At 42.0% G+C, this 214,921-nt stretch overlaps 2 protein-coding genes across 2 annotated transcripts; one reads left to right on the top strand and one right to left on the bottom strand.

Annotated features, from left to right (window-relative positions):
• The first annotated feature begins 8,028 nt into the window (after window positions 1–8,028).
• On the top strand, window positions 8,029–156,788 carry LOC139447675 (cyclic nucleotide-gated channel alpha-3-like). The gene is made up of 4 exons (XM_071229104.1): window positions 8,029–10,186; window positions 110,407–110,700; window positions 147,351–147,656; window positions 151,720–156,788. Exons 1-4 carry the CDS (start codon window positions 8,833–8,835, stop codon window positions 152,706–152,708), a joined length of 2,943 nt encoding a protein of 980 aa, XP_071085205.1. The 5' UTR covers window positions 8,029–8,832; the 3' UTR covers window positions 152,709–156,788.
• Window positions 156,789–199,564: 42,776 nt separating this feature from the next.
• LOC139447826 (pseudouridine-5'-phosphatase-like) lies at window positions 199,565–205,534 on the bottom strand. Its single transcript, XM_071229308.1, has 5 exons — window positions 205,439–205,534; window positions 204,617–204,742; window positions 203,836–203,928; window positions 201,622–201,854; window positions 199,565–200,028 (listed from the first exon to the last, which is right to left on the bottom strand). Exons 1-5 carry the CDS (start codon window positions 205,497–205,499, stop codon window positions 199,846–199,848), a joined length of 696 nt encoding a protein of 231 aa, XP_071085409.1. The 5' UTR covers window positions 205,500–205,534; the 3' UTR covers window positions 199,565–199,845.
• Between the last annotated feature and the right edge of the window lie 9,387 nt (window positions 205,535–214,921).

The raw sequence follows: 214,921 nt of genomic DNA on the forward strand, positions 1-214,921 counted from the left end.
AACCCGAGCATCGAACGTTAGTCTAGACATCTGTCCAGATAGTTTAAACTGACTTCATTTCACCACGCTTAATCTTTTACGTTAAATCAAATTGAAAGTCGCGAAAGTGGTCGGGTGCGTCACGCTCATTGGGACCCTCGATCCATCGGTAGACATTGCATATGGATATGCACGGCTCGATTATATAATGTCTGCAGTATCTCTATGCATATAGAAAGCAAAGCATATTTAATGCTTGTGACGATCTTTTTTCGTTTAATAAAGTGTGTGTAAATGTCTCTCGCTTTCGTGAGATTCCTTTAATTCTGCTTTGTAGTTGAGAATGTTTTATGAATGAAAAAAGTAGTTCCGGTGTGACAGAGGTCACGGTTATCCAATCAAAACGAATAAAACTAGGTCAGCCTTGTACGACACACGTGTGACGTACGGATTAAGTATCTTACCACCTGTATCTTCACCACGTGGGTAAGAAACGGCTTTACACAATTTGACGTTCATACGTTTTTCACGAGACCGTGTTCTTGGAATGACGTAAACACTGACGGACTACTTCCACATTCCTTGGAGTTCCCTTGCACGAATACACACAGAAGTGTTCTTTCTGAACATTTAGGCCCTTTAATCTTGAACTCAGCGTTTTAGCATACCTTGGGATAAGTCAGAGAGTTTGATGGCATGTCCGTTCAAGGATATCCTCGCCACAACGAACAAAACGAAGAATAGCACATCCAAACTAACGTTGTATCGACTCGATCCGCGTCTAGACTACAGCGACAGTCTACAGAAATAAATGAATGTACCTTAGTATCTATTTGACACATCTTTGCAATTACCTTTCAGTGATCGGACAATTGATCAGTGATGACTAACACTTGTAAAAGCCACAGTTTCATTAAAATCTTCGGAAATCTCTCCGTCACGTTTATCGTGTCGGCCATTTTGACGTCTTGTGCTTGGTGTAAATGTATTACGACGCGCTGTCATTTTGACTGACTTACCGAAGTACATCTGAACAAGGCTTTCCCATCTAATGAGGATATTATTTGAGTACATTTGTTGTTAAGAAACTACAAAAGTTGTTCATGTAGAGCATGTTGATTATATATACACCCATGTCACCTCTCGTTTTGAGGAACTATTTTATTCCGCGATACATCTGGTTGTTGTATGGCTGTAAGTGTAAACATGAAGTCACACGTACTAAATATGATTGTGTCAAGATCGGGGTCCAACGTCCTTTGAGGTAAAAATAGGGATATAAAAAAATCATAAGAATAGACTTTCACTTTGTGTGAGCTCATTGGAGTGTGAACCTTCATAGAGTGAGGTCTAAACTGTATGAACGTCGGAGCTTGCGATTTTTAAATGAATGTATAGACACTAGTACTTCATGTGTTTTTGAAAGAAGTATGACGTCATACAATATGATGACGTCACCGTTTGTTTGTTATTTGTTTTACGTCACAGTCAGCAATATTGCACTTACGTAACGACGGTATGTATATCATTAGTCTGGAGTAGTCAGGCCGTGGGCTTACCGCATAAGCAACATCCGGGTCACCATCAGCAACACCAAATCCACTTTAGCCTTACGAAAAGCACGTGAGTTTGTACTTGAAACCTGATGAAGCAACATGAAATTTCACTCTACACATGAAATATCCTATTTATTGTATACTTTTTGTGTAGTTGCCTACCGGGAAATTATATTATTTGGTAACAAATGTAAAACCTTGAAACGTATTTGATTACAAATGTAAAAACCTTGCAACGTAAGTTCTTCCTACCGAATACACAGGGACGTTTCACCACCCCTTGTATTTGCGACTTAAAAAGTAGTTCCCTGTTTGCCAAATCTTAAGAAATATAACCAAAAGTAACAAAAGAAAATTAGGGTCACGAAGTTCTTTATCATACATATAGATATGTTTATATACAAGATCAACGTTAATGAAAAATATTCATGAAAAGTGCGAGATCGCTGTTAGAAGCGAGAGAATACACGCCAACAAACCACGTAACAAAAATGGCGCTTTGCGAAACGAACATCCTTGATTGAGTTAAATAAGAAATTTACAGTTTATAACAAAACATTTTCGAGAATACGAAAGGGCAAGAAGCGATATTAACTCCATAAATTGCCATCTGTCATTATTTTACCCTGTCAAGGTGGAACTTACGTAAAATATACGTCAACAGTTTGTGTTCGGGCCAGACACTTACGATAAAGGGAGATAATGTGCGGGGAGGTAACTCTTGTATGACAATACTTCCGTCAAAGTGTTATGTTCACTGCAATGAAAATATTACTCGTCTCAACTTCGGATAACGCAGCCTCTCACACTGAAGTACATGATAAAATACGTCATGAACGATCCCAGATAAAAAGCAGACATTTTAAAAAAAATTCCGAAACAGATTCCATTGCGCATAAAAGTCCAAAGAGTGGATGATACGAATGGATCACCGAAAGTCAGTGGGGGCACCAGGTGTTCGCGAAAAGAGTAACCACGTCCTGTCTTCTCCACTCACGCAATTTGTATAAAAACGAAAGTGCTTGTGTGTTGCCCAACGCCACACACGTCTGTAGAAATGGTTTACAGGACAACGGACACATACACCCCAGCATTGAATATTATTATACCGACTGGGAATTTTTATCTGACTTGAGCTATGGACTCAGCATGACCCAAATTCCGCTAAAAAATCCATCAACATATATTAAAGTTATCATCAGAAAAAACCCGGCTTGCATGACTTTTTTTCTGCCATTGTATACGTAATTCCGATAATGAAGACCGTCTTTCTTTGTATTTCCTATATTTGTCAGTCTACAACAGTACACATCAAACAAAGTCTGATGCCATTTGAATGGAATTCAATTTCAATTGGTAAAATATTCATTGACGCTGGCAGAGAGTCAATTTAATCTTAACCCCCCACCCCCACCCACCCACCTCCCCCCTAACCCCCCACCCCCACCCCCCCAAACCGTCCCTCTTCCGAAACTAGTTGTTGATTACTGCAACCGTTTTGTACTTGATGCTGAAATCCACACATCAAAGCGATGCAACACAAGAGAGATAGATAGTCGGTACAGCAAAAAACGAATCCTGGAATGAACAATACAAATGTTCTTATAAAAGGAGGAAGTCAAGTAAAATGTCAAGGTCGTGACCCCGTCTTAAAGAAAAAAAGGAATTGCTTTCAAATTGAAGACGCTTTGACCCCAGACAAGTCACAGGGGAAATAAGACCGCTAAACAAATCGGCATGATGCCAGGTTTTTTGTGCCCTTTTTTCACCCAGTAAAACGATCTGTTGTTTCAGAAGTGTCTCACGCTGATACAGCGACGATCTGGCAAGTATTCAGATGTTTCAGAGCGAGGCTGTAGGTGTACTAGGTGAAGATAGTTATGTTTGGATAAAGACCCGTGGAGATTCCGGGTTATAATTGGTCTTCAGCAACCCATGCTTGCCGTAAGAAGTGACTATTGGGATCGGGTGGTCAGGCACGCTGACTTGGTTGATGCATGTCATCGAATCCCAGTTATGTCGATCGATGCTCATGATGTCAATCACTGGATTGTCAAGACTCGATTATTTACAGATCGCCGTCATATAGCTGGAATATTGCTGAGTGCGGCGGCGTTTTACAACAAACAAAAACTGCTGCTACTACTACGACTACGACTACTACTACTTCTTCTGCTACTACAACTACTACTGCTGCTGCTGCTACTGCTGCTGCTGCTACTATTACTACTACTAACCCGTTAAGATCCGGGTTAGAATTGGTCTTCAGCAACCCATGCTTGACGTAAGAGGTGACCAACGGGATCGGTTGGTCAGACTCGCTGACTTAGTTGATGCATGTCATCTTACTATCAACTAGTAGTAATAGTAGTGGTGGTACCAGTAGTCGTAGTGGTTGTAGTGGCACTGGTAGTGGTAGTTTTAGTGGTAGTCGTAGTAGTAGCGGTAGTATTAGTAATAGTGGTGGAAGAAGACGTAGAGGTGGTAGTATTAGTAGGGAGTAGTATTGGTTGTAGCTTAAGTAGTAGAAGTATTGGTAGTAGTAGTAGTAGTAGTAGTAACAGTTGCAGCAGTAGTAGAAGTAGCAGTAGCAGCAGCAGTAGTAGTAGAAGTAGCAGCAGCAGCAGAAGTAGTAGTAGTAGTAGTAGTAGTAGTAGTAGTAGTTGTAACGCCGAGGTAGTTGGCCGGGATGTGTACTCATGCTCAATAGGAAAGTTTCCAGACACTGTTGATTGTCCTCTATCGTAGGATCATTTAACGCTTACGTAAATACCACCACCGTCAATGCTCTAAAGTTCCCTGAATTAATTTCCAGATCGCGATCAAATCACGTTTGTCTGGTAGCATGTTTGGTTTGTAGGTTCCACACTGACTGTTCATCCAGACAGACGGCTCACGTTAGGCTGTGTTACCCGGGGCACAGTGACGCCATATTGACGCAGGGTAATGACTGTTTGGAGAGGCGTTCCTGACGTCGTCACAAGGTCATCCGCACTCGCTCTATGTCTCTGGAAGTATCGCAACGTATAATTACAGAGTCTAGGTGGGCAATCTTGTGTAATCAGCAAAACCCGTCCTCGATACGATCCCCCAAGTCTGATAAAAAACGCGTTAAGCCTCATACAGTTGATGTTTTGCCAATCAATTAGAGTGCACTTGCCATCTCTTGAACTGGTATGATATTGTCATGACAAATTTTAAATCTGAAGTATATATTGTATTGGGGAATGTCCAAGTAGCTAATTATCGCCACTTGAGTGAGTGAGTTTGACGCCGCTCGTAGAAAATTGAATTTTTCCAGGAACATTACTACGAGGCGGGGTAGATGGCTCCATGCACGTTTTAACAAGGCTATCCCTTGTTAAGGAAATGGATAAGGCCAGTTAGCATCCCAACTCTGAAACCCCAGTCATCATAAACATCACCCGACCCCAAAACACCATCCCTCCCCAAAGACAGCTCCCTACCCTCAGAAACCTAAGTAATCATACACACCCCCTACCGCAAAACACCACTCCTCCCCGAAGACACATCCCCTCCCTAAGACACCACCTCACCCTGCGTCAAAGACACCTACACACCCTCAGACACCCCAGTCATCACACACACCTTCCAACCCCAAAACACCCCCCCCCAAAAAAAACAAAAAAACAACAAACAAACAAACAAAACCAAAAAAACCGTCTCCCCACTCTCAGACACCATCTCATTCCACTCTAGACACATCCCCACCACAGACAAAATCAGTAGGTATTGAAGGTCTGCTCTGCCCGGAATCTCATTTGGAGACAAGCAGTAGGTACTGGGGCTCTAGTCTACCCGTGAAGACAAACAATAGGTACTGGGGCTCTAGTCTACCCGTGGAGACAAGCAGTGGGTATTGGGGCTCTAGTCTACCCGTGAAGACAAGCAGTAGGTACTGGGGCTCTAGTCTACCCGTGAAGACAAACAATAGGTACTGGGGCTCTAGTCTACCCGTGGAGACAAGCAGTAGGTATTGGGGCTTTAGTCTACCCGTGGAGACAAGCAGTAGGTATTGGGGATCTAGTCTACCCGTGGAGACAAGCAGTAGGTACTGGGGCTCTAGTCTACCCGTGGAGACAGACATAGGATGCTGAAGGACGCGGGGCCAGTTTTTGTTGGACAATGCCGCTATAAGTGTGAAATATTGCCGATGCAACTTCAAAACGAGTGATTGATTCACTATGGTGCTACGCCACCTAACGCTCTATCGCAGGATTATGTTTGTTTGTTTGTTGTTTAACGCCGCTCTCAGCAATATTCCAGCTATATGACGGCGGCCTGTAAATAATCGAGTCTGGACCAGACAATCCAGTGACTGATATCAGGAGCATCGACCCACGCAATTGGAATACGATGACATATATCAACCAAATCAACGAGCCCGACCACCCGATCCCGTTATTCGCCTCTTACGACAAGCATAGTCACCTTTTACGGCAAGCATAGGTTGCTGAAGACCTATTCTACCCCGGATCCTCACGGGTCACTTTACATAAGTAACTACATATATGTATATACATTGTGACGGGTGCAGCCGATGCATCAACCAAGTCAGCAAATCTGACCACCCGATCCCTATAGTTGCCGCTAATATATTTTATTTCTTGGGCTTTGGGCACTTGAAAACCTGCACATGGGGGCACTTTAAATAGTTTTTTTTATTTCTTTTCATTTCCAGCATCTCAATTCACTATTTCTCCACCCGTTTACGTACACAAAACCTTGAGTCTGGATTAACGAGTTACATGAAGCGATAACGATGGTGAGTTAGTTTGTTAGTTGTTTATCGCTACACTCAGAACATAATGGACCAAACAATCCAATGATTGAAACCATGAGAACCGATCTACACAGCTGGGACACATTGGCATGCATCAACCAAGTTAGCGAGCCTATCCATCCTTCAGACAAAGAAAATTTATATGAGAGGAGCATTCATTACGTGTAAACAACTTTAAGCTTTTTTATTAACAGTTTGGCACTCTGGTGACTAAACTTCCCACTATATCATAGCTTGTAAATAATTGAAATGTTGGCTGCTGAACGCTTGGTTGATATTTTAAACAAAGATTTATGATTCCCGATCAACCAAGTCACCGAGTCGATTTTGTCGACCTTACAACAAGCATTATATAACGTTTTGGAGCCTTTTCTAACCTGGATACCTACGGACATTAAACTTAAGCATCGAATACTTCATTGAGGCAAACATTCACATTACACAAATCTCGAGGAAGATAAGGCTCCATACTCGTTATCTGAATAAAGGATAAATTGAAAGATGGTTTTCAAAACTAGGGCGTTTATTGGTTCTTTGCGCTTTAGAAATCGAAATTAGTATTTTTGTCAAAACGTTTTGCAGAGTAGGAAGTTCGCATATAAAATGTGTCAACATCAAACGGGATTCGAACCTGATTAAGTAGTGACTACATGACAAAACAACTACCCCCCACACAACGACAAATTTCCATCAATAAAACCGGACTGCCCCAGCTGTATAATTAGCGATCTCTACATTTAATAACAGTGTTCAGTGAGCGCCGCACCAACTGACTTTAAATATCAGAGGTAAAATTCGACTCTATCGCTCGATGTTGCAACAATCGTCATAAAAGGTCATTACCGACGGAAGATTAATCAACTTAGCAATTTTATTATTGAAATCAATAACGTAGAAATAGTAGAATCCTTTCAAGAAGTGGAGAAATTTTCAATAAATCATTCAATCTTATTACTGCTTTGTGGTGAAATATTTAGCACGGCTTCTAAGCGAAATAACCCCAGTGGTAGCTTGCGTGTATACATTGAAAATCTGAAAGCAATTATTGGAAATTGAAATGTTGACGACCTAAGCAGAGTCCTATTGGTTCAGCTGGCTGGTCAGCAGAGGACTGACAATGCCCACTAATAAGCCCTCGGTCACCGGTCACCCTCGCGCGCTCTGCACGTGGCGCGTGAGACATCCAGCATTGGTCTGGAGGATCGATACGAAGTCAGCGACTCAACAGATAAAACGTTTTCCCGCTGGGTACTGTCAGTGATAGTAAACGGTGACCACTGTGAATCTAAAGCAGTCCTTGAAGAAGACTACAGATGAGATCTGATTGAAGCATACCCTACCCATCTGGTGTCGTCTGCTGCTTCAGTAAGCTTCCAATACCACGTGGTGAACCGCGAGAACCCCCCTCCCCCCTGTTTCCATGCCCCTGACGTTGTCTCTACATTCTGTCAAAGTCGATACTAACATATATCATCCTTCTGACCGCTGATTTGAGCTCGCGCGTGACGTCATAACGCTCTGCCCGCCTTTTTCCCGCGTGTTCTGAGCTCTGGCTAAACTGCTCACTCAAACCATTGAAATCAATTTCTAATTGGCTTGGACTGAGAAAGTCATTACCTTGCCTCGTTTGTACCAGAACACTGTTACAGTTTCAGTTCAACATTCTAGCAGATCTTTTTTTTATATATTCTTGGTTCGTAAATCGCCACTTTTCATATCTGATAGGGACATGGCATTAAGCCCATGAATATGCACCAGCTTTGAATCGGCAGCTGGGCAAGTGGTTCCATCTATATTTAACGTGTTTTGCATTCAATACAACAGCCGGGAATGGCCCCTTGTGATAAAGACGGGCTACAGCAAGAGATAGTTCCCCACTATGATTGTATTTCGGAATATGGAATTACGTGTGTCAGTGGCGTCGTGTCTGAGGAGCCCGTAGTGGCAACTGCTGTGACGAGGAACTAGCCCTGTGTACACACAGCTCAACAGATGCCCTGCCGCAGCAGCCGTGTATATGTCCATATGTCGCAGTGTCTGCCGGCCGGCAGGTAGCACGGAGAGCCGATGGTTCGACATGACATTGTGTCTCATAGCGAGATGCCTAACGATGTGAGGTGGACCCCGGTCGTTCTGTTGTAGTGGACTGTGCGGTGACGAGCGTGTTGTCACTACAAGAGCATGTGAAGTCACCCGCCCTGCATGCGAGTCTGTGTATACATGTTGTAGTGATATTTCGATGTGACGTAGGACTGTTTTACACACTCGACACACGTGGTGTGCAATTCCATCGATCTGACTCAACTGTCATCTGTCGTCTGCTCGTGTTAGGTGTTGATGCAAAAGTGGAATACTTTATGGACGCGTGTCATTGACGGTGTGGTATTACAGTGTGTTGGATATATTCTTTAAAAGCTGTAATCTGGATGTGCCCTTCCAACGGAGTACATGTGAGTTTAACATTCGATTCAGCCGTATGGAGGCGCTAAAACAATGTCGGGTGCATTGGCGCGGAGAAAGACTAGCGACACTGGTTTGGCGGTCAGATACACGCCGTGCGCCAATTCAGAATTGGATGGGGACGAAATTGAGGAAATCGCCATCGTGAGCAAAGATGCAAAAGAGTCACTGGAAGATGAGGTTGAGGTGGAGGCAGACGTCGAATGTGGCGAGCAGACGACAACAGCCAACGGTCCTCGATCGCTCCCTGGGTTGGAGATCTTCTCATCACCGAGTGATCGCACCAAGTTGATTGGTGAAAGATTAAGTTCCAGCGATAAAATTAGCCTCTCCTCGCCCATCTATTCAAATAAGGTGGTGGAACAGAAATCGAAGTCAACGTCGAAACAAAGTCTGTTGGATATTGTTAGCGGCAAACTGGATCTTGTCAAAACACGGAAGCGCTATTCCCTTGCCCAGTCCTCGCTCATGAAAAAGCCGAGACCGAGCGAGGCCAATATTGTGACATCGCGAGGCATTCGGAAACAGCGAAAGAAAGAAATCGAGGACAAATTCGGCAAAAAGAGCGTCAGAGGTGAACGATTCGAAACCGCGACATCGGTCAGCTCGGACAGGGATGGATGTAACTGGACATTCGTGTTTGACCCCTCCGGAAGGCTTTGTTACTGGTGGTCATCTGTGGTCAGTATGGCGTTCTTATACAACTTTTGGGTCATTATTTACAGATTTGCATTTCAGGAGATTAACGCGGATAACCTGTCCGTGTGGTTCACCTTGGACTACACCGCCGATTTCCTCTACGTCCTTGACATCGCCTTCCACTTCCGGACGGGTTATCTGGAAGACGGTGTGCTACAGACAGACCCGACCAAGCTTAGACTCCATTACATGAATACGACCACTTTCTACATAGATTGTTTGTGTTTGCTACCGTTAGATTTTTTGTATCTTTCCATTGGTTTCTGCTCAATCCTTCGCTGTTTTCGCCTGGTCAAAGTTTATCGTTTTTGGACGTTCCAAGACCGAACGGAACGTCACACAAACTACCCCAACGTGATCCGAACCGGAACATTGCTGCACTATCTATTGGCGTTGTTTCACTGGAATGCGTGTCTCTATTTCGTGGTGGCGACGAGGATGGAGAAGTCTCAGGACACGTGGAGATTCCCCAAGGATAGCACGAACACCGTCCTTCAGTACCTCCACGCGTTGTACTGGAGCACCTTGACCCTCACCACCATCGGGGACCCTCCCTCACCCGTTACCATGGGAGAGTACTTGTTTACTATTTTTGAAATGGTGTTTGCGCTGTTACTGTTTGCAACGGTGTTGGGACACATTGCCAATATAGTGACAAATGTGAGTGCAGCCAGAAAAGAGTTTCAAGGTAGGTGATATTAACATCTTTTAAATCTTTTCATGAATATTTTTGAGTTTTCAGTGAAGACATGTAACTTCAGGATACATATGAACGTCCTGATATCCTGAACGTCTTATTACACGATTTGGTTTTCCTGAGGAAAACATATCTCTTGTTTCATTGCATCTTACATATATTTCAGATTTTTCAAATTTAAAATGTTGCCATTGAATATCGCCCTATATTAACGGCATATCTCTTTATAACATATATTATAATATGTTATTTATAACCAAGGTTCGTTCAACCCCCAAAACCCAAAACCCCAACCTCCGTGCAAGCTGTCCCAAATGAACGGTGCATTGTCCGCCCACGTGCATGAATAACATACAGATGTTCTGGTGAGTTTCTATAGCATATATCGATCAGTTGTACAGTCGATGTACGCAACATTCCCAGGGACGCCCCAGAACCTTTGCCTCAATGTCGACATGTCATGCTGTTGATCCTAGTATTATAGTGACGAACTTGTAATTTGTATATTGGGATATTTCTTGCTGTTCTGACATCGAAATGTGTGCTTGTGTACTGTGACTTGAATGAGGCTGAACTTTATAGTTTCATTGCAGTAGTGGGTAATATTTGTTTGACACTGTCACCTGAATGAAGCTGAACTTTATAGTTTCATTACAATAGTGGGTAATATTTGTTTGACACTGTCACTTGAATGAAGCTGAACTTTATAGTTTCATTACAATAGCGGGTAATATTTGTTTGACACTGTCACTTGAATGAGGCTGAACTTTATAGTTTCATTACAATAGTGGGTAATATTTGTTTGACACTGTCACTTGAAAGAAGCTGAACTTTAAAGTTCCATTGCAGTAGTGGGTAATATTTGTTTGACATTGTCACTTGAATGAAGCTGAACATTAAAGTTCCATTGCAGTAGTGGGTAATATTTGTTTGACACTGTCACTTGAATGAAGCTGAACTTTAAAGTTTCATTACAATTGTGGGTAATATTTGTTTGACACTGTCACTTGAATGAAGCTGAACTTTAAAGTTTCATTACAATAGTGGGTAATATTTGTTTGACATTGTCACTTGAATGAAGCTGAACTTTAAAGTTTCATTGCAGTAGTGGGTAATATTTGTTTGACACTGTCACTTGAATGAAGCTGAACATTAAAGTTCCATTGCAATAGCGGGTAATATTTGTTTGACATTGTCACTTGAATGAAACTGAACTTTAAAGTGTCATTGCAGTAGTGGGTAATATTTGTTTGACATTGTCACTTGAATGAGGCTGAACTTTAAAGTTCCATTGCAATAGCGGGTAATATTTGTTTGACACTGTCACATGAATGAGGCTGAACATTCTAGTGCCCGTCGTATTACAATAGCGGGTAATATTTTTTTGACACCGTCACATGAATGAGGCTGAACTTCATAGTGCCCGTTCCATTGCAATAGTGGGTAATATTTGTTTAACAACATATAGCACCATACCATCCAAACCTAGATTCTAGCAATATTCGTATCTAATGTGTATTAGTATTTATAATTAATTGCCGCTGACTACGAAACAAGTTGTAATTGTGAATGACAAGTTGGTTGTGAAACTATATGAAGCAGATGCCTTACTCTGTACACTCATAATTAATTAAGGGAGGTGAATGGAATGTCTCCTTAGTTACCATCCACTACAATGCCCCAGATGTGTGTAACATTTGAAGTAGATCAGACTAGGGCACGTCCATTAAAAAGATCATTAACGGGAGATAGGTCTTGAAATGGGTTAATGGTTAACACCCACTAAAACACAATATGTGACCACCATTGATGCATTGCTATCGCCAATGGTTTTACAATCAACGCTGTTTGGCATAGTTTTACATCCGTTTTTATCATTGACCTATTATTTTGCTGGTTATCCAAGTAGTATTTATTGAATATGAGGTAACATTCTTTCCAAACCAAGAAATATTGATCAAATATCACTTAATTTGGTAGTAATGATATGTACACAGAGGCTATGGGAATTAGTACATTTCAAGGTCAGTGTAACCTTTGTGACGTTCTCGCTTTAAAAGCAAATACATTATCCCGTAATTCCAATACAGCAGGTAAAAAGGCGTTCAATAAATAACGATTTCAATCAATGTCACATATGTGTAATTAAACTCTTTGGAATACTATTTATGCTTTGGTATCATTTCGTCAGATCAAGTTAACTAAACGTCACGCTCAATGGATCGTGGACGTTGGACAACGTAAGCGTAACGTTACTCCGACGACGTCAATCAGCGCCATCTGTGGGCTCCGTAGTTCATATTTCTACATTATTAAATCAAAGTATGTTTGTTCAATAGCGAAATGAAATTACCTACTCAAGCAGAACGTCATAGGGCTAGCTGCAATCATCAGCAGCATATGGCCCGAGTCGGACTATGCCCAGAGTAGTGCATTATAGAGGATATTGTAATTGGCTGTACCAATAACTAGCACTCATAACCCTATTGATCCTCCAACACATTCACCTTCCAGCGCACCTCAAGGTCATAGAGAGTTAAGCTGCCGCTGATAACAGCGGTAAAAGATAGAAAGATCGCCCCCGGTCATACAACAGGTTAAGCTCCTGCAGTAACGACACCATGTTAACATGCAGCAAATTGTGTCAAATTACTGATTTGAACACTTGTAACAGATGTGGTTAGGCATTGCGAGAAGATATAGCACGTTGGTTTGACCGCTTTCATCAGCAGCAATACACAATAACATATATACAATAGTCAGTAAATTATGTCTTATTGACGAAATATGTTTTCACAACATGTCAATATTGACGGATTGGTGTGGTTATTGGCGGGATAAAACGTTTACATCTGCATCCGTACTTATTGCGATGGTCTTTTACACTCATTGTGTATATAATATTTACATGTCAACAATTGATATTGAAATATGATATGGTGTTGGTGGATATTGATATTTGGTAATTGATAATTAGGTCGGTAATTATGACACTGCGGTGAGCCCAAACTTCATCAACCATACGCGAATTATATTTTCTATTTCCATGTCATCTTGATGAGTTCATAACGCATTGCACGCTGGTGTATTCTATTAATAGAGGATATTGTATTCGTGTTCATGCCATACTATGTTTACGACACGAGTGTCTTAAATCCGGTATTTCCCGAGCTCTCGATTGGGAAATACCGTAATTTAGACACTCGTGTCGTGAACATAATATGACATGAACACGAATATAATGTTCTATTTATTACCGAAGAAAATGTCTACATACATAGAATATCTTTAGTGTTTACCTATAAGGACAGCAAGTCGCAACAGCAGCAAAACCACAATTTGTCGAATGACGTCAACAATCTTCAGCTATGACATCATTTCTAGTGTGACGTCCTGCCGACCTCACGTCACAATTAGATTCGAATGACGTCAACAATGTCTTCAGGATGACGGAAACAATACACTGTTGTCTCGTGACGTGATATGACCCTAGGGCACATACGATTTTTTTTATAAACCCCGATATGGTTGCCCTCATAGGTAATAACATCGTATATTGTTACATCTAGGTGTATGATATAACATTGTGTATCGTTACATCTGGGTGTATGATGTCACAGTGTGTATTGTTACATCTAGGTTATGATGTCACATAGTGCATTGTTACATCTAGGTGTATGATGTCACATTGTCTATTGTTACATAAGTGTGTATGATGTCACAGTGTGTATTGTTACATCTAGGTGTATGATGTCACAGTGTGTATTGTTACATCTAGGTGTATGATGTCACAGTGTGTATTGTTACATCTAGGTGTATGAAGTCACATCGTGTATTGTTACATCTAGGTGTATGAAGTCACATTGTTTATTGTAACATCTAGGTGTATGTTGTCACATCCTGTATTGTTACATCTAGGTGTATGATGTCACAGTGTGTATTGTTACATCTAGGTGTACGATGTCACATTGTGTATTGTTACATCTAGGTGTATGAAGTCACATCGTGTATTGTTACATCTAGGTGTATGAAGTCACATTGTTTATTGTAACATCTAGGTGTATGTTGTCACATCCTGTATTGTTACATCTAGGTGTATGATGTCACAGTGTGTATTGTTACATCTAGGTGTATGATGTCACATCGTGTATTGTTACATCTAGGTGTATGATGTCACAGTGTGTATTGTTACATCTAGGTGTACGATGTCACATCGTGTATTGTTACATCTAGGTGTATGATGTCACAGTGTGTATTGTTACATCTAGGTGTATGAAGTCACATTGTTTATTGTAACATCTAGGTGTATGATGTCACATCGTGTATTGTTACATCTAGGTGTATGATGTCACAGTGTGTATTGTTACATCTAGGTGTATGATGTCACAGTGTGTATTGTAACATCTAGGTGTATGATGTCACATCCTGTATTGTTACATCTAGGTGTATGATGTCACAGTGTGTATTGTTACATCTAGGTGTATGATGTCACATCGTGTATTGTTACACCCAGGTCTACGATGTCACATCCTGTATTGTTACATCTAGGTGTATGATGTCACAGTGTGTATTGTTACATCTAGGTGTATGATGTTACATCGTGTATTGTTACACCCAGGTGTACGATGTTACAGTGTGTATTGTTACATCTAGGTGTATGAAGTCACATCGTGCATTGTTACATCTAGGTGTATGATGTCACAGTGTGTATTGTTACATCTAGGTGTATGATGTTACATCGTGTATTGTTACATCTAGGTGTATGATGTCACAGTGTGTATTGTTACATCTAGGTGTATGATGTTACATCGTGTATTGTTACACCCAGGTGTACGATGTTACAGTGTGTATTGTTACATCTAGGTGTATGAAGTCACATCGTGCATTGTTACATCTAGGTGTATGATGTCACATCGTGTATTGTAACATCTAGGTGTATGATGTCACATCGTGTATTGTTACATCTAGGTGTATGATGTCACAGTGTGTATTGTTACATCTAGGTGTATGATGTCACATCGTGTATTGTTACATCTAGGTCTACGATGTCACATCCTGTATTGTTACATCTAGGTGTATGATGTCACATCGTGTATTGTAACATCTAGGTGTATGATGCCACAGTGTGTATTGTAACATCTAGGTGTATGATGTCACATCGTGTATTGTTACATCTAGGTGTATGATGTCACATCGTGTATTGTAACATCTAGGTGTATGATGTCACATCGTGTATTGTTACATCTAGGTGTATGATGTCACAGTGTGTATTGTTACATCTAGGTGTATGATGTCACATCGTGTATTGTTACATCTAGGTGTATGATGTCACAGTGTGTATTGTTACATCTAGGTGTATGATGTCACATTGTTTATTGTTACATCTAGGTGTACGATGTCACATCCTGTATTGTTACATCTAGGTGTACGATGTCACATCCTGTATTGTTACATCTAGGTGTATGATGTCACATCCTGTATTGTTACATCTAGGTGTATGATGTCACAGTGTGTATTGTTACATCTAGGTGTATGATGTCACAGTGTGTATTGTTACATCTAGGTGTATGATGTCACATCCTGTATTGTTACATCTAGGTGTATGATGTCACAGTGTGTATTGTTACATCTAGGTGTATGATGTCACATTGTTTATTGTTACATCTAGGTGTACGATGTCACAGTGTGTATTGTTACATCTAGCTGTACGATGTCACATCGTGTATTGTTACATCTAGGTGTATGATGTCACAGTGTGTATTGTTACATCTAGGTGTACGATGTCACATCGTGTATTGTTACATCTAGGTGTACGATGTCACATCGTGTATTGTTACATCTAGGTGTACGATGTCACATCGTGTATTGTTACATCTAGGTGTACGATGTCACATCGTGTATTGTTACATCTAGGTGTACGATGTCATATTGTGTATTGTTACATCTAGGTGTATGATGTCACATCGTGTATTGTTACACCCAGGTGTACGATGTCACATCGTGTATTGTTACATCTAGGTGTATGATGTCACATCGTGTATTGTTACACCCAGGTGTACGATGTCACATCGTGTATTGTTACATCTAGGTGTATGATGTCACAGTGTGTATTGTTACATCTAGGTGTATGATGTTACATCGTGTATTGTTACATCTAGGTGTATGATGTCACATCGTGTATTGTTACACCCAGGTGTACGATGTCACATCGTGTATTGTAACATCTAGGTGTATGATGTCACATCGTGTATTGTTACATCTAGGTGTATGATGTCACAGTGTGTATTGTTACATCTAGGTGTATGATGTCACAGTGTGTATTGTTACATCTAGGTGTATGATGTCACATCGTGTATTGTTACACCCAGGTGTATGATGTTACATCGTGTATTGTTACATCTAGGTGTATGATGTCACATCGTGTATTGTTACATCTAGGTGTACGATGTCACATTGTGTATTGTAACATCTAGGTTATGATGTCATATTGTGTATTGTTACATCCAGGTGTATAATTATACACTGTGTATTATTACATCTCCATATATGCTATTACATTGTGTATAGTTCATCTGTTATGCTATTACATAAGTGTTACATCGAAATGTGTACTAATACACCGTGTATATTGCATGAAGCGTATACGTTTACATTGTGTATCGTTACATCCAGCAGTTTTAGGGATTTTTGGCTGATATCGAACCGTGTATATACTAGTTTTATTACATTAGCCTCACATCTTACTATGGCGAAGTGTTTCTCTAGTGTAGTCTTACAGTAAGCTACTTATTGACCATATATACATACATACCGGTATAGATTAGCCCCAGAATACGAGCATCGTGCAGATGAACAGTTGTCGTGACTTGGCGGCGATGTCCATCGACAACAGCGTGTAGAGCATACACATAACACGACATAACCATGCTATTGATAGCGACGAAATCCGCGAGGTTGCATAACACGGCATTCTTAACTCTGTCATTGTCGCCACACAGAAGCACCGTCTGCCGGGCAATAAGAGAAACATGCAACACTATGCCTCACTTGTGTCTGTGGCGTGGAATATTAGCGATGTGCTGTAGTGTTTTTTTTGGCATTGAATATTGTCGCCGTGCACGTTTTATCGCCGAATTCTGTTGAATATTAGCCACACACTTGATTACAGGGTTCACGAATATTTTGGCTAACAATAATTATTACCTTGGGTAGATCGATATGTAAATGGAAATAAATTTGCGCTGACGATTTTTTGTTTATTTGACTATAAATGAGTGAGTATGGTTTTACGCCGCTTTTAACAATATTCAAGTAATATCACAGCGGGGACACAAGAAATGGGCTTCAAACATTGTACCCATGAGGGAATCGAACTCGGGTCTTCGGCGTGACGAGTGAACGCTTTAACCACATGGTTTTTATTCGGGTAAATATAAATATATTTAAACTTCTTATTCATATAGGGGGAACGGAGGGCCCAGTCGTCATAGCGCCGAAATTTGCTGTGCAGGTTTGCGTCCCTTGGGCACACCAGAAACCTATGATTGTGGGTTCGAATCCCGGTTCGCCCCGATTATGTTTCTAGGTTTGTCAGCACCATACCCGTGCTCGTGGGTTTCACCGATGTGGTAAACGTCTGAGACCTGCATCACTTCGGACTTTCCTCCAACATTAAGCTGACACGCCGTGATATAAATGGAATGCTGTTAAAAGCGGCGTTAAAACCCACATCACTCACTCACTCACTCTTATTTATATAGTTTCTCTACCGGCTGAATATGTAAACGAAAAAGTACAAAGATGTGGCCTTATGCAATCAGCTGGTCGTTGTCTTTGCCACCACAATGCGCGACATATTGAAGGTGTAATACGGCGTTATGCAACATCCAATTTTGATCAGATCTGTGGGGATTATTGTCGGAGTATGTCATCCCAGGGGCTTTGTAGCTCTGTAAAAGTAGAATCACGTGATTCCGTGACACTGATTGTGGTGTGGTGTTCTGGTTTGTTTTAGGCTCTGGGGACGTTGCCGGACGTGTAATTACATTGAATTACATTGAATAGCTGAATCAGTGCGTCCTCATAATCTGACAGTCATACTACAATGAACCATTACAATGGTTTTGAATTACAGTAGCTTACATATCATCATCATGGCATTTGTCTTCGGATATCGATTTGCAAGATCGCTCCGATATGTCTGCCGTCTGAACCGTGCTTTTGCACTTCAGACATAGACGAAACTTAATACACTTCTTAATTCATGAACACTGTTTTAAAGGATCTCATGTCTGCTTTTTATCTCTTGATCGATGACGTTAGTTCAAGAAACGTCGAAGGTGACGATCAAATATGGACTGGACATGTGATCATTTTGAGGCGACTCGGATCAACTACAGTAAGATCTGCACAGGGAATTCCGGCGACTTTTACCACCATGCCATCATATTGCGTTTCTGGTATAATTAAAATCTACAACTATTCAATAGATTTTCATTGATACCCGTGATTGTAATGAGAATAGCAAGTATATATGTTACGTACCACTGAGAACAACCACAAACAGCTAAAGAAGTAAATACAACAAATATGGGTTGGGGATCTTGTTCGACAGTTTAGCTCCTGAGAGTTTCTTGGGCTTCGGTCCCGCCCAACACTGAAGCACATGTAATACATATTGCACACGTAGTGTCTCCATGGGCATGTGACTTTGTTTCAAATTTGCCTCTTTCCGCCCAGCAGTGAATGGGTACCCGGTAGGATGAGATGACTATTTACCTTCTAGCGCCTTATATGTTGCTTGGGTTGTATACTCCCCAGGAAGCTGAGAATGAACTTCGAGTGCACACTGATCCGCTCACCAGGTAAAAATAATTATGTACCATGCGCATTTACTTGAGTGGAATTTGGATGTTATATGACCTGGCTCAACCAAGCCACTAATAATTCCAAACTAACCAACAAATAACCAACCTTTACCTTCCTTTGCTCATCAAGCAAGGACCGCCTCCGTGGTCTAGTGGTAGAGCGTTCGCCCGGAGAGCGGAAGGTTCGTGGTTCGATCCCCGGCCGCGTCATACCAAAATACGTTAAAAGATGGTACTTGTTGTTACCCTGTCTAGCTGTCCTAAAACAAGGACTGGTCAGCTCGGAGTGGGGTATTCATGTTAAACTGCGGCATGGTATCTCAGTCGGCTAGCACTATAAATCGGCATCAGTCCGGACTAGTACAAGCAGCCACACACACACACACACACACACATGCTCGCCGCTATATAAGAGCAGTAATCCTGGACGCGATGTTAAACCCGATTTCACCTCACCTCACCTCACCTCACCTCACCTCACCCCACCTCATCGAGTAGTTTTAATAATATTTGCACTACACAAGGAGAGCCCCTTTAAATCCATTTGATGTAAATCATACATAATGTTCTGTGTGAAACACTGTATCTGCTACGAAACATATTGCTAGAATACATATCGATGCTTAAGGGAAAGTTTAGACATCCATATTAACTAGAAATGATCTCGTTTAACTGATAACACAGACTACATAACGGAGGTACAAGACCGTTTAATACAAATTCGTTTCCCAAATCGATTCACAAAGGGCCATATGGTTGGTTGAGTAATATTTCCGTAACTGTATTTGCAAAAGGACACCATATTTTTTTTCTGTGTTGTAAGCGCTCAAGTCATGAAATATTTCTCAGAAAGCGTTATGAGACAGGTTAGCCATTGCATGTGGTTACGTATGGAAATCGTTTCTCGTTACAAGCTAAGGAAGATAGGCTGTGTATCATACAGAGGAACTAGGGCCGCATAATTGATCGCGTTGTGGGGGGCATTTATATAAATTGAGGCTTATTCCCCGAGGCGAACCTATCTCGCAAATATATGTCAGTCTTCTTGCAGAAAAAGTCGACGTTGATGTCGCCAGTCCGTCTAAAATTGCTCTCAGACACCGGAGCCATCATTCAACATGTCTCCGTACTTTCGTAATTGTCATGTACATGTCTTCATCGCGATAGCCGCAGTTTCGCACCTGGGTCACTTCCGGTAGTGAATGCTTGTTTTGCGTCACAGGGCAATTATTGCAATAACTGTGGCTATCTGTGCTCGGTATCTGTCGCTCGCCTTCGAGTTGATGTGGCCACACAGAGATGTCTTGCCTGCTGGTGTCGCCTACAATCGCCTGCATTAGTAACGCACGAACAATACCAAATACGCGTGTATTACATCTGACGGCAGCAGAAAGATTCTCTGTAAGTCTGGAGTGCAAATTACCAACAATTCCGTTGCTATGGCTACTGTACGTTTAGTCAAGATTGTGAGTTTCTGTGAAGAATGTTTTTTTCGAAAGGTTAAAGTCAAACTCATAGGGATGGCTAAAATGGTGGAATTATTTTGTTTTTTGTTACGTGTGTGTATTTGTTTTAAAGACCGCGAAATTGGTCTTCAGCAACCCATGCTTGTCGTTAGAGTCGACTAACAGGGTCGGGTGGTCAAGATCGCAGCCTTGATTGATGGAAGTCGTATCCTATATGCCAAGTTCGATACGCTCATGATGTCGATCAGTGGATTGTCTGGTCCAAACTAATCATTATTCACAGACTGCCGTCATACAGCTGGGATATTGCTGAATACAGCATTAAATAAAAAATAATCAATGAAAACCTGTTTTAAAATGACCTTAAATGCTAAAGGGTTGACCTGCGAAACGGTACCTCCATATGTTGACTCCGGCCACAGGCAGCCTGGGCAAGTCAAACTGGTGATCGATAACATGAGCAACGGCCCACGACGACGGGGTCATGACAAACATGGTTGAAGGCTGGCGTGGGGAGGGTTAGTCCTGCACCATAACCGTGGAATATATTTATTTTATGAAAAAAATAATAATCTAGAAATGTATACAAAAGCAAGTCTAGCCAGCTCAAGCTAGCTCTATTCCACATCTGAAATCAGCAAAGGGATTTTTTTTTTTTAGAGTCAAGAAGAACATTGTGTAATATAAGATTTCAGAGACTAAATGTTAGTCTCGGGGAGGGTCTGCAACTCGCAATCTGCAGTGCGTTGTTTGTTGATGGTGGTTCAAACGATTACGTCACAGCTTGGCTAAACTGACGTTGACGGTGGCCGGAGAGATGTACACGGCCCACTGACCAACACATCAACGTCTGGCCACATACCGGGTCAGTCTTCAATGGGTTGATCATTTACAACTGATACGATTAGTTGTCGATACGGAAGGATTAAAATGCAATTACAGCCCCATAATTTTCTGTGCATTTCCATAAAGCCGATACACAGCTGGGTTGTTAGATCGCCTTGACATCTCATGACGTCACCGAATTGCGGAAGCTGGTCATTTAATTGAGTTATGCCACCGTTACGACTCCTGAGAGATATTTAAACCGGGTTCAATAGGCGAAGCTCGTGCCAAGAGAATTCCTAGTCTGTAGAAGTCTGCTGTTGTGTAGCCCACTGTATCCGGTGCTCAGCGATCCCGCTGCACATGGGGATCAACGATCAACGATCCCACTGCACCCGGTGATCAACGATTAACAACTCCACTGCACCCGGTGATCAACAATTCCACTGTACCCGGTGCTTAAAGATCAACAATCGCGCTGCAATCGGTGCCCAACGATCCCGCATCACACGGTGCTCAACGATCCCGCATCACACGGTGCTCAACGATCAGCGATCCCGCATCACACGGTGCTCAACGATCAACGATCCCACATCACACGGTGCTCAACGATCCCGCTGCACCCGGTGCCCAACAATTCCACTGTACCCGGTGCTCAACGATTAACAACCCTGCGCACACGGTGATCAACGAGTCCGCTGCACCCGGTGCTCAACGGTCAACGATCCCGCTGCACCCGGTGATCAACGATCAACGATCCCGCTGCATCCGGTGCTCAACGATCCCGCTCTGGACTTATTTCACTGCTATTTTGCTGGCCTGTTTCTCTCCAAAATGGCACAGTCGTGGAGTTTAAGAGAGTTAATGCACCAGAATCGTATTTAGCTGAACTTTCTCATATTCGCGCATTGAGACACAATGCGATGTTGTCGGTTAATTTGCAGGCAACATGCAACACTGTGCGGAGGGGGGGTTGTTGGTGCATCCAACAGAACAACCCAACTCCTAGCTGCAGTCGTGTTTTTACGCCGGCTCACCGCACCACTGCTAATCGTACTGGTTATTTCCGCTGATACCCCAGTGCATAGTAATATGCCTAATGTTCTCGTAATGGGGAAATGGCTTCTCTTTAATCGATGTGTAAACACCGGCGATAGATCCACCTTTTCTCTGTAGTTACATAAGGATTTGAAACAGCATAAACATCCACGTTAAATCTGACGTTTAATCCCTTAATGATACACTCCTGTGAAATTAATACAGATTTCAGTGAAGCAGCATTTGTCACTGTTCATTCGGCAATTATCTGTCTTTTTATCCGCTGAATGCTCGATTGCTCGCCTGCGGTTCCTGTCAAATGAATATTGCATTTACACAAGTAATTCATTGGGATCTGATTTATTATGAATCGTTTCGTATCTATTACCGGTAGGATAATTGTTTTCAAAACGTAAACTTGTTTTTGAGTATAGGATGTGTATTGTTATAGAGCATGGGTTGGTTGGGGGAGACCGTAGAAATATCCCCTTTCCCGCTATACAGTCGCTGCAGCAATTCGGTGGATATGAAGTATTATTCAATGTTTGTTTAGCTTCTTATTGTTTTACTGGTTTATATAATTGTTTTATTCCATTTCTGCATGTCTTGAATGCATCAACTTTCTACGTGTTTCGATTCACTCTGCGGACTTACCCCCCGTAGTTGCACCAGGATCCGCTGAGCAGGGATGGAATCCTAGTTATTATTATGATCCAAATTAAATGTGGTTGTGGGTAAATAACTACGACCTGCATCACATTCGTCCCCCCCCCCCAAAAAAAAAAACAACAACAACCAAAACAACCAAAACCAAACAAAAAACAAAAAAAACAACAAACAAACAAAAAAACAATAACAGCAATAAAAAAATAAAAAATAATAATAATATAAATATAAAAATACTCCCAACATAACCAAAAGCGAACAAAACGAAATTGAAATTATGTTCACAGCTCACTCATTCACTCACTCGACGTCGAACAGCCTTGGATATATGACGTGACATATATTAACTTAGTTATTTAGCTAAATATTGCCGATACGCGAGAAACTCACTTGTTCTTCTCATTCACGTTGTCTTATTTGATTTATGCTTTTGTTAGCCGACTAGAATAATGATTGGGTTTGTGCCGGTGAATATTCAAACAAACCTACTAAACATCATTTGATTCACAAAGTATTTTCATGACCAGCGCTTTCTTGACATCGTTGAATCTCCGATGGACTTTCGGATGCACTTGATTGCGGAATAGTAAACATTCTGCCCGGGACTATAACGACATTTGTAGACACTTCCGCTCTGAAGTGAGCCCATCGGCTGCGGCAGCGTAATTAGTAAGTGTTTGATCAATGGTCCAAGAACAAGACCAACAGTGTAGGAGTTCGATTATTGGCTAGATGGCACGACAGCGCCATCTAGGTGTAGTCTCAGCGCCACCTTGAGGGGTACTTTCGTCAGTGACAATTTTAAGAAAACACGCCCACCCTGAAATTGATTTTTCAGCTGTGGTTGGTTTAACGTTGTTTGCCGTTTGAATGTGGGCTTTGTACAATCATTTAATTTAATGCGAAATTCTTTATAAGGACTTCCATGTGTACTGCTATTGTCGGTATGGTGGGGTAGCCTCGTGGTTAAAGTGTTCGCTCGACACGCCGAAGGCCCGGGTTCGATTCCCCACAGGGGTACTATGTATGAAGCCCATTTCTGGTGTCCCCCGTCAAAATATTGCTGAATATTGTTTTTCTTTCTCTCTTTCTTTGTTGTTTAATACCGCACTCAGCAATATTCCAGCTATATGACGGCAGTCTGTAAATAATCGAGTCTGAACCAGACAATCCAGTGATTGACATCATGAGCATCGATCCACGCAATTGGGATACGATGCTAGGATCAACCAAATCACCGAGCCTGCCCACCCGATTCCGTTAGTGGCCTCTTACGACAAGCACAGTCGCCTTTTTCGGCAAGAATGGGTTGCTGAAGACCTATTCTACCCCGGATCTTCACGGGTCTGGAATATTGTCAAAAGCGGCGTAAAACCATACTCACTCACCCCAGGGCGACAGTAACATGGCCTCTCTGTAACAATTACATTATTTTAATCACATTCACATCTCTAATACATTCAATCGATTGATGATCAATCTTCATTATCATAGATTCCATGATGGATTATTTCATTCCATCGACTAAGAAGGATCAGCTAATCCCTTACGTTAACTGTGTACAGTAAAGTGCAGAAGAATCTCTCCTGTCGAAATGAATTAGAAGAAAATCCATATTACTATCTGCACTACCAGACTGACGTAACGGTTAAAACTGATAAACTGCTCATGTTATAGGTTAATGGGAGCCAGCTAGGTTGACACAGGCAGTGTGGAGGCAAATAGTCATTGACACATGTAGTGGCGCCCCCTTACGGCGCGTGCGAACCGCCAGGTGCAGGTAACGATTACAAGTAAATCCAAGTCAGCATTTGTTTGGCCGTTGAAAGATGCTTTCAGTCCGACTCATATCACTGCAATGGTTGTCAATAGTGTACCATATAGCACACTGTCTATGACGATAGTTGTATACAACACAACAATACCATCCCTGCTCCAGTCTCTGTCTCAAGGAGCAAGACTGCTGTGGAAGATCCTCCTTCTCAAGGTCCTGTAAATAGTTGCATTGATCCTTGTTAAGATATTCTTTTGGTTTGTGTGGCGTTTTTGTTGTGAGTTGTGCTATCTGTCACTCGATGGTAATTCGATTGAAGCAGAGCGAGATTCGTCTTGTCGCCGACAAAAGCAAATTATTTCCCAGAAACATATTTCACAGCGTCAGTATAAGAAAGTGTAAATCGGTTCTTCTAGAGAAATAATTGCGATTTGTTAAAGGTCAAATAAGGCAAAAACAGCAGCTTAAATGTGAATTATGCAGTGGTGGTTATGGTGTTGATTAATCAAAGAACGGTTCGGATGTTAATACGAAAAACTACACAACTATGTTCATGGCGAACTGCTCTACGAACAGTAATACGAAATACACTACTACCTGTAGCAATAAGTACACTACTAAGTACACTACAAACCACACTACTACGTACACTACAAACCACACTACTACGTACACTACAAACCACACTACTAGTACAACGTACACTACAAACCACACTACTAGTACTACGTACACTACAAACCACACTATGTATATTATTAAGTACACTACAAACTACATTACTAAGTATAGCATAAGAACACTACAAACCACACTACAAAGTATAGTATTAAGTACACTACAAAGTATAGTATTAACTACACTACAAACTGCACTACAAAGTATAGTATTAACTACACTACAAACCACACTACAAAGTATAGTACTAAGTAAATTACAAACTACAATGCTAAGTACATTACGAACTACACTACTAAGAACACTACGAACAGCACTACTAAGAACACTACGAACTACACCACTAAGAGCTGTACTACTGAGAACACTACAAACTACACTACTCAGAACACTACGAACTGTACCACTAAGAACACTACTAACTACACTTCTAAGAACACTGCGAACTGCACTACTACAAACTGCACTACTAAGAACACTACGAACTACACCACTAAGAGCTGCACTACTGAGAACACTACGAACTACTAAGAACACTACGAACTACACTACTCAGAACACTGCGAACTATACCACTAAGAACACTACTAACTACACTTCTAAGAACACTGCGAACTGCACTACTAAGAACACTACGAACTACACTACTACAAACTGCACTACTAAGAACACTACATACTGCACTACGAAGAACAATACGAACTACACCACTACGAACACTACTAACTACACTTCTAAGGACAGTACGAACTACACTACTATGAACTAGACCACTAAGAACAGTACAAACTGCACTACTAAGAACACTACGAACTACACTTCTAAGAACACTACGAACTACACTACTAAGAACACTATAAACTACACTACAGGAACACTACAAACTGTACTACGAAGAACAATACGAACTACACCACTAAGAACACTACTAACTACACTTCTAAGAACACTACGCAACTTCAGCAATAAACTGGTTGTACTCTTGGTTTCCGCAGCAAGCGTAGTACTTTTACTTGCTTGAGTAGACAGGAGCCCAGTCAAATTTGGCGGACGTGACTATTTTGACAGGTTTTTAACGCAATTGTTGCTCCCTAGGCACCCTGATTTAGACACAAATTTGACAACGGCGCTGTCCAGCCTATATTAAAATAATATCAATTTGTCTACCTGACCATTTGTTCAAACAGAAGTTAAACTTGACCGTTGAAGATCCGTGTTACAATTGGCCTTGTTTGCCCATGCTTTAACAAAGAAGACACAGTTCATGGATAACAACTTCTTTAATTTCGGTATAGACCCTTATACCGTTGTCGGGCGAGACTGTGTTATGAGAATGGTCCATGTTTGTCGTAAGAGGCGACAAACAGGATCGGGTGGTCAGGCTCGCTGACTTGGTTAATGCATGTCATCGTATCCACATTGCGTGGATCGATGCTCATGACATCAGTCACTGGATTTTTCGGTCCAGACTCGATTATGTACATACCGCCGTCATATAGCTGGAATATCGCTGGGCGCGGCGTTAAACAACAAACAAAAATCCGTTCTACGTACTCTTCATATTCTCTTGTTGGTACTCACGTCAGCGGTGTACTTAGTAGTGTGGGTGTGGTGTACTTAGTAGTGTGGTTGTAGTGTACTTAGTAGTGTGATTTGCAGTGTACTTAGTAGTGTGGTTGTAGTGTACTTAGTAGTGTGGTTGTAGTGTACTTAGAAGTGTGGTTGTAGTGTACTTAATAGTGTGGTTGTCGTGTATCTAGTAGTGTTGTTGTAGTGTACTTAGTAGTGTGGTTGTAGTGTACTTAGTAGTGTGGTTGTAGTGTACTTAGTGTGGTTGTAGTGTATCTAGTAGTGTGGTTGTAGTGTACTTAGTATTGTGATTTGTAGTGTACATGTACTTGGAAGTGTGGTTGTAGTGTATTTAGTAGTGTGCTTAGTAGTGTGATCTGTAGTGTACTTGGTAGTGTACTTAGCTGTGTGGTTGTAGTGTACTTAGTAGTGTGGTTGTAGTGTACTTAGTAGTGTGGTTGTAGTGTACTTAGTAGTGTGGTTGTAGTAAGCTTAGTAGTGTGATCTGTAGTGTACTTGGTAGTGTACTTAGCAGTGTGGTTGTAGTGTACTTAGCAGTGTGATTTGTAGTGTGCTTAGTAGTGTGGTTGTAGTGTACTTAGCACTGTGTTCATTCAAGCGTAGCATGCTATACGAGTCCGTCCATTGTTTTATCGCCCTCGTTTTCCACACCATGTATACATTATGTAAGTCCCTCTGCGCCAATGAAGCCGGGGAGTAAGATCGTTAAGCATTGTTCGTAAAGCTCATACGTGTTCCCTATAATTACATTTATTGATGCAACAGAACTCGCTTCAACAGATGAACCTAATGGCGAGGGGTTGCCGGCAGTGCTACGGCCGTGTGTTAATTGTTAATGCGATCTACCGTTTGGCCATCTATTAAGTGTTGACATCCTGCTGTAGACAAAACGGGAATACTTGGGGGGTGGGGTGGGGTGACTGTAGGGGACTGAAGCCAGAAGGGCGCTCCCAGTTCAATACGTGGGTGTAATCTTCGTCAGTGTTGGGTTGCTCTTTTAATGCAACAATCAGCATTGAAATACTTCTTTTAACAGCTGAACTGAAGCGCTCCTGTATGAATTGTTGTATTTCCATAATGATGAATATAACATATATTTGGACTTGTGTGAATTTAGTGTAAAGTTTACTAAATTAGTTCTTTTCACTATCCAATCAGACACTACGGGATTGGTTGGTCAGGCTCGCTGACTTGGTTCATGCATGTCGTATTCCAACCAGTTTGTCATTTTTTACTAATTACACTGACCCGTGAAGATCCAGGGTAGAATAGGTCTTCAGCAACCCATGAGTGCAATAAAAGGCGACTATGCGTGTCGTAAGAGGCGACTAACGGGATCGGGTGGTCCGGCTCGCTGACTTCCTTGATGCATGTCACCGGATCCCAATTGCGCGGATCTGACTGGTATGACGTCACTCGGGGAATACTTTTTGTACATAACAGACGTTGGATCTGTTCAACTGTATGCACTCTCAGATTCCGTTAGTGTCTGGTGCATCTATTTGAAACTCTCAACTGCCAGGACATGGCAATTACAAAGATAATTCACGCAGCACAAATAGTTCGTAATTCTTAGCAGCTCTTTTCACTTGTTTGAGCGGAGACGAACTTTGAGTGAGTGAAAGGGAGGGCGCCTCAAAATCTTTGAGATGCTAAAAGAATCTTGATTGGAACACGGAGGCTCACGAGACTAATACCAGTGCTTGAGATAGCGAGAGGTGGATTTTGAACATGGTCTGTGGGAGGACAAACGAATGAGTGTTTGACACAATCCGAGGCCGTTTCATTGCGTTGGAGTTAAATCAAACCAGATGTCATAATACCGTACAACTACTAATAAAAGTACGTGTTATTTTCTTCAATTTGTTTCGTCATGTGTGACCCTGGGTGCCGTCCTTGACTGTCCAATTCGCCCATTCCTGCATGTAGTCTTGTGTATGACGCAAATGTCCTAATTCTGTGATAAAACAACGCTGCTGGCTGGATGGGGTGGGGAGTGGGAGGGGGTGGGGTGGGGTGGGGGGGGTGGGGGGTGCTTGACTCATGAGAATCTCCTCCACCCAGGCCTTCTCAAACGGAACCTCATATGAGGCCTGTTGTATCCCCCAGGGAGATAATTCGCAAGAATTGTTTTTGTTTTTGTTTGTTGTTTACCTGGCAGTGACTGGGTACCCTGTATTGAGACATGGTCGCGTAAAACTCGCGCACCGGGTGTCCGTGTGACTAGCGAACGCTTTATCCGCACGGCCAGACAAGCAAGTATCGTAAGAGGCGACTAACGGGATCGGGTGGTCAAACACTCTGACTTGGTTGATGCATGTCACCGTATCCCAATTGCGTGGATCGATGCTCTTGATGTCAATCACTGGATTGTCTGCTCCAGACTCGATTATTTACAGACCGCCGTCATATAGCTGGAATATTGCTCAGTGTGGCGTTAAACAACACACAAACAAACAACATGGCCAGACTATCTCCCATCAGCCTCCCGTATCGCCCGCGTTGTTCTACATTACTTTGCACGCCACAGCCCCAGCTGTTGACAGTTATGTATTATCAATATGCGTACCATCTGCACATGCTTTATATAACAGTAACATTAATTTACCTTAAGAGATTTTATTTCAATTTCGAATGTATACTATTAGAAAGACCTGTCTGAGCAATTTCTATCAAATGTTTCATATCTATTGATGCTAGAAAGACATTATGTTGTCGTAAGCACACGGTGTGTCCTATAAAGTCATATTCACAGGGGCATGAAACTGATTATGGCGACATAATAATCCCCACCAGTCAGTCAGCTGATATCTTTGTGTGAAAGATTCACGATCAATTATTCATAAGCAATGAAATGATATAGCCATAATAACTGAGGATAAAATGAAAATAAGATATTGATTTACCACGTACCTATACAGTAGCATCTAATACACATTCACCGTTGCAAGGCATGTTGAGGCATCATGTACAATGAGTGATTGCTTTTGTTGTTTGTTTCTGAAGCTAGACAGTCAAATTAACCATTTAGACAAAGGACCAGATTTGGAAGGAGCTTGTTGGTAAATTTTAAGTTAGTATTCGGTCATGGAAATGTGAGCGTTGTTCATCTGTCTTGCAATTGTACAGAAAACCTTTTTGGAAGTACTTTCCATTGATGTTCTTTTTGTCAGGGGCAGTCGGGTAGCCTAGTGGTTAAAGCGTTCATTCGTCACGCCGAAGACCCGGGTTCGATTCCCGACATGGGTACAATGTGTGAAGCCCATTTCTGGTGTCCCCCGTCGTGATATTGCTGGAATATTGGTAAAAGCGGCGTAAAAGCATACTCACTCACTCTGTGTGTCAAATGACGTCGGGTAATGTTTCTTACATGTATAGAGGGTCGATGGCCACTTTATGTGTGTGAAAACAGTTTTGTTTTGTTTGTTTGTTTATTGTTTAACGACGCACTCCAATATTCAATCTGTGTGACAGTGGTCTGTAAATTATTGAGTCTGGACCAGATAAACCAGTGATTGACATCGTTAGCATCGATCTACGCAATTGGGATACGATGACATTAATTCAAAAACAACAACATCGCACTCAGCAATGGTCAAGCTATATGACAGTGGTCTGTTGATAATCGAGTCTAGTTCAGACAATCCAATGATTGATATTATGAGCAATGATCAACGCCGAGCCTGACCACCCGATCCAGTTAGTCGCATTTTCCTGCCAATATAGGTTGCTAGAGACTGATGCTAAACCTGCATCCCCACCGGTTCCCAATTCACTCGCTACCACGACTAGCAATGGTGTGCTGGGGTCTCATTCTGCCCCTTGACCCCACGGGGATGAAACTATATATTAGACATATCAATTAATATTGCTATACAGGCGACGCCCACCGCCCCTATAAGACATGTGAATTAATTAAGTAAGGATAAGAATTTATGGATGAACAACTTCTTTATTACAATTAAGAGCAACGTTTCGGTGTAGGTTCTAACACCGTTGTCAGCAAGTGATATACAGAGTGTGGTTGACAAGTATCTATACAAGTAGGAGGCAGTGTTTATGCAGTAGAGTAGATATTGTTGTACTGGAGTAGAGAAGCCTGTTATGTACACACAAGGGTAGTGATGACAATCATCGATGAAGTCAGTGACATAAACAAAGGATGAAGCCAGTAATATAAACAACGGGATTATGGCTGATTGGGGTCTTTGATGAGTTGATGGTGGATGTGAATTAATATTGAAATACAGACGACCCGCCACCCCCACCATAACCCCCTCCAACACACACACACCCACACCCACACACACACAAACTCCCCCCCCCCCCCCCCCCCATTCACACAACCAAACGTTTCAAGTTTACGATTTGTACTTTTATCGTTAATATGTTAAGTGTTATGTGATAACGGTTCTGTACAGTTGGATGGCTTTGAGATGGCGCTTTTAATCGCTACTGAAAGCGAAAGTGAAGTGCTAACGTGCAGAATTGCTTCATATGCCAGCAACACATGTGCAGAGTGACGCCTTGTGGCTGTGTAATCAGATACCTATCGTTCCAACTGTCTATCCGCTCTGCTTAATCTCATAATATGCATTATTAATGCACATATATAGCAGGTGCGATATGCAAATAGTGAAGTGGTATTATACACCAATGTAAAGGAATTCATTAATCTTTGAAATAATTAAAATATAAAAATTATTAAATCAATGAAATATATAGGAACAATTTTCTGTCGCCATACAACGAACGTTATGTACATTAATAGTAGGCGCGTCCTGTATAATCAAGGTATTGTAAATCTTGTAATTAATGCGCCTCCAAATTAATACTATTCCTGACACACACACACACACACACACACACACACACACACACACACACACACACACACACACACATCCCCAGTGGAATTATACATATCCTTACCTCAATCCAATCAAACAGCAAATAGCACCGCTACAAATAAATAAACAGCGTTTTCCTTAAAACAACGCAAATTTTATATGTCTATTCTGTTGACTGGCATTGAGGAAGATCAAAGGCAATAAGATATTGAACCAGCAACAGTTCACTGATTGGTATGCGGAGGTGTCAACAATTCTGAAGGCCGATGACAATACAAAGGCTGTAGATCTTAAGAGCGTGATGAAGCCTATCGGTGCGCGTTGGATCATGACTGCCTTTGACGAAGTGTTGCGTGGTTGGCGTCTGTCTGGGCTGCTGGAATGGTCAATGGTGCCTTGTTTGACACGAGTGGGTAGAACTCTTGACCCCAGCAATAATAACTCACCGGATGCCTATTGCGTTATTACTATTCTTTGAATGACATTGTTATGTAACAGCTGCTCAATAAACCGTGTTTGTTTATATATTCATGTTGGAATTTCCACTATCCAAAGTGTGCAGTTAGGCCGTCATATTGTTGACAGTCATTTCCGAGACATAAATGCGATATTTTATTAATGTGAACATAGACCACTTGCGTTGTTCGCATTTAATTCACGCTCGCGTTAATTTTACGAATTTCAAGATATCCTGTAGATTCTGGCGTTCGCTTATTTCTTTGGCGTTAAGGGGTTAAAGGGGGTTAAACTTGGTAACTGGTGGAAGAGGCCCCCGTGTTAGAACATACACAGAAGAACATCAGAAGGTCGGAATAGCATGACGTCAATCACTGGATTGTCTGGTCCACACTCGAATATTTACAGACCGCCGTCATATAGCTAGAATATTGCTGAGTGCGGCGTTAAACAACAAACAAACAAACAATTCTTGTGACGTGCACTGCTATATACACAGTTGTGTCAGTGTGAGTTGCGTCCCTTGAGTCCGCCAGAAACCTATGATTGTGGGTAAGAATCCCGATTCGCCCCGATTATGTTTCCCCGTGTTCGTGGGTTTCACGAAACGCTTGAGACCTTTATCTCTTCAGGCTATCATCCCTGTGAGTTCGTAAAATAATGACGGGTGAACTTAAAGATTTAGTAAGTGTTCATCTTCATGGTTTCTCTTTACTGCACAACTTACTCATTTTTTTTTTTAAAAAAGCGAAACAAAACCCTTTCCCTGAACATAAGAAATCTCTACTTGCAGGCGAGTACATGTACGAACCCGATTATATAATATTCACGTGTTTATGAATGACTATCAAATAGTGTTGATACTGGTGCTCGCCAAAAGGAGAGCGTATCCTGTTTCGTTTGAGACAACATCACAAACACATGTAAGGCAAGGCAACTGTTCAGCTGAAAAAGAACGTGAGTACATAGGAACGTGTATCGTTATCTATCGTGTAGTTGTCCGATTTTCGATCACGAACGTTGATGCTACTTAATTTCGTTTATCCGACATACTCGTTAATCCGACATAATTTACATGCAACCAACCATGTCGGATTAACGGGACTTGACTGTTTAAGGTATATCAAAAACGGAATTGCATCGGACAGTCCCGTAAAGTAATATGTAGTCAGTTATTATGAATTATTTAAACAATAATATCGGTATACTGCCTTTGAAATAAAAGAAACCCTTTAATACACGTTGTTAATAATGGTTCTTTCCGCCGTCTTCAACTTTTGTCAGTAATGGGTGCGTTTACAATGGCCGATGATGAGGCCTACACTATATCTACCATCCTACTTCAAAGGGTAAACCCCGCAAGTATCAATCCAAGAGATGCACTATTTCAGTGCAGTCTGTCCAGAGATGGTTAATCTGCCAAGTGGCTTAAAACATGCCCACTTTCCTGATCCGGACAGCAAGGGTTAACCAGTGAAAGAATGGCTACATCAGCGTCTTGTAGCAGTCTCTTAGACGCATTCATGTTTGACCTGTTTGACCAGTCCATATGTACAGTCACCCTACATCCTGCACGACCACCATCCCCTCCATCATCATCATCATCATCATCATCATCATCATCATTTTGGTTAAAAAAGCAACAAATAAGCAAAAAACAACCCCAAAACGCCCCCTCTCCATTTTCAGAAGACCCCTCCCTCTCGCCCCCCGGCGCCACTCCACCCAATCGAAGCACCAACATGGGAGCTTTCCATCAGAGGAAATGCTCAGATCTGTCAATATGTTGCTAATCAATAGCCCCAGTGTTCAATGGGAGTTGGAATCTGAAGCCTCTATCCTGGCTTTTGTTAACTATACTAATTAAGACTATTGACCACGTCGGAATGTTTTCAAGTGGCGGCAGAGGACAGTTTGCCCGACCTTTAACGTAAGATTGGTTGCAAGGAAGAACCTCGTGGCTGTCTTGAACTGGTGGTAAGACGATGCGTGAGTACGCATGTTATTCCCCGCCATGTAGTCAGGGACGTAAGTAGAGAAAATTGTCGCCCCTCCTGCCATCCATACAGACTGAATCCGGAGCCATTATCAGATTATTCACTGCTGAACGCAGGCCCGGGCTTATAGCTACTTCCGGCCTTTCCGGAAGGGATCATTCATTGTTTCCTGACGGCAGTTAAGGAAGATACAAGGCTGGCGTTAGTGTTGACCTTCACGGAACGATTTGTATCTAACGACTGATCCCGAAAGGTGAATTCAACAGGAACGGGATTCACGAACAGTTGCAGTTAAGATTATGTCGGCCTAGTCAAACCAAAGTATGTTAACGGATGACGAATTATATCACAGTTCTGTATGAAATTGATGTTGCGGCAAAATAGATGCAGATCGATGTATTCATTATATACGATCAGCTGCACATCGACAGTTAGCGTTGCCGATTTATTACTGGGCGTAACTAAATCAACGTCTTATGACTGAATAGGGTTTATATGTGTTGTATAGAGCGCTTAAATGCGTAACTCCCCCCGTGAAGATATGGGTTAGAATTGATCTTCACCAACCCATGCTTGTCGTAAGAGGCGACTAACGGGATCGGGTGGTCAGGCTCTCTGACTTGGCTGATTCATGGTGCATCCCAATTGCGTAGACTGATGCTCATGATGTCAATCACTGGATTGTGCGGCGTTAAAACAACACACAAACATATAATGGTGGTTTACACACAGAATGATCGGTCGGGAAAACAGTAAGCAATAGTGCCTAGACATTGTGCTAGAGTGAGTGAGTTGGGTTTAACGCCGCTTTTAACAGTATTCCAGTAATGTCACGGCGTGTCAGCTTAATGTGGGAGGAAAGCCCGAAGTGATGCAGGTCTCAGACGTTTACCACTTCGGTGAAACCCACGAGCACGGGTATGGTGCTGACAAACCTAGAAACATAATCGGGGCGAACCGGGATTTGAACCCACAATCATAGGTTTCTGGCGTGCCGAAGGGACGCAACTCTGCACAGCGAATTGCGGCGCCTTAGACGACTGGGCCACCCGTGCCCCCCATTGTGCTAGAACACAGGCGACACCTGTGTGAGTACGGTTTTACGCCACTTTTAACAATATACTACCAATATCATTTAATAGAGGGCAATAGAAAAGGGCTTCAAACATGGTAACCATGTCGGGAATCGACCCGGGTCTTCGGCGCAACGAGCGAACACTTTTACCACTAGGCTACCCCACCGTCCCCGTGTCACCTGTAACAATTTACTTAATAAGAGGGCGATGGGGTAGCCTAGTGGTTACAGCGTTCACTCGTCACGCCGAAGACCCGGGTTCGATTCCCGTCATGGGTAGAATGTGTGAAGCCCATTTCCGATGTCCTGCCTTTGCTGGTATCTTTGCTAAAAGCGGCGTAAAACAATACTCACTACTTTACAGCATTTGTTGATTGGCCAGACAACATGCACATGTACACCCGAATGAACACAATGCCCCCTGCTGGACCAATCACTGGATTGTTGGGTCTTATGATATGCTGAATTCCATCCCTGCTTGGATATTAATACGGAAAATGACTATAACCGCCCGGCGCTATCTACACTCTACACCAAACACTATCGGTCAACACGTATACAACATTTCATGATCGTAACTATTTGTTCCCAATAAGATAAAAAGTAGTATCCCCGTACGCCTTTCAAGAGATTATTTGTAATTCATTTCACGTCGTTTGATTTTTCCCTGCATCATATGGGAATACTATTTATTGTGTCAATTAAACAGATGTTTCGATCAGGGTGGTGTGTTTGTTCAGTAAGAGCATGGCAGTGGCACATATCCCATGTACTCGCTTGCTCAGACTTTCTATTAGTAGCCTGGAAATAGATAGACCTTCTACAACAATATTGACACGAGACGGACACGCTGAACATGCTGAGTAGGAATTATTGATGTAAATTGTCGACGTAATACATGAAGCGGGTATACCCCAGGTCCACCCGGGTCCCTCGAGTGCCTGTCCAAACCAAGCTCCATGGGCAGAGTACCCGGATGACGTCAGAGTCACAAGACCTCTGAACACTGCTACGGTTTATGCAGGCCTTATTTCTCGCGTTATCGAGACTCCGATTTATCCTTTCCGAGGCCCTTATTTATCCTTATCGATGCTCCGATTTATCCTTATCGATGGTCCGATTTATAATTATCGAGGCTCCGATTTATCCTTTCCGAGGTTCCGATTTATCCTTTCCGAGGCTCCGATTTATCATTTCCGAGACTCCGATTTATCCTTACCGAGGCTCCGATTTATCCTTATCGAGGCTCCGATTTATCCTTTCCGAGGCTCTGATTTATCCTTATCTATGCTCCGATTTATCCTCTCCGAGGCTCTGATTTATCCTCATCTAAATTTTAATCTACTTCATAAAGTGAGACCCGTGAAGATCCGGGGTAGAATAGGTCTTCAACAACCCATGCATGAGGTGATAGGCGATTATGCTTGTCGTTAGATGCGACTAACGGGGTCGGGTGGTGAGGCTCGCTGACTTGGTTGATGCATATTTCCCAATTGCTCATGATATTAATCACCGGAGTTTGTGGCCCAGACTCGATAATTTTCAAACCGCCGTCATATAGCTGGAATATTGCGGTAAATATGCTTACCACCCGATCCCGTTAGTCGCCTCTTACGACAAGCATAGTCGCCTTTTATGACAAGCATGGGTTGCTGAAGACCTATTCTACCCCGGATCTTCACGGGTCGAGTGAGTTCAAAACAGTATTCCAGTTATATCACGGCGAGTCAGTTTACATCATTACACGTATCGGCTAAATGTTAGGTATATTCCTGAAGGCAATGCGCCGCTCGTTTTGAAGAAGACGTATATGTTCGATTCCTTGCATTGGTTTAAGTGGAAATCCCTGTAGGCGTCTCTCTTCGCCGAAGGGCGACAAACTGCGTTCGGTCATTGGTTATGCGACAATTACCTGGCTACTGGTCAGACAACTGGCCTCCTTCAGACTATTATTGAAGGTGTTAGCAGGAAATTGTCGTCGCCTCGCTGTTCTGAGCTGTTCTGTCTCTTAAACTGTCGTGAATAAGCAATCATCGTCCACACAACACAGGAAGTCGACAAGGCCAGCGCCCTGATCCCTGACCCCCAACACTGACCCAAGTAGTAGTAGTAGTAGTAGTAGTAGTAGTAGTAGTAGTAGTAGAAGTAGTAGTATTTGTAATAGTAGGATATACAGATTAAGATTAAAAAAGAGGGTTTGGGTGAGAGTATTATTATTATTGACCTACATTTTATTGATTTTTCTTAACCCCGCACTCAACAATATTCCAGCCATATAACGGTCTCTGGAAATAATGGTGTCTGGACCAGACAATCAAGTGATTGTTGTTGTGAGCAACGAATCATCCTCACGAGGTACGATGGCTTTGTTTTAGCCCCTTATGCCGAGCACCGGACAGGGTAACAACAAGTACCACCTTTTAACGTCTTTTGATATGACGCGGCTGGGGATCAAACCCCGGTCCTTTCGCTCTCCGAGCGGACACTCTACCACTAGACCACGGCGGCGGATATACAGAAGCCATACGTTAAGTAAACAGATGACATACAGTCGTTATACAAATGAGGTATATTAGATTCCGAGATACGTGATTAAATAGAGCGATAAACAAGGCAGGTACACTGATAGACAGACACCACAGTAAGTGATGTCAGTCATTTCAGATTTTGACAGCTGTATAGTTTAATGTCTGTTGTGATGGATAGATAGACTACTAAATGGATAGACAAATAGACGGATACGTATGTTCGTTTACAGACTGGTATTGCGATTTATAGATACCTGGCCGAATAGACAAATAGATGTATTCGTAGATAGACGAATAGACAGGTAGTATGATTTACAGATAGATAGGCATATATATATATATATATATATATATATATATATATATATATATATATATATAAAGAGAGAGAGAGAGAGAGAGAGAGAGAGAGAGAGGCATATAGGGAGAGAGAGGGGGGAGAAAGAGAGAGAGGGGGAGAAAAGAAAGATATAGATTTAGATGGGTGGATAGATGGATAAAATACAAGTGTCGCACGTGTGTGTGTGTGTGTGTGTGTGTGTGTGCGCGCGCGCGCGCGTGTGTGTGTGTGTGTTGCGAGTTGCGAGTTGGAAAATACAACATAGATATAACCTACAGAAAATACAAAATAAAAATAAACTATGTAAACATGAAAACTTTTAAGCCTTTTAAAATTTTACGGTTTAAATCTTGCCACACAATAGCGTTAAACGGTTTTCAATAAGGGCGTGGCTTCAAAGCTTCAGGTTGACACGTCGTGATATTACACGTGAAACACTACAAGCAGCGTGAAGCTTTCTGGATCCATGACGTGCAAACCTTCTACAATGGTGTAGACGTTAAACGACAATTAGAGTGAACAAGCCCAGAGAGACAGCCACGAACAGCCGATATGTGACGTCACGAGGCTGATACATGCAAACACGAACAATATCACAGGTACATATTTAGATTTGAAATCGACAATGTATATATATATATATATATATGATCAGCTGTTGCTTTATTTATGAATGCGCATATTGCCCACCGCACGTGCTGTCACACAGCAAGCTGACAACACATTGAAGGTATCGAGTCCGCCATCTTTCGAGTGATATGTTATACATGTGATTGTGTGTCGCTTGAATATAGTATAAAGTGCGTCGATTGAAAGAAAATGATAGTATATATATATATATATATATATATATATATATATATATATATATATATATATATATATATATATATATTTCATCCCATTCGCTGTGTGTCAAGGAAAATATCCAGTGGTAAATATATATGTGGCCAAAATATTGTATGTAATGTGTCTCAAGGAAAATATCATCCCATGCATTGTGTTTTAAGGGCAAGATTCGGTGGTACGTATGTGTCAAAGGCGAAAAGTAACATACACTGTGCGATCCGAAGAAAAATAACCATGCTATTTGCAGTGTATGTCCAAGGGAAGTTGTATTAGATTAGATTTCGATAGGAAGGTTGATCACGAGCCATATATGTCCAACAATTTAAGACCAATTATAATGTGCGTGGAAGGAAAATAGCATCAAGGATAATTTGTTTGAAGGAAAATATTAGCCACCAACAATTTGCAGCTACCCGAATAAAGTGTATTATATCGTCTGACACATTATGAGGGAAACAACACTCTCTTGTCAATCACAATCAGAAAACTATCTTATCATATAGATAGATATCGTTTATGTATTATTTATAAGCTTTTAATATTCATATTTACAATCAGGAAATTGGTAGTAGAGAGAGTAGAGTTTCCCTGACAAAATGTTGCTGTACAAGAGATGCTGCTGCCGCAGCATATACTGCTCAAAAGAAGTTTAGGACCACCCGGTTGTTTCATAACTGTGTAACATGGACCAAATGACGGTCCTTCTGAGCAGCATAGATGCATAAACTGCATGCAGTGATAGACTCTACAAACATGTATGTATATTGTAAAAAAGAAGCTATGTATGCATAATAGCATAACTGATAATTTTACATTAGTAAGTAAGATTTATTCCCTTCTACCCTCGTTAACGTAGACTCGCCCATCCCGTTTTTCAGCTCATGTTCATAATCCTTTGCGTTCGTATAAATTCAAATTCATATTTCTATTCAGGTTCTATTAACGGAGAAAGCACGTGGTATTCTAGGTTAGATCTGACCCGTGCTTGTTGCAAGAGGCGACGTTTGGATAAGACGGCCATGACACAGTGACTGAGTTGGTTGCGTGTCATCGTGCCCTGACAGCGTGAATCGTTGCTCATAATATCAGCCACTGGTTTGCCTGTCCAGACTTGAATATTTGGAGGCCTAGTCTACCGTCATATAGCTGGAACATTGCTGAGTGCGGCGTGAAGCAAGAAACAAACAAACATTGTAGACAGCCAGCCCAGGACTTAACGAACACCTCCGCCCGGAGAGCGGAAGGTCCGGGGTTCGATCCCCGGCCGCGTCATACCAAAAGACGTTAAAAAGATGGTACTTGTTGTTACCCTGCCTGGCGCTCGGTAGTAAGGGGCTAAAACAAGGACTGGTCGGCTCGGAGTCAGTATACTGTGTCTGAGTGGGGTATTCATGATACTTTGGTTTTTTTTAAGATTCAGGCCCTTGGTTTCCCATCCTTGAAAAAATCGACTGAAACTGGATCTGTGCTCATACTGTCAGCCATTTGTTTTTGTTGTCCAGACTCGATCACATGCAGCTGCACGGAGACTTGATTACATACAACTGCACGGAGACCTGATTACATACAGCTGTACGGAGACTTGACTACATACAGCTATATGGGAGACTTGATCACCCACTGCTGTACGGGAAACTTGATTACATACAGCTGTACGGATACTTGATTATATACAGCTGTACGGAGACTTGATTACATACAGCTGTACGGATACTTGATTACATACAGCTGTACGGAGACTTGATTGCATACAGCTGTATGGGAGACTTGATTACATACAGCTGTACGGATACTTGATTACATACAGCTGTACGGAGACTTGATTACATACAGCTGTATGGGAAACTTGATTACATACAGCTGTACGGAGACTTGATTACATACAGCTGTATGAGAGACTTGATTACATACCGCTGTACGGATACTTGATTACATACAGCTGTACCGAGACTTGATTATATACAGCTGTACGGAGACTTGATTACATACAGCTGTATGGGAAACTTGATTACATACAGCTGTACGGAGACTTGATTACATACAGCTGTATGAGAGACTTTGTTACATACAGCTGTATGGGAAACTTGATTATATACAGCTGTACGGAGACTTGATTACATACAGCTGTATGGGAAACTTGATTATATACAGCTGTACGGAGACTTGATTACATACAGCTGTATGGGAAACTTGATTACATACAGCTGTACGGAGACTTGATTACATACAGCTGTATGAGAGACTTTGTTACATACAGCTGTATGGGAGACCTGATTGCATACTTGCAGTAAAAGGCGACTATGCTTGTAGTAAGGGGCGACTAACGGGATCGGGGGGTCAGGCTCACTGATTTGGTTGATGCATGTCATCGTATCCCAACTGCGTAGATCGATGCTCTTGATATCAATCACTGGATTATCTGTAAATCTTGGGTTTCGAATCCGTGTTCATAGTTTTTGGGACTCAACTCATAGCAAATACCGGCACCATAAACCACTGGCCACCATTGCCCCTTGCACTCCTGGAGGATGGTATTTTTTTTTTTTTTGTGGGTTACGATTGTTCACTATTTGCAGAGTTATCTGTCCCTGTCACACTAAGTTCTCATTGGCCTTATTTCTGTGACATCCCGACTGAAGGCGGTTAAACTTGCCGGATAGAAGGCTTATGAAACCTATAGAAGAATTCAACAGCCTGTCATAATAGAGCGTTTACCAGGCTCTGATACCTAGCACTGGGGCTAGCATAACCTAACCATCTATCATAATCTTGTTTCCCGTGGCATATAGCCAATGTATATTATTATTTTGAAGTTCCACGACCACGCAACTCGGCAGGAATGTATTTTGAGCAGTATCTCGTTGAATCTCGCCCAATATCGCGTGTCCTGCCACATTATTCCTTGTTTCAAGTATAGTTAATGTAACCAACCTACATGGGAAGTCGGCAGTTGCACGTGGCCTGGGGAGAGATTAACCAAAAGGGCACGGAGAGTACTACACACACACACACACACACACCGGCAGACAATTCGAGGCAGCGACTTTAAACCACAGGGCAAGCTTTGATAGCAATCCACTGCGCATGCCCCGGGGATAGGATCACCGCCATGTTGGACCCCCACGACGGATCTTCTCTAAGCTATGTTCGTTTGGGTGAGGTATTATGTCATTACAGCTAGTGTTTCGCGACACAGGGAAGCTTGACCTACATTGGTCTTTGTCCGGAAGCAGTGGCCAATAACATGAACGGTGTCATGCAATTAAAGATTAGTCATCGAGCGTCCATACTAAGCGTTCCTAATGCCAAAAGATTCGCTCATGATTTTTACTGTCAGAGCGTTTTCTACCAACAAGTGGTTTTTTTCGCAAGATACGACTACAAGATTGTGTAGTCATGTTAATAACACCTGTGTCGCGTGTTAAAAGGGAACTTTACTGTGACGTATTTTGGTCACGTGTTACTGAAGATCTTCCAACCTTTGAGTATCGGTTGATGGCTTCCTTTAAGGAGAAGCAAGCCTCGGTTGCAGTCCCATCATGTGCCAGTCGTTCAACTCAGCCTTCATGTCCCCGATCTCCGCCATTAGGCAGAGACAGTATACCAGTTTGACACGCAGCGCTAATTACGACGTCTGGACCTAGACAGGAAATGGACACCAGACTGTGGAACCTATGTCACATCGACTCATCTTTCATATTCATGACATCAGTTTGATTAACGTTGTCTTTGAAGACAAGTAATTATTACTTTTTGATCGTTCCCTCGTCACAACAGACTTGAAAGGTGAAACCGGGTGTTTTCATACAATACAATGTAGTGTTTTCATTATTGGGTATTCAGAATGTTTGGGACGGGTATAGTAATGCTTTCTGCTTTCAAATATACTTCAGTTATACCTGGGCGTCATGCAGACAGTCTATGCCAGACGAAAGGATAGTTTTCAGTAGTAAGGCGATGACAAACTACACATATTGATTCCAAATGTTTCTTAGCTTGGAGTGACAAGCATTTGGTACTGTCGACCTATTTTGCCACAAAATCACAACATAAAGATGTTTTAGAAAAAAATGAATCAAAGCAACAAAGCTCTTTCCATATGCATAAGAAATATCTGCTAAAGCAGAGTCGATTGTACGATTCCGACTATATCATGAGCATGTGTTTAGGAAACGCTATCAAATATCCCCAGGGGCACACCTCACAAACACATGCAAAGGCAAGTCAATTGTTCAAAATCCTTTCCGAAGAACAGTTTATTATTGCTGATTCAGCAACTTTACCATTTACTCTGATGGGAGATAATGTTAATTTTAATGTATGTGTATGATAAGAGTATATTAAACCAAAATAACATGCCAGTAACATCATAACTTTCATCTCATGTAACCAATAGCGTATCCACGTATTTGAAGGTCAAGTTCAGAGCAAAGAATTTAATAAATATCAATGTCCATTATTCCTAAATTCCATTGCCATCCATGGCTACGTCTAATTGCCCCTTGTACTGTTCACTTGTAGATGTACGCACCTAATTACACCTCCATTGTCTGGCAGCGGTTACGCAAGTATATTTGAATAAGAAATAGTCCCTCCTGCCCTGAAGTCGATTGCTTCTTCCCCAGTCGCTACCCTCCACGTGATCAGCTTAAACGACGCTGCCGGTAATTCCTCGATATTCCTGCTCGTGTTGGCTTGACACACTTTAACAAGTGAGAGCATGGTAGTATTGAGATCATTATTTCAGTATTTTTGTGGACTCCTGGTGTCACTACTGATTACTAGTGATCTATCACATATTTTTTCCCTTTTACGCTCAATAATATATTGAGTGCATGCGTGCGTGTTTCGTTTTTTTTAAATTTTATTTATTTATTTATTTATTTATTTATTTGGGGGGGGGGGGGGGGGGGTGGTGAGGGGGGGGGGGGGTTAGAATGAATAGTATGTTTATATAGTTTCTTGGCAACGGTATAAGACATGAATAGTTGTTTTGTTTGTGGAAAATACCCAAACGTCAAAATGTTTGTGTTTAACTGTATAAGTTTCTTGTTCCGTCAATGATCGAATGTTGATGTAAGAATTCAGACGACATTTCAGAGAACGTGTTCTGTATAACCAGACATATGACCAGCACCAAATAAAGTAAACACGGTTAACTCGAACTCATTGGTAGCTTCGACATATGGAGCATCAACGTACGGAGCTTCGGCATAAGGAGCTATGGCATAGGTATCGTCGACATAGGGACCTTCGACATAGGGAGCTTCCACTTATTGAGCTTCGTCAAAGGGGACATCGACAAAGGGATCTTCGACATTAGGAGCTTCGACATAGGTAGCTTCGACATATGGAGCATCGACATAGGGAACATCGACATAGGGAGCTTCGACATTAGGAGCTTCGACATATGGAGCATCGACATAGGGAACATCGGCATAAGGAGCTTGGACACAGGGAGCTTCGACATTACATCGAGTTATTCGAAGATCGAAACAACTTTATTGTAGATATTAAATCTTATGCAGATGCCTGGGCTTGGACCGAGGGCACCCTGTAATATGCCTAGTTTGGTTTTACGACTACAGTTCTGTTCAAAACTAACTTCCCGGGCCCGGTTTGGGGACGTCTGTTTGAAGAGATGTGTAGCAACCAACAGTGGAAATAAACAATGTCTTCTTTCCTAGGATACTGGAGTGGTCTGGTAGCCTAGTAGTTATGGACGCCGAGGACCCGCGTTCGAGTCCCGACATGGGTACAATGTGTGAAGCCCATTTCTGGTGTCCCCCGTCGTGATATTGCTGGAATATTGCTAAAAGCGGCGTAAAACCAAAATTCACTCACTCACTCACTCACTCTTGGGTACTAAACAATTTCTTCTTTCCTTTGGCACTAAATCATTCTATCTTTCCTTAAGAACTCAACCATTATGTCTTTCCTTAAGAACTCAACCATTCTATCTTTCCTTAAGAACTCAACCATTCTATCTTTCCTTTGGTACTCAACTATTCTATCTTTCCTTAAGAACTCAACCATTATGTCTTTCCTTAAGAACTCAACCATTCTATGTTTCCTTAAGAACTCAACCATTCTATCTTTCCTTAAGAACTCAACCATTATGTCTTTCCTTAAGAACTCAACCATTCTATCTTTCCTTAAGAACTCAACCATTCTATCTTTCCTTAAGAACTCAACCATTCTATCTTTCCTTAAGAACTCAACCATTATATCTTTCCTTTGGTACTCAACCATTCTATCTTTCCTTAAGAACTCAACCATTCTATCTTTCCTTTGGTACTCAATCATTTTATCTTTCCTTAAGAACTCAACCATTCTATCTTTCCTTAAGAACTCAACCATTCTATCTTTCCTTAAGAACTCAACCATTCTATCTTTCCTTTGGTACTCAACCATTCTATCTTTCCTTAAGAACTCAACCTTTCTATCTTTCCTTAAGAACTCACCCATTCTATCTTTCCTTTGGTACTCAACCTTTCTATCTTTCCTTAAAACTCAACCATTCTATCTTTCCTTTGGTACCGATGGATTTTTTTCTGTTGGGCGATCGTGTAGCCTTATCTTTAAAGCGCTGTTTCCTTATGTCCAAAGATGCGCGCAATGTATCAATCCCATTTTTTGTGTCCCCTGACGTGATATTGCTGGAATATCCTTAAAGATGCAAAACTATACTAACTCGTCCATTCATCGGAACACACCTATTTAATCTTTTCTCCTGTACTAAATGCAATGGTAGATAGAGATAACTGTCTCGCTATGTTGTCTTCGTTAAAAATATAATGCTCTCGCCCGCAGGCAAATAAATGCATAACTGGAAAGACAGAAAAAAGATCTACGTCAAATCTATGGTATTGACGAAAGCAATGTGTGTTTTGCAAATTTAAATGACAGGCACTTACGAGAAGCGGAAGAAGTGCGCCATGCTGTAAGAACATAAGTAGAACAGCGTATGGATTGAAGCTTCCATATATAGTATTGGTGATGATGACTCCAGCTGGCGCGTGAAAACCCCCGCGTTTCTGGTCCTCCATCTGGCCAGGACCACCGCGCAGAGGATGTGGAAACTGATAAATATACCTCCATTATGGCTTTGTCAATATTTAGAAATACGTCAATAGTGACCTTGATTAAAAAGCAGGTGTTCCTTTATTTCGCGGACTTATAACGAATTGCGTGAAATACATTAATATTGAAAATTAGGATTTATTACACAGTCACAATGAAGGAACGCCTTATTCAGAATAATTTCTAATATGGATTTAGTATATGTGTTAGTTTATGTGATGCACGTACACATTTTTGTACGGTATGTAAAATATACATTATGATGGCAGAATATTATTACAGAATGTCCAGCATACTTTATAGTTTTTTTTACGTCGGAAAGTTCTATACCATTACCGTTCACGCATTACATTTCCATCAATATATGTATTATGTATGTCTGTCATTTACAAAACGTACTAATCATTGTCAGTCGGATAAGTAGATAGGAATGACAAGGCAAGGGATCGATTTTGCCTCGTAAATGAGATACAAAAGACATGAAGGTTTGCATTTCACACAAACATTGTTTGATATGGCACACAAACATTCGTTACCATGGTAAACAATAATTAGTTTACTTTAGAAACAAACATCTCGCATGATACTCGTATATCCTAATTACTCGTTCACATAAGTTCACCTGGAAAGGTCATGCGTCGCTTACTATATTTCCATATTAATAGTTGTTTTTGTGTGTAAATGTATCCTTTTTCAATAACACGTTTATTTAGAAAATAAAAAAACACAAAGATCGATTATGTAATTATGTTGATGTTTTGTAACTGCTCCACGGCAATAATTATTTGCCCCTGTGAAGATCCGGAGAAGAATTGCTCTTCAGCAACCCATGCTTGTCCCCCGTGAAGATCCAGATTAAAATAGGTCTTCAGCAACCCATGCTTGTCCCCCGTGAAGATCCAGATTAAAATAGGTCTTCAGCAACCCATGCTTGTCCCCCGTGAAGATCCAGATTAAAATAGGTCTTCAGCAACCCATGTTTGTCCCCCGTGAAGATCCAGATTAAAATAGGTCTTCAGCAACCCATGCTTGTCCCCCGTGAAGATCCAGATTAAAATAGGTCTTCAGCAACCCATGCTTGTCCCCCGTGAAGATCCAGATTAAAATAGGTCTTCAGCAACCCATGCTTGTCGTAAGAGGCGACGAACGGGATCAGGTCGTCAGGTTGTTTAACGCCGCACACAGCTATATTCCAGCTATGTGACGGCGGTCTGTAATTTATCGAGTCTGGACCAGACAATCCAGTGATTGGCATCATGAGATCGATCCACGCGATTGGGATACGATGACATGCATCTTCCAAGTCAGCGAGCCTGACCACCCGATCCCGTTAGTCGCCTTTCACTCCTGGAACGATGTTTATAATGTACACATTGTACTATAGCCCTACGGACTTCCACTTGATATGGGGCAATGCAAGGTCGCGTGCGCCCCAACCCCTCCGGTCGTCGCCGACACAACGTTCCCAGTTATCGACGTCATTGACGCTAATGTTTCCTGTTTTCTGATTTCTCCTCTCGCACATGTAACCGGGTTTAATGACCGATGATTTAACTGGGTCGTGGGTTCCAGATCCAGCAACCACTGGCCACACCCGCTGCTGGCGCATCTCGACGCCAATCGCAATTACCATGCGTGAAAAACATCCCTATCTTCCAAAATTCGATTTGGAAGTGCTGGTGTGTTGTGTTAGTCACGCCAGGTGGCGCTGTGTTGGGGATATTCTTTCATTGTTTTTTTTCTTAATAAGTTAAGGGACGGTTGGGCAGGTCAGCGTCTACAGCCTTCGCTCATCACGGTGAGTTCAGTTTTGGACAGTTTATGCGATATTTGAAGCATATTCTTGATACGTCATGAATATTGTTAAAAGCGTAGATAAACTCAATCACTCACTCACTCACGCACCCGCTCACTCACTCACTCGATATTTCTTTTTTCTTTTTGTGTGTGCAATCGTAAAAGATTTTCAGTAGAAAGTTGTATGTATGGATACCAAGTTTCACAATCATATGAATTGAAGGTTTAACCGATTTGAAACATTCTTTCACTTTAAACAAACACTGCACTTCAAAGTATAATTTTAAGCAACCCAAATAATTGTTCCTATTTCATTAATATACACGACAAAGTTTCAAATGACAGAATGAATAATTACTCGCAAGCTGAATTCCAGCTGTTTTAACAATCCCCTACTTAACACAGAAAAATAATCATCTAAGTAAAACTACGTCTATTTTCCAAAACACTTCATAAAGAGTCCCTTTGGACGTTCTGCTGGAATTATTGGATCCGTAATAGAAAGCTAACCAGGAATCAGTGTCCTGTGTTTCGTCGTCGAGGATGCTGCGTCAGCTTAATGACCTTTTATGCATGAGAGTTGTACTCGGTCGCTCACCGCCAAGCGCTTTGGTCGTCCATAATCACTCATTGTATCCATAACGGTATGCAATTCTTAAAAACCTATGAATATAATTGTTGCCCGAATGAGATTTACCACACAAGGGAAGATATAACAGAGGCTCTTTCAAAGCGTTACTATAGCGACGTCTTTTGGGAGGAGCACGTGCGCGTTGGGAATGGCGGAGTATGAGGATTAAGATGTCCAGCGCGGACAAGGTCAAAAGGTTATTCCTCCTTCTTCGAGCCGTCAGCCATCTTTGATTTGATTGGCCTCACGAAGATTGGGTATAATTGTCGCTGTCCTGTGCCTTTATGTTCGTCTGTTTAGTGACTATCCTTTGAGGCCGCTAACATCAATAGCGAATAGTCGAAGAAATAGGTAGTTATTTTGGACATATCGGGAACTATGCAATGTAGCTATTAAATCTGTTTGTTTTTTTTATTTGAGGCTAGGTTACATGCCTTATAAATGATTGGCATAGAGAACCAGGCGTACATCAGGACAATGCTCAGGTCGGTGATTCAGGTCGAAATGAAATGAAATATACAATTTAAATTTGCATCAAATATATGAATTTTATAAACACAAATTACTCTAAATGGTAAAATTTTGAACCTGTCTTTGTTTTCTACCTGACAATCGGGGATGAACTTATAGTAAAAATATTGCAGTTATGTTTCTGAAAACACAAGAAATTTATGGATTTTACATAAAATTATTTGACAACTGCCTCACTGTCGGCTCTTGACGTCATGACACAAGGTTAGCTATGTTAAGGTTTAACAGCCCCGCGAACCAAAATAAATCACAAATGTGTAGTAACATTAAGTATTGAGTAAAATATTTCTTTTCTTCCCGCGAAGCGGCTGACAATTTTCTGTAATACAAAAAGACTTCAAAGAAGATCGATATTGGGAAGGGAGGTAACTCTTAGCTTTTTTTTAAAGCACACACTCAAAGCAGACCGTTCTTTAATTAGTTCTTATATTTCACATTGATCTATATCAATAATATTTTCCACTTAGATATTATATTTTTTGCAAAAATAGATTTAATTAAAAATGTATATTTTTGCGTCCCACATGCGTCCCCGATGATCATTTGCCTGTGTGTCTTTTCCAGAAGTGTGTTTGTTGATTAGAAATATATTTTTTTCTAATGGAGAATATTTTGGCCTAAAGAACTCTCCCATTAATACACACACACATACACACACACACACACACACACACACACACACACACACACACATGCTACGACCACGCCACAAGTATCATGTTATAAGTGTCAATACGTGAAGGTCACCCCTCACAACCCTTTAATATGCCGCTTTACTGTTGAAAACAAATTGGATGAAATGCTAATAGCGTATGTATAATATCTCCATTAAACTATTACTTTAGCTTAACTGGACCTGAGGGTGAGCGGTCTCATCCAAAAGGAGAGGAATGTCGCCCCCGTAGTCGCTGACATCTGTATTTAAAATCAGCACATCAAAGAGGAATATCGAGATAAAAACACGGCAGTGGGATATAGAGTGATCGCTTGAAATCAGAACCACGGCGGTGACGTCACCATGGTTACGGCCGGTCAGGCCGCAGTGACGTCACCATGGATACAGCAGACAATCGGTGCTGGAAGTAGTGGAAGAAAACACAAATTGCAGGCTTGGGAAAGGTCAGAGGAGCACGCATTCAGCTATTGTTGTAATTGAAAAGCTGCTGGGGCAAAAAAATTGGAGACCGGACAGAAACGTGGGGAGGGCGAGTTCCAGCGACAGCAGATGGGTGTGCTGTGTCTCCCAAGCAAAGGGTTGACTGCTTGTGACGCTTAGCTGGAATAATGACTAAGGGAATACTATTACAACCAGAGCGAAATTTGACTTTCTAAGCACCAGGCTGCATCAAAGAAGTGATTTTGGTCCGGATTTACTGTATAAGTCGTTTGACGTCACATTGACGTCATAGCGCTGAATGTCATAATAGTGTGACGTCATCCTTTGAGTCTCTGCAATATATTGAGCATCTCTCCTGAGTGTCTTTTGATATCAAATACACGTGTTGATAAAAGTGAAAAATCTCCGAGTTTGGCCTAGGAGTTTTTCCACTTTTATCAACGAGCGTTGATATATTTGATATCAAAGACACTCGGTTGAGATTTTATTTATCATCCAATAGCATTCTTCCAACTTTTTCAGTTTGTAGACAGTAATAAGCAGTGTCTTAAGTGTAAAAAGTACTGCTAACAACTTCAGTAGCAGAGCCATTAGGGACGTCATTTGATTGTGACGTCATGGTTACCATAATAATGCCCTAATATTGCTTGACAACGGTCTATTATCACGCCCCTTGTTAGCTGACGTCATAGGGAGTGAGTTTTTGACGTCATCTGGTTTGTTCTATGACGTTTCCATATTTGTAAAAGTGGGTCAGTGAACATCGTTGTTAGTTGATTGCAGTTAATGTTATTGTTGACTATTTTTAGTTGATAACAAGTAATTTTTATTTTAGCTATAATAACGTTAACCCTATTTTTAGGACATTATCAGTTACAGAAGCCCTCGGTCTTTTCAAATGACCTCTTTCATCGGGAAGTTAATGGAAGACTTCGGGTTTCTGCAAATGGTAATGCCCTGAAAAATAGCGTTACCCATATATCACGTGGCAATACAATAACACAATCAAAGAAAACGTGTATTACAATATAACATATTGTAAACGTATAAATAGTGCTAAAGATGAACGTTAAACGTTATCAGTGTACGCATCACTCCTAATACTACTCAAAACAGTTCAAGAACACCCGATTCTTTCATAGAACTATAGTTAATCTGTTATGTGCGTTCTTTAACGTTGAGTACTATATGTTTCCTGTGTTAGTGTGATAAATTTCAGGCCAAAATATGTGGGACGTTTTGTTAGGATATCTGAGACACAATTTATACTAAAGGGCCTTAATTAAGGCCATGCACATGTGCAGATCCAAGTCGAAATCGCTGTGTTTTGCTAGACCAAAACAATTCCTCCATGTCTACGACATGGGTGCATCGAAACTGCGTGTTGCGTGTTCAGAATGACTCAAAATATGAAATAGTTAGTTATGGTAAGTACTTGGTATCATTCTTGAGTACATACTACAGATACCCGCTGGTACTGGCTTGGAATATATTCGTCCCAATCATGATCCAATGTCTGTATCAGAACCATATTCACCCGGTCTTCAGGAACCCATGCTTGCCGTAAAAGGCGACTATGCTTCTCGTAAGAGGCGACTAACGGGATCGGGTGGTCAGACTCGCTGACTTGGTTGATGCATGTCATCGATCTTAATTGCGTGGATCGATGGTCATGTTGTCAATCACGAGATTGTCTGGTCCAGACTCGATTACTTACAAACCGCTGTAATATATCTGGAATATTGTTGAGTGCGGCGATAAACAAACAAACAAACAAACATAATGAATCCGGTGGGCAGACTTGACGATGACTGGGTTGGCAGTGTGTCATCGAACCCAGACGGTGTTGACCGATGCTCATGATATCAGTCACTGGATTTTGACTCGATTTCCTCGATCACATACAGGCTGTTGTCATACAACTCAAACATTGTTGAGTGCGGAGTTACATGGCAAACAAACAAACAAACAAACAAATAAACATGTCCGATCCATGCTCGTGAATTACGTTCAAATTGGAGTAAAGGGTAGCCTAGTGGTTAAAGCGTTCGCTCGTCACGCCGAAGCCCGCGTTTGATTCCCTACGTGGGTACAATGTGTGAAGCCGATTTCTGGTGTCCCCCGCCGTGCTGGAATATTGCTAAAAGAGGCGTAAAATAATACTAACTCCCTCTCTCACATTCGAATTAAAAAACACTATTCAAATATGCGTTAAACCAAACTCACTCACTCACGATTGCCAACATCGTATGTCAATGGAAGGTGATTACAGAACATCATTTCTTGTTGATGTTCAAGAAGAAATTGGATTATGAAAAACTGGTGAAGGAGGTCTGTGATTGCTCCATCACCCCCTCCCCACAACACCCCTCATCCCTTGTCCCCTCATTCTTCCTCACCCCTCCCGCCGCATCTCTAACCGGCGGGTTACCAAACTCTCTAATCCCATATATGACATAAATTCGATTTCCACAATTGAAACTAATGATCTCCTTACGCAATGAAAACTATTGTAAGTGGCGTTCATTTCAATCATAGAGCTCACTAGTTACTGGACGGATCAGTCAAAATTCAATTAGTCAAAATTAAGGGGAAACCTCTCGCTGACGGCTATTGAACTCTATCCGAAAGGTGCTTCAAATAGACTTTAAATGCTTCCATAGATGGGGGTAATGGGCTTAGAAATCCACAAATAAGCGAATTTCCTCCCAAGGTTTATCATGCATTTATCATACATCATGCTGTCAATGCTTTCTGTCGGAGAGATTCAGTTGATTGATAGGTCCACGGATGTCAGTCGTGTGGAAAATAGTGGCATGCCGGCATATAGCCTGAACCTGCGTTATCAATCATATTGTGTGTATGAGACTGTCTTGAACTGATATATGAATGGTTAGGGCGCCAGGGAGAGGACTGTCGATGGGGAGTTTTATATGCTATTACCCTACCAACACACTCGGACCCAGACTCGATTATTTACAGTCGTGATATGGTTGATGATTGATGACTGATTATTTCTTTTTCTTGCGGCGTTCAACTAGATTCACTCATTTACCTCGCTCGCCCTCATGTTGCTGCAATAAGCCTCAGGTCGGCGTAAAATTATATATACTCACTCATTCACTCACTCAAAAGAAATACACTGCATGTTAACACAACTTCTATAACGATAGAGTTTATACAGGGTGCCGTTGTACAAAAACATCTCAGCGCTACGACTGTCGTACGTTTATATAGACCCGTGAAGATCCGGGTTAGAATAGGTCTTCAGCAACCCATGCTTTCCCTATGTGACCTTATCATGATCCAATGCCTGTGTCAGAGCCATATCCACCTGGTGGTCAGACTCCCCACTTAGTTGATGCATGTCATCGTATCCCAGTTGCGTGGATCGACACTCATGATGTCAATCACATAATTGTCTGGCCCAGACTCGATTATTTACAGTTCGCCGTCATATAGCTGAAATAGTGCTGAGTGCGGCGTTAAACAACGAAAGCCTACCATTTTCTCCCTGCGGCATTTGACGTTTCCCGCCGTTACGTGAACCGTCTCCCACCCATCTTGTTCTCTCCCCAAGGCTACCTGTTGTAATAAGCTTAAGAGTCACTACAAGACTGAATTGGATAAGTGGTGAATGTCAATCAGGAATAACGCCAAACAATATACTACTTTCCCCTGCTACTCAAGCCAAACGCTTCGCCTTGTAGCGCCCGCGGCAAAATGCTAACTGGTGGGATCGGTTAGCTGCGCTCCGCTCGGGTTTTCGGCCTATATGTATACTTTACACGTCATTGGGTAGCTGGTTTCCGTCTGTAAAACTACTTTCCACACCACAAGTTACACATGTCGCGTGTTGCGAGATACTTTGTAACATTTTGACCAGCACGCCATCTCAAGGCGTTTAGGTGGTTGGGATCGATTGTGAAGTGTTGACAAAAGGACTAGAATCGGCCTTTTGATAACAGAGAAGGCAGTTGAAACACACCTGGCGCTGAATGGCTAGATCGGTCGGCTTAATTAATCAAACAACGTCTCAGGAGGCAATACACGGTTTGATGATAAGCCATTGAGAGGGAGTAGAAGATGGTTACTAAATAGCGTTGCCCGGTAGATGGCGCGGCACGTTTCCCGGTAGATGGCGCTGGGATGTTGCCATGGCTGTGGCTTGTTGAGTCAGATTTCACAGAATGACATGCCGACAACGTTACTTTTATATGTTTTTCAAAGGGGATACTTATTCTGTTAACTATTAACTTAATTATTCTGAGTAATTATATAACATTTTATATTTCATTTGTTTCTTAGGGGGCACGACCAACCAATACCCTGAAAATTAGTCAACAAGCCTGTATTGCAACTAAACTACTACTACTACTACTACTACTACTACTACTACTACTACTACAGGGGCGGTCGGGTAGCCTAGTGGTTAAAGCGTTCGCTCGTCACGCCGAAGACCCGGGTTCGATTCCACACATGGGTACAATGTGTGAAGCCCATTTCTGGTGTCCCGCGCCGTGATATTGCTGGAATATTGCTAAAAGCGACGTAAAACTATACTCACTCACTCACTCTCTTCTACTACTAGACCTTGACCCCCACCCCCGCCTACCTTTTAAGGTGACTGTCTTATTCCTTGTGAAAATATTCCAACTTTGAACGTAGGCGCCAATTACGGGTCCTGCAATCGTAGTCAAATGTCGAATTCATTTGAACTACCTACCTTAAACAAAATATAGCGAATTCGACCAAAGCATACAATTTGTCTTACCTCGTAATTTAACCAATATCTCCCTATTACATAACTGCCGAGAAATGCAATTATATGTGTGGCAGCGTTCCCGAAGTCCAGCGTTGTCGACAGGAGCCCGAGGTCCTGTGGTACCACTTCAATTAATAGACCAAGCTGCCGCTAGTCCCAGCTTTCTCCGGCGCAATATATACCGAGAGTAGGGAGAAGCAATTAGGCCCGTCAGCCGATCATTACGCGAAGTAGAAATAGTATGTGATGGTCAGAAGCTAATAAAATGCTCGCTGACAGCCTTACACACCCGTTACTCATTTCACTTTCGAACAAGGCAGTCTTAATATTGGAAATATTAGCACTCAGCTGTGAAGAGCGAGAGGCTCATCTCACCTCGCATGATGCGTCGTGACGTCACGTGTTACTGTATGACGTCATTGCTTTGTTCGTGCTATAGGGTTAAATATTAATATTGTAATATAAATATATTTTGAACATATGGTTTTAAAAGATGGATTGTGAGTTCTATTAAAAAACTTCAAAAATGATAAATGTAACACATGTTGGTTTTTTAAAATAAAACTTTCTTAGTAAAGTACAGATTCTAGTACGTTTTGAGGGTTAAGTCCCATCTGGGATTCGAACCCACACTCTCAGAGTGAGGCACCAATCGCCAGCACATAAAGTCAGCTACCTAATCTTATTGTGTATTAAAAAATAGTGATTTGTTTTAGGCATGAAAAAAAACCATTCTTGCCGAATGTTTTTTTGTGGTTTTTTTGCTTTGTTGTTGTTGTTGTTGTTGTTGTTGTTGTTGTTGTTGTTTTTCCCTCGAGGTTAGGGCGTTAAACAGTCGTAACCGGCGACTATGCTTGTCGTAAGAGGCGACTAACGGGATCGGGTGGTCAGGCTCGCTGACTTGGTTTGATGCATGTCATCGTATCCCAACTGCGTGGATCGATGCTCATGATGTCAATCACATGATTGTCTGGTCCACACCCGATTATGTACAGACCGCCGTCATATAGCTGGAATATTGCGGCGTTAAACAACAAACAAACAAACAACTCTTTCCGTAGCCTACACGGCAATTACCTAAGTATGTACAGAACGACACACCAGTCAGCTTTAATGACTTTTTAAAAAAATCTCTTCCCAATATCTATTACATATATTTCTTATCTGACAAAGCACCAATGCGCCAAAGTGTAAGCGACATGTTTTTTAACCACGCTGATTTCTACTGAATCAATGGTAATCGAATACAAAAGATGATCGTGCTGTATATATGTATATATTTATGTATATATGTATGTAAACTTACCTAGAGCTCTGCCATGTCAACACAGAGACACCAGCGGCCCTAAATGATCACGATTTGTCTGTATACTAGTTGCCTAACGACTAGTATTTCTCCAAATGTAAATATTGACATACCATTTGACAGTCCCTTATTCGTATATATATTACGTTCCCTTTCGTTTTCGGTGTTCAATGTGTACACTCTAAATGAATATCGGTTAAGTAGCAATTGCAACCGTACTGTTTTCAATCTCGTAATGGACTACAAGTTAAATGTAATTAATTGCCCTGCTGTGGACAGATAGCGGCCTCCGTCTATATAAGTTTGTGAAATGTTTGCAAGCATGTTGTTAATTATTGATGCTATAATTCACGTACTGACTGTACAAATACCCAGGCCCAGTTGACAGCTGAAGATGCCACTGGACACTGTATTTGTGTGCATGAGCGTTCTGGCCTGGCCTAGAGTTAATTACCCATTTTGTGAATACGAGCCAATCGATACGCTGAGCATATTATACCTCGTATGTGAGGTCCTGGCGTGGATGACAAGCGTTTCAGGTAATTGACTGTCCCGTGGAAACTGGTGTCGGGCGTGAGCGCATAGACTTTGTCAGTCGCTATTTCATTATCAGAAATTGTACCAAAAATGTTCCACGTTATTTTAGTGTGATGTCAGCGTTCAGTTTGGCAGAAGCAGAAATTCTGTTTAGCTCACCACCACCACAACAAATAAAAATAATAATTAATAATAATAATAATGATGATGATGGTGATGATGATGATGATGATGATGACGACGACGACGACGACGACATCATCATAATGCTTCAAAACCTACAAGGGTCGTACTAACGGTAGGTATACGCTGTGTACATAGGTATCTTGCTGTTTCTATTGATTTTTCGTCTCAATTTGATTTCAGACATTTTGTTTATCCACAATGTTGCAAATATTCCCCTCACAAATGAGGCTAACAATGCAGTGGTGTGGTTCCAGCTTCTGTGTCGTAAATGAGGAATGCGTACCTCTCATTTGATGGGGACAAGAAATTGATGTGAAAAGTTCCACATAATTGATATTCGTACGGCCACGGGATAGTTGCTATCATTTGAGGCGACGTTGTTCGTGCAGCTGAGTTGACACGTGAACCACACAACACACAGTTGAACAGGTATTTAGAGAGAAACTAGTCTCCATCAATGTCGACCTTGTCATCAGCAGGCGAACCGGGTCATCACTCACTACTAGTTGTTATCACTGATCACTACTACAGCGCAGTAGACTACTACTACTACTACTACTACTACTACCCATACTACTACTACTACTACTACTACTACTACTTATACCAATACTACTACTATTACTTCTTCTACTACTACTACTACTACTACTACTACTACTACTACTTCTACTACTACTACTAATACAACTACTACTACCACACAACACCACTGCTACAACTACTACTACCACAAATTATACTACTGTTCATACTACTACTACTACTGCTGCTGCTGCTGCTGCTGCTGCTACTACTACTGCCACACAACACCACTACAACTACTACCTATACTACTCCTACTACTTCTACTACTACTACTACTACTTATACTACTACTACTGCTGCTGCTACTACTACTACTACTACTTATACTACTACTACTACTACTACTACCACACAACACCACTGCTACAACAACTACTACTACTACTACACAGCACCACTACTACTACTACTACTATCTACTATCACACAGCACCACCACCACCACCACCACTACTACTACTATTTACTACAACAACTACTACTACTACCACAAATTATACTACTGTTCATACTACTACTACTACTACTACTACTGCCACACAACACCACTACAACTACTACTACAACTACTACGACTACTACAAATTATACTACTGTTCGTACTACTACTACTACTACTACTGCTACTACTGCCACACAACACCACTACAACTACTACTACTGCTACTACTACTGCTACTACTACTTCTACTTGATGCTCTCTCGCGTTGCTAGTAACGGTTACAAGAAGCTCACAACCAGATCGTAACCTTCCCAATTCTCAGCCTGCGAACCTTCACTTATGTTTTCGTCAATACTTAATTTTGGCCACTGAGATCGGTAGCAGTCGTCTCTCCGGGTCACACTTTCCTATAGCTATGTTGACATAGCATTATGTCCACGGCACGATCGTCGCCGCTCAGATCGCCGAGTGATTAGCATCAAGACACACTGGTATTGGTTCCCACACATTGACAGTGGACCCTCACAAATGAGGGTCGGGGAACGGTCGGTAGATGCCTACCCTGACAGTGGACCCTCACAAATGAGGGTCGGGTAACGGGTCGACAGGTGTCTACCTTGACAGTGGAATCTGCACGGGACATGCGCCCCACTTGGTCAACACAACCCTGTCAGAGTAACTGCTATTTCAATTCAACCCGTGAAGATCCGGGGTAGAATAGGTCTTCAGCAACCCATGCTTGTCGTAAAAGGCGACTAAAGGGATCGGGTGGTCAGGCTCGCTGACTTGGTTGATGCATGTCATCGTATTCCAATTGCGTGGCTCATGATGTCAATCACAGAGGAAATAGTGGGCTAGACATGATGCTCGTGTTGCACGTGGACATCTACCACAACCCCTCCACGTCTCCCACAACCTCATCCACGTCTACCACAACCTCATCCACGTCTACCACAACCTCATCCACGTCTACCACAACCCCTCCACATCTACCACAACCTCAGCCACATCTACCACAACCTCATCCACGTCTACCACAACCTCATCCACGTCTACCACAACCCCTCCACATCTACCACAACCTCATCCGCGTCTAACACAACCTCATCCGCGTCTACCATAACCCCTCCACAAATACCACAACCTCATCCGCGTCTACCACATCCACCACGTCCACCACATTCGCCAACCTCAAACTCATCCGCGCCTACCACAACCCCTCCACGTCTACCATAACCCCATCCACACAACCGCAACCTCATCCACATCTACCACGTCCACCAAATCCACCACGTCCACAACCACTGGCCCTTTAAGGCTGGTTACGTCAACAGGACCGACATCAATCAGATTATATCCAGTGCTTCGATTCCACCCTACACCATCGATCTCCCATCCTCACAATGTGCCGTGATTCTGCTGAAGCCGACTTGAGATCCCCACTGTCAGTGTCCGACAAGATACCCCCGCTCCTGGACCATTGATCCCGTGTTCTGGTCGATGGCTGGCTGTTTATCATTGTTAGACATCTACTTGCCACACACCAGTGTAAACTCGGTCCCCAAACACCGGTTTCCTGCAATTGATACCTCACTCATTGTAGTTAGCCCGGGCGCACAGATTGAGGATAAACATCTGTTTCGCCCCTGTTTGTACACGAGGAACATTTCAATGTCCAGCACTGATCATTGTGTTCCTTCTTCCCAGTTTATAAGCATGACCTAAAATATATCGACCCCATTCTCGAAATAAAGGAGACGTTCAGTGTCTACTTAATGTAAAAATAGCGAGCAACATATCAGTGAAATAGTGACGAGCAAACAGTATATCCCCGGGGTACCCGCTTGAATAGGCCCCCAGCATCCCACATTTGTCTAGGAATATAGTACAAACATGTGTCATTTTCCTGCGGATGTATTTACAAGCCATCCCTTGATTAAATCCTTTGGCGTAACCAATATACATTTATCGAAGTTCATCTGACGAAAATGAACGTGAAAATTCGTGTTTACCATTGTGAAAGAATTTTGTTTTTATGAAAGTTTTTCCTGTTAGACTAAAAACTCATTTATTGGTGTAAATTGCAGTTATGTTTATTTGACTCGTTGTTCTACTCAATTAAGAAAATGTATCACTTTGTTATCCTGAAGGAAGTATGGGTTACACCATCTTCCCGAGGCGAGGGAGTTAATTGACTTTTAAAAGTCCAGTTTCCACCCCTGCCGAACGAGGCTGATATTATGGAGTTACATTTTGGCTGGACTAACGAGTCTATGCATAGTCCAATCAAAATCGCGCACCGAAATCGAAATCCAGTTCGTAAACTGTCATGCAGATTTCGGCCAATTGCAGCATTGCAAAGCATGTGCACCGCCAACTCGTTGTCAACAGATATTTTCCTAATATTTTCATGTTTTTAATCAAGGTGCTCACGTGATTTGATGCACTTTGTGTTGTAAGACCCGTGTTATCACAATGTTGATCTTGATTATCGATCAGATCGTCTTGACTGGGTGCCGCCATTTTGTTTGAAGCAAATCCAAGTGATACGAGAGATGGAATCTGATTGGTCCATAGGAGAGGCATAGAAAGGACATAACTCGTAATAGTCACTGGTGGCGCTGTGATCGAGCCCAGGAATTCCAGCCTAGTTCGGCAAGGGTGGAGACTGGACTTTTGCAGTCAGTTAACTTTCTTGCCTCGGGAAGATGGGGTTACATGAGCACAAGGACTCAGCTTATTGATAAACACTCAAAAACATCATAAACATAATTAACATTAAATATGGCACTAGCGAATAAATTATTTATTACAAAACTTTATATCTGGTTCTTGCACTTATTAAATAGATCGCCTCTCTTTCACCCTCTACCAATTCAACCAAGGTCAGTGTGACAGAAAGCGTTCGAGAATTAAAGCGAACCAGCTGATTATTGTCTTCATAAAAGAGCGGCAGTGATTAACGGTAGTGAAAAACGGTAGTGAATTTCGGGGGTAAATAACGGTGGTGAATTGCGGGGGTGAATAACGGTAGTGAATAGCTGTGGAGAATTGCAGGGGTGAATAACGGTGCTGAATTGCGGTGGTGAATAACGGAGGTGAATAATGGGGGTGAATAACGTTGGTGAATAGTATCTTTCACTATGTTATGGACATATTGTTCGCTAACTTTACATAATAAACACAAGTAAACATTTATATATGTTGTTTTCTCCTGACTTCCGTAACAATGTGAGCTAGCAATGTACCCCCATCAGGAGTTGAGTGGTAATGTTCTGTGAACCTTTGAGTGAACTTTTTTGTCGCCGTATTTGGGAGAGACGTGAAGCCTGAATGCAAAGATTAACTTCTTCCCATTCAGTGTCTCAACTCAAACACCCGCTGTTTAAACTATGCAACACCTATTGCGATATTGCGGAAATCGCCTAAAGCCCCAAACGCACCCGCTCCAATGTTTACTTTTGTAAAGTATTACTTGAGCTTAACATGCGTCAGTTTCATGCCAAATGGCATCCTATTCGCACGGCAATATTTCCAAACATCAAGTCAGAGTTATCTCAAAATGGACATTCAGAACATCCCTATGAAATGGTGAGTAGTGTATATGAAGATCGTAAAGCGTGATACTCGCAGCGATGATCAGTCGGTAAAGTCCGTTCCTTGGCATCAATATCCGCCTTCAGCATAAAGAAGCTGCTCAAGTCGCTGGTATATGCTAATATAATTTCGTCTTTTGTGCATACTATAAGGTTCTACCATTAAGAACATTGATTCCAGAAATAGCTACATTATTATTTCCCGTTTCTAAAATTACATGAATGGGTTCTATTTTTGGTTCAGATCGGTACTGGGAACGTCAGTGTGGGTATTTCTAACGCAGCTATGATGCCGAGCCAATAATATTAACATCCCAGTGTTCAATAATTGACAATAGCGACGACATTATCCACAGTGCAGACCCAGTTGCTGGTGATTGTTTAAGTGGCGTAAGGACCACCCCGCGTTTAATTACAACTTAGTACTTCTTTCATCTTCTTTGGGTATTATTGGCCCTCGTGTCTAAAAATAACCATGAGCTGATTAAAGGTAGAGGACGCGGGGGGGGGGGGGGGGGGGGGGGGGGGGGGGGGAGGGGGTGTGTGGAAGGTAGATGGAATACCTGCAGAATGTGGTCATGTGGTGTATATAGCCTGTAGAATTTCGGCACTTTGAATGTATTACCTGTAGCTTTCGGTCACGTGGTATGTATATTACAGGTAGGATGTCAATCTCTCACTGTGTGTGTGTGTGTGTGTGTGTGTGTGTGTGTGTGTGTGTGTGTGTTTAAACTTCCCATATAGAAGAGATTAGAAGAAGAGTTCGTAGTTTCTTTTGGGTTTTAGGTTTGCTATTTTATACGTACGTACCAAACAATTATGGACATATATTACCTGTAGGTTTGAGTCACGTGGTGTATATTACCTCGTCTAAATTTTGATCACGTTGTGTGTGTTACCTGTCGATTGTTGTCACGTTGTGTGTAGCTATGCCCCAGGTGTGTGTGTGTGTGTGTGGATGGGGTGGGGGGGGGGGGGGGGGGGGGGGGGGGGTGGGGGGGGTCTGAAAGCTGAGTCACCAGTAGTGACACCAAGAAAGGGCTTCACCCATTGTGCATTTATTGGGTACCGAACCCTGGTCATCGACGTGGCGAGTGAACGCTTCAACCACTAGACTGCCCACCGCCGAAACACGTCAAACAACGAACGTTTTATTCCTCCATACGTGACGTCAAAAAGCGTAATCACGTGACTGAAGTTGACGTAATGTGTCGGAGCTGGATAACGGTATGTTGTCTTGGTGAACCTGTTACAATACATAGAGAGAATCTATTCAGATGAATTTATCAAATACCTTCACTTGACAACAAGAGGGAGTCAGTAAGTTGGGTTAAGTGCCGCTTTTAACAGTATTCCACTTATATCACGGCGTGTCACCTTCACGTGGGAGGAAAGCCCGAAGTGATGCAGGTCTCACAAGTTTACCACTTCGGTGAAACCCACGAGCACGGGTATGGTACTGACAAACCTAGAAACATAATCGGGGCGAACCGGGATTCGAACCCACAATCCTCGGTGTCTGGCGTGCCCAAGGGACGCAACTCTACACAACGAATCGCCGCGCCCTTAGATGACTGGGCCACCCGTGCCCCCTGAGGTAGAAGACAAACACAGCAGTGTTCGAGGGACATCAAACACGCTGACCACTTTGGTGAAACCCACGAGCACGGGTATGGTGATGATGTCCACAAGATTGCCGATGCCAACCATACTATGACCTTGGCATAGAGTGTTCACACTCTTCCCACTGACAATTATTTTTTTAATGTTTTTTTATGTTATCCGTAGAGCAAGACATGCTTACCCTTTCGCGAACCCCTGGTGCCAACATTGATTTTCGGTGACCAATCCATATAATTTCTGTCACTATTTTTTTTTGCCCAAAGGAATTGGTTTCGTCAGGCATTCCCTGGCAATGACCTAATGACCCCAACGTAGACATTGTAATTAGTACCATGAGTAAAAGACAGAGAAGGCCAATTGTCCCGAGCCGAGTGCTCTTAAACCCGTGTATGTATTCACAAGCAATCTCTGCAGCTTTGTTGAGCAAAACACATTGCCTGACGCTGCAATGTAAAGGCGAGATAACCTTCCCTGCAAGGAGCCTACCAGATAGCACCGTATCCACCATGTCGAGAGAAACATGAAATATAATTAGAAACCGATTTCAGAAGGAAACGCCGATTTCAAAAGCTGTCTCCTAATAAAGTTACAGATCAAATTGACATTACTGTTCTATCAAGTGCCATTGCTAAACGCAACAATTCCCGTTTAAGCCGCGGGCACCTGTTGTACGGAAGCCATATTGAAATTAATACCGTTACAATCCCATGGCACCATCATCTATTCTGCGTGTCTGATTAACGGTAAAAAGGTTAAAGGGATTCATCTTGCCACAGAACAGATGATGCAGAGCCTTATCTCCCGACATCCCGCGCTGGGGCTTCACTAGATGTCACCCCGTTCTACCTGAAGGCGAAACAGCACCGACAGTTGCAGTTCAAAGTGAATTCTCCAAACATCATTTAGAACCCGATTTAGAATCCGATTTCGCATTTGCGAAAAAGATTGATAATAGAATGAAAAATTGACTGTAATCCCTTTTGCGGAATTAAAATAGTTTTAAAAAAAATACAATACAAGATGCGTTAATTTATGGATGTTGCAATATTGTGCGTGCGTGCGTGCATGCATGCGTGTGTGCGTGCGTACTTGTGTCAACGTGACAGTGAATGTTGGTTTACCTTGAAAGACACCCAGGCTATACCATAATCACTTTTAAATAACCATGTTTGTATCCAATCATTGGCGTGAGTCAGAACCCACGCATTTGGGAGTCTGGCGGACAATCATCCAAGTCACACATGTTCAAACATATCCAGAGAATGAATATTGTTCAACGCCGCAGCTGCTTTACGGCGGCCGGTACAATTTCAGGTCTGGAGTAAACAAACCAGTGATTGATAACACGAACAACGCCCCATACCATATGGTACGATGACACAAAATCATGTCACAGAGCACGAACACCCGATCCCACTCTTAGCGCAAGTACTGGGGAACCTTTTCCAAGATATATAATCTTTCAGTTTATTGGTTGTCATTGCCATGTGAAATAAAATGCATTTTGACAAATACCTTACCTATTTCGTATACTAGTAAACATGATGTTTTAGCGGAGATGAGATAACGCCATTTAACTATGTCCAGGGTGGCTAGCAATAGCCAGGCCGACATAATTATGAAAATTTTAGATAAGTTCATTTACAATTTTTCGTTAATGATTTTACCATCCAACACACGCATATACACACCATATAAGAAAATAAACATTTCAAATTAGATTTGACCATAAAATTACAAACGTTATCAAAACGTTATTAGGGAGAAAACTGTCGCCAAAACACTGCAAACTAAGGTTCAAACACAATGATACCCGTAACTGCATCAAATACATCACCATCAGATAAACATTTTTTATTTGTTTAATCTTTAGCCACCATCAAACAGTGTTTTCTTCCGCCCATCGGTTTATGTGCTGTCATAAACAATGGTTGTCGTTTTTAAAAATGAAGTGGTATTACAAATATTCCCTTAGAGCATGTATCATTTTATCCATGAGATAAAAACTTGAAGGCTAAAACCCAGGGAGAACGAGGCTTTAGCTCCCATCGTTGTCTATCAATCATTAATAGTTATATCAATTTATTCTGAACATGGTTTGGACTAATCTAATTAAAATCAGATCTTACTTCTTGCTACAGCAAAATAAAGATCTGAGGACATCCATTTTTGCGGTAGCGAGAACTAAGTTGGTTGGTTGGTTGGTTGGTTTGTTGTTTAACGCCGCACTCAGCAATATTGCAGCTATATGACAGCAGTCTGTAAATAATCGAGTCTGGACCAGACAATCCAGTGATTGACATCATGAGCATCGATCCACGCAATTGGGATCGATGACATGCATCAACCAAGTCAGCGAGCCTGACCACCCGATCCCATTAGTCGCCTTTTACGACAAGCATAGTCGCCTTTTACGACAAGCATTGGTTACTGAAGACCTATTCTACCCGGGAATATTCACGGGTCAGCGAGAACTAAGATCGGATTTTAATGAGATTGGTCCAAGGGATGTCCTCAGATCTTTGTTTTGCAGTAGCGAGAACTAAGATCGGATTTTAATGAGATTGGTCCAAGGGATGTCCTCAAATCTTTGTTTTGCAGCAGCGAGAACTAAGATCGGATTTTAATGAGATTGGTCCAAGGGATGTCCTCAGATCTTTGTTTTGCAGTAGCGAGAACTAAGATCGGATTTTAATGAGATTGGTCCAAGGGATGTCCTCAGATCTTTGTTTTGCAGTAGCGAGAACTAAGATCGGATTTTAATGAGATTGGTCCAAGGGATGTCCGCATATCTTTGTTTTCCAGAAGCGAGAACTAAGATCGGATTTTAATGAGATTGGTCCAAGGGATGTCCTCAGATCTTTGTTTTGCAGTAGCGAGAACTGAGATCGGATTTTAATGAGATTGGTCCAGGGTATGTCCGCAGATCTTTGTTTTGCAGTAGCGAGAACTAAGATCGGATTTTAAATGAGATTGGTCCAAGGGATGTCCTCAGATCTTTGTTTTGCAGTAGCGAGAACTAAGATCGGATTTTAATGAGATTAGATTTGGACCCGTTTTGTACATACGTGACAACCAAATATGGTTTGGACGTCTCCAGAGCGACCAGGCGCGTCACGCAGTACAAATGCACTCCATTTACCCATAATACACCAAAGGTCGCTTGCTTCATCAGCCTCGACACCTTAACATTCTGATTTGCGTCGTCTAAGAAACATTACTTGTCTCTTTTGACAGGGGAGCTTGTGGGTAATTTAGAACAGCGCCATTTTATCTGACAAGCGTCTCTTGAACGGTGAGGGAAATGTGATTGTAGATGCCAGTATCCTTCCAAAGGTTAGATCCACTGCAATGGCGACCTGCGGTGTTGATAGAATGAATGTTGGAAAATCTTCATGATATATGAAACCGCCGCGCTTTCCGGTGGACGCTTTGTGCGTGTTAACCCATCTTTGAAAACGCATGCAGTTGAGTAGTAATTTGGGTATTGATTTATCGATTAGTCAGAGTGCATGTACAGGGATTAAGCAATTGTAACCGCATGTCAACACGTTCATCAATGGTTTCCTGGCTGAATTTAGTTTGTTTTTTCGCCGGTTCCGACACATGTAATGTAAGGATGTCGATTAGCAGACATGAGACGAAATCACGTGATTAATGGTTCCGACGACATTTATTCTTTGAATACATCAGGGCCATTTTGGATGATATGTAATTTGGGACATTCAGCGTTCGGCCGATTGAGTGTTCTTCTGAACCGATCGTATTCATGGGTTTCTTCGAGTAGCGAGTGAGTATGGTTTAACGTCGCTTAGCAATATTCCAGCGTTATCACGGTGGGGGGCGCTAGAAAGTCGTAAGGCGACTAACGGGATCGGGTGGTCAGGCTCGCTGACTTGGTTGATGCATGTCATTATATCCCAATTGCGTGGATCGACGCTCATGATGTCAATCACTGGATTGTCTGGTCCAGGCTCGATTATTTACAGACCGCCGTCATATAGCTGGAATATTGCTGAGAGCGGCGTTAAACAACAAACAAACACGAGGCTACCCCATTGCCCCTGAGGTTCTCTGTATGATCCTTCATAAATATTTGGCTGAATTATCATTTTTCATAATCATCGCAATATAATGGCATGTGCTACTTCAATAAACCCCAATAATGGTTAACGTGTACCACTAAATCAGTGCTGTTAAAGGGAACCTTTTCCGCAGTTCCTTGCAGCCCAAAATTAAACGTTCTTATTTTCAGTGCAGTGCGTGAAACTGGTGTGATTGGAGAGCCACCATTACTTGCCGGGGTGAGCTGTATATTTGAGGTGGAAGAGTGAGTGAGTGAGTGAGTGAGTGAGTGAGTGAGTGAGTGAGTGAGTGAGCCGCTTTTAACAGTATTTCAGTTATACCACAGCGTGTCAGCTTAATGTGAGAGGAAAGCCCGAAGTGATGCAGGTCTCAGACGTTTGCCACTTCGGTGAAACCCACGAGCACAGGTATGGTGCTGAGAAACCTAGAAACATAATCGGAGCGAACCGGGATTCGAACCCACAATCCTAGGTGTCTGGCGTGCCCAAGGGACGCAACTCTACACAGCGAATCGCGGCGCCTTAGATGACTGGACCACCCGTGCCCCCTGAGGTAGAAGATAAACACAGCAGTGTTCGAGGGACATCAAACACGCTGACCACTTTGGTGAAACCCACGAGCACGGGTATGGTGATGATGTCCACAAGATGGCCGATGCCACCCATACTATGACCTTGGCATAGAGTGTTCACACTCTTCCCATTGACAATTAAGGACATCAAACATGCTTGGACTGACAGTTTGCCCGAGGTTAATCACTCTTTAATTACACTGAATTATCCATACTGAAATTGCACCATGAAATGATAGCACTTACTTTGGTGAAGACGCTCTCGAGCCATGTTGTCAGTTGCTTCGTGGAATATTTATTTCCATGGATTTAAGATATAAATATAACGTCTAATGTGTGAGTGCTTCTCGGTACATCGTGGATACTGTTCCCAGACAAGACCCTCTCCATTGTGCAATTAATGTACTGTTATTAACATCCAAACCGCACCAAATTGTCCTCTATACCGTTATAGTTTCTTTTATCGCATAAACGTCGGGAGTCAAATTGATTGACATTGCCAGTGCGCAATAAATAATTTCTCAAACAACAGAGAATGGATACGTGTTATTTGTCTTCCAAATTATAGGTTTCTGTAAATCGTAATTCGTACGTTAGCTAGGCACGCTCAGGATAGACAAATAGACAGATCTATTAATTCCCGCTACAAGATGGCTGACGTCAGCACCACTGATCGCTGGGTTGTAAATCATGTCTGAAACGACACGTGCATTCAGACCACGGCAATGAGAGCCTCGTTCTGATGGCACCCTCGTGAGCAGACCTCGTTCTGGTGCCCCCTTGTGTGGGACAACAGAATCACTTCATCGGGATAATGACCCCAACGGAATCGATCGAAGGGGGGTAGGTTGAGTGCCAGTTGGATGCTGCAGTCGTTCAGTCGTTACAGATGATGTTGACGTGGACACTGAGGCTGCTGATAGCTATGAAACTCTTTGAGGACTCCCCTTCCACGATGAAACGTTGGCGAAACAAGACACCGATCTGAATGAAACAGTCGGTGGAATTATTATAGATATTTAAAAGACATTTTCTTCGTTGCCGTTCATTTGTAATAAAAGAGCCTGCCTGCATTGTCGGATTTACATGCCTTTGAATATTCTTTAAAAAAAACATTGTTTGTGTACGGTTAAGGTGCTTACTTCGAGGTAAACATAATGATGCAAAAGTGTTGTTAGACATCCATGTTTAATTATTTTGAAGCGCCGACAATATTCAATATTGATAAAACGTTCGTCCTGCATAACACAGAGCTCAGTACAGAAGTCAGTGTACGTTGTGAGCTACGAGTGTAGATTGACGAGTTCCAAGGCTCACGGGGGACACGGGCGGGCAGTCGTCTAGGGCGCCGCGATTCGCTGTGCAGAGTTGCGTCCCTTGGGCACGCCAGAAACCTATGATTGTGGGTTCGAATCCCGGTTCGCCCCGATTATGTTTCTAGGTTTGTCAGCACCATACCCGTGCTCGTGGGTTTCACCCAAGTGGTAAACGTCTGAGACCTGCATCACTTCGGGCTTTCCACCCACATAAAGCTGACACGCCGTGATATCACTGGAATACTGTTAAAAGCGACCATTGTACCTGTTCTATTTACTGCATGTTAAAAGTTACAAATAGCGCGTATAACATCAAATAGTTGCAAATTCATCATCAAAAAGTAGCATTATTGATTTTAAGGTTTTTATATCAACAACTGAAAGTTTCAGAATACATATATACTAGCAATACTTAATTAGTTAATTCATTAAATTCCCTTGTTCATGAGTGTATGAATATACGAAACTATAGACTATAGTTAGCTTCACTTGGAGCTCAGGGGTTCTGTGGGTATGAACAGGTTTACCCACATATCGGTCAACCAAAGCTAACTTGGCTCATACCTTGATCAGCATGAGTTTTGAATTCGAGCGCAAGCATGCGTTGGTGATTGCCATTCTATGTAATGGTGATGACACTAATATGCACGTAACGATGGTAACAGAATGTAAAACCTAAAAATAGTTGTTTTGTTTACGGCTGTTACACACTGTTATGCACTGGTGATGACGATATGCACTCATATATACTACTGATGATGATGATGATGATGATGATTATGATTATTATTATTATACACTGATGATGATGATGATGATACACTGATGATGATGATGATGATGATACACTGATGATGATGATGATGATGATGATGATACACTGATGATGATGATGATGATGATGATACACTGATGATGATGAATATACACTGATGATGATGATGATGATGATACACTGATGATGATGATGATGATGATACACTGATGATGATGATACACTGATGATGATGATGATGATGATGATGATGATGATGATGATACACTGATGATGATGATGATGATACACTGATGATGATGAATATACACTGATGATGATGATGATGATGATGATGATGATGATGATGATATATGCATTTATTCACTGGTGGTGATGATATTGTCATACGATAATGACGAAAGAACATGCTGTTATATACTGATGATATACACAATATACTGATGATGTTATACACTGTTATTGCCTGTGATTCTCACGGCAGGAGAAATTCGTCTGCAAAGACGAATCACATCAATCGCAATTACAAGTACTCCGTCAGTCTGTATACTATTAATTAGGACCCGTGAAGATCCGGGGTAGAATAGGTCTTCAGCAACCCATGCTTGCCGTAAGACGCGACTATGCTTGTCGTGAGAGGCGACTAGCGGGATCGGTTGTTCAGACTCGCTGACTTGGTTGATGCATGTCATCGTATCCCAATTGTGTAGATCGATGCTCATGATGTCAATCACGGGACTGTCTTGTCCAGATTCGATTATTTGCAGACTGCCGTCATATAGCTGGAATATTGCTGATTGTGGTGTTAAACAACAAACAAACAATTAGTTTAATATAACGATGGCATAAAGATCACGTTTCTACAAGTCGTGCGTGACAGGGACGTTGCAGTATAACTAAACACCTAGTCACCCCCTTACCAACCGCCCTCACCCTTCCCGTTTCACCACATTGTAGTGCATAGTGTTGGCAGAGTTAACCACAAATCGAATGTGCAGATGAGTCTATTTTTGCCCCCATGGCCATGAACCGCCATTCCTGGCACACCCAGTAGTCTTTAAGGCCTATTTTCAACCACTATCGACTTTATAGCGAAAACTCTAACAGACAATCATGTTTTGGCAATCGTGCCCTGTTTTACTCGGTATTGTATTGAGTGGAGGACTGACGAAAAGCGCAGATTGTGCTTTTGGAAGGCGCGTTGGAAGCTTTCAAGAATATAACAGTTGCGGTGATCAAGTAAGCACCGATTTAAAACACGTTATCGTGTAATCTAGTGTGTGGGTGATGCACCTGAGGGTGTACATCTGTTTTGGGATGTTTATCAAGTGAGTGAGTGAGTGCATGTTGTTAAATGCTACAGTAAATATTCCTGCTTTTTACAGCTGACTTTAAATAATCGTGTCGAGACCAAGTGGTGGTTTCATGCCACGCAGCCGGGCTACGATGGCACAAATCAACCACGCCACACACAATATAATCAAAAACCGCACGTTACAATTTCAGAACCAAATTCATTAAATGATAATTAATGTTCTAAAGAAGACAAACCTCACTTGCAGATATTATTATGCTGTACAATCTTCCGTTGAAACACTGACTACAAATCCTGTACATGTAAATTATTTTGTACTGGGTATGCTAAGCCCTGAGCGAATGAATATGGTTTTTTAGCACTATTCCAGCAATATCACGGCGGGGGACATCATAGATGGGCTTTACACATTGTACCTATGTGGGGATTCGAACCCGGATCTTCGGCTTGGCGAGTGAACGTTTTAAACACTAGACTGCCCCACCTCCCCTCATCCTGAGTGAAACATAGCTCAACGATACGGGATGCTGGAGACCTATTCTGTTTTGGTTTTTTTTTTTTGTTTAACGCCGCTCTCGGCAATATTCAATCTATATGACGGCGGTCTGTAAATAATCGAGTCTGGACCAGTCAATCCAGTGATTGGCATCATGAGTATCGATCCACGCTATTGGGATACGATGCCATGCATCAACCAAGTCAGCGAGCCTGACCACCCGATCCCGTTAGTTCCGCCTTCAAGTGAAAAAAAGGAAACAAAACCCCTAAGGTCCTCTTAATTGAGCACCAAACCTTGCCTGTGATGTAGCGAGCTTACTTATATTCTGTCAGGGCACGTGTTCAATGGTTTGACGCGTATCCCGCGGCCATTATTAAAAAAGCCTCGAATCTGACGAGCAGTGGCAGTTTTGTTTCCTGAGTATTTTCCCACTCTTCTATTTCTTTTCACAACAGAATCGCCTTTGGTATACTCAAACTCTTTACAGGCTTAGGGTAATGTGCTTCAGCCCATTAAAGAAGACCTATACGGATCCGATTGGAAAAACAGCTCCGCACAGAGAAGCCACAAACCGGCTGAACTGTAAAGAATGCTAATTTACATGAGTGACCCTGCCTGGAGCTGTCACTGTATTCTCCTCACACCGAAAGCGAAACGTTCCATTAGTGAAAGGAGTGTTAAGAGTACTGAGTTGTGGAGGGGGATGGGGGATGGGGGGATTGTCCTCTGTTTAGGCCAATCAGGGAGAACCTCTGCACGTGCAGTGCATGTAAACTCGTCAATTCTTTGTCAGTTCGAGTCTCTTGGTATTTCTTGACGTTGAAAAATCGATGTTATGTTGTATTTTTTTTATGATTTGTTCTGTCCTTTACGAAACATCTATCTGATTTCTGACTCTCATACCTACAGAACTAGACTCTGGAGAATCGATTCGATTTCGGACTCGTAGTGAGAGCTATTAAAATGTGCAAGGGTGTGTTTTTTTAACTTCCAGGACGCTACTCCAAATTTTGATGTCATTTTCTGTGGCACCTCAAATTTGGACAACACGTAAGAGTTACTTTTCAAATGAGCTGTTAATTTCTTAGTAAACATAAAGGGAAAATGATCCCGTGTTTCCGAAAGTTTAATAACGTTTCCAGATGTATGAGACCTGCGTACATATCGAACAACAGAGAGAAATTGCATAACGCCACTGTTAGGAAATTGCATTAAGAGGTTTATAGCCGAATACTCCAGCCCCGCACTAAATAATTCACTGCGAGACTGACACGCATGCGCAACTTCCGCGCCTGAGTTCATTCAGCACACACAATGTACAGCTCACCGAGCTTGAGTTGCAAACACTTTATTGTTCTCTTAATTGAAAGAAATGGAATTTACCTGTTTTATGGATTATTCTGTGTTTAGAGCATTATTTGTTTAAATAAAAAATATCCCGGACCCAGTCTGAGCAAACATTCCGAGTAGATACATTACTTTCAATCCAAGGAGGACTTGTTATACGAAGTTAGGGCATGTTTGTATTGATATCAAAGGAGTGTTGCTCTGAGCCTACAGCGGCCGTACTTTGTTAAAAGAAAAATGACTCTCGGAAGAAAAGCGAACGTTCATATGGAAAGTTTTCTCGGTGTTGATTACCAACTGTATATGGAGTATATTCACTCACACACAGCCGTCGTATAGCTGGAATATTGATGAACAAGGGACATAATTCTATAGACATGTAACATCTTTATTACAATGAATGCGACATTGATGATACTAACTTCTAAATGCCACTTCAAGAAGTGGAATATTGCTGAGTGCGACGTTAACCACTCACTCACTCACTCACTCACTCACTCACTTACTCCAAACCATCAAAATCCATATTCAGGCAAGGGGCGGTCGGGTAGCCTAGTGGTTAAAGCGTTCACTCGTCACGCTAAAGATCTGGGTTCGGTTCCCCACATGGGTACAATGTATGAAGCACATTTCTGGTGTCCCCCGACCTTCCGGATGAATAGTGCTCGGGTCGTTTGAATAGTGCTGGGAGCGTTTACATAAAATTTTACGACCCTTGAAGATCTGGGATAGAATAGGTCTTCAGCAACCCATGCTTGCTGTAAAAGGCAACTATGTTTGTCGTAAGAGGCGACTAACGGGATCGGGTGGTCAGGCTCGCTGACTTGGTTGATGCATGTCATCGATCCAAATTGCGTGGATCGATGCTCATGATATTAATCACTGGATTGTCTGGTCCAGACTCGATTATTTACAGACATATAGCTGGAATAGTGCGGCTTTAAACAAGAAACCAACCAACATACAATTTTACAATGTCTTATCACTTTGCACTGATAATTGGAACCGGACGTTTGTAGATCCGCACGATTCTACTGAAAACAAGCATTGCCTTCCATTGTTTTTTGGAAGACATTATTCCAGTATATGAATGGTCAGTCCCCAACTCATATGTAGCCTGCTGTTAAAGGTGAGTTGTTGCTTTCCTTATAGACACCGAAACGGATAGCAGTTAAACCCTGAAAGAAAACGACGGAGATGAAAGCGCTGACTTCATGGGCTATTTACGCCAATGTCTTTTGATCACGAATTCCTGGCAGTCGGTTTTGGGGTTTTCCTAAATCCGAATGCCAATCATCGATTTCTTTGGCAGCATTCCTCTGCATGAGGCCATATCGTGATGTCTTCTGTGTCAATAACGAACTCGCGTTTTCCAACGTGACGTTATTAGTCTCATTTATTTCAAAGACATCCTTCTCCGACCAATATCAACCGTGCTTAATCTCTTTGATATATTTTTTATGTCTTAAATCCTATTCAGATATCTTCAACGGGATGAAAATAAAGAATAAACCATTATTAGGTGGTGAAATGGGCTTTGATTGTCAGTTGAAAATTGAGAACTTAATACATGGGCCACTGAGACGAGTCGTTTTCCTATGTAACCAAATCATTTGATTGTCCAAATGATTGGACGTTGTTTTGTCCAATTGTGTCTGTTGGCGATGTTGTTTTGAAGTTTGCCTCTCAATCAGATCGTATGTTACTGTTTAAAGGGTTGGTCGCGTGTTCATTTCGCTCGTTGATCATACCTAACATGCCTCGCTTTTTCTTCCGCTCTGATAGTTTGCTTTGCTTTCGGTACGCTTGCTAAATATGCCTCACGTTGTAGCCATGCTTTGACTTCCGCTCGCTGATACAGAGGTGAGGTGAGGAGAAATTGGGTTTAACGTCGCGTCCAAGATTATTGCACTTATATAGCGACGTGCATGCACGTGTGTGTGTGCGTGTGTGTGGTGGCTTTTACTAGTCCCGACTGATGCCGATTTATAGTGCTAGCTCACTGAGATACCATGCCGCAGTTTAACATGAATATCCCTCTCAGACACAGTATACTGACTCCGAGCCGACCAGTCCTTGTTTTAGTCCTTTATGCCGAGCGCCAGACAGGGTAACAACAAGTACCATCTTTAAACGTCTTTTGGTATGACGCGGTCGGGGATCGAACCCCGAACCTTCCGCTCTCCGGGCGGACGCTCTACCACAAGACCACGGAGGCGGCTCGCTGATACAGAGCCTTGCTGTCACTTCCGCTTGCATATGCGTAGCCTTGCTTTGACCTCCTGAAGCGTAGCCTTGCCTTCACTTCCGCTCGGTGATCGACATAACTTGGCTTCCACATCCGCTCTGATAGTAATAGTCTTGCTTCTGTTTATTTCACTTGCTAATACGTTGTCGGGCTTTCTCTTCCGCTCGGTGATGACACCTAGCCTCGCTTTCACTTCCCTTAGCCTCGCTTTGGAGGTTTAATGCGTCAAACACCTGACTATTTCCACGTCTTCCTTCTCATAATCGGGCGAAACGCCATAGACGTTTTAACGTCACTGGCCACAGCCTCGCTTTGATTTCACCACATTGGACACCATATTATTCAAGATGAAATCAAATGGAATAAGTAACTACGTTTATAACGAACACGCCTATATCGAACTGAAGGATATAACGAACTGTTTTGGGGTTCCGTCCTTTTCCTGTATATAGGCTGTATATGTGCCTATAACGAACTACGGTTAAAACGAACTATGGTCCCTTTTAGTTCGTTATAACCGTAGTTGACTTACTTTTGGTATTCCATGGAGTGGTGTAGGTGTGTGTACAGACAGTATGCATCCACGTGACCAGGCAACTGATGCTAACTACACACCACGTACAGAAATAAACGGGACATGGTTGAAAATAATCACACGGCCGCGGTTTCCTTGTCGCTCACTGGTACTAAAAAACATATTATCGATTTTAGAAATCGCCTCCAGTTATACATGGGTTGGCAGAGATGTCAATGCCCGGGCACATATATTCCTTCCTTACCCTATTAACACAAGGAATTGATTTTCTTTACTGTTAACTACGTTTTTGCTTAAATAACATTACCCCTTCCTATTCCTTGGTGATATCATACATGGTTTGTTGTTTTGGGGAAAAAAAGCATTCAATCGAAAAGATTGTCTTTTTTTATCACTTCCATTTTACGGTTGTGAGTGGGGTTTGCGTGCACGTAAACAGAAATTGAGTCTGGAAGACGATTCGAGTTCTTAAGGCCTTAATTTCAAAAAGGAATTATATTATTAACATCAGTTTCAACGAAAGGTGTATAAGTGCTAAAGCGGCTAATGCGGCGTTAAACAACAAACCAACCAACCAACCAAGTCCTTAGTCTCGACACGCGTGTCGGGACTAAGGACTTGGTTGGTTGGTTGTTTGGTTGTTTAACGCCGCATAATTGTGTACTGGGTATGCTAAGCCCTGAGTGAGTATGGTTTTACGCCGCTTTTAGCACTATTCCAGCAATATCACGACGGGGGACACCATAGATGTACACATTGTACCTAAGTGGGGATTCGAACCCGGATCTTCGGCTTGACGAGCGAACGTTTTAACCACTAGACTGCCCCACCTCCCCTCATCCTGAGTGAAACAAAGCTCTGTTCTGTACAACGATACCGGATGCTGGAGACATATTCTGTTAATTGTTTGTTTGTTGTTCAACGCCGCTCTCGGCAATATTCAATCTATATGACGGCGGTCTGTAAATAATCGAGTCTGGACCAGACAATCCAGTGATTGATATCATGATCATCGATCCACGCGATGAGAGAATTACAGAGCAGTGTTTCCGTGGCGTTTACGGTATACCGTATAGCCTCTTTCAATTTGCGACACATTCAACCTATCTTATTTATACTAATGTTTACGGTATATCATAATTTACCATTAATTGACATTTCACCATACATTCGATAGTCTTTTTACTATGTTGTATACGCTATGTCTTGGGACGTGATGAGATGTTGATGACAAGTAGTTTCTGCCGTTTTTTAGTTAATTTACGGTCGTGTTTACGGTATGTCGTGCGACGTCATTAGCTGCGCAATGGCGGGTCACTTCTGAGTCAACCCCCCCCCCCCCCCCCCCCGATATTCCGCCGCTTCCATTTCCTCCTCTGTAACCAGAGATTATTACTTCCAACCCTCTTTCCTCTAATTTACCGGATTTTTTCCTTCACCAAAAGAAATAGATTTTGCCCTATACAATTCCGACCGTTAGGAAAACCTACGCAATGCCTGCCGACTCCCGACTCTACGCCGCTGTAATTTGGATGTTATTCTTCCGCCAGGGGAATATAGATCCAATGAAATCGGATTTTGTTCTATTAATTTATTTTGACTATCAGTTTTACCGTGTTCAAGCCACAAAAAAGTGTTTGGATAACGTTTTGATGACGACGTGTACTGTTATTTCAACGTACAGAGCTTTCTGCGTTCCTAAAAAACGTCCAAAAAGAAGAGGTACTATTTAGTTTGGCTGATGACGGCTTCAGGAACTTCATACGATGGTTGAACCAGAAAGCTACTCTCAGACGTGCAGTTTTCTTTTTTGTCTAATCAAACTCCAAACGCCGACATGGTTGTTTTCGTTGAATCTGCAAGGTGCCCTGACATTTAGTTATCAAATAGGGGGCACGGATGGCCCTGTCGTCAAGGCGCCGCGATTTGCTGTGCAGAGTTGCGTCCCCTGGGCACGCCAGAAACCTATGATTGTGGGTTCGAATCCCGGTTCGCCCCGATTATGTCTCTAGGTTTGTCAGCACCATACCCGTGCTCGTGGGTTTCACCGAAGTGGTAAACGTCTGAGACCTGCATCACTTCGGGCTTTCCTCCCACATTAAGCTTACACGCCGTGATGTAACTGGAATACTGTTAAAAGCGGCGTTAAACCCAACTCACTCACTGAAATCGAATATGAGCAATCTTTAAAAAATTTAATGCATTTACTGAATCTTTGGACCTGTTTATCCGGACGGTTCCAGCACAATTTACTCTGTATCAATGATTAGTTTATCCGGAGATTTGTTTGCAGATTAACGCCGCACTCAGCGTTATTAAGCTATATGGCGGCGGTCTGTAAATAATCGAGTTCGAACCAGACAATCCAGTGATTAACATCATGAGCATCGATCCACGCAATTGGGATACGATGGCATGCATCAACCAAGTCAGCGAGCCTGACCACCCGATCCCGTTAGTCGCCCCTTAGTTTAGGGGGAAGGCTGTCTCTACAAGCTTTGTAAAGGTATAAATTTCGATTTCGAACACATAGTGTTACGGCTGTAGGGAGTGTTCGTTCCATAAGAAATAATCTAGTTTGGACCAGACAATCAAGTGATGACATGCACCAACCAAGTCAGCGAGTCTGACCACCCGATCTTGTTCTTAATGTTGAAGGGGCGGTCGGGTAGCCTAGTGGTTAAAGCTTTAGCTCGTCACGCCGAAGACCCGGGTTCGATTCCCGACATGGGTACAATGTGTGAAGCCCATTTCTGGTGTCCCCCGCCGTGATATTGCTGGAATATTGCTAAAAGCGGCGTAAAACCATACTCACTCACTCACTAAGTTGAGAGATATAGTGGAAATAAACAATATAATAGGTTCTTAATGAACCGGACGACCTCGCTTATGAATAATATCTACCGATAGGCGTGTTTTAATAAGCCAGGTTGTGTATCTGTCAGTGAAGAGATCAATACGGCCGACTTACTTGGAATATTAAGTTGGGTTGAACATCGGGTCACTTCAGTATATACATTGCCTGCTGTTGCAACTGAACACTATTATTTCCTTTGAAGTATTGTAACTCATGTCCATTGTACAACTCCCGTCTGATCTCGGAGGGGGGGGGGGGGGGGGAGGGGGTCTTGGCGTTAACTTGAACACGCCTGATTATAGGTGAGGTGAAATTGGGTTTAACGTCGCGTCCAAGATTATTGCACTTATATAGCGACGTGCATGCACGTGTATGTGTGTGTGTGGCTGCTTGTACTAGTCCGGACTGATGCCGATTTATAGTGCTAGCCCACTGAGATACCATGCCGCAGTTTAACATGAATACCCCACTCAGACACAGTATACTGACTCCGAGCCGACCAGTCCTTGTTTTAGCCCCTTAATGCCGAGCGCCAGACAGGGTAACAACAAGTACAATCTTTTAACGTCTTTTTGTATGACGCGGCCCGGGATCGAACCCTGGACCTTCCGCTCTCCGGGCGGACGCTCTACCACTAGACCACGGAGGCGGTCCCCTGATTATATAAACGTTGTACATGTGAGGTGACGATGAATTGTATCGCAGTGTCGCCACAGCTGTTGGGGGAGTGGGGCCTAAATGTTTGAACGCCAGGACAGAAACAGATATTTTGTTTGTTTGCTTGTTTGTTGTTCAACGCCGCACTCAGCAATATTTCAGCTATATATATGACGGCGGTCTGTAAGCAATCGAGTCTGGACGAGATAATCCTGTGATTGACACCGTGAGCATCGATCCGCGCAATTTGGGATTCGATGACATGCATCAACCAAGTCAGCGAGCCTGATCACCCGATCACGTGAGTCGCCTCTTACGACAAGCATAGTCGCATTTTACGGTAAGCAGGGGTTGCTTTAGACCTATTCTACCCCGGAATCTTCACAGGTCCCGGGCTAGGACCAGCACACACACACACACACACACACACACACACACACACATTGCAATATACGTGCAATAATTTTGAAGGTTGCGTTTCACCTCACCTCACCTCACCTCACCTCACCCCAAAAACTACATGCGAGTCATGATATAACATCATTCGTCACCACTCGCCCCTTTCCGTTACCTGCAAGAAGACCCGTCCCCCTATCGATGAATGCTAAGTGCGAAAATACGACAAACCAATCAGAATGCGCGTATGATTTCAAGTTCTTCGTCAAAGAATCCCTCAGAAATAATTTTTGATCTTACATATGTCTTGCATCTAAAAATATACCAAAGGCACAGTTAAATGTGTTCAATCATACTGTATAATTCCGCATGTTTCGATGTGCTTTAAATTGCATCTGAAATATATATAATATATGGGGAAATAAATGTGAACCATTACGCATTGTTTTAGGTATGCCCGTTTGCGATAAGACGGAATCCGGTCTCTAAAGTGGCCACAAGAGGGGCACGAGTCGCTATTCGGCTTGTCCCGGAATAACACGAGTTGGTCACGAATGGATATAACATCTTGTAGGCCAGCGAGTTACTTGTTAGCCCGCCACGCCGAAGACCCAGGTTCGATTCTCCGTACAACGTGTGAAATCCATCCTTGGTGTCGCAAGCCCTGTAAATGCTGGCCTGCCGCTGGGACTGGCAAATGCAATCACTGTACCGTTGCGAGCTAAACTGCCGTTACTTGCAGTAATATTTCGTAGCATTGCATGATATAACAAAACAATATTTATTTTTGTATTGCATTGTGTATGAGCAAAATTGACATTACCCATCACATAACTGTTTGTTCAATTTATTAATATATAAACCTTCTATATGAAATAGGATGCAATTTTCTATAGTTTAATAACAACTGGGAATATAACTAAATATAACTGTTCAACGTTAATAGAAAACGCCCGATAGATATAATATATATGGAACCATATTGCGGAACATATTGACGATACATTGAATCTTCTCTTGCAACAGCGTGTGTCCCGATCAGCCACTGTCACGTGGTCTCTCGTATTTTAAAAATAACAGTTAACATGGAATGCACGCACAACACACAATTCTATGAAATGTATCTTGTTCTGTTAACCAAAATCAATTCTTTATCACTGAATGCACGTGCAACACGCAATCTGTGGCATATTATGCACGTGTTCTGTGCGTTAAATGAAGGTCGATATAGCACATGTTGCATGTAATGAACGTGCCGAACACAATCCTAGAAAATATGCTGAAATATGTCCATCCATTGGCCAGCTTTTAAATATGAATCCTCCACGGTTGGTGCATGAAGCTCTCTGTTGCAATTGTGACATTTGCATTTTTACAAATATTTAATTTTAATTTGGTTTAAAGTAAGGATTATTTTCACCTGCCTTTTCATGCTGTTAGTGTTTTTGACGTGCTGAATCAATTAAATATGCTCTACCTTAATTGTGGCCAGTTGGGTAGCATTGTTGTTAAGCGTTCGCTCGTCACTCAGAAGACCAGGGGTCGATTTGCCACGCGGGTACAATGTGTGAAGCCCTTTGCAGGTGTCCCTTGCTGGAGTGTTGCTAAAAGTGGCATAAAACCATCCACTTTTCTAGACTTGTAAACGAAACTAAGCCTATGTGTCAGTGGGCCCTGTGTGTACGGGTATATTGCTGAATGTGATGCGTGGATATATATTGATAACAGCCCTGTTTGGGCTGTTTGCTTGATGTTTAACGCCGCTCTCAGCAATATTCCAGCTATATAGGATACGATGACATGCATCAACCAAGTCAGCGAGCCTGGCCACCCGATCCCGTTAGTTGCCTCTTTCAAGCATGGGTTGCTGAAGACCTAATCTGCCCCGGATCTTCACGGTAGGATAACAGTGCTATCGACTCCGTGATGTTGGTCTGAGCAAACAAATGCATGATTTGTTTGTTTGTTGTTTAGCGCCACACCCAGCAATATTCCAGCTATATGACGGCAGTCTGTAAATAATCGAATCTGGATCAGACAATCCATTGATTGACATCATGAGCATCGATCCACGCAATTGGGATCGATGTCATGCTTTAAACCAAGTCAGCGAGCCTGACCACCCGATCCCGTTAGACGCCTCTTACGACAAGCATAGTCGCCTTTTACGGCAAGCATGGGTTGCTGAAGACCTATTCTACCCCGGATCTTCACGGGTCCAAATGCACGAAGGTTCGTTGATAAATGACTGTGGAGAGTATCATTCTTGTATTTATCCTTCTTGTATTTAACCGTGTAAGTAAAACTCTTAAAATTAATCGCTTTATCGATCGTTGGCAGGTTGAATGTACATTGCACTGAATAGCCCAAAGCTTCCTGTCAGTCAAATAATGACCATTTTAAAATAGAATCAGCTGTGAGTCGATCGAGCGATCACTCGGACTATAAGGTCAAATCCATAAATTTGTTCTAAGTTTCTTTGACCTGTGGTAGGCATTTTCCCGATAAACTTATCTGTGGGTTTTTTGTGTGTTTGTTTATATGTTTGGGTTGGTTTTTTTGTCTAACGCCGCACTCAGCAATATTCAAGCTATATGACGGTGGTCTGTAAATAATCAAGTCGAGACCGGACAATCTAGTGATTGATAGCATGAGCTTCGATCCACGCAATTGGGATACGATGACATGCATCAACCAAGACAGCGAGGCTGGCCACCCGATCTTGTTGGTCGCCTCTTTCAAGCATGGGTTGCTGAAGACACATTCTAACCCGTATCTTCAGGGGTCCTAAGGTTCGTTGGTAAATGACTGTGTAGAGTGTCCTCCTTGTACTAACCCTTGTAAGTATTTAATTACCCTCTTAAATTTAACTGTTTTATCGATCGTATGCAGGTTGAATGTACATTGCACTAAATAGCCCAATGCTTCTGTCAGTCATATAATGACCATTTTGAAACTGAATCAGCTGTGAGTCGATTGAACGATCACAAGGGCAAATCCATAAATTCGTTCTAAGTTTGTTTGTTTGTTGTTTAACCCTGGATGCCAGATGGATATATACGATTAACGCGATGTAATACGATATAATACGATATAATACTGACAACAGTCAGTGCTGTTTGTTTGTTGTTTAACGCCGCAAACATCAATAATCCAGTTTACGACGGCGGTCTGTAAATAATCGAGTCTGGACCTGACAATCCAGTGATTTACATCATGAGTATCAATCTACGCAATTGAGACACGATGACATATAAGTGAACCTGACCGCCCGATCCCTTTGTCGCCTCTGACGTGAAGATTTACTCATAGATTTGAGATGGTCAAAGCTCGCTTTGTAAACGGGCATATGCAGTCTAACGATAATTACAGGGCGTTGTTCAAGCTTTGGTAATAGGTCTTGAAGCGGCCACTCGCACAAACGAGGAAATACGACGAAGAGAGACTGTAATTTACTGAGCCGGAAGTAGTCCCAAGGGGAGATAAATCATTCAGATTGCCAGGATATGAAGCTATTTATCACTACTGGTGTGAACGATAGGCCTGAATTGGCGTTGAATGATACCTCTCCTTAACAGGAATATATGTTACCCAGGAGATTCTATACTATGAATATATGATACATATGCCGTGCTTTAGGAGACATATATCTTACCTCTATCACTCTATTTTAAGTAGAAGTGGCACATAGACCACTATAAAAGAGACCTGTAATGATCGAGGGTAGAATAGGTCTTCAGCAACCCATGCTTGCCGTAAAAGGCGACTATGCTTGTCGACTAACGGGATCGGGTGGTCAGGCTCGCTGACGTGGTTGATGCATGTCATCGTATCCCAATTGCGTGGATCGACGCTCATGATATTAATCACTGGATTGTCTTGTCCATACTCGATTACTTACAGACCGCCGCCATATAGCTGGAATATTGCTGAGTGCGGCGTTAAACAACAACAAATTAAACAAACAAAATTTTAAAAATGGCACAGCCAATTGAAAGCGCATTTCTTTAACAGTTTTAGGTAACTTTCTTCGTTTTGCTTTCATTTGAATTTTTGTATTAAAAGAATTATTGTAGGGGATTTGTATGTTTTTGCATGGTAAACACCATGACGTATCATTAGTGCTGAGGTTTCCTGTGTTTAATACACTGAAAAATGGTTAGGGATAAAAAAAATTGTATTAATGAGTACCCTGACACTCTAAGAGAGATTATGCTGACATGTTGGTTTGAACTGTTTGAGTGCGAGCAGCTTTTAGTCGCGACTCTCATAACACGAAATTGTAAAACCGGAAGTGCGACATTTAGAATCTTTGTTTGATTGATTACCCTGTCTCGTGAATGTAATGGCGGCGCTATGTTTTAATACTAAGAAGTAAGTGAAGTTTTGACAAATTGAATTGCCCTAATGTCGTTAAAATCCCCCAAGCAAGTGTTCACTGTCTGTGTGGTGTTCTTCAGAATAACACCGTCACCTTGGGCTGAATAGATTGGTTTAAGTTACGACGGATCAGTTTGTCGTAGAGTGAGTGAGTTGGGTTTAACGCCGCTTTTAACAGTATTTCAGTTTTATATCGCGGCGTGTCAGCTTAATGTGGGAGGAAAGCCCGAAGTGATGCAGGTCTCAGACATTTACCACTTCGGTGAAACCCACGAGTACGGGTATGGTGCTGACAAACCTAGAAACAATAATCGGGGCGAACCGGGATTCGAACCCACAATCATAGATTTCTGGCGTGCCTAAGGGACGCAACTCTGCACAGTGAATCGCGGCGCCTTAGACGACTGGGCCACCCGTGCCCGCCAGTTTGTCGTAGATCTAATGGAACATATTTTTGTAGCTCCCTACCGACAGGAAACGATGTTGTCTCTGCTTTCTCGTGTTGATTCTCGTTGAGTGTAAAATTGTTGTGTATGGCGTCAATTATATATTTTGTTCGTGTTTTCTAGACCAATTTGACAAGTTTAAAGATTGAGTGAGTTTGGTTTAACGCCGCTTTTAACAGTATTCAAGTTATATCACGGGTGTCAGCTTAATGTGGGAGGAAAGCCCGAAGTGATGCAGGTCTCAGACGTTTACCACGAGCACGGGTATGGTGCTGACAAAACTAGAAACATAATCGGGGCGAACCGGGATTCGAAACTCACTATAAAACTTCCAAAATATGACCCGCACACCAGAATCGAACCGGGACTTTCGGCAATATAAACAAACGCATTGATGCAAGGTGTATTCAAAATAAAATGTAAACATTCTCCGAGATCCACTCCGAGAAACAAGCCCAACTAGACGTTACATGGCAATAATTTCAATTTACATAAATCAACTCATGGAATATACGTCAATATTTTTTTTATTTTCGTGCAAATGTGCAAATCCGTTTATACTTCTATGCCAAAGAAATGACAAAATAGTTGCCCAAAATCCAATATTGTATAGCTGTATATCCAATAACGTCTGTAGAATTTTCGGATTGACTCTAGTACAGTGCGAGGTGTGATTGGGTCTATACCACGCAGTAATTGTGTTACCCCCTGCTGGGATTGGCAGAGTGTCACAGAGGCGTCATCGTGGGTGACAGGTTGACATGGCCACGTTGTTATCGTGCAACACCACGGCAGCAGGTTGTGTGAGCCTTATCGTATGCGAGGGATCAGATTGTTCTGATCAAATTTTCGGAATCCGCCAAAAAGCTGCTAATTATCCTTTACTTAATGGATAGAGCCAAGCGCTTTCACTGCCTACTGCCTACTGTTACTCGCATAACAATGAGTGAGTGAGTTTATATCATTCGTCACCACTCGCCCCTTTCCGTAACCTGCAAGAAGACTCCCCCTATCGATGAATGTTATGTACGAAAATACGACAAACCAATCAGAATGCGCGTATGATTTCAAGTTCTTCGTCAAAGAATCCCTCAGAAATAATGTTTGATTTTACATCTGTCTTGCATCTAAAAACATACCTTAGATTCAGTTAAATGTGTTCAATCATACTGTATATATCCGCATGTCCAGATGTGCTTTAAATTGCATCTGAAATATATATAATATATGGGGAAATACATGTGAACCATTACGCAAGGAGTTGACAATTGTTTTAGGTATGCCCGTTTGCATCGTCGCAATAATGACCACGAGAGGGGCACGAGTCGTTATTCGGCTTGTCCCGGAATAACACGAGTTGGTCACGAATTAGTTTACATTTGACTTTCCATTAGAAATATTACAACCAATGATCGATTCTAACAGCAATGACATCGTATTTTTTAAGTAAATCATTAAACACTCGAGTCATTTTTCCGTATGTATGTATGCATGCATAAATTACATTGATTGTCTGGACAACTTATATTTATGTCAATCATTACAGTATAAACAAAGGACAAAATAAATTTGAAACGCATAAATGTAACTGAATATTACGTTGGATTTCTGGTGTATTCGGTCGCTGTAATGCATTCTCTTCATCACTCAACAGATGACAGAACAAATAGGTATCCATCACGCGAGCTCTTCGTGACTTCCCTGTTCATGTTATCAATTAAAATATTAAAATAAATATAATTGTACACACAAGTGATATCACGTCGGATATATACTGATGGAGTGAATTAAGGGAACAGGTGTAAATAGAGGTTTTCATGCGAGTGTGTTTGGGCATATTTACCATCCCTGAACACACATGCGCTATTACCTCTTTAAGTTAAATGTCATTCTTCAATTCTGTGCTCAAGAAATCTCTTCTCATCTCTCACAAACATTACCTAGACGGGTTTTTTTTCTTGGAATGTGCACATTAACGTATATTACGCTAGGAGGTAAGTGATGTTCCGTCGGACCGTGACAACAGTCAATATAGTTCTGAAACCTGTTTCGTATACAGTGCGTAACTACATATAGGCAAAACAACAACTGACAAAACAAAATGTTTCTACTTGCATTTCACTGCAATTCCATTGGTCAGCCCGCTAGAGTAACTGCCCTTTATCAAAGGGAAGTTACTCTTACCCTAGTCTATGAGACGTCACGTTTTTTGACTGTCTGTCTGTTCTGTCATGACGTTAGGAAGTGCAGTCAGATGTACACACAGCGACAAAATAAAACGAGTTTACAATTCGGCCAAATCCAACTATTATTTTTAGAATGATAGCAATTATCCCAGTAGTTTATCCAGATTCCCAAGGGATAATTTGGACTCAATCGCCGAATCACAAGGGCGACGCCATGTTTGTTTGTAAACACTGAAAGTAGTCCCTACTTGACCTTTGATATTTGCATTTCTTTCTGCATATGGCCCCAGCGGATATCGTTTTTATCCATTGTCTTTATCCTCCAGAGAAACCTTCCCATTATATGATAAAGAAAAATATCAGTTTGAAATAACATTACGTATTATCAATATTCGTCATATTGGTCTTGTGAAAACATATCAAAATCAGCTGGGTGACTGGTTTGTATAACATGACGTAATAAAATTTAATATAACGTTACTTTTTTGTTACGTCACAGTCGACCCTGTTCCCACTTGAAATTGCTATTCGTCACCACTCGCCCCTTTCCGTAACCTACAAGAAGATTCACTCTTCGGCTTGTCCCGGAATAACCCGTGTTGGGCACGAATGTTTGAATTGCCATCCTCTGCACTAAGAGTACGCTTTCACTGACACATTAAATGAACTGCAGTTAACGGCCAAAGAAAACACATTCTTATTTTGAAGCTTAGGGGATTCCGCTGATTTGATTGGTTTATTTGCTTGTCACATGACTCCACTCTCATCAACCAGTCCCATCCGGTCAACCTTGTGCCTTTGCCACAGGCCAGAGAGATGTGATGCATTTGTTCGTTCGAGTCTACACACTTAGAAAAACATGTCATAAATTTGTCAACTTTCATTGAGAATGTCTCTTAAACGTGAAAAATCCATTTGCGAAATTGTCATATATTTACATTGGCAGTACGGTTCCACGGGATGTTATCGAAGCCCAGCGGAAAGCTAGCGATACGGCCACTTTGATGTATAATGATATATTGTTACATCACTGTCGCAGTTGTAGTGGCATATCTTTGCAAAACACGGCTACAATTAGACCACTCACCTCTGTACGGAAGCGTAGAAGGGCCACGGTGAATATTATAGCTATATGACGGCGGTCAATCCAGTGATTGACATCATGAGCATCGATCTACGCAATTGGGATACGATGACATGCATCAACAAAGTCAAGGGGAGCTGATCTTCCCAGCATGGTCGTATATGGCAAACGTCCATCGTCACGTAACAGTTCTTAAATCAACGTGGTACACGACGTGACATTTATTGTGATCTGACAATACAGCTTGTGAAGCATTCAGTCTTCTGACAGCCAGTGTCACACTCTTCCAGGAGATTATGGCTACATGTCTCCGATGGGTTGGCAAGCCTGTCTGTTATATGCTACTTCTGTCAAACCTGCTCCTCGTCACTGGCGCATAGCAAGCGTTTTCGCCACAAGCCTGACTTGTACACAGTGTTTTTGTCGGTTCCTCTACACGGGGTGAGGTTTGTTTGTTGTTTAACGCCGTACTCAACCAATATTCCAGCTATATGACGGCGGTATATAAATAATCGAGTCTGGACCAGAAAATCCAGTGATTGATGTCATGAGCATCGATCCACGAATTGGGATACGATTACATACATCAACGAAGTCAGTTACGCCTGACCACCCGATCCCGTTATCCCAAATTTATGTATTTAAATATGCATTCATGTATGTATACATTTGCACTACCCCGACATAATGCAACTATTTCTAATTAGCAAATGCATGTTTGTGCATGTTTATATGTTTTTACCGTTTTTAATAAACACGTACGTGTATCGAAACAAAAGACAGTATTAGACCTGAAGATCTGATAATAATAACTTCGCCTATCTCGAAGAACGGATAACTCGTACTTTTACCTTTCATTTCATTGTCTCGGTCACATTGTATGTTGGTTTTTTTCACTTCGACTTCGACTTCCGCGTCATGCAACATTACAGTAAACAACGATTTCATTTAAGTAGGTGCGAGTTGGGAGACCCAGCCTTTAGTCTGTCTGACATATATTTACTGTTAATGGTATCGTTGACGTTTACGACCATATTTGTAATTATAAGTATTTGATTTATGAAGCCATGTTAACACGGCAATCTCGTATGTCGGATTTGGTGTGATGTCAATTTCAATATGAAATAGAGCCCTGATGAGGAAGAGTGAGTAAGTATGGTTTTACGCCGCTTTTAGCAACATTCCACTAGGCTACCCGACCGCCCCCTGGTGCGGAAGATGTCGCTCTGCCTTAAGTGAGTGAGTGAGTATGGTTTTACGCCGCTTGCAGCAATATTCCAGCAATATCACGGCGGGGACACCAGAAATGAGCTTCACACATTGTACCCATGTCGGGAATCGAACCCGGGTCTTCTGCGTGACGAGCGAACGCTTTAACCACTAGGCTACCCGACCGCCCCTCTGCCTTAAGGGCGATATGGGAAAGCCTAGTGGTTAATGCTTTAGCTCGTCACGCCGATGGTCTGGGTTTGATTCCAGACATGGATAAATTGTGTATGGCCCATTCCTGGTGTCCCCCGTTATTATATTATAGGGATATTGGTGTAAATCTATACTCACTCTGAACTCTAAACTATCAGGATTGGTCTTCAGCAACCCATGCTTGTCGTAAAAGGCGACTAACGGGATCGGGTGGTCAGGCTCGCTGACTTGCTTGATGCATGTCATTGAAATCCAATTAATTGGATCGATGCTCGTAATATCAATCACTGGATTGTCTGGTCCAGACTCGATTATTTACAGACAAACAAACGAACGGCCAAGAAAACACTCTCAAATTACTCTGAAGAAGCCAGAAAAGAAAAGAACATAGTTTCGATTTATTCATATTTGTCTGACCGCTCCATATGTTACAGCTACACACATTAGCTTTTATTAAATAATATAAAAGATTTTAAAAAAATTATATTAAATTAACATTTACATTCTTTCATTAATATTTAAATAATTGAATTAAATATTTAAATGATTAAATCAAATATTTAAATGATTAAGTTAAATATTTAAATGATTAAGTTAAATATTTAAATGAATAAATTAAATATATAAATTATAGAACTTAATATTCAAATTATAAATTTTGTCTCTAGCCACTGCAAACATCTTTAAGCGACAGCAAAGCGTGTTCAGAAGTTAAGACATGTTACTTTAATTTTAATATAACCAATCATCCTTCACTTTAAACAATATTAGCATTTTTTGTCACTAAACTGACCCAAAATGCCAAATGTTTACTTCTCTTTTTCCCATGCTGTAATCTGATTGATTCCATGAAGTATAACAGCACACGGGAAATCACTCAATAAAAGAGCTGCTCGTTTAGCTTGATGTCATTGTCACGTGGCTCTGTTTAGTCCATGTGAACGGACAAAACGATTCTGCCAAGTTGGCCTTCTTTGATAAATCAGTTTGTGTTGCCTTGGGCTTCTAAAACCGCACTAAATCGAATCCGAGAATCGATATCGGTTAGACCGGCTTCTGAAGCCATTACTTAACTACTGTTTGCCAGCGAACGATGAACCTGGATATAATTCCAATTTAATTATATCGCCATATTTAATAACCGCTATTACACACAGGAAGGCCAAAATATGTTATATTCCCAAGTATACATGTGATACTGCTTCTAGTCGAACCGTGCGTGCGGAATGAACAACAGACGGGGTTAATTCCCTTTAATGAGTGCCATTTGGTGTTACGTGATCTTCGCTAGGGGGCGTTTTATATGGACGATAGGGGTCAGCACGTGCTGACATTTGTCAGATAATGATTCACCAATAACAACAAGCTTTAAATGGAAGCTCGTCTGTGGTTTGAAGCACCGTAGTTGATCGAAATCACTGTTTATTGTTTTATACAAGAATACATGAAACGAACGTCAGGAGAAATTCGGCACTCTGGGAAATCTCTTCATTTCCGGTACAATGGTGACCTTGACCTTCACTCTCGTTGAATGCGATTTCTGCAATAGGTACTCTGATCGATCTCAGTGATGAGTTTCTGCCATCTTCGGAACATTACCGCAATATCGTTACCGTAGGGATTACTGCTCCTCAGCTTACACTTTCTCATATAAGACCAATTCTGGATCTTGCACCGCCATTGTGAAGTGGGTGACGAACGAGGAAGAAGCAGATTCTCCGTTCGATGAGCAGCGGATATACTGCTGCCATTCACCAATACCTAGAATAAACACCTTGGGCGCCCGCCGGCTTTTGATCAGCAAACATGGGTTTTTGAGGCGAAATATCGTTTCGTTTCTTTGATCAGTTTCAGATTGAAACTACTTTTAGAAAATATTGATTGTTCAGATGAGGGATTATGGTAGCCGTGTTTTCATCAAAGACTGCCATACTTCCAAAGGTAAAAACTTAGTCCTTTGTGTAAGCTCAACAGTGTTAAGATGTCCCGCCAACAGAGCTCCTTGTGTGTAAGAACTATTGCACCTGGCAAAAGGCGGTCCTTTGATCTCTGTTTCACCTGGAGATATGCACACATGGCGTGTCTGCGATGGCAGGCAAAAAAGTTCTGAGCCATACAGGGATGGACCGTGTTGAAGGTTGGGTTCTAATTATATTTTAATATAATCCCCTCAATTGCGAGGTCCAAAAGTTTGGACAACGATGCTGGAGTGCCCAGATCGCATGGGGCCCACTTGCACAAAACGATCTTAGCGTTAGCTAGCTGATTGTAACTCCCACATTTTAACATAGGCTGACGACAGTCGTAGCTCTAAGATCACTTTGTGCAAATGGACCCTTTTGTCGAATTCATCGTCCTAGTGGTGTGAAATGTCCCCCACTGCAGAAATGACGTCAACGTCATTTGCATAATACCGTTCTGTCTTCAAATTTGGGAAGTGGAAATCTGACAGTTCCAAATGTGGCGAGTACGGAGGGTGTTCAATGAGTTCCAAGCCAGGGTTATGCATTGAAGCTATGATGACAAGACACTGTACACAAGTGCATTGTCCTAATGGAACTACCCGTGAAGATCCGGGGTAGAATAGGTCTTCAGCAACCCATGCTTGCCCTAAAAGGCGACTTTGCTTGTCGTAAGAGGCGACTAACGGGATCGGATGATCAGGCTCGCAAACTTGGTGATGCATGTCATCGTATCCCAATTGCGTGAATCGATGCTCATGGTGTCAATCAATGGATCGTCTGGTCCAGACTCGATTATTTACAGACCGCCGTCATACAGCTGGAATATTGCCGAGTACAGCGTTAAACAACAAACAAACAACAACCCGATGGAAGTACACACCTTCAATGAAGCTTATCTCTGATATTGCTCCTCAGATTAGCATCATATTGGTCCTTAATGGTCTGACCTTACGTCCATCAGTAAGATTCCTTTAGAATCCCAGAAAACCGAGTCCATCCCCTCCCTAGCTGATGGAACATTGGTCAAGGTCACCATTTCTGGCGTAAAACCATACTTACTCAGTCACTCACTCACTTTCCCGTAGGAGATGTTAGATATTTCTAGTGCTTTGACTATTGTTTCGTCTCTGGCTGATAATGGTGAACAACCTGACTCATCCATTGGTGACAAACTCATCTGAGCCTGCTTCTAAACGCCGTAAGTTCTCGAGAGAGATGGTGTCTCTGGAACGTCAGAAGCCTTGGAACCCAGTCCGCTGAAACCTTAGACATGTCTTGGTCATTAGTCACTTTGATGTCTGCAGAAATAGTGTGTCTGGTTGTACATTTGGTTTCAATACAGCCTGTAAGTATGGAATGTATTAACTCGTAGTAAGGCCCCGCACTATGTGGCCACACCTCGCACAGAAAAAAAACTAGTCCACAAACGGACGTGCACGATCGACACAGCAGAAGAAAGGAACTTTCTCTTGCAAATTAGGCCCACTGTGAATACATAGAGGATTCCCTCACGCAATCCCCCCATCATGCAATTCCAACAGCCACGTTTTCATTAGAACAGTTAGGTCAAAGGTTAAGTAACTTTGACAAATTGGTATCAGTTGGCTCCCGCCGTCGAGAAAGATAACTTACCTCATCAACAATGATGCTTGAAGCTTTTCCATCAGCGATATGTATCATTCAAATCCCAGTATCAGTTGACAACGTCATTATCGCATGGCCTTGACGTCAAGGTCATTGTTGCAACAATGGATTTAATGATGGTGTACTTACCTATCTGGATATCCTGTGCGTTCGTTAGCGAGCTGAGCACATGGCTGTGGCAGTATCGCGCCACAAAGTCTCTGCTTCATTATGAGACATCCGCCGCGATGCATGAAGGGTACTTCCGGTCACACTTCCGGTAACTGTCCTTTCTTGAAGAGAACACAACACGTAGCAAACAAGCGTCGATACAACCTCCTGGCAATGGTGAATATTGTAATAACAAGTTCACATACAAGTGCTAAACGAATGCAAATAATTCGCTAATAAATTTGTGTTGATGTAATGTGTTGAAAATGTGTTAAATTTAACTTAATTGGTAAGTGTCTTTGAAATGTTTACCAATAAAGCCTTTCACCTATATAAAACTGAAAGTAGTGATTTAGGGGGGGGGGGGGCACTGTACCTTTCCCCCCTCGGACCTTGTCCCGCAAATTGTTAAATGTTGAATTATTAAAAGAAGCCTTTTTAGTAATAAAAAACATACGTCCTTGTACCAGTGCTTGACCTTCATCATCTTGATATCGGCATTATCTCGTTCTCCCCAATCATCACGAGTCGTGTATTACTTATATAGGATATCAACTGTATGTTCAGTATCTTTAAGGATGTTAAAAAAAATTACACAATGCTTCGTTATTCTTGTTCTTTTCGATTTATTGCGTAGCTATGTTATATATTTTGTTGAAATAAAATTTGATTGAAAACTTTTAATGCATGAATATTTTCATAAATGATACTCGCATTGAAAATAACTATTATCAAGTAAATGTATTGATACATTTTCGGATATTTGTATAGACATTGCTCTTGGAAAGGCCTGTTTTGTATCGCATGTTTTTTCTTCATCGAGGGACTTTTGTGCCCGGCCACCTTTGTATGAATGTCATATCTGAGCTGAAATGTGAAACATTAATTAGAGACTGACCACGTCGTTAGCGGGAAGACGGGGGTCTCAGTATCTATTTAACCTTACTCCTGCTGTTGGCGACTACGCACGCCATACTCACATTAACACTTTGTTGTGTTCCAAACGTGTGCGGAGTTAAACAGATTTCACGGTGTGAGGGGCTTTATTAGCAATGGCTGTCGTGGAGTCCCCAAATGACCATTTCCGGTTACATTCTCCCGTGTCCGAAGAATGTGACCTCTGCTAAAACGTAGGGTCAGGCGGAAGATGTCACACGGCCTCTCAAAACAGTGTCACGTGGCATAATGCCGTATAAAGTCAATAAATGTCGTAAAAGTCGGGTGAAGAATAAAGCCATCTTTAAGGTATTGTTTTATTTCTGTGAAGAATGACTACAATGTTTTTGCGTTAATGTGATTATAAACGTGAAAGCCGTTTTGCACACTTCACCTAAACGTAAAACTTCATTTAAAATAGATATGTCAACAATAACTTTAACGCCGGTTTTAACACTATTCCAGTTACATCACGGCGTGTCAACTTAATGCGGGAGGAAATCCCGAAGTAATGTAGGTCTTAGTCGTTTTAATTACCACTTCGGTGAAACCCACGAGCCCGGGTATGGGGCTGACAAACCTAGAAACATAATCGGGTTAAACCGGGATTCGAACCCACAATAATAGGTTTCTGGATGACTTGGTTGATGCATGTCACTGTAACCCTATTTATTGGACCAGACTCGATTATTTACAGACCGCAGCCATATAGCTAGAATATTGCCGAGTGCTGCGTTAAACAACAAACAAAAAAACAAACAAAACAAACACACCTGCATTTGAGACTTCCTAACTTAGAATTCCTACCAGCTAACACCAGGTTTCATAATAAGTTTTGTGATAAATAAATGTTGAGCATTTATTTCGCTAGTGCCATATTTAATATTAATTACGTTTGTGTAAATGTTATAATTTTAGTGCTGATGTTGATCAGTTGATATGAGTAATGCCATATGAATTGTTAATACTATTATTAAACATATGAGTAACAGTTTGTTGTGTTCTTTTCTAACTCCTGACTGACTGACGAATGGGTGAAAACAGGTCTGAGCCCAATTAACCCTAGGTAACAGGCATAGGATTCGAAATTAGTTAATAATTACTAAAACTGTCAAACAACCGGTCAACACAACGGCCTTGAGTTGGAGCGCGCATCTCCGCCCACGCGCTCTTCAAATTGGGGGCACTCACTCACTCACTCACTCACTTTCTTAAATAGACGCGCCCTACAGTATAAACCCTGAAAACGAGATTTGTGGATCAGCTTTGTAAGAGGCGACTAACGGGATCGGGTGGTCAGGCTCGCTGACTTGGTTGATTCATGTCTTCATATCCCAATTGCGTGCATCGATGCTCATGGTATCAATTCTATATTCCCACTCACTCACTCACTAACTCACTCACTCACTCTTTGGTGTGATGTATGAAGGAAACAGGCTGCAGAATTTCTGCCACTTTGCCGGAGGCAATAGACAATGACAGTACCTAGTAGAATCTAGCTGACCTCTTCTCAAAGACAGGAACTTGTAACCAAATCCAAAGATGATATTCATGAAGATACAAACACGAGCATACCTCGAAAAGTGTCCAACATTATACTTCCTAACGACAATGATTCTGAAGTTATCGTCACCAAAATGTTTGGCAGCTTTGAGAATGCATGGTCTACTGGTAGGGTAGAGTGTTTTCACTGCGCAACACATCCTCGCGTTTATTGGGGTTACCTAACGACATATTTTCAGTAAATCGATCGCAAACAGAAATATGTACAGCTAGCATTTGTAGACTATTAGTCACCTCGTCTGCGTGGGTTTCTATCAATTTGCTGAAAATGGTAAGTGAACACTTAACCCGTGTAGATCTTCTGGTTATATTATCTTAAAAAGTTAAATATGGTAAATGATACATTTATCTAAACTGTCATATGGGATTTTCCCATATGTTTCTACAGATAAGTGAGTGAGTGAGTTTGGTTTAACGCCGCTTTTAACAGTATTCCAGTTATATCGCGGCGTGTCAGCTTAATGTGGGAGGAAAGCCCGAAGTGATGCAGGTCTCAGACGTTTACCACTTCGGTGAAACCCACGAGCACGGGTATGGTGCTGACAAACCTAGAAACATAATCGGGGCGAACCGGGATTCGAAACCACAATCATAGGTTTCTGGCGTGCCCAAGGGACGCAACTCTGCACAGCGAATTGCGGCGCCTTAGACGACTGGGCCACCCGTGCCCCCTTCTACAGATAAGAGTTGATATAGCGCGGTAGTGAGAACTGTGCCGATCCCCCCCCCCCCACCCCCCCCACCCCCCCCACCCCCCCCCCCCCCCCCCCACCCCTCCACCCCCACCCCCACACACAACATACAACAGATATGTACAGTAAACTACGGTTATAACGAACACGTTTATAACGAACTGGCGGATATACCGAACTTACTTTTTAGTCCCCACTTTTTGCTGTAGTTATGCTGTATATATGCTTATAACGAACAACGGTTATAACGAACTAAAAATAGTAGTCCCTTTGAGTTCGTTATAACCGTAGTTTACTGTAATTATGACTACATAGAGAAATACGTTAAATACTCTTTATTCAGACCAGCGAATAGCCTTGGGGCAAAGAGTATTTCCAACGCTGTGAGGGTGCTGTATTTTAATATAACATCTCCATCAATCGTTCTTACTTCATCTCAAGTCCTGGGAATACAGTAACTGAAATCGACAAGCCAAATCGCCGGGCGCTCTCCCTTTCATCGTGAAATAATTAGAAAGGTTTACACTCGCATAATAGAGCCGGATGTCTCCAGAATTACCTATCACTTTACAGCAGCACGTGAAGAGTGTTAACCGTGTTAGGAGCTTTGGGTGAGGCGCCGCCATCTTTATGATGGCCCCAAATTACATTAAGAGCCTGGTGTATTCTGTTTAGCAACTAAGGAGCAAAGATATGTCAATTCAATCAGCTGAAAATATTTTGATGATAATTTATTGCGATTTCAACCGCCTTCAACGTCGCCGAATTTTGAAACTGTCTGGGAAGTTTTCCCCGAGTTTATGAATAATGTAGGAAGGATAATCAGTAATTGTGTTTGTAGCGATGTATTGGGGTCAGTGGGGATACACGTCATCAGTTTGGGGGGAACAACTGGATATATGTAACATCAGATTCTTAACGCAGAGGGGCACGGAATTATAAATATGTGAGGTTCACTTCTTGTGTTGCATTTCGTTGTTTTAACCCTTTTAGCATAGATTGAAAGATATTTTTTTGTGAAATCATTTCGTCATTCCGTGCGCCAGAATCAGTTAGGAAGGTTGTGATATCCCAGATAAGTGATACACACGGTGCCTCTATATGTAACGTCAAAGAGAATATCGTATTTCTTCTATTAGAGGGGGGGGGGGGGGGGGGGGGTGGCCCAGTCGTTTGAGGCGCCGCGATTCGCTGTGCAGAGTTGCGTCCCTTGGGCACGCCAGAAACCTATGATCGTGGGTTCGAGTCCCGGTTCGCCCCGATCATGTTTCTAGATTTGTCAGCACCATACCCGTGCTCGTGGGTTTCACCGAAGTGGTAAACGTCGTAGACCTGCATCACTTCGGGCTTTCCTCCCACATTAAGCTGACACGCCGCGATATAAGTGGAATACTGTTAAAAGCGGCGTAAAACCCAACCCACTCACTCTATTGGAGGCTCGGTGACTGTACAAGGCGAATGACCCGGTGTCAGTTAGAGGCTGGCGTGTTTTGGCGATGTCTAATAGAGGAAACACGGTAGGTATTTTACAAGCTTGGAAATAACGTTATTGTACCAATTCTCTTTGTGAATTGTACATGTTCTAAATTAATTCAGCTGTAGTAACAAGAAATACTGTGTCTGCAGTCACTAACTGGAAACGCTAATTCCTTTATGACTTTCATTGTCGATGCTACACACACAAAACATACATCACCTCCGAAATGTTGTTCGACTAATTATGAAGTACAGTAAAATACGTTTATAACGAACACGCTTATAACGAACTGACAGATATGACGAACTTGTATTTTGTTCCTTTTCCATTTGATGTATATACGCATATAACGAACTGCGGTTATAACGAACTAAAATTTGTGGTCCCTTTGAGTTCGTTATAAACGTAGTGTACTGTACTGGGAAATTTGTATCAAACCTGTCGTGTAAGAGAGTGAATAGAAGTTTACGCCGCTTTCAGCACCATATCTGTGGGGTACTCAAACAATGTCGAGAATCGAACCCGGTTTTCGTCGTGGTGTGCAGGCGGTTCTACCACTTGGCCATCCAAACAGCCCAAGCATATATAGGATACAGAACCTGTTATATTTCTGTTGGCAATAAATACCCCCTGGCGAACTGTTTTTAGTCACGAAGACAGGAGATTGAGTCTTTGCGTCGAACTATCAGTTTTATTGCCTGAAGATTGAAAGGTTCTGGCAAATAGTATGGAACTACAGTCTCATGGGTTCACGATGCCACTCAGTGACAAAGTACAAAACTATATGTGTCCCATCAACCTATTATACTCTCCCTTTCAACGCCCCACGAGCCTACTTGCGAATCAGGACATATGCTTGATGACCAGTTGTCCCGCCTATATGATCCCCGTCGTGGTTAGGAAGGCCGATAACTCTTCCCAAATGACCCCCGAGCTGTTTAAAGCGCATAAGTACTGCTTGTTGAACGACTAATCCCATTGAGCCAGTCCTTGCGCTGGGCCTAGGAATCTCCATCGGTCGCTCTCATCATGACTGTCTGAGTCGAAGATGACGTCAGCTGTTTGATGCGTATTCTCCACGGAGTCTATGGAGACGAAGGGATAATTGGACAAACATAAGCTCGCGTTACGGCAGTCTCTTTACTCGATGATGACTCGTGTGACACTTGGTCCATAACTGGAGCTTTTAGCACTATTACCAGTTGTCATTACAGCACTCGTAGAAAATGTCATCGCATAATTCCGTGTTTATATCAATGCTTGCCAATCTGATGATTTAGATGTTCAATTTAGCGTCTGGCAGACGAGACACCTCAATTAGGCAATCTTTAATCAAAGACGTAAGGTCTCCTGCAAAGACACTTTGCAAGGCTTGGAAAGCTGGTCTGGCTGAAAGAGGATGCGGAGTTGTGTGTTATTACACGCCTACCGTTAAGTGCCACGTGTGATTATACCCAATGTAACTGTGTAATATATATATTACAGCTATCGCCTTTGTGTCTGCGCTAGCGTCTATTTCTGAGTGTCTGCACGCCAGATCATTTATTAACCAAATGTTCAAGATTGTCCCCTTGTCTAGACGTATCTCTCATAATAACTTTATGGAAAAAGTGTACCCACTGGAAATCATTCCTCTATGCATGGCGTTCTCTTTGACGCAGGGGGAGTCTCACTTGTTATTTTGTTACAAGTTTATCATTTTGTATCAAACACATTTGCAACTCATCCAAGCATTATTTACACTGATGTGTTCTGTTTACCGTGGGCCGTTCATTTACTAATATCATTTTCAGCCTTTGTCCGGTTGATTGGTTTGTTGTTTAACGCCGCACTCAGCAATATTCCAGCTATATGACGGCGGTCTGTAAATAATCGAGTCTGGACCAGACAATCCAGTGATTAATATCATGAGCATCGATCCACGCAATTGGGATCGATGACTTGCATCGACCAAGTCAGCGAGTCTGACCACCCGATCCCGTTAGTCGCCTCTTACGAAAAGCATAGTCGCCTTTTATGGCAAACATGGGTTGCTGAAGACCTGTTCTACCCCGGACCTTCACGCCTCTGCCTCAGCGGAAATGATGAAGTGAAACTGGCTTTGCCCTCACTGAATGAATAATTCGTTGTGACTTTAATACTATGTGCCATCACCATTGAAAATGCTTTTGTGGGATAGAAACACAACACACGATCCTGTACATTTTCCATATGGCTGTCCAGGGGGCCAAAACAAAAGACGAACTGTCGACACGTTGTTCAATCCGCCATCCGTGTGTTTGCCTGGCCAAGAGTCGATATGGACAGTACTTGTATCTGTATTTATATTATTTGTGGCTACTTGTAGACAGGCCCCCACAGAGAGTATATGTAGCTGTAAATGCCCCTGCTCACTGTGAGAAGATATCCGAGGACGTGTAAATGCCAGGACGTATGGGTCCGCGACACAGCTGAGTATGTCGCATTTGTTCATGATGGGATATTGCCTGACGATTGTACAGGTGCCAGGGGGCATAACTCCGTTCGGCAATTACTTGTCTAGACTCTAACAGGCTTCATTTACCAGAGATCCGAATCCCGTAAGTAGTTCAACACCTACACGTTTGTTGCTGTTGCTGGGAGAGATGGAACCTATACTGGTAAAAAAAAGAAACGCATTTGGGTGGTGGGGGGTGCAGATAGATTGTCCTAAAAAAAACCACTCCGCCCTCCCCTGAGGAAACACAAATTGTCGTTCACTGGACGTGCTGCATATTCTGAAATGCATTTTTCGAGCACTGACCGAAATATGAAGCTGTAATTGCTAATTTGTAAGGAAGTCTTTAAGGGCCATTCGTGTTTTGGTTTTTTCCTTGAAATTTCAAGATACTAACTGAAAGTTTCAAAATTATCTTATACAGTAATTATAACTTAGTATGTATCTTGAAATTTCAACTTAGTATCTTGAAATTTCAAGAGAAATTAATGAAAAAAACAAATGGCCCTAAAAGGCTTCCGTAAATTAAACCACTTTGACTGCACACGGTGTCATGGCAACCAGGAGTGACGAGTAACCACGTACGTGTTTCAGTGTGTAATGCAAAGAACTGACGTATCTGTTATTTAATCGCGTACAGTCGGATTTCGGCGTTTTCTGGATCCAATATTAATGACACAGTTGCATTAACGGTGGCAAAATCCCTCGGGTTTTGTGATGAGGTTAACGATGTGTATATTGCGTGTATGAATCTACAAATGACAGCAAGTATGGTTACTTAGACCCACGCTTGTCGTAAAAGGCGACTGCTTGTCGTAAGAGGAGACCAACGGGATCGGGTGGTCAGGCTCGCTGACATGGTTGATGATATATGTCATCGTATCCCAATTGGATCGATGCTCATGAACAATCACTGGATTGTCTGGTCAAGACTCGCCATCATATAGCTGATATTGACGAGTGCGGCGTTAAACAAACAAAACAAAAGAAACAAGTACCTAAACTGACCCATAGCTGCCTCTGGGGAATCGCAAACACAATCTCAGATAGAACAGCTGTCCTATGAAGGACCCTCCAATGTGAGGTTTTAGCCGTTCCCTGTCCCGCCCTCCACAATGGAAACTATTGCGTGAGCAAGGTGATCTTTTGATAAAAGGAACATTTGAATACCTATATTTAGGGGAATTAAGTGCCTGGGCCACTTCGCACTGGCCGACAGAGCAGAGGGAATGGTATTTCCGTCCCGCCATCAATGCTACCCACCGCTGTAGTCCCATAGGATAAAAGGCTTGGTATATGTTTACGGACAATTCTGTGCAGGGCTTGATCGAATTTTAAGAGCTCTGGGCGACATTAAATGGTTCTAAATGAAAAGTTACGATAGCTTAACGCATGGGAGAGATGTAATAGAATCTATATTGACAAATGATATACAGTGAGTGACAGTGATGTTGATCTTTATCATAAATGCGGTGATGAAATGCATAGACATTCTCGCAGTGTTTAAGTGTTATAAATTTCCACGTGGAATACTTAAGGCCAGTGTGAGCCGTTGGCCTGCTGAAGTCGTGTCAACACGCCAAGATGGAAGAGTGGCCATGCGCCGTGTTCAAGCATCAATACCAATGTCAAGAGACCGTAAGAAGCCCTTAGCTTCGTATGTAGCTGATTTAATTCCTAACATGATGGATTTTCTCTCCGCGATTGGCCGTGGCTTCTCGACGATTCCTGCAAAAGAAGGGGAGGCTATTTTCGGGCTTTGATTTGTAGTCATTGGACAATCATCGGTCGAGAAGGGGTGAAAATTGCTTAAACTTTGATATCTGAAATGTGATCAATGGGGTACGTTGGCAACGAAGAGACACACTTTACCGTTGGGGGAATCCTACCAAGATTTGAAGGGCGCCCGATCGATTCACGAGGCGGGTGATGAATGGACGGTCGCGCTACCGAGTATACAATTATGGATATCTTTTACGAAACAATTTCGGATCTCACGATAGAGAAAAAGTGAAATCATCCTGATATGGCGGATCGTTTTGGGTTTTTTTTATTTTTGTTCTTATTTTTCGTTTTCAACCATTATTTGGAGAAGAAAGAGTCGGATAAATTACAAGCGCACACGTACTGTTGTATAAAGTATTTTCTCCCACGGGAATACAGGGTATTAATAATATCCCCTGTGCGTACCTTAATTTATTTTTTTTATAATTTGTCTTGTTGCATTTGTCGTTGGTAGTGGAGCTGTATGTGATTCAGGGAACGAGACTCCACTATATCGGAATCAATCAAACACAAGAAACGAGGCCAGACATTCTGTATTGAGCAAGATGGTATTTTTTACGAGGGTGTCTTCAGACTCCCAGTTATTCTAAACCTCGGGAGACCGCCTCCGTGGTCTAGTGGATGGAACGTCTGCCCGGAGAGCGGAAGGTCTGTGGTTCGATACCTGGCCATGTCATACCAAAGGACATTAAAAGATGGTATTTATTGTTACCCTGCCTTGTACTCGACATTATAACGGTAAAACAGACCTGGTCGGCCCGGGGATCCGTAAGCTGTGTCTGAATGTCTGAGTTGGGTATCCATGTTAGAACTGCGTCATTGTATCTCAGTGGGCTGGCACAATAAAACCTGCAATAAAACCCCTATGACCAATCTCCGGACGTTGACTATACAAGAATCTTGTTCAGTCCTCTTGTTACAGGGGCGGTGGGATAGCCTAGTGGTTAAAGCGTTAACTCGTCACGCCGAAGGACCCGGTTCGATTCCCCACACGGGTACAATCAGCGAAGCCCATGTCAGGTGTCCCCGCCGTGATATTGCTGGTATATTGCTAAAGGCGGCGTAAAACTATACTCACTCACCCCTCTTGTCACATAAACCTCGTCTTTGGATCCTGGCTACACTTGCTCACGAAATTAAATACTTATACTTAAAGAAAAGCGCAGGTGTTATATTTTTATCATTGAATCAGATTATTGATCTCCTTGGCGACAGAATGAGCGCTTACATTTCCATGATATTATGGCGATGATATTAAATATTGTTTGTTTATGAAATGTATACTTGATATGTTTTATGTCTTAAATAACATTTTTATTACATTTACAAATTATGTTTGCATTTCCATTGGTGGAAAATGAGCCACATGACCTTTGAAACACGATATTGCCGTGCAGCAATAAAAAGTGATATTGCCCTGCGTGATTAGGCCAATGGGCTCAAAGGAGAGAAATGTTTTCAGCCAATCAGAGAAGGCGTGACGCAAGGCTTGTTTAGCATCATCTTCCGTGAATTCCCGTAACATCTGATTCAATTATTGTTCAATTTGAAATATTCATATTCAATAAAAAAAATTACTGACCACAGTTCCAGCAGCCTCGCTCGATGTCAGTTTCTTGGGTCTATAAAACATGATATCGCCCACATGAATGGTCAATAATGGATAATGTTTGACCGGTGATATCAGATCATCAGTCACTTCACTGAATATTGAATCAGTCGATAGAGTTTTCTAATGAACCCTGTGTTTTTTAATAAAATCACTCAAATTAGGATAAAAGAAGTTGGATTAAGGGAACAATTGGTCAAAATTAAGTAAGATATTATAATTATTGTTATTATTTATATGAATAGGGAGTTATGTGAGTAACGACATTTAGGGTTATGGGGGCAGTGAATTGACTGTGTTTACATCGGACGTACGCATGCGCTGATATTTCCTTTGGTCCAGTTACAGCCTGATTGTACAATCTGTAATAAGCCTTCTGTATCGTGTAACAGGCTTACACAATACAATAAGTCGGCGCTCGACAACTGGCATCTAATCTCTCCTTCAGCACTGCCTCGGTTAGATATACGGCATACCAGAAACAGGCAGCTCAAGTTCGTTTTTACGACGTCCCGAAAATAGAATCCCAACGGCGCATACACAGTTCTGGGGCTTTGTCTCTAATTCATTTTTGCAATTAATTTGATAAATACCGAGATAGCTTGGTTTCATGGCCCTGGTACGGCCAGGATTGCGGAGAAGCGACGGCCATGTTCTTCGTATGCCTGCATTACAAGGACGATGATTACAAGGCGGTCTAACAGAGGGCGTCATCAATTGTTACGGCAAGCTTTGATATGATAGCTTTGATGGCGTTTTCCCGAGGTTTTCCGAGTGACACTACACGTTCACGACTGAAACTTATCGAGAATGGTCTCTGTTACGCCCATCGTTGCGTTATTTTGAAGCAAAATCACACGGAAAGGTCATTATCGTTTTTATGCCCCATTTCTCATTTCAACTTTGCTTCGTCTCTTTTCTAAATTCAATATTGAAAGATAATACCCCGGTGCTGAAAGTGTGTTTTCAAATTTTCAATTTAGTTTTCAATTAATCACTGCGGATGTGATTTCGGATTGATGTGGGTATACATTTAATAAATTCTAATTCAGTAAAAGTAGCTTCCTGTTTTTAGTTGTTTTCGTTAATTGTATTTTTGTAATTTTAATGAAATTAAAGCTTCAGCATTCCATTTCATAGTATGAAGGCCGTGTCGATCGACTTCATATTCACATTTTATGGAAGGATGCGCTTTCATTCTGTTTCAAAGGGAGTTGATAGTTACAAACTGTTTTTTAAATGAATCACAGCACAGAATGAGACACAATTTAATAACTTTTGAGGTCTCTGATTGTATCTTGATAATTAAAACCAAATGAGCTGAATACATTTAAATTAATACCCTGAACCAGATTTGGTGATAGTATTTTTATGTTTAATCATATAAAACATTCCACTTTGAAGTCAGAAAAAACATAATGTAAACAACTAGTAATATTATAGCTCTAATTTGCACAGTCACGTAATTGATTTTTATTTTCCATTGTCAAGAGTTGTTCGTGAGCTTCAGTACTCTTGAAATCTCAGCCATAGAGAAACAATGAAAACGATAGTAGGAAGGGGAGGGTGTGTGTGTGTGTGTGTGGGGGGGGGGGGGGGGGGTGAGGTTGGAATGGAGGGTGTGTGTGTGTGTGGGGGGGGGAGGTTGGAATGGGGAAGAGATAGAGGGGGGAGGGGTCATGTCCTCTAGATCTACCAGATGACGTCAGCGCATATAGTTGACCTGATTGCCGGTTACTATAGCCCTGTATATTACCATAACAGTGGGTTATTTTTGGCAAAAATCAAAATTGAGTGTTCTTGGGTCATATTCTGTCCTCGAACAATCAAGAATATAAACGAGGCGCTGGATTGAAGAGTATTTGGTTACCGTGGCAACAGATAGCCTCGAATCCCTCTGAGAATAACTCAATCGTGTATCTTCGCCACTTGTAGGCCTCTTCGCGCTCCGATACCGGCTCTAGATCTAAGCGTCTTATAGCTCGGTGTGCTGGGAAAACAAGTCCGCTGGTTTAACACACGTAACGCCATTTTCAAACACTTTCTGCATCCCTTGTGGAAACACTTAACAATCCGACATTCCAAAGTGGAATAGGTTGTAGACGATAAAATCAAATTGGTTTTTTTCTTGTAACAATACGTCGAGAAACACGTTGTTTAATTCACTCCTTTAAAAAAAAGACTTCCATTAACAGCATGTTGTTTGGTTCCATTGCTGTTGGGCACTTTGAAGCAGCAGATAATTTGTGACGGTTACGAACCGATTGATTTTGTATTAACAATATGACTTTTGTCACTTACTCATGCACTCCTGATTGAATCAAGAGATGTACTGTTATGTTTGATTGCGGGTGATTGACCCGCCTATACCAACACTAGCCCCAAGGAGCGTTGGGGTAGCCTGGTGGTTGAAGTGGTCGTTCGTCACGCCAATGAACTGGGTTCGAATTTCTACACGGGTACCATTCTTGTATTTACCAGTAAGCATACGCGGATTCAGAGGGACGCGACACACAATACCAAGACCACCACCCAAACATCGACCTCATAACACACACACCTTATCCTGAGAGCAAGTGCACCCATTGCAACTCGCCCAATCATCGACCTCATAACACACACCTTATCCAGAGAGTATATGCAACCATTGCAACTTACCCAAACATCGACCTTATAACACACACACCTTATCCTGAGAGTAAGTGCACCCATTGCAACTCACCCAAACATCGACCTTATAACACACACCTTATCCAGAGAGTATACGCACCCATTGCAACTCACCGAGGAATAGGCCTTATAACAAACACACCTTACCCAGAGGGTATGTGCGCCCATTGCAACTCACCCAAACATCGACCTTATAACAAACACACCTTATCCAGAGGGTATGTGCACCCATTGCAACTCACCCAAACATCGACCTTATAACAAACACACCTTACCCAGAGGGTATGTGTACCCATTGCAACTCACCCTAACATCGACCTTATAACAAACACACCATATCCAGAGGGTATATGCGCCCATTGCAACTCACCCAAACATCGACCTTATAACAAACACACCTTATCCTGAGAGTATATGCACCCATTGCAACTCACCCAAACATCGACCTTTTAACACACACACCTTATCCTGTGAGCAAGTGCACCCATTGCAACTCACCCAAACATCGACCTTATAACACACATACCTTATCCAGAGGGTATGTGCGCCCATTGCAACTCACCCAAACATCGACCTTATAACACACACCTTATCCAGAGAGTATATGCACCCATTGCAACTCACCGAGGAATAGGCCTTATAACAAACACACCTTATCCAGAGGGTATGTGCACCCATTGCAACTCACCGAGGAATAGGCCTTATAACAAACACACCTTATCCAGAGGGTATGTGCGCCCATTGCAACTCACCCAAACATCGACCTTATAACAAACACACCTTACCCAGAGAAAAAGTGCACCCATTGCAACTCACCTGAAAACAACCTTCTAACACGCGCGCGCGCACGCACACACACACACACACACACACACACACACACACACACACACACACACACACACACACACACACACACACACACACACACACACACACTCACCTTTTCGAGAGAATAAGTGCACCTAACTCGATCAAACATCAACCGTCGAACACACACAGTTTTCCAAATAAGCTGTTACCGCGTTTCCCGATATTGTTGAAATATTGCTACCGCTTAGAGTTCGAACAAATTACTGCCCGCAACCCCCTTCATTCTCTCTGTATCTAGTTATATTTAATGTAAATTCGAAAACCTATTATAGATATGATAATATAAGTTAAAAGGACCTTTTGGTGCGTTGCCGACCGTTTTTTAATCACGTTACGTATCATAACTTACAACGGCGGGCGTGGTTAGCATGACATTTTTATGCCCTGGTCTGCTTCTTGTCACGGCTCCTACAGCTCCCCTAGTTAGGATCGAAGTACGCCATGCTCATATGAATATTCTATTTTGTAGCAAATGGTTTCATTTACCGATCATTCAAGCACAATATCATTTCCGCACAAGCTATGTGAAGCCGCCATTTTTAAACTGAAATTCATCCTGCGATGCCTGTCACTGCTATCTGTTGATATGATATTTAATTCCCAGCTTGTTAAATGGATATATAATCAATATTGGTTACAAATTTGGAATATTAAATTTCACACATCTGCCCCATGCATAGCAACAGCTGTGGTGTAGATGACGACCCAGGCGTTCTGGGTTAAAAGCTTTCGTTTACAGCCCGATTAATGTGTGGACCTTCGCGTACATATATGTGTATATTACACAAGATATATCTACGCATCTTGTTATTTATTTGTTTCGTAAACAAACATTCAACGCTGAATACATGGCATTGTCATACCACTATTAAGGATCTTGCAATTCTATTAGTAAATCCGTACCACGTGACGAAACAATACATTTCAATGTAGGACCAAATCATGTGTCTGACACTGACCTCGCGAACATTGACTCGTCACATGATCAGTATTGACCTGTCACGTGATGGATATTGATCGTCTGGGATGGCGACGGGGATACAAACCATTCGCCACCACTCGCCTCTTTCCGTAACCCGCAAGAAGCGCCATTCGGCTTGTCCCGGAATAATACGACTTGGAATTGGTCACGAATGGGAAACTAACATTCTACGATTCGTAGCTACGTTACTGTAATAAAACAGAGGATGGTTTAAAGAATTCATAAACTTTAAAGTAAATATCGGTACAACCAAACGGACGATTGCCCTTGTTGAGGTCAGTATTAAAAAAAATATGTGTCCTCGGACCCGACCCCTTCGGCGGTCCTCGGGTCCTTGTTTTGCATAAATGTCCTCGCCTTGAGTAATTATTTGTATAATAATAATTGTGGTTTAAAGTACTTCATGATTCGGTTTAATTAACGTCACGCATTTAAACTAAGCGTATTTCAACTTCCGGGTCACTGGTCTTTGTAACATTGAACCTGTGGATTGTGAACCTAAATTGGTCCAGTTATTGATGCGTTCGCTCGTCAAGTCTTTCTGTGAAGACCATTTCTGGTGTCCCCCGCCGTGATATTGCTAGAATGCTGCTGAAATCGGAGTTCTAGAATTCCATACTCACTCACCGACTACAAGAAATACTCAATATCACGATGGAGATACCAGAAATGGGCTTCACACATTGCACCCATGTCGGGAATCGAACCCGGGTCTTCGGCGTGACGAGCGAACGCTTTAACCACTAGGCTACCCGACCGCCCCTATTGCGCTTCAGGCTTTTGATCAAAATACATTGAAAGTTTACATGTGTCAAGTATGCAGGGTAGAGCAGTGGTTTCCAGAGCTACAATGAAGGACATCATGGGACGCTTTCCTTTGATCCTTCACCTGAGAAGGCACGGCTGGTCCGGGCGTGTGTGGCCATTAAAAAAATCATCAGCAAATATGTGTGCTGTAGGGATCAAAGTTTAGAATTGTCCCCAGCAACCTATGCTTGCCGAAAGACGTGAGTTGATGGGTCGGGTGGCAGGACTCGGTGACACCGTACCAGGATAGCGTGGCTCGTTGCTCATAATATCAGTCACTGGTTTGCCTGGTCCAGATTCATTTATTTACAGGCAGCCGTCATATAGCTGTAATATTGATGAGTGCGACGTTAAACACAAAATGCAAGTATACGTATCTAATGAAGTAAGGAGGTTGTCGCACGCCATGATGGAACTTCTATTTGCGAGTACTTTTTCGATGTTGATGTCCAATTTTAGACGTTTAAGCATGCTTTGATATTCAATTTCAAGATTTAATCATACTAAACCATAGAAATGCAAGCGGGGTATTTTTTCTGCTTATTTTCAGCTTTATCGCCCGAGTTTGCAAATAGTAATGCTGTTGCGTGCGGCTTTATTAGTAGCATCAACCAAACATAGCGGATTCGTGTCCGGCATAAGTTACCCGATCCTTCAGCCAAGCATCAAACCCGTGAAGATCCGGGGTAGAATAGGTCTTTAGCAACCCATGCTTGCCGTAAAAGGCGACTATGCTTGTTGTAAGAGGCGACTAACGGGATCGGGTGGTCAGGCTCGCTGACTTGCTTGATGCATGTCATCGTATCCCAATTGGTTAGTTCGATGCTCATGATATTAATCACTGGATTGTCTGGTCCAGATTCGATTATTTACTGACCGCCGTCATGTAGCTGGAATATTGCTGCGTACGGCGTTAAACAACAAACCATAATAGGTGTGGAACTAGTGCAGATATATTCTAATTAGCTGTGAAGAATTGCTTCTCATTGTGCCAGTTTCTGGTCATCGTTGGGCGAATCTGGGGCTTGGGTTCGAATCCCAGATTCACCCTTGATTCCTGGATGGCCACTACCAAAACGGTTTCATGAATGACCTGCACCAACTAAAGTTTTCTTCCCACATTAAGATGACACACCTTGATGTGACAGGAATTCTGTTCAAAGCAGTGTCATCTCACTCACCCAGTCACTCACTCACTCACCCACCCACTCACTCACTCACTCACTCACTCACTCACTCACTGTATTCCTTATCTGTTTCAGCGCGGCTTGACGGAGTAAAAACATACATGGAGTTGAGACGGGTTCCTTTAAAACTTCAGGATCGAGTGATAAAGTGGTTCGATTACTTGTGGATGTGCAATAAATCTAGTGATGAAGAAAAGAACCTTGGCTTATTACCGGATAAGTTAAAAGCTGAGATAGCCATTCATGTACACCTGGACACGTTGAAACGGGTGGAGATCTTCCAGGCCACGGAGGCTGGCTTTCTGTGTGAGCTTGTGCTCCGTCTCAGACCCGTGCTATTTTCCCCCGGAGATTATATATGCAGAAAAGGTAAGTGTGCATTAAATATTTTACGTTCCCTTTTTTCCCCATTACAAATAAATTGGAACTGATTCCGTGGAATTTAATTGGCTAACCATGCAAAAGGGTTGTTCCAATCGTTTCCATAAACCAAACAAATAGACCACGCCCACAAACGGAATACTGTTTTCTGGTTGGGTGATAATTAATGGGCGGGGTTGTGTTGTATTAGACCACGCCCAATAACTGAATACTGTTTTCTGATTGGATGATTATTGAATGGGCGGGGCTTATGTTGTATTATTAGGCTGAATGATGTCACTGATTTCGTGTTGTTGTCTACAGTTTGTTTTGTGTTGATTAAGCAGTCTGTCAAGTTATTATTGTTGATGTTTATTTTACTTTTACAGGTATAAACATACAAATCTGTATGCACACTTTCATACTTTTACACCTCCATAAACGCAAACAATATATATGTTGGGTATTCTGCAACCTTAGGCCACTTACAAAAAGTCCTCGTTTCTTATCACAAATTTTCTTTTATAATCGGTCGAATTTTAATATTATTGGTTACGTATAAAAGTCCAACATGTTATTTATAACACGAAAAATGAGTAAACGGAACCGAAATATGCATGGGAAAATATTTTTTGATATACTGGTCGAGTCACATTTTAAGGTCGGAAGGTGATGAGAGACAGAAATTTTGATTGGACTATGCATAGACTCGTTTGTCCAGCCAAAATATAACTCTTTAATTCCAGCCTAGGTCGGCAAGGGTAGAAACTGGACTTTTAAAGTCAGTTAACTCCCTTGCCTCTGGAAGATGAATCTCACCTGTATTCGGCATGATATTCATCATATTTGCATATTCATGTTATGTATTATATTTGTATTATTTCACTGTTTATATAGTCTATGATATTTGTACAATGTTGTCAATACTTTATAATTTCATCATTTACAACAACATGTAAGAATGATTGACGTACGGAAACACTAGTTAAAACCTATTGTATTAACGTAAGTGACATGGATTGATTCTTACCGATTAGAAACCCCCTCCCCATATTCATTATGCAATAATTATTTCATGATGAAACATACAAAGAAACAGGGACTGCAAAAAGATGGGTGATAGTAGAAAGAATCTATATACGACCTGGTTCAAAGTTACACAAATCGTTCAGTCTTATCTGTGCAGTGATGCACAGCTTAAGACCATCGGCGCATCTTTCTTTGTGGTCAGATCAGAAATGCCCTACTAATCACCATTCAAAGTTTGCTTTTCAGAACTATAACTCGTGTGAAAGTGCCTTGTCTGAGTGATGGAGTGAGTGAGTATGGTTTTACGCCGCTTTTAGCAATATTCCAGCAATATCACGGCGGGGAACACCAGAAATCGGCTTCACACATTGTACTCATGTCGGGAATCGAACCCGGGTCTTCGGCGTGACGAGCGAACGCTTTAACCACTAGGCTACCCGACCGCCCAGCCTTATCTGAAACCCACGTGTGACGTCAACATTGAACTATCTGCATGACAAACTAAGCGATGGGGATTAGTGTCATGGTTATAGATAACATGGCATACTGTTTAGAAAAGAAGCAATAAGGGGGATGTATGTTGAGCTTGGCATTTTGTATATATGTAAGAAAACCGGAGATTCTTGACAGGCATTGGCAAGTTGGAAGAATTGGAAAACATGCATTTGCATGGATAACAACTTCTATATTATTTGTTACGTTTTAGAGATACGTGTTGCCATTGATCAGAAAAATGCTGAGCGAACCTATGTGAGTTAATACGGTCTGATACCTGTTATCTCGAGATCCGCTATCTCCGATATCTCCGCTATGTACCGATATCTCGAACCTATTCTCACTCTCGATCGCCTCACTATACAAATACATATAAATGTGTTATCTCGAATTCCAAATTAAAATACATAGCGATATCTCGAACCTTGGTCCCAACTTGGCTTTACTATAGATTTTGTACCGTTATCGCGAAGGTGGCCTTTGCAACATCACATGTATCGAGAAGCGCAAGTAAGCGAGGAGGTAAACATTTCCCTTGATATGTCTAGTACCCTCCTCACACCGGGGGCGGTCGGGTAGCCAAGTGGTTAAAGCGTTCGCTCGTCACACCTAAGACCCGGGTTCGATTCCCGACATGGGTACAATGTGTGAAGCCCATTTCTGGTGTCCCCCGCCGTGATATTGCTGGAATATTGCTAAAACCGGCGTTAAACCATACTCACTCACTCACCATAGAGTATCGCTGTAAGAGTACAATGCAATTTGAACCAACTGTTCAACCAATTCCGTACGTTTTTTTATCCATTTGTAAATGGTAATCGTTACTGACAAATAAAACACCGTAGTAGATATGAGTAAAAAAAAATAGCGGCACTTCCTGGTTTCATCCAAATGTATGTATATACAAGATGTTATGTTTACACAGGATAGGAGCAACGTACAATGGTAATTGATTGTTATGTAGACCATTGTGGTGCCGTTTCAATCAGTGGCTTGTTTTCCTATATGCATTATTTTCATTGAACATAGAAATCCGAAATATCCCTATGTGTTCCGATATATTATATTTAATATAGATACCTGAAAAATCTCCACACGTAAAGTTACGGTGAGATCGCCAACTTGTAAGTGTTTTGGTTGCTTGTCAACGTACCCCAATTGCGTTGGACGTTGCCCTTTATATCAGTCACTGGACCAAACCCGATTATTCACTGGCCACTAGGATATAAATAGAATATAGAGCAGCGTTAAACAACCAACGAAAAAAAAATCCTCATACACGCCGATTCCCTGAATGTCGTTCCCTGGCAACAAATGTCTTGTTTGATCCGGCTGCTTGTGACCTTGACCTTGACCTTGACCTTGACACCCGAGCCAAGGTATAATCTCGGTAAAAGATCAAGCAGTGTGTATCCGATTGACATCCGGGGCTTCTGACACCCTTCTCATGCTGATCGTTCGTCAAATGGAGAGCTGATATGCAATCATAATCGTGCTCGCTTGTCCAGTAAATAACCCTGAGACTCGTCTCTACATTCATATAGCACACACCTCTACACGTGAGGTGTTATAAATCAGTTATACCATCATACACAGGCTTCTCTCAGGCCTCTGATTGATTCTCCTGCCAAATTGAATTCTGAAGACGTTGTGCCAGAAAACATTCAACAGAAGTAAATGATGAATGTTGGTTTGGAGCTGATACAAACATTTCAGTGACACCGCGGTACCAATTCAGTTCAGCTCAGTTACAATGCTGATGTAATAATACTGCATATGTGTATACGAGGTGTTATGGCATGTACATATTGATAATCACATAAATTTACTTAGCAGTATAAATGTATGATGGCTAAACAGAGCTGCTTGATATATTGTTTTATTGTAATTTGATAAGGACGAAATGTATGGAGTGAGTGAGTGAGTATGGTTTTACGCCACTTTTAGCAATATTCCAGCAATATCACGGAGGGGGACACCAGAAATGGGCTTCACATATTGTACCAATGTCGGGAATCGAACCCGGATCTTCGGCGTGACGAGCGAACGCTTTAACCACTAGGCTACCAGACCGTCCCAGAAAGTATGGGGACATGTAACTGAATGAAAACCTTTCCAAACTGTTGAATTCTTTCGTATATACAGGACAAATAAACATGACATGAAATTCATCTTCCACAACAAATATGGCAAAATCTTTAAGTTTTTTCTTTACAATATCGCCCCTATTTACTAAACTGTCATTCAGCGTCTCGGATGTTATTAGTTACCAGTTTACCAGTTTTGTGAAATTAGCGGATCCTGGCAGACTGTTGAACGGTGGTCAACAGGAGATCACGGGGTCAACCATGCCTTCATGCCAATGTGTGAAGCCCATTTCTGGTTGGTTGGTCTGTTGTTTTTACGCCGCACTCAGCAATATTCCAGTTATATGACCGCGGTCTGTAAATAATCGAGTCCGGACCAGACTATCCAGTGATTGATATCATGAGCATCGATCCACGCAATTGGGATCGATGACATGCTTCATGCTGGTCCAGACTCGCTTACTTACAAACCTCGCTGTCAGAGATTCGAGATAACAATAGAATCTCTATATCACCTCACTGTCTGAGATTCAAGATACCAATAGTATCTGTATATTGCCTCACTGTCGGAGATTCAAGATAACAATAGTATCTGTATATCACCTCACTGTCAGAGATTCAAGATAACAATAGTATCTGCATATCTCCTTACTGTCAGAGATTCAAGATACCAATAGTATCTGTATATCACCTCACTGTCAGAGATTCAAGATACCAATAGTATCTATATATCACCTCACTGACAGAGATTCAAGATAACAATAGTATCTGTATATCACCTGTCAGAGATTCAAGATACCAATAGTATCTGTATATCACCTCACTGTCAGAGATTCAAGATAACAATAGTATCTGTATATCACCTGTCAGAGATTCAAGATACCAATAGTATCTGTATATCACCTCACTGTCAGAGATTCAAGATAACAATAGTATCTGTATATCACCTGTCAGAGATTCAAGATACCAATAGTATCTGTATATCACCTCACTGTCAGAGATTCAAGATACCAATAGTATCTGTATATCACCTCACTGTCAGATTCAAGATGACAATAGTATCTGTATATCACCTGTCAGAGATTCAAGATACCAATAGTATCTGTATATCACCTCACTGTCAGAGATTCAAGATAACAATAGTATCTGTATATCACCTGTCAGAGATTCAAGATAACAATAGTATCTGCATATCTCCTTACTGTCAGAGATTCAAGATACCAATAGTATCTGTATATCACCTCACTGTCAGAGATTCAAGATACCAATAGTATCTATATATCACCTCACTGACAGAGATTCAAGATAACAATAGTATCTGTATATCACCTGTCAGAGATTCAAGATACCAATAGTATCTGTATATCACCTCACTGTCAGAGATTCAAGATAACAATAGTATCTGTATATCACCTGTCAGAGATTCAAGATACCAATAGTATCTGTATATCACCTCACTGTCAGAGATTCAAGATACCAATAGTATCTGTATATCACCTCACTGTCAGAGATTCAGATGACAATAGTATCTGTATATCACCTGTCAGAGATTCAAGATAACAATAGTATCTGTATATCACCTCACTGTCAGATATTCAAGATAACAATAGTATCTGTATATCACCTGTCAGAGATTCAAGATACCAATAGTATCTGTATATCACCTCACTGTCAGAGATTCAAGATACCAATAGTATCTGTATATCACCTCACTGTCAGATTCAAGATGACAATAGTATCTGTATATCACCTGTCAGAGATTCAAGATACCAATAGTATCTGTATATCACCTGTCAGAGATTCAAGATGACAATAGTATCTGTATATCACCTGTCAGAGATTCAAGATGACAATAGTATCTGTATATCACCTGTCAGAGATTCGGTATTACAATACTTTCAGTATCCAATGACATTAGCCGCTGGAGATTTCATTCAAACCAAAACCCGTATTCGAATAGCCATTGTGTGCGGCGTTACTCGTCAGCGAGGGATCTGTGTGCGACATTGAGTAATTAATCACAACCAGGCAACTGGGTAGTACTGTCTGAACCGGTATCTCGTGTCCTCTGCTGAAAGGCTCCCCCCTGTGCACTGCTGGAGATTTCCACCAGAGCAAGGCAATTGCTTCTGCCTGGACATGTGCAGTTGGGTCAAGGTTGCATGGTATTTGGACAATACTGACCATATTGACTTCCCGAGTCTTTCTTCCTCAGCCTCTTTGTGAGCGGTTGAAGTTTAAATGACCAACCTAACCCCCTGCTTGATTAACTATTTATGTCCCTCACAGATTAGCGGACGGTGCTGATCTAAACAAACACCAAAGCTTTTCCAATTAGACTATTTCTTGGATTCCTTGTGAAATCTGTTCGTTCTGTGATCTGTCACTTTTTCCCCGCCTTTTCTCCAGTATCTGAAACCTGTTCACATCGCACGTCTTCTCTACCCGATATCCGTGCTACGTGACTTTCAGAGAGTTTTACTACATCAGAGAAACCGTATCCTGTATCGGAGGTTAACATCACTGAAAGCGCGGATTTAGTTTGACATTTCGTGTTGGGTGTTAAATGCCAAGGCGTTGATGCACCAAAGATGGTATGCCTGTCGCATAGCTGGATGCCAAAATGAGGAACATCAAAATCATTCTGATATTCTGGCTTGATTGTATGTTATTGCCTCGTGTTTGTTCCACAGCAGGGTAGCACTGTGCTATTGGGGCACCTTCTGATCAGAATACGGTCGCGTTTTCCACATGACTGAAGATTGCCTCCATCTGCTCAGGAGCCATGGTGTTTAACAGCTTCACATTCGTGACCTTGGTGCTTTATTTTTTTACATTCGTGACCTTGTTGTTCTTTACATTCGTGACTTTGTTGCTCTTTACATTCGTGACCTTGGTGCTTTACTGCTTTACATTCGTGACCTTGGTGCTCTCCTGCTTTACATTCGTGACCTTGTTGCTCTTTACATTCGTGACCTTGGTGCTCTCCTGCTTTACATCCATGAACTTGTTGCTCTTTACATTCGTGACCTTGGTGCTTTACTACTTTACATTCGTGACCTTTGTGCTCTTTACATTCGTGATCTTAAGGTTTTACTGCTTTACATTCGTGACCTTGGTGCTCTTTGCATTCGTGACCTTGGTGCATTACTACTTTACATTCGTGACATTGTTGCTCTTTACATTCGCGACCTTGGTGCATTACTACTTTACGTTCGTGACCTTGTTGCTCTTTACATTCGTGACCTTGTTGTTCTTTACATTCGTGACCTTGGTGCATTACTACTTTACATTCGTGACCTTGGTGTTTTATTTCCTTACATTAGTTACCTTCGTAATTTATTGCTTTACATTACGCCGAAGACCCGGATTCGATTCCCGACATGGGTACAATGCGTGAAGCCCATTTCTGGTGTTCCCCGCCTTGATATTGCTGGAATATTGCTAAAATGGGCGTAAACCAAACTCACTCCTTCTATCACCAACATCCCATGCCTATTGTTAGTTGTCTTTTTTTCTACAGTCTGAAGCATCTTCTTGTTTTTCAAGAATTTTTGGGGACAATTCTTTTTTTTCGATAAGATACCACCCTATCCCCACCCACAGAATATCAAATTGTTGTTTCCTAATGTCGTATTATAGATACTGATTCCGCAAACACCACACAGTCAAATCGTCTCAAAACTACACATCGTCTAGAGATGGGGCTAGTGAAGTGTCACCGATACAATAACACACTTAAATATCACACCATACAGAAGCAAGAGCAACACGCCCCCTTACGCAGGGCATCGGAACAGAATGCATAATTCTCATATTTTCCTGGGGAAAAAAACCAAGTTGGTAAAGTCGTAACGCCCCTCCCAGTGACAGATGGCAGGCTGAGTGGGGTAAGCTAAATTGGCGCTGTTTTTATCACTAGAGGAAACTTCATTTATCATTGTTAAGTAATTTAACTAATTCCCTATCCGTTTTAGTAATCATGCAACATGTTCCTGTTTTAAGGGAAAATCGCCGACCTTGCGTGAGAAAATCCCGTCTGTAATCCCCTATATGTCTGACTGGTCCAAGAAGAATGCCAAATGTAGTTTTAGTGTAGAATAAAGCACTTAGATTCCACTCAATGCTGATTTTATGTGATGCTGACATGTGCACGGGTTATCGACGGACGTGGGGATTAGAAACGACTCCTCTCACGTATGGATGCTGATGCAGCGAGCACTGCCCCCACGCCTCTCATCTCACGAGACACGAGAAGTCCCAGAATTCACTTCACCAGGAAGTGTATGTTGACTGATACACGAATTTCTGTGTTGGCTGTTATGATGGCACAGGGTATCACATTTGTTAACGCAGAGGTATTGTTCAGAAGTCAATATATATGTATATCTTTACTCAAACACCAGGTGTTCTATGTTCGATCGAGAGAGAGAGAGAGAGAGGTAGCCTAGTGGTTAAAGTGTTCGCTCGTCACGCCGAAGACGCGGGTTCGATTCCCGACATGGGTACAATGTGTGAAGCCCATTTCTGGTGTCCCCCGCCGTGATATTGCTGGAATATTGCTAAAAGCGGCGTAAAACCAAACTCACTCACACTCACTGGTAGACGCTGCACTCAACTATATTCCAGCTATATAACGGCGGCCTTTACTCTAGTCGGACCAGACAAACCAGTGATTGATATTGTCATATCGACTCGCGCCTGGATTTACGATAACATGCAATAAACCAGGTCACCGAGGGCGACCACCCGTTCCACTAAGTTGCCTCTTGTCCAAACATAGCTTCTCAGGACTTATTTAATGGGGATCGAGTGGTTACAATGGGCATCGTACCCCGTCAGTGCTGGTCGTTGCTCATGCTGTCAACCATTATTTTGCATGTCCACGCGTCCATGATTTACAGGCAAATGTGATAAAACTGACTTTTTTTATTATAATGCATGTATTCAATCCCTCCTAATTACGTTAATAGCGATTCCTTACAATCATGTGATAGTGACGTATGGTGTGTCTCAACGATATCCCTATCAACTCATATCTATTTGTGATTCTATGATAGCGTAGCCAAGTAAAATCTAATTTCTTGCAATGGTTATCTAATAAAGAAGATGTGATTTATTCCAGTGACATCCTAATAAACCGTAATTTCTTGAAATAATATCCCAATCTAGTCAAATGAAACTATACCCTCGGAAAGTGATTTGTTATTTCTTCCAATAACATCCAGTATCTAGTAAATTGTACTTTTTGCTTTAAAATCCTAATCCAGGAAAATGTTGTTTTTTTCCAATGACACCATCGTCCTTCTGATCACATTATAACATTGTCCACACAATGCTAGGTCATCGCGCATGCCTGGTCGTTGTGACATACTTGGACAGACATTACTTCCACAATCAACCTGGCGATGTGACCTTTAGATAAACGGTGAAGGAGCACGGTATATTTAGCGCATCGTTTTTCTGCTGAGCACGAAAACAACAATATCGACGCAGTCACAGCTTTCCGCTGAAATATATGTATCACCCCACTACGATATATCATGTTTCAACACCCTCCATTGACTTTGCATAAATTTAACTCCCCTCCGTGATCTATCATGTTTAAACACTCGAGATTGATACATTATGTATTGGGCAGCCCACATTTACACTGACGAATGATGTGTTAAAATGACACGGTGACATGTAATGTGTATAACACTACACACTGATGTGTCAGCTTTTTAACACTTCAATGTTACATTATGTATTTACCACACGTCAATGGTACATCAGTTATTTACCACACTGCAATTGTACATTATATATTTACCACACTGCAATTGTACATCATATATTTACCTCACTGCAATTGTACATTATATATTTACCTCACTGGAATGGTACATCATATATTTACCACACTGCAATTGTACATCATATATTTACCTCACTGCAATTGTACATCATAGATTTACCACACTGCAATTGTACATTATATATTTACCTCACTGGAATGGTACATCATATATTTACCACACTGCAATTGTACATCATATATTTACCAGACTGCAATTGTACATCATATATTTACCACGCTGCAATTGTACATCATATATTTACCACACTGCAATTGTACATTATATATTTACCACACTGCAATGGTACATCATATATTTACCACACTGCAATTGTACATCATATATTTACCTCACTGCAATTGTACATCATAGATTTACCACACTGCAATTGTACATTATATATTTACCTCACTGGAATGGTACATCATATATTTACCACACTGCAATTGTACATCATATATTTACCAGACTGCAATTGTACATCATATATTTACCACGCTGCAATTGTACATCATATATTTACCACACTGCAATTGTACATTATATATTTACCACACTGCAATTGTACATCATATATTTACCTCACTGCAATTGTACATTATATATTTACCTCACTGGAATGGTACATCATATATTTACCACACTGCAATTGTACATCATATATTTACCTCACTGCAATTGTACATCATAGATTTACCACACTGCAATTGTACATTATATATTTACCTCACTGGAATGGTACATCATATATTTACCACACTGCAATTGTACATCATATATTTACCAGACTGCAATTGTACATCATATATTTACCACGCTGCAATTGTATATCATATATTTACCACACTGCAATTGTACATCATATATTTACCACACTGCAATTGTACATTATATATTTACCACACTGCAATTGTACATCATATATTTACCACACTGCAATGGTACATCATATATTTACCACACTGCACTTGTACATCATATATTTACCACACTGCAATTGTACATCATATATTTACCACGCTGCAATTGTACATCATATATTTACCACGCTGCAGTTGTACATCATATATTTACCACGCTGCAATTGTACATCATATATTTACCACACTGCAATTGTACATCATATATTTACCACACTGCAATTGTACATCATATATTCACCACACTGCAATTGTACATCATATATTCACCACACTGCAATTGTACATCATATATTTACCACACTGCAATTGTACATCATATATTCACCACACTACAATTGTACATCATATATTCACCACACTGCAATTGTACATCATATATTCACCACACTGCAATTGTACATCATATATTTACCACACTGCAATTGTACATCATATATTCACCACACTGCAATTGTACATCATATATTCACCACACTGCAATTGTACATCATATATTCACCACACTGCAATTGTACATCATATATTCACCACACTGTAATTGTACATCATATATTCAACAGCTGCAAGTACAATTACTGCATTTATCCAACGCTCTGCAATTGCGCCTCATTTATTTACCACTCTAAAGGTACATCACCTATCTACCACCAAAGATATCAAATCAGAGGTATCAAATGACAGCAACCACCTCTGATTGAAACAGACGATATTTATTCATGTTTAACCTCCCGCTGAAGCCATCGGTCCATATTAGAACAACAAGTGTCTAATGAACTGTAGGTCTACATCACATTTCCAACACAGTAGGTTTATCTCCTAATTTATTGGGACCAGTTGATAGCACCTTCCTTCTGGTAAACGGTTCGAGGACGTGCGCACTGATGGAAAGCTGGAGCTATATATCAGACTTACATGCTGTAGAATCCTCGTTATCAGAGCCACCGTTGGGGTTTAGCTGATTGGAATAAGTGAACAGGAAAGCTGCATCTCACATGTTCCCCTAAACCTGATCATCCTCTGAAAATATGCATAGTCCTATTACCTTAAACGGACCTTCCTTAGATATGTCTAGAATTACCCCAAACAACGATGCCAGTTCTGATATTTCCTCGACCAGGGCCGACACTTACCCTTTGTGGCCCAAACTATGGATGTGTAATGACTGGTTGCCTGGCTGATATTTTTTAATCCAGATCATGGCATGGGATCGTGTGATCTGTAGCCCTAAATATGGGTGATTTATGATGTTAAGCTTAGCATTAAACTCCCATTTCCATCTATGGTATTAGCGGCGTCAAAGAACTCAGCTTATGTCTTTGAGAAGGATGCCTGTATCATTTGTGGTCTGCCTGACAAGATGTTATAGAATTGTATTGACCTGCGGGGAACTATATTGACCAGTCGTCTTTATGTATATTCTTATTACCTACATACTTCATTGCATAACGTCCATGTACAGTTCCGATCGCCTACATACATCATTTTATAACGTCCATGTACTGTTCCGATCGCCTACGTACTTCTTCCGTGACGTCCATGTTCACTGAAACACCCACCAACCCACTCACTCAGTCAGGCTCATTTCACTCACAATATACTATTCTAACGTCGCGGGGAAGCAACACGCCGCCTGATAATTGGCACAGTTTAGCGTAGGAGACGATTTAATTGATGTTAGCCGGCAATGCAGTTTCATAATCCTAAATACAAAGAAAGGAAGCGCCGAGACCGGAAACGCCACATTTAGATAAGTATTATTTGATTAGCGGTCCCACGTGGTGGCCGAGTTTAACTGTGTATATAACGAGTACCCGTCTGCGGAAACTCGGTAGCTTTCTGAATCTAGGTCCCGACGGTAGAATCCCATCTGCCTGCATTACCATAGTAAGTTGTGTGGGGATCATAACTTGCAATTGAAGTCAGCAAGTTGGAATCTTGGAAAACATTACACACCATTAGCTGTCTGTGTTGAGCATCTTAACTCCAGCAACTGAATGAATGAAGTTATACGGAACATATTCCCTGTGAAAGATTACTGTTCAGAATAAGCTGTGTGGAACACATTATTCGTGAAAAACTGATGTTCACAATAAGTTGTGTGGAACATATTCCCTGTGAAAGAATAATTTACTCAATAAGTTGTGTGGAATATATTCCCCGTGAAAGAATACTGTCTTATAAGCTGTGTGAAACATATTCCCCGTGAAAGAATAATTTACTCAATAAGTTGTGTGGAATATATTCCCCGTGAAAGAATACTGTCTAATAAGTTGTGTGGAACATATTCTCCTTGAAAGAATGTTTACACAATAAGCTACGTGGAAAATATTATACCAAGTAGGCATGTTCACATCATGTTTGGAACATATTACTCGTGAAATGTACACAATCAGTTGTGTGGAACATATTACTCTGGATACGTAAGTGCACACATTAAGTTGTGAGGAAACTGGACAGTGATTTTGTGTACCCAATGGCCGCCGACCAACGTGCCCGCACTAACTAGGACACTATTTTAAGCGTCCACCCAGAGAACAAACACAGTTGAAGGTTTCACGCGAACAGTCTTGAAATGTTCCTAATCAACAGACACACCATAACGAGACATTCAATTTCCTGTCGTGTCTATGCAAGGAACTATTTGCAGTCGCATCACTCGTTAGGTATGTGATTAAATGCTCCCGACAGATTACTACGCATTTCAGTGGCGCAAAGGTTACCATGTTTAATAGAAATGATTAGCGGGTTGAAGCCCTTCGCCCTATTTAGTGCATGCGTCAGTTACAATGATAAGACCGTCTGGGGGATGGCCGAAAGGTCTCAGTATTGGCCCTCGCCAGACTCCGCCGTCAGTTACTGCACCCACCTCGTCGTCATCTGTCACACACAACTGAGATCCAGATTCAAGGGCAGAGTAGGCCCTAACCCCTTCAACTCCATGCTTGCCCCAGTTGAGCACATGCTCCATCTGCACTTGTCTTCCGATGAAGATTCCAGGCCGGAAGGGGTCACTGAAACACCATACTTGTATCCCGGGCTTATTACTATCCCAGACCGGAAGCGACCCCCTTTACGTCGTCTTTCGACCCAGACCGGAAGCGACCCCCTTTACGTCGTCTTTCGACCCAGACCGGAAGCGACCCCCTTTACGTCGTCTTTCGACCCAGACCGGAAGCGACCCCCTTTACGACGTCTTTCGACCCAGACCGGAAGCGACCCCCTTTACGTCGTCTTTCGACCCAGACCGGAAGCGACCCCCTTTACGACGTCTTTCGGCCCAGGTCGTGATTCTTGGGAAGCCCTGATTAAGGGTACACCGTCCACGGCTTCAGTAAAGCTTTCAAAAGGTTTTATGGTAAACATGTGAAAGACATTTCCAAATTTTGACGCATCGTTGACAGAAATGCCCGATGCAAATCCTTATTTTGACTTGTACCATATGTTCCCGTGTTTTTTGGCAGGTGAACAATTGACTTGCTTTTGCATGTGTTTCCACACTGCTGTCACCACTGTTTGATGGTGATTCGTGAACACTTGCCAATGATGTGGTTGGAATCGTACAATGGAGTCTTCTTTTGGCAGATTTCCTTTAGTAGTAGAAGTAGTAGTAGTAGTAGTAGTAGTAGTAGTAGTAGTTTGCCTGCAACCTACCTGTGCTAAAGGTGTCACTAAAGCGGTAACCCGCTACAACCTGCATCACATCAGAAATGACGTCGTCAGCATTTGCGTAATGTTTGCCAGACAGTTAATTCTTCAAGTTTGTGTTAGTTGTTTGTTTGTTTGTTTTTTAACGCTGCCCTTAGCAATATTCCAGCTATATGACGGCAGTCTGTAAATAAGCAAATCTGGACCAGACAATCCAGTGATTGACATCATGAGCATCGATCCATCGTAATTGGGATACGATGACATGCATCAACCGAGTCAGCGAGCCTGACCACCCGATCCCGTTAGTCGCCTCTTACGACAAACATAGTTGCTTTTACGGCAAGCGTGGGTTGCTGAAGACCTATTCTACCCCGGATCTTCACGGGTCTCTGGCAATGTTAGAGATGTGGAGATTCATCATCATCCATAAAGCACGTCGCTATACATGTATAAATGCATTAATCTTGGAAGCGACGTGAAACCCTTTTTCCCACCTCACCTCATCGGTAAATGGATACATTCAATTAGAAAAGTCTCTTCTTTATCCGTTTTTTGCAGACGGAACTTGAGAATATAGGCGTCGGAAAAACAAAAGTAATCATGTCTATCTGCTGATAGTCTAGAGAATGATGTGCCACTATGAGTTTGATATCATTTAAACTGAGCCGGTCTATTAAACTCGAGGTTTGATTAGCTACACCAAGATAACTAGTTTCCTTGATCAGAGAGTAACTCAATTGTACGCTAGGCAGTAACCACACTGTGGAGATAATGTAGACCACGGTCGTAATTGGGTACTAGACCGCAGAACAAACTTTCTCTTTTATGTCACTGGTTCAATAATCTTACGTACTGGTTCATGGCAGAGTTTATGGGACAGACTTGTGAAGTGTGATTGATGCACTGGTACACTGACTGACACCACTGTACACACGTGTAGACAGTGTAATGTGCTGATTGCTGTGCCTCACATGAAATCTCATGCGACATACGAGATATGCTTAATCCTCCTTTTCAAATATGCATGCTTGCATTTTCTCCTCGACCCACATCCAGAACACAAGTGCGTGTGACTCTCACGCTCGGGGAAAACAGGGACGTTTCTTAGTAAAGGGAAGTCATCCCGTCATATATTGATGCTACTTCCGGTGATGGCGTGGCTCGCAGACGACATCGCCAACCTTCCTGTCTCGGTCGACATTGATTCTCGTGAAATCTCACAACTGCTGACAGAACGAGATTAGACTCCCTAATTCTGTCACCTCAGACACTGCCCTACGGCGGCAGGCAGCACGCCTATAGATTGATTCGCCAAATTAGTTCTCTTGTACCTCGATCTGACCGCCATGTTGGGAACAGATGCCACCGTGACGGCTGAAGTAGTCTGTTTGTCGACACCGTGTGCCATAACCAGTCCATTGGGTAAATATGCCATCTTCTAATCAGATTGGCCCGTGAAACACGGCACTGAATTTGTTTGATCCAAACACACAATCCACACAAACCAGGTTTTAAAACAGACATTTCAGTGTGACCTTGACGTGACGCTCATTGACCAGTAGACGGCCATCTTGAATGACATGCCTCCAGACAAGGGCCTGTTATAATCTGTATAGCACCAGGCTATATACACAAAGGCTCGGATAATTAAACTTTCACTCCAATTCTATAGAGAGGATATTCGAGTGTAAACCCCAATCATGTTGAAGATAACCTGTATGATGTGTACTTTGGAGAACAAAATACAGATATTTGTTCCCACTATAAGGTGTGGTGAAATGGTTTTTGCACTTATATAGCTTATATATGTGTGTGTGATGTGATTGCCCGGAGAGCGGAAGGTCCGGGGTTCGATCTCGGCCACGTCATACCAAAAGACGTTTAAAGATGGTACTTGTTGTTACCCTGTCTGGCGCTCGGGATAAGGGTCTAAAACAAGGACTAGTCGGCTCCGAGCACTAGTCTGTAACTAGTACAGGCAGCCATGCACACATACACGTGCATGCACGTCGCTATGTAAGTGCAAATAATCTTCGACACGACGATAAATCCCATTTCACCTCACCTTGTGCGATAGTACTGCCTTTTGATAGTATGGCCTCCCAACAGATAGACAATCACGATTATCTCCCTTACTATCCTCGAAAACCGAATTTGACCTTGCCAACTGACGCCACCGTTTGTACTTATTTGGTGGGAGGAGGCAAAATGCTTTCACTGTTTGCTCTCAAGTTTTGACTCTGAAACAAAGTGATGGACCCAAACCTCATCCAGGGTTACAAATAGTCTTCAGTATTCTGCTGATGACTGGTCAAAAGGTCCCTGGACATCGGCCAGTCGGTCAGCTTCTTATCTGGTCAACATCCCGAGTATCAAAACTAATCCCAAATGTGCCAGCGATATGCTGAAATGTGACACGTTGGCCAGCCATAACAGGGACAGGGGCGGTCGGGTGGCCTTGTGGTTAAAGCGTTCGCTCGTCACGCCGAAGACCCGGGTTCGATTCCCGACATGGGTACAATGTGTGAAGCCCATTTCGGGTGTCCCCCGCCGTGATATTGCTGGAATATTGCTAAAAGCGGCGTAAAACAATACCCACTTACTTAAGGTGGACATGCCCCTTGTTTTCAGGCCTGGTACCTTCCGGACGATCAGACCTGGGCTCATTTTATCTGTTACTTCTACAGCGCAGCCAATCCCAAGCGTTATATTTCATATCTTCGTTATTTTTCTTCAGTGACATGCCCTCCTCTGCGGGTATCTACGCAGAGCACATTTCTCCATTTTTAGTTGATTTCTGATCGCAAATTCTCCAGCTCACTTGTCGAAAACAGATGTAGTGATCTGTCTGTAACTGTGTTATGTCTATTAAGAGATGATATTGTTTATATATGTGTGTAAACCTCACATTGCACGAAGTACTCTCTATGAGGTTAAGGATATGTGGGGTAGTCTAGTGGTTAAAGCCTTCGCTCGTACCGCCAAAGACCCGGGTTCGATTCTCTAAATGGGTACAATGTGTGAAGCCAATTTCTGGCGTCCACCGCCGAGATATTGCTGGAATATTGCTATAAGCGGTTTAGAACTATATTCACTCACTCACTCACTCTGATGTCGACTTAGCCTCGTATGCTCTGTCAAACCTCTGTGATATCAACCAGGCTTATGATATATCTCCATGCCAACCAATCCTGTTATATATCATCAGATCAATCGACCCTGTGATATATCTTCATATCAACCAACGCTGTGTTATATCGTCATAATATATCAACCAATCTTGTTGCATACATGTATCTACATTGGTTTCATCAAACCCTATGCTATACGTACATAACCCACGGAGAAGCTCACTTCCCTCTGGCTTTAACTAACTCAATTATACTTAGAGTAATTCAGGCATTGTCGGGGTTTCTGTGGTGGAATTGAAGAAATAACACGTGTCCCCAATAGGATTCCGACCCGCGCGATGTCCGTACTAAAGACTGGCACATCGAGGCCTCTGCAATGGTGACCTGGAAGGAATGGTATTGAATTAACAATTAAATATTTACTAACATCAAGACTATGTAAGCCTCACGCGAACGCGAAAATGACCTTCTTAAGCTATATGAAAGACGCATTTTGACGTTCATATGATTTTCGCGAGTCTTTTCACGCGACTGATAGAAATGACTTTAACTGACAACTTGGAGAAACCCGAAAAAAACAAATTATCATCACTTGGGCATTGTTAGCTTGTATTCGGTTGTTATGCAAACATGGTGGAAAAAAACCAAAGTTATTGACAACATGATTCCACCAGACTGCCTAAGTTGACACAATTTTGTATTTATTTAAAACAACTTCTTTATTTTCTCAAAAGGCGACGTTTCTGTATAAATCCATATACCGTTGTCAAGCTTGCCTTCCTCATCATGTGTTCTCTGTTCATCATGTTGTTACAGTTTTATCCTTCTATTGTCATTGTTTCACCTACACATGTTAATCTCTCTGATGTCTGCAGTTGTTACTGTTAATCCGCCACCTACTATATATATTCTGTACCATGTTCATTATTCAGCCTTGCTTGACAACGGTAAAAAAGGATCTATAACGAAACGTCGCCTTTACAGTAAATAAAAAAGTTGTTATCCATGAATTGTGTCTACTCTGTCATCAGTCAACTTCTAAGTAAGGCCTATCAAACAACCCACGAGAGTGGTCCTTATATAAGGGGCGTATACCAAGGCTATCGTCTTTGTGCCTGGCTTTTACTTCAGCACTTATTTGACATATATTTACAACCTCCGTTAAATGATCGGCGTTACAGGAATTGGACAGACGTTAAGCGTTTTGGAATTCTTTCCCGTTGCGTTGATCGTGTTGGCCATTTTGGAGTCGAAGCATTATTAACAATTCACCGCTCCATCCCCCATCCCAAACCCCCCACCCCTCATCCCCTATCCTCCTAAAAGGTCAGATGGATTAAATACTCGAGTTCTCACCTACACATCAAGCGCTCTGATTCAACCCCAAGCTTCAATTTCATCTCGTAATGTTTTACGACGTACATATAAATATGTCATGTGTTTAACAAAGAGAGTGAGTATGGTTTTACGCCGCCTTTAGCAATATTCCAGTAATATCACGGCGGGGGACACCGGAAATTGGCTTCACACATTGTACCCATATGGGGAATCGAACCCGGGTCTTGGGTTTTATAAAGAACGTCCTGCCTTGTTCCGAGTAAATCGGAAACGTTGGTATAAACAACTCAGATATGTTAGTGGGTGTCGTGTACAGCATCTCACGAAAGAAAACCATCTCCATGCTGTTTTACCGACTGGCATTCTGCCAGATGTACTAACATGTCCGAGCAATTACGCCGAATACGTTGTGAAAGAAAACCGCAGTAATTGAAAACTGAAGGAAGCCAAGCCGACAACTGCAACCCCGAGGGGCAAGTCAGTTTTAATTAATGCTACTTAACGACATGTGTAATCTCCGAATTCTGGTCGGCAGCCGATGGTGACCATTTTGAAAGGTTCTTTAGGGAACGCTATGCTTTGGGGGAGAGCACTGGGGATCTGAACATGACCTTTTGGTTTGTATTGTACACAGAAAGTCAAGGTCATTAATATGTCTTTGAACCAATTAACATGCCGATGTCGTTGTTAGCGATGTCGTTAGCACAGCTGTTGAAGTCTACCTCCACCAACCACGCGTTAGATATGACGGCGGCACCCCTGTGCCAGTGCCTGTATCAGTGACTGTGCCTGTGCAAGTGCCTGTGCCAGTGACTGTGACTGTGCCAGTGCTCGTGTCAGTGGCTGTGCCAGTGTTCGTGTCAGTGACTGTGCCAGTGCTCGTGTCAGTGACTGTGCCAGTGCCTGTATCAGTGACTGTGCCAGTGCTCGTGTCAGTGACTGTGCCAGTGTTCGTGTCAGTGACTGTGCCAGTGCCTGTATCAGTGACTGTGCCAGTGTTCGTGTCAGTGACTGTGCCAGTGCCTGTATCAGTGACTGTGCCAGTGTTCGTGTCAGTGACTGTGCCAGTGCCTGTATCTGTGACTGTGCCAGTGCCTGTATCTGTGACTGTGCCAGTGCCTGTATCAGTGACTGTGCCAGTGCCTGTATCAGCGACTGTGCCAGTGCTCGTGTCAGTGACTGTGTCAGTGCCTGTATCTGTGACTGTGCCAGTGCCTGTATCAGTGACTGTGCCAGTGCCTGTATCTGTGACTGTGTCAGTGCCTGTATCAGTGACTGTGCCAGTGCTCGTGTCAGTGACTGTGCCATTGCCTGTATCAGTGACTGTGCCAGTGTTCGTGTCAGTGACTGTGCCAGTGCCTGTATCTGTGACTGTGCCAGTGCCTGTATCTGTGACTGTGCCAGTGCTCGTGTCAGTGACTGTGCCAGTGCCTGTATCAGTGACTGTGCCAGTGCTCGTGTCAGTGACTGTGCCAGTGCCTGTATCAGTGACTGTGCCAGTGCTCGTGCCAGTGGCTGTGCCAGTGTTCGTGTCAGTGCCTGTGCCAGTGCCTGTATCTGTGACTGTGCCAGTGATCGTGTCAGTGTCTGTGCCACTGCCACTGCCAGTGCCTGTGCCAGTGATAGTGTCAGTGCCTGTGCCACTGCCTGTGTCAGTGCCTGTGTCAGTGATTGTGTCAGTGCGGTGACGACCGTACGTGTTGAAAGCAAGGATGCATTAAGCCTCAAAGATGACCGGATGTCCTGATGACAAAGTTCAGATAGCCTTGATGTGTTCGATATAATGCTAAAGCCTTTCCGCCCGTCCTGTGTTCAGTACATTCTTGGGGTGCTGTTAGGAAATTAATGGACGTAGCTCTGAGAGGTGAAGTGATGAACCGTTCGTCATCCTTGAGTCCAAATGCCGTAATATATCTGGAATATTGTTAAAAAAAGGCGTAAAATCCAACTCACTCATTCTTATGATCAAGGGTGGCCCAGACGTCTGAAACGTCGCATTTCTTTGTGCAGATTTGCGTCCCTTGGTCTTGTCAGATCAGACTTGTTTGGTCGCCTCTTACGACGTTAGGAGCACGGGTGGCCCAGTCGCCTAAGGCGCCGCGATTCGCTGTGCAGAGTTGCGTCCCGTGGGCATACCAGAAACCTATGATTGTGGGTTCGAATCCCAGTTCGCCCCGATTATGTTTCGAGGGTTGTCAGCACCATACCCGTGCTCGTGGGTTCCACCGAAGTGATAAACGTCTGAGACCTATATCACTTCGGGCTTTCCTCCCACATTAAGCTGACACGCCGTGACATAACTGGAATACTGTTAAAAGTGGCGTTATACCCAACCCCCACTCTTACGACGTTAATGGGTAACGTGCTCTATATTTCTGAAGGCGTTCCCCATAGTATTCGGCCGGAGTACCCAGTGTCCAGATTAACATTATCATAATAGCGTTCTTTTGTATAAGACCCGTGAACCCATGCTTGCCGTAAAAGGCGACTATGCTTGTCGTAAAAGGCAACTAACGGGATCGGGTGGTCAGGCTCGCTGACTTGGTCGATGCATGTCATCGATCCTAATTGCGTGGATCGATGCTCATGATATTAATCACTGGATTGTCTGGTCCAGACTCGATTATTTACAGACCGCCGTCATATAGCTGGAATATTGCGGCGTTAAACAACAAACCAACCAACCAAAATCTTTTGTATAAGAAATATTAACACGAAAATCAAACATTATTTTAAAATGGTTCCGATGTATGAGAAAGAAGATACGAAAATCAAACGTTATCTTGAAATTGTTCCAAAGTAAAAGAAGATAAATACGAAAATAAAAAATTGCAATAAAAATTGTTTAGCGTGACTGAATGATCAGATATATTGCATTCATACCTGTGTAGCCTGCGCATTTTTCACTATAGAAAGTTAACGTAACTGCCGTGTTTGCATTTTAATTTACATTTACCGTATTTCCTCTATTACGGGAAAAGGTGCAGTTCTGAAATATGAACCGAGCCACTCCAACTATTTTCCCCTATTACAGGTGAATATCATAATAACACAATCGACTTCGTGTGTCAAATACAAAAGAATAAGGTCCGAGCTTCTTATAATTGCTCTGATCTGGACTGGATCTAAATGTTACCTGAAGTTAACAAGGGCCTTCTTTTAACAGGGGAAATAGCGTTAACCAGGCCATCAACACCAAGGCTGGTGAAGTGACTGTGTTTCCAATGCTGATGTCGACTCAATGCGCCCACTGCTGGCTGCGTGGTGATAGCTGTAATGCACTATCTGTGTCAAAACTTGTCAGTATTCAAGTCTGTTATTGCTACAAGATAATTGTCACCCAATCCGATAACATCACCAGCAAAGCCAGACCAGCCACACGACAAGCTAAAGAGCCCACGAGTTGGGTCGCATCGCCTCTCGCCATAACTTACTCGTAATTCACAGAGGCGGGATGTTGGCAGGCCTCTTCCGTTTTCCCGCCACGAGCTCGTACGTTGTCATAGTAACTGTGTTGTTGACGTCATAAAACGCATCGCTCGCGACAGGAATTATAACCCGTATATTATGATATGATCTTACCGCAGGTCCTAGACGTACGGTCACCCAACCGACACCGAGTCGCATCATAATATTGCAATTACAATATTGGCTGCTTGTAGGTTGTATCACATATCTCGAGTTGGCCACGTCACCTGATATAATGGCGGTGAGGCGCTATCGCGTCGGAACCTGTTGTTGCTTTTTTCGGTGATAAATGGTGATGGGAAGCCGTTTGGCCAAAAATATACACCAGTTGAAATAGAGGGCACCATGTCTCAATAATAGCCCAATAATTGTCAAATGTTACGAATAAAGTATTAAAATTCCCTTTTAACATCTCCCCGAGGCAAGGGAGTTAACTGACTCTGAAAGTCCAGCTACAAACTGGCCCTGGGCCCACTTGCACAAAACGATATTAGCGCTATGATGATTGTAACTCCCATACTTTAACATGGTGTCCCCTGCCGTGATATTGCGAGCGGCGTAAAAACCACTCACTCACTCACTCACTCACTCACCCACCAACCCACTCACTCACTCACTCATTTTCAAGCAATGGGCTTCACACGTGGTACCCATGTGGGACCACGATTCTCTATTTCGATTTGTTTGTTGTTTAACGCCATATTGTAAAGCATATTCTAACAATAAAGGACCAGATCACCAGTGACTCCCTTAATAGAGGAAATGTATGTGGAATTAAACCATTCGCTGATATCACCAAACTGACATTTACAAGTTTTGACCCTCCATGACCTTGGAAATTACAGATCAGATAAGATACATAATTATCCGTTCAGAAAATATATCCCAACAACATCGTGTCTATTTGCGTGAGGTTCACATATCTCAATCACTGATACATATTTTCAGAATTAAACTAAGAACCCTTCCCAGTATGTCTGCTTCCTTGTGGGAATTCGGAGATGCTATACAAGATACCTAATACTCAGATACATGATCTGTCGAGAATTAAACACGTCACCTCTCCCAGCAGTTATTCTTGGTCCCGATGGGAGTTAGAAGTGATCCCACTGAAGAGGCCTAGATTTACATAACCATATTCAAGATTTATTCCAAAGTTGACATTTCCCCTTTAAATCATAGATCCTGGTCCCTCACGTCATCACTGAGCATGATGTATAACTGGCCAATCACCCTCCACACCAACATATTACCCATGAAGCACCACGATGACCGGATATTATCAAGAATCTCAAAATGCTATGGCAAATCTTAGCCATTAAGTCATGGGTTTCTTTGCCATTCGTTATTTGATGTAAATCCCTACTGCCGTGAAATATCGATGCAACTGACCGAGTAGCATTCCTTTAAGACCCGTGGCTCCCATTCTCTATCAGAACAGCCTTTTCGCCACATCCCTACCTCGAAAAACGAACCGGAAATCCCCGAATAAACACGAACAGCGTTCGCTTATTGATAGTGGTGGCTTGATATGTCTCGCAAATCTCGTCAAATCTCGTAAAGAGCTTTTGTGGCATGGGAATATGACTAGAATTTCAACACGATCTTCTTCGTAAGATGTTGCTGAGAATGCGCAAGTCAAGAGATTTGAGAATGTTGACGTTTCAGTCAGGAAACGGAATATTCGACTGCAAGATGGCAAATTCATTTCCCATTGGTAGTGAGAGAAAAAAAGATTTGGTTTGCAGTATCATTACATGTATTGATGGTTCTATTTTAGATGCAAAGTACGTCAGCGAAGCTATGTATATGTCTAGCGTTTCTTGCCGGCTGCGAACATTTTAAACGGAACGGACAGGTTTATATATGTCTCTGACATTTTGTTGTATGACTGTTATTGCGAAATTTGTTTCTCAAACTTGAGCCCTGAATTTTTTCTCTGATCATGTAAAACCATATTTAGTTTGCAAGAATGAGATTATCCGTAATTACTTGTGCCGTTTATCTTCGTGTGTACTATTTTGAACTTCACGATGGCTTAAAAACCATAAACTGTATGATTGTGAAAATATATTCTCTTCGTTATATGGGGCCTTTGGACGTTGTAATATACGTCAAGTGTTCAGCTGAGACAGTGGGTCTGTGTTTTCTGAGTAATTATTGAATTAATTACATGTCGTTCATCATAACATTAAGTAAGCGGAGAAGCAAACTGGCTCTGGAACGAGTTGAAACATTGATGGGGTTGCCGACTTATTCAAGCCAGGTCATTTTGTTAACTTAATATTTTGTTGTTCTTGTTCTTGGTCTTGTTCTTGTTGTAATTCATCCGTGGCCTAGTGGACAGAGCGTCTGCCCGGAGAGTGGAAGGTTGGTGGTTCGAGCCCCGTCATGCCAAAATACGTTAAAAGATGGTACTTGTTTTTACCCTGCCTGGCTTTCGGCACTGAGGGGATAAAAAAGGACTGGTCGGCTCGGAGTCAGTGTACTGAGTAGGGTATTCATGTGAAACTGCGGCAACGTGTCTCAGTGGGCTAGCACTATAAAACTAGTATAAACAGCTACACACAAGTGCATGCACCTAGCTGTATAATTACAATAACCACGAGTGGCCGAGTCTTCCACAACGGTACTTTCTCTGCTTTAAGGGAAAAAAAACCTGTGTCATCACTCTCAAAAATAATAATACAGTGTTTTGAACATCTCAAATCTATTGTGACAAATACTCTGAATACCTTCGATACGAAATATGTGATATTCACGATATTCGACGCTAAAAATAGCCATCCAATCAAATTACTGATAAGAGTGATGGGATGGTTACGTCACTTCCGGAACGAAGCTGCACCAGCTTATCGCGATTCTGTAGAAATATAGACGTGTGTACATTTTTTCGTAGCGTGTCGCGAGCAGGATATGTCACGTGAACACAACATACACATGTACCCAGAGAACAATAGTACTTTTATTGTAGAATATGCGAGAACCTTTGAGTGAGTGAGTGTGGTTTTACGCCGCTTTTAGCAATATTCCAGCAATATCACGGCGGGATACACCAGAAATGGGCCTCACACATTGTACCCATGTCGGGAATCGAACCCGGGTCTTCGGCAAGACAAACGAACGCTTTAACCACTAGGCTACCCGACCGCCCCGAGAACACATTAGGGCACTGATTAGCATCATTTGTGTGCTCAATTCATGGGTTTCTAGAAAATGGTAAATGTCCGTGACATATCACTGAAATGTTCGAAGCGCCGTACAGACTCACTCACTCACTTATTATTTTCGTCATCATTCCCATTTTGTTCATTATTTTGTATCAATTGTTATTATATCCAAGGACGATTCATTCGAATTCAAAGACACCCTTTTGTATTCCACAGCTCTATATGACGGTCTCGTGTTTTTGACATTATGGGGTAGTTGCTGTGTGAAGACACTCATGTTAACAGCGATTCATCGGCGACCAAAATCTCAATGTCATATAACGATCAAAGAGATAAAAAAAGAAATAGCTCGTTAACTTCAACCAACGTATTCATCTTCTGTCCCTGTGATATAGCAGTTGATCTGTGATCGTATTTTATCGCGTACAAGAAAGCAATGATCGTGGATTCGAATACCAAATTCTCCCTGATCATGATTCTACGTTTAAGTCAGCGTCGTTCTCGTGGGTATCATAGACACGGGGATTCTCGACGACCTGCATGGCTTTCCTCCCCACATCAAGCTGACACTCCGTGATATAACTGAAATGCTTTCAACGCGGCGTTGTGTAGCCTAGTGGTTAAAGCGTTCGCTCGTCTTGCCGAAGACCCGGGTCGATTCCTCACATGGGTACAATGTGTGAAGACCATTTTTGGTGTTCCTCCGCCGTGATATTGCTGGAATATTGCTAATATTGCTAATGTCGTAAAACCACACTCACTAGCTCAAAGCGGTGTTAACCAAACTCTCTCAGTCGTATTTGGCGACGCTGAGAAAAAATCTTTTTTTTTTGTACCGAAGCGGCAGGTTCATAACTATATGAATATTATTGGAATGGCAACTTGAAGAAATTGGTCACATTCTAACCTTATCAAAACGTGATTAGTATATTTGAAGGTTTATGAAAGCATTATTACGGGGGGATTATGACGAAATACGTAATTCGTTTTATGAGTTGCCCGTTTTTGGTTTTTGTATGAGTGAGTGAGTGAGTTGGGTTTAACGCCGCATTTAACAGTATTCCAGTTATATCACGGCGTGTCAGCTTAATGTGGGAGGAAAGCCCCAAGTGATGCAGGTCTGAGACGTTTACCACTTCGGTGAAACCCACGAGCTCGGGAATCGCGCTGACAAACCTAGAAACATAATCGGGGCGAACCGGGATTTATAGGTTTCTGGCGTGTTCAAGGGACGCAAATCTGTGCACAGCTTAATGTGGGAGGAAAGCCCGAAGTGATGCAGGTCTCAGACATTTACCACTTCGGTGAAACCCACGAGCACGGGTATTGTGCTGACAAACCTAGAAACATAATCGGGGCGAACCGGGATTCGAACCCACAATCACAGGTTTCTGGCGTGCCCAAGGGACGCAACTCTGCACAGCGAATCGCGGCGCCTTAGACGACCCATGCCCCCTAACCAACGAATCGAGACGACCTGGTTCCAGCGAGTGTTCTAACCAATGAGATGCTGGATGAAGGATGAAGGAACATTTTGTACACAAACCCATGAAATAGATTTTGAACAATTTGCTTAAACTTGACTTCAGCAAAAAACGTCAATTCAGAGTTACGTCCCTTGATATCTTGTCTCTTTCTGTAGTTCCTTTCCTTGATGTTTGAAATTTGACATTATTTTCCTTTGGTGCTTTTAAAAACTTTTTTCTAAACCTTGCAAAACTATTATGGCTTTAAATTAATCAAACTCAATGAACAAATTGTAACTATAATTCCACCCCGTTCACTTACAAATGTCAATACCCACATTAAGCTGATCTAACTGGAATACAGTTCAAAGCAGCGTTAAACCCAACTCACTCACTCACTCACTAATTTCAGTACATTGTGTCAGTAGAGTGATTCATGAAAGCAATGTATATATCGTTTCCAAGCTAATTTAAAGCGTTCGCTCGTCACGCCGAAGACTCGGGTTCGATTCCCGACATGGGTACAATGTGTGAAGCCCATTTCTGGTGTCCCCCGCCGTGATATTGCTGGAATATTGCTAAAAGCGGCGTAAAACAATACTCACTCACTTAAGGTGGACTCACTCACTCACTCCAAGCTAATAACTGCTGTTATATTTCATATAAAATATTATTATAAATTAAATTAATGAATAATATTCCAGGATAGATTTATATCTTTATCTTAACTGCTAAAACATTATTAAGACGAAGCGTCTGAATTAATCTTCCATTAATCTTCGATGCACATAACTACGGATACCTTTTAGGGCCACTTGTTTTGTTTGTTTTGTTCTTATAATTTCAACTTAGTATATTGAAATACCGAGATCGTTGTCTTGAAGTTTAACTTAGTATCTTGAAATTTCAACTTAGTATGGATCTTGAAAGTAGGTAATAAGTTGAAATTTCGAGTTATAATCTTATATCAACTTATTATCTTGAAATTTCAAGATCATTGTCTTAAAATTTCAACATAGCATCTTGAATTTTCAACTTAGTTTCTTGAAATTTCAAGTAAAAAACAAAACAAACACAAATGGCCCTAAAAGGCTTCCGTACATAACAATAGTAGTTCGGCATTAGTTCCACTGGCAGAAATTGCCAACGATTCAAAAAACATTTTAAAAAACATATCTCGCCAGTTTACAAGTCACCGACATTGGCAATGTGTAGCTTTGCCTTCAAATTCGTCAACTATTGTCTTACATTAAGCACGCGCTGGCTTTTTCCGCTGCCAGATCCTATTCGTATTTTATACGCTCCCTGCCGAAAAGTCTGCGGTAATTCCCTGCAGAGATTTACTCATCACACAAATTGATTTGATTCCGATTCCATGTTTGAAACAGTTCCCACTTTTTTCCTTTCCGTGACATTTAAGAACAGAGGACCCGCGTAGGCAGCGCTGTCAGCTCATGGAAGCAAATTAAAGGCTGAGCGAGTTGCTGGGAAAGTAACGCAACTCTCTAGTCTGTGGGTGGCCAGTTTCGCCAATTTTTCAGATTAATTGCCGCGGTCTGTTTCGTGTGGGTTGATGACCCGAAGCACCTTCGTGGAGCCGCGCAAAGAAACATCCAAATAAGGCAGGGGCCATGTTGCATGCAAACACGCAACGTCCAGTCCTTTAGTCGTATCAGGAACCGATGACCACTGACAAACCTAAAAACATAATCAGGGCAAATCTGGGAATCGAACCCACGATCATAGGTTTCTGGGACAAGGGACTGCAAGCAAACTCGGCGCCTCAGACGACGGTCCTGTCGTGCCCCATAGGGGTTCGAATCCCAAATGCGGCCCGATTATGACCATTGTTGTGTTAACATCATATTTGCATGAATGTTACCAAAATGCTTAACATTTACAACCTGCGCTTCTTTTTGATTTAAGCACGTTATGGCATTTAAGCCGCTAATTGTTTGGAAACTATGATTGTCTCTCGGAGACGTTACTTTTAAATAAAAGCGACAAACCCCTTTCCATATCCATTTCCAAATCCCTGCTAAAAATAGAGTCGATTGCACAATTCCGACTATATCATGAGCATGTGTTTAGGAATCACAATTACATAGCGTGTGTTTGTTGTTTAACGCCGCACTCAGCAGTATTCCAGCTGCATGACGGCGGTCTTTGAATAATCGATTCTGGACCAGACAATCCAGTGATTGATATCATGCGCACTGATCTACGCAATTTGGATACGATGACATGTATCGACCAAGTCAGTGAGTCTGACCACCCAATCCCCTTTGTCGCCTCTTACGACAAGCATTGTCGCCTTTTACAGCAAGCATGTGTTGCTGAAGACCTATTCTACCCCGGATCTTCACGGGTTATCACATAGTGATCTCATAGTGATGATACCGGGTGTTCGCAAGGCGTATTGGAGATCCAAATGAATGGAACGGTAGATGACTAACGGTATTCCATTACGTTTACCGTTACTATGGTGGTTAGCGGTTATTTTAGCCTTCCATTGATGTATTACAACGGGACTAAATACAACGGTGATGCATCGGAGTTCGATCAATCAGCCGTTTAACCCCTTCATGATAGAAGCCTATTAAGTAGGCGTACCAGAAACCTATGACCGTGGGTTCGAATCCCAGATTCTCCCTGAATATGTTTCTAGGTTTTTCTGGAATTCTCACTGGAGTAAGTTGACGTCAAACGTCTTTATGACAATTCTATCCTCCTTGTACCCATAAGGTACCTTTTCCCCTGGTGGGTCACAATTATTCGGGCCACACCCCCGTCTAACACGACGTGATATAACTGAAATACTGTTTAATCCCAACGTTAAACCCAACTTGCACACTCAAGAGACAGATTAGTATCGGAGCCCAAGCTCCTTCCTTCTTGAAATTTGCCCTCTCACCCCAAATGTTCATACTTCTGTTTATGTCTTTGGGAATGCCATCATAGTTCATTTTGAAAATGTTTACGACAGACCATATATCCCAGAAGATTGTAACTTGTTGTATGTTTCATCATACTGGTTCGAGATTTCAGACAAACGGAAAATCAGCCAACTTCTCCCTAACATTCTTACTATATCAATTACATTATAGTTATAATGAAATAGAAATTCAAATTGACAAACAAAGAAAGTGATTTAGCAGGGGGGGGGGGGGGGGGGGGTGTATTCGGCGTCACGACAGTCGTCACTTGTTTGTAAATAAATATTCGGTTGCGGGTTCAACTCCAAGCATGGTTGGGGCCACCTATCACAGTGGGGAGTTTTGACTGGTGGCCGATGGTATAGAGAGCTCCGCGAACGGGCTATCGCTGTGAGGAGCTTGCCTTACGCCTAACCCACGTGAATTGGCCAATTCGTTTAGAACGTGTTCGTTTAATTCTTTTTTATGAATGAGGAAACTTTTTGAAACAAACAAAAAGTTTGAGTCTATTGAAATAGAATCTGTGAATCTATATGCAGCTCAAGAGCATGTGACAGACCAACAAGTGCTGTGCCGTCTCCTTGGTGATGTTGAGACGACCAGCCGTTCGTGTGTTTGCTTAATACGCTATGGGTAGTGTTCGATTCCAATTACGGTTGCTAAAGAAAAATGTCCGCCGCCAACATATCTCAGAATTGGATAAGAAAAAAGGTAGATTTGTACGCAGTACTCTCGTTGGTCTTTTTATAAGGTGGTTTTGCAGAATGTAATTGCTGATATAAAACAGAACATGTCCTGTGGAATGTTAAAAGAGGCAAGGGCATCCTGAAAGATGAAGAATACGGCATATGTAGTTAAACTACAACTCGGAATACATCCCAGTGTGGATAGACAAGATGGGATGGGTTTCGTCGGTGAGTTCACAATTTGAGCAACCACCTCCAATCCCAACGAGAATAATTGCGTTTTCCCCATCCATTGTGATCAGACAGGGGAGGTAACTACTTGTCGATAATCTGGCGATTAGCTTCATTGCATGGAGCTGTAATTCATTATATAAGCCAGGGACAGGTCGCTGCAAAGAGGCACTGTCTGGAGCTTGAACAACAGAGTGTATGGTGAGATAGAGCTCCTGCCTGCCGGATGTGTCTGGGACGCGCATTGAATGTTGGGATATCATTCATCCGGAATGGCTCCTTGGCAGTCAATGGTGCCACCATCAGGATTAAATGGATTCCTTGTACCTCATGTTTGCTCATAATCGCGGCGAACCAGGATTCGAACCCGTAATCATAGGTTTCTGGAGTGTTCAAGGTACAGCGACAGACTGGGACACCCGTGTCCCCTACCCGTATTATGTTAATATACCCGGGGTGTGACAAGGGCTAGAGAGAGTATTTTTACGAATCGAATATTTTGATATTCAGTATTCGAGAATCACTTCTGAGCCATGGCGGAGCTTGGGTAGCCTAGTGGTTACTGCATCATTCCAAGGACGCGAGTTCGAGTTCGGTTCAATATGGCAAGCTCATTCTCAGTGTCCTTCGCTCTGATATTGCGGGAATATTGCTAAACGCGGCATAATACCAAATTTCCTCACACATTATTCATGTTTGGCGTCTCAAAATATCACAAGTCACGTGACTTGGAAGGTAGGGTTGACTTGTGGTCGCTGATTGATCTTATACCCTTGGCTTGTGTTATCGGGTAATTTATTCCTTGTTGGGTATAAAGCAATCTGTGTACTATATTCTCTCTTCTATCTCATCAATTATTCCGATCGGCCTTTACAGTTTCCCAAAGACGAAGGATGTCTTGATCCATAAAACCATCGCGATTTGATCTCCATTATGAATTAATGATTTTCCTAAGTGGCCATTTACATTTGTTGGGGCGCCTGTAGCCGCCTACAGCATGTGTAACGTGTGGCTTTATAACGCCACTAACTACAGGCTACAAGTTATCTACAGTCAAGCAGGAGCGACTGCAGCAGGAAGGTCAATAAACCGCTCACTCAGGTTGTCATAGATTTGCCTCAATTATCCCGCTTCTATAAGGCACGGCTATCTCAGTAACAAGATGAGTGAAGGAGTCATCTATCTATCAACTGGCGGTTTGGGAAGAGTCGACCTGCTCAAATCCAGACTCGAACAACGCTCTGAGGTATAACACAACGTCAGCCACAAGAATCCGGATGAGGACAAGGAAGGGTTTTTGTTGGTTTGTTGTTTAACGCCGCGCTCAGCGTGTTCGTGGATTTTACCTAAGTGGTTAAAGTCGAAGGGGTTATTTCACTTCGGACTTTCCTCCCGCATTAAACAGACATATCATAATATAACTGGAATATTGCTAAACGGGCCATTAAATCCAACTCTCTCACTTAGATCTGATTTTGATGAGAGTGTTTCATACTGAGGCCACATAGTCAAATACAGAATGGGCTAATGCAACATGAGTTGAATAACGACTGCATACTTAGTTTTCAATATATAGCCAATACAACTGTCATATATGTATGTCTTATCATCTTATTGGAGTAATCAGCGCGTCGATCAAGATTTCGGGCTACTCATTTCACTCTTTATAAGTTCAAACGGCCAGTTTGATGTTAAGAGCTCCGTCCCTCAGCCGTGTCAGGATCCGCTTACCTTGGGTTCGAATCCCGATTATGATCCTTCGTCTGTCCTATCATGCTCGTGAGTTTCGCCAACAACTGCAACCCTCTTCAACATGGGTTTCCCTCCGACAACAACCTGCTTCAACATGGGTTTCCCTTCCAACAACAACCCGCTTCAACATGGGTTTCCCTCAAACAACCCGCTTCAACATGGGTTTCCCTCCAACAACAATCCGCTTCAACATGGGTTTCCCTCCGACAACAACCCGCTTAAACATGGGTTTACCTCCGACAGCAACCCGCTTCAACATGGGTTTACCTCCGACAACAAGCTACCATGTAATAAAACTGAAATACCGTTAAAAATGGGAAAAGACCCTTATATCATAAGCATGCGTTTATGAATCACTATTAAGTGGTGATGACACCAGATGTCGCGGGAAGGTACCAGTGCCACCCGTCACAAACATATACAAAGGCAGGTCATATTGTTGACCTGACAAAAATAGGGAACATTTCGTGCAATTCTAAATAGGGAACCGCATCAGACAACATTTTTGTCACTGATCATGATGCGTCAAATTTGTAATGTCCTCCATACGTCTGCCATAAAACGTTTGGAAGGCCTTAGGTGATGCAACCCTAATAAAGACAACTTTTGAGCAAGAGTTGCATGGCGCCCTTTGAAATCTTCCTTGAAAGAGATTGCTTGCTTGTACCTCAAACATTGTGACATGGTGCTGCAGTTGTTGGAATATTGCTCGACGTAAAGGGAAAGTTGACGATTGGAAAGTTGAAGTCATCCTTCTTGTCACACAGTCTTATGGAGAGGTTTTTGTCACTCTGAATCTTTATGCATAGATTGAAATATGAAACAGGAAGTTCATTGATTTCTTATATTTCGAGTTCAGGTAGGTGAATCAGGGGAAGAGAAATGGCTATTTGGTGGTTCTTGGACGATATCAGATCATCTATATACCTGATACTTAGATTAAATTTCTTGGCCAAATTCCCATGTATTGATTTTGCGAATCAAACCCAAACTTGCGATTCATATTCATAGGGAAACAGATAAGCAGGGAGGGGAGCATAAAGGGTGCCCAATGAGGATGGTTACACCTTGCCCAAACTTCACATTATTTCTGTGTTTTGTGCCCAGTGGGATGCCTACGTCTTGCCTAAATGTGAAATTCCAAAATTTCACATTGTTGTGGTGTTTTGTTTCCATGGGGATGCCTACGTCTTGTCGAAATGTGCAATCCCAAAGGAACCAGGAGCATTTCTGCTCAGTAATCCGAAACCTTGGAACCCAAGCCTTCACCATGCCCAGTTCATTCCTCAGAATATTCTCAACTCTCTCACGAGAGATGCCTGGTGCACTGATGATGTGACCTGTGGTCCCCTATCATCCATAATCATAATTGTATCCCCATTTTCCTCAGTGGCATCTGAAGGTCTTCCTGACCTTGGATCATCTCGAGGCTCTGGAACACCGGAGGAAGCATCCCCCCTAAAGCAGACACCATGTATGCACGGAGTGCTGTTGGAGTTAGCCCTTTCAGGTGGAGTGAGTGAGTCAGTTTGGTTTTACGCCGCCTTTAGCAATATTCCAGCAATATCACGGCGGGGGACACCAGTAATGGGCTTCACACATTGTACCTATGTCGGGATTCGAACCCGGGTCTTCGGCGTGACGAGCGAACGCTTTAACCACTAGGCTACCCGACCGCCCCCACTATCTGATGGAAGTACTTGAGGACAGCGGTTGCCAATTTTGTCCATTTACATTAACAGAGCATACCTAGTCACTTTGATGCCTGCAGAAATATGCTGCCTTGTGTATTTGAGTCAAGTGCAGCATGTAGGCATGGATGGAAAATAGTTAACTTAATACATGAATAATGTTAAAGGCGTACCATACAGCCATCGTAGGTAGGCTGAGAGCCTTTCACCCAACCCTTGTTCCAACAACTACACACCTTTCACACAGTCTTATGGAGAGGTTTTTGTCACTCTGAATCTTTATGCATAGATTGAAATATGAAACAGGAAGTTCATTAATTTCTTATATTTCGAGTTCAGGTAGGTGAATGAGTGGAAGAGAAATGGCTATTTGGTGGTTCTTGGACGATATCAGATCATCTATATGCCTGATACTTAGATTAAATGTCTTGACCAAATTCCCATGTTTTTATTTTGCGAATCCAAGCCAAACCCTGGTATTCCAGGCCTGTCAGAGGACGCAACTACACACCTTTCATGTAGTGCTGCGGGTGACAGCTGTCTGGGACAGAATGAGTGTATTCCAAATCTGTTTCCTCTATTTCAGTTTGTGCATCCTACCAGTGACCACACTATGCACTGATTTAACCCACTCAGAAAGACATTCAACAGGTCCCTCTTCTCTTTTGGCCCAATATTAGCATACGCTTCGACAGTATCTATAATGAGTTTCAAGCTGTGATCACAATTGGTAGCAGGTTGTTCGCGATGGTTTGGGCCCTGTTTGAATAACCTGTGAAGATTGTTAGTATCAACGATTAATGTGGTAATTTGACCAACGGGTGGTTGGCAGTATGGGAAAATGGACATCCACAAGTTTATTTGTCGTTTAACGCAACACTCAGCAATATTCCAGCTATATGACGACGGTCTGTAAATAATCGAGTCTGGATCAGACAATCCAGTGATTGACAACATGAGAATCGATCCACGCAATTGGGTGACATGCATCAACCAAGTCAGCGAGCCTGACCACCCGATCCCGTTAGTCGCCTCTTACGACAAGCATAGTCGCCTTTTACGGCAAGCATGGGTTGCTGAAGACCTATTCTACCCCGGGTCTTCACGGGTCGGCAGCCACAAGTAGTGAAGTTTACAAGACGAGTTGCCAAGTCCGCAATACGTTCCTTTAATTGAACAACTTGGATGAAATGGTCTTCGTATAGGTAATTGATTATCGTCGGTAAATCCAATTCCCTCACCCACCCAACGCTCTGACATGTGTTCGGAGAATATGATTCAGTTCTAACGCGGATAATCCAGGTCAATATCGCGGCATGGCACTTAATAAGAACGAATACTTCAACACTACTTCCGGTGCTACGTGGTCGCATGTAGAATCACATTACGACGCTGACTGGGAAACAGGCAGGGCACGATCTTGGCTTGATTGTTGTTTGTTCATGTGATCGTGGATCGATAGTAGAAGAAGGTTACGTCAAATATATTAAATGGATTGAGTCATCGACTGCAGGCCGCGAGAAAGGCGGCACTCGGAAGGAATGTACAATTTCTGACATATATATCCTGATATTGTCGAGATGAAACATCGAAGAACAGACAGGAGTGCAATTTAATTATTTTGTCCGCCGTGTTTGAGATTGTTTCTATATTTAATTCTGCAGCTAATTTGTATTTAGTTCTTTTATGATCCAATGTACCACACCAGGGTTTTTAACGAGAGGCTATGCCATTAAGTGGTCAATTTACTTAAAAGCAATCTGTGTTTTATATGCTATATGCCATCAATTAGTTTATTGATCAAGACTCTAGGAGGGCACTCAATGCATGCAAAATGTAAAGGGTGTACTACAATTTCCGCCGTGTTTGAGATACTTTATATTTTTAATTCTTGACATATTCAATAGAGGGTCAAAGGTCAGTCAAAGGTCAAAGTCGCATGCTAATAAATGCTAACATGAACGTACCCCCTTATCCCTCTCATAGGTTCCTGCTTTGGAAAAGGGCGTTTGTCAAGTACAAAGGTCAAGCCTTCAGTCGGGTTTTCATTGTCATTGTCATTTTCTAAGGAACTGTTATCTCGATGGACATGACATTTACGAATAAAATGTCAGACCATGGTCGCAATTAGGGTTTCTTTGAATAATGGTTTTTCAGCACCAACTGCCTCAGTTCTATTACTGCAATTGCGTTCCTGGTTAGAAGTGGTTCCTTTCACGTATTCAGGGCTTGGTGTAAAATAAGGTAACAGTTATTATATATCCTATTCAGTTTGTGCATTTACTTTGTGTTTATTGTTGTATAGCGTATGAAGCTCTCGTGGTTCCGTGTCGGGTTCAAACCCAGGACTTCGGCGTGACATATCAAGTTGATTGACAAATATGAATTACAAGTGGGCCTTCCTAACAGTGGTACTTTCAAGGTTAAGTGATTTCATATAGTACTCGGGCTTATCAGGGAAGCTGTTCTGTCCCAAAAATCCAGTGATAACTTTGTCACTGGTGCTCAAAAGTGATTTTGAGTGACGATGTTCAGTAGTGATGTTGAGTGACGATGTTCAGTAGTGATGTTGATGTTGACATGATCAAATCCCCTATTTTACATATTACTCTAATATTCACAGATGTGTTTATTCCATGTGGCAAACTCGCTCAGATATTGGCATTATGTTTGTTTCATGTGGCAAATACGCACAGGTATTCACATGTGCTTGTTTCATATGGCAAACGCGCTCAGGTAAACACATGTGTTTTTTTATGTTTCAGGTGAGGTGGGTAAAGAGATGTACATTGTCAACCGCGGGAGATTGCACGTGGTGGCGGACAACGGGAAGACGGTGCTCGCCACTCTTAAACCAGGCAGCTACTTCGGTGAAATCAGTATATTAAACATGGGCACTGCCGGCAACAGAAGGACTGCTTCCGTGCGTTCGGTAGGGTATTCAGACCTGTTCTGTTTAGCAAAGAAAGACCTGTGGGACGTTTTAAAGGAGTACCCCGCTGCCAGGGTGAAACTGGAAGCAATTGCTGTGAAACGCTTGGAAAAATATAAAAAGGCGCCATTAGAAAAAGGTAAGTTTGTGTGGAGACGCTGTTCTCAATGAGAACAATGTTTCTCATTGTAGTGTATTTTAGTTTCACTTTATATTTATTCCTCATAAGAAGCGGGTTTTGTTAAGCGAGTCACTTCTTGTCGTAAGATAAAATAACTGTAATTGAATGAAAACAAAAACATAAACTGTCATATTTTCTGTAAAATATATTTTAAGTGCATGTTAGAAAAGATTGTTTCGAATTTTCTTATAAGTTGTCTTAAAACATCTATCGATAATCGTTTTCTATGTATTTTAAACAGCATCATCAACCATTACAATGTCATTGAATCAGGCTTCTTAGTGGGGCCGTCAAGCCAAAATGAGAATTGCAGTTAGTGCCTAGTTCGAACTTCAGACACTGTATCCGGGCCCAGTTACGCAAAGATATCGTAGTTGCGGCTGTTAGAGAAGACTTTTCAAATGAATAACCTGTCCCGAAATATACCCAAAATGAATAGTTTGTTAGCAGTGGTGAAAACAATAAATACTTTGTTTTGTGGAAAATACACCAACGTAAAAAATGTATGTAAATAGTGAAACTTAATAAATAAATAAAGAGTTTGATACAGCTGGGGAAAAATAGATTGTTTTCAAAAGAATGTTCCAACCATCTCCGGGGGGACGGGTGGCCCAGTCGTTCAAGGCGCTGTGGTTCGCTGTGCAGAGTTGCGTCCCTTGGGCACGCCAGAAACCTATGATTGTGGGTTCGAATCCCGGCTCGCCCTGATTATGTTTCTAGGTTTGTCAGCACCATACCCGTGCTCGTGGGTTTCACCGAAGTGGTAAACGTCTGAGACCTGCATCACTTCGGGATTTCCTCCCACATTAAGCTGACACGCCGTGATATAACTGGAATACTGTTAAAAGCGGTGTTAAACCCAACTCACTCCAACCATCTCCATACAGATGAAATGTATGCTCCCTCAATGAAATGTTGACGGCAGACCTAAAACCATCTAACAAAGGACAGTACATACATGAATTATAAGGTGATAAGTCAAAGGTAATAATTTAATAAACACTTATCAGTTTATTCGTTTCTTTTCCTGTGACGTCCCAGGTGACGTAGGAGTCATAAACTATGAGTATTTCTAATCACGACAATTATTTAACTCGAGACCCGATCGTCATCTCAACTATAAATCTCGCCAAGTTGTATCTTTGACCTTTCTGGAAGCAGACGACAGATTGAGAGAAACTGTCCCTCGTGACTAGGAATAGTGGTTGATGGCGGAAGCTATAAACCACTCGTCGAGTGATAGAAGTTGCCAGTGATGTCAGCGAGATGACATTTATATTTTACACCCCCATTCCCAACTATCTCAATACACCTCCACCCCCAAAACCCCCATTCCCATATACGTAAACCCCACACTCCTAAACCCCCAGCCCCACACTGTACTTCTCAACCCAACTACACCTTCACCCCATACACCTTTACCCCGTACACAAGACCGCCTCCGTGGTCTAGTGGTAGAGCGTCCGGCCGGAGAGCGGAAGGTCCGGGGTTCGATCCCCGACCGCGTCATACCAAAAGACGTTAAAAGATGGTACTTGTTGTTACCCTGTCTGGCGCTCGGCATTAAGGGGTTAAAACAAGGACTGGTCGGCTCGGAGTCAGTATACGGTGTCTGAATGGGGTATTCATGTTTAACTGCGGCACTAGCTAGCACTATAAATCGGCATCATCAGACTAGTACAAGCAGCCACACACACACACACATGCATGCACGTCGCTATATAAGTGCAATAATCTTGGACGTTAAACCCCATTTCACCTCACCTCACCTCACACCTCACACCGTACACCTTCACTCAATACACCTTAACCTCATACACCTACACCCCCTACACTTTCACCCCCTACACTTTCACCCCCTACACCTTCGCTCCATACACCTTAACCCCCGTACTCCTCAACCCTCGCTCAGATTTCCGCTCAAACCACCCCCAATCCCTAGCCCCAGTTAACGGTAGGTGAAGCTTTCATCTTTCTTATATCCGCCGCAAAATGTTTTCCATGAAACCGATCCAATTTATAACAAAAAAAGGACCGACTCACACGTTTTTCAAAGCCTTCTCGTTCGTCTGTATATCGAACACGAATGGAAATGAAAAGACATTATTTCTAATTTAAGACTTCTTTCTGTCTGAAAACCACATACGCTCAGTCTATGTTAACATGTTCCAGAGTCGAGACGAGAAACAGTTGTCTCTGTCAGCAAAGTGTGCTTAATTCCTTGTTTTCAAGTCAGTTGGGAAAACGTTCATCGTACTTAGGAAAAACACGATAGGTTTTTAAAGGTGTTGATTTGAATGGGGCGGTGTATCGCCTCATCCTGAATTTGCCAGAGCTGGGCGGTAAGTGGGTTAGTTCTCCGTTGGGGATATCATCGAGGTTCTGTCGACCTTTTAGATAAACCGGTTCTCGTCAATATTGCTCAAAATAAGATTACGGCTGTTGCATCACCGGCCTGGATTGATGAAGCGCGGTCGCCGTTGCAGATCGGGAGTGGCAGGCGCCAAATGAACGTGTGTTTTCATAACAGTTGAAACACGCATCTTTATCGTTGAGTGTATCTCGAATTCACGCCCGGGCTGGTTAACGTGTTCATAGGGAGAGCGAAACGTCGAGTGCACGGTAGTCAGGAGCACGGGGATGCACGGTAGTCAGTAGCTGGGGGATGCAGGGTAGTCAGTATCTGGGGGATGCAGGGTGGTCAGTAGCTCGGAGATGCAGGGTAGTCAGTATCTGGGCGATGCAGGGTGGTCAGTAGCTCGGAGATGTACGGTAGTCAGTAGCTGGGGGATGCAGGGTGGTCAGTAGCTCGGAGATGCACGGTAGTCAGTAGCTGGGGGATGCAGGGTGGTCAGTAGCTCGGACATGCACGGTAGTCAGTAGCTGGGGGATGCAGGGTGGTCAGTAGCTCGGGGATACACGGTAGTCAGTAGCTCGGAGATGCAGGGTTGTCAGTAGCTGGGGGACGCAGGGTAGTCAGTAGCTGGGGGATGCAGGGTGGTCAGTAGCTCGGGGATGCAGGGTGGTCAGTAGCTCGGAGATGCACGGTAGTCAGTAGCTCGGGGATGCAGGGTAGTCAGTAGCTCGGGCATGCAGGGAAGTCAGTAGCTCGGGGATGCAGGGTAGTCAGTAGCTCGGGGATGCAGGGTGGTCAGTAGCTCGAAGATGCACGGTAGTCAGTAGCTGGGGGATGCAGGGTGGTCAGTAGCTCGGAGATGCACGGTAGTCAGTAGCTCGGGGATGCAGGGTAGTCAGTAGCTCGGGCATGCAGGGAAGTCAGTAGCTCGGGAATGCAAAGTGGTCAGTAGCTCGGGGATGCAGGGTAGTCAGTCGCTTGTGGATGCAGGGTGGTCGGGAATGCAAAGTGGTCAGATGCTCGGGGATGCAGGGTGGTCAGTTGCTCGGGGATGCAGGGTGGTCAGTAGCTCGGGGATGCAGGGTGGTCGGGAATACAAAGTGGTCAGATGCTCGGGGATGCAGGGTGGTTAGTTGCTCGGGGATGCAGGGTTGTCAGTTGCTCGGGGATGCAGGGTGGTCAGTTGCTCGGGGATGCAGGGTGGTCAGTAGCTCGGGAATGCAAAGTGGTCAGTTGCTCGGGGATGCAGGATGGTCTGTAGCTATTTTAATAGTTACCCTTAGCAGATTCGCTTACCACTATTTAAATGATTACCCTTGGCAGATTCGCTACCAGTTTAAGTCCGTTTTACGCCCTGTACGAATGGCACGGCGCTGCAAATGCATTCAGTTAAACTACTCTCTTGAGCAAGAGTAATTTAGGACAAAAGATGAGAGAGAAGCGAAGCTATGGCAGCGAATTGGTCCAGGGGATGAATGCCATTTCGAAAGGGGTCCCATGTAATAAATGTTATATTTGTACTTCACTTAGGAAGTGTTATCCCAAATGTAACATGTGTTACCTGGTCCTGGGAATTTAGCATTATGAAGATGCAAAGAACTGTATTCTCGAGGATGCAGCCAAATGTACGTTAGACTTTGCTGACCTTCACCTTTCTTGTTGCAGTTGCAATGTCAAGGAGTAAGAGCACGCCCGGCCTCGTGGAGTCTGCCGGCAAAGTACCGCTGGAGACGATGCTTGTGCACCGCCACCACACCCTTCCCGCCGGCCTCCCCGCCCACAACAGCACAGAGGAGAGACACGACCAGTATGGCGCGGAGTACGGGGGAGGAGGAATGGGTCAAGCGTCTCGCAGCGAGGACAACATCATCGCTCACTGCGACGAGCACGAAAGAAACGAGTCGCTGGAATCAGCGCAGCAAGTTGTGTGTAACATGACAACTTCAATGACAATATCGAGTATGACGTCGTACGCCAGTGGATCGCCGCCACAGAGATCACCTGTCGTCACGGAAGCTGCCAAAAGTCCTTTCAGTCCTCCACCGTCGCCTCGACAGACGACGTTCTCTGTGGCGGGAATCTCCACCGTCAGTGCCAATACACCTCCGACCATGTCCGACCACTATCAGCGGACGCAGCCCCATTACCAAGGAAATTTTAACCCCCTTCCACAGAACTACTCCTATGTTAACCAGCCCCAAATGGCGTACCTGACGCCTTTCTCAGCACCCCCAGTCTACAGCCCTCCCTCACCCAATATGATCCTGACCAATCCTAACAGCCTGGGGGCTTCTCAGTCCAGCCTCGTACCCCCTCACCACATTCAACATACCCTCCAAACTCATTCCCCCATGGCCATGTCGCCCATGACAGCTAGCATTAGTCCAGTGAGCATAGGTTCGCCGTGTAGACAAACAGATACCCAAGCTGAAATTTTGCTCAAGGAGATATCCAGGTTAAGAGAAAGACTCGCTCAGTTGGAGAGTGAGAACTCAGCCCTGACTGTGAAGCTGAACCAGCAACAGTGGGACGTGGAGAATCGCTTGACAGAATTGGAAATGCATATTTGTCAGAGTGACAGTGTAGCCAGTACTGGGTCAGGTGATGAGAAACAGGACAAGCAAGCGCCCGTTAACAGGGAATCGGTCATATGATATAGTGGATTAAGGGGTCTTCAGCGTATGCAGCCCCAGGCCCTACAATCTGATCCTTAGATCAAAACACTGGGTCTGGTTCAAGCATCATCGGATGCTAGTGTGCATGGACGTCTGAGAAGGACAGGGCAACGGGTAGCCATACTGTCAAGGGCGATAACTCCACAGCGGTGATGGGGCGCCAGGTGGCCCATGCTGTCCTGGGAACCTACGAGAGCGTTTGATTGTGATGGAAATTTCTGCTGCTCTACCATACGATGTACATCACATTTAGGGACCAGTCTTTCAGAAGCCTTTTCTGAGATTTCAGGGATTGAACAATTAATCTTCTACTTCTAGAGGACGGTGTGCTTCATATCAGTAATCCACAAACGAAGGCGGAAGCTCTCTTCTGAAATGAAAGATACCAAGAGTAGTTCCCCTTGAACAATTTCCCTATCTTCAAAGTGCGAGAGTACCAACTGACCATTGATGGGTTCTCTCCCTTTGCTTCATGTCACTGTGGAAAGGCTCTGCTAGCGCCATCGTGCGGTGAGTGGGTGCAACGGTAGACTACTCGTCTCTAACTTGCTGTGGTTGTGAGTATAGTCGAATATTTCTGCTCAAAATGCGGAATGTTGTGATGACAGAATTGAGTTTATAATCCAAGATTCTGAGCAACTGAGACAAGAGCAGAAAATGTGATGACATCCAGAATTAGGTAACACCTATGTACAACAATGTATATATTTCAGTGCAGACCGTGCATTGATTGGATACACCTCCACAAGATTAAAACCAAAGAAACGTCAAAAAGGCAAATAATCCGTGAGAAAAAGCAATGGTCGTGACGTCACCGCAAAGCTCATATCCACTGCAATACAAAACTGTCCAACATGGAGTTCTCAGTGTTGAATGTGATTGGACAGATATGTCACGTGATGGTGAGCCACGTGACTACCAGTGTCAATGCCAGGGTCGTACCCGATGCAAGAAGAGAACACGCTTCCTTTTTTAAGATGCAATTTAGAACCAAACTAGCATTTGAAAAGCTCAAATATGACGCTTTCTATGTTCTGGGGTTTATTCTAAATACACATTCATAGGTATTGTAAAATGTTTAGCGAGAGGCGGTATGGGGATCTAGAATCAGCCTTAAAACACCCACAGTCAACTACGGCTATGATGTGGCCAGCGGTCCAGTCAAAGAAAAAAACGTTATGACTGACGAAAAAAGTGATTTTCCTAAAATTTTAGAAACTGATTTACAGTTCTTCAGTGACCTCTTGATGAAGAACGGACTGAAAATGAATGATTAAAAATGACTGTTTTAAAGAGGCATTCGCGCTTCATGGCCATGGTTCGCTAAATGCAAGAAATGAACTGTCCCCAAACACTAACTCGCGTGATAACCTCTGCATACACGCATGTCCTTCGTCAGATGTAAGATATATATTACTACCTTCATCAGTGATCTTAAACGCTCGTTATATCCGAAGTTGACTGTACCAAAACATAAATATGACCCTCGTGAGCATAGTAGACTCTCGTTATTTCGAAATTGAATGAGTGCGTTGGGCCTTATCTCGAGGTAGGAAGATTATGAATCAGCGTGTACTATTAGTCCAGCAGTACCACAGCGGTGGCCTTGGGGTTGATTTTCACATGCACATTGTGTCCACGTGTGGAATCAAACCCAGGCCTTCGGCGTGGCGAGATAACACTTTACCAACAAGGCTACCCCTTTGCGATCTCAAGTTAAAGGGGCTTTGGAGAACGTATCAGATGCATTTCGAGATAAAAGGAATGCTATGGAAGATAAGTATTTATCACTATGGCATGAATGGCATGTGGATCGAGATAGAAAAACGTAAAAAAGATCCGAATTTGAAATAATTTGAGTCTGCTATGCCACCTTGCATTGCTACCTCTCTTCACAATCTTCACCAGAAAGGTCATGACGTGACCTTGAAACCGACAACGGATTTGTAAATCACACAAAAGCATCATGCCAAACATAGTCAACTATAAGAGTCGGATAAAACGAATAAGACCCATTATTTTTCCATGCAATGTCTCTAAACGTTTGGTTACTATGACTCTCATACAAGGCACACGATCCTGCAGATGGAGGTCTGTGAATCCTGGCTTCATCTCTTGTTTGCTGTATCGTATTTTCACAACCGGAAGTGCCGGGCTCTGCGTATCAGACAAAACCGGAAGTGCCGGGCTCTGCGAATCAGTCAAAACCGTCAGCGTTTTCTGTTGCCCTATTCTTGCAGACCGTGTTGTCATTAAGGAGTTGGTGAAATGCCTTTCAAATCGTCCTTTCTACTTTTCCCATTGCTTAATCTACGATCGAATGTATTCGGAATGTTGGCGGAAAACCCCCGAAGGCGTCCGATATTACGTGACGTCCCGAATTGAATGTGATATCCCTCAGTTTTGAGGCTCTTCGTGACATGCAACAGTACATACGGTGTCGCGTTTGTTTTTCGTATTTTCATTCCAGTTTTCTCTATCATACTCACGTTTCAATGTATCTGGATCGTGGGGTGAAATGGCTTGTTCTCAACGTATTTGTCATTTCAGAATTTAACAGTTTCGTATTTCTTTACCATATCATTCCATAACACGTGACAATATCACCATATCAGTTATCAAAAAATTGTTGTCTTGATACCGATGGTCTCCATGACAACACCACGTGCAGGGAATAAGATTGACGTCATAGATATGTAAATTACAATGATATTGAGTGGGGCGAGTGCGGTAGGCACATTAGATATATATATGAGTGATCGACTTTCGCGCAGTTGATATGTTGAAAATTATTATGTACAATAATTGCAATATAAATTCAATATTTTCATTACTTTTCCAGTCATATTTTAAATAAAAATATCCTCATAGTATATCTACTTTGTTCTAGTAGTTAACTCAAAAGTTGTTTCTTTTCTTTTCGAGGGAAACGCGTTATTCCTCGTGAGGAATCCGTATATGGGGGAATTCCCTTTTGGGGGAATCCCCTACATGGTGTGGAATCACCAATGTGGGGAATCCCCCAGAAAGGGATTTTCCCTACATGCGGAATCCTGTAAAGGGGACTGTAGATTGTCTATTTATTATCGGCGAGGTTAAGTTTGATCAAATATTCAACGTTCATTTACCATAGATGAAGGAACAGTGAACGAGGTTGCCGTTTCACCTCATCGTATAAAATAGATGAAGCTCAGGATCAGCCTCTTTGGCGCGCAATCCACGAAGTCCTCCCCTTATCCAGTATCAAGGCTAATGTTTACCGTTATATTCTATTAGTTTGTACGATGACGTGAGACGGCGGAGTATATGCCTAAAGAGGGGCCTTCTTTATGCCTCTTGGGCAGTGTTATAATACTCTATCTACACTTGCGGGTTTACACACCCGAAACTGGTCACTTATATACTATGGATAACCAATACCTAAAGGGCTCGTCGAATGCTGAAAAACTCTTCCAGTTATAAAATAATATTTAAGCATCGGGTCCAAAATAAATCGCCTTGGCATTGGGCAGCCACGTTGATTAATAAGCACTTTTAAAGTATAGATGTTTTTTTAACAAACTTTTGTGTAAATTAAGTATTGATTTCAATTAAAGCAATACTTAATGTACATAAAAGTCATATCGCCCAGTATTACAAATGATACACATAAGTGTACGATAATGCCTTGTTTGCTATGTACTTTGTAGGTTTCCCCTGTATATCTCCAGAACATTCCAGTAATAACGGGGAATAACCGAAATACGGAAACAACCGATGCTAACCGATCAGTTCCGAACGTGTATCCCTGCCAAGTGTTGGTATGTAGTTCCGTAAGTTTGTACAGGCCAGTAGGAACATTATAGTTAAATAAATATTTCATTAAATTGATTTTCATGTTTACATTATTGTTATGAAATGGAAGTGTGATGGCAATTTTCATTTTATAATTTTATTCTCTTGTTTCTCGCGGTCTTCCAGCCTGTTCCTTAATCTCCTTACTCAGTACGCGATGCAGGGAGTTTACGTATAAGTTCCTTGCAGGGTACATTGAGTTGCGGAGTTTGGCAGACCTATGGAGCAGTGGAATAAATGAATAAAAGTTATTACTTACATACGTTCGAGTTCGATTTGTACTTTTCCTGGCTCGGAACAGATCCTGACTTGGACATTCATAACAGAGAGCGTCAATGAAGACCGAATCGGTGGAGATTCCTGGTACGCATATCGGCATATTGTCCGCGGCAACCTGTTTTGTCTTGAGTCGACGAAATGGATCGGGTGGTCAGACTCGCTGACGAGGTTGATTGCATGTTATCGTTTCAAAGTTGGAACGATGCTCATAATGTCAATCACTGGATTGTCTGGTTGAGACACGATAGTTTACAGGCGGCAATAACAAGGCCGGCTCACTCTAACACAAAATGGAAGACGGGCACATTCCAACACAATATGGAAGACCCGTATATTCTAACACAATATGGAAGACCGACACACACTAACACAATATGGGAGACCCGTATATTCTAACAGAATATGGAGGACTCGTATATTCTAACACAATATGGAAGATCGGCACATTCTAACACAATATGAAAGACCCATATATTCTAACACATTATGGAAGACTGACACACTCTAACACAATATGGGAGACCCGTATATTGTAACACAATATGGAAGAGTGGCACACTCTAACACAATATGGGAGTCCCGTATATTCTAACACAATATGGAAGACCCGTATATTCTAACACAATATGGGAGTCCCGTATATTCTAATACAATATGGAAGACCGGCACACTCTAACACAATATGGGAGTCCCGTATATTCTAACACAATATGGGAGTCCCGTATATTCGAACACAATATGGAAGACCGGCACACACTAACACAATATGGGAGTCCCGTATATTCGAACACAATATGGAAGACAGGCACACTCTAACACAATATGGAAGACTGGCACACCCTAAAACAATATGTAAGACCCGTATATTCTCATACAATATGGAACACCCGTATATTCTAACACAATACGGAAGACCTGCACACTCTAACACAATATGGAATACCAGCACACTCTAACACAATATGGAATACCGGCACACTCTAATACAATATGGAAGACCGGAACGCTCTAACACAATATGGGAGACCCGTATATTCTAACACAATATGGAAGACCGGCACACTCTAACACAATATGGGAGACCCATATATTCTAACAGTATATTGAGGACCCGTATATTCTAACACAATATGGAAGATCGGCACATTCTAACACAATATGGAATACCTGTATATTCTAACACAATATGGAAGACCTGCACACTCCTACAAAATATGGAAGACCGGAACACTCTAACACAATATGGAAGATCGGCACATTCTAACACAATATGGGAGACCCGTATATTCTTACACAATATGGAAGACCGGCACACTCTAACACAATATGGGAGACCCGTATATTCTAACAGGATATGGAGGACCCGTATATTCTAACACAATATGGAAGATCGGCACATTCTAACACAATATGGAAGACCTGTATATTCTAACACAATATGGGAGACCCGTATATTCTTACACAATATGGAAGACCGGCACACTCTAACACAATATGGGAGACCCGTATATTCTAACAGGATATGGAAGATCGGCACATTCTAACACAATATGGAAGACCTGTATATTCTAACACAATATGGAAGAACGGAATACTCTAACACAATATGGAAGACTGGCACACTCTAACACAATATGGAAGACCCGTATATTCTAACACAAAATGGAATACCGGCACACTCTAACACAATATGGAAGACCCTTATATTCTAACACAATATGGAAGACCCTTATATTCTAACACAACATGGAAGACCCGTATATTATAACACAATATGGAAGACCGGCACACTCTAACACAATAGGGAGGCACGGGTAGCCCAGTCGTCTGAGGCGCCGCGATTCGCTGTGAAGAGTTGCGTCCCTTGGGCACGCCAGAAACCTATGATTCGGGGTTCGAATTCCGGTTCGCCCCGGTTATGTTTTTAGGTTTATTAGCACCATACCCGTGCTCGTGGGTTTCACCGAAGTGGTAAAAGTTTGAGACCTGCATCGCTTCGGGCTCTCCTCCAACATAAGGCTGACACGCTGTGATATAACTGGAATACTGTTAAAAGCGGCGTTAAACCCAACTCACTCACTCACTCAGTGCGGATGACGTCACAGTTTGGTTTGTTTGTTGTTTAACGCCCCACTCAGCAATAGTCCAGCAATATGACGGTGGTCTGCAAATAATCGAGCCTGGACAAGACAATACAGTGATTGATATCATGAGCATCGATATACGCAATTGGGATACGATGACATGCATCAACCAAATCAGCGACCACCCGATCCCACTCTGTTACGTAGGAGCAAGGTACGGAATTAGCGGAAGCGGTTGTGGTGCGAGGTCTACCTCTTCGTGGCCTGTCTGCAGTTCTGCCCGTCGTTTTCGTACAGAGAGTGATTGTTGCGATGTGCGCGAAACTTAACCCCGACTTCACCATTCCAAACGCATTTGTCTGTCGAACAATATTAACAACTATCTGACATGACCATTATATTTCCAAAACAAATTTTCGGAAAACACTCTTGTGATCGTCAGTTTATAAAGCTACAATAATATTTCAAAGGAATGTAAGGTTGTCAGGATGAACTAAAAATTTTATAAGGCTATTGAAAAATTGAAAATTGAAAAAAATATATATATTCAAAAATATATGTTTACGATCGTCAGCTACTTCATGGGGGTCTGGTCCGGGAGACGAATTTGGTAGATCTCCGAAACAGTTCTGTCTGAGTGAGTGAGTGAGTGAGTTGGGTTTAACGCGGCTTTTAACAATATTCCAGTTATATCGCGGTGTGTCAGCTTAATGTGGGAGGAAAGCCGGAAGTGATGCAGGTCTCAGACGTTTACCACTTCGGTGAAACCCACGACCACTGGTATGCTGCTGACAAACCTAGAAACATAATCGGGGCGAACCGGGATTCGAACCCACAATCATAGGTTTCTGGCGTGCCCAAGGGACGCAACTCTGCACAGCGATTCGCCAGTTCTGTCTGAACATGTTATTCACAAAAAGGAATCGGATTCGGAACAGGTTGTGCAACTTACAAGATCCCTGCTTGTCTTTTTTTATCGTTTAAACCATGACTTCTTTGTCTTTGGCCGTTCATTAACTATATTCCCCCTTCATTTACCTCGTTCATATAACAATTTCACGAAAAAGGTTTGTCGTCAGTGATATTCAACATTGAAGGCTAACGCGACATTGGAAAAAGGAATAATTCATTTAAGTAATGACATATTTACAAGTATCAAGACGAATAGTTCATCCGTTTATGACCGGGATATTTGTTTTCATTCAGTATGTTATTCTTAATTTTACGTTACATATATCTATATATCTAGCTGTTTTAGTGATGAGTGTTTTTATTAAATAATAGGAACATCAAGTTACATCCCCCATGGTATGGGTCATGTGGTTGCAAATTCTTTTCTTACCTCAGTCTCCTTTGAACCAATTTATTTTAAACAAAATTACCCAGCCACAGATTGATTATTAAAAACTGTTGCAGGAATAAGTGATGGTTAAATAGACATACTCAAATTCAACAACACCAATTACGTAAAGATACGACCCGTGAAGATCCGGGGTAGAATAATTTTTTAGTGCAACCCATGCTAGCCATAAAAGACGACTATGCTTCTCATAAAAGGCGACTAACAGGATCGGGTGGCCTTGAACCTTGAACCTTGAACCTCCCCAACCTCGGGGTCATGGCTTATTGTGTGTCATCGAACGTCGACGGTATTCATTTACCAAGCGGTAGTTGCCTGTCCCGATGCTTAACATGAAATAACGCTCAAACCACATTTTGTGGTCGGGGAAAATCTGAAATGATAAAGAGACTACCTTGCATATTATCAGCCGGATGACAGCTTAATCAGAGAAGGGAGATTTAGCAATTATGCCAAGAGCAAGTAGGATATTTCCCGGGGGACGCGCTGACAGGCAGAGAGTACCGCCAAGATGGACTACCATTATCTGAGAAGTATGCCAATGACGTTTCGGCTCTCTACGAGTCCATGGCGTGACAGGGCAAAATGTACAAACTGCGACGTCAGAGGACACAACGACATAATGACAGATGACGACAGCGGCTACAACGATCTGTCGTCTCGGGAAGAGAAGTTGGACCACCACGAGAGACATACTACGGACAACACAATACTTCAAGAACACTTCTTAAATCTGAAAGTTAAAAATCAATTCTCTTGAAGTAAGTGGTTAGAAATGCGTCTTCTCGCCACTGTCGCTAGGCAACATGAAGAACTAAGAACAGGTTCATGCCGAAACTGATAGGCTATGATACTGTGAAAGCTGGCTCAGAGGTATAAAAGAACTGCTAAATAATAAGCTTAAATCCCGGTATTGGGAAAAATGTCGAAGGCCCTATACACGGGGATTTTTGGTTGTTGTTTACCGCCGCACACATCAATATTCCATTTACATGCCGGCGGTCTGTAAATAATCGAGTCTGGACCAGACAATCCAGTGTCTGATATCATGAGCATCGATCCACTCAATTTAAATTAGATGTTTGGCTCCAAATTCAATTTTGCGCGGTTAAATCTACAGATAACCTTGCTCTTCATTGAAAACACAGTATGTTTATCGCCTAATTCCATTTCATCTCATCTCACCTAACCTCACCTCTTTCAAGTCGATTGTAACGTGTGTAGGGGAATCCTTGAAGGCTCTCTCGTCTTTGTTCGGCACCCAGTTGACATCAAACGTATACATATATATATATATTTCCAATGATTCCCACGATAACTCGGGGTGTTAAGGTTTATATAGCGGACATGCCCCTCGAACCTGCCAAAATATTGGCTTTATGAACTGCGTGTCTGTATGTGTTTTTATGTGATCAGTTTAAGCTGAAGCAGTGGATTGGGATTGTCCTTGAGGCAGTCCCCGACAAGCCCCTTTCTCCTTCTTACCCCACAGGGGTGGTGGGGTAGCCTAGTGGTTAAAGCGTTCGCTCGTCACGCTGAAGACCCGGGTTCGATTCCTGACTTGGGTACAATGAGTGAAGCCCATTTCTGGTGTCCCCCGCCATGTTATTGCTGGACTATTGCTAATAGCGGCGTAAAACCATACTCACTCACCAACTCACTCTCTTGATTGTAGCTATTGTTGAGGTATACATTATAATACCGTGGCGTTGTATCTGAACACAACATCTGATCACAATGGAATTTCACATCCTGCATGAACAGCACATGTACACAGAAACCAAGGCACGTGAGCCTTCTGTGGAACACACAATTACAAACACAGGGCAAAGTTCAAGCTTTAAAATGAATCTGAGACAGTATCTCAATGAACAGACAAAATGGCGAATTGTGGCACCATTGAACTTACGGTGTATCACTACACCCCTTCCTCTGTCTGCAGATACCTACAGTGAAACACTACACCCCTTCCTCTGTCTGCAGATACCTACAGTGTATCACTACACCCCTTCCTCTGTCTGCAGATACCTACAGTGTAACACTACACCCCTCCCTCTGTCTGCAGATACCTAGAGTGTAACACTACACCCCTTCCTCTGTCTGCAGATACTTACAGTGTAACACTACACCCCTTCCTCTGTCTGCAGATACCTACAGTGTAACACTACACCCCTTCCTCTGTCTGCAGATACCTACAGTGTAACACTACACCCCTTCCTCTGTCTGCAGATACCTACAGTGTAACACTACACCCCTTCCTGTCTGCAGATACCTACAGTGTAACACTACACCCCTTCCTGTCTGCAGATACCTACAGTGTAACACTACACCCCTTCCTGTCTGCAGATACCTACAGTGAAAAACTACACCCCTTCCTCTGTCTGCAGATACCTACAGTGTAACACTACACCCCTTCCTCTGTCTGCAGATACCTAGAGTGTAACACTACACCCCCTTCCTGTCTGCAGATACCTACAGTGTAACACTACACCCCTTCCTGTCTGCAGATACCTACAGTGTAACACTACACCCCTTCCTCTGTCTGCAGATACCTACAGTGTAACACTACACCCCTTCCTGTCAGCAGATACCTACAGTGTAACACTACACCCCTTCCTCTATCTGCAGATACCTACAGTGTAACACTACACCCCTTCCTCTGTCTGCAGATACCTACAGTGTAACACTACACCCCTTCCTCTATCTGCAGATACCTACAGTGTAACACTACACCCCTTCCTGTCTGCAGATACCTACAGTGTAACACTACACCCCTTCCTCTATCTGCAGATACCTACAGTGTAACACTACACCCCTTCCTCTATCTGCAGATACCTACAGTGTAACACTACACCCCTTCCTCTGTCTGCAGATACCTACAGTGTAACACTACACCCCTTCCTCTATCTGCAGATACCTACAGTGTAACACTACACCCCTTCCTCTATCTGCAGATACCTACAGTGTAACACTACACCCCTTCCTCTGTCTGCAGATACCTACAGTGTAACACTACACCCCTTCCTCTATCTGCAGATACCTACAGTGTAACACTACACCCCTTCCTGTCTGCAGATACCTACAGTGTAACACTACACCCCTTCCTCTATCTGCAGATACCTACAGTGTAACACTACACCCCTTCCTCTATCTGCAGATACCTACAGTGTAACACTACACCCCTTCCTGTCTGCAGATACCTACAGTGTAACACTACACCCCTTCCTCTGTCTGCAGATACCTACAGTGTAACACCACACCCCTTCCTCTATCTGCAGATACCTACAGTGTAACACTACACCCCTTCCTGTCTGCAGATACTTACAGTGTAACACTACACCCCTTCCTGTCTGCAGATACCTACAGTGTAACACTACACCCCTTCCTGTCTGCAGATACTTACAGTGTAACACTACACCCCAAACAGCAGAACTACGAAATACTTTACAATCTCCACCATGTAAGAGTTCTCTCTAAGGGAACGTAACTGACTATTGACATTTGAAATCCTCAATTATCCAGGGAACAAATAGCCTATTTGAACACTATTAATTCCCCACTGAATACGCCCCGAATCGGATCCGAGATTAATTCCCAATTAATAATTCCTATTTGTAGCCAATCAATCGATTTTTCTGGAGGTTCCTTGGGAGATTTTATCCAGCCATTATTACATCATTAGGGAGATGGTAAAAGTATAAATCTTCAGGACCGAGAAAAATCGAAACGAAAGATCGGGATAATAGTACTATATAAATGCAGCAGAAATCATTAGAAGGGATCGCAGAGTGAGTGAGTGAGTGAGTATGGTTTTACGCCGCTTTTAGCAATATTCCAGAAATGGGCTTCACACATTGTACCCATGTCGGGAATCGAACCCGGGTCTTCGGCGTGACGAGCGAACGCTTTAACCACTAGGCTACCCGACTGCCCTGAAGGGATCGCAGAAGCTGGATTGGGTGTCTGTACGTATGCTAGGAGTATTCGCGGGTATTATTGCTGACAGATGGAAGGAAGTGTTGGTACGCCTGGGAAAGACATGCAGAGAACTTAAAACTGTTGATATAGGACTTCAGACGTTCATATGTTAGAGAGATAGGAGACAGCACCAGAAAGGCGTTAGTTTTGTTCGTCAACTTTCCTTTCATGTCGAGCAATATTTCAGCAGCTCCAGCCTTTGGTGTCTACATTTCACAACTTTTGATGTAGAATCGAGCTTCCTCTTTCAACGAAGATTTCAAAGAGCCTCATCCAATTCTTGCTCAAAAGATGTTTGATGTTGCAACTTTCTAGATCATTGGTAAAGTTTTCAAAAGGTGTAATGGTAGACATGATTTGACGCATCAATGACAAAAATGATGTCGGATGCAATTCCCAATTTAGATTTGTACAATATGTCCCTCCATTGTTCATGTCATGTGACTTGCCTTTGGATGTGTTTGGAACGGCTGCCACGGGTGTTAAGCTCATCTTTGCGCGAACACCTGGTGTCATCACTATTTGATAGTGATTCATAAACACCTGGCGTCATCACTATTTGATAGTGATTCATAAACACCTGGTGTCATCACTATTTGATAGTGATTCACAAACACCTGGTGTCACCACTACTTGATAGTGATTCATAATCACCTGGTGCCATCACTATTTGATAGTGATTCATAAACACCTGGCATCATCACTATTTGATAGTGATTCATAAACACCTGGTGTCACAACTATTTGATAGTGATTCATAAACACCTGGTGTCACCACTAGTTGATAGTTATTTATAAACACCTAGTCGGATCCGTACAATGGAGTCTGTTTGCAGCAAAGATGTTTTAGGATTACGAAAATGGTTTTGTCGCTTTTATTTACTGCATGACTTAATATCGCGCGTGGGGATTCCGGGGTAGAATAGAATAGATTCCCAGCAATCTGTGCTGGAGAGTACACGACATGCTTAGGATGGTGACTCGTTTCCTAGCGTGTCATCGTATCCCGACTGCGTGGATAGTCGCTCATAATATCAATCACTGGATTGTCTGGTCCAGACTCGAATATTTACAGGCTGCTGACAATACAGCTGAAATAGTTCTTAGTGTGACGTTAAACAACAACAAATAAACAAACAAATATTATATGTAATAAATATGTTAAGAGAGTATAAGGGAGACACGGCTTGGGCAAATAGGCAGTCCTAGTAAGCTTAATACATGTAATTCACACCTCCATTGTATTTATGACCGCCTTCGTGGTCTAGGGGTAGGGCGTACGCCCGGAGAGCGAAAGGTCCGGGGTTCGATCCCCGGCCGCGTTATACCAAAAGACGTTAAAAGATGGTACTTGTTGTTACCCTGTCCGACATAAGGGACTAAAATAAGGACTGGTCGGCTCGGAGTCAGTATACGGTGTCTGAGTGGGGTATTCATGTTAAACTGCGGTATGGTGTCTCAGGGGGCTAGCACTACAAATCGGCATCAGTCCAGTACTATTACAACCAGCCACACACACACGTGCATGCACGTCGCCATATTAGTGCAATACTCTTGGACGCGACCATTCGTCTCCACTTGCCCCTTTCCGTAACCTGCAAGAAGACTCGTCCCCCTATCGATGAATATTATGTGCGAAAATACCACAAACCAATCAGAATGCACCTATGACTTCAAGTTCTTCGTGAAAGAATCCCTCAGGAAGAACTTTTGATTTTACATATGTCTTGCATCTAAAAATATACCTAAGACACAGTTAAATGTGTTCAATCATACTGTATAATTCCGTATGTCCAGATGTGCTTTAAATTGCATCTGAAATATATATAATACATGTGGAAATATATGTGAACCATAACGCAACGAAATTGATAATTGTTTTGGGTCAATTTATAATTGTTTTGGGTATGCCCGTTTGCGCTAAGACGGAACCCGGTAGCATAAATGGACACGAGAGAAGCACCAGTCGCTATTCGGCTTGTCCCGGAATAACATGAGTTAGTCACGAATGGGACGCGACGTTAAACCCCCTTTCACCTTACCTCACCTCACCATTGCATTTGTCTTCTTACTCATCGCGTTATTGATGGAATATTGCTCAAAGCGGCGTAAAACAATGCTCACTCACTCACTCTACGGTAAAAATGTGATCTCTTTAATGATTGTGAGTGAGTGTGGTTTTATGCCACTTTTGGCAATATTCAAGCAATATCACGGCGGGGGACACCAGAAACTGGCTTCACATATTTTACTCTAGTGGGAATCGATCCTGGGCCTTCCGTGTAAACAGCTCACGCTTTAACTACCCTCTGAATGACCGGTGACATATGTACATACAAATAGAATTACTGTTAGAAATGAGTTATGTAGACCAGGGTTGGCGGATCGATGTTCGGGCAGAAATCGGGGCATGGCGTATTCCCTTTGAATGTTCCAGTGCGTTATTATCAAACCCGTTATAGGAGTTGCATACTTATGAGACCGGTTTAGTAATCTAGTGGATAGAGCGTCTGCCCGGAGAGCGGAAGATCGGTGGCTCGATCCACCCCACACCCCACCACACTAACCCAACTCCGTCATACAAAACGATTTGTTGTTTACCTGCCTTGTACTCGGTATAAGGGTATAAAACAAGGACTCGTCATCTCGAAGTCGGTATACGTTCAATATAAATACCCACTGATATCTGATGCCGGTCGGATAGCCAAGCGGTTAAAGTGTTCACTTGTCCCGTCGAAGGCCAGGGTTTGATTCCCCACATGGGTACAAAATCCATTTTGATTTTCCCCTGCCGACATTTTGCTGAAATATTGTTAAAAGCTGCGTAAAACACAACTCACTCGCTCGGACATACGCAATTTTCATTGTGATAGCGTCCGCCAAAGGGACACAACTCCATGCCATGGCGAATAGATCGTCTCCTATATCTGGCAATTACCGGCGATGGAAAAATGGATCAAGACAATAGCGACTGAAACATCTTGACACGACCGTCCCCGTACAGGTACAACATATTATCGACCATGGATACCCATTAGGCTTATAGTGTGTTAATATGCATCATTACAGTGGAGATGACTGGCGATTGAACAGTTTGTCAGGAGCGGCTTTGATGTTGGCGTTGTTATTGAGTGCATCACCGCAAAGGCTCGGCCACCATATGATCTTTGCCTATCCCAAGGTGGTACTTTTAACAAATGTAACGTAATCATGTGACCTATAGTTTGCAGGTTGCGTGCACTCTCTAACCCGCTTTCTGAAGTAATAATCATGTTATCCTTGTATTTTTTTGGCGAAGCTATTTTGTTTTTAAAGTATTGGCATGAAATCAATCCTATATTAAATTTTAGAGAATTCAACATTAGCATAGCGGCCGTCTTGGATATCATGTTGTTTGTTTGTTTGTTTGTTGTTTAACGCCGCACTCAGCAATATTCCAGTTATATGACGGCGGTCTGTAAATAATCGAGTCTGGAACAGACAATCCAGTGATTTGAGCATCGATCCGCGCAACTGGGATATGATGACATGCATCAACCATGTCGAGACTGACCACCCGATCTTATTAGTCTCCTCTTACGACAAGCATAGTCGCCTTTTACGACAAGAACGGTTTGCTGAAGACCTATTCCATCCAGGTTCTTCACGTGTCACTTGGATTTCAAAACAGTCGGCATGATGAACTCGATTGAGGTACAGTAGCTCACCAGGTGAGCAAACCCCTTGCTATTTTTGCGAGGCGACAAAAATGGCGTCTGAAAAACTGAGAAACCGTTACTAAGGTATGAGCTCGTGCACATCCCTTACCAAAATGGCGGAATAAGCATACCATTATCACTTATCCGTTATTTAAGTCAACTGCGGCTGTCATAAGGACAGACATTTTTAAATACTTAGTTTTCGAATCCGCCGATTGCAAAACTTGAAATATTAAATGAGAAGCAGTGGAGATTTTAATCCGCCGACCACAAAAATAGATAAAATAGTTATTTTTTCAACTAATTCACGTCGATGTCGCTATAAATAGATTATTTAGTATTTAGTATTTTAAACCTGTTGAAAATTATCTTACACCAACCCCGCCCTTTTCCCCCCTACCTTCTTTTCAAATTTGAATTAGTGTTGCTTAAATTTTCTCGACCTTACCGACCTGATTTTTTGTGACAAAAATTGCGAAATCAAAACACCATACGGTTCAAACAAGGAAGGAAGTGGTTAGCTATTTAACAATGCTGAGGGTGAATTTAACACTGCTTTTTGGCGAGGCATTTCGCATATATACTGCCGGGCAAAATATTTAAAATGGTGGCTAAAAACGAAACCAACAAGAAATGGTGCTGTATTTCATAGGGTAGCATAGCTTTGTTCTGGATCTTAAATTACAATGTTTCAGCGACAGTTTTCAGTCTAGTAACGGTCTTGATAACGTTTGTAATGATTTGTCAATTTCAGTCTTCAAATGTTTACTTTGGGGGGGGGGGGGGGGGGGGCCGGCAGTATATAACATACTTTGTGTAAATTAATTAATGAGTCCAGACTAACGTTGCTGAGAGCAGCATCCTGTGACAGTGTAACCGCTTTGGCCGGGACCTCGATAGTCCGGAAACCTTTGCGTTCCGGACATTATTGTTCGAAACATCTGTGCGAGACAGTAATACGTACTACTGAATCCTTGACCAAGTAGACACAATTTATGGATAACAACTATTTTAAAACTGTAAAGGCGACGTTTCGGTATAGATCCTTACACCGTTGTCAAGCAACGTCATGTTAGTCCATATCGGTTCTTATTTGGCAAAATGTGGTTCCAGAAAAACAAATGTGGTGTAGAAGAGTCCCATCTACAAGATGGGCGTTCTTCAGATTCGTGTATTTAAAAAAGTGCCTTTTTTTCTATTTCTTCATTAAATGTAGGGGTCTTTTAAAAGGTCTGCTGTGATCAGTCACCTCCAACTTTGTCTAGACCTTCAGAGAAATACTACGTTAAAATGAACACCCCGGTTTTAAGCACCCGCGTACGATAACCTCCCCAAAATAGCATGTAAAACAGTTTGGACACCTTCGAACAATTGTGTTTCCATAACCACCCCTTATAAGAATGTCTGAGTCGGTATTGAGTCCACACTTGCCTATGCACCTTGGTCGTCTAGGCATAACATACAATTGTAGAAGGACATATTTAGTTAATCAAACTCACCGTGACTATCGAAACTACATCGAGCTTAGGTAGTGCCGAGTTTAAACCATAATACTGAAAATGATTCTTTCTGTAAAATGAATCTACATCGGCGAAATAGTGCGTCCGAAGGTGATGGCACGTCTGAACTGGAGCTAAAACATTAAAAGACAAATTTATTACACAAGAAAGTGGCGCGTCTCAACTAGAGCTAAAATGTTCCAAGACAAACTTATTTTCGTAGGAAGTGGCGCATCTCAGCATGAGCTAAAACATTAAAAGACCAACGCATTATACAAGGAAGTTGCACATCTCAACTGGAGCTAAAACATTGAAAGACAAACTCATCCTAATAGGAAGTGGCGCGTCTCAGCTGGAGCTAAAATATTAAATGACCAACGCATTATACAAGGAAGTGGCACATCTCAACTGGGGCTAACACATTGAAAGACTAACTCCCTTTTAGAGGAATTGACGCGTCTCAGCATGAGCTAAAACATTGAAAGTCTAACTCATAATAATGGGAAGTGGCACTTCTCAGCTGGAGCGAAAACATTAAAAGGCCTACTCATTATGTTAGGAAGTGGTGCATCTCAGATGGAGCTAAAACATAAAAAGAGTAACTCATTATACTAGGAAATCTACTGCGCTAAATTGTTGGTCAAACCGAGACAGTTTATCTCTCCTTATATACCTGTAGCTTAGAGCTGTATGATATCTAACAATATATGAACAAAGGACATCCGACTTCCAGACGACCTCAGCTGACACCACAACCGCCTTTCTACGGTAACTGGGGTATCATTGGGTGTGGACAGCACCCGCAACTCATTCTTACACTTCACCATGAATGCGGAAGGTTATACTTTCCCCACTACTCGGAACATTCTGACCAGCAAAATACACCCCTATATCTACTGACCACATTCTTCACAGGGAAAGTCCAGCATAGCATGACTTTCTCAGAATGGAGCCCACATGACCACGGACAGTTGTAGTGTGTAACCCATGTCCAGGCACCTTGGTCGTCTGGGTATAACAGGCAGGGTAACAACAAGTACCATCATTAAAAGACTTTTGGTATGATCAAAACACTGATGTTCCTCTCTTGGTGGATGGACTACCACAAAACCACGGAGACAGTCTGTTAGATATAGAAGGACATGTATATATTTAATCAACGTCACCGAAACTATATCGAGTTAAGGTAGTGCCGAGTTTAAACAATGATATTGAAAAAGATTCTGTCTGGAAAAAGAATCGGTATTGCTTTAGTGGCGCATTCAAACTTGAGCCAAAACATTTAAAGAACAACCCTTTATACTAGGAAGTAGCACGTCTCAGCTTGAGCTAAAACTTTAAAAGAATAAACTCATTATACTGACAAGTAGCGCTTCTCAACTAAAACTTTAAAAGGCTAACTCATTATACTGACAAGTAGCGCTTCTCAACTAAAACTTTAAAAGGCTAGCTCATTATACTGACAATGGCGCTTCTCAACTAAAACTTTAAAAGGCTAACTCATTATACTGACAATGGCGCTTCTCAACTAAAACTTTAAAAGGCTAGCTCATTATACTGACAATGGCGCTTCTCAACTAAAACTTTAAAAGGCTAGCTCATTATACTGACAATGGCGCTTCTCAACTAAAACTTTAAAAGGCTAACTCATTATACTGACAATGGCGCTTCTCAACTAAAACTTTAAAAGGCTAACTCATTATACTGACAAGTAGCGCTTCTCAACTAAAACTTTAAAAGGCTAACTCATTATACTGACAATGGCGCTTCTCAACTAAAACTTTAAAAGGCTAACTCATTATACTGACAAGTAGCGCTTCTCAACTAAAACTTTAAAAGGCTAACTCATTATACTGACAGTGGCTCTTCTCAACTAAAACTTTAAAAGGCTAACTCATTATACTGACAAGTAGCGCTTCTCAACTAAAACTTTAAAAAGGCTAGCTCATTATACTGACAATGGCGCTTCTCAACTAAAACTTTAAAAGGCTAACTCATTATACTGACAATGGCACTTCTCAACTAAAACTTTAAAAGGCTAGCTCATTATACTGACAAGTAGCGCTTCTCAACTAAAACTTTAAAAGGCTAGCTCATTATACTGACAAGTAGCGCAAATTAACATACCAGGAAGTGTAACATCTCAGCTTGAGCTAAAACTTTAAAAGACTAACTCATTATACTGATAAGTAGCGCTTCTCAACTAAAACTTTAAAAGGCTAACTCATTATACTAGGATGTGGCGATTCTCAACTGGAGCTAAAACACTGAAAGACAAAATTAACATACCAGAAAGTGGCACGTCTCAGCTGGAGCTAAAACTTAAAAAGGTCAACTCATTGTACAAGGAAATGGCGCTTCTCAACTGCAGCTAAAACATAAAAAGACTAACTCATTCTTATAGAAAGTGGCGCGTCTCAACTGGAGCTAAAACATTAAAAGACTAACTCATAATAATGGGAAGTGGCGCGTCCCAACTGGAGCTGAAACATTAAAAGACTAACTCATAATAATGGTAAGTGGCGCGTCTCAACTGGAGCTGAAACATTAAAAGACTAACTGATAATAATGGGAAGTGGCGCGTCTCAACTGGAGCTGAAGCATTAAAAGACTAACTCATTATACTGATAAGTAGCGCTTCTCAACTAAAACTTTAAAAGGCTAACTCATTATACTAGGATGTGGCGATTCTCAACTGGAGCTAAAACACTGAAAAACAAAATTAACATACCAGAAAGTGGCACGTCTCAGCTGGAGCTAAAACTTAAAAAGGACAACTCATTGTACAAGGAAATGGCGCTTCTCAACTGCAGCTAAAACATAAAAAGACTAACTCATTCTTATAGAAAGTGGCGCGTCTCAACTGGAGCTAAAACATTAAAAGACTAACTCATAATAATGGGAAGTGGCGCGTCTCAGCTGAAGCTAAAATGTTCCAAGACAAACTTATTTTCGTAGGAAGTGGCGCTTCTCAGCATGAGCTAAAACATTGAAAGACAAAATTATTATACAAGGAATAGGCGCTTCTCAACTGGCGCTAAAACATTAACATAGTAACTCATGATACTAGGAAGTGGCACGTCTCAGCTGGAGCTTAAACTGTAAAAGGTCAACTCATTGTACAAGGAAATGGCGCTTCTCAACTGGAGCTAAAACATTAAAATAATAACTCATTATAGTGGCGCTTCTCACCTAAAACTTTAAAAGGCTAACTCATTTCACAAGGAAGTGGCGATTTTCAACTGGAGCGAAAAGATTAGAAGAAACTCTCTATTTACACCAGGAAGTCATTCAAGTGGCGATTCTCAAATGGAGCTAAAACATTAAAAGACAAAATTAATACACTAGGAAGTGGCACGTCTCAGCTGGAGCTAAAACTTTAAAAGGCTAACTCATTATACTAGGAAGTTGTGCATCTCAGCTGGAGCCTGAACATTAAAAGAAACTAACTCATACACTTGGAAGTGGCGCTTTTCATCTAGAGCTAAAACATTAAAAGGGTAAGTCATTATGTTAGGAAGTGGCGCATCACAGCTGGAGCTAATACATTAGAAGAACAACTCATTTTAATAGGAAGTGGCGCGTCTAGGAGCTAAATCATTAGACGAACAACTCATTTTATTACTAGTATCTATGAGAGCAAACATATCGGGGTTCATAAATATCATATGTGCCATTGGGCCATATCCCGTCACGAGACAACAGTGTATTGTTTCCGCCATCCGGACGGCATTGACGTCATTCGAATCCTATTGTGACGTGAGAGCAGAATGACATGACACTAGAAACGACGTCATAGTTGAAGATTGTTTATGTCATTCGACAAATTGTGGTTCCGCTGCTGTTGCGACTTTCGTCTCTGTATAAAGACATTTCTTCGGTAATAAATACTAGAATATTATATGAGTGTTCATGTCATACTATGTTCACGACACTCGTGCCTAAATTCCGGTATTTAGACACTTACTCGTGTCGTAGACATACTATGACATAAACACTTATATAATATCCTCTCTATACTAGGAATCGACTCGACTCATGTGGCACAAAAACATTAGTGACCAACTCATTATAATAGGAATTTGCGTGTCTGAATATAGAGCCTTGATTTTGTTTTGGCAATACTGCTTTAGTATTGATACGCAGATCGTTATGAACCTTTGTACCTTTAATTGCTGTAACGGGTATGCACTACTCGAAATCTACTGCGTTAAATTGTTGGTCCAACCGAGACAGCTTATCTATCCTTGTATACCTAAAGCTTAGAGCTGTTCAATATCAGTCTATTTTCAAGAATTTTCATGAAAAAAAAGAAACAGTGCATTCAGCAATATTCCAGCTATATGACGGCGGTCGATTTTTATTTATGACTGTTCATGTACATGCAATGTACACAGAAATAATTAACACCGTGACTTTACATTTTAGCATTTCACAGCAAAGAGCGCCTCTTGGACCAGGTCTGATCTTAATACATCCAGAACGTACCCTATACCCTTATCGCGCGCACCTGTTCTTTAATCAATCCATATGATGTTCACCACTATTTTGCCTTTTACGCCCACTGGAATCGGCAAATATTCGAGACTGATTATTCCCTGGGTTTGATGTATGAATGTAAACACAGACAAAACAAGTTCAGATTTATCATGATTAGGAATGTTGTTAACTCCTGAACGGAATACACACTTGCTGTGTCCTATCTAAAAGTATGAGCTATCATCTCACAGCTTAAACACCAACAACAAAAACCACAACATCCCCCATGATCAAAACATGTTCAGAACTTAAACACGTTAAAACATGTTTAGAATTTAAACAAGTTAAAAGTTAAAACGTTTCCAATTTAAACAAATTTAAACATGATTAGAATTTAAACAAGTTAAAAGTTAAAACGTTTCCAATTTAAACACGTTTAAACATGTTTATAATTTAAACCTGTTTAATTAAAGTACACATCAGTAGCTGTAGTCAAATATGGATATATATTGAAATTAGACGTTCAAATCAGATTCACGGGCACTTGCATAACACTTATACCAGCAGGACTTACATCCAAAATGGTACAATAATAACATTAAAATGCAAAAATAAACCAAGCTAATAAACAAATAAACGAAGACTACTAGTCAAGAGGAGTCGCTATATAGCTGAAATAATGCCGATGAGACGTTGAGATTTCACTCACTCACTAATCAAGAGGTTTCAGGTTCCAATCCCACCGAGGATTAAACTTCTTTGCGTTGTTGTATGCCTAGCAGTATTTCTCTCATACAGGAGGCTGACAATGAAAGTATATCTGATTACTTCCAACATGTTCAGGCAGTGACGACAGGCTGCCACGTAAAAACAATACTAACGTTGACGTTTACTAACATGTTTGGGTAGTGACGACAGCCTACCACGTAAAAACAATACTAAAGTTGACGTTTACTAATATGTTCAGGTAGTGACGACAGTCTGCCACGTAAAAACAATACTAACGTTAAATAAATGTGTTACTGGTATAAGGGTGGCGTATGAATGCTTTCAAATGCTGATGATACGACTGTAAACTGGTCTCTCGACTGTCGACCTAGTCAGTGAGTGTGCAACTTTCGCCGAGATAGAAAGATAAGATGTTCATAACATCCGAACCACGTAAATCATCCTCATCTTCATTCAACGAGAAATCTAGTTGCACGAGACCTAACTTTACTCAGTGAATGGAAAGAGCCGAGAGACATTTCACTCACTCGGTTATGCCATGTGGGTTATTTAATTGTTATTTCGTAACAATCCTAAGATGGTTCGAATGTTATGGAATTTAAAGTATTTACCGTTAAACAATACCAATTATTGTGCACCAAAGATTCTGAACAGCTGATGCAATGGGCTGTCATCAATGAGGATCAGATTTTAACGACTGTCCACATGGTATACAAGAGAGACAACTCTCATTTGCAATACAAACTTCAAGTTAGGGACTGTGGTGTGATGATGATGTTATTTACGGACATTCCGGTTTTTGTGGAAACAGCATGGCATTTTAACGGTTGAGAGCATCAACACAAGGCACCAGTTAGAAAAAGACTAAAACAGAATTAATTCTTAAAACTAAGTGCATTGTTCAGAGTTTAAATAATCACTATGCATCTCTTTACATATTTGTACGTTTGTAACAATGAAACAAGAGTCATCCGAAGATGACATATCCCCCCGACGTGGCATGTCCGTAAACTGTGTGTACCTTCAAATGTATTTAAATTTGGCAAGGAAATCTTTTGGTAATAATTACTAAAGTCATGTGTGAAATATGACACACACACACACACACACACACACACACACACACACACACACACACACACACACACACACACACACACACACTCACTCACTCACTCACTCACACTCACACTCACTCACACACTCACTCACACACTCACTCACACACACACACACACACACACACACACTTTATCCTTTTGAGAATGTTTGCGAACAATAAAAATAATTATTGAAATTGATTCAGAAATCTATACAGTGAATGTGGCGATGTGTCTGTCAAAAACAAAACTGTTTTGTGTCGAATGTTGGTTATCGAATATAACATCACGATATATCCTGATGGAAACGAATAAGGAAGCAATGACGAATATAGGGACACAAGCTTTACTGTCAATACATTTGATAAAGCGCGTATGCAAATTCAATTTATGTCAGAATCAAAATTAATGTTGAGATGTCTATGTGTGTGTTTGTGTGCATTCTTTCCAACGCGTATTTGGTACACAAGGCTGGGAACCAATGACAGCATGTCATTTTACTGTGAATTTAATGTTCCCTTATTCATTTCCATCAGTATATATTTTCTGTTACTCGCTACAACCAAGCGGCGTTGAACCCGAAATTAATTCACTCCCTTTCGCCCTGAACGTTACAGTTAGAGAATTTTGTGAATACAACGACGAAAACATGCAGTAGCTGACCTGGGAAAGCGGTGTTTGCAAAGTATGACTTGGGTGGGCGAAATTACCCCAGAGGATTTTGTGAATATGTTCAAATTGTTTGTTCAGGGCAAACTGAGAGGCTATAGGCCTAAAGTTCAACATGGTTACAAGGTATAAATGTTTCTGCGAAACAATGAGGGGTGGTAGGGTAGCCTAGTGGTTTAAGCGTTCGCTCGTCACGCCGAAGACGTCGATTGCGCACATGGGTACAACGTGTGAAACACATTTCTGGTGTCCCCCGCCGTGATATTGCTGGAATATTGCTTAAAGCGGCGTAAAACCATACTCACTCACTCACCCATGTATGAGCCCATTAGTGACGTATCGGTCATTCACCAGCTGTTTAATCCAAGTAAATATTACATTTCAAAAAGTTTACAAAAAATCTCAAATTACTGGAAGAATTTTAAAAAATAGAGATAATAAAAATTCATCACAAATCTGCGTAGCCTTGTCTTCGCTGGGCATCATCGACAACCTCGAGTACATGTTACCGTTGTGTTACGTAATGGAAACCCAAACAGATCGCGATAACACAAATAACTACATAAAACTTCCAAAGCACCGACCCCTTTTAACAGCGTCAAAACAGTATGAGTATGAAAAAACAAATTGATATTTGGATAACATCTAAACGTCTTTGGAATATATTTGTTACCAATTTGAAGATAGAGTGTACACACAAGAACAAAAGTGAATGTTATACATTATATGTTCATCGACAGTGAACAGTAATTATATGTATACTATATAGTGCAGCACTTACCTTGTCGTTTCCTTCAGTGTTCTCTCCAAATTGAAAAATACGGTTGGGCTGGAAATCATGTTGAACAACGGTTCTCCATAAATATACTTAATAATGCACATCACACACCAAACTATAAATCTCAAGCGTGGTTTAGGCCCATTGTAATCACGATTTCAAATAAATTCTAAAGAGCTAATTGGAATTAATTTAAATTAGTCACGTCTGCTTCCATCCATAGAGTCTGAATTACGCGCATGAAAACCTCGTGCACCGGAAGTGTGTCCTGATTGGCCGAGCTCGTAACCATGACACCGCGTGGCAAATCTGGCGAACACCTGCGTGAAATATACAACACTTATGACATGATCTGACATTTGTTTATATAAATAATCTTAACCGACGATGCCGTGGCGGTCGGCTAGTCCAAGGAGATTAAAGCGTTGACTGATCACCCAGATTCACCGGAGCCATTTTTTGACGTCCCTCTCCCTAATATATGGCTTCCAAGAAGGCACAACAATGTTGAGTCAATCTTGAATCAAGGTCGTGAATCAACGTTGAAATGACAATGTATGTATGTTAAAAATAGAAGGTCGCATGTTGACAGTGAAATTACAATGGGTTGTGGGAACAAAAGCGTTTTGGGTAGGCTAAATGAATTACAAACGGAAAATCATTAATTCTCGTATTCAAAACTGTAAACTTCGTATTAACGTTAATAATGTATGACGAGTGTCATCGTTATGTTCTGAAAGTGTGTGTGCGTGCGTTCGTTTTATTACGTTCTTGTGGTCAAATTAGATATGTCGAAATTAATTTGTAGTAGATCAAATGTAAGTATCCAATGGTGGATGGTAACTATATTTTAAGGGTAACGCTATTTTTCAGGGCATTATCATTTGCAGAAGCCCGAGGTCTTCCATTAACTGCCCGACGAAGGAGGGCAGTTGAAAACACCGAGGGCTTCTGCAAATGATAATGCCCTGAAAAATAGCGGTACCGTTATTATAGCTAAAATGGATATAATTTGTTATCAAATAAAAATATACAACAATATCGGTTTTGAAACATTTACTGCGATCAACACGAATTTCAGTAACCAAATTTTACAAATATGGAAACGTCATTAAGTGAGTGTGAGTGAGTATGGTTTTACGCCGCTTTAAGCAATATTCCAGCAATATCACGGCGGGGTACACCAGAAATGGGCTTCACACATTGTACCCATGTCGGGAATCGAACCCGGGTCTTCGGCGTGACGAGCGAACGCTTTAACCACTAGGCTACCTGACCGCCCCCGAAACGTCACAGAACAAGCCCGATGACGGGGTTCATATAAATCATATATGTTCCATAGGGTCATATCATTTTGGTTGGATGGTCTGTTGTTTTACGCCGCACTCAGCAATATTCCAGCTATATGACGGCGGTCTGTAAATAATCGAGTCTGGACCAGACAAACCAGTGATTGATATCATGAGCAATGATCCCCACAATTGGGATACGATGACATTCTCCAACCAAGTCAGCGAGCCTGACCACCCGATCCCGTTAGTGGCCACTTACGACAAGCAAAGTCACCTTTTCACGGCAAGCATTGGTTGCTGAAGACCTATTCTATCCCGGATCTTCTATCATTATAGTGGTAAACGTTCTAACCAATGCCATTCATTCCAGGGCTTAAATAAAAATAAAAATATAACAGCGAATCGGGAATTTTAACTAGTAGACAAAATACAAGTTATTGTTTCAACAAATAGAAATGCATGTACTTTCTAATGAATTGCCCATAAGACCCTTTGGGGTATAGTCGAAAGGGTCACACGAATGGCCACAAACACATTGGACAAAAAGGGCACTTACAAAGTCAAAAGGGCCACAAACCACTTGTTAAAACGGCCACACTAAAAAGTCAGCATGGCTACAACCCAAAAGTTGTGTGGCCATTTTGACAAGGGTTGTGGCCATACAGGTTCTACTACACCAAATCAGAACCAATTTGGACAGTGCGGTTTTCGTAGGAGCCTTCAGTGTAGATCGAGAGATATCTGCAGGCTGTGATTGGAGGATATTCTGTAAGATTTTTATGTCTTTCAAATGTACATCCATCCAGTTATTAAAACTGACCATGTTTTTCTATATTTAGTACTGTCTTTTTCAACATGATGACTTATGCTGAATGTGACCACAGCTATTTTCAAGTAGGTGACGTTTGGTGCGAAACTGGGGGTGGTGTGTTTAGCTTCCGGTACTCGGAAAAGGAGTTGACTAAGCTAGTCATTTTTATTTTTTTTTATTGCTGCTCTAAGGCCAAACTGTGCACACACATACAGGTAATAGCTGTTGAATGCTTAGTTATTTTATAAAAAATCATAACGTTACTATAGAAGTCTACGGGAAAACATTTGGTTGTGTGTAACCTATAAGTGTTGGTATAGCCGAGTTTACCTGTTCCCGTCGCATAATTTTTGCAGAAAACCGCCCCCAAGTACTCATTCGTGTCATTCCAAAACAAGGCGAATCTGGAAATATTTCATATAGGCGTAGGGCGGCCGGGTAGCCTAGTGGTTAAAGCGATCGCTCGTCACGCTGAAGACCCAGGTTCGATTCCCGGGTACAATGGGTACAATGTGTAAAGCCAATTTCTGGTGTCGCCCGCCGTGATATTGCTGGAATATTGCTAAAAGCGGCGTAAAACCATATTCACTCACTCACTCACTCATATATGCGTATGACCATGAGACCTAAGTCACACAAGAACGATAACTCTATTTCTGTTTGAGTCTAATTGTTGTTATCGTTACAGTGACACTCGCTTGTTGCTGTTTTACAAAGAATTAAAGCTATTTGACATATTCAAACAATATTAAAATTATTTTTTGAAAAAAAATCTAATATAATTATTCTCAGCTGTTCACGACCCAATACACGTACGCATTTGTCATCACAAGATCAAATATATGATATGCAGTTTTGTTGGTATATTTATTTTAATTGTCTTAAGATATCAGTACTGTAAGAAAAAAGTCATAAATGTTTCTTGCATATACAAACGTAGCTTCGATTTCTAACAATTTTTATCTGTCTATTATATATCTACATAGAAAGTTTGATAAATCAAAGCAACTATGTCTACACATTAACAATGCACAACTTTGGAATGAGTGAGTGAGTTTGGTTTAACGCCGCTTTTAACAGTATTCCAGTTATATCGCGGCGTGTCAGCTTAATGTGGGAGGAAAGCCCGAAGTGATGCAGGTCTCAGACGTTTACCACTTCGGTGAAACCCACGAGCACGGGTATGGTGCTGACAAACCTAGAAACATAATCGGGGCGCACCGGGATTCGAACCCACAATCATAGGTATCTGGCGTGACCATGGGACGCAACTCTGCCCGGCGAATCGCGGCCCCTTAGACGACTGGGCCACCCGTGCCCCGCACAACTTTGGACTATCCGAAATATGTATTTTTGTTATCTTACAACTCTAGATGTTTAAAACAGGTGAGTCTAGCTGGTCTCTATTCCATGCAATTAAATCAACATTGGGGCTAAGACTATCAAAGAATGACACTTAAAGAGATCTTTAACTGAAGAATTCATGGCATCACATAACAGATTTAGTGTATGTTACTCCTGTTACAGTAAACTATGTTTATAACGAACACGCTTATACCGAACTGACGGATATAAAGAACTATTTTTGGGGTCCTGTCTATTTGCTGTATGTATTCCGTACATTTGCTTATAATGAACTACGGTTATAACGAATTATAATTAGTGATCCCTTTGAGTTCGTTATAACCGTAGTTTACCGCATCTAAAATAACCTTGCTGACATGCCTATTGTGAATTTTAATATGAATACGGTGAATAAATTATGAATGCAACATCAGTCTTTAATTAAGTATGTATTATCTTGCCATTCCAAATGTAAACACAATATTTGATATAAAAGTTACTTACATATTAATATACTAGTATATTGTTCTATATTGTTGTTATCTCCAATAAAAGTAGAGTTGCTTGTACTGTATCATGAGTATGTGTAAATAAATCACTATCAAAGAGTGATGATACCATGTGTTAGCGAAACTGTGAGCGTATCCTGTCCAACGGTGGCACCCGTCACAAACACATGCAAAGGCAAATCAGCTGTTCACCTGAAAAAACAGGCGAACATATGGTACAAGTAAAATTGCTCACAATCATTTCAATATCGATAAACTAAGCATTTAGTAGGTTTCATAATCTTATTAATACAAACATGAGATTTTATCCTTTTTTATCTTCTAACCAATATATTTTTTAAGGTTCTAAATATTCCTCCGAATGTTGATTTTCAACCAGTCGGCGCATTATGTTAAACTTTAAAAAATATCAATGGCGGTACATTTGAGAGTAAGTGTAAACAAGAGAAATTTGATTAACTCCACCTGCATTATATGTCAACAGTAGAGTTGTAGAAATGACACATATTTGTTGCGTTTGATATGGGCTTGGAGTAAAAACAATTTATCTATTTTTTTAATTCTTTTAACATGATGTTTCAGAAGAACATAAAAGTCCGTCCGGCACAGCTACTGCGTTTTGTGTAGGGACATATGTGTTCCAATGGCATCAAGGGTGTTGGCAACAACACACACAAACGCTGTGAATGGTGATTTCGTAAAATGTAAAGAAATGGCGATATTGTCTGTGTTATGACTTGTGATTGCATCGAAGAAGAGAAAATATTCCGCTGAAATGTGAAATATATTGATATGCGTGACGCAGTGTGAGTTATATTGGACTCCAAAAAAAGGATTGACGAGCAAGGACATAATATGGTCCTGTGGAACCAAAGGCGCGAAACCCTGCTCGCTCACTCTACCATCACATACATCGTATATAATATGGAATATCATGCAAGATATTAAGCTATTAGAGACCAACCATACTCGATAACCCAGTGTATTACATCTCAGTTCTATTTTAATAAACATCCTTGGCAGATTCGCTACCGTTGCTTGGCTGTAAGCCCGATACGAATGGCCCCAGTTACAAATGGCCGTCCATCAAATTACTCTCATGGGCGCTAGAAATAGTGTGCTTAGAAAGCGATATGAGTGATGAGGTTATGTCGTCAGTTCCGAAAAAACGTCTTTGGGAATCGGTCCGTGGTATTTGTCAAAATAGGATGAAGATTTATCATCCAAAACTGGATTTCACAGGAGATATCGTTGGGGGGGGAGGTAAGATGAAGTGGGGTTTAACGTCGCGTCCAAGATTATTGCACTTTAGCGACGTGCATGCACGTGTGTCTGTGTGTGTGTGTGTGTGTGTGTGTGTTTGTGTGGCTGCTTGTACTAGTCCGGACTGGTGCCGATTTATAGTGCTAGTACACTGAGATACCATGCCATGCAGTTTAACATGAATACCCCACTCATATACAGTATACTGACTCCGAGCCGACCAGTCCTTGTTTTAGCCCCTTAATGCCGAGCGCCAGACAGGGTAGCAGCAAGTACCATCTTTTAACGTCTTCTGGCTGGGGATCGAACCCCGGACCTTCTGCTCCCCGGGCGGAAGCTCTACCATTAGACCACGGAGACGGTCCCGTTGGGAGGACATATAGAGAATACTACACTTGTTTTCTCTCATAAGATACCATAGAAAGTTCACGACATTCGTGAAAATAGAATCTTAAGAGAAAGAGTGTAATAAGTTTATATATCACCCACACTTAGATGGAAAAAAATTGCGATTTCGTTACTGTTGGCACGCCAGGTGGTAGCTTGCTCGAACTCTGGTTGCGAATGAATCGTGAAAAGCCCAAATGCAGACATGTTAAAATTCCTAAGCATACGCATGGATAAAGTGTTCCTGTTGTTCAATGATTGACAATGCAGCTAATGTCAAGGAATAACAGTTTTAGTTTGAACATTGTAAACTAATTGTATTGTAAAATGTGTATAAACCAAACAAGTAAAAAACTCAAATGTCGCCTACCGGTCGACAATCTGCCAACAGAGGGCGTTGGCATAACCACATTCGTGACCAGGTCGTGTTATTCCGGGACAAGGGGCGTGTGATGGCGAATGGCATAACCAGTGTCTTTTTCCAGGCTTAACGGAAATAGCCGAACGTGAGATAGCCCGCTTGAACGTCGGCCATTGTGCAGAGCCGGTCATTCGCACCGCCAGTACTCAACGGTTACTCAACATTGCAGTTATCAATCAACTCGTTTTTACCCTTTGGCGTTTCTGAGCACAGAAATCCCTGTGCTGATCACAGAATTATTTTTTTTAATTTGATGTAATGTTTTACACGATATACGGATTTCCCATTGGACGAGAGGTAGGTCACATGACCGCGAAATTGAAGTTCATAAGTGTACGAACGACACGTTTTGACGTTCATACGTCTTTCACGAGATTGTATTCTTGAAATGACGTAAACACTGACGGGGAAACCCCTGGGAATTCCCTAGCACGAATGCATGCAGAAGCGTTCTCTCTGGTCATTTAGACACTTTAAACTTGAACTCAGCGTTTTAGTATACATTGAGAAACGTCAGAGAGTTTAACTGCATGATCGTTCACGAATATCCTCTATACACCCATTCCAGTGAACAAAACGAAGAAATGCATATCCAAACAATCGTAGTAGCGACTCGATCCGTGTCTGGAATGACAGTGACAGTCTACATTCATTTATGAATTTACCTTAGTATCTAAGGCGTATCTAGTATCTTAGTCACCTAAGGCGCCGCGATTCGCTGTGCAGAGTTGCGTCCCTTGGGGGTTCGAAACATGGTTCGCCCCGATTATGTTTCTAGGTTTCTCAGCATCATACCCGGTCTCGTCGGTTTGACCGAAGTGGTAAACGTCTGAGACCTGCATCACTTCGGATTTTCCTCCCACATTAAGCTGACACGCCATGATATAACTGGAATGTTATTAAAAGCGGCGTTAAACTCAACTCACTCAAACAAACAAAATGGCAGCGCCCAGTGAAGACGATCTGATTGATAATCAATCTACATTGTAATATAACGGGTTTTACGTGCATCAAATTACGTGGGCAACTTGGTTAAAAACATCAAAAGATTTGAAAAATATCTGCTGACGCCCAGTTGACGGTACACGTGCTTTGCAAATCCTGCAATCGACCGAAATCTGCACGGCAGGTTACGAACCTCATGTCGATTTTGTTACGCGATTTTGATTGGACTATGCAAAGACTCGTTAGTCCAGCCAAAATATAACTTAATAATTCCAGCCTAGTTGGGCAAGGGTGGAAACTAGACTTTTATTGTCAGTTAACTCCCTTGCCTCGGGAAGATGGGAAAATAAAGGTTGCTGAACAGATTTAGAAAATATAAATGTGATGAAAATTTACGCCTTTATCTTATTGCGAAATCAGAGTGCAAGAAGTGCTGTAAAAAAACGAAGAACGCAAGCGATGCTAAACTGCGTGATGATATAAGGTGACAGCTAAACACAGAGACTGTAAACGTTTCTGGAATACGTAAAAAAGGGTATTAAAAAGGTAATACATCTTGTTACTCCTTGTCACCAGTTATCTGGTTCACTTTGTCGTATGTGTCATACGAAGATTGTAACGCGTTTCCATTTACAGATGATTTATTATCAGATGAGATATCAGAGAAAGCGATTGAGTGCGCATTACATAATCTGAAAGCTGGTAAATTTGCCGGTGAAGATGGACTATCTGGATTTTTTAAGGTTATCAGGCAAAGTTCTTATACCATATTTAACATTATTATTCAATACAATTATGAATACTGGAACGTTTCTGGTATTTCTGTTTTATATGTAACGTGAAAGCTGTTTAATTTTATCATAGTAAATCATCTTAGAGTTTGGTTGGAGGTGAATAATCTTCCATCTGAATGTCAGGCTGGTTTTCGCCCAAACTAATCAACGGTTGACAATTTATCTATATTTATGTTTATTTTTTACATTAATGAGCTCGTCACAGAAATATATAACGATTTCATTATGGTGAGTTCGTCACACAATATATTATAGATTTTATTAGAATTGGCGGTATTATTACCAAAAATGGAAATTGGACATATAGTAATATCGCCTCAAAAATTGTTACTTTTTATTAATATTCAGGCTTGACGCTATCATCAAATGAAACTGATAATGTTAACTGTACAATGGGTCACGTGGCCTTAAATACCGAGTCGGCCCTTCAGCCAAGACCGGAATGCCAGGGGTCTAATATTGCTGGAACTAGTGGAGAAGTCTAAAGGTAGAGCGTCCGCCCGGAGAGCTGAAGGTTCGGGGTTCGATCCCCGACCGCGTCATACCAAGAGACGTTAAAAGATGGTACTTGTTGTTACCCTGTCTGGCGCTCGGCATTAAGGGGCTAAAACAAGGACTGGTCGGCTCGGAGTCAGTCTACTGTGTCTGAGTGGGGTATTCATGTTAAACTGCGGCATGGTATCTCAGTGAGCTAGCACAAATCGACATCAGTCCGGACTAGTACAAGCAGCCACACAAACACACACACACGTACATGCACGTCGCTATATAAGTGCAATAATCTTGGACGCGACGTTAAACCCCGTTTCACCTCACCTGACCTCTCCAGTGGAGAAGTAGTGCACCAGTCTGCATCTGTGTGAACGATGGACTGTGTGTCTTATGTAACTGCACCTGTGAACTATCGAACGAGCTATAAATCTTGTCATTAGCGTTCGCGTTTTATAATAACTGTGCTACTCATCACTAAAGAAGAACACTTTGTAGATATTGGCGAAGAAATGCTAAAAGAAGTAATAACAACGTGTTCAGATTGTCCTGGTTGTAAATCATTGATATTCCTCAAGGACTAAAAGACGATATTGGCACCTTGCCACTCACACCAGGATAGCGATTCTGTGGAATGGTGCATGTCCATAATAAGGCCATAACTAAGTGGGTGAGAGTGAATTATGTGTTACGCCGCTGTTTGAAGACACAGTTTTCTGAAAGCAGCTCTCGATGTCCTGTCAATATAGCATCTCGTAGGAGGACTTTGCTCCGCAGCCTGGAATCCATTCCAAGATTTGTTTGTTTGTTGTTTAACGCCACACTCAGCAATATTCCAGCACTATGACGACGGTCTGTAAATAATCGAGTCTGGACCAGACAATTCAGTGGCTGACATCACGAGCATCGATCCACGCAATTGGGATCGATGACATGCATCAAGCAAGTCAGCGAGCCTGACCACTATATCCCGTTAGTCGCCTCTTACGACAAGCATAGTCGCCTTTTACGGCAAGCATGAGTTAAAGGCAACCCAGATATAACGGCCCTTTCCCATGCAACCTACCTCATTTACGTCGCATATACAATCATGAAGAATATAATTTACCAATAAACAAGTTACCCTGGCGATTTGCACTCGATTACTCGCTGGGCGTCGTCATCATAAAGGAGGTTCGCTTTCACGAGATCTCGTTATATATTTAGAAACTTACTTTGTTTGTTTGTTTGTTTGTTTGTCCGTTTAACTCGGTGATTGACTTAATGAACATCGATCCACGTAAATGAAATAAGATGACATGTATAATCCAATCCATTGAGACTGACTACCCGATCCCGTTAGCCGCCTCTTACGACAAGCATTGGTTGTTGAAGATCAATTCTAACCCGGATCTTCACTGGTTTTAACGTTGTTATTAAATGTAACACTGATATACATTTAACTTTTGGACAGCAGACAAACAAAATAGTTCTTGAACGATTTGAATCGGGCTTGCTGCGATTGCCAATTTTCTCGAGCCTCGTGTCACTTTGAAGACAGCTTTGGACACTGCTTTGAACTGTATTTCAGTTATATAACGACGTGTGATCTTCATGAGTGAGCGAGTAAGTGTGGTTTTACGCCGAAGATATTTCAATATTCCATCAATATCAGGACAGGGCACACCAGAAATGGGCTTCACACATTGTACCCATGTGGGAAATTGAACCAGGGTCTTCGGCATGATGAGCTAACGCTTTAGCCACTAGGCTACCAACACACTCTTTTACGTCTGTCTGTAAATAATCGAGTCTTGACCAGACGATCTGGTGATCGATCCCTATGGTGAGCGACGTCCCACGCCATTGGGGTAGATTGACACGCAAGGAACCAAATCATCGAGCCCGACCCAGATCCATTTAGTTGCTTCTTATGACAAGGATCTGGGACCAATCCTAACCCGGAATCCCCACTGTGACGTCCTAAGTGTTTCCATGTTTTGTATAGAGCTGCTGTAAGAGCAGGGTCGCGGGATACCAACTCAATGTCGGCCGCGTCCACTTGGACTTTAATTTCTCCCCCGGGAGCACGAACAGAGATTTAGAAGCTCACCAATATGTACTCACAAGCTTCTTCGAGTCGTTATTAAACTCTTATACTTGTCCACTCTCAATCATCGACAGTTTCAATATCTCAAGCATCGTTACACATTCTGAGAGCCCAAGAAAGAAACAGATTCAATCTATTGGATGCAACCTACTTACACTAATGGCGATTGTAGGCTAATACTGCATTAGATGGATTTAGTAATTTGATTGGATAGTCTTTGCGCAGCGTTCTACAAATTTTACCAAAGCGTTTGGCATTCAAATACAAAAACGATCTACTCCCATTACCAAAGTCGTTCGGTAGACCTACGTATTCAGCGTTATTAAATTAGATTTCAACATTCAGTCCAATACCAATTGGAACTACATTGTGGTACATGATATGCGGGCTTTGAAAAAATCTGTACATTCCGCTATGAGTTTTTTCGATGATTACTAATTTATACGGCACTGTAATATTCAGGGCAACGTCCGTAGCTCCTTATCACTCGAGGGGGGGGGGGGGGGGGGGGGGGGCGCAGTCTTCTAAGGCACCGCGATTCGCTGTGCAGGGTTGCGTCCCTTAGGCACGCCAGAAACCTATGATTGTGGGTTCGAATCCCGGTTCGCCCCGATTATGTTTCTAGGTTTGTCAGCAATACCCCTGCTCGTGGGTTTCACCGAAGTGGTAAACGTCTGAGACCTGCATCACTTCGGGCTTTCCTCCCACATTAAGCTGACACGCCGTGATATGACTGGAATACTGTTAAAAGCGGCGTTAAACCCAACTCACTCACTCACTCACCTTATAACTCGGTAGTAGCGTAAGTTAAGGTTTTAAACGTATTTCAAACGTATTATTGCTAAATCGAGTGTGACAGTGTAATGTGTATTGCAAGACACATCGAGCACCGTGTGGGGAAGTTGGATCAAAATAGGTCCCCAGCAACCGATGCTTGTAAGAGGCAACAAAAACGGTGGTCACTCTCAGTGACTGCATGCGACTATAATACGAGGGCTTTGGTGAGTGAGCGATTTTGGTTTTACGCCGCTGCTAGCAATATTCCAGCAATATCAGGGCGTGGTACACCAGGAATGGGCTTACCACATTGTATCCATGTGGGGAATAGAACACGGGTCTTCGGCGTGACGAACGAACGCTTCAAACCCTAGGCTACCACACCGTCCACACGAGGACTTTGGACGCTGTTCATGACATCATTCACTGCGTTGTCACTGGTCCAGACTCGACAAAAACATCGACCAGATCCTGATATTGCTAAGGGGGACAACTGTGATAAGTGAAACAAGGAAATTGGATTTCTTTGTGTAAATCATCCTGACAAAATTACTTTTCTTTTAAATAATATTTTATCTTTTCATTAATATCGATCACCTATCCGAAGTGTGTTAAAAATGCTTGAAAAAATTAATTGGCTCATGTGTTGCCCCCCAAACTCCTTTTTTACTGGCGGCCCTGGAAACAGTTGTGTAGTGGGACATCAAAACCTGTGTGATTCCTGCACCCCTCAAAAAGAGAAAAATCCGCCGTCGAGGTTTGTTTGTTTGTTTGTTGCTTAACGTCGCACTCAGCAACATTCCAGCTTTATGACGGCGGTCTGTAAATAATCGAATCTGGACCAGTCAGTCCAGTGATTAACATCACGAGCATCGATCCATGCAATTCGGATACGTTGACATGCATCAACCAAGTCAGCAAGCCTGACCACCCGATCCCGTTGGTCGCCTTTTACGACAAGCATAGTCGCCTTTTACAGCAAGCATGGTTTGCTGAAGACTTATTCTGAACCGGATCTCGATCACTGAGGATTAAAGTTGATGCACTGGGAAACGTTTCTCGGGCATCGGCGCGTAAATGTAAATACCGCGCGTCAGTCATTTATATTGACAATATAAAATATTACTTATCAAATTTCCACGCCATTGAAGCAGTCAGTTATCCATAAAATGAACATGAACGACACTGAGATTGTATTAAAAAACCGAGTTTAACGTGTGCCCCGCTGTGTCATGGGTGAGAAAAACTGTTTGCCATTTTTCACTTTTGTTTCAATAAAAAAAACGCACCTGCCTCCTCTTTTTGAGACAAATGTGCCTGAGAAATATTGATCGTTTTTCTCCAGCGCTACATTTCACTTGGGACTATAGACATCTGACGTTTGAATCAGGCCACGCAGTGCACTCCAAAGAGTGATTCGTGAAAAATCAGAAAATACCGGATAAGTATGTTTCAAGATTCCATTAGGCTACTGATTGGCAATGGAACTGTAGCTTAAACATTCTTTACCATTAATTAATTGAGAGCTAGAAAAACATTCGCACGGGAAGGGCAAGTTTCTTTTTTGAAAGTAATTTGCTTGATGCTGGTGTGTCAAGATGCACACACATGTCAGGATGTTCAGTCAGAATTTTATTTGTTTGTTTGTTTTTTTAACGCCATACTGTGCAATATTCCAACTATAAGACGACGGTCTCTAAATAATCGAGTCTAGAACAGACAATCTTGTGATTGATATTATGAGCATCGATCTATACAATTGGGATACGATGACATGCCTCAGTCAATTCAGCAATACTGATTACCAGATCCCGTTAGTCGTCTCTTACGACAAGCATAGTCACCTTTTACGTCAAGCATGGACTGCTGGAGACCTATTCTACCCCGGATCTTCACGGGGGGAGACAAGCATGGACTGCTGGAGACCTATTCTACCCCGGATCTTCACGGGGGGAGACAAGCATGGGCTGCTGGAGACCTATTCTACCCCGGATCTCCACGGGGAGGGGGGGGGGGGGGGGGGGGGGTGACAAGCATGGACTACTGGAGACCTATTCTACCCCGGATCTTCACGGGGGGAGACAAGTATGGACTGCTGGAGACCTATTCTACCCTGGATCTTCACGTGGGGAGACAAGCATGGGCTGTTGGAGACCTATTCTACCCCGGATCTCCACGGGGAGGGGGGGGGGGGGGGGGACAAGCATGGACTACTGGAGACCTATTCTACCCCGGATCTTCACGGGGGGAGACAAGCTTGGACCGCTGGAGACCTACTCTACCCCGGATCTTCACGGGGGGAGACAAGCATGGACTGCTGGAGACCTACTCTACCCCGGATCTTCACGGGGGGAGACAAGCATGGACTGCTGGAGACCTATTCTACCCTGGAACTTCACAGGTCCTGTGTTCAGTAGAAACTTGACAAGACGTGATGAAGACAATGACCATGAAACGGACGGTCTTCATCATGTGGACGACACCGCTTCACGTTCCTAAGTTTTTTTCGGTTGACTGTTTGAAAATATCATTAGTGGAAATATTAGTAAGCTTGAAATCATGAAGATCCAGAGGTTAGGTGAAATGGGACTTAAAGACCATAGCGACGCGCGCGCGTGCGTGCGTGCGTGCACGTGTGTATGTTTGTGAATGTCTGTCTCTGTGTGTGTGTGTGGGGGGGGGGGGGGGGGGGGGGGGGTGTATGTGTGTAGGTGTGGGTGCCGACCTGTCCATTTCTTATTCCCTTCTGAGCCGACCATTCCTAGTTTGCTCTCCACTCCAGACAGACGCTCCACCCCGCGGAGGCAGTCTAATACCTTGAGGACAACCTACAAACGGAAGACCTTTCAAAACATGACACTTTGACAACGCTGTGACCAGATTACGGCCAAATTACGAACGTCTGCTCCAGAAATCAAATTCTATTGGTCCTCTGGGATATCTGCCGGATCCTGAGACGTGGTTGGGGCAGTCTGTCTGTGAGTAGCACTAGTCTCTCCTACACAAAGCATATATGTTATAAAACAATCACACACATTCCATTCCTCATCCATTTCTCAGCTCAATCAGCCTATACTCCTCACATTCTCAGCCTACATTGCCGACGGGAATTCAGTTTGGGGAATTCGGCCCTTTCCCTCTAAAGTACTCCGTGACGTTTCTGGTCCTCTGAAGTACTCCGTGATGAGTCTGGTCCTCTGAAGTACTCCGGGATGATTATTGTCCTCTGAAGTACTCCGTTATGATTCTGGTCCTCTGAAGTACTCCGTGATGATTCTGGTCCTCTGAAGTATTCCGTTACGAGACGAATACAAACCCGTGAGTTTGGAAGTGGAATAATCTTGAACGCGAAGATAAACGCCAATTTCATCTCACCTGAGCAGTGGCAAATTAATAGTAGATTGCGTGGCACCCAACGCAGACGGCGTTTGGCGTTGTTCATGTTATCAATCGCTGGATTGTGTGGTCCAGACACGATTACTTACAGACCAAAAATAGCTGAAATATTGCTTGAGTGAGGCGTTAAACGATAAACAAACTATTCTTCGAGGACTTATGTCAATGGTTATACAAACACATCAAGACATTCTAAACAGTTTAGCTTAATCTGTGACCATATCAATCTCAGGCAATCAACTCTCATATAATGTTTCTTGAAAACCTAAACAGCCGCATGCGATCACTACACTGTTCAAACAATTTGGCCAAATCTGGTCCAATTTAGTGCAGCCATTCAGTGTTCAGCCAACCAGCTACCAAATCATATTTGAAGATTTAATAGACCTACAAACGATGTCTAAATCGAACGCTATTTGCTTCATATCCAAAGCAAACACAACAGTATAATTCATAAATGAGTTATTCTATTTTTGTCTAACAGCCATAAAACTCTGGAATGGATTAAATTATTGCAAATGTTTAGCCCAAGGACCATCGAGAACCACATTCCGGGACTAGTGTTTCGGCGACTGTGGCCGCCAACAGCAGTGTTTACACGTCGATTAAGACGCCGTGAACAATTCAGTAACTGCAGTTAATTCTGGCAACTAATGTTCAAGCAAAATTAAAATAGCAATATCGTTTAGTTTTGTTTTTTTTAATGTGTTTTATATCATATCAGAAAACAAATTCATAAATGTCATTCATTACCCGCCCGGGAAATGGCATCACGCAAGTAATGTCTCCGACGGAGATTCCTCGCCCACGGGAGTGTTTGACAAATTGTGCCACGTGCTCCTTAGTTCTATATGCGTTTTAAGAATCTCTTTGAATACACCATGTCTCATTTTATATTTTTTTTGCGTTTCTTTGGGGGGAGAGTATATGTCGAGGTGACTGCGTTCCACTGAGGTAGCATTCTAACCTCAAACGATTTAAAAACAATTGGTTTAACGTCCTTCTGGGAATATATTCAAACGAAAGAGTGCTTTAGAAAATGATATCCAATTTGGCTCTGTGCCATTCTGAAATTCAGATTTCAAGGTCAGTGACCAAATAGACCCCCACACAGGCCCAGAAATTTCACAACTCCTTCACATCAAGCAGTTTAAGGTGAGTCGAGGTGAATGTTTTTTTTTTGTTTTTGGGGTTGTTGTTTTTTTCACATTAGGTGCCACTTGGCTGGCCTAGCGGGTCGTGGTATGTGCAGGCTTAGTACACTAAACTCTAGCTCCTTAACATATTTATTAAATCTACAGATCTACATTTATACACATAATATTTTGCCGTAAGTAGAAGACAGTTGTGTCAGTGGACAAACTCTTTTTCGCTCCAAATAATACGGTATCTCTGTAACTTTTAAATATCCTATCATGTATATTCACTTTCATCCGTTTAAAACAATTGACCCAAAACGGACGGGCAGTTGGACAGTAAAAAAATAATGTTGTATTGTTTCCTGCACTCCATATCTGACACATTTATTACATGTGTGTGTGCGTGCGTGTGTGTGTGCGTACGTGTGTGTGTGCGCGTGGCTGCTTTTACTAATGCCGAGTTTATAGTGCTAGCCCACTGAGATACAATGACGCGGTGTAACATGTATCCCCAACTCAGACACAGTATATTGACTCCAAGCCGACCAGTCCGTGTTTTAGCCCCTTAATGCCGAGCACCAGGCAGCGTAACAACAAGTACCATCTTTCAACGGTTTTTGGTATGTCGCCGCCGGGGATCGAACCCACGACCTTCCGCTCTGCGGGCGGACGCTCTATCCGCTAGACCACGGAGGCAGTCAGCAGTTTGAGGGAACAATCCATTAGGTGACAGGAAATGACTGTAGCTCTATGTTGCCTGCGATTATGTTCAAGCCTGGACCACACAAACCTGTGTCAGTGCGGAGACACCTTCTTCGTACGCTCCTAGAAGACACCTTCCACCAATTTCATGGTAGATGACACCAAGATCGAGTTTCACACATTGTACCAATAGGGTATCGAACCCCGAACTTCAACTTGACGAGCAAACGCTTTAACCATTAGGCTACCCAAACGCGCAATAAGTGAATGTAGTTTGATGTCTCAGTCAGTAAAGTGTGAAGCCATTTGCAGGCAGCCTGTAAATAATCGAGTCTTGTCTAGACAAATCAATCCAACGCCGCTAAGGGACGAAGAAGCCCCACCACGTAGTCGCCTCTTTCGACAAACACCGCCAAAAAAAAACAATGATCGATAGTTTGAGCAAAATTTCGCGCTAAACCAGCACGTTGTGGACGCGCCATGATCTTCTGAAATATGTTTTTACATCGGCCCAAAACCTCTGGTTGGCATCCATGCACGAACGTCACGAAATATTTTCAATATGGTATTTGTAAAATATTAGAAGCATTCAAGTCTATCATTTAGGAAATTTAAATATAAGTTTTCTGATTGATTTGCGGATCCCTAAAAAGGATTAAAGTTGAAGAACATGGAGAGCATTATTTTAATAGTTTTAATAATTGCAATAATGACTTAGTGTTGATGAATAAATGTGCACAGAAAACGGTCCGTCTTTTCCCATCGCCAACTAACCTGAATGTTTCCACGAAGGTGAGGTGAAATGGATTTTAATTATTACACTTATATATATATATATATATATAGTGTGTGTGTGTGTGAGAGAGAGAGAGAGAGAGAGAGAGAGAGTGCGTGCGTGCATGTGCGCTTACGTGTGTGTGTGTGTGTGCGTGCGTGTGCGTGCGTGTGTGTGTGTGTTTGTGTGTAGCTTCTTGTTCTAATCCTGACAAGTGCCTGTCTTCCAGCAATAGCCCACTCCGAACCGACCAATCCTTGTTCTCGAAGGCGATCTGTTTTCTCGAGAAAAGGTTTACTTTTTTCACTGACCGGTTGAGTTTAATCTAACCTGAAACACTGCCAGGTTGAGCAATATATATAAGCACTATTGTGTTTCAAAATCTCCATATTTCATGCCCTCTTCAATCGCGAACGCTTTTACAAATAAAGTAGGTGTGTTAATATAATGATGTCGTAACATTGTTCTGTTTGTTGCTTAACTCACTGTTCCTGCAATATGACGGCAGACTGTAAATAATCTGGACTGGACAAAACAGTGATTGATGTCATGAGCAAGGTCCGGCGGTGTCGGGGACGATGACATGCAATCAACCAAATCAAGGACCTAGATCATCCGATCCACTGAGTCGCCTCTTACGACCAGCATGTGTTACCGGGGACCATTTCTAACCCGAATCGAGGTGATGTCGCAACAGGTTCATGATGCCGAAACAGGTTCGTGATGTCGTAACACGTTTATGATGCCGAAACAGGTTCGTGATGTCGTAACACGTTTATGATGTCGTAACACGTTTATGATGCCAAAACAGGTTCGTGATGTCGTAACACGTTTATGATGTCGTAACACATTCGTGATGTCGTAACACGTCTGTGATCAAGCTCCTTCCCAGCGCGTGACACCTTCGTTACACTCTCGGTAACATATAGTATAGAGAGCTCCGGGAACGTACTATCGCTGTGAGGAGCTTGGTCTGTGATGTCGTAACACGTTTGTGATGTCATAATACGTTTGAGATGCCGCAAAAGGTATGTGATGTCGTAATAGTGAAACATTTCCCCTCACAAACACAATATCTGTACTCAGTCTTACAGTCCCTGAGTTATATCATTTTCCCTTCCTCTCGTCCTTACTGTAAATGTACATCCCCAAATGAAGCAAGTCTAGACTTTCCACTGGTTCTGAATCTCCAATCTCATTGGGGCTCCTTTTCCATTTAAATGGAGTTGCTTGTTCCTATATCAAAATTATATTTTTTTCCAGACCTATTCTATACCTGCAACTCTACATATGAATCAAGCACTGAAAATCAGATCTGATATTTCTATATATTTTCCACAAACTAGGGTAGAAATTCCGTGTTGACGATCCAAACAATGGCGTACATGGCAACAGTGATCGAAAGCAAGACCAAGTTGTTTTTCAAATACTCTTTTTTGCGAGGTGAAGCAAAGACAGTTTTTTTCACTTAACATCATTACTTTACCATGCAGAAAAATCAATCTTATTCCAACAGCCTTTGAAATAACCAAACATTTTCTCCTGGGGTTTGATTACCAGGGCTGTCTATTCTTTGCTTTAAAGTCGACTCTTTGGACAGCTATATGTATGGAGAAGAACCTCTGACCGCGGTATGTCAAGGAAATCACGTTCTACCAACCCGTCATTCCCTCGTTATAACGCGGATGGATTTACGACTGAGAGAAGGGAGGGATTAAAAATAAGCCACAATCCCAGAAACAATCTTTCTCAAAACACCAATTGATTTTTTTGTTACCGTTTATCTGTTTTCAACGTTAAATCCAATTTTAAATCGTAGTTTCAAATTTATTATAACAGTAAATGGCTTGTTGAGGAAAGTACACTTCATGCACGTGCAGAGCACTTCTGTGGAAGACGCGAGACCCATGTCCACCATACCTGGGAAAAAGTTTACTCGCAAGAAAAAATATTTTAATCTCCTCGCTTTAAATTTAGAACCTAGAAATATCAATTTAAATTTCAAATGTACCAGTACACCGGAGACTGATGAGAAAAGGCGATAGGCAATTTATCTAAGGTGAATATTTATTGAGAAGCGTTTTTTTGCTGTTGCTTCTAAAGACATCTCTCATTTTTAAACCCATATTTCTTAAAGTCGACAGGAACCTGAAATGAATAGATCCTGTTCACTGAAAGACGGAAGACCACTGGTCTTATAATTCGGTATGGAAACAAAACGTCCCTTAGTTCAATCACTGTCAAGCGTTCGAAAACATTTCTATGAATAACAAGAAATAATCTAAGGGGGGTAACTCTGAAGTGTTTTACCTCGACATGATATTCTCTCATTCTTTCGTATTTTGTTTCATGTTCGAATTCCAATTTAGAAATGTGCCACATTTTTGTCTTTTAATAACAGGTCTTTGTAATATGTGTGTTACATGGCCAATTGTAACAAAACTCAGCATGGAAAGCTTTGAAAATAACAACATACGAAACACTATGTTCTGGTATATTGTAGATTTATTGATATAAAAATAAATGTCAATATCATTGTAAAACAAGTTTATAATTGTAAACCATTGACTGTGAGACATCATATTTGAGGAGTGGGGAAATTGTATGTATACAATTTTTAACCGTCATGTTATATTTTCAAAATGTCAATTAACCAACAGAGGATGTGAAATCACAAAAACACAAATGCATTGATTGTGAAGCATTTTTTTATCTAACCTTTGCGGAAAGGCTTTAATAAATCAAATCCATAAATCAATAAATAAAAATGGACAATATTCCAAAACTAAAGCGATAGGTTGGAACCTCGCTTATACCATTTCGAAAGGACATTTATTGCCATTTGGGACTAAAAATCACCCAGACTCTTCTTCATCTGGATATCAACTTGAATAAGAAGCTGTTAAAAAAATCAGCGTTAAAACATACATGTATGATGTACCTGAATACACTCGAAAACCAGCACCACAGCACTGTAGCTCACCTGACGTATATATTCAGAGAAATAATTGCAGCAAAGGAAGCTGAATTTAGATACCCCAAAACCAACAGAAAACAAAAGCAAATTCAAAGCAATGTGGGAGAAAAGAAATGGTTACAATTTCATTGAGAAGAAATATAAAGAGGGAGTCGGACTAGTTATATTTTCTCAACTTGAATCAAACAAGCAAGCCGGGTCATCCATATTAACCTTTTGGATACATAAACATAACACATTTGCCTGCCTTAAGTGCAACACATGCTCCTGGGTGAGTGAGTGAGTTAAAATTTATAGTCAAATAAGCAGTATTCATGATTCACATACCCCCTGGAGCCACTCAAATGTCATGTACCGTATTCGACGTAATAAGCGCCCCGCTCTAATAAGCGCCCACAGCGATATTTGCTAATATATTGGCTAGTGAACAATCCCAATTAGCATCCCTTCTGGTTGATCAATGTACACAAGACTTATTTATTCGTGTATAATACGCACTAGTGTGTCATGTGCACAATTAATTATGGGCAATTAAATCCTGGAAAAATATATATGTCAAATATATGTCGTATATAAACATTTCAGGCTGTCAGCATAAACCACGAAATTTACGAACTTTTTTCACCAAAATAATCTTCCAATAAGAGACCCTTATTTCTAATTTTGAGAGAGCCCTGGGCGCTTATTACGTTGAATACGGTATGTGTGTGTAAGAAGGTTCATCTGGCTTCTTGCCTTGATTGACAGAGGTCCAATGAACTTTGTTTTGACGCTGTTCTCCATTGATTGTCTTTCGACTGTGTGGATTTGTGTGCAAACTGTATCCGTCTTAAAGTGCTAGTCTCCAATATACTACACTGTATTTTAACATGGATACCCCACTCAGAAACAGTATGCAGACTCTGATTTGACTAGTCTTTCATATATCCCCTTAATGCCAAGCACCAGGCAGGGTAACAACAAGTACCATATTTTAACGTCCACTCGGTCTTGGCAGACACTCAATCCACTAGACCACAGAGGCTTCCTTTCACTTGAAGCTGTGAAGGTACTCTAATAGAACTTTGTTGCGCACATCAAAAAACTGTGGGAGATGGGAGACTTGTGATTATGATAGCGAGTCAATTTATGACTTACAAAGCCCTCCATGTGCTGACACAATCATTTTCCTTTTTCTACTTCTGCTGTCTCAAGCTATGGACTCAATTTTAGTGGTTGTCTGCCTGGTTCTATGTGTTTCACGGAACTACTTTCATGGACAAAGAAATCCACAGACAAACAAATTGAGCTGAAGACTAGGACAGTGAATGGCAAAAACTGTTTTTCAAATGGAATGGAAAATCATACACCATCTTCCAAAAGCAAGTTCATTAACTAACTTTAAAAGTCCAGTTTCCACCCTTGCCGAACTAGGCTGAAATTTCTAGGCTCGCTCAAAGCGCCACCAGTGGCTATTACGAGTTATGTCCCTTCTATGTCCCTCCTATTGACCAATCAGATTCCACCTCTCATATCACTTACATTTGCTTGAAACAAAATGGCGTCGCCCAGTCAAGCCGATCTGATCAACAATCAAAATGTATACTGTAATAAAATGGGTCTTACTTCGTGAAATGCATCAAATCACGTGAGCACCTTGATTAAAATCATGAAATGATTTTGAAAATATCTGTTGACGCCAAGTTGGCAGTATAATATGCCTTTCAAATCCTGCAAGCAGCTGAAATCTGTATGGCAGTTTACAAACCGGATGTTAATTTAAACAATTTTGATATGCCTCAGCATAGACTCATTAGTCCAGCCAAAATATAACTCCATCATGCCAGGCTAGTTGGAGTGGGAAGGGTGGAAAGTAGGCTTTTAAAGTCAGTTATCTCCCTTGCCTCAGAAAGGTGATTATACACTGTGTAGCGGCCTTAAAATTTCCGAGTACCGTGATGGGATTCGAACCACAGGCCTTCTGATCAGAGGTCGGACGCCTTTTCCCCATGACCAAAGAGGTTAACCCCGTCAGCAGGCTGACAAGGTAAGAATGTCATCTGTGGGATGACTCCATACCCTGCTACATACTCCCCCGTCAACAGAAGGCATGTCCTGGGCTGTATATTAGGGCTCAAATTTGATATGAACATGCTCAGTGCCACGTTTGGTGACAATGTAGCTGCCTTAAAATTTCCGAATCCCTTAATGGGATTTGAACCACGGAACTTCTGATCAGAGGTCGGACGCCTTGTCCACATGACCAAAGAGGTTAACCCCATCAGCAAGCTGACAAGGTAAGGATGTCATCTGTGGGATGACTCCACGCCTGCTACAACTGCCAAAATGTGTCTGAGATGGTTCTTACAAACAACGACGGACAATCAGACAAATATCTCACTTGTACTGTTGGTGCAGGTGAGCTAATATATAAAACATGTGACTTTACTAGTAAAAATGTCCTGATATGTGTACCGATATTTGTCCCGATATGTGACCTAAATCTCTAAGTCCTAAAGTCCTCATGGTGGGATCAGTCATCAACTATCGTAAGGAGGAAGGCCAAAGTCCTCCGGTTTGAATTCTTCCAAGGAGGTCAGGATTTGGTGAGCAGTGTCCTTGAATGGAGTTTGGTCAGCTCGAGGGTCCGGCACCCAGACGACCTGCATCCCGGCGGCGTGGGCAGCGATCAGACCGTTAGCAGCATCCTCAAATACAAGGCACTAGAACCACATGTGACAAGAGTGTGAGAGTGAGTGCCAGTACAAGATTATTCGATTTATAAGAACGTGCACGCACGTGTGTGTGACTGCTTGAACTAGATCCACGCAATTGGTCACCAAGCCTGACCTCCAGACACATTGTTGTGTGAGTGAGTTTGGTTTTAACATCACTAGGAACAGTTTTTCAGTCCTTTCCCTGTGTCAGGAAGCCTCTTTGCATACTCACAAAAAAAACTTGTAAAGCTTTGGTTGGTTGGTTTGTTGTTTAACGCCGCACTCAGCAATATTCCAGCTATATGACGGTGGTCTGTAAATAATCGAGTCTGAACCAGACAATCCAGTGATAAATATCATGAGCATCGATCCACGCAACTGGGATCGATGACATGCATCAACCAAGTCAGCGAGCCTGACCACCCGATCCCGTTAGTCGCCTTTTACAACAAGCATAGTCACCTTTTACGGCAAGCATGGGATGCTGAAGACCTATTCTACCCCGGAATCTTCACAGGCCAACTTGTAAAGCAAGCAACCAAATATCCAAAATCATTCTACCAGCTTTTCCACTTTGTAAACAGTATTAACCAGTGTCTTAAGTGTAAAAAGTACTGCTAACAGCATCAGTAGCAGAGCCATTAGTGATGTCATTTGATTATGACGTCATGGTAACCAATGACGTCACAATGGTCTGCAAAGCATTGTGCTGCAGTTTCATTCACTCCTGGGTGATATCGCTTGATCTCGGATCACCCAGCTATCGCGATATCTTCTGTGGAAGCCAGTTTGGGACAATAAGAAAGGTTTTCCAACCATCCATGGTTCAGCATGCAAGAGGAACAAAGCAATTACCATATTTTCTTTAGTATTGTGCACACCCAAGTATAATGCGTACCCCCATCTAGCGGATTCAGCATTTTGGACATACCGTATTTGACATAATAAGCGCCCAGGGTGCTCTCAAAATTAAGAATAGGGGGCTCTTATTAGAATATTATTTTGGTGAAAAAAAACAGAGTTGAAAGATAAATTTTGTGGTTTAAACTGACCTGAAATGTTTATGTACGACAGATATATTTTTCCAGAATTAAATTGCCCATAATTAAGGGTGCATATAACACACGAGTGTGTATCATACGCGAATAAATAAGTCTTGTGTACATTGATCAATCGGAAGGGGCGCTAATTGGGATTGTTCACTTGCCAATATATTAACAAATATCGCCGTGGGCACTTATTGGAGCAGGGCGCTTATTACGTCGAATACGATACATGAATTTCGAGTGAGTGAGTGAGTGAGTTGGGTTTAACGCCGCTTTTTAACAGTATTCCAGTTATATCACGGCGTGTCAGCTTAATGTGGGAGGAAAGACCGAAGTGATGCAGGTCTCAGACGTTTACCATGAATTTCGAATATTGTGCGCCGAAAACATTTACACTATACCCCTTCAAAAGCAAATTCCCGTAAACGAACAAGTGATAAGAAACTTTGTCAGTACAAATTTGAGATAAAAAATCACCAGACATGTTGATTTACCGTTTGTTTTTTAGAAAAATATGAAATGAAAATAAGAAAATCTGGTATGTACTATTCACCTTCTCTGGGGCTGGGCTGTCGCTGAATCTTTTGGCGGCGATGATGAAACAGTCTGGCGCTGGTTTACCGTTCTTGACCTCAGGGTCATCACTGCTTAACACGATGTGGCTGAAGAGACTGAAAAACTGCTTGTGATTGGTCACTTTCAGTTCGTAGTTGTAGCCAGTAGATCCTGTTGCCACGGCAATTGGAATGTTGTGTTTGTGAAGATGTCGCACTAGTCTCTGGGCACCTGAGAATTGTATTAAGACGTCTTACCATAAAGAACATTGATCTTCAGTCATTCGGAATACAAATTACGCAGAGGGGAATGTCCCAGTACAGAAGGCAGGTGTGCATGAAATGATCTATATACATTCAATTAACATTGAACCCGTGAAGATCCGGAGTAGAAAAGGTCTTCAGCAACCCAGTGTCGTAAGAGGCGACTAACAGGATCGGGTGTTTAGGCTCGCGGACTTGGTTGATGGAACATCTAGGTGTCTTTGAAGCCTGAATATTGAAGATCAATCTCATTAAAAACTTGGTTGATGCATGTCATCGTATCCCTATTGTGTGGATCGATGCTCATGATATCAATCAATGGATTGTCTGGTCCAGACTCGATTATTTACAGACCACTGTCATATATATAGGGTATATGAATAAGCATTGATTTTTAAGTCTTTTACTGGAATTTGAACCACAGGGTTAAGAGAACATTAACATTTTATGACCACTTCTGGGGGAGATGATTGTGCAGTAAGAGTATCTCCTCACATGGAGCTACCTGTGCAGGGGTAGATGGACACAGTAGAAGACAGTAGATAGAATACATAACCCTTTCTAGAACTTAACCTCGCTTCGAAATGCCGGCTTCCACCCAAATAAAAGGTCCAGCCTAAATGACCAATGCCACCCTCCTTCCACCCAAATAAAAGGTCCAGCCTAAATGACCAATGCCACCCCATAAATGACACTACCTAAATGACCAATGCCACCCCATAATGACACTACCTAAATGACCAATACCACCCCATAAATGACCCTACCTAAATGACCAATGCCACCCCATAAATGACACTACCTAAATGACCAATGCCACCCCAAAAATGACACTACCTAAATGACCAATGCCACCCCAAAAATGACACTACCTAAATGACCAATGCAACCCCATAAATGACACTACCTAAATGACCAATGACACCCCAAAAATGACCCTACCTAAATGATCAATGACACCCCAAAAATGACACTACCTAAATGACCAATGCCACCCCAAAAATGACACTACCTAAATGGCCAATGCCACCCCAAAAATGACACTCCCTAAATGACCAATGCCACCCCAAAAATGACACTACCTAAATGACCAATGCCACCCCAAAAATGACACTACCTAAATGATCAATGACACCCCATTAATGACCCTACCTAAATGACCAATGACACCCCAAAAATGACACTACCTAAATGACCAATGCCACCCCAAAAATGACACTACCTAAATGATCAATGACACCCCATAAATGATCCTACCTAAATGACCAATGCCACCCCAAAAATGACACTACCTAAATGATCAATGACACCCCATAAATGATCCTACCTAAATTACCAATACCACCCCATAAATGACCCTACCTAAATGACCAATACCACCCCATAAATGACCCCACCTAAATTACCAATGCCACCCCATAATGACACTACCTAAATGACCAATACCACCCCATAAATGACCCTACCTAAATGACCAATGCCACCCCATAAATGACACTACCTAAATGACCAATGCCATCCCATAAATGACCCTACCTAAATGACCAATACCACCCCATATATGACCCTACCAAATGACCAATGCAATTCCCTAAATGACTTAACCTCAATGACCACTGAAACCCCTTTTATGACCCAGCTAAAATGACCAGCACCAGTCCTTAAAAACCCTTCCTAAGTGACCAGTGTCACCCTCAGTATAACCCTTAAATGACGTCCTTCCCCACCCCTCTCCTTCCCCATCCCACCTCCTTCCCCATCCAACCCCCCTCCTTCCCCATCCCCCTCCTTCCCCATCCCCCCCCCCCCCCCTCCTCCTTCCCCACCCCCCTCCTTCCCCATCCCCCCTCCTTCCCCACCCCCTCCTTCCCCATCCCCTCCTTCCCCACCCCCCTCCTTCCCAACCACCCTCCTTCCCCATCCTCACCCCTACTGTTCAAGCTTCTCACCTGGGAGAAAATCCACCGTGGGAAACACCTTTTCATGTTCTTTGCCCAGCTTCTGATTCAGCTCACTCATGGTCAATGGCAGTTGTAGCTCATCTGCAACACAGCATCAGATAAATAAATCAACAGGGCCTATAGCTCACCTGAATGAAAGGTGGCTGTCAGATATATACATGAACAGGACACCATAGCTCACCTGAATGAAAGGTGGTGTCAGATTTATGCATCAACAGGGCCTGTAGCTCACCTGAATATTAGGTGTCAGATGAATACATCAACAGGGCCTGTAGCTCACCTGAATGAAAGGTGGCTGTCAGATATATACATGAACAGGACACCATAGCTCACCTGAATGAAAGGTGGCTGTCAGATTTATGCATCAACAGGGCCTGTAGCTCACCTGAATATTAGGTGTCAGATGAATACATCAACAGGGCCTGTAGCCCACCTGAATGTAAGGTGTCAGATAAATACATCAACAGGGCCCTATAGCTCACCTGAATGAAAGGTGGCTGTCAGATATATACATCAACACGACACCATAGCTCACCTGAATGAAAGGTGGCTGTCAGATATATACATCAACAGGACACCATAGCTCACCTGAATGAAAGGTGGCTGTCAGATATATACATCAACAGGGCTCCATAGTTCACCTGAATGTAAGGTGCCTGTCAGATAAATACATTAACATGGCTCTGTCGCATACCCCTTACCCAAAGATGTGAAACTTTACCATTGACAGATGTCCTGAGAGACAGATGCCAAGCTTTTCAATACTCACCAATCATTAACTGAGCGCTCTCATTCTGTTTCCGGCCCATCTGCTTTGATTTTATCTCCCATGTGAATACTTTGCCGTATTCGTCCAGGACATTTTGAGTGGCCACCGTGTACAGGCGCTCTGTGTCTGGAACACAAGTACAAGTAGTCATGTGATGATGGTAGATGCGTAGTGATGGTTTGCTCGATGACTACGCCCTGTAAATAATCAAGGCAAGAGGTAGCACTGAAATATTTTGTCTGTTTGTTGTTTAACGCTGCACTCAGCAATATTCCAGCTATATGACGGCATTCTGTAAAATAATCGAGTCTGGATCAGACAATCCAGTGATTAATATCATGAGCATCGATCCACGCAATTGGGATACGATGACATGCATCAACCAAGTCAGCGTGCCTGACCACCCGATCCATAAGTTACTAGTTGTAGTAGTTGTAGTAGTAGTAGTAGTAGTAGTAGTAGTAGTAGTCATCATCATGCCTCTGTTTAATTATTTAACATGTATTTCATGCTAAATATGAAGTGATGAAATCCCGTCATTTCTTGCACCAGGACATTTCCTACCAGTATATCAACAAGTGATGATTAGAAATATCAGTCTTCACGATACATAAAAATAATTCACTGACTCTATCTGCCAAAAATCTACGATCAGCGCAGCGTGTCAATGTACCACTACAAAATATGTTCCCTGTGCTGCGATGCAGATACTATTGGTCTATATCTGTCTCCCGGCACATTGAACTCTGTGAGATAGTGAGATACACTGTCACTGACCTAACTGTATTTACAAAGATCAAATTCACGACACATTCACCGTACCTAATAACAATCCATCCATGTCGAATATAACGTGGGTGACCGGCTTGAATGCTGTTGACATGATGACAATCTCAAGGTTTTACTAAGTAAACACTTCAGTGCAGCATGCAGTTTACTGTAGAAGTAATTTAGAGTTGTCTGTCCTTTACATGGAGCTCCTTCCCAGCGCGTGACACCTTCGTTACGCTCTCGCTGTGAGGAGCTTGAGTCCAGGAGCTCCGCGAATGGGCTATATTGCTGTGAGGAGTTTGAATTATATGCCGAAAGCTCCCGTAAAATTTTCTGTACGTCATCTTTTCATGTGGGATGTCTTGACAAACTTGTCACCGAGTGCAAAACCATTTTGCGTATTTATTTATATTTAGACGTATAGTTTATATCCCCACGTCACACGTTTTCGAGCCTCATCCCAAACTGCTTGAAAGTTTTTTAAAATATCTATCCGTGACATTGATTGCCAAAGTCGCGTATTACTATGAAAGGACACACATTTATACATGTTGCGGTAAAATGACCCTTTCCAAGACCGACACATTGATGCTAGGACCTCCTCCGTAGTCTAGTGGTAGAGCGTCCGCCCGGAGAGCGAAAGGTCCGGGGTTCGATCCCCGGCCGCGTCATACCAAAAGACTTGTTGACACCCTGCCTGCGCTCAGCATTAAGGGGCTAAAACGAGGACTGGTCGGCTCGGGGTCAGTATACTGTGTCTGTGTGGGGTATTCATGTGAAACTGCGGCATGGTATCTCAGTGTGCTAGCACTATATATCGGCATCAGTCCGGACTAGTACAAGCAGCCACACACACACACACACGTGCATGCACGTCGCTATATAAGTGCAATAATCTTGGACGTGACGTTAAACCCAATTTCACCTCACCTCACATTGATGCTGGTCGTTCTTGCATACTAACAGTTAAGTTTTCTCAGTCTTTAAAAGAGGTTGGTGCATGTCATCGTATCCCAATTGTGTGGATCGATGCTCATGATATCAATCACGCGTTAAACAACAAACCAACCAACTTTAAAAGAGTTTGGTAAGCTGTGACAGGATAGAATGTTTGTCATAGTACCCCGTGCGTTCGTGCGTACGTGCGTGTGTGCGTGCGTGCGTGTCGATTCTCCCAGAATATCAAATCGCCGGTCCCACCATATCCTGTAGACACTCAACTACCGCGCCCTATCCATGTTGAAATGTCATCATGATGACTTTCTACACCTGAAATCGACAACATTGTCAAACAACATTGTTATTTAGTTCATAGTTGGTGTGCAGATTTCCGGGATGAAAACACAGCTCTTGTAGTTAATATTGATCGGTTGAAAACATGTTTTGGTCCAGAAAAGGTCACATCTTAATTGTGCATGGACAGCAGTACTGACAGCTTTAATAGATGTTAAAATAATCGCGAAAAGGTGAGCGTACCTTGCGCCACCGTTGGCACCCGTCACAAACACACGCAAAGGCAAGTCAAATGTTCACAATCACTGGATTGTCTGGTCCAGACTCGATTATTTACAGACCGACGTCATATAGCTTGAATATTGCTGAATGCGGCGTTAAAAAACAAACAAATGTTCAGCTGAAAAACATGGGAACATATCCTACGAGTTGAAATAGAGAATTGCATCAAAAATCATTTTGGTCACAGATGCGTAAAATATGGCCCTCCACATGGTTACCATAACGTTTTTTAAACTTTACGGTGGCCTTGAATATTGTAACCTTGATCAGACAACTTTTAAGCAAGATTCATATGCCGCTCTTTTAAATCTTCGAAGAAAGAGCGTGCTGGATTGTACCTCAGAAGTGTGGAAAGTAGACATCAAAGGCCGGAGTTGCTGGGATATTGCTCGACATAAAGGGAAAGTTGAGGTCATCCCTCATGCCATACAGTCTTGTGGGGAGGTGGGGTTTTTGGCCATTCGGAATCTTCATGCATAGATTTAAATATGAGGGGGCACGGGTGGCCCAGTCGTCTAAGGCGCTGCTGTGAAGAGTTGTGTCCCTCAGACACCCCAGAAACCTATGATTGTGGGTTCGAATCCCGGTTCGCCCCGATTATGTTTCTAGGTTTGTCAGCACCATACCCGTGCTCGTGGGTTTCACCGAAGTGGTAAACGTCTGAGACCTGCATCACTTCGGGCTTTCCCCACACATTAAGCTGACACGCCGTGATATAACTGGAATACTGTTGAAAGCGGCGTTAAACCCAGCTCACTCACTCACTCACTCACTCACTCACACTGAATATGAGAGAACATGCAATATACATGGCTCACGTGTTAACCCTACGACATAATGGAAACAATCGTAATCCACAACCACGTGCTAATTTAATTGAGTGTATAAAATAATAGAATGAATTAATATTTTAATTGAAAATCAAACTTATGATTAAATCAGTTGAAATGTACAGTTTCTTTTACCCCTCAGTATCACGGTGTGTCGGGGGAAAGCCCTCTGGCTAAAAAACAGCAATAAGTTTTCAAAAACGTGAAACGTCTCACGGTCAAGATTATATAATATATGAGTATTTTATAGAATATAATACATATTTGGTTCCTATATTGTATAGAATATTTAGTAGTGTTTTATCAACGGTTTAATGCCCTAATAGTTGGGCTGCACCTGTAATTATACGGGTGCTTATAGAAGAGGATGGTGAAGAACCTTGTAATTATCGTGGGTTTAGTCCCATCAGTTGTTTGGCATATGACGATGTAATTTAAGAATTTAAAGAAGAGTGGAGGACAGCAGTGGAATTAACGAACAGCACACGTGGGACAGGTGGAATAAGTTAAGAACTTACTGCACCTTTAAAGATAATTACAGTGTTGTAGCATGTGTACGCAAAAGCCTCCCTAGAGCTCTAAGAAGCGCCCTGTCAAGGTTTAGATGTGGTTTAGCACCGCTTAGAGTTAAGACCGGACGCTACCCCAATACACCTCTTGCAGGGACAACCTGCCCGTTTTGTACGGATGAAATAGAAGATGAAATGCATGTTTTATTATATTGTCCACACTATGAAGATCTTAGATTTTGTCTTATACCCGAACGTCGTTTGTATGTTCTGATTGTGATAGTTTTAGTGATTTACGGAAAGTAGGTTTTATACTGTCCAGCCCAGAATTGATTTTTACAACTACCAAGACCTGCAAGAATATTTTAAGAACCAGATCGGATGCTCTACACCATGTAGTACTATAGATTATTGTCTTTTGTGAATACCCTGGTACAGTCATTTTTATCGTGTGTAATATATGTGAAAATGTATACATTTTTTACCAATGTTATCTAGTCTCTCATAACTCCGTAGGGAGTGGCTCGTTACTTTATATGCTTTTTTTTACTGAGATATTTTTAAAGAGTTTATTTGCAATGTATTATAAATGTAACGAGGTGAGACTCAAATGAATTATCTGTCTGTCTGTAAAAAGCATCTCATCTTCTACATCATTCTTATAATTAAAACGGACTACTTCTGCAAGTGGCTTATTTCAATATCGGCCTGTATCTACGTGTAGACGTGTATACGGGGCTATTCAACATGGGAACATAGACAGGCCTCTCCTGACAGTGTGTGGAATATTATACATTAAATGTAGGGCTCAGCTCCAAAATCTATCTTAAATGTGCGATTAAGCCGGGGCTTATTTACGGAAGCCTTTTAGGGCCATTTGGGGTTTTTGGTTTTTTTCGATACTATCTTGAAATTTCAAGATACTAAGTTGAAATTGCAAGAAACTAAGTTGAAATTTCAAAATACTAAGTTGAAATTGCAAGAAACTAAGTTGAAATTTCAAGATACTATCTTGAAATTTCAACTTCTGTATCTTGACATTTCAACTTAATATCTTGAAATTTCAACTTCTGTATCTTGACATTTCAATTTCTGTATCTTGAAATTTGAACTTAGTATCTTGAAATTTCAAGATAGTATCGAAAATAATTAAAAAACACATGGCCCTAAAAGGCCTCCGTACTTATTGCCTCCCTAGTCTAGAAATGAAGTTGTCAAATTTAAATACATATATCCACAAAATAAAGAGTAAAATCAGAATTGAGCCCAAGCCAATTTTTAATTTTAGAGCTGAAGCAATTTAGACTTGCCAAATCATTCAGAGTGTTGGATTCAATTTATTTTTTTAAGAGTCAGGCTAGAGATGTGAATCTCTGTCGAACCTATGGTCGAGACTCGCATCACACTTCCCCATAGTTTCAAAGAGGTATTGGTCCAACCAATGTCACCTTCATCGGCAGCATTCGGGGCAGATTTTCGGAGGCCCATTTAATATTTCGTCATGAATACACAATGCCATTTGTTAGATATTTCGTCGCCCTATTTTTAAATCGCTGGTCCGTAGTTTTACCAAGAATACCAACTTGCGTTTGATTTCCTTTGTAAGAAATATGTTAACTTTAGAATCCACGCACTGACAGTAAATATATGTACATCTATATTTGACATTAATTTTTTTCAACAAGACACATGTTTTTTATCCAAGGGACAAAGGTACCGTTGCGTTCATTCAAAATAGAAATAACATACGGAGAAGTACAGCTGCATTTGTTGTATAATGTTTAAAAACAGGTTTTACGGCTTAAGACACGAAAGAAAAAATAATATGTTAATACAAAACCTACACCAACACCCATTAGCCTGGAGCAAGAGCGTGCCAGCTGCAATTAAGATTTATGCCCTAACCATGTGACACTTTCTTCGAGACAGCTCGTGCGTCACGTGCAGTTAATTATCCCCAGGTGTTAATGACCTATGAAAACATGACGAATATATGTCTTTGCTACAAGCATGTTGCCTCAAGTTACCTGACAGTAAATTAACTTCCTCAATATGCGTGATAAATAGTTGGAATACTTATAATTATTTAATTATTTTATTACTGGATAATACGTCAACGTTGAAAATCGTTAGTAGCACGTGTCAATTAAAATGTAATACTTTGCATAACGGGGTAATTTTGAGTGATTGTGTTGATGTGTTTTCTGTGGCAATTATTCGTGGGACGATTTTGTAATCGGCTGATGTGTTTTCTTGTACAATTATAATATAGCTTTCTGACGAAACATTTGTTTCCAAACTGTAATTATAATAACAATTAATTTATTAACTGTTGTTTTATTCCTCCACTAAGTTCCTTGCGGTATCCAAGTATATATTGGATCTTTAATGATAAACTGTAGCGTATCTGAGTTGAAAAAAGAAACTGTCATTTACAAAGGGGCGTAACTCTTCTCGCCTTAATGAAACAATGAATGGCCGAGAAATGAGTTTTATCATTTCGTTCATATTGTGTTAGTATGTTGTGTGAGTGTTAGTGTGTGTGTGTGCATGTACAAGGCCTGTTTTCTAGTGCTAGCTGACTGAGATATAATATACTGACTCGGAGCCAACCAGTCCTTGTTTTACCCCTTTAAATGTCGCACGCCAGGCAGGAGAGCAACAAGTACCATCTTTTAACATGTTTTGGTATGACAGTCGGGGATCGAACAACCGACCTTCCTCTCTCCTGGCAGACGCCCTAGCCACTACATCACGGAGGCGGTCCCCGTGTTAATAATTCATCTGTATGGCTATATATTCTCGCATGAGTGAGTGAGGGAGCAGGTTTTAACACATATGCTAACAGTATTGCATCTGTATCGCGGGTGATACGCGGAAACTTGGATATGGTGATATGATTATACGGTGGCACGATGGATACATTGATACGATGATACGGGTATATGGTGATAATGTGCAGTGATGAAATAGTGATTGATATGGTGATGTTATGATACTGTGAAAATAACATGGTGATACGATGAAATAGTGATATGATATGGTGTTGTTGTGATACGGTGAAAATAACATGGTGATACGGTGAAATAGTGATATGATATGGTGATGCTGTGATACGGTGATATAACATGGTGATACGGTGAAATAGTGATATGAAATAGTGATATTGTGAAATGATGAAATAGTGATATGATATGGTGATATTGCGATACGGTGAAATGGTGATATCATGTAGTGATTCGTATTTGCCTATAGTTGCAAATATAGCAGTGTTGTCAATATTTTGACGCTTCTTAAACTTAGCATTATTAAGGAGGTGTGTGTGGGAGGGACCCAAGCCACGTTGCAATCCTTGCATTTACCCGAATTAACAACACACAAGGATTTAGTATTCACGGGTCCAGCTTTCCTTTGGTAGAACTTCGGTTGTGTAGTCCATATCTACACTAAAATCACAACCGCGTTTCATAAAAAAATATGATATTAAATATAGTTATTAAGCGACTATTCCGACTGACAGTTATATTTCTTTATTCTGATGAAATCGTTTCCCGTGTCCACTTCCATGGAGGACAGAGCTATACCAACATCTATCTTATCTCCTGCGCACGCCCGTGACCCTTGACACTCCATACGTCACGCCCCCGGGCCCCACGTGGCTGTCATAATTCTAACTGACAGTTTACGTCATACAGTCCTGTAACCGTTAATAACCCTTCCTTGACTAATGCAGTAATGAGATTAGGTTGTTTTCCTGGGGATATAGGTACATCGGGGTTCTATTGTATAACAGAGATTAAACAGTGTCCATTAACTACCGTGGTTGATATAGACAATTATGTCACGAAAAAGCCGTGCTTATTTTATCGGTGATTATTGTATTAATCAATAAGGTTGTAAAATAAACATCAGGATGTAATTATATTAATGCCATATTGATATTAATGTAACCGGGGTCATAAATGCAATCGACCCGTGAAGATCCGGGATAGAGTAGGTCTTCAGCAAGCAATGCTTGTCGTAAAAGGCGACCATGCTTGTCGTAAAAGGCGACTAACGGGATCGGATGGTCAAGCTCGCTGACTTGGTTGATGCAAGTCATCGATCCCAATTGCGTGGATCAATGCTCATAATATCAATCACTCAATTGTCTGGTCCAGACTCGATTATTTACAGACCGCCGTCATATAGCTGGAATGTTGCTGTGTGCGGCGTAAAGCAACAAACAAACAAACCATAAATGCAATCATGACTCGTTAGTTGCTGATTATTGATGTTATTGGTTTTATTGATCCCATCCTCCCAGCACTCGCGCTAACACCACAACACAATTTTGTGTTACGTCACGGCCTGTATTCCGACGCCTGTGACGTCATTCATCAATAGACTACTAACGTTCTTCCACCGCAGAGGTGGGCGGGGTGGAGGGGGAAAATGCGAGGCAGGTGTCAAGTCGAATATCATCGTAGCACATTGACGGGCACGTTGCGAGCGCAGCAATGTTACTCTGTTACAAAATGCATCTACCGGCAAACATATGTAGTATAGGGATGGCCAGGTAGCCTAGTGGTTAAAGCGTTCGCTCGTCACGCCGAAGACCCGGGTTCCATTCCGGACATGGGTACAATGTGTGGAGCCCATTTCTGGTGTCCCCCGCTGTGATATTGCTGGAACATTGTTAAAAGCGGCGTAAAATCAAACTCACTCACTCAATATGTAGTATAAAATTTTCGATTGCCATCATGAGTAGGAAACGAATGAAGCGCATCGACCTGGCATAGCTGTATATTGAAACCTAGTGTACGTATCTTCTATTCAACACGATGAAATGGCTGAAGAACTTAAACCCACATGGTATTGCCACGCAAATAATTAAATTAGTTTTCCGAAGGTCCGAATGATTGTCGTAAGAGGCGACTAACGGGATCGGGTGGTCAGGCTCGGTGACATATCATCGTATTCCGATGGCGTGGATCGCTGCTCATTATATCAATCACTGGATTGTTTGACTCGAATATTTACTGGTCACATAGCTGGAGTAGTGTTGAGTGCGTTAAACGACAAACGCGCAGGGTATGACGTCATTAGTTTACATCGACTTCAGACAGCTGCACCAAAATTTGTGTTGATAAAGATTATTTTGTTACCGGTGAAGATGTGGGTTAGAAAAATTCTTCAGCAACCCATACTTGCCGTGAATGGCGACGGTGCTTGTCGTAAGAGGTGAATGACGGGATCGGGTGGTCAGGCTCGTTGACTTGGTTGATGCGTGTCATCGTATCCCAATTGCGGAGATCAATGCTCACGATGTCAATCACTGAATTGTCTGGTCCAGACTCGATTATTTACAGACCGCCGTCAGATAGCTGAATATTGCTGAGAACGGCTTTAAACAACAAACAAACAAATCTCCACGTTGGTCGGCTAAAGACATAAAGAAACAAAAGAATTTGACATGTTCTTTAAGAACGGACTGCTTTTGACAACATCCTTTTTAAGGCATGTCTTTAACTATTTGACGTGGCCTTAATATTGTGTACTCTTTGCTGGTCGTGAGGGGGTCGTTGTGGATTGGATGGTCGGACTCGGTGACTCGGCTGATTGCGTATCATCGTACCCGACGGCGTGGATCGTTGTTCACAACATCAATCACTGGATTGTCTGGTCCATACTGAAATATTTACAAGCCGCCGCTATAATATTGGAATGGCTTTTTTTCACTTAATAAGTATCATTTTATTTTTTTATATTATTTTCCCTCTTTATTCATCTCAGCAGGTACAGCATTTGTATATACATGTCATGTCAATACAATTGCGGTACATGGTTTTCAAAAAATGTACATCTAATTATGTATTATGTAATATAATATTTATATAAGCTATCTTCGCTGATTAATGATCGCGATATTTCCAGATTCTATTTCAAGTGGCAAGGACTATAAGTTTGCAGTATTTAGGCGAGTGTTTCAGCCTCGTTGCTGTTTGTTAAACGTTTGTTATTTTATTGGTCAAATTCAACTTTCAAGTGTACGCTCTCATTTTGCTCGGCACTCTATCCGGGTGTTATTGGCAGATATTGAATGAAACCCATTTAGGAGTATAATAACAAAATTATACACAATAAAGTGTATAATACAAAAGTCACGTCTCATATCAAAGACTAGCCTTAAATTGTTGGTGACAATATAGTATTGAAAATGTACCAGTACATATTTTATATAATAGTGGTTCATGTATATGCTCGCCAGTCGCTTGATTATTTACAGGCCGTCGTCATATAACTGGAATATTGCTGAGTGTGCTTAAACAATAAACAGAATGGACTTTAACTCTCTATAAGTATATATAATTAGGTTAAAGCGTATATTTACGAAACTTCGCGTATGAATACACAAATCTAAAATGTGGTGAATATTTTGCCGTAACTCCTGTCTCTGGAGATCTCATGAAGTATCGGAAAACTTGGATATAAACAGGATCCTGTGCGAAGCTCCGTGCAGCGATAATAACGGGGTACCTACGTCACCGGCCCCCACCTGCACGTGTCCTCGCGCTGCTACAGTTGCAGTAGCCGAGCGGGCTCTAATCGTGTGGCGTATCCGACCATACCTCAACACGAGTTGATTCGGAAACTACGAGAGTAGTTTGAGTGGCTTCTACTTCAGTCGAGTGTTTGGG

Source organism: Haliotis cracherodii, unplaced genomic scaffold, assembly GCF_022045235.1.
Source record: "Haliotis cracherodii isolate W230 unplaced genomic scaffold, xgHalCrac1.p SCAF_7, whole genome shotgun sequence".
Taxonomy (NCBI): domain Eukaryota; kingdom Metazoa; phylum Mollusca; class Gastropoda; order Lepetellida; family Haliotidae; genus Haliotis; species Haliotis cracherodii.

Coding starts and splice junctions, on each gene's coding strand:
- LOC139447675 (XM_071229104.1), top strand. CDS start 8,833: ATGTCGGGTGCATTGGCGCGGAGAAAGACTAGCGACACTGGTTTGGCG. Junction 110,701..147,350: donor AGATTATATATGCAGAAAAG/GTAAGTGTGCAT, acceptor TTTATGTTTCAG/GTGAGGTGGGTAAAGAGATG. Junction 147,657..151,719: donor AAAGGCGCCATTAGAAAAAG/GTAAGTTTGTGT, acceptor TTCTTGTTGCAG/TTGCAATGTCAAGGAGTAAG.
- LOC139447826 (XM_071229308.1), bottom strand. CDS start 205,499: ATGTCAACAGCATTCAAGCCGGTCACCCACGTTATATTCGACATGGAT. Junction 203,929..204,616: donor GAGCGCTCAGTTAATGATTG/GTGAGTATTGAA, acceptor GCTGTGTTGCAG/ATGAGCTACAACTGCCATTG. Junction 201,855..203,835: donor CACGGTGGATTTTCTCCCAG/GTGAGAAGCTTG, acceptor TACAATTCTCAG/GTGCCCAGAGACTAGTGCGA.